The sequence below is a fragment of the Oryzias latipes genome, chromosome 9, assembly GCF_053564925.1.
Source record: "Oryzias latipes strain Hd-rR chromosome 9, Olatipes_Hd-rR_3.1".
Classification (NCBI taxonomy): domain Eukaryota; kingdom Metazoa; phylum Chordata; class Actinopteri; order Beloniformes; family Adrianichthyidae; genus Oryzias; species Oryzias latipes.
In genome coordinates, this window is record NC_136245.1 from 29,923,795 (window position 1) to 30,202,383 (window position 278,589).

At 39.5% G+C, this 278,589-nt stretch overlaps 17 protein-coding genes and 3 long non-coding RNA genes across 35 annotated transcripts; 9 read left to right on the forward strand and 11 right to left on the reverse strand.

Moving 5' to 3' along the window:
- Positions 1-9,528: 9,528 nt before the first annotated feature.
- On the reverse strand, positions 9,529-13,591 carry lipg (lipase, endothelial). The gene is made up of 10 exons (XM_011478863.4): positions 13,257-13,591; positions 12,423-12,607; positions 12,092-12,271; positions 11,796-11,907; positions 11,496-11,714; positions 11,170-11,412; positions 10,921-11,041; positions 10,420-10,644; positions 10,230-10,334; positions 9,529-10,151 (listed from the first exon to the last, which is right to left on the reverse strand). The coding sequence occupies exons 1-10, from the start codon at positions 13,375-13,377 to the stop codon at positions 10,139-10,141; spliced, it is 1,524 nt and encodes a 507-aa protein (XP_011477165.1). The 5' UTR covers positions 13,378-13,591; the 3' UTR covers positions 9,529-10,138.
- A 2,190-nt stretch (positions 13,592-15,781) lies between these two features.
- Positions 15,782-25,342, forward strand: LOC105354713 (E3 ubiquitin-protein ligase KCMF1). Of its 2 annotated transcripts, none has more exons than XM_023958937.2 (7): positions 15,782-15,940; positions 18,325-18,492; positions 18,894-19,033; positions 19,776-19,877; positions 21,828-22,008; positions 23,078-23,393; positions 23,884-25,342. In XM_023958937.2, the coding sequence occupies exons 1-7, from the start codon at positions 15,925-15,927 to the stop codon at positions 24,209-24,211; spliced, it is 1,251 nt and encodes a 416-aa protein (XP_023814705.1). In that variant the 5' UTR covers positions 15,782-15,924; the 3' UTR covers positions 24,212-25,342. The 2 variants fall into 2 exon arrangements, with proteins under 2 accessions (XP_023814705.1, XP_023814704.1); XM_023958936.2 differs by lacking the exon at positions 15,782-15,940 and adding an exon at positions 16,231-16,908.
- Positions 25,343-27,176: 1,834 nt separating this feature from the next.
- On the reverse strand, positions 27,177-67,196 carry slc20a2 (solute carrier family 20 member 2). Of its 6 annotated transcripts, XR_002873922.2 has the most exons (12): positions 66,971-67,196; positions 46,769-47,339; positions 44,469-44,609; positions 43,295-43,380; positions 42,584-42,680; positions 42,386-42,505; positions 40,760-40,999; positions 39,468-40,095; positions 39,200-39,385; positions 36,081-36,165; positions 34,303-34,387; positions 29,782-31,265 (listed from the first exon to the last, which is right to left on the reverse strand). XR_002873922.2 is itself a non-coding variant. In XM_011478862.4 (11 exons), the coding sequence occupies exons 2-11, from the start codon at positions 47,055-47,057 to the stop codon at positions 31,101-31,103; spliced, it is 2,037 nt and encodes a 678-aa protein (XP_011477164.1). In that variant the 5' UTR covers positions 47,058-47,339; positions 66,971-67,196; the 3' UTR covers positions 27,177-31,100. The 6 variants fall into 6 exon arrangements, 5 of the variants coding, with proteins under 5 accessions (XP_011477164.1, XP_023814697.1, XP_023814699.1 ...); XM_011478862.4 differs by lacking the exon at positions 36,081-36,165 and having other exon boundaries at positions 27,177-31,265; XM_023958929.2 differs by lacking the exon at positions 34,303-34,387 and having other exon boundaries at positions 27,177-31,265.
- Positions 67,197-68,778: 1,582 nt separating this feature from the next.
- Positions 68,779-73,388, forward strand: LOC144994621 (uncharacterized). Its single transcript, XR_013658210.1, has 3 exons — positions 68,779-68,826; positions 72,331-72,418; positions 73,262-73,388. It is a non-coding gene; the product is annotated as an uncharacterized LOC144994621 (long non-coding RNA).
- Positions 73,389-75,966: 2,578 nt separating this feature from the next.
- LOC101173066 (granzyme A) lies at positions 75,967-80,284 on the forward strand. The gene is made up of 5 exons (XM_011478861.4): positions 75,967-76,120; positions 76,209-76,362; positions 77,261-77,399; positions 79,495-79,770; positions 79,851-80,284. The coding sequence occupies exons 1-5, from the start codon at positions 76,057-76,059 to the stop codon at positions 80,007-80,009; spliced, it is 792 nt and encodes a 263-aa protein (XP_011477163.1). The 5' UTR covers positions 75,967-76,056; the 3' UTR covers positions 80,010-80,284.
- An 8,566-nt stretch (positions 80,285-88,850) lies between these two features.
- On the reverse strand, positions 88,851-93,531 carry areg (amphiregulin). Of its 2 annotated transcripts, none has more exons than XM_011478860.4 (6): positions 93,373-93,531; positions 92,631-92,798; positions 92,315-92,543; positions 92,072-92,239; positions 90,722-90,832; positions 88,851-89,186 (listed from the first exon to the last, which is right to left on the reverse strand). In XM_011478860.4, the coding sequence occupies exons 1-5, from the start codon at positions 93,407-93,409 to the stop codon at positions 90,742-90,744; spliced, it is 693 nt and encodes a 230-aa protein (XP_011477162.1). In that variant the 5' UTR covers positions 93,410-93,531; the 3' UTR covers positions 88,851-89,186; positions 90,722-90,741. The 2 variants fall into 2 exon arrangements, with proteins under 2 accessions (XP_011477162.1, XP_004072306.1); XM_004072258.5 differs by having other exon boundaries at positions 92,315-92,546.
- A 7,104-nt stretch (positions 93,532-100,635) lies between these two features.
- On the reverse strand, positions 100,636-110,359 carry LOC101166137 (proepiregulin). Its single transcript, XM_004072147.5, has 5 exons — positions 110,166-110,359; positions 107,556-107,642; positions 105,740-105,863; positions 105,504-105,650; positions 100,636-101,603 (listed from the first exon to the last, which is right to left on the reverse strand). The coding sequence occupies exons 1-5, from the start codon at positions 110,203-110,205 to the stop codon at positions 101,537-101,539; spliced, it is 465 nt and encodes a 154-aa protein (XP_004072195.1). The 5' UTR covers positions 110,206-110,359; the 3' UTR covers positions 100,636-101,536.
- A 3,502-nt stretch (positions 110,360-113,861) lies between these two features.
- On the reverse strand, positions 113,862-115,292 carry epgn (epithelial mitogen homolog (mouse)). The gene is made up of 5 exons (XM_004072146.5): positions 115,133-115,292; positions 114,845-114,976; positions 114,624-114,744; positions 114,379-114,528; positions 113,862-114,219 (listed from the first exon to the last, which is right to left on the reverse strand). The coding sequence occupies exons 1-5, from the start codon at positions 115,164-115,166 to the stop codon at positions 114,168-114,170; spliced, it is 489 nt and encodes a 162-aa protein (XP_004072194.1). The 5' UTR covers positions 115,167-115,292; the 3' UTR covers positions 113,862-114,167.
- Positions 115,293-122,165: 6,873 nt separating this feature from the next.
- Positions 122,166-132,898, reverse strand: mthfd2l (methylenetetrahydrofolate dehydrogenase (NADP+ dependent) 2 like). Of its 2 annotated transcripts, none has more exons than XM_004072145.5 (8): positions 132,690-132,898; positions 131,780-131,964; positions 131,547-131,669; positions 130,835-130,987; positions 129,676-129,783; positions 124,949-125,041; positions 122,702-122,827; positions 122,166-122,583 (listed from the first exon to the last, which is right to left on the reverse strand). In XM_004072145.5, exons 1-8 carry the CDS (start codon positions 132,830-132,832, stop codon positions 122,468-122,470), a joined length of 1,047 nt encoding a protein of 348 aa, XP_004072193.1. In that variant the 5' UTR covers positions 132,833-132,898; the 3' UTR covers positions 122,166-122,467. The 2 variants fall into 2 exon arrangements, with proteins under 2 accessions (XP_004072193.1, XP_020561383.1); XM_020705724.3 differs by having other exon boundaries at positions 132,607-132,745.
- Positions 132,899-133,360: 462 nt separating this feature from the next.
- LOC105354689 (cell division cycle protein 20 homolog B) lies at positions 133,361-146,380 on the reverse strand. 2 transcript variants are annotated; one of them, XM_011478859.4, is made up of 12 exons: positions 146,207-146,380; positions 145,940-145,985; positions 139,000-139,216; positions 138,481-138,581; positions 138,123-138,183; positions 137,644-137,760; positions 136,916-137,133; positions 136,176-136,270; positions 135,851-136,079; positions 134,832-134,957; positions 134,620-134,743; positions 133,361-134,046 (listed from the first exon to the last, which is right to left on the reverse strand). In XM_011478859.4, the coding sequence occupies exons 2-12, from the start codon at positions 145,979-145,981 to the stop codon at positions 133,949-133,951; spliced, it is 1,428 nt and encodes a 475-aa protein (XP_011477161.2). In that variant the 5' UTR covers positions 145,982-145,985; positions 146,207-146,380; the 3' UTR covers positions 133,361-133,948. The 2 variants fall into 2 exon arrangements, with proteins under 2 accessions (XP_011477161.2, XP_078808451.1); XM_078952325.1 differs by lacking the exon at positions 138,481-138,581 and having other exon boundaries at positions 146,207-146,379.
- Positions 141,147-143,669, forward strand: gpx8 (glutathione peroxidase 8 (putative)). The gene is made up of 3 exons (XM_004072144.5): positions 141,147-141,445; positions 141,564-141,825; positions 143,221-143,669. Exons 1-3 carry the CDS (start codon positions 141,242-141,244, stop codon positions 143,382-143,384), a joined length of 630 nt encoding a protein of 209 aa, XP_004072192.1. The 5' UTR covers positions 141,147-141,241; the 3' UTR covers positions 143,385-143,669.
- A 2,060-nt stretch (positions 146,381-148,440) lies between the features above and the next one.
- mcidas (multiciliate differentiation and DNA synthesis associated cell cycle protein) lies at positions 148,441-149,852 on the reverse strand. Its single transcript, XM_023958942.2, has 4 exons — positions 149,795-149,852; positions 149,472-149,677; positions 149,177-149,287; positions 148,441-149,098 (listed from the first exon to the last, which is right to left on the reverse strand). The coding sequence occupies exons 1-4, from the start codon at positions 149,799-149,801 to the stop codon at positions 148,661-148,663; spliced, it is 762 nt and encodes a 253-aa protein (XP_023814710.1). The 5' UTR covers positions 149,802-149,852; the 3' UTR covers positions 148,441-148,660.
- Positions 149,853-150,155: 303 nt separating this feature from the next.
- Positions 150,156-150,868, reverse strand: LOC144994452 (uncharacterized). Its single transcript, XR_013657995.1, has 3 exons — positions 150,458-150,868; positions 150,306-150,378; positions 150,156-150,234 (listed from the first exon to the last, which is right to left on the reverse strand). It is a non-coding gene; the product is annotated as an uncharacterized LOC144994452 (long non-coding RNA).
- Positions 150,869-151,552: 684 nt separating this feature from the next.
- Positions 151,553-153,366, reverse strand: ccno (cyclin O). The gene is made up of 3 exons (XM_004072257.5): positions 152,735-153,366; positions 152,335-152,520; positions 151,553-152,259 (listed from the first exon to the last, which is right to left on the reverse strand). Exons 1-3 carry the CDS (start codon positions 153,242-153,244, stop codon positions 151,678-151,680), a joined length of 1,278 nt encoding a protein of 425 aa, XP_004072305.4. The 5' UTR covers positions 153,245-153,366; the 3' UTR covers positions 151,553-151,677.
- A 947-nt stretch (positions 153,367-154,313) lies between these two features.
- tut7 (terminal uridylyl transferase 7) lies at positions 154,314-172,592 on the forward strand. Its single transcript, XM_011478857.4, has 29 exons — positions 154,314-154,436; positions 158,729-159,203; positions 159,383-159,546; positions 159,673-159,789; positions 159,877-160,054; positions 160,179-160,264; positions 160,447-160,498; positions 160,624-160,693; positions 161,888-162,014; positions 162,102-162,221; positions 162,311-162,445; positions 162,693-162,870; positions 163,480-164,159; positions 165,108-165,258; positions 167,464-167,550; positions 167,631-167,731; positions 167,870-167,927; positions 168,260-168,363; positions 169,002-169,091; positions 169,175-169,288; positions 169,365-169,442; positions 169,535-169,712; positions 169,793-169,840; positions 169,928-170,019; positions 170,109-170,224; positions 170,302-170,486; positions 170,788-170,861; positions 170,944-171,007; positions 171,647-172,592. The coding sequence occupies exons 2-29, from the start codon at positions 158,798-158,800 to the stop codon at positions 171,661-171,663; spliced, it is 3,870 nt and encodes a 1,289-aa protein (XP_011477159.1). The 5' UTR covers positions 154,314-154,436; positions 158,729-158,797; the 3' UTR covers positions 171,664-172,592.
- A 1,479-nt stretch (positions 172,593-174,071) lies between these two features.
- isca1 (iron-sulfur cluster assembly 1) lies at positions 174,072-179,322 on the forward strand. Its single transcript, XM_004072142.5, has 4 exons — positions 174,072-174,208; positions 176,495-176,548; positions 177,110-177,215; positions 178,416-179,322. Exons 1-4 carry the CDS (start codon positions 174,128-174,130, stop codon positions 178,562-178,564), a joined length of 390 nt encoding a protein of 129 aa, XP_004072190.1. The 5' UTR covers positions 174,072-174,127; the 3' UTR covers positions 178,565-179,322.
- LOC144994453 (uncharacterized) lies at positions 178,782-185,316 on the reverse strand. Its single transcript, XR_013657996.1, has 5 exons — positions 185,176-185,316; positions 182,655-182,750; positions 182,374-182,551; positions 180,427-180,524; positions 178,782-180,294 (listed from the first exon to the last, which is right to left on the reverse strand). It is a non-coding gene; the product is annotated as an uncharacterized LOC144994453 (long non-coding RNA).
- Positions 181,079-190,725, forward strand: kiss1rb (KISS1 receptor b). Its single transcript, XM_078952327.1, has 7 exons — positions 181,079-182,200; positions 182,319-182,533; positions 182,635-182,759; positions 185,150-185,285; positions 185,438-185,676; positions 185,753-185,905; positions 188,144-190,725. The coding sequence occupies exons 2-7, from the start codon at positions 182,320-182,322 to the stop codon at positions 188,372-188,374; spliced, it is 1,098 nt and encodes a 365-aa protein (XP_078808453.1). The 5' UTR covers positions 181,079-182,200; position 182,319; the 3' UTR covers positions 188,375-190,725.
- Positions 190,726-190,835: 110 nt separating this feature from the next.
- psat1 (phosphoserine aminotransferase 1) lies at positions 190,836-199,818 on the forward strand. The gene is made up of 10 exons (XM_078952326.1): positions 190,836-191,044; positions 192,893-192,953; positions 193,058-193,127; positions 194,167-194,372; positions 196,338-196,510; positions 196,582-196,751; positions 197,032-197,160; positions 198,182-198,319; positions 198,421-198,589; positions 199,670-199,818. Exons 1-9 carry the CDS (start codon positions 190,988-190,990, stop codon positions 198,521-198,523), a joined length of 1,107 nt encoding a protein of 368 aa, XP_078808452.1. The 5' UTR covers positions 190,836-190,987; the 3' UTR covers positions 198,524-198,589; positions 199,670-199,818.
- Positions 199,819-230,282: 30,464 nt separating this feature from the next.
- On the forward strand, positions 230,283-273,982 carry LOC100125464 (transducin-like enhancer protein 4). Of its 7 annotated transcripts, none has more exons than XM_078952328.1 (21): positions 230,283-230,675; positions 230,755-230,943; positions 231,285-231,382; positions 232,859-232,922; positions 233,018-233,062; positions 247,869-247,931; positions 253,332-253,406; positions 253,644-253,842; positions 256,402-256,418; positions 262,456-262,578; positions 262,834-262,887; positions 262,984-263,136; positions 263,385-263,514; positions 264,050-264,237; positions 264,421-264,497; positions 264,598-264,847; positions 264,929-265,176; positions 267,654-267,801; positions 268,583-268,733; positions 269,610-269,686; positions 270,126-273,982. In XM_078952328.1, the coding sequence occupies exons 2-21, from the start codon at positions 230,899-230,901 to the stop codon at positions 270,231-270,233; spliced, it is 2,313 nt and encodes a 770-aa protein (XP_078808454.1). In that variant the 5' UTR covers positions 230,283-230,675; positions 230,755-230,898; the 3' UTR covers positions 270,234-273,982. The 7 variants fall into 7 exon arrangements, with proteins under 7 accessions (XP_078808454.1, XP_011477157.1, XP_078808456.1 ...); XM_011478855.4 differs by having other exon boundaries at positions 230,322-230,675; positions 253,641-253,842; XM_078952329.1 differs by having other exon boundaries at positions 230,331-230,675; positions 231,297-231,382.
- The last annotated feature ends 4,607 nt before the right edge of the window (positions 273,983-278,589 follow it).

Here is a 278,589-nt window from a genome sequence, read left to right on the forward strand (position 1 = left end):
GCTGCAAGCACAGGGTGTTTAAGTGATAGGTAAGTGTCTGCAGAACGCCCGTAGGATGCAAACTAATTTCCACATTTCTAAAAGTCAGACTGTACACAAGGAAAAGCTCTTACGAGTCATTTGTGCAGCACACAGGATTTAGGGGAACGAAAAGAAGAAAAATCTACGCGACATGCTGTTACGGGGAACCAGGACGACCCAAATGCAGCAACGAAGAGACGAGGAGAATCATTTAATTCATCAAAAGGCACCACTCCTAACATAGCAATTCAGGCATTTAGCAGAAAACTGTTTGGTTGTTCCACACTGCAACACATAGCACAGAAACAGGGGAGCTTAAATAAAAACACAACAAATTAAGGAAAGTGCAGCCATGACAGAGTGGGGTGGAAAACGATGATTCGCTGTGGCGACCCCTGATGGGAAAAGCCGAAAGAGAAAGAAGAAGCAGGCAGCTGCACCACTTCAGGTATAGACCGGTGAAAGGGCGGAGCCCTCCAGGAGCCACAGCCAACCTGCACAAAAAAACAAAGAACAAAAAACAAAAAGAAATTGACAGACTGTGTCATGTGCTGCATCTCACCTACCTACCCCTTACTTACCCTTCTGTGTTTTTCAGGTGTTCTCTATCACCTGCGGGTGACAGGTCATAGGCCAAAGTTTTGGCTGTCCGGGTCCCCAAGCGTTCAACAACCTTGATATTTTGTGCAGGCCTCCTGTACAAGTTTGCCTATTTTTCACCTGCAGACGGCCCGCATCCACCTGTAAGGGTAGGTGTGTCTAAGTCTTTAGATACAGAAAAGAAAACCTGAACTGGGTGGAATTCTAAGAAAGAACAAGCAAATAGTGTCATACTACAACTGCCAATGGAAGTGCCCTTTTAAAACTTTAAATTGAATCTTTTTTTTTTTTATAAACTGTGATCATGCAGAAAGCTTCCAGTGGTTTGAAAAAAACTCAGAGACATTTATAAGCACAGAATGCAGGGTGATATTGAACCAACAGCATCAGAATACACAAAGCAGGAAGTGATACGTCTCAATTTGACACCATGAAGTTTTGTTGTCAGACTTGGCTTCCTGAGCTAAAGAACCTGAGAAGCAGATAACTGTTACACCCGAGGGCTGAAGCCCATTTAAGGGCGGGTTTATTAGGTGAGGCTGATGTGTTCTCAAAGGTCTTTCAACCTGAAAGATTGTAAATAAGCCTTCAACTTTTACAGCTCCTTTCGTTCTGACATTTATGAAAAAGAGCCGGTCCAAACATGTTAAGAAGTATGCTGAGGCACGAAGTGTCACAAATGAAAAAAGCATGACTTTTATGCATCTTGTTATAAAAAATTATTTTCCGCAATATTGTAAATAATTAAGACAATTCAAATTCAAATAAATTTTATTTCTAAAGCCCCTTTCATGAAAGAAAGAACAGCTCAAGGTGGTGTACATAAAAACAAACAAGAATGCAAAAACACCAATTCCCACACATGCAGTACAATTATGAAATAAGTCCCTCATAATAAAATACACAAATAAAAGAGAAATTATTATAAAAAGCTAAAGAAGAGAGAACCCAGAAGGCGCCGTCCGCCCTGTCCTCCTGTTGGCCGGGGTGTCAGCATCTAAGCAGCACAAGCACAACACATCCCCTCCCGCCCTACAGCCCCCCAACCCCTGGGTCCAATGCGCCCAACATGGGCACACCAGGCCGGGCAGGGACCCGGAACAAGAGATGCCAGAGGACAAGCAGGGCCAAAACTCTGTGAGAACATCCCAGCCAAGGGTGAGAAAACACAAATCACTTTCAGTGTGAATGTAGCATTAGTGTTGTTCTGGCAGATCAACTTTTCTCCTCCATCACCTCCACAATCCCGGCTCTGTGTCTCATGCTTGTTCGCCTGTGCTTCTTTTGTACAATTTTATTTCCAAACTAACTTTCTTCAAGTTGTCTTGAAGCCATTCAGAAATCTTAATTTGTTTTAACCAAGTTAGTTGTTGGCCTTTAGGATCGAGGACCTTTGTTCCAAGCAGAAGAATCTGTTCCTTCAGTGCGGAAAATACAAGCAGATCCTGGAGGAGACTTGAGGAAAAAGCAGAAAAAAGCTCAAGCAACTCGAAACCATGACAATCGTGGAGTTTTTTTAAGCCAGTGCAGAGCTTGTGATTCTATGATTCATTGAAAACTGATGTTTGGAGTCTTTTAAATTATAATTTGGAGAAGCTCAGCCGATAAATTTATGATTATTGTTTAGCCACAATCAAAAGACCTACATTATTTTCTAGGACATAGTTTCTGCAGAGCAACAGGAGTTCAATAGAAATTTCCCTCTGAGTTGTAGGTGGACCGTTTTTGGAGCAACCCAACCCCCATTTCCCGTCACCCACCTGTTTACACGCTCTCCCGCAAGCTTACAGCCCCCCAAACCCCAGTGCAATATTACCGGTGTAACAAAAATGGCGAGCAATGTTGGAGCTATCCAGCCGTACAGTTTTGCCAGCTCAGACGAGGAAAATGAAGATGTACGTGGATCTACCATTTCTACATTGTAGCTTCTGTGTCACAACTACGAGCTTTTTTCCAACGGCATTGTTTTATCTGCACCTGATTGAAAACAATTTGACTAAGGAAATACTCAGTTTCCTTAGCAGTTTTTCGGTTAATTCTCTTAATATATGTCCTCCATCATAGAAAAATGCTAACATGTTATACAAACACCTTCTTTTTTCTCTTCTTTTAGGGAATCATGGTCCCTCCTGGTTGAGGCTAATCATTTGTTCCAGTCAAGTTCTTTTTGACTTTCTGGTCTGTTCTCAAGGATATTATTGGTCTGACACTGCAGCTCCTCATCTGTGGAAAGAGTTGAGTTTAGAGGTCCATCTGTGTTTCAGAAAAAACAACGTTTTGTCTCATCTTTACTCAATTACAGGAGTTCCAAGGCCAATAAACCAGATTTTTGTTGAAGTGTGTTGACGTGAAATACAGACCTTAATATCTTGATTAAAACATGATCTAATTTCCTCTAGTTTATTTTCTGTCCTGAATTGATATCCAGCAACTCAAAATAAACAGTCAGTTTCCAGTAGAGATCAAACGTTTCCATGTCTCTAATCACACTTTTTTGTTATCGGTCACAGATTTGGAGCTTCAGTGCAAAAAGCGGCGTGTTCATTTCTTTTCTGATTAAATGCTCCAAAAATAAGAATAAAGAGGCTGGTCTGGAGTCAGTCACAACAGGCTCAACTATTATTACAGCCAGCCTGGAGGTTCAGAGGTCACCGAGTTCACAGGTGTAAGAGGAAACAGCCAGACCAAGTTAGACAGACTGGGCCACCTTCAACTCAGCAACAAACAAAGTTCCCTCTGATAAAGGAGCAGGAGGGCCGCCAACTTTATCCAAAACTCTGAGAAGCACCAGCCTCCTTGAACCCGAAGATTTAACCTCTGAAGTCTGTTATGAACAAGTGTGGGAGAAAGTTCCTTCAGCCTGAGCTGTGTGCTGCAAAACCTGAATCCTAAGAAAGTTTAAAAAAAACCTTAGTTCAAGAAAAGTTGTCTTTCTTTCTAAAAAGAAATATTATAAAGAAAGTTTATCCATAGCAAAATAATATTAGTTTAAGAAAAACATGTCTTAGTGACAAGTTTTTTTTCATATGATTTTTTTTTTTTTTACATTTAATTTTTGGCTTATTCTGTAGGAACTTGTTTTTGCAGTGACACTCAACTAAGCGGCAAACTACATGCAAAATATTTCACCTTGTTACACAGCATTTTTAGTTTATTTTTTAATATGCATCTATTTTTTTTGCTGCACCTTTTAGGAGTTAAAGTTTTGTTGGCTTAATGTCAAATAAGGCACATTAATAGCCTAATATTTTAACTCCCCCTCTATTAACAATGTCATAGGGTAGAAAGTACTTTTTGCTCTTTGTGGCATTTTTTCATGTGTTTTTCCATACAGAATGTGCCCAGCTGCTTCAAATAAACCTGATTTTATGAATCTATAAGTAAAAATGAGTCATATCTGTGTGGAAACAACTAATGTCGTCACTCTTGGAACAATTTTCTTTTAGTCACAGATGGTCCTATTTGCTAAAAAAGATCACCATTTTGTTCTTTTTTTTTATTTTTAGACACAAAATATCGTCAGTTACACAAAACTGAAGTAAAACCTACCGTCTGGTGAGACACTAAAACACTCCAATGAAGTGCAGTTTTCTATAATATATTTAGTTTTTCCAATCCTACTTATGTTTTCCATAAATTTAGTCATACTTAATTTAAAAAGTGCCAGCGCAAAGCAGAGTTATTTAAACTTATTCAAATGCTTTTTCTTTTTTGGTCTGTTTTTCTTTATTTTTAACCGACCACATTTTATTTCATTCCTCTTGTTATGACCGCATGATCTTGACTCAAACAACAGCTGTTAGTCTCACGCACCATTTAAGCAGTTACATTTGGGGTCAGCACAGCGCTGGCCGCACACGCAGCAGCAGCTAAGGTCAACACAAAGGGGAAAACATCGCACCACAACAGTGGTGTCAGGTGTTGCCAAAGGGATTTGTTGCGTCATGTGGAAAATCGCTCGCTACCACACACTCGTGAACTTCATGTACTGTACCTACAGAGGCCACGTGACGGTGTAAGACAACCGTCACCAACCAAACTATTTACATGTATGAACATCACGTTTTAAAATAGAGGTCAGCTTCTGCATGGAGGTGCATCCTTAAGGTTAGAATAACCATTGCAGGTTTGCTTCCTGACTACAACACTACTTTGATCAAGGAAAACTTCTGACTCAAAGACAAAATTTTACACCATTATGTATTTTTTTTCTCTAAAGCAACCTACACGATGTTATCCTGCTGTGGATTCACATCATCATCTCCCTATTTTTCAGGTGATTTTTAGGGTATATGCATAATTTTTTCTTAAACGTGTTACCTGTTTCATTGCTGAGCGGTAAATAAACGTTGTTGGTAAATAACGTTGTTTATCAGAAGACAAACTGATTTCTTGTGTTATGTGGAAGGTCTTCCAACAAACTGCTGTTTGTTATAGATGAATCCACAGAGAGTGAGAAGTCCAAATCCCCAAAATGAACTGGAAAAGTTTTAGACATAAAAAAACGTGGATTCAGCCAGCCCCACTATGAGGTGCAGGGAGAATATAAAGGAGGTCAAGTCTGGTTATGCTGAGAGTTTTGTCTATAAAGATTTAATAAGTTTTTAAATCTATATGTCAATATTTACGTTGAAAGCTCTTCCTGAAACTACCCTCTCCATTTACCGGCCTTTGGACAGTCACAAGCAGGACACTGGTTTGTTTAGGCGGAATTTATCTTTTTTATTTCTTCTGTCTGTCTGTCTGTATATTTTTTTACATCCGTCTGTTAGTTCATCTTTCCTTTTTTGTCTCTTTTTTTTCATTTTTTTAGTTTTGTAATTTTTTAATTCTTCATTTAACTGTGGGTTTTTGCGAGCCTGCACATATCAGGGGGTGGTTACAGCCTTCGGGGGAGCCTAGTCCCCCTTTGCCCATGCCCACATCCAGCCTTGGGTTAATATGAAAGTATAAAAAAAAAAAATCATTTAACCCTTGTGCTATCCTAGGCACTTTACCATTGGGAGTTGGGTCATCTAGACCCACTAGACAGTGCTCTGAACCTTTTTCTTCAATGATTTGTGATCTTCACTGGTGTCCATGGATTACATGAAATCTTTCCACCTTTATCCACCTTTGTCATGGTAGGGAGAACACGTCAATGCAAGGGTGGGGTCATCTAAGATAGCACAAGGGTTAAGGAAAAAATGGCAATCATAAATTGAGAAACAAGAAAAGAATTTGTTAAAAACAAAAAAAATTTAACAGAATTCAACTGCCACAGTTTTCGTTTTATTTCATTTGTCTATTTGTGGTGAGTTGAACTTTGGTTTTTGCTCCTGTGGAATCTTTTTTCAATAGATAGATGGTAATAATTATATATAGAAATTTTAAACTTATCTCATCTCCTTCCAAGAACAATTTTTCTCACTGATCCTCAAAGGTCAAATGAAAAATGGGGTTTTGTCTTTGCCAGGTGGAGGTTACACCGGCTGTTCATTAACTGGTTAACAAGAACTGAAAGTGCCCAACAGCCGGTGGCATCTCTTCCAGAGACAGACTGGGTGTTCTTTGAACCTCTCTTTGACGCAAACACTGTCACCAAAACGTCACCCATGAGGTTTTAGAGAAGTGAGACCAGAGTTTGAGATCAGATTAGTTGTTTTCTTCAATCTCGCTTTATTTTTTTTGTCTCGTCATTCTGTTTTGCCCTCATGCCTCAGAACTGCTTGTTCAGAGTTTCTTGTAGGTACGAATGCTTGTAATTCTCCACTACAGACATTTAAAGTGGAACTAAGTTGCAACTACTGTACTGTTTTAACATTAAAGTTATCTTTTTGCTTGGGTCAAGTGTCTGCTCTTCTGAAAACACCACATTGAAACAAGACAAACTCGTCTGCCAAAACCTCTCAGCTAAAGTCCCTCTGAAGTGCTTGTTAATCTTTTTTGATCGATGTTGTCTCTCTGCAGTTTCTGCAATGACTGCTCAGATGTTGAGGGGCGATAACCCGCTCCTATGTCCCCATTAGAGTCGGGCAGCTGATCTGCAGGTCTTGCATAGACATGTGGCAATGCTAACCCCAACCCTGTAATCTGCACTGGAACTAGTTCTGGGTTAACCTGTAATGCACGACTGCTGCTTGGTGGTTCAGAAGCTGCAGCCAACCTGAAAGCAGTTCAAAGACGGTACATATATGATTCAAAGACACATAAACTATTTGGACATTCATCAGTTATTCAGAGTAGAAGATGGAAAAAAAAAGCGAGTCTTAAACTTTGTTAAAACATATAATTTTGCTTCACATACCAGGTGATGTAATTACGGCCTCCACTGAACATACTTGGTTTGAACGTGCAAAACAAACTGTAAACAAAGACTATGAGGCATACATTCCTTTGTCAGATATACATCTTATCTGATACTCTCTGTGTAATGACTCTGCATACGTTTAACTTAACATCTTTAGTGTGTTAACTTCCCCGGAAAAGTATCTTCTACAAAACTGTTAAATTAAATGTATACACAAACTGACTTTGGTATCCTCACACGTGTTGCTTTATTTCAGTAATTTATTTGGAATGTATTGTAAATATGATTACTGTAAGTCGAACAAAGTAAATGGTAGTCATTTGTATTGCTACACTTTTGTCTGAAAAACAAATAACCATCCAGTCCAATTTAACTTTTAAAAGGGCAACTTTGTAAACTAAAGTGGTCCTAATTGAAACCCTGTGGAACACCAAAACAAAATGTGATGTTTTACTGTTTGTTTCAAAAGACAAAGTCTAAAAGCTTTACTGTTCATTTGTGTACAGGAAGTCGCTGGTTTTACTGACTCTCTGTGGTAGAACAGAAGTTCCTCTGAATCTTTAGGTTATTTTTTGAGAGGAACATGAAACACTCTCTGAAAAGAAACAGTGACAAACAGGGTTTCTCTTATAACCGTAAAATGCATAAAAGGTTTGAGTAATTTTAATCATTTCAGCATGAATATGTAAATAAGGGGACTTCTCAGTGACACAGTGGTTAGTGCCCTCGCCTCACAGCAACAAGCCTGTGGTTCAAATGTTTCCTTCGTGCACGTGTGGGTTTTCTCCAGGCACAATTGGTGTCTCTAAATTGCCCCTAGGTGTGCATGTGAGGTGCTCAGGGTGTACCCCACACTCACCCAACAGTGGGTTGGCTCCAGCAGCTCCAAAAAGGAGTAAGTGGGTTCTGAAGATGGATGGATGGATGGATGGATGGATGGATGGATGGATGGATGGATGGATGGATGGATGGATGGATGGATGGATGGATGGATATTTAAAGCACCCTTATAAATGTGCTGTTTTTGTGTGCAATTCTAACTGTCAGAGCCCAGTTACACACCCCCACACCAGCATCATAGAACTACCCCTCTCCACCCTGGTTCAAGCCACCTCTATCTTATACACCCGGCAGGTGCAAATCAAGGTAACTGGCCCACACTGCCAGGTGAGCAGAATGTCAGAGGTATGATGTAAGATCTGCAAAAGAATCCATTTGCAGTTACATTGGTTTATTTATCTGTTAGTGGAGGCAGGATGATTTCATTTGGCTTTACTGAATGCAGGCTCGTGTTAAGAAATCTGTCTGCAACATTTACCCAGAGTGGGCGGATTTAGAGATCATGTGATCAGTCTAAAGTACCTGCTACCCAAAGCAGGAGTTAGGCTTTACTGTGCTCTGATCTTGGATTTTGCTCTTAAAAGGGTCTTTCAGCAACAAGTCCCAGACCTTAGAAGCAACTTTTCTGGAATATAAGGAAAACTACCACCAGACACCCAATCCTGCCACCCCATTCACACATACAAACACACACACACACACACACTCTTACCATTGCTTTAAAGAAACTTTATTTTCCAGAAACTTTACTTTCCAGAAAGTTCAGCACTTTTACATTGAGTCCTCCTGATAACCCAATAACATACTTCACAAAACTAGAAATTAGATGGAATAACAAGTTAGATAAACTAAATGATCAAAACCAACTATTAGAGAATGTTCTATAATTTAGGATTGCACTAGAAGTGAAGTAGTGGAAGTTGTAGTCTCAGGAAAAACTGAATGTGGAAAAGTTTTAACATTTCTTTGAAGAACCAAACCTGGTGTTTGGGTTTAATGGAAAAAAAACAGCTTTACTATGTAAACAGAAACAAGTTTCGTAAAGGAATCAAACACTATCATGAGATGAAGACACTCACCTGCAAAAGGGGAGAGGGGGGTTGAACGATGTGGCACGCGCCAGCCACATTCTGTGAAGAGCAGCTCAACTTTGCAGAAGTTAGATCTTCTCAGGAAATTGGTTGGTGCAGAGAACAAAAATGAAGCAGAAAGAAATTTGTGAAAAATCCACTTCGGCTAAAATACCTGCTGAAAGTAGTGCAGTTGGCTTCAGAAGAACAGTTATTAGCATAAACTACAGTATTGAAATGGGCATTTTTGAGATCACAAGTAGTGATCACCAAGATACCCATTTAAACTACATGCAATCACATTTTCTTTGAAGCTGCAAGTGCTAAGAGATGCAAAAGCAGATATAAACAGCCATTCAGGTCAAAGATCCAGTGACAACAATGGGGTTACTGATGGACAATGACCCATAAAGCAGAAGAGATCCATGAGTCACGTCTGCTCCACTTTGTAATTGGATTGAACAGTAAAGAAATGCTTCATCTTTAGGGACAAAAGTGGAATGGAAGTTGGGTTCAGTTTGATTAAACTATTTGTACATGTATATCTATTGCTAAAACACCATGGGTGGATGTAAACTGCATTTTGTTGCTGTGTACTCAAGCCAAAGACCACAAGATATTTTCCATGCAATTTGAATGTCTACAGAAAACGTTACCAGCAACCCCACATTACCAAAACAGTTGGAAAGAAAAACCGGGGACAAAAACTTACAAAGTCATTTTATTTTCTCCAAAAAAAAAAGTTATTTACAGTATGTACAGACATCCCAAAATTAGCCATATGACACTCAAAATCTCATGCACAGAAGATCCGCCTTCAGTTAGAACGGCCATAATCTCAGTAGAAAGACATCACTTGAACACTAATACTGCATTTGAATGAAAAACCATTTGCTTCATACTGGGATGTACTTCTATAAATAACATTGGTCTTGCAGTGCTTTATTTTTTATATAAATAAAATACATTAAAAAATAAACATACAGTACAGAAACCAACTTCTGGCTTGTCCTCAGTGGCACAACTCTGTTCAACCTCAAAAGTGCACACAAAAGAAAATGTTTTGCAGCTTTTTGGACAACCTTAACTTATGCAGGAGAGCAGTCACAAGCAGCCTGAGCTCCATTTGCAGCAGTCCTTTTTTTCTTTCTTCCTCCAGACACCACAAGTCTTAGTTTCAACATTCCACAGTCCAAGACATGAAGCCCATTTCCCCTGTGAGCTGATCAATCCTCCCACAAAAAGTGCTCGAATGAAGAGAAGGCAGTGCCTCTCCCAAAAATCCATGTTGGGTCCCCCATTTTGATGATCCACGGTGTTACATCGGCAACCTGCATGTGAAGACAAAGAATTAGTACAATGTTGATAAAAGTTCGACTCAAAAACACTTTCAAAAGACACCTTCATACCGTTTTTTCGGTTTCACTTCCCAGCCGTCGCGACATTTCACATAAGTTATCGAATCGCCTGGAGAGATCTCCGTTTGTGAGGAGTCTTGTGCACAGAACGTATACCTGCAAAAATAAAAAAAAGATTGAAATGTTATGTTTGTTTCAAATGACCAGAAATCAGCCATCAAACAGCTTCTCGTCAACTCACTTCTTCTGCGTTTCTCCAGCTTTCACACGAATCCGCCGAACTTCCAAAACAGCTTTGGCGGGTTTGGTATTCCAGGTCATCAAGGACTTCCTGACGTTACTCCACAAGGAGGTCCAAGATTCAGACGCCCCCTCCCAAGTCAGCTTGATCTTGAGGAGGTCACCAATGTCTTCTTCAGTAAACACCAAGAATGTGTTTGTATGGTTCAGACCAATGGAGTCAGCGCTGTGAAAAGATGGATTTTCTTTAAGAGACAGTTGTATTTCCTGTTGTTCAAGCACCCTTTTTAGCAGTGATTAAGTAACCTGTTATGTCTCGCCATTCTTTTATTTAGCCAACTGAACCAGTTACCAAGCCACAGATTCACATAACTGACTTAGCAAGAGGCCAGTACACAATGACGCATGTTCAGATTCCAAAAATCTTCTCACAAAGAGCTGCACTTCAACATCACTGCAGCTGCCAAGTCATCCATTTACCGGCATGAGATGAGGAACTTACATTTCCACCGGCATGTTTCCCGTGTCGTTGTGGGAGCCGTACAACTTGACAAAGAAGGTGGGATCGGCATTCTCTGAGTGTTTTCTGTCAAACACGTGCATCTTCATCTGGTAGTGATACCCTACAAAAGATACCGGCCTGTTAATACCTAATCCAAGTGTGCATGGAGTAGAAACTGGAGTAAGCATTGCTGTAAATGATTTACTCCAAAAAAACAGTAGTAGTAAATGTCTGAACATTGCGTCTAACCTCCAAAAGGAGTCACAGCACGAGTCTTCAGGTACATCTTGCTGTTTCTCCTCTTGCGCATCTTTCTTGCGTTGTAGCCGATGCCGTTGCAGCGGTTCTTGCGGCAGCTGAGGCAGATTCCCTTCCTGAAGCGCTGGGGGTCTGTGCATTGGAAGGCGTAGCTCACGTGCTCCTTGTTCATTAGGGAGTCGACGAAGAGGTGCACAGCTCGCTCGTGTTCGCACTTCATCACCTCCATGAAATCTGGAGAAGTTGACAGGCTGTTAAATGAGCCTTTTACAAACTGGTTCAGACAGCTTTACCAAAATAAAAAAAAAAGCACCTACTTCCTGCCAAAGACAGCACATCTGCAAGTCCACAACCGGGCTGCACCTCGCCACCGTTGGGGTAGATGTCAATATCTCCGATTGCTTGTTGGATTCCGATGCTCACACCTAAAGCCTCTCGCGTGTACGTGTGCAGAACATCCACGAAGTCTGCGTCATCTGGGGAAAGGCGCTTTTGCTCCTCAACACCCTCAAACATGGGTCCTGCAGGATCTAGGCCTGCAAAAAAATAATAGAGGGTTGAGTCTCATGAAAATGCTTCCATATGATGCTTCTTACAGAAGTAAAACCTCAACTTACCAGTAATCCTTCCAATACTTCCTTTTACATATGTTCCTGCATAGCCAGCTACATGAGCGCCTAAACTGTAACCGATGAGGTGAACATTCTCCAAAGGAAGTGCCCTTTCATCCTGTTTGACAATAAAAGTACAGTTTAGGTTGATGCAAAAAATAACTAACGTTTTGTTTCTGAGTCTGATGAAAAGTCCCTGTGTATGGTTACAGACACCCTGTGGTGCATTAGCATCAAGGGGTTTAATTTCAGATACCACAAGTGATACTCATGAGGGGAAGTGATTGTGCGCGCCAACGCACCTGAAGCCAGTTGAGCATGGCAGCGATGTCTGAGCCGACAGTGTGTGTGTGGTTAACTGCATCAGGGTAGAGTTGCTGAGCCAAAGACAACCAATCCACCACCACAACATTGGCCTCATTTTCCCTCTGCATCACTGCAGAAACCAGCTTCCGCATCCAGGTTTCAAACATGCCACTCATCTGGGGAAAAGAAGAAAAAGCAGAAGAGTCAGTCTTTCATGCTAAACATCAACTTTCTGACTCACTAACCACCAATGAAACTCTGGTCAATCCTGGGGTTTCATCAAGATAAGCAAAACTTGGTAATAGTTGAGATGATGCAGATGCGTACCGTCCAGCCATGGATGATGAAGATCGTTTTAGCTGTAGCATTAAAGCCACACTCTTCTAAAGAAGCATTTTTTCCTCTCTGCAGGTAGCAGCCATCCTGGTCCAGATTCAAGCTCTTCCTCATGTTGTACTTGATCCGACCAGTTGGGGCCTTGCGGTTGGACCAGTCTTCCAACTCCTCTTCATCTGAGGATCAAGGAAAGACATGAAGTTTCAGCCACAGCTTAGTGAAGCTCTTTACTAGCAGCATGGCAACTCATCCACTCTGCTGCAGCTTGTAATTAGTCAGATTAGTACATTTCTTGTCCGACTAGAAGTCATATTACATCATTCAAAGATTAGGAAATGTAGCTTTAAAGTCTGAAATGATTTTAAGGAGTTTATTAAAGGTGTGCGTTTTAAGCCCTTAAACTGATTAAATAACCTTTAAGATGCTGGGAAAGTGCGTCATTAGATTAGGATTTTTAGGAGAATCTGTTCAGAACTTAAAGGAAGGTGGCCGAATTGGTTAAATTGGCTTCAGCTGAGCTCCTGTGCGCTCCGAAGCTTCTCCCCGGAGAATGCCGACGGACGTGGCGGCATGCGTCCTCCGCAGGTCGCTTTAAGACTGCAGCTGAAGGACACGTCGCAGTCTTGGCTCGTAAATTGAAACCCGGCTTTTTGCTTTTCCTCCTTTTTTGTTCCACTCAGTCAGATTTGGCAAGATCCAGATTTCAAAATACACACGAGAGGGAAGCATTAGAAATATTCCTTGTGGTCTTTTGTCCGCGCGCTGTGAGGATTCCAAATCGTTGCAAGCAGACAAAGAAAATGAATGAGAAACACACACACTTACCTTTCAGAACAGTGTTTGCGCCAGCAGCGGAGGAGATCATCACGCATAGACAAAGAAGGAAAGTCCAGGATAAAATGGCTTTACGATCCATTGTCCAACCACAAACAAAAGAACAAGACATTTGATATAAAAAGAATAACGGAACCGGTTTTTAAAAAGCTTTTTGGGGCGTTTCCTAACAAAAGTAAAGCGTTGAGGTGAATCCGGCGATGGCGGAGCCGGTGTGCGCACGCCTGAGGCAGCAACAGAAATGTGTAAACCTGCCTCTGAGAGCCTTTTTGCGTTTTTAAATAGTTCCCCCCCTTTAGTCATCTGATCATCGGCTGATCTTCTGTGGACCTCATTGGTCGAGCCCCCATTTGTTTACGTTGAAGGCGTGGCAAAACTAAACGACGCCGTAGTATTCTCTCACGTTGTGGGTGTGTGCGCATCGAATGACGCAAAGGCACTGCCAGTATTGCGTGAAGATGATCCATCAACATGCCTTTTGTCACCAAACATATTCAGAGTACGCAGAAACTGAGCGGAGGTTGCTCCAAACGCATGCGTAAAGTGGTGGGTTCCAAGCAAATGGTTATCTTTAAAGGTGATTATTTTCAATGAATATTCCCTACATATTTGACACCCCCCCCCCCCCCCCCCCCCCCCCCCCCCCCGTCTCTGGAGGCATCATCCACCCTTCCTGGCGAGCAGCCAAACCATCAGCTTTAGCTCTGGGGTCGGTTTGATGAACAGAAGAATAGGCGCACTCGCGCGAGGGGTCTCTCCAACAAAACCCCACTGTTGCGCGTACATACATCAGCGCCCAGCACAAGGAGGTGAAGCCTGCCAGCCCTGCAGCCCCCCCACGGGTGCATGGCATTTAACTGCAAACAGAGCCACGCACCTACAACTGGGTCACTGGGTTTAATGGATCTATGAGATCAAAACACAACAGATGATCCCAAATGAGGTCACACATTCTCTTGTTAGTGTTTGAAGAGGTGGAAAAGTTGCAAACTTCTTTCAAAAAGTTCAGTTTGGTCTATAGTGACATCAGTTAAATTGGGCCACGTTTTGGTTAATTACTTGGGAAAGAGAGAAAAACAATGTATGATATTTGATGGAGCTCCTGTGCATTTCATGAGATGTGTCACATTCAGGGAAAAATGGGCCAACTGATCCGCTGTAGTGGGCCACGCAAACTGCAAAGTGAAGCTTCATCCACATTTTTCATTCATTTGTTTTGTGAAATGGAACACTGAGAAAAAACAGGGAGAACACCTAGGACCAGAAGTCCTGACGTCTGTTCTAGCTGCCAATCTCAAAAGCACATGGGAGATGTGTCCAGTCCTCTTTTTTTATTTAAACTATTTTTTGTGCATGCATCACAGAACATTTGAATTATGTTTGATGCAGAGTGAGGATAAATATCAGACACTTATATTTTGGCTCCCATGAGGCAATGATGTTTCCCCATCACGTTGTTTTAACTTTTTTATGAACTGAATCTCTCAAAAAAGCACAATTCAGTTTATTTCATACAGGTTCAGAAAACAAAAGGACCTTGTTTAGTGTATTCTTAATTTGTGAACAATTAAAGAAAAACAAATAATCAAAACAAGAGCATAAATGCATTCAAGTTTTTGCAAAAATGACAACTTTACCATATTAAACTGAAATGGCTCCAAAAAGTCACAATAAACTGTTTTACTAAAAAAGAAATGAAGGCAAATCCATTGAATTTGTTGCACTTCTTGTTTAGTTCAGCAAATAAGTATGTCAAGTCTTCTTTTTCCCACAGAGCTTGTAATGGTCTGTAAAAACCCAAATCCTCCAAGTCTGAGAGTCAGTCTGGATTGCCTGCACTATGCTGACCTGCTCCACAGGGTCATTGAGGTGCATGCAGTGCTTAAACATTCAGCTCGATCTGTCTATCAGTGGGTAGAGAAAGGAGAATGGAGCTTAAACAGATTTATCAGGTGTTGGATTTACTTATTCCATAAATTTTTGTCAAAAACTCGAAATAGTGGCGTTTTCTCCAAACCACATCGTTGCACAAACCCAGGCAAGACTGGTTCTTCGGGTAACTTAAGGACCATAGCTATACACACGTTAAATCCAAAATGGACTTCAGTTTTTTAAATTTTAAGATAATTTTAAAGAAACTTTTGAATATTATTTCAGTGTTTAACTATAAGTACATGATAAATTCAAAATAAATGTGGTCGATAGATGCTTCATGCGTAGATGCAGGGTGGCAATGACAATGTTTTCCACAGATCTCACTGAATTTTGAAAAAATCTATTTTGTGTATCACTTTTCATTCGTTTTTTTGAGTCATAAATGTGCCTTAGCTTACTTGTATGTATGATTTGCATTGTTTAGTTCATTTTAAGTGGAAATAAGTAATAAAAGATGTTTTAAACTACACAAATTAAGAAACTGGACACTTGGATAAAAGGTGACTGACCACTGCCAAACCAAAGGTAAAGCAACAGCGCCCTCGTGTGGACAAACACGGACGTTCCGGACAGTGACACAGCAGGAGGTGGAGGGGGGGCAAACCGGATCTTTCATGAGGGAAGAGGCCAGGGACAGCCAGCCAGCCCCGGCTTCTCTTCTCTCTTATTATTCCCCATTTCAAGCCCGGAAGCCCGAGCAGGGGGCTGTGTTGGGATTCGTAGGATGTCCCGTCATGAAGGTAAAAAATAAACTTAAATATATAGTTTCCATACAAACACAATATCCCAATAATAAAAATAAAACGTTGACAGTGCATCGTAAGCTAACAGTGGCTAGCAGCTAATTTCTTATTTTGCTGCTCATCGTAGATGACTTTAGCTGCCGTTGACGGCAGTGGCGCTGCGACGTGTCCGCGGAATGTGTCCATCATGAAGTGGAGCTTCACTCGCTGTTACTGTTTCAATAAATAACCCAAAGCTCCATGTTTAGGCAGCGCTGTCACATAAGCGGAAGACGGCAGTTCAGGTTAGCTAAGTGTTAGCTAGCTAGCTAGTTCGCTCGTTCACTAGCTGTCTGGTAATGTAGGTTATCATTGACGAGGAAGGAGAGTGCCGAAGATAGGCGGCAGAAAGGGGACAAATCCCGATCAGCACCGCAGCTTCAGTTTCAGCTTCAGCTTGTCTTTGCTGTTTTTTGGGGGGTTTGAGCACATTTTAAGCCCCTTGAGCTTTATTGTACGGCAAACCAACATCCACGTCGTCCTTGTCGCCAACCTTGCTGTGTCCGTTCGTTCTCGGTGTCATGCAGCATAGTTTAATTCCAGTTTATACGCAACGAAACTGAATGAAAACACGAAAGTTTACGACCGACTAGCTTGTCAGCTAAAATTTCAGCTAACGCCAGCAGGTTTCAGTGTTAACCGGTTAGCTAGCTGCAGGGGTTAGTCGGGCCCCGACGGCCTTCTCATTGCACGCTTCTTCTGTTGTTATTGTTGTTGTCAACTGTCCTGACTGTCAGTGTTGTGGTCAAGGCGCCTGGTGGGGTAGTGGGTTGTGGCGGATTTAGTGGGTCCACGTTGGAGTAGGCGGGTCAGGGTTTATGGGGATGCGGGGATGAGACTGGAGGCACCGGGACCAACCACACCACTGTCCCGGCCGATGAAACACACGCTCGGTTCCACCGACAACCGATTCTGTTTGTGTAAATGTGAGTTTATTTAACGTGTAGCTGGATTTTAATGGCGCTAAAGAGTTGGGCCTAACAACAACAGTAGCCTTCAGTATAGCAAACTAGTTACTGATGAACTAAAAGTGCCAAACTGTCTGAAGGACAGGAAACTTTATTTGTTTTTTTAACTGGTTTTGAAGATATTAAGCAAAGATAACAGTTTTGTAAACCATTCTTTTGCCAAAAAAGATATGCAGGAGTGTTTTTGAATTTACAGATCCAGTTTCTTAGCCAAAAACAGAACCAAGTGTGAAAATGCAAAACTCTGCTTCAGTTTACAATATTTGTGTAGCAGCACAAGGAGACGTTAGTCTAGGAAACTCCATCTTCACATAGAAAACATGAATTAGTCGCCTTTAAAGTCATTTTGTGCATCTTTGTTACTTTTCAATATAAGACTACACAAATCACTAGATCTGTCCCAGTTTTTCATTACCGATGATCTGTTTTGGAATCTTACGTAGACTTAGAAATCTGAATGAATTCAGGATTTTGGCAGTGAGACTTTATTTTATTTAAAGAAAATCTATTTTATTTATACGTGTTGCTTCTTATTGAGCTCCTATGTGGATACTTGATGAACCCAGGTGATTCACCAGGTAATGGTTAACGGTCTAGTTTCAGGAAGTATTTTATTGTTATAATTTCTCCCAATGTTTGCAGGTTATCACAAAACAGTTCCCTGTTTTACATCAACACTTGTTGATTGACCTCTGCAGCGTTTCATTAGGTCTGTTATAAGGTGTTAAAGGACATGTATGCTTTGACGGGAATGAAGCAGGCGGATCAACCTGCAGTGTGACTGCTGCTCCAGCTAAACCCCCAAACCCAACCTAAAGGAATGCAAACGTGGAATGACCTGCTGATCGACACACCTGTACTGCTGAATAAAACGTCATCCAGATGTGCAGATAAAATCTGCTTCTTCAGTTAAACTCTGTGCTTCAGCAGGTGTCACTGTCTTTCATAGGAAATGCCATATCCTTAGAAATTATAATGTGGCTAAAACGACACAGAAAAGCCATCATAACACGGTGGTTGCCATGCCAACCACAAAGGCTTGAACAAACAGTGAGCCACAAAGTCAGCATGTAAAAGTTTTGCTTTGTTTAGAGCGCCGTGTGAGACACCGTGGTGAGAAATCTTAGCTGAAAATTGCCGCCATAATAAAATATTACAGGGGGGCAACGGCTGCAGGCCGCAGAGGTCAGGAAAACAACCCAGATTACCTGAAAACTGCTCTGCTGCTCGCTTACACAGTAGAAAATCGTTTGGATAATCAGACGTTTCTTTGTCTCCAGTAGGAATGTTTTAATAGTTTTAGAAATAGTTTTGTATTTGAGCTATGAAAACTACTAAACTGGTTCTTGTTGTCTTGTGTCTGCCTTCTCTCAGGTGTGAGTTGTGACGCGTGTTTGAAAGGAAACTTCAGAGGTCGACGGTACAAATGTTTAATTTGCTACGATTATGACTTGTGCGCATCGTGCTACGAAAGCGGTGCCACCACAACCCGACACACCACAGAGCATCCCATGCAGTGTATATTAACACGAGTCGACTTCGGTGAGTGACATTTGCATCAGAATAATTATGAATTATGCTTTACAGAAATGGGGAGTGGTGACATTTCACGTTAAGCTATGCTATCATTCAACACAATGAAGTAGTTCATTGTGAGTTTTCATATTTTAATGGAATCTCAGCGAGACAAGTTAAAGAGCCAGATGAACAGTAGCTTCAGATGTTCGTAATTGTGAAACTTTCACTTTGTTTCATTGCCACTTTCCTCTGAACATTCCAGCTCTGAGAAATATATATATATATTTTAATAAATAGCTGTTTGTTTATAATTTTGCTCCGATCAGCTTGAGTGCATCTCGTTTAAAGTCCTATTTCTTGTGCTCTGGAGTGTGGAAAGTGCTTCTGGATTCCAACTGAAGTGCAGCGCGCTGCTCTCCTTTCAGACCTGTACTATGGAGGTGAAGCCTTCTCCGTGGAACAGCCTCAAGCTTTCACGTGTCCTTACTGCGGCAGGATGGGCTACACGGAGATCTCCCTGCAGGAGCATGTGGCGGCGGAGCACACGGAGACCTCCACAGAAGTGGTACGCTGGCCGAAACCTTAAAAGCCCTCAGAGGTGTTGTCTGGATGTTTGTGCAGCTGGAAAACTTTTCCATTGGTGCTGATATTTTTCATGCATGCCTGAGAAGTTGACTCTCATTAAACTAATAAAATCAGGAAATGCACATTAGGGATGGAGGGTCACAAGTTAAGGACGAGGTTTTTGTTTTTCTCCTGATAAACCAGCAGTGCAGCTCTGGAAGCTGATCTTGAGATGATTGATAAAAACATAAAAACAAACTTATTTATCACAGAATAATTACAAAAAAACTTTTTTGTGCCACTAAAAGGGGAAAAGAAAGAAGAAAACTTAATTACTTAATTAATAAAGCCATAACAGCCTTATATAAGCATTTTTGCAAAATCAGTTGTTCTGACATCTCTTCTTTTCCAAGTAGTGAATTTGAATTAATGAAGCAGAATTTCCACAGTTCTTTGTCTTTTAGCAGGTTTTTACTTTGCAGTATTCTTCTGGAAGTTACCATGAAAGCTTGTTTAGCATAAGCAGAGTGGATTTCTTTCTGTTCTCAAACCTTTATTGCTAAAGTTCATGGAAAGCGGTCAGAATCTGTCACGCCTTTTATTTCCGTGTGTGAGTTCAGATTTCTTGGTGTTCAACGTCGTGGTCGTGTAGACGTTCTTCAGGTCTTTGGGTGTTTTGACGAGTCTGCGCTCTGATGGGCGTGCGGCGAACTTTGATTAATGTTGGCTTCCTGTCCCCCCAGATCTGCCCCATATGTGCAGCGCTGCCAGGCGGCGACCCCAATCACGTGACGGACGACTTTGCCGCCCATCTCACACTTGAACACAGAGCTCCAAGAGACCTGATATCCTTTTCAAGCCTCTCCACCTCCACACGGCGGAGCGTAAGCAGCTGTGTGAAACGCTAGTCCATGCTTCCGGTAGGAAGTCCCATTCTACAAGAATCTGGAGCCGCTTTCATGAAGCCAAAACAGATCAGGTTCATGTAACCCTTTCACACTGTAAATGCTGCCAGCCACATCTAAATACCACATGCTGTTTGACATTCATTCAGTCCATGTGAATTGTAACACACTGTAAAGTGTTGCACAGAGGCTTTTCTCTGCCTAAAGGCCCGTACACACCGGGACGAATATTCGCCAGCGTTTTTCGCCACGTTTTTTGTGTTCACACCCAGGCGATTTTCGCTGACGATGAGCCGAGCGAACGTGCATATTCATTCCCTGACATGTGATGTAAAACTTTACGCTTCTTAAAGTCGCTTTTCACTCAGAAGAAGAGAGCAAGTATTTACGCGCTTGTCAGAATCATACAAAGAAAACATGAATATTTCAAGCACCAGTAGCTCCAACTGGTGCTTGGTTCGGGGATATTTTAGAATGTCCGTCATTATTTCTTTGCGGCAGTGTAGACGCTACTTGGCGTCTATCTTCTTCGCTGTTATGTGTGCTCAGCAAGGCAGTTTTGTGTTTGAGCGCCCCCAAGTTGTGTTTTACTGTAACGTCAGAAGCTCCAGACACGTGTGCAAAAGCGCCATTCTCATTGGTCGAATAAATTTCGACGCAACGCGTCAAAAAAAAAAAACGAACCCGAGGCGTTTTTTTTTTTTGACGCTTTGACGCGTGGCGTTTTTTCGCGTCGGTGTGCACACTCTCATTGGTGCCCTTTGTTTAGTCACGAGGCGTTAAACGTCGGCGAAAATCGCGCGGGAAATTCGTCCCGGTGTGTACGGGCCTTAAGAGTTGCATTTAATTGCGTAAACGGTTGAAGAGTCGAGGTGGTCCAAAGAATGTCAACAATAGAGCTAAATTCAACTGCTTCAAAAGGAAACGTCTAGCATGTGGTCGCAGCATCAGCTTCACTCGGATGTTCCACCATTTTGCTTCTGAAGCTCTGCAGACATGGAGCATTTAACGCAGGTTTTAAGAAAGAGCTAAAACAGGGCCACATTTAGCACGGTATTCACACTGGACAGGCAGGGAGGGGCTTCTTTTTCCACTGTTTACTAGAGCATGTTTGCCACCTACAGTTGGACATATCATAGTTCTGGACAGGCATAAGCTGCAGTGGTTTGTTTATTTATGAATCCTCTATTATGAATTTTCATTTTGGCACTTCAGAGAATTAAAAGGACCACCGTCCAAACGTCACCACCACATCCGAGTCCCTGATGGGTCAAAGTTCAACAGGATTTGACTTTCAAAGGGCGTTCAGTGGCCGTGCAGTCGTAGCTCCATGTGAACGTACAGCCTGGAAGGCGCGTTCACATGGAGCGTTTCATTGGAAGTGGGGGCTTGAACGCGTGAGGGCGGTGTGATCGTGACTGGACTCCCTCTACGGGACGATTCTATGGAGCGCAGAGTCACATCGTTGTGAAATGAGACGTTTTTAAAACGCTTTAGAGACAAAACGAGTTTTACGCTTTCACCTGCTTTAATGATGAAGAGGACTCCAGCTCTCTCATCTTCTTCTTCATTCCTTTACCATCCCTTTACCTCTCATCAAAATCCTACACTGGTTCCAACCGAATAGTGATCTGTTCTGCAGCACAAAGACAGAACAGACAGCAGGCTGGACGTCTATTTATAGAACGCTTCGACAAACACTACTGAAAACCCTAAATCAGGGGAAAAAAAGCTTCCAAACAGCCTTGGTTTGCACACTCACCCAGTGGGCTGTTGGGGGAGACCTGGGAAGGGTCTTGCAGCTGTGGCGTTTGCCTCTGTGATGCTTGTGACCCGTCGTACGTCTGCGGGTTTGAATGTGTGTCTACGTTCCTTGACGGCGAGCGTCACGACGAGTCCAGCGGAGTGAGGCACGTCAGGAGGATGTTTCACCCCGGGCGTGGGCTGGGGGGCCCGCGTGCACGCAGGTCCAACATGCATTTTACCAGCAGCACTACGGGGGGGCTTTCTACCAGTCAGAGTTCCTCACAGAGCTCCAACTACAGCAGAGAGGCCATGGACCCCATAGCAGGTCAGTGACACGGTGCTTCCTCCCTACATCATGGCTCACCTGTCGTGCTCCCGCTGGTTTGCGGACTGTGTTCTGCATCCTGATTGGCTGTAGTCTATTGTCCATCAGTCTACCGTGTCTCCTGTACAGCAGTGGTCCCCAACCCCCAGGTCATGTCCAGTCCGTGGGGCACTTGGTATCGAGTCACAGGAAAAAAAGAAAAAAAAAACCGGACCCACATTTTTTTCCGTTTTACTTAATTATGTGATTATGAAGGAAGTTGTATTTTTAAAAGCTACTGGATTCTCTGCACCACATCCAAAAATGCATCCACCGCTTTCTTTGAGCCGCCGCGCTGACTGCTAAACCCCAAAGCCAGCAAAGTTAACGATAAACAAACGCATCTGAACGTTTCTTTTAAAAGAAAAGATCCAGTGAAGAAACAGGAGAGCATTTGGGACTTCAAAATAAAAGAAAGCGGCTTTTAACAGACAAAAACCAAAAGTCTTTACTTCAAATATGCATTTATTGTGACAACTGTTCCCATTAACACAAGTTGGCATCAGATTTATTTTTTTTTAAGCTTCCGCGACAGTTATGGTTAAAGAAAAATCTACGTCATGTTTAAATGGTTCCTACCTGAAATCTAGTGTACAAAATGTTGCTCAACAATTCATGGATTAAAATTTATTTTTAACTTTGAGTTTTGAAAATATTTCTATTTTAAAGCAAAAAAAAAAGAACTAGAAGATGAAATGTGTGAAAGATGTGCATGGAAATGTCTGGAGAACTGTGAGTGGCAGTGATTATTGCCATGGCGACACCGCGTTCTGGGTTTTTCATCTGGTTCAGTGCCTGGCCTTCACCGCCTCGGCTCCAGCTGTGCCCTAATGAGGGTCGGCGTTCGGTCTGCCTCCGCTCTAATGACCCGCTGCGGCGGCAGAGCCGAATGCCGACACATCAAAATAACCTGACTTGTTCAGGGCTGGTCGTTGAAGTGGAGTCGGCAGCACACGGCTGACCCGGCCCACTCTTTGCTCCAAAACAGAATCCCAGGTTCCTGACAGAAGGCGTCTTTGTTTTCCTCCAGAGCTGCTGTCCCAGTTGTCGGGGGTGCGGCGTTCGGCGGGGGGCCAGCTGAGCTCGGGTCCCTCGGCCTCCCAGCTGCAGCAGCTTCAGATGCAGCTCCAGTTGGAGCGCCAGCAGGCGCAGGCGGCGCGCCAGCAGCTGGAGAGCGCCCGAAACGCCACCCGGGGAGGTAGAGCCAACGCCATCCTCACCGCCAATTCGGCCCCTGCAAACCCCGCCCCCAGCACCAACCACACCAACAACCCCAGCCCGAACCCGGGACTGCCCGAGGCCAACACACAGCATTCTGCACACAACTCCCAGTTTTTACTCAGCAGGTGAGGCTCCGGTCTGGTGTTTGTCTCCAAAGCTGCGTTCACACAGACGTCTGCGCATTTCAGGCTTCTGTGTTCCAAACTCTCACGTTCACACATCATTTAGGGCCCGATGTACAAAACATTCGACCATGAACGGGCTTTGAGAAATAAACCAGTTGAACTTTGACCAATGGGGAACTTTGATGTGGGAGTGGCGTATGGATGGCGTCCTTTTCAAACCGCTCCAACAGTGATCATGGAGCAGAAATTAATAATTGTGGCTGAAATTAAATCTTTTTTATATCAGACTAGAGCTGTGAAAGAAAACGCTTGGAGCAAGATTCACCAGATTTGCACCGCTTTGACATTTTACACCAAAACTTCTTTGACTGCGAGGGTCATGCGCTCGTATCGGGGCGCGTCACCCGCCCGTCACGTGCCCGGTGTGTACGTATCTCGACAGTGGGATGGGATAGTGGGCGGGGCTTTCACCTCCCTGTCTGTCCCGCAGGCTGAGCGAACCCCGGCTGTCGGAAGCGGAGCGGCAGGCGTGCGAGGCGCAGTGGGCCGACAGGAGCCTCTTCGTCACGGAGCTGCTGCTGTCCACGCTGCTGCCCGACCACGACGCCTCGGCCTCCTCCTCCGAGGACGAGGATGATTGTCACGGCCCGTTGCGGAATTTCGCCGACTTCCAGGCCATGGGCTGCGTCGAGGTCATGACGTTAGACGTGGCGCTGGAAAACCTTAACCTCAAGGAGAGCGCGCCTCCAACCAAGACGACAAAAAGCACGAGTAAAACGGCACCTACCAAGAAAGAGCCCCCCGCCCCGCCCCTTTGATGACTCGGCACCTCCCTCCCCTGAAACCACCATTGTAACCGGCTGACCGCCGCGTCAGTCCAACTGCCAATGGATGAGAAAAGACTGCAGCTCCGTCTGGCTTTTTGTCCCCGCCCTCTTTTACTTATTTTTGTTTTTTTTTGTTTGTTCCCCCCAGTGATTGTCATTTCAGCTGTCGCTCCCCGTCTCCACCACACGTTTTCTGTTGTGTATATTGAATAAAAGTAGTGAGACGAGAGAATGTGAAAGCGAGACAGTGTGGCAGCTGCCAGAGAGAAAAGGATTATATAAAGAAATTATAGAAGAATCTATATGAGAGGCGATAATCAGCGACACGTAGGCCGTGTTCCCTTTAGCAGACCAGCTAAGCGTAGTTAGCCGCTGGAACCAGGGGGGAAAAAAGCGCTGCTGTGTATTTATAGATTTTAAGTAAAGAAGTGCTTGGACGGTTGACCACAACGCGAGCATGAGCTTAAATCACCATGTGCCCATTTTTAACTGCACAGTCACCAGAGAGAGAGAGAGGGGGGGGGGGGGGGGGGTCTCTTGTTCCGACACCTGAGCGTGTCACTTTTTGGTGCTGAGTGCACACACATACGCTGATGTGTTTGGCTCCCCCTCATGTCCGGTCCCCTCCCACCTTTCGTGTGACATCACCTGTTTTTGGGTCATGTGACCTGGCTTTATATCGACTGTGGGCACTTTGCATATCCGGTGTCCACGCGTGCACACACTACAGATGCTCCACACACCTCTGCAAACAGGGGACGCCGCGATGGAAGAGCCACGCCCCCCCCCCCCCTCCCTGGCAGTCAAACGGTTGACCCCCCCCCATCACGGTCTTTCTTTCATCCGGTCTTTCTACTCAAGGCCGTCCGCTTCTTTCTCAAGCTCCACCTGATCCAGAATTAATCTCTCCATTACTCATGAATGCAAAGATTACTCATGTGACTTGAAGGAGAGAATTGTGTATTGCTCTTTCCATAAATTCCTCGGTCAGAAAAGGTCTTTGTATGCCTCCACTGCTACCTGAAGACATGCATTGTATGTTTTTTGGCTTCTGAAACGAGCCAAACGACAGGGTAAACCTTTGGAGGACAATAAAAATGTTTTTGGATGGAAACAAACTAACCTCATTCTGCTCCGTGTTTTGGTTTCCTTGGTGTCTGAGCGCGTGCAGAAAGACAAAGCGCTTCACAAAAGCGTTCAGGTTTGGTCTGAAGTTCTCAGTGGTGGACATGAGTGCAGCTGTGTTTTTCCTCACAGCTGCACGCCGTGAGGAGAACTTTCCGCTCACATGACGGCACAAACGCAGACACTGAATGAGGACAAAGGCTGAGGTTTGAGGAAATCCCAGATTCAGGGGGCACAGGATTTAAAATGATTCTTTGTTGGTGCTTTAAGGTTCATGCACACAGGCTGGTTGTGTCGCCGTAAACCAGGGGTGTCCAAACCTTTTGCCGGATCTGGTGGGGTGGAAATGTGAGGGCTAACCATATTTTAAATGCATCCAATTTATCCCTATCTTAGATGACCCCACCCTTCCATTGACGTGTTCTCCCTACCATGACAAAGGTGGATAAAGGTGGAACGATTTCATGTAATCCATGGATACCAGTGAAGATCACAAATCATTGAAGAAAAAAGGTTCAGAGCACTGTCTAGTGGGTCTAGATGACCCAACTCCCAATGTTAAAGTGCCTAGGATAGCACAAGGGTTACACGAACTAATGAACATTTTAATGCAAGGGCATATTTTTCATGTACTTAGCTTGTGGTAGATCTCACGTCTCGTCTGGTAGAGGCTCTTCATGGGGAATATGAAAACATACTTTAGCCGATCAATCAAGAGTTTTTTGAAAGTGCTGGAGTCCGCATATTATTGATTTTATAAAAAGGAGCCTGGACATTTGAACAAGGGTGGTGGACATGCCTGACTTAGTCAGGAATAATTTGAAACTTCAGATTTTAAGGAAAATACGTGCATGTATAAAGTTATAGATCAAGAATGAGCTGAACCTGTGAATACAGCTTTTATATTAATGAGCTGAAACTAAACTTTACTAAGTTTAGTCGACATTTCAATATTTCCCAGTTTAAAAAATGTGGGATTAAATGAGCTCACACTCCTGTTTTCATTATTTATGTTTGTTTTTTTAAACCAGCTGCATGACAAATTTACAAAGAGACATTTCTTTAACTGCCAGGTTTAACTTAAGCAAAAAAGAAAACTTGGAAAATTATGAAACTTCCTGGAAGATCTAATTCTTCTGATCACTGATTAAAACCTCCGTTATTCCTTTTTTAAAGTGTCAGCTGTCGTCATTGTTCTGAGTTGCTGCAGAAACCAGCTAAAGTCAGAGCGCTGAGAACTGAACCGCCTCTGCCAGCTCGCCGAGTTCTGATCCGGAGAAAAGCTGGACAGATGCTGCCCGTCTCCTGAAGGTCAGCTGGAGAAACGATGGCAGGAAGTCAGAAACATGAAATAAATCCCAACAAGTCCGATAAGAACATGCATCTGAACTTTTGATCCACTTTGGATTTCACGTGAAAACTAAGATTTGCAGATTATTTTGCATTTTCAGACCCTTCTGTGAACTCACTCGGATATTTCTGAGAATTTCCAGGGTTTAGGAGCATTTCTCACAGGCAAAGAACCCCAGCAGTTTCATGATTTAAACTGAAATTGGAGATGTGAAAGAAAATTAGAAATGATCACACCCTATAAACCAGTTATTTTTCCCCCCAAATATTGCAAAGAAATGTCAAAATTGATACAATTCAGATTGTAAGAACAAAGAATTATAACCAACTTCTTAATGAATAGTTTTTGGGGGGAAAATCCTGACCAAAATGATACTAAAATTTGAGTTTTACACATGTTATCCCCATAAGATAATGCAGATCACTCTTTTTATTTCAAAAAGGCACAAAAAACATAAAAAATTGGACAACTCACATGATGTTTGATATCCTTTGTAATTTTAATTCCCATAATTTAGTTAAATGCAGACATTTTTCCACTAAAATCTTAAATAAAAACATTACAGTACAATTTATGCAAATTAGAAAGAGCTTTAAGATTTCATAGAAGCAGGCTACAGTTTGTTTTTAAATCCATTTGTTACGACCGTTCTCAAAAAAGGACCAGACGATGAAGGAGCTGCAAAGATTAAAGAGACAAGGCCTGCAGGCCAGCCAAGGAGCACGCTCTATTACAGAACACACTAGACACCACATCCACGTGAACTGAAGCCCCAACCCCGCCGCCACCTCGGGCGCTGTTACGCGTGGGGCAGCAGAACCAGGGGGAGAAATTGCACATTCTGTTTAGACTTTCTCCATAATAGGTGTGGGAAGTACAGCAACTTCCTCAAATGGCAACAGATTTACAATGAAAAGATGAAATTCTGCCCTATTTGGATGGGAAAGTGTCAAACTGTGCCATCTAGTGGCGGCACGCACACATAACTGACATTTCTGCAGCAGTTTGTGCTTTTTTTTTGTTCCTTTTCTCCTGTTTTTCGAGACTTTAAAATGCCCCCCGTTTTCACTTTCCCCTCCTCCCTTTAAACTGTGCACCTCTTTTGGCCTATCAGGACTAAGAATTCATGCGCGCGCACACACAAAAAGATGGCGGTGCGAGTCGTGAGGGGGGCCTGCAGAGTGTGCGGGGACGCCCAAAGCAGATCAGAGACGCAGAAAGTGTTGCTGGTTTGATTCCTGGTTCCTAACACATCTGACACAGAGGTCAAGAGAAAACGCAGAGCTGTGCGTCTCTTACGGCTGGATGACTCTTTCCATTGAGTCAGCAGCAGTTTGTTGCTCCGACATGCACTTCAGAGACCGATTACACCTTGATGCAAATCTACATTTTCAGAGCGGAAACTGAAAACTAAATCCTCTTTCTGCATCTTTATGACCTTCTGCTTCTGCACATTTATCATCTTGTACAAGTTGAGCCTCAGAGGATTACCAACTGTAGCGCTGGAAAACCGTCTCTCTCTGCAAATTGGAAAGTTTTCCAGGCACTCTGAATAAAAATAGGTGAGCATACCAGCTGTCTGCAGCCCCCCCCTCTCAGCCTGTGGGCCGAGTAAAAAGGTCATGAGCTCCCAGAGGTCACAAATCAGTAAAGTCCGTTTTAGTTTTTCCTCGCAGTCTAATACAAATCTAATTTGAGGACTTTCTCTGCAGCTCTGGCAGCTCATGAGCAAAGCAGTAGGGAAACAAAATTACAAAGTGTTTCATCTGAAGTTCAAAAATAAAAAAAATGATAGCTTCTAATCTGCTCTACTGGCAACCGACACGTCAATCTACGCTTTCGAGAGACACGCTGGGCTGGGAGGAAGCGTGGCACATGGCACCGGCGAGGCGTCGCACCGAAAACCGACCAACAGGCAGCTGGCTTCCCATCAGGCCCAGCGTCTCCCAAAAAAAAAGGTCTGGAATCTCACCCAGGTTAAAACTCAGATATGATAGAAAAATATAGTTTCGATGAAGTTTTCTCGTTAGTACTTCCGTTACTGAATTGCACCCACACAGGTAGTGTTAACACGTCGTAGTAGCAGTGTAAAGTGACAATGATCATGATCAGCACTACCACCATGAAAGAGAAAATCACACATTTCCGCTCACTCTCTAGACACTTCTGGTTCATTTTTTTTTCTCATTTGCACTTAAAAAAAAATAGTTTTCAATTGTCTTTCATTGGCATCATTAGGCAACCGTTTTTTTTGTTTTGTTATTACAGATACTCTACAATATGGTTACAATGTAAACTCCACAGTACTTAATTACTTTAGTGTATCTGCACAGAGTAAAACACAATGTTACAAGGCATGTGGCTACTTAAGCATAGATTTGTTCATTAAAAAGAAAACACAGCACAAGAACACCTGCCACGAAGTTTGTTCAAATGGAGAAAAAAAGCTTTTTGTTCATCTGCAGGTCAGGTGACCCGGTCAGAAAGCTGGTGATGATCAGTTCCATCCATCCAAACCCTCTTAGATGTCATGATGTTAAGGTTTTGACCCCTGAACGCCCCGTCAGCACTCGTCTGGATGCGCTGTTGGCAGAATTTTTTTTTGACACTCGTTCGCCGCGGTTTGTTTTGCTCGGCAGGCTGAGGCAGACGCCGCACGTCGGTAAGGAGTTGCTAACCCAAACCAGGTGAGCGCAGAGGTCTGTGATTATCGGCGGGGGGACTTTGATATGACCGCATGTTTCATAAGGGGACTAGTGCAGATCGTTGCATATAAACACCAGTACGGTTTCGGTCGATATGAACTTTCCTGTTGCAGAGTCTTGCTGATATAATTCCGCCTTAAAGACCCACTCCGATCATCTTTGGATCCAATTTCACACCCCCAAAAATGTTGGAGCTTTCCAGCCGTACAGTTTTGAGCCAGAGATCAGCTCGGACGAGGAAAAAGGCGTTCATGGATTGGATGTGGAGCGGTGGGTCTTGCATCCCGCTCATTGTTTTTTTAGTGACAAACATGACCTTTTTCAAACGGCATTTTATCGTCTGCTCCCAATTCACAACAATATGAACAAAAACATGCAAATTTAAGCTTAATTTTTTTAATGTATCCCCTCCATCGTCACAAAAATGCCATAAGGAGTTAAAAACACCAAAAACCAGCGTTTTTTTTCCATCGGAGTGGGTTTTTAACGCTTCACCAACAAATGGGAGTTTGGAGATATACGACTGTAAAGTGTGTCCGGACTCAAACACGTCACGACAAACCTCTACGATAGGCTTTCAGTTACGTCTTCGTTTAAGGAAAATAACGGATCAAATGTGGATTATCTGTGTATCGGCCAACGTGTTTGGAAGAGATCAGACAAAGCCGATACGCTGCGGACGTACGGAGAACGAAAGGCGAAGACAAAAGAACGTACGGGACCTGGTCTACGTGTGCGTCTGCACGGTTTGGCATCTCCTGTAAACGGACTCATAGAAACAGCACATTTACTTTGGCATGGGTCTGTTCTGCTTCCTCTCTCTCCAACTTGGAGCCTTCGGTCAAAACTGCGACACGTAATCAACCGTTGAGAAGTGGACGGTTCCACAAAAGAAAAGAAAAAAGGTTACAATGATCCTAGCAACAGCAGAAAACCACGGCGTGAAACTCCCCCCTCTGCCCACAAAACAACACATAAAGCAACCTCCCCCCTCCCCCCTTACAGACTATGTACAATACAAATTACAATATAATACATCATTAAAAATATAAGATTCGTCTCTTGAAACAGAGGAGCGCCTGACAGAAAATCAACTCTTTAGTATGTTAGGTTTCTATGGTGTGAAAAAACGAAACAAACAAAGCGCCGTCCTTGACGCTCGCCTGCTGCTGTACGCTCAGCACGCCAACGTGACATGGATGGGGTCGCTACACGTCATGCGCATCCTTTTTTCTTTAGCGCTAAAGCAACGAATCCCACCCCGACTATGACAACCGTATGTACAAGTTTACGTCTGTTTGGAATCCCGACAACGCTACTAAACACCGCAGAAGAGTTTTAGACGAACGCTTCCTTCAGGCAGAATTCTTTTGTGCTGCGAGCTTTCAGATTTTTCTTTTCTTTTGAGTTGAGGCAGCTGTAGAAAGTTGCCGTTTGTTTTGTTTTTCACAGCAGATTGAACAGTGCCTTTTTATGAAACTCTTCTCAAAACGAGAATAAATTAATCAAACCCAAATTTAAAAAAAAAGGAGAAAAATCTGAACTCGAGTCAGGAGAACCTCTAGATGATGTCGGGATGTAAACCCACGCACATTCAGAGCAGAACCACTTGTAAACATCTCGCTCCTCTTCTCCATCTCTTCACTCTTTCCCAAATCTTCCTTTCCCCGTCTCCGACTCCCCCCGCCCCCCCAGCCCTTCAGACGTAAGGCAGGATGCCGTAGACGAACAGGGCCATGACGGCGGCGCTGAACAGGCCGGCCACGGGGACCGTGACGAACCACGCCAGGAAGATGTTCCTGAAGAGGTGCCAGTCCACCGCCTTCTTGGAGCGGATCCAGCCCACGGCCACCACCGAGCCCACCTGCAGGCGGGGGCCGGAGAGAAGGGACAATCAGCAGCAGCACAGAACGTAAAAGCAGAGGAGAGCTGCAGGCTGCCCACGCTTTTCATCCAACATCTTCCTCCCAGATTTTGATGCAAGCAGAGATTCATCTTGATGGGAGAAAGTTCAGATGGAAAAGTTTGAGCAGCCGTCAACTCTCCAACCATCACACTCACACGTTGCTTACAGTGGGGGAGCTCTGGAAATTAATGCTAATTTCATAAAGATTTATTGCCCTAGTCACATGTACCCTTATGGGGGGGGTGTTTGGGCCCATGGAGGGTTATAGAGAGGAGCGACCGAATCCTATAAAAGGAGAATTGTGTCCGAATTCCTTCACTACTCACTACTTGGTGCAGTATGTAGTGCGTTTGCCATTTTGGAGTGCTGTCTGAATCGACAATTCCAGAATCCAGAGCCCTAGAAATTTCCCAGAAGTCTCTGCGAAAAAATAGTGTGCGTCGATGCCCACTAGATTGGCGAATATGGACCACAATGCATTGCATCTGAACAGCTTTTGCCCAAAAAAAAAAAAAAAGAAAAGATTTTAACTGTAGTTTTAAAAAACCATCAATGGATTCATAAATAATCGTCGCTCATATCAGTGAGATTTTAACTCCGTCAAATTGATGAAGCCACATTCGCTGTTAAGAAAAAAAGCATGGTGTCCGAATTGCTTTTGCAATCCAGGGCACTAGATAGTCCCGCACGATTATCGTTTTTTAGCAGTTAAGAATTAGGGGGGGAATTCTGACATAGGCCAGGTGTGTCTTGAGGCTCGTTTGGCCACCTAAGAGACGCCATGAAAGCGGAACGTGCCGTCATCCTGCATGTGGCAAGTGTATCGTGAAGGCTAATGGCGCACATTAATGACGTACGGGTGATGCTGGCCTTCAGATAGAGCGAGTACTGGCCCCGTACTGACCAACACCCACAGGGTGTGCACGTATCCTGACTACACAAACCACATCCCGATTGTCTCATTTCCTCATCTCTCAAACTGGCTGTGCGCAGGGAGAGCGCCATGATCATGTGATTAGCGCTAACAGGCTCCTGGTTCAGTGCGGCGGTACTGGGAGGGTTGAAAAATGAAAAATCTGTACAAGGCGCCAGCGTCCCACCTACTTTACCCCCATGTGTTGTATAAGCGCCGGCTTCAACCAGTCACTTTCTGCAAGCCCTTGGGAAAAAGAAAAACGTACACAAACATTTTGGCTCGACAGACGCAGGACAGCCCACACACAATTTTCGGTTCGTGGACCGAACGGTAATTCTAAGGTTTGCTGATTTTTATTTGCCCGCGGACCACCTGTATCCACCCCTAAGGGCAGTTGTGACTAAGGCATTCAGTCTGACCAGAGGAAAAAAAAAGACAAACTTCCCTCCAAAACAGAACAAATGGGTAATTTTTCTATTTCTGACCCTGCTACTGTCAGACTGTCACTTCTGCCCCCATAACCGACTAGGATTCAACCAGCAGAGCTGACGATCACTTGCAGGGAAGCTGACTTTAGGTGCGCTGCAGGTGCAGAAACTCGAGGAGCCGGGCATGTTCTTTCACATTTCGGCAGCCGTGGTTGTGGTGGGAAAGCCTGATTAACAGTAGAAGCTGGCGACATAAAAGCCACCAAAGGGGCGACTGTTGTGGAGCTTAGCTGAACGCTTTAAAGAAAAGCCTCCAGACATTCCTCCATAATGAGCATTATGAACCAGGTTGTTTGGGTTCGGTTGCTGGAAAGTTGTTTACAGGAATTTGTAGAATCCGAATCATGCCGTGACCTCAGTTTGTGTGCTGCCTGCAGGGCGGACCAAACCTCAACGCTGTTCACCGTCAAATCACAGTCACTCGCACACAAAGGCCGGGCCTCAACTTGAACCATCAGGTGCTGATTGGACAGAATTCTGAGAACCAAATTGACGCCCATCCACATTTTTCAAACACTCAGAAATGTCGACAGATGTTTTTGGTCACTTAAAAAAAAAAAAAAAAACTGACTTGTTTTCAATCTGACCAGAACTTTTAATATTTAGGCTCTAAACATGTCTGCCCAAAAACATCTGAACATCTCATTGCACTTTTTTTTTTTTTTCTTTTTTTTTTTTTTTTTTTTTTTATCACCACCACACTTTATACCTCTAACCATCAGTAGGATTTAGCATTTGGACAAAGCGGATGATTATCTGAGGATTTAGGGAGGAGTAGAGTGTTTTTGGAGTTGGATGTTAATGATGGATGAGGATGATGCTGATGTTTAGATAAACCTGATCAAGAATTATCACCAGTTTTGATTCTTGTGCAGTTTTCCTTCTAAAAATCCACAGTACTTAGAATTTTTTTTTTTAATATTTAACATCCAAAACATCAATAGATTTCAACAGATGATCAATTTTATTATTTATATTCATTTTATTGGAAAACAGTTAATTAAAAATAAAATAGTAGTTTGCTATTTCCTCCACAATGTTTAAGTTTTTCCAGCAGATGCATTTTTCCCCCTAAAAATAGGATCGTTATCAAAACACAAGTTACTTTTCAAAATAAAAGTTGCATAGATTAATTTCAGTAAGTACAGTACAGTAGGTACAGTACAGTTTGGACTTAAATACTTAAAATATAAAATGAAATTGGAAGGCTTCAAATATTTTACTCAAACTTTCCTGCTTGTGACAAATCAAAACTAGTTGGCTTTTACTTTGGCAGAAACACCTGAGATACTAAAATGCTCTTTGTTTACAAAGATATTTTTATTTAACATGTAAAAATGAACAAAATAGTCAATAAAAAGAGATAAGCTTAAATAATAATAAATAATCTACCACACTTAAAAAAACAATATTTTTTTCCATTCTTGGAGTGCACCTTTAAGTTCTGCTGGAGGAAAACTGCAGAAGAAGTCAAAACTTCAACTTCAGGAGTTGTGATCGATTTCTATGATTGACAGCTAGAGGTGAAGCGATGAAGAAGAGCATCAGAGAAAGCTCTCTGGCACATCTTCACTACCAATGACTGGAATACCTTGCAGTGGGTGGAGCTTACTGGGATGCCCACATTTGATGCAACAAGGACTGTTAGCGCACTCATAACTTCAATGCAAAATCCACTGTGAGGACAGATGAGTGGAGACAGAAAGATGGAGAGGGTAAAAAAAGGGGAAAAACAAGTGCGACAGGTTGAACTGGGGGAGGAGGCTGCTGGTGGTGGGGTGGGGGGGATCAGCTTACAGCTAAATATGGGTGGAGGGCCCACACACCAAACCATGCCAGTGCTGTGAGGGCAAAAAGGAAGAGAGTTTGTGGAAATGAAACACAGAAGGAGACATCCAGGTGGTTAGGGGGGGGGGACAGGCGGGGAGGGGGAGGCTTGGACCGGACGGATCCGCTTCGTCTTCCAGATGTGAACCTCCTGAAAAGAACAGGGGAGAGGGGCTGCACACTGCTGCCCGGGGAGGGGGGCTGTTCATGTTTGAAACTGGCCTTTCTGTTCACACAGAATCACTGGAGTCTCAACAGCTTTTTAAAAATTGTTTTGACAATTGATGACGTGCAAACTTTCATTTTTTTTTTAAACACAGCATTAATTTTCACTGTTATGATACACAGTTGTATTTAAACCTGACCAGAACAACCATACAGAGAAACTGAAGGCCTGCATCACAGACTTGACCTGGACAACAATTTAATTACCTCCTCCCAAACCCAGAATAAAAAACTGAGGTCATTACAGTAAAAACCTGAGAGATGCTCGGTCTGTTCAGATAGTCTACCTGGATGGCGTCATCATAGCCTCCAGTTCCAGAGGTGAGACACGTTAGTGAAAAAACTGGCTGGTTATGACAGACTGCCTTCAAACAAATGATGAACGCACAGAGATGTGGTGCAGAAAAATCCCACTCTGGATTCTTCTGTTTCAGTTGAAATTAAAGCTGAATTACCTATGCATTACTCTTTTTTGTTCCTGTTGTGGTGTAGAAAATAAATCGAGTTTTACAAAAATCAAAGATCTGCTAATGAGTAAAGATTTCTGTAGATTTAGCAAGACTGAATGCATAAATCTATTCTGTACAAGAGACAGCACAGAGGAAATCAATTGACAATAGTCTACAGCCAATCAGGATGCAGGAAAAAATTGGAAGGAACAAAAAGGATGCAAACTAGCGCCAAAATAAAGAAAAATCTATCAAAACTGCAAGACTGTAAAAGGTGTGTAGGCACCATTATCATTTTTAAAGTTAAGCAACATTCTCAGGAGTAACAGAAACGCTGTTGATAATGACACAAAAGCAATTTTTAAAACGTTTGCTCAGCCATGGAAATGAGATCTGAAGTCGTTTTTGAATTGTAGTTTTGTCTTTTTGAATACTTAGAACTGATCGGTTCTGCTGTCTGGACCAAGACTCTATTGAAAAGGAGATTGGTCATCTCAATGAGATTTCTTCTGGTTAAATAAAGCCCCCAAATCAATAAGTCTGTTGAGAATTTTGCTGGAATTTTTATTGACTTTAGTTTGTTGGCATCCTATAGAACTAAAATAACTGAAAACATTGTTTTTTAATTCATTTGTACATTTTGGTTGGTGAAACTAGAATTAATCTAAGGTTGCATCAGCAGGATAAAACATTGTCAGAAGCTAAATCAGGGGCGGTTTGCAGCCTAATTTAGGCCGAATGAAGGCCGGTCTGTTCACAAACGGAGCGCTGGAACCCCGGGGGAGCAGTGCGAGCTCCCTCCCCCCTGACGGGGGGGGGGGCCCTGCAGGTGAGTTGAAACGGCAGCTGGAGGAGCACTCAATCATACCTTGCAGTGTGTGGTGCTGACAGGGATTCCGATATTGGAAGCAAGCACCACTGTGAGGGCAGAAGCCAGCTCAATAGTGAATCCACTGTGGAAAGGAGGGGGGGGGGGGACAGGAGGGGGGGTGGGGGGTGGGGTGGGGGCAAAGAGACAAATCTTCATTTTCACGTCACCAACTCTGACGGCACGGCCCCACCAGCATCAGCAACCGATTACATCATGGCCTGGCCACAGGAAAATGCCAAACAGTTCTCTAAGCGTTTCCACCTGAAATCCTCACAGGTGACTCTGCGGTGCCACTCGTTTACTAGAAACCGCGTTCTGTTTCCACAACAGACTTCCCAACACTGCAAGAGAAAATTCATGAACACTCAGAGCAGCACACAGGAGAGCCATTTGACATTTGTTAGTGATGTAAAACAGAATGACCCAGTTGGAACCGCTTTCCGAAACAGAAGCTTTTGGCAAAACCGTCTGAAAATTAGTCTGAAAAAAACAAACAAACAAAAAGTGCATCGCAAAGGGTTAGAGGCAAGTGTTATGTAAATCATTCTGTAAAAATACAGCTTAAAGACCCACTCTGATGAAAACGGTGCTTTTCTCAGCCCGTTCTTGTAGCATTTTACTGATTATGGAGGACATATGAAAGGAAAATTAAGTAGTATTTCTCTATTCAAATTGTTGAGTCAGATGGAAAAAAAAAGATAGAAAACATGCCGAATGGACCATGAGCTCCCAGTTCTGCATTCACTTGTAGACGACTAGATCCATGCGAGTCTGTCTGAGCTGGCATCTGGCTCAAAACTGTGCGTCTGGTTAGCACCAATGTTTTGATTTGCTATTTTTGTTGCATCGATGATGTTGGGTTGGGTTGTGAGGGGCTGTAAGCAGAGAGCTCTCAGTAACAGGGAGGGGAAGGGGAGGTGGGGTTGCTTGGCACCAATAGTCCTTATCACAACTCAGGTGAATTGCTGATGAACTCCCGCCGCTCTGCAGAAACTATGTCCTAGAAAACTAAAGGTTTCTTGATTTTGACATCATTAAAAGAACACTGGGAAAGCTTTGAAAATAGATTTTTTTAAATGATCAGAGTGGGACTTTAAAGGTTAATACAATCTTCTCCCTTTCAAATTAAGAGTCACAAAAACTTAGTTAAGTTCTGGAGAAAACAAACTTGCATCCTTCTGCCTTGAGCTACAACCAATAGCATCAATCTTGTTCTTGTATTTGCCCAGCTTAAAGGTGAAAACCCTTTTTTTTTAAGCCCATATGGTCTCAGGGGCAGTTTGAATGCATGCCTGGACCCATAGGGCACACATGTACACTGTGTTCTGTTCGGGCCACAAACATAGCTGTCTGTCAGATTGATGCAGGAGAAAGAGACAGTGGAGGATGGAGAGCCTTTGGAACAGAGAGGCAGAGCAAATTTGTCTTAGACTCTGGCAACGGAAAAGAGTTCAGGGTGGAAGGAAGGAGATTAAGAAGAAAGGGGGCACACAAAGAGGGTGAGGATTCAAAAAAATAAATAAAGAAGGGGAAAATAATGAGTTGGAGAAAGCGTGAGAACAGAAAGACTCTGAGGAAGGAAAAGCATTGGATTTAAAAAAAAAGGGGGGGGGTGAAGAGTGAAAGTGAGAACGAAGATTTTAAACTAAGAAAATAAAGATTTAAAAGCCAAAAAAGGGGGAAAAGTAAAAGTAAAAGTAAAAAAAAAAAAAAAAAAAAAAAGAAGTAGACAGGCTGGCGTCCCTCCCTGTGGTTAGAAAAGACAAGTCAGAGTTCCCACTGCGGCTGCCCCTCCTTCACCACTGCTGCTCCAGGTCTGTTCATCCAGAATGCCAAACAACTTCCTGTAACCCTGTGTGATGTTCCTGCCAGGCAACCACACACAAAAACACACACGGCCTTGAGAGAAAAAAAAAAAAAGAAGCTGGCTGCCACAATTAGTCCATAATATGACTCCATGTTTGCAAGAAGAGAAATCAGCAGAGTGACCTGCGGGCGCAGAGCTCCGCTTCCCTCACATGCACACGGCTGCTGAGGTTTGCAGACAAACATTCCTGAGCAAATCGTGGGAAGATGAGACTGAGGGAGAGGAGGAGACTGGAAGGAAAGGATGACGGAGCAGCAGTGAGAGGTGAGGGATGTGTGCAACACGAGATGCACGACTCCAGTTTTCCGCTGTGATCCACAGAATCACTCAGATCTGGTGCGACATAAACCAAAGCTAGACAAAATGTTATCAACACTCCATATTTTAACTGCTTTAAATACAGAGGGAGAAAATGTTTTTCGATTAAATTTGCTGCATTTTCATCGAATTGTACCGAAAACTTGAACACTTAATGTCACAACTTTAGTTTCTGGACATAAACACAACAAAGTTCCAGACATTTGTTGCCATTTTGCTCATATTTGTCTACAAATCGCAATAACGATAAATTTGCGATTTATTATGCAGGCCTAGTATGTGACTGTTTAGGAATTTCTTCTCTGCTTTTTAAGTGTGTATTTAGACTGGAAAAATTCTTTGTTCCAGATCGAGTCCAGAACCTCCAGTTTGGTCTGTATTAAAAATTCTGGCTTCAAGCGGACCATTCTGTTCCAGGCCAAAGCTTGTAAGCAAAATCATGTGACTAGAGATCTCTTTAGTCATTGGCCAAGAACTACGAGGCCGGGTCAACACAACAAGAAGGACGAACGTGCTACACATTACAATTCTTATCGTGACAGTTAACTTATTAAAACTTTATATGTCGATTACCAGCTTCGGGAACAACAATTTACTAGTTCCGTTGGTACAGTGGAGGCCTGCTGCAAGGCAGTTACTGGTCAGGAGACGTGCTGTGTGAGCTTTAACTCAGAGGACGAGAGAAACTGCAGCGATGAGGAGACGTCAAGTATATTCTACATTCCTACGATGTTTATGTCAGCTACGGTGGCCATTTAGGTCCAGTTGTTCCGTTCAAGAACGGATCGTATTCAGACTGAGGAATCTCAGTCCGATTGGCACAGAGTTTTGGTACACATCCCTAGCCCATGGTGATTTTTTTCTAGTAAAACATTTCCTTGAGGAGATGTAGAGGTTCTCCTCCGTCACTCCTCTGTGGGGGCTTTCTCACCTTGAGGGAGTGATGGGTGTCAAATCTTTTCCCATGGTCTGGATGACGCGCCGCCCCCAAACCCACAGACCAGCACAGATGCCCACACCGCCATAGAACAGGAGCCAGATGGGAGTGGCTGCATCCTGCATCACACCTCCTTGTTCATAAATCATCCATAGAGCAACCAGCGGGCCAATGGCGTTACTGCAAAGACGAGGACATTTAGATATTCCACACTTGACGTTCTGCTAAAATTAGAAGAAAAAAAAAGGCGCCATCTTATCACCTGACGTCATTGCCTCCGTGTGCAAAAGAGCCAAAGCAGGCCGTGAGGATCTGCAGGAAGTGAAACAGCAGAAACACCTCTGACTTGTCCTTGTCCTCCTCGTGGTCCTCCAAGTCATCCAGAGGCTCTGGAGCTGGAGCTCCGTCTTCTGTGACCCCCTCCAGCTCTGTGGCCAGCTTCATCTCCACCCCACCCTCTTCTGCTTCAATCTCAGCCTCGGCAACAGCGTTGCAGTACGACGAGTAGCTATCGTAGCGTATCCTCTTCTTTGAGTAAGACACGCTGTTGCTTCTGCCGCCTGCCTCCCCCACCAGCTTTTCGCTGTCGTCCCGGGACTCTGAGCGCTTGATGGGCTGGACGGGCATGCCGCATATGGCCGCGGTGTAGCAGGTGTAGCTGTTGTTGCGGCGCAGCAGCCGGTAGTTGTTGTCGGGCGCACCAGAGACGGTGCGCTCGTTGTCCTCAGTGCGGCCCAGGTGGATTTTGTGAAGCAGGTCTTTGTACAGACCCGAGTCCTTGTGCACGGTGTGGTAGACCTGCCCGTCGCTACGCATGTGACCGTCAAAGCTGAAGCTGCCGTTGGCGATGGGGGATTTAAGAGAGCCGTTGGTCATCGAGTGAGTCCGACCTGGAAAGAAGACGATGATCAATTCCGTTCTGACCATCCAATACCAACAATGAAAGCAAGATTTAGGCATTTGCCCAAAAGATGGGTGGAACCTGGAACCAAGTTAATTCTGGCTACGCCATATACGGTACAAAAAACATGGGTTTTAGGTACTTCAATAAGAACACGTCGATCCCTTGTATTCTATTCAGTTTTGACGTTCAGTCATTTTACCTTTCCAGCGACTGTAGGCGGGATCATAAGAATAGGTGAGGCCATTAGGGTGGGCGGAGCTAAGCTAAATGGTGAAGGCAAAGCAAGTGAAAGTCCGGCTGTACTTCACAGCAAAAAGATTCCAATTCAACGATCTGATTGAAAGGAGTGATGAGAACAATGCCGCAAAAAAAAAAAAAAAAAGTCATGGCAATAAGCAGTGAAATGTGCAATTACTTCAGCGTGTGTGAAAACAGATTGAGTGTAAAGGCATAAAATAAAGCATCTTAGACATATTTAAGTGCTCTCCTTCCCCCTTTGACACTTTAAACGTTGCTTCTTTCCCCATTTTTAAAGCACAGGTTTGATTACCGTTTAGACACTGGCACCAGATAAAATACAATCTGAACCCATCCCTATTCACCGATGCTCAACAATATTGTCAAAAAAATTTATTGTAGTCCAAAGTTACCATAAACTCTGCCGTTTGGCAAGACGTGGCCTCCGTTCCCCAAGTTGGTGAGCTCCCCGCCGGAGTCGCGGGGGCCTCGGTCGCTGGTGCTTCCTGTGAGGGGCAAAACCGCCTCGTCTGTGCCCTTCGCTCCAGGTAGCTCTTTGAAGACCGGGCTCTCCTCCTCCTCTTCCTCCTCGGGAATCTTATCCAGGCTCTCGACAGAAATCCTGGACAGAGCCTGCTCCTTCTTTAACCGACCTGAAGGAGATCCAACAGTAGCTCAACGGTTCAAAAAGATTCTAAAAAAAAATTTACCAGTCAATTTTTTAAAGATGATAGAAATTTTACATCCACCCCCATTAAGGATAGCTAAACAAAAAGCAACCTGGTGTTACTGTCCCTCCAAGGCCTGGTCCTCAAGATTTACCACCCTGCTCGTTTTCTAGATACCCCTGCCCCAATCACTGTTGATCTGGATCAAGGGGGGCAAAGCTTTAAATTACTGAACACATGTGATCCAGGTAATTAGCAACAGGTAGGACATGGATGTTTTGGAAAACGAGCAGGATCATGGATGGCAGACCTGGGTTTAAAACATTGTAAAACTGAGTTATGCTGCGTTCACACTGAAGGCGATTTGCACGTCAATTTTGGGGTCAAAGTTCAGATATTGAAACTGGAAAAAAATTGTGCTGCAATGCCCAAAATGCACTGCTGTTAGACAGCTGTGTCTGACACTGAAAACACACTGCAGGACCTCTGATCGCATCTGTATATGACTCAACTTTGAAACTGGACGGCGTCTCTGATGCGTGAATCATGTCCGGTGTGAACGTAGCTGCAGAGTGAAAGAAATTCCACTCAGAGCAGAAATTATGCTATCAAAAGGGAGAAAAAAAAGCTTATTTTTAATCCCACCTGCAGTGGCAGTTCTACACAGACAGGGGCAGCAATTCGCCGGTTCCAGGCGGATCCAAACACCGTGAAATAACAAATAATATAAAACTATAGCGCTGAGCAGGCGCCCCATTTGAATTGCCCCCTGGGCAGCCGCCCGTACCTTAAACCGCTGCTGCCCACCTGGATGAACCCCGAGATCCTCAAGCCTGCAGAACACTTTTTTGATTCATTAATATGAATTTCTTTATTAAATAAGAATGAAAAAAATCTGTTAATATCAAGTCCTCTGCTTTTCGTTTACGTTTTTTACCATTAAGGCATTTTCAGAAACAACCTGTAATGATGGGCATACATCACTGAGTCAGTAGAAACAGTAGTTTGTGAGGAAATTTGATTGAGTTGCAGTCAGCAGACCCTTTATTACACAACAACCCGTCTGTCAGCAGTTGGAGGATTTAGTGTTACTTCAATATGTAGATGTTCAGAATCCATCATCAATAAAACATGAAGCTAAAACTTTTCCCTCTCTCGAAAATTTTTAGAGAACAGCGTGAGACCTGGGTAGACCACATCATTAGTCTGTCAGCGCTGTAACTGCTTTCTCAGCAAAAAGTTCAAACTAAATCCTTTTGTTGCTTTTAAAACCCAGGCAGAAGCTAAAAAAAGAAGACAGATTGTTTCAGCTGTTCGCTGCTGGAGGAGAGACAGTCTGACAGGTCCAGGCACAGACAAACGCAGACCCACTTGCTATTTTCTTCCGCATCCAGGGGCAGACGAATTTCCAAACCAGGCCGGCGCAGACCAGCGACCCCGCTAACGTGATGAGGAAGATGGCCCACACCGGTAGCATCTCCAAGCCAAGCACTACGGTTCATGAACACACATAAACTCGTAAGTACATTATGTTTGACTAATATCAGGATTGCAGCAGCCAGTCCTTACATGGGGCTCCGGTGTACATGATGGAAAATGTGTTGATCCCAATGGTGGAGGCGTAGAAGACAGGCAGCGCGCGCAGGCCATTAGGGACAGAATCCTCCTGAGCAACACATACAAAGAAATGATCAAAATGAGCTCATGATGTTCATTTAGATCAAATTACCTAAAACATTTAGGGATAAGGCAGTGGCCAGTTTACAAAATTTAATACAAAACACCCAGCTTTAAAACACTGCAACCCTATTTGTTGTGGTGGATTTTATACTTAAAAAAAATGTTCACACCAAACTACAGCAAACAGGAGAAGCAACAAGTTCTTCCTGCATTTGATGCAGCAACTCCACTGCAGCAGTGACCTCTGAATGGACTGCAACACCTCTCTGCTGCTCCGCACCAGTCTGCCTCTTACATAACAGATTCGCTGCTGTTGCCAAATCAAAAAGGTCTTTATCAGATGCCAGGTAAAATGCACTTGAAAGCCCATGTTTGCTTTTTAGCGTTTAAGCTCACGTGGACATCTCACTGTACATGACGAGAGTTCTAAAGTTTATTTGCTACATTATGCACAAACGTCACACGATTTTTTATTGTTTAGATTTATTGGATGAGAGTTCTTTAGTTGGCAACATTTGATCAAACCAGAAAGTATAAAGTTACATTAGAAAATATAAGATTTAGAGAAACGTGTGCAGAGGCAAGAAAAGCTTTGCCCACCTTGCTAAGGATGAAATATCTGATGAGCAGGAAGAGAAGGCCAGACATGAGTCCAGAGAGCAACGGGGAAATGAACCATGAAGCCACTGGAACATCAAGGAAACACATTTTAGTTAACAATAGAATAAAAAAATGACTTAAAACTGCAGCATCGGTCACTGAAGTCTGTCCCTGGTTTTCTTGTTCGCCTCACATTCATTGCTACAGTAACGTAGGGATTAGGTCTGAGCTTTGTGTTTGAATGAGCACAAAAGTCTAATCTGACATTGAACTTCAAATATTGTGATTTGGATTTAATGGAGCAAGAGAGCACTCAAGTTGAATAAAGCCTTAGTCACATGCACCAGTCCGCGGGGTTGACCCGCACAGCTGATGCCGGTTTTTGGGTTGTCTGGGCCCGTGGGGGGCCACATAGAGAGGAGCAGCTGAATCCTAAAGGGAGCACAGGTGTGTCTTGCCGTTTCTTTAAGGCCACCTCAAGGGACGCCAAAAAAAAGGAAAGTACGATTAGGTGCATGTGACAAGTATCAAAGTATATGTAGGGCTAGTGTAAGATGGCGTATGGGTGATGCTGTCATTCCATTCCCTAACACCACTCTCTAGTCGTTCGTTAGGAGCACGTACTGTTTCCTAGCTGACTGCACAAATGTAGCACACAAGTGCCTGTAGGATGCACACAAACTACGATCCAATTTCCAAAATAGAACATTCACTAATCATTCAGACCGTTTATACCGCCTCCATCATGCCTGTGTCTTACGTCCGTCCCTCTGCAACAGAATGCAAGCTTTACGCAGGAGTTCTACTTTCAGCCAGTAGATGCATTGATTTTACAGCAAAAAGCTGGAGAACAGGTAAACAGGTCCAGGTTTCTGTTGTGCATTCATACAATTTATTAAATTGATATATTTTAAATTTAAGGTGACGTGCCGACGCAATAACGTACATCTACACTGCGGATAACACAGTTGTCCACCACGGGTGACGAAAGTTTGATTTTGGAAGGGCAAAAACAAGAAATTATGGCAAAATATTAAAAAAAAAATAATAATAACACCCCATATTCAACCCCTTAGGGCAGTTGTGACTTAGGCCCTAAAGTGGAAACCACCTGAATTGGATTGGTGTGTATGATCATACACAAACGCCTTTACAAATAATCTTAAATCATTACCAATTTTAACGAGCTGCATCCACTGCACGCCCTTTGTGCCGATGGCCACCATGGAGAAACCGATGGTCGCTCCAACAATGCAGTGAGTCCCGGAGATGGGGAGTTTGAGGAAGGAGGCAATTAACTGCCAGACAGCCGATCCTGTGGTCAAAGCAAAAAAAAATGTCAGAAGGTAAGATAGTAAAACTTAAAACATACAAAATCCGCTAAAATTGTTCATGTTTGGCTATAAGAATCACTTTTTCCACTCTTCTCATATTGGAGCTTCTCAATGACAATGACTGAGTAAAGGCCAAATTTAGACCACATCAAAACTTGCTCAAGTCCCCAAGTCATAGCAAGTGAAATGGGTCTGCATAGCTCTAACAATTTGTTTGTGTGGGAACAGAAACACACATTGCCACTTCAATGCCATAGATTCATCTCAAGACAAACAGAAACAGCAACAGAGTGCCAGATTTTGAATGGAAAGTCCTTCAAATGTTTTTTTCCCTGTCCTCATGTCTCTGCATGTCAGACCAGAGTGACTCAAACAACTTGGTTTCTAAAGTTCGCCTCCTGAAGGTGGGCAGACAGGTTTAGACCAAGATAAGAGCAAATGCTGGTTAATGAAAGTCCTGTAAAAGCAGGTTAACTCGTATTTTTAAAAAGAGTAGAGTCTTTAAAAAAAACAGGTTTAATGATTTTCTCTGAAGAGGTTTTTTGTGCCCTGCAGCTTCTGCACAACAGTAAAACATAAATAAAATAAAAAGTCTCTTTCCTGTGTTTCAAAGAGACCCAAGCTTGTTCAAGTTCTGTCTGACCAATATGTCAAACCAAGAAAAAGGCTGGGGGAAGTCCAAAAGAATTAAAAAATGTTCAAGGTTTTAAAAACATGCTCTGTTAAAACTGATTATGTTCGCTATACCAAACCTTTTTCAGACCACGGTCTGGTTTAATAGACAATATTTGTCCGGACCAGCCTGTAAGAGGTTGAAACAGCGATTTTCTTTTTTAGCCTCCCTTAACTTTTGCTGGTGAAGTTTGTCTTCATCCTCTGTAAAATACAGCAGCAGCTTTAAACATTATTTGTACACTAGAGTTTGTGTAGGAACTATTAAAATGTTATATAGATTTTTCCTTAATCCATAACTGTCGACGTGACAAAAAAAAAAAAAAAAAAAAGAAAAATTTAAATAAAATACTTTTTTTTTTTTTTAAAGCATGAGACAGACTTTAGCCTCATCCGATGAATTAATACAAAAAAAGTTAATGAAAGTGGGGGTTTTCAATTATAGTAATAAACCTGAATCCAACATTTTAACAACTTTATATGTGACAGACAGTCGGTTGCTGAATATTATGCATTAATTCTGTGTTGTGTGGGAACAACTGTGGCTATAAATCCATTTTTGGAGTAAAGACTCCTGGGTTTTGTTTGTTAAATGCAGCTTCATTTTTTTTTTTATCTTTGAAGTCGAAGGCTCTTCAGTTTCCCCGTTGACTTTTTTTTTCTATGGGAAACTTTATCAAATACGTTTTTTGTTTTTAACTTTGCTATTTTGGGGGTTTCAATTTAGTGGCCGGCGCAGCCGCTTTAAGCAGATGTAAGAGAGAGAGCGACTTAACATGTGTCAAACAAATGAGAATCCAGTAATTTCCAAAAAAATAAATATACTTGAGAATCAGAATCAACTCAGGAGTTGATCTAAGGGCTTCCTCCAAGTAATGCCCCTTCCTTTTTTTACCCTATAATAATTTAAGGCAAATCTTAAGGGAAGTCCTCGTGGAGCTTTTAGGTCACATGGTTTGGTAACAATAATTAACTTTACTGGAGTATTTCAGTAGGTTGGCGGTAGTGTGAACAGGCTGGATCATTATTCAGATGCTCCAGAAACCCTCAAAAATGTTAAACCCACATCCAAACAGGAGTTTAGAAACACCTGTATGTGCAAAAGGAGAAGGGAAGACAAACCGAACCAGGACCAGATGCTACACAATGAGCCCAGATTCAGGCCACATGACTTCATGCTGACAGTCCAGACAAAAAGACGCAACTTTTCAGCCCATTTAGGTCATGATTTCTAGTCAGTTTCACTTAAGAATCAATTTACTTTAATGACTGATTTTGCTGCTCAAATTATCAGGTTTGATAAAAGAAATAATTGAATCGTGCATCTTAAAGCTCCAAAAATACATCTGATCTTTTCAAACAATAAAAGCATGATTAGGTCTACACCTTTACCAGAAGAGATGAATGAAGCCCAAACCCTCAGAAAACAGGTCATACGAGGCAAAAAGGACAGGGACGCTCAACTTACCGACCATGGCGCTGACCTCGCCTGCCATGAGAATGGGCACCGTGTCGTTGTAGAAGCTGACATCGATGATGCCCTTCCTGATCGTCTCTCCCACTTTAGCTCCAAGTAGTATTGAGCCCAGCGTTTCAAAGATGGAGGCCAGGATGCAGGCCTGCTTCAGCGTGACCACACCGGACCCCACTGCCGTGCCGAAAGAGTTGGCCACATCGTTGGCGCCAACCGAAAACGCCAGGATAAAGGCAATGACAAAGCCCAGAATAACCAGCCACAGATACGACTCCAAGTCCATGTTTGAAATGATTCTTTTTACACCAAAAAATTAAAAATCCAAGCTGGAGAAAAAAAATGATTTTAATATAGTAAAAAGGGAAAAGTGCTCTGTGCCTTTTTATTAGGAGGGCTCCAAGTCCACTCTTCTTCTTCGTCCCCTGTTTAGAAAGAGTTCGAGGGGAGAAGCACAGCTGCTAACTAAGAGTCTGGAGCCTAGTCCAAAGACTGGAGAGTAGTGATGGTTTCAGCACAGAACATTCCATAGTTTACAGTGAGGCAGCCGGTCTGCAGAATCTTCCACCTACAGGAGACAAAAGACAGAAACATATTAGAGGGTAAGCCATGATTACCACTATCTGACAACACCTCCATCTGATGGGACGCATCTGAGAAAACCCAAGAAAGCAAAGCATTATGTGAACAAGAGAGAAAAGTTAAACTAAAAAAGAACATGTTCTCCCCGTGCATGTGTGGGTTTTCTCCAGGGACTCCGGCTTCTTCCCACCGTCCAAAAACACGCTTGATAGGTTCATTGGTGACTCTAAATTGTCCCTAGGTGTAAATGCGAGTGTGTATGGGTGTGTGATATGTGGCCCTGCCTTTGATCACAAGTGGTCGTCATAGGCTCCGGCAGCCCCGTGACCCCAAAAGGGATAAAACTGATTAGATGATGGATGGATGTCTAGACAGACACTACAGTCTCAATTTTTAAGACACGAAAGTCCTGTTTTGGTTACCGGTTTATCAAACCAAATACGATCTTTGTCTTTTGATCAGTTAACTAGCACATCTAACTCTACGTGAACATTTTTTTTCTTTGATTCTAACAGGTTTAAGCAGTTAAAAACTGCTGCACTGCTCATTTTCTAACTGTTTTACAGCTTTAAATACCCACTACAGTCAGCAACAGTTCATCTCTGAGTAATTGGCAGGGCGGGTGGAATGGAGAGCAACCCCGCACCCTCTTCCCCTCACCCCCTCACCCCCTCACCATTGCTGAGAACTCTCCATTTACAAACCATCCTGCCACTTACAAGCTCACACGTCCCCAACCCAACATTGCCAGTGCAAGAAAAAAGACGAAAGCAATAATGGCGCTATCCAGCTGTACAGTTTTGAGCCAGATGCCAGCTTGGATCAGGACGTATCAGAATGGAGCGGAGCAGGGAGCTTATGGCGCACCCAGTGAATTTTTTCTGTCACCAATACTAGTTTTTCTAACTGCCTTTTTTCATCATATCCTGCTTCACAACGAATAAAGAAATACTCAGAAATGCAATGCTGAGCTTAATTTTCCTTAAATATATCAGACATAAAAAAATGCCACAAGAACATGTTAAAAACACCATAAATACAATTTTCATTGGAGTGGGTCTTTAAGGCACCAGACACTTTCAACAGATATTTCAATCCAAAAAAAAAATAAAAAAATGCCCACATTTCCAACAATCTGGTTAAACTGAACGAGAGATAATTTCATTACTTCCTGCCAATTCCTAGAATGCAACCCTAATAGGTCAAACTGAACAATGCATTTCTGTTCAAACCCTAGAAGAAGGGGGGAAAAAAATGCACATAAAGACTTTTGGGCAGTGACAATTGCAAATAATACAACCAAAGCTACACGATTTCTGAGTTTGAGTGTTTCAAAAAGAAAAACAAACTTTATTTGGATTCACAAAGCTCAGATTAATTTAGAATGGATTGTGTAGAATTTCCATTTATAACTAATTTTATTTTGTTATTGAAAAAAATATTTTTTTATCCAACTATCGAACAACAAAACCAAACATATGTAGTCAAAATGCAAATTCTTACATAAAAAAGCTAAAAGTACAAGAACTAGATTACTTGTTAAAATATCAGTGAATTTATTGAATGAATTTTGATTTTTGCATAAAAATCGGTTTGTTTTTACAAACAACCCAGCCCTAAAATATCTGGTAAAATATTCCATTTCATGATTGCAAACTGCTTTTAGTAACAGTTTACAAACAATCCAATGCAGCTGGAATGACCTTTTTGTACAAGGCCCGCATTTCCATGAAACAGATTTCTGTTAGACACGCCAAGTATGACAGATCGTCTTCTCATTTTGCCACCAGGCTGCTCAGTTACAGTCACCAGCAGAACACTGGCCAGATCAATGATGGACTTTAACAGGGGACGTAGCCTCCAGCTACGTCCGTTCAGCCTCTGCTGATTGCCCAATCGCCTAAAGTTTGTCCTTTTAGAGCGTCACACACTCCAGGGGAAACGGCCAAATTAGTTGATCACAGCCTGGACGGTGTGTAATAAATTAAAACCGGGTCATTCCGGAGGCTTGCTGACAGGGTTTTGACTGCAACCGTTTGGAGACGGATGCAGAACCGCTTCCAACATTGCAACAACCCTCTAGTACAAAGCACCCTCTTTGGATTTACTGTAAAGGGGAGGGTCTCAGAAATTTAAGACGCCCAAAAGCAGCAAAACAGATAAAATCCCTTCGGCAGGACATCTTGTGACGTCAAAATGTAGCCTGAAACAGATGATTCCACTTGAACTGGAGCCACTCACCGACAGTCTTTCTGTGCGTTTGTGTGTCAAACCGAATCTTTGCTCTTTCAGCCCCACCGTGGCTGCAGCAGAGCTCCAACTCTGGATGTTACACAACACGTCTGTAACAAGCTTCGGAGAACACGTTCAAAAGAAAATTGAATTGGGTGGGAAAAGAAATCATGCCGCATTGGTTGAAGTTTGCAATGCAGTAAGAATATCAGCAGAGGAGGAGCTGCTTCTGGCCCAGAAATGAGGGACACAAAAAAAACAACAACAACACAGCTTTCTTAAGATAATTGGATGTTGCAGTGGAAGAAAGAAAAGGCCATTTTCATTTTACAAAAAAAATAAAAAAGCACAAGGACACCAACAGTGAAGGAGGTTGCAAGTGGTATGAAACGTGCAACGCCACAAAACGACTCATTGTAGGTTTTATCACTTCCTTCCCCTTTACTCTGTGCATGGATGAGTAATGCCAGTCATTTCAAAGGGGGCGCTGCTAGCACGTTTATTTCCACGCTTAATCCAGTTGTTGTTAAAGGTGAGCGTTTGGTGGAAAACAGCTTGAAAGGCTGGACTAGAACATTCTCTCAGCGTGAACAGACTGCGTGCTCTGCACAGTGCGGGGGCATGCACATCTTTTCAAAATAACCCTCAGCCTGTGGTGACGCACGCCTCCAAAGCCAGAGGTCCGCATGGAACAGTTGAGGTCATTCGCCGCTATCCATTGTCCTTTGCTAAACGGCAAAAAGCCGACCATTTGTCTCCATGTAACCTCTGCATGCGCTCAACTCGCACGGTGACTAAATTAATCAAAGTCTTTTCCAATTTCCATGTGAGAATCTCATTAGTAAACAAAATGAATTAGAGAGATTAACCGATTAACTGCATCTCTACGATTAATCATTCGTGAAATGATTAATAAATCAGCAGAAACCTGAGATTTTTGAAAATCCACCATATAAATTGACACGTTTAATGAAAACCGAGTAACACACTTCATGTACCACACTTCAGGCACAGTGTTAATAAACATGGTGCTTAGAAAAAAAAAAAAGGTCACAAATACTAGTTTGCTTACCTCGCAAGTATTATTTCAGAGTATGTAGATTGAATTGGGGCATATGTAGGTTATTTTTAATGGTGTATTTTGGTGTAAGGGAAGAAAAGACTAACAAATACAAGTGGTTCACTGATCAGTAACCTGACTAAAGAAAAAATTAAAAGAGACCAGTATCTTAGGCTTTGGTCACTTACACCCGCACAGGTTTTTGGGTTGTCCAAATCTTAAAAGAAGAAGTACGGGTGTGTCTTGTTCACTTGGGGCTCATACGGTCACCTCAAGGGATGCCATTGAAAATGGAACGTACCATTGTCTTGTGTGTGGCAAGTGTGTCGTGAAGTTTTTGTAAGATAAGGTAAGTCACACACACCAATGACGTACAGGTGATGCCGTTCTATGGTGCCCTTATGCTGCACTTTGGTCGTTAGTATGGTGCGAGTTCTGGCTCTGACTGACCCCACGCGAATGATGTTTGCATGTGATCAGTACGTGCCCATAGGATGCCCACAGAAACTATGCTCCGATTGTCTAATTTCCTCATTTCTAGTAGTCAGTTCAGAAAGTCCTGGGTTTTATTTTGCCAATTGGCATCCACAATTAGTCTAATCCATGTATTTATGTCCAAAAGTATTTGTTTACACAAGAAGTGTTGGGCTTTGGACAGCAGTTACAGAAAGCTACTACCACACCATTTCAGCAATCAGGTTCAATGTCCTATTAATTCAAAGCTGCTTCGTCATATACAAGGTTCTAGACTCACTTTGTACTGTGGTTGCATCAGTGTGTTGAAGGTTTTTTTTTTTTTTACACCAGCACAAAAAGGTAGGTGCCCCTACATTTTCAGCCGCATAGCATTTACCAGCAGTTTTACAGGGTCACTTTTTGTTCTTCAATTGCTGTCCATTTGCTGCTGCTGACAGGGAGAGGGGACGCTCGGGCAGCACTTTTATTACACCAATAAATGGGTTTCCTGGATGTATTAGAACTTTTAGTTATAAAGAAAGGAACTTTTGCCAGCTGCGGTCTTCCCACACCTTTAACATATATGCAGTGCATTATATTATGGGCTTTACTGCACCCGAGTGGTCAAACCACCCTCTTGGACATGAATACACCAGACTATTTTAGGACGGCAACCCCCCGCACCACATTGTTTCCATACAGTTTACTAAATAATCAGTTAACACTTTGGCTTAACCCTTTAAACACTGGAGCTAAAGCTTCTTTCCACCACTGTTGGCGCCTAAAACGGATTTTGAGATGGAGAAAACAGCCTTAAGCTTCACTTTCTGGATTGACAATAAGAAGAATGTTCCAAAATATAATGAGAGCACCATTCACGGGTTCCTGTAAAAAGCTAACAAAAAATGATCTTTAGGTTAAAAAAAATATTTTCCAAAAATATTTTAATCCACCGGAGTTCTGCAATGCAGAATAAATAATCCCTCTATTTAATAAATGCATTACATTTTTCCTGCCATGTGCAGTACCACCGACAGCCTTATGGGGTCGCTGTTCTGTGCCATTTGACCCACAGCTGCAATAACCTCTAATTTTTCTGACTAGTCTGCTGACAGATGCGGAACAGGCCTGAACAATCCTGACAAAAAAAAAAACAAAAAAAAAAGTTGCTAATCTGTCGTTTAATCTGCCATCATCCTCTATGACTCGCCACTATGACCAGTAATTGGAAATAGAGATGAAAACATGCAGGAATAACTACACCCCGGCCAATCAGAGGTTAGCTCGTACCAATCACTCTCTATGATTGATTTAGACCAGTGTTTTTCAACCAGTGTGCAGCGGCACACTAGTGTTGTGAGATGGTCAGGTGTGCCGTGAGAAATTACCCATTCACTGATCTAAAAACATTTACCATCTCCAGGATATCAGCTCTGTGTTCATCCATACAGGCCCTGATAAAACTCTTAGGAATATGAAAGATCATAAAATACTTTTTTCTTTGTGTTTTTTATTCTAATAAAGACACTTTGATAAGAATGACGGTACCGCAATTTAGCCGCAGCTTCAGCTCCGTTTTCTGAAAAGTCTTATCAAAGTTTTATCAAACATATTGTGATCATATAATTGTTCTAGAATTACTACTGCCTTTGCACCAACATTGAAATAAATATAAAAAATAAATAAATCACAATTTAGAAAGAATACATTTGGCTTTTTGTGAGGTTACATAAAATTGCATGTTATAAATAAACTGGAGGAAAAAACAACTACTAGGGTAAAATTTCAAATAATTTAGTTGAAAATTATTACGGATAACTAACCACTTTTATGACATCTTTTTGAGAAAAAAAACAGCTGCAACTTCAGCTTTTTCTGCCACAATTACGGTATCAAAAAAATGCACGCGAGATTGTGGAGGGACTGTAGATCAATACAGACTATAGAGTTTCTCCTTTTTTCAATTTTTGAAAAAAAACAGCTACGATTTGAATACTGTTTGTATATTTAAGAGTTTGCAGTTTAAACTACATTTATAAAATTATTTTTAACACCCATGTTGCAACAAAATCCTTCATACAGCAGGAAAAGTCTCTTTGCTCACCTCATCCCCAATTTTTCAGGCTCTCTGTTAATTGTTGTTTTCCAAAATGAACAAACAAAAACCAAATTGTTAAAAGCCATTAGGAAAAATGTTGAGTTCTCCAGGTTTTAAAACCAGAAAGAAAACTGCACCTGACAGACAGGTTAGAGGGATTTTCAACAGCCCTGATCATTCTTGTGCAAGTTAAAATTAGGCATTTTGTTTTGGACACAGAATTCCACAGATAGTCCAGCAACATCCCCTACTCCCCCCCAGTGTTTATACTGTGACAGCACCAGCCTCTGGTGGCATGTTGAACTGTAAAAATGTGAGCAAACTGCTTACTGCAGTTTCTTTCCTAACCGTTTGCCGCCGCTGCTGAAAAGCTCTCATTAATCTGCCTGTGTTGCCACTGCACCACAGCTGGTGCAAACGCTGTCACGAGCTACAGCCTGCATTGAGAGGCAGTTACGCTCTCCAAGCACAGCTTTAACCCCCCCATGCCAGCTGGTTGCTGTACCTGAAGCTTCAAAAATTCTGCCGTCTGTGCCACCAAGGACGCGCCGTTCAACAGATGCCAAGTTCAAATGAACGACTTGGGATCAAGGACGATATTTGTGACACACAATCAGGTACAGTACAGGAGCAGCAGAGCATGAAAAGCTACTCACCTTCATCTCTCCTCACCTCTGAGGAGCCAGAAATGACAGCGATGAATGTCAAGGGAAACGACAACAAGACGATGGAGTCAGCATGCACTAGCCTTAAAATAAAATTAGGGGGAGAGCTGAAAAGAGATGAGTGGAGGGGGAAGAGGAAGCTTGGAGGGGAATCAGCAGGTTGGAGGTGTTGCAGGACAGAAAGGGAGGAGTGCAGGCTAACAAGCTAGAGGGAGACGGCGAGCCACTCAGCCGGTTGAGTCTAGACGGTCTTTGAAAGAAACATATCTGCATTCAATGCACAAACGAGCCAATGAGAAATAAATGTCGCAGGAGCTGTGCTGCACAGCTGACTGGCTGTCAGTGTGCAGAAAGGAGGGACGGGCTGAGAGCGGCCAATGCGTGTAGAGGGAATAACTGACAAGTTTGGGGGGTGGGGGTGTGTGGGGAAAACCATGCAGATCAATCCAGAGGTCACAAACTTTTCCTTCTTCACTTGTGACCCAACCCACAAAGATTTGATGCCTTAAAGGACAAACGTGCGTCAAACAGCAGCATAAAGCAGGCAAAGGCCGTCAGCTTTAATCGACTAGTTGTAAGAAGAAGAAAAAAAAAATCTGTTTAAATCAAGGGGACTGGCTTTGGCCGCCCAACACAGAAACTCAAACCATGGACACAATTACATGCTGGAATCCACCCATCATTTCTCACTGCAGCAATTGTTCCTTTTAAGACGAGCTCAACAATATAGCTCTACGCTGCTCAGCTTCAGAATGCAGCAAAAAGAATACACACAGACAGGATAAAGAAACCACCCGTCTAAGCTCCCTATGCTGCATTTTCTTCACACCAACGAAAGAATAAAAATAAAAAGACGAAACCCCTAAAACTGGACTGATCTCGGGGTCATTTTCAGCAATCCTCCATTACATGCCAAGATAATTTGTGGAAGTCGCATTGCCATCTTAAGAGTGTTACACGGAGTACTAAACAAATAGAAATTTAAATTATTCCAATATTCTGCTGCAAACACGTCAAGCTAGCACAGCCGGCATTTTCTTCTCCGAGTTAAAGTGTTCCCATAATTTCATAAACCCAGAAGACTAATGTTGTGTTCGTCAGAGTTCCTGCCGGTTTCCCCTCTATCATCTACCCTTCTGTCCTCCAGCAAAGTCTGCCTGCAAAAAGCCAATGTGCGTCAGCTGCACCTGCTGCCTGCGACTCTGCTTCACAGCAGGGAGGCGCTGTGTCGCACAACGCAAACACACACAAACCCCACGTACACACACTGCAAAGTCAGGCTCAGTCAGCCTGCCATGGAAGTAGGGGGGGTCTCTTAAGAATGACAACAACGAGGCATGTTTCTCTACAAACCATCTTCAAAGGTTCCTCGTGCATCAAATTTCCATAAACACTTATTCTGCAACAAAAGAGGCCAACTGTCAAAAAACAGATGCCACAGAACAATAGATTCAAAGAGATCTGCAGGGGGAAAAAAAAGCTCTTGAATCCAGTTTAATCTGAATTTAAAGCTCATATTCTGGATGCAGATTACAGCAAATCACAATGAAGAACTGTTTCCAAAACACAATCCTGTCAAAGGTTTACATCTATACTGCAAGGTGACACGTAGAACAGGAACGGCTCTAATGAGGAGTGTAGTAGAATGCTAATGATAAGATGTTTTCAGGGTCACCGCTACTGTTTATGAACAGACAGTCATAAACTACAGCAAGTTAACCATCAACACCAGAGAATGTTTAGGTAGATTTCCAAAGGTTCATTAGCAGCAACAAGTTCAGAGCTTCAACAAGACAAGTCTTCAACAAAAAGCTCCAAAACACAACATTGTTTAGGGTAACAAAATCCATCTTTAGCTGGTCTCTTATACCCAAAGTTGGTGTATTTTTAAGGCTAAAGTATTTGGTAGTTGGTGACTTTAAGGTACATTTTGTTTTTAGGAAATTGAAGACCATAAAAAGATGTAAATTTTTAATGAGATTAAAATTACCTGAAACAAAAATTACCAAACAATCGGCTAGTATTACATTTATCAACAATAAATCAAATGTTGGTATAACAGCAGACAACCCCCACCCCCACTACACCCCCCACATACAGCTACTTGTGTTAGCCTTATGTTTGAATTCTCCTAAGGTCATCTCTCTCTGGTTTCAGTGGACAGAGGTTTGCCCCCCCCCCCACTTTGAAATGGCGAAGTGACTAAGGAAGCTCCTCCCCGACAGTTTCAAGTAACGGGGGCCGACCCGCTTAACTGTCTTTGCACTGTTTTTACTCCAACATTATGTCTGCAAAGATGGTTCACCAATCATTTGGTATCATTTTAATACAATAAAGACCACAAAAATGTTTAATTTTGGGGGGGCAGAAATGCATCTTCATGTATTTTTAGAAGAATCTGAGGACAAATCTAAAGCATAAAAAAATCCCTAATGCCTAAGCAGCACCAAACAAAGACAGCAGGCTGAAAATAAATCTGTGAGCTGCAGAACTTATTACTCACCGCTTAGAATAACCCAAAAGCCTCATAACAATCCTAATAGAACAATCAACATGCATCAGACCCAACAGCCTCATAACCTGAAGTAAAGTCCAGCATGTTGGGCTTTCATGTGACCAACACAATTGGCCTCATTACCGACCAACAGCTGAGGCTTTTTGATGCTGTTGACTTCTTTCCTCTCGGTCATCCATGATCCTGAAGGTTGTGGTCACCTTAACCTCGACCGCTCTTCCCAAAAGACAGTTTTTCCATAAATCTGGACTGGTGTGCAGTATTATATCAAGCCATCTTCATCCCTGTCCATTGACTTCTGCTCTTCCATCGATCCATCCCTCTACCTTTCATATAAACAAAAACGATCTGTTCTGTACTCGCTAAAGACCAGCAGGACTTCAGAGCTAACCCTTTTGTCTCAGCGGTTAGGATTGGTAATCCACCGCTGGCATGCTGGCAGACTTTAAACTGTGTTACTGGGGCAAAGTGGGTCTTTGTATGTGGGACTGTTAAGACCAAAAGCCTGAAAGGGATGACGTCCACAACTTCAATCTCAACACATCAGTTTTTTTGTTTTAATGACTTGGTAACATCTAACGATCTTTAAAAAAAAGGAAGGTGTCATGGACCAAACACATGGGAGTGTCACACTATTCATTAAAAAACATTTTGAAGAAACAAAGGTTGTGTCTTACTACCTGGTGCAATATAAGGCGTACACCATTTTTCGGGGTGTCAACAATTCCAATATCCAGTACCATGGAAATTTCCCAGAAGTCTCTGCGAGAAACTAGTGTGTTTTGATGCAGACTATATTGGGGAACATTGACCACAATGTACTGCGATTGAACAATTATTTGAAGATGAAGAAAAAGCCCCCTGGCTAGGGGAGTGACGATAACCGCATCACCGCACGTTTTTTGAAAGTTCTTCATATGGTGCGTGATTGGAACTATGATTAAACACATTCATCTTTGCTGATAATTTACTTTTTCTGCTAGGCCTGTGTTCAGACTTCAAGGGCTTCTGGGGGAAACCTTTTATTACTGTTCTCCTTCACTCCCTCTACTCACACACGCGCACGGTTTTAGAAGCACACACACACCGTCATCCTACAACAGAAGTTTCCGTCTTGCGTGGAAATACGACAAACTTACTGCGTTCTAATTATTCATTTCCATTGTATTCATTTCCATCTAGTAGTCTACATACAAGCAAATGCATCCGAATGGAGAGGAGCAGGGAGCTTGTGGCCCACCCAGCGTAATTTCTATGTCACAAATACAATTAATTTTAAACAGCATTTCTTTTGTCTGATCCTGATTCACAATAACTTGAATAAAGAAATACTCAGAAAAACATTTTTAAGCCTAAAATTTATTAATTTTTCTATTAATATATTAGAAAAATGCTGCAAGGACATGAAAAACAATTTTCATTGGAGTGGGTTTTTTAATTAAAAAAAATATATATATATAAACAATTTCTTTTTATGGTTTTTTGTGAGACCAAAATGAATTGCAATTGGTTTCTTGGGTTTTAGCAGGCAGACACTTGGATCTAAAAAAGTGAGAAGGGTGATCTATTGTTTCACCTCTCACATGTATGTTTCTTTAGGTTTTGCTTTCTGGGAAAGTTCTGCAGGACACCAGCACCCTGCCAAAGAACCAGCGAGCAGCAGGTTAAACAAGGACGAGGATGCTGTTACACTGGACCATACCACAGAGGAACAAAGGCAACAAGTCATTACAACCTCTATTTTTGGATGCAGGCAATGAACATTTTTACTATTAATAAGCATTTTCTGGGTGTTTTACACATGTAGTAACATCACATCATAGCAGTTTTAAATACACATTTTCTAGCTTGTAAAATTCTTACATAAGTCTGTCTAAATGAATTACAGAGACTGAAGGGGAAAAAAAAGAATAACAGAAAAGTACAGAGGAAAAGAAAATGAGAGTGAATGGTCCCACCTAAGCTGGATCTGGTGGCCTGTGCCCTCCTGCTCTTAATCCTGGCTTCCAGCACATGACCCAGCTAACAGTATTATGAAGTGCTTTGACTAGACCTGCTTCTGGGCACACGTAGTGAAAGACGACACACGAGTTCCAAGAACACATGTGCATGCACACACTCTTAACTAAGGTTGGTGTTCACGATCTGAGCTCAATAAAAAATAAAAATAATAAAAAAGGATAAAGGTGTGGAAGTCAGTGAGTCAGTGGATTAGCCTGGCACCGATTTTCTGCACAAAAACTAGGAATAAAGCCTAAATATGCCGCCCTCATTAATAACCGAAAGGCAGTTTATTTAGCTATAATTCTACTTCATTTTGTAGTTTGCTGCATTACTTATGATTGAATGAACGCTTTTACAAATGGGGTCTAGGAATACCATCTAATAATGTGGTTGGCTTAGTCCCACAGCAGTTTACTGGAGCTGATCGGAGATCTGTCAGCATTTAGATAAGATGTCCCCATCGTCTCGTTAAACACAAATACTGCTCAGCTTCTTCTCACAACAAACCGGATCATTTTCTCCTCTAAAAGACAATAAATTTCACATGACAGAGAACATATGAAGGACCAGATGAAATTCAATCATACAATGGAGCAGAAAAATATACAGAAAAATACACATGTTGTGTGTTAAGGAAGTTTTAATCAGTCCTGTTCATTTTCCATTTGCTTGGTAATACATTAACTATGGAAGTAAAAAAATATACATGAATCCACCATCTGCTGATGAACTTGTGTGTTTTACAGTTTTATTTCGTGTTCTTGTGGCATTTTTCTGAGGGAGGACATGCATTAAGGAATTTAAGCTCAAAAATTGCGTTTTGAGTATTTCTGTATTGAAAATCTTACTCATTGATGTGATCCAGGTGTCACTCTGACTCCAGGTACAAACATTTCCAGTGACGGCATCCTTTGAGGCAGTGCTTTTGACGTGTCCTACTTCCTTTGTGTCCTGAGAGCAGCCACAGCAGGATCAGGGGTGAGGACAACACACTCTGACAAATATTCTGCTCTTCTTCTGGGGAACGGAGGTTTGCCTGTCTGAACTAACTTTAATCCGGTTGGGCTGAATTATTTTTGAGACTGCCCCACCGTCCACATCAAATTAGTGCCTTGTGTCTGGCCCACAGGGAACACAAAGCTCAGACCCATTATTTTCATTGGGTATCCCAGACTTTTAAAACAAAGCCTCTTAGAACATATGTGATTTCATTTATTTATTTATTTTTAAAGAACAAGCTGCATTAGGATGAAGAGCCTGCAGGTGAAGTCTGTCCAAACAGAATTTTGTGTTGCTCCTGCTTTATAATAAAGGGTACATTCAAAATCAAGAGAACTTGTTCAAATGCAGGTTTATAAAAACCTTCCTTGCATGTTATTCAGTCACACTTCAGCAGAATTGAGGGAATGTTCTGTGTTTCAAAACATGTTTTTGGGGAAATAAGCCCCGTTGAATCCATCTAATAAATCAAATTGGACTCCTCTGATGCTCAAGGCAGGACAGACCACCAGGCAGGACTCAGGTGGTGAGATGTTCTCCAATTCAGTTTATTTACGAATCACCAGCTTACAGCCAAACAGCCTCAGAGCTCTATACAAAAGCGCCAGGTGCCGCTTTATTAATTATGAATATTATATTCTAATTCCAATAAAGTCAGATTATCTTCATTGAACACTAATAGTCATAAAGGGCTAACAAAATTACATCAAAAAGGTTTTCGACGTAGTCGCTGTACTGGTGACAGTTCTATTGTCTGAAGATAAGTACATTTTGTGCCCTTTGTGCTGCATAATTTTAAAAAGTTTAACCGAACCCCCTTTTCAACTACTGATGCAAGTAGTTCATCTGTAAACTAGCAGGAGAGTGTGTAAACAGAGAGCTTTCCCACCGACAGCTGAGAGGTTTAGCCATCGCTGTATTTTATCCGGGCTGGGGACTGGCACAGGGAGATCCAGACTTGGGCCCCCTTATGGCTACATAGTTAGGCTGCAGTGCGAAGGGCCCAAGGACCCACAATGGAAGAAGCTCATTGCACACCCTGGGAATCGAACCCAGATATCCCACATGTCAGCTTGACTTGACCAGCTACTTTTTTTTTTTTTAATGGCTGTAAAAAATGAATTCAGTTATCAAGGAATTAAAAAAAAAAAAAAAAAAAAAAAAGTGTCTCTGCCTTTCACATTGAAAGTAATACCCCAAATTCCTTGCCCTCAACATATAATTTAGAACAGAAACATTTAATGTTATTTGATATTTATTTTTTTGGGATGGTATGCAGAAGTTTGCACTGCTTAATAAACCCTTAAAAAATAAGAAAAGCATCAAAGGAGGAAGATTCAATTTAAAATATGAAATGGAAAGTTTAAATAGGAGCAGATTCAGTACACGCCACAGTGTGCGCTGTTGAAACACGGACAAGTAATGGAAGAAAAAAAGAAAAAGGGACATTTAGAAAAGCCTGCAGGTGAAGTCTGTCCAAACAGAATTTTGTGTTTCTCCTGCTTTATAATAAAAGGGACAAGTAATGGGGAAAAAAGAAAGGACATTTAAGAGTATGCTAAGCAATCAAAAACATGCAATGAAGCACTCAAGGCATTTTTTTTGAAGCTGTGGCGTAATGCATGCACATCACAAAGGGAGCACAGGTACTTCTGAACAATGTGAATGTGAAATACTCTATTTTACAAAATGACAAACTTATGGACAACTGTCTTTCACTTCAATCCACCACTATTGTCTGATTTGATTTACTGCCAACCAACAAGCTGGCATTTAGATGGAAAGCCCTGGTTTTGGGACGCCGCCCCCTCCTCCCAACATCACGGCTCTTTGGTGTCACATATCCACCACTAACTCTTGTTGCTAAAGGCTGTGGGAGCGGCGGAATGATTTGGCTAGAAATAGCTTTGTCACATGAGTGTGCAGTGACCAGTCAACCAGCTGCTCGTCCTTAGATGGAGAACTGCCCCGTTTGAACAGTTGAGTGCAACAGGACGGCAACATTATCATCAACACATCACAAAAGAAAGGCGCATGGACGGGCGAGTCCGTCAGATCCTTAAGTTCATACATGCTTCTGAGGACAGTGATGCACAAACGTGTTTTAAACACTTTGACAATGTTTTAAAATGTCCAAAAATCTTCAACACTTATTTACAAAAAGATCTGAAACGACATTCCCAACGTCAACATTTTCCCATTCATGCTTTTCTTTTCAGCTTTGTCTTCAAGTATCTTTCAACCCCCCACCAGGACTATGGGACACATGCATGACACAGCTATGATATCACCTTTCTGACACACCTAAGACAAGCGTACAGTCCTAACAAAAAAACAAAAATAAAAAAAAGAATGACATTACAGTAGAGGTTAGAACAGAGAGCCGATCTATTCTTCCCATCAAATAGAAACCACAACGCCTCACAGTTTAGCAGTAAACCCACCATTAGCATACTTAACACCAGGCCAGAACACAAACAAGAGACGCTCTGTGTGACAGCGCTTTGAAACAGACCCTGCTGCTCACAGAAGGCCACCAGAGACACTACAAAACAGCTCTCATGGTCCAGGCAGGGTGCAGAACCAGGCCAACAACTGGACAAAGGGTCAGGGAAAGAAATCCTTTTCAAAAAAGTAATACTTCTTATGTTGTGGCAACCCTTTTTTTTCCTTTTTACAAAAATTGAAGTCATTTCATTTCCTTAACAACAGTGATGTGTGGGAACCTCTCAACTATTTAAATGAGTTCTCTTATCCTAAGCAATCAGAGCAAGAAAAGCTTAGAGGAAAGTCTAGAGTCAACATCATGAATAAATTATTTAGTTGTTGCAACACCAGAAAAGATGAACACTACACCAAAAATCAGCCGTTCTGTGAAGGCACGTGACTTAAAGAATTACAGTAAGTGTCATCCAGTCAGGCAGGCGTGATGACTGTCAGTAAGAAAACATGGATTACAGAAAGCTTAGAACAAAAACATATGTATGATGCATGCCTAATGCAAATACAAGAGCAGATATTTGGCAGCTAATTTGCCCTAAAATTTGATCTGTGCATGATGTTTTTACCTCCAATATTCATTCTATCCTTCCTCTTCTTATCCCACTCTAGTGGTTGCCTCTTCAGTATTCTCCCCCCCCCAAAAAAAAAAAAAAAACTAATGCCATCCACTCCACATAACCAGTGGAATGACCATCCAGACTTTCTGTAATGACATGCATCTCTGGTACATGCACGGGCATGCACGCACGCTAGGCTATCATGTGATGTTGCTATGGAGAAGCAGCACTCAGACATAAGAGGGGGGATTGTGCTCTCGGGGCAAGGTGGGTTTATCAGACTGCTCTCCGACTTCGCCACCAACCGAGCGCAGAGTTGACTCCACTTCTGGCAGAAGGGTCAGAACGCAGGGGATCCTGAGAAACCCTGACAGCTCGCCATTTTCACACTCCCCGCTTTAGAGGAGGCTTTAAAAACATGAGGTCATTGAAAATTTTTGCACTGTAAATCAAGCCAGAGATAATAAAAATCTTTTTAAAAAAGGAGAAGTGTAAACATGAGTAATACATATTTACTTTACACCGCTTTGCAAATTAAGACCTGCCCATAATGACTCAAAAGAAATGCCAGACTAAGGTTAAGTTATATTAAACAGATGTCCTCCCCATTTGTGTAACATGAGATGCTAAACACAAAAGAGGAACATGCCAAATTGCAAAAACTGCTGTCAGTCTATGTCCCACCATGAAAAGGCTGAAGCACTAAAGACTAAAGAAGAATTCTCCTTTCTGCATCCAGTAGCAGCTCAACTGCATCAGTCTAAACCATTGACTCTATATGAGAACTGGACTGAGCGGGTGTAACGCAATCCATAGAAAATGACTGACTTCCGGATTTAACGAAAAAAATTCAGTCAATTCAGTCCCAGTTTTTCTGCGATACAGATACCGCCACCTTAGTCTAGTTCTCACATACACTTAACGACCTGTACAGATCATTGACCAACTTAGTCTGCCAACTCGGAGGACTAAGTTGGTCTCAATAATATATATAATATGGGCGACAGTGGCCCAGGTGGTTGAGCGGGTCGTCCAATGATCGAAGGGTTGGCGGTTCGATCCCCGCTCCCTCAAGCCAAATATGTCGTGTCCTTGGGCAAGACACCTCACCCTCCTTGCCTCCAGTGTGGCTCCACTGGTGTGTGCATGTGCATGTATGATCCCGGTGATGGTCAGAGGGGCCGTAGGCGCAAACTGGCAGCCACGCCTCTGTCAGTCTGCCCCAGGGCAGCTGTGGCTACAACCGTAGCTACCATCACCAAGTATGAATGAGGAGTGAATGAATAATGGACACAATGCAAGCGCTTTGAGTGTCTTGAATTATTATTATTATTATTAATAAAAGTACTTGTTCTCATCTCGAACGTTTGACAAATTTTGTGTAGCCCACCTTCAACTGGCAGGGGTGTGTACTTCCAATAAGATCACCCCTAATTTGTGGGAGTGGTTGCCATAGAAACAATGACTCAGACCGATTTGGACCAATACTACTTCCTGGCATCGTCTATATAGAATTAGACTTCTGACACACAGGTCAGTGTGCATGCCGTTAGTAAAACAGCTTTCTATACAACCAGATTAAAGAATATTATGAGGTAATGCAGCATTGGCGGCCCACACACACACAAGGGATATTCGCGGTACAAAGCAACAAAGGCTTAAGGTAAATTACACACCAACTGAATGGGGTTCTTAGAATGAAATGCAAGTTGTAAACAGCATGTGTACCAACAGAGAACACCCCCATGAAGCCAGTATACTCTCCAGGCAACTTGTTGAACGTGAAAACACTCATACAACTTTCTTACAAATAAACTGTCTTCTCACGTCAGGGTTCAGGCCAAATCTTCAATAAAAACACATTCTTGAGCTGCTCAACTTAACTCCACAACAAATATGGAGCACTTACCATGTGGATTTACAGTTGACTGCATTGAAAGTGTGGTCTAAGCTGTGGCTGCACCCCGTCTCTACAGTACACGCAATTTACTGTGAATCACTGCAGTATTGTTTTTTGTCCCCCAACTGTTTAGCAAAAGGGATTACACTCACAAAAGGCAGGTCATAGTACAGTCAAATGTGAACAGAATCTACTAACCCACCTGGTTTCCACAATACAGGCATAGAAATTCTGAACTAAGGCTGAGTCAAACAGACTGGATGATCTCCAGCAAATCTGTCTGACAAAGCCTGACGCAACTAAGCACAGAAGTGGAATTGACAAGTTTTGAGTAAGCAGGTGGTCCTTAACTTAGACAGCTTTGAATGCAAAGCAGTGGATTATTTACCTGTAGGGACACAAGAATCCCCCTTTTTTAAATACACACCTTAGCGTGGGAAAATCTTCTACAACCACCAACGAGTCCTCCGAGTCAGAACGCCACAATTCCCGGATAATTACATCCTGTTTTATTTCCTAGGACAATTATTTTATTACTTTAAAAATGGCGGAACCCATAATGGGATAGAAACCACAAGAACTTTAAGTACTTGCCATAATCCTAAGAGACAATTATGTTTTTAGAAAAAGAAAAAAAAATGTAGAGTATTATGCTAGAGCCTTTGAAAATTTGGTAGGTGTGTTTTTAAACTCTACAGGGATGGGACAGGGAGAGGCTGACAGATTGTTTCTTATTCCACAAATCTGGTCAACAACAACTTCAGATTGCAAACTTCCAGGTTATTGCAAAGTTTATGGGAGTAGGAAGTCAAAGCACATATCGTATCAGTCAAATTATGCATCTGTCTTATGGCCTTGATGACAAGACAAGACAAACGATAATTGGCGACTTGTGTTGTGAGCATCGATGCGACCTTTTCAAAGCAGGGCAATGATGAGAAAAAAAAAACAAAACAAAGTCAAACATGAAGGATAGAAGCAGACCCTCGCAATAATGTTCCTTCTCACCACTCCTTATCATAGAACATTAATCATTAACTAGTGAAGCCCATTGAGGCTGCTTCAGTTATCCATTTCCACAACCCATGTAATGTAATAAATTTGATTTAGTGTGGTTACATGAAATACATAATGACATGCAATTTACGACAGGTTTATTAACTTTAATACATGTATTTTTTCTATTGATCGATGTAAGCTTTGCACATGTGTCAAATAAACAAAAAAATTAACTCATTTTAAATTAAAACAAAATAATTATTTGGTAAAATATTTTTATTACACAACTTGTGTTAGGAACACTATGAATGATTGACATGGGTTTGGTTACATCTATAAACACAATGGTTTGTTTGGACCACGTCAATGAGGCTTGTCCCTACAGGCAGGGACAAACTGTTTCACAATAAATGGTTTATCGCACAGAAACAAATTACATCAACGTGTACCATCAAATTCTTCAGTTAATTTTTTGTCATCACTATTTCAAAGACCCACTCCAATCCTCTTTTGGTCCATTTTAAAAGCAGTGGTCTTTTAATTACGATTATGCAATTTCTAGCCAAAATTTAAAAAACTGTATTTTAGAAAATAGTTTCTGCAAAGCAGTAGTGGTTCATTAGAAATTCACCTCCAAGTGCAACCAGTCCTGTTGCAAGGAGTGAGCCCACCCCTTCCACATCATCCATCAGAATGGAGAAGGGAGCTTGTGGCTTGCAGTAGTAGTCTCTACGTCGCACCTGCTAGCTTTTTTTAACTGCATTTTTTCTCCTGATTCACAAAGATTTGAATAAAGAAATACTAAGAAGTGCAATTTTAAGCTTCATTTTCTTTACGCATGTCCTCCTTTAGAAAAATACACAGTGACGTGTTAAAAACATCAAAAACAAATTAAAAAATAAATAAATCAGAGCAGGTCTTTAGATGGGTTTTTAATCATCAGTTATGTATTTTTTGTGTTTTCGTATCCTTCCGACTGAACAGTTTAAATTTGTTTTTAATGTTGATTTTTCCCCATTTGTAACCTGCCACTTTTCAAATAAAGTTAGAGATGAAAAAAAGTTGCATTTTGTGTATATATTCCCAATGTAATGAAAGTGTACAGTGCGCATGCGCGTTAAGAGCCAACGGTAATTTGTGAAACCGAACGGGGAGAAATGTCGCCTGGTAAACGCGCAAGTGAGAAAACCAGTGCCACAACACAAGTGATAATCAAAGCAGAGTTGAGACAACTGTGCGATAAATCCCAGTTACTCGCCTAAACCAGCAGATGGGTTGATATGCAGCCGACGCCATTTGTCTCTATTGTCGAAATGTGAAACACACACACACGTGTTCACTCAACAATTATGGCTAAACACACAAATATGGCCACATTTACGGAAAGTCCAACAACAAAAAATACACCATCTAAGATTATGGTGTTTTCGTGAACTGCAGCTATTAGTACACAGTCGGACTTACTCTGTTAAACACGAAATTCACTCACCAGGCCTGTTTTGTTCCTTAAAGAAGCAAGAATTAAAGCTCAATACAAAGAAATACGCGTGGAATTGCCTGGAGAAGGAGACTTCCACCAGCCAGGGCACGCGCGTATGGGCAGCACGTTCTGTGCTCTGAACAGTCTTACCTCCGAAACCCGCCGGGGAAGTAACGAAGCTGCTCCGCTCGGCTCTCGTGCGCTTTCCCAGAAAACGCCACTCGCGGCGCGTGGGCAGCGTGGAACGATTTCAGATTCCAACAGAGGCCGTTGAAGCTCCGGAATGGGTGCCCTCCTCCCGGCTCGATCCGGCGCCCGCACTAGTAGCCCAGAATGTGGAGTCGGCTGCTAGTCTCATCCGGGCATTTAAATAGTGGCTGCGAGGAAGGAAGGGGGGGAGGAGGGGGGGGGGGGGCGGTCATTCAGCCGCGTGCAAGGTGACACCAAACTGGGAGCAGAAGAGTATATGGTCACTGTAATATGCAACATGAAAAATGGGTTCCAGCACATCAAGATAATAATCCAACGGACTCAGTCTTTTGGAAAACGTTCAGATCTAACCACTTATAAATTTTACATAACAATAAGTCTATTTTATTTATCGGATAACCGATTTATGATTGTAAATTGACATACAGTTGGTTATGTTCATTCAGTTTTCCTTATTGCCATCTATTAAAATTGAGGTCATGTGACCCTCGCATTGACTGTTATGTAACCTCAGAGCCAGTCAACTGTGTAGAATCTGGCCCAACCCGCAGGCAGACATAACTGTTAGAAAAATATTGTTTTAAAATAAAAAGATAAATAGTTTAGACCAAAATATGCCATGAAATCTAATCAAAAAAATGTATTGCATTAACTTGTGAACATTCAAGAATCTGTGTATAGATGGACACATTGAAGGAATAAAATCTGCTTCATCAACCATAGTGATAGTATATCCTTGAAACCCACTAATGAGAATCGTAATATTGGTATTTTAACATGTTCTTGTGGCATTTGTTCATGATGAAGGACATATATAAGGAAAATTGAAATTAGAACTGTGTTTCTGAGTATTTCTTTATTCAAATTGTTGGGAATCAGGAGAACACAAAAAAAGTGTAAGAGCTTGTTGTTATGTAGAAACTACAATCTGTGTCCCACAAGCTCCCTGCTCTGCTCCATTCTGATAAAGGGATGATGGGAATTGAGGACAGGCTCACTCCATGCAAACAGTCCTATCACAACTCAGTGGCAAATTTCTGATAATAATAATAAACTTTATTTGTATAGCACCTTTCCAGATAAAAATCACAAAGTGCTTCACAGTACAACACGATAAAACAACAGTAAAACACAGTAAAAACACATGATGACCTCCTACTGTTAATAAAATACAACACTTTATACCAATTGTATTCAGTAAAATAAAAGAATTTAAGAATAAAAACAGTAAAACAAAACCTTAAAAAAAAAATAAAAAAAAATAAACCCAGTTATTCTTTCCTTTACACGAATCAGTCGTCCTGGTCCCTTTGCTGAATAACAGCCCCAAAGCATGATGTTTCCACCCCCATGCTTGTTCTTTGAGTGCAACTCGCCATTCTTTCTCCTCTAACCACAACAAGTAGCGTTCTTACCAAAAAGTTCTATTTTGATTTCATCTGACCATAAGACATTCTCCTAATCCTCTTCTGGATCATCAAATGCTCTCTAGCAAACTTTAGATGGGCCCGCACCTGAACTGGCCTTAGGCACTCAAATCTGCAGGATTTTCTCTCAGTAGGTTCCCTCATGTGGTTCTGGGATTTTTGCTCACCGTTCTTGTGATCATTTTGATTCAACAATCTTGTTTCTGGTGTCCTTAGACATCTCTTTGGTCTTGGCCGTAGTGGAGTTCAGAGTGTGACTGTTTGAGGTTTTGGACAGGTATCTTTTCTATGGATAACCAGTTCAAACAGGTGCCATCAATACAGGTAATGAGTGGAGGACAGAGGACCCACTTACAGAAAAAGTTACAGGTCTGTGAGAACCAGGAACCTTTCTTGTTTGTTTGTAGGTGACCAAAATTCCTATTTTCTGCCATAATTTACAAAAAATTATTTAAAAATCAGACAGTGTGAGTTTATGGAATTTTTTTCTCTCACTTTTTCTCTTATAGTTGATGTATACCTATGATGAAAATTACTGGCCTCTCTCATGTTTTTCAGTGGGAGAACTTGCACAATTCCATTTTTTATCTTAACGGTAGATGTAAATGTTTGTCAAAGGCAGAGGTTTAATAAATCTTTTATTGGGAACTTTGTTTATCTAATTTGATCAAGATGACAAACTCTGAATTTAAAGGATGCATGTAATGCTTGCAGAAACATGTGTATCCAAAACAAATAGCAGGTGTGTTCAATGACGTTCTATGAAGAGACAAATGTGTAAAAGCAAAACTGTTAAAGAAAACACAGAGGGCTGGGTTTTTGTCTTTTGGTTTAAACGTGGTCTGTGCCCCCTGACATTCACACAACAAATATCACATCCACATAACACTTACAGGAAATCAATCATATTGGTCCTTGTTTTCTCAAAGTCAACTCCTCGCTGTTGACTTTTGGGGCAATTTCCTGTCCGTTGATGCAAAAATTCCTCTTCCTGGAGAATGTTTTGGGGGTATGAACCAAAATATTTGCCATTTAAATATGATAAATGTCTTTTCATGTCTAATAAAAAAACAACTTATTATCTGTGACTAGATCATACACAGTCAGGCCCAGGCCTGCCTGGCCGAGTAACTTTAAGTTCTTCCAAGTACACTCCCATTTCTTAAACAACCGTTGCTCGTATTGTGTGGCATATCAGAATCAGAATCAGCTTTAGTGGCCAAGTACAGTGCATGTACAGAGAATTTGGCTTCAGTGTCTTGTGCTCTCGTGCAAACTAGAAAGATATGAAAAGAGTTTAAAGGAGTAAGACAGGAGAGGATAAAAATAAAAAGAAAGTAGTAAGAGGTAGATATAGGAATATTTCAACATAACTAAATAAAAAATGCAGCAGTAAAAATGCAGCTGTAGTTCTGGTGTGACAGTTTCAGTTCAGTGTTCTTGAGTGGTCCGGAGTGAGGAGTTCATTAGAGTGACAGCTCATGGGAAGAAGCTGTCTCCTTGTGGCGAGTGGTTTTGGTGGGCATAGTCCTACAGCACCGCCCTGACGGGAAAAGGCTGAAAAGGCAATGTCCGAGATGAGAGGTGTCCTTTGCTATTCTGCCAGCCCGCTTCCTGACCCTGGACCGGTACAGGTCCTGAATGGAGGGAAGAGTGGAACCAATAATCCTCTCAGCAGATCTGACGATTCTCTGTAGTCTGTTCTTGGCGTGTTGCTGATCCAAACCAGACCGTGATGGATGTGGTCAGGACAGCTTAGATTATATTGCCGTGTAGAAGATGGTCAGATGACATCAGTTTGTCATCTTGATCTGTCATGTGAGTGCCCTTTTTCCATTAATAACAGCTTGGTTTTTCATATAAGACATAAATGTTTATATTGTTTCTAATTCCATTTTTCTCTCCACCTTCTTTAAATAGTGTAAAATAAAAATCTTTAAAGTACCTTTCACAGTGCTGTCTTTTGCAAAGAAGGACTAAATGTTAGTATTTTTACTTGTTTGGCACATTTTTTTTGGTTTTAGCAAATATTTTTCATGTACATTATTACAATATCTAGTGTTTAGGTGAGAGTAAACTAGTATTTAGTAAATATGTTATGTGTAATCTGTTTTTAACTCTCAAAATATGAATTAGTTTTCCCTTTTATTGTGCACATATATATTGCTTTATTGACTTTATATGTTGTACACATTTGTGTAAGTTTCACATGTTTCCTCATCTAAAGAAAAAAGGAATCTAGTGTTTACAGCAAAAACAAAATTGACATATCAAACAATTTTTTGGGTGTAAAAATTGTAAATTTGTGCTGAAATTTAACCCTCTTTTGTCCATTAGACAGACACCAGTCATGTTACAACTCTGGAGCTTTGTTTCAGTCTGCAAATGATCAGAGAAAAACTGTGGCAGCAAAGATCATAAATAATAAAATGAGAAGAAGGGACCATGACAGGGGAGGGGTAACACAACAGTTTTCTCTTTTTGCGTTTCAAGAAACTTGTGCAATTGAAACGTGGCGTTGCAGCCCAAGGCAAACACAGCCATTAAACCCTCAACTATTGTTTTCATCACAACTTTCCAAATGCATCCAAAATCTTTTTTTAGTTGTATTTGTCATGTATTTTCGTTGTAGAGTAGGACGAGAAACATGTAATGAAAACTTAATTTATCAAATAAAATGAAAACTGAGAGAAAAACCAAAATGACCATGGAGATGAGATGATGAGCAGAATTGAAAAATAACGTAAACATGAGGAAAACAGTTGTAAAACATCAATCATCACCCTTTGTCGTCATGGTCAGCAACTAACATAAAGAAATGTTAGCAATGCACTCATGAAGAATGAAGGCCATAGCAGAGCTTTCACCTATTTAGACACCCAATGAGTTTATTTTATTCCAGCTATACACCAGATATATTTGCAGTAAAATTATACTTTTGGTTTACTGTCAACCATCTTTTTAAAAACATAGATTTGTGTTACATCTTTTGTTTAAACACATTTTTCAGTTAGAGAAATTGAAAAAAAAGAAAAAAAAGGAGTTTCTAAATAAACCTGTCTAAGACCAAGTGCACATTTTAATGTATTTTAATTTTTGGTAATTAAATTTTATTTGAATTTATCAGTATAATAAGAACTTTAAAATTCATTCATTTAGTATTATTTAGTCACGAAATAAACTTATTTTATCAGAATTACTATATTTAAATAGTTTTATAATATTTTAATTTATGAATTAACTAAGTGAATTTTAAACAGCAGGACATCATTTTTAAGGGAAGACAAGAATATTAGGCAAATGCATAAAGGTTTTAACAAAGACAGGAAGTTTGAGGCCACATTCCTTCACCTGCCTCAAATCTGCCCCTGCAGGATGGCATCCTTTGTCAACCCAACTTACCTCCAATAGCCTAGTAGTTTTTGGTCTTCATTCCATCAACATATTATCTTCTTGTCTGTAAAACCTGATTCAGATAAAGAGCTAACTGCTAATTCTGTTTTACTTTGAGATCTGACATAACTGCCCGTGATGTCAATGGTTTTAGCTGCAACTGCGTCAGTGGCATTGAGAAATGTATTTGCTGCAACCTTGTGGCAAAGTAGGGCATTGCAACAACTTTGCGTTCTTCCTCTTGAGGTCTTTATTAAGGCTTTTCTTGCAAAATAAAGATTAAAACATAAAATTGTTCGAAACACAAGGCACAAAAAGACCATGTTCGGTTTTTATGTTAATAGTATGTAGAATAAAAGCACAGTGGCTTAACTTCGTGGAATACAGTCCAATGTAGTCACTGTTCTCTTTAATTTAAAGACTTTAAGATATGAATATTGCTGGACCTGGAAGATTATGCTGCACTTTGCTCTTTTAAAGGTTTCCTGATGCCTTTAGTCGTGTCATCTGACTTGCAGCTTCATCGTCTGGACACCTGAGTGATGAGAGCAGTACCCTGCAAAAAGAGGTAACCTAAAAACAGGGAAAGAACACCAAAAATACTACAAAATAGTAAAATTATCTATTTATGCAGGAAGTCAATTTTTACTTAAAAGATATCAAAATCTAGAAACAAGAAGTTCCGCAGAAGGATTCAAAGAGGGAAAAATAGCTAAAAAAATTGTTAGATAGAATTACTTCAAATTGAATGTCATACAGCCCAAAAATAAGTTTTTTGTTTGCTAGTTCTAAGCAAAGGCTTTTTTTTTGAGTATTCATGTACCGAATTGTTCTTCATTTTGATTAAAACGACAAAAAACTGGAAAGTGGAAAAGAGAATACCATCTTAGTTAGCTCATCTCAATAAGTTAATATAAGTTAGCTCATCTCAATAAATTCTCATAGAATCCACAACTAGCACTTCAGCTTCAGTAATACCAAGAAGTTCCATAGTGCTACTTCATCAATTGCGATGAGTGTTCTTTTAACCAAATCACTTGAATTTGACCTCTAAGATGGCTTTTGGTTAGATTTGATATTTGATCGAATTCTGATCAAGCATTCAATGTTAAAACCTGAAGGATTTAATGTGGTTTTCTCTTTGTTATGAGGTAAATCTGTTTAATAAAGTGCCTATGGATTTTATGAACCTTTGATTTCTTTAAGTCTTAAATCAAATCTGTCTATTGTCAAGATCATGGAGCTAAATAACTTTGACTCATTTTAATAATAATATTTTACTTTTATTTCAAGATATAGCTCTTAGTGAGACAAATATAAAAATCTTGGCCTGGTAAACTATCTTAAATGTCTTAAAACAAGGAGGCAGACGTGGACCTCGATCCATGACTCCTTGAATGCAGCCAGACAGTGAAAAGCCATCAGGTTGAAGTAGGAGGTCTGCAGGACCTGGTTGCCCTCAAGGACTTTTATATTAGGTACGACAGGCCAAGCAGACTGCAGTCCAGGTTTTTGCTACACCTGAAACCACAGGGAAGCCAGAGAATTTGACTTGAACCTTCAGGTCAGATCAGTTTCTTTATCCTTCACAAAATCCATGAGAGGATCCTGGGAGTTTTAACACCAAATCAGCTCACGTTTCTGCTTTTTGCAGATGACATGGTCCTTTCAGCTTCTTCTGCAGTTTGCAGCTGAGTCTAAAGCAGTCGAAGCTCATCAATCTGGGAGAGGTCAGAGTACAGCTGCCACACTTCCACGAAAGAGAAGCCATTTGAAGAGGTTTGGCAATCTGGCAAGAATGTCCCAGTGAGGCATTATGGGCAACCAGGAGCCGAACTCTGGAGAGATCATTTTTCTTGGCTGGCCTGGGAATGCTTCCATGTCCCTGAGAGCTGAAGGAGGTCTGTGCCATCCTTCAGAGATTGTTGTCCCTGATGAATCCTGGACAGCAGTGGGTTTCATTTCAGAGTTTGATATGACCCTCGTGTGGAACGAACCAGAAGCACAGACACTTTTTCCACTTAAATAAACAAGTGACAGACGCATAAGAATCAGTCTACCACACAGTGGGCATGCAGTGGAAAGAGAAGAAACAGTTATGTCTGAGCTGACGCATTTCAAAGAATTTGGAATTTACTGTTTGATAAAGAAAGAAAAATGCAATTCAATTGAATTTTATTTATATAGCCCAAATTCACAACAGCAGTCGTCTCAATGGGCTTCGTATCGGTAATTGTAAGATGAACATACAATCAAAAAGATCATAAATCCATATAATTCAATAGGATAATACTACACTTTAACTAAACTAAACTGGACATCCCTGCCCTTAGACCCTCCGTTGCGGTAAGGAAAAACTCCTAAAAAAAACGGAATCCGGAAAAAACAAAGAAACCCCAGGGATGCCCACATGAAGGAGGGATCCTCCCCCAGGACGGACAGGCCATGTACCAGAACTTATAGAGAAGAATTCACTTATCTAACTCTACAACTACATATTTAAACACATATCCATCAAATGATCTTCATCCAGTTGAAGTTGGGGGACCGCTGGGGACGCGAGACGAGCCAAAAGGAGGATCCACAGCCAGGTGTTGAAGCAGTAGTAGAGGCGAGCCAGAGACGAGGCACATGGTCAGGTACAGGAGCACGAATGAGCCAACTGGAATCTGGAAGCACTCCCACTCCCCAGGAATGGAGAGGGAGAGAGGGACAGTACATGAATCGCACTGCATCAAACAGAGGCATGGACAACTAAATGATAAATAATAATCAAGAATAGAGGAAAGGAGACTAGAAGTAGATGAGAAAAGAGGACAGAACCCCAGTGCACCATAGTTTCCCCAGCTTCAAACTTCTAGCAGTCTAGTAACAACTTTATTGTTATTGTTAAGTTTAATTTAAACAAATTAACAGCAAGGTAAATATTCTCTGAATACTAGCTAGTCTGACAATAAGCCTGTCAATAGAGGAATGTTTTAAGTCTAACTTTGAATGTAGAAACTGTGTCAGCCTCTCTTACATGAGCTGGGAGCTTATTCCATAAAACAGGGGCTTGGTGGCTAAACACTCTACCTCCAACCGTACTTTTACAAACTCTAGGAACCACAAGCAGTCCTGGTGAATGCAGTAACGTTGCGGGTTGAGCGATTTTTCCTGCAGGTTTCTGAGGAATAAAACCTGCAGCAGGAAATGAACCTCTCCACCTGAGGGTTCATGCTCTAACACAACTGTAGTTATTTTGTCCTGCAGCAGTCCTGCAAGAACTAGATTATTTCTGCAATGCCTCTTGAGCAAAATAATTTCACCACCACATACTCATTTTTGCCTCATAGCTCCTTGAGCATAATTGGGGGGAAAACCTCAAGTTTTAAAGTTTGTAGATTTTTAACGGCGTTAGAGTGGCGAGCTCGCAAATGTGTTGTTCACACAATATGATCTACGATATGAACATGATAGGAATATATTGACTTAACAAAAAAAATCTCTGTTGCCATGGCAACCCAGAAGTTTACTTTTGCAGATTCTTCTAAAAATCACACACACCTGTTCGTCACCCCCAGGCGACCAAATAATGCACTGGTTGCCATGGAGATAAAACCTACAGAAAAAAAGTTTCTCTGTGAATTTATTAGAGGCCGCTCTGACCAGGCTGGCAGGGCCACAAGGGTAGCAGCTGCTCAGAGGCCGTGTCAAAAGCACTTTATGCACAAATACCAAAGAATAATGAGACTAAAAGTGTACATTAAAATAAAGAATTATTGCTGTAAATAAAAACATTTGTCCTATTTTCTCTATGCAGCATATTGAACATTTTGCCGAGGGTAAAGGTAACAGACAGGTGGACATTTATCGGACATTTACACACATTTCATCAAACTATTCCTTCTGAAACTTCACTTTACCAGAAATACTACCCAGTTCATCTGAAAACTCTAGAACTGCACGTTTTTTCCCGTAAGTGCTGCCACTACCTCCGCGGTTAGACGTGCTGTGTCACTGCAGCTCATTTGCCTGGTTGTGAACAGTCATGGTAAATGTTCGCACTTTGAAACGAAAGAGTGTGTCTCTTTCACATCTGGGTCAAACGCTGCTGACTCATGTGTTTCCATGGTCAGACCACATCCTCAGAGTTGAGCTTAAAACCCAGGTTGTGCACTAAGGTGGGAGCATTCACCCTCAGATCAAAGACAGAAAGACGAGTAAATGTGTTCCAAGAAAGGCTTTGCTGCTTTCATCTTGGGGGGGCTTCTCTTTTTTGTCAACTCAGGTGACTGATACATTTACTTATTTTTGCAAAATTAGTTACTATTCAATGTCTAAATTATTGATTGTTTTGTGTTTGTGTGGTGTTTTAGGTCATGGCTCTGAGATCATTAATGGGAAAGAAGTGGTGCCCCACTCTCTGCCTTACATGGCTGTGCTGGCTGTGCTGCCGACAGCCAAAAATGCCTCCTGCGGAGGGGTTTTAATTGATCCAAAATGGGTCCTGACAGCTGCCCACTGCATTGGGTAGGAACCTGGAGCTTTTTCATCTGTCTGATGCTGGTTCTGGTTTGCTGTTTTCCTTTGTTGGTCTGTCCACAAAAGGTTTAAGTAAGATAGGAACAAGCTCCTTAGCTGAAATCATCCAGTAAATAAATATTTTTCAGTCTTTAAATACTTTGATGCTTTTTTTAAAATCTTTTTGTTTATTGGGAAACAGCTCCCTTAATTTAAGAGCTTATTTGTTTTGAAGATGAACAAGGCATGACACAAATAGAAATATGATGGTGTCAAACTTTAATAAAAGTCGAATAAGAGATTGTTTTAATGTGCTTTATCATCTCATTAGCAGATATGCTTGATAATTTGATATTTTTAGCGTTTCTTTGAATAGAAAAACATTTCATGCATTATTAAAAATAATGCATTTGCATAATTATAACAAGTTCTTATATACATTTAGCTTAGATGACCTTTATAGAGTTAATGAACACTTTCGTTGTTCTAACATATTTGTGTGAAAGTTAACTAAAGAATGAAGAACTTCTCAAGAACAAACAGCAAATCCTTTCAGGAAACCACAAACGCCTCAGAACAAACAAAACCCTCAGAGCTCGAGCTTTGATGCATAAATATGACTTCAGGTTTTCGTTTTCAATCAGCCACTTCAGAAACGTGCATGGGCATTGAATAAAGAGCAAGCTTTAACTTGACTTTTATCGTTGTACAATTCATCTGCAAATGTGATAAAAAAACGACAGAAAATCCTGCTTCAAGAATACATATTAGCTACTATAAATATCACTGTAAAGGCAAAGCTTTTTTCTAAAGCCAACTAAAAATACTACTTATCATAAGATAGATATGTAGACACAGAACTCTTTCAGAACAATCCAAAAGTTGTGTGTTTTTTTTGCCCCTGCAGCATCAAAAATGTAATTTTGGGGGTGCACTCCCTCAAAGAAAAAGAGGCAAACTCCAAGCAGATCCAGAAAGTGAAGACGCATTATCCTCATCCGTGCTATGATAAGAACGATACGGTCAATGACCTCATGTTACTCAAGGTAAGACAACCCACCCCAATCAATGCCAGTGTGTTTTCAAACACTATCCTATTGTTACCAAGGTGATATGTCTTACTCAAGGATAAATCCACTGTCTTGGACCCTTAACCAACTCTTGAGAGAGTAAAACCACCTTAAAATGTTGCCATCTGGGGACTTGAAAGAAACACCCACGAAGAACAAACCTGTTGCACTGACAACATTTTTCGTTTCAAAACAAGTTTTAAAGTATAGAAAAAAACTGTTTTTCTCTTGCTATAAGTGAAAATAAAATGTTCTGCCAACGAAACTAGAAGAATTTGTCTTTACAAGTTTTCTTAAAGTATATTGTGATGGCATGTAAGACAAAATGTACTCTTGAAATTAGCTGTAAGCACTCACATTTGGGTATTAATTGGAAAATTGGAAATGTTATGTCTTAAATTTTGGATGCATTGCTTAAAAAAAGAGTTTTATATCTATTAAAGCAAATGTATTTTCACACTTCCCCACCCAAATATTCCCTATTATAAAAACTTCCATTTTCAAGACCATAATCATCCTAAAGTAAGACCAGAATGACACATTTTAGGACAAATTTGTCTTTGAAATTAGATGTTAAAATATATTTATTACAAACGTTTCTCCTGCTGTTGTTAGAAAGTTTTTGTACTGAGTTCAGACCGATCAACAATACCCTACACCACTCACAAAGAAAATCTCAGCTCAAATGTGTACCTATATAAAGAGAATAAAAGATATGTGTCCCACTCAGATCATCTTGTATCTATTTTAAGTATGATTATGCCGGTTTTAGCAAATATAAAAAAACCTGCGTCGTTTTTCAAGGTCATGTTGTTTTTTGCAGAGCAGCATTAGTTAATTAGAAATTCACTTTCTCTTAATTGTGGGCAGGACCATTAGCGCGGAGCAACCCAGCCCCCCAGCCCCTACCTGTTGCTGAGAGCTCTCTGTGCACACGTTGTTCCACTAGCTTACAGCCCCTCACACCCTAAACCTTACATTACTAATTGCAATACATTACAAAAATGGGGGGCAACATTGGAGCTATCCAGCAGTAAAGTTTCAAGCCAGATGCCAGCTCAGACGAGGGAAACAAGGACGTACAGCAGAATGCAGCGGAGCAGGGAGCTTTTGGCCTGCAAGTTGTAGCTTCCACATCACAACTACAAGCTTTTTCAAACTGCAGTTTTTCGTCTGCTCCTGATTCACGATTTGAAAAAGAAATAATTTTAAATGCAATTTAATATTTTTTCTATATATACGTCCCTTATTATCAGAAAATGCAGAAGATCATGTTAAAAATACCAAAAGCAAGATTTTCATCTGTGTGGGTCTTTTTGATGAGATGTTTTCAAGATTTATTGTCTTATCTTGCTGAAAAATTACGTTAAAGTTGGTTTAGTCTCATATCAACTGAAATAAAGTGCCTAAACTAGAAATTAGGCAAAGAAATGTTGTGACATTTTGTGTTTTTGTGGTGCGACTAGCCTGCTAGCAATCCCACTGTGGCTGAACCCCACAGGATTCACTCGCAAGTAATGTGAGATCCATTTTTTTGGTAGGCTAACCAGACTTCAGATCAACTTTCACAGCTGTCAAAAAAGCTAACTATCCAATACACTCTGGTGTGGACCAAACCGCCTTAACCCTTGTGCTATCTTAGATGACCCCAGCCTTACATTGACGTGTTCTCCCTACCATGACAAAGGTGGATAAAGGTGGAAAGATTTCATGTAATCCATGGACACCAGTGAAGATCACAAGTCATTGAAGAAAAAAAGTTCAGCGCACTGTCTAGTGGGTCTAGATGACCCAACTCTCAACATTAAAATACCTAAGATAGCACAAGGGTTACATGAAGCTTCTGGTTCCATTTGAGGATTCCTCCTCATCTTATTTCTGCCAAATGTCATTCTTGTTACAATTTTTAATAATCTCAGGGACTGATTTTTTTTTTTTTACATATATACATTTCGGATGCCTTTCCTAATATGCTGATCATATTATCCTTCTATAAGTATTCCAACTGTTCAGATTGCGGTATTTAGATCTATGTTTTGCAAATAAATAGTTTTTTTTCTCTCTTTTCCAGCTTGAAAAGCCAGTAAAAGAGACCAAAACAGTGAAACCCCTGAAGCTGGCCCAGGCTGTTCAGGATCCTGCTGGTGGTTCTCGTTGCATGGTGGCGGGATGGGGGAAAACGAACAACATGGCCAATCAAATGTCTGACGTGTTGATGAACACCAACGTGACTGTCATCGACAGACAGAAGTGCAACTCGCCAGCCTTCTACAACCTGAAGCCTGTCATCACCAGCAGCATGATTTGTGCCGGCTCTGAAGGTTCAAAAGTTGCAGACACATGTGGGGTGAGAGCATCAACATTTTTCATCTTCATTTAAATCAAAGTAAAAGTCGCTGTCTCACAATTGTTCTCTGAACATCTCAGGGGGATTCTGGTGGACCACTGGTGTGCAACAATGTTCTGGTTGGAATCACATCTTTTGGAAGGTTGTGCGGAGTGAAAAAACACCCTGGGGTGTACAGTTTTCTGTCTGCAAAACAACTCCTGTGGATCAAGAAGACAATGAAGACCCCCCAAATATAAATGAATCATCTCTTTCAAATTGCTTTATCTGTTTCTTTAGCTTTAATTTCATGTTTCACTTGATCACAAACGTTTTTTGCATTTGCAATGAAGCAAATAATGTAAAAGAAAAGGCTGAACATTTACTCTACTGTGGCTCACTTAGTTACATTCTACTGGCTTTTCTACTGGACCTTTCCATTAAACTCTTCCCTTGCAAAAACTTTGTAAAAACTTATTATTGCATTAAAACATTTTGACTTCTCTTAAAGGTATTAAAAAAATACATGAAGGCATGTTTGTGACCAGCACCTGCTGGCCTCCTCAGTGTCTGCATCATTCAGAAGAAGAAAGAGAAACCTTCCCTGAACATCTGATGTGTCAGAAGTGGAAACTGATCCGTTTTCACACTGTGGTTCATGCAGAGGTTGTTTTTTTTTCAGTTTAGCACATAAAGATAAAAGAGGAGTGTTTCTGTTTGTTCAAGAGATCAAACGTGAATTATTGTGGTTTCATGACTTGTTTTCTATCATTTATGGATCAGAAACGTGTCAGTTCCTGTTAGGACATAAACGAAACCAATCAGGTCTTATCTGATGCTGTTCTAAAGTCTGAAACAACAATATTTGGGATATGTTTATTTCAGGAGCTTCATCTGTTAAAGAAGAAAGTCAACCACTGTTGACTTTTAAAGAGTAATTGATTACTTCAATTTAGTTACTGGATGAAATTGTTATCATTACCTCGTTCATTCCCCAATTTAAGAAGTAATTCACTGCTAGTTACTTTACTTTACTTTTTTCTACTCTCGTAAAAATTGTCAAAGGACTGAAGCTACCACAAACAAGATACACTTGTAAAATCCACAAAACAAAAGCACACAGGCTACTCAAGGGCATTCAGGTTTTTTTAGCACCCCCTCATTGATTTCACCACATGAACATGAGAAAATGTACATTGTATAGGTCAGGACATAGCGTACAAACAAATTGCTCATTGACACAAGGGCAGTGGAAAGCAGTTCATCTCCAGGACAAAACTTGCCCTTGTGCTATCTTAGATGACCCCACCCTTACTTTGACATGTTATTCCTACCATGACAAAGGTGGATAAACGTGGAAAGATTTCATGTAATCCATGGACACCAGTGAAGATCACAAATCATTGAAGAAAAAAGGTTCAGCGCACTGTCTAGTGGGTCTAGATGACCCAACTCCCAATCTTAAAGTGCCTAGGATAGCACAAGGGTTACGTGAAATATTTTGATGCCTTTGCTTTCAACAAATTGGAAATCATTTGAATATATCCAGTTGCTGAATGCCCCTAAGAATTCGTTCCACTTTCATATTTTTGCTCTCTTTATCTTCACTAGTCTCCACCTCCGCATTAGCACGCGTGCACGAAGTAACTCTCTTTTTAGTTTTTTTTAATTAGTATTTGTTTCGTTTCATTTAACCAAAAGACAAAGTCAGAGCCAATTGCACCAACATGTGAGTAATAAAGTAATGAGGGTTTCTGTAGTCTAGTAATTGCAATTTAATTACTAAAATTTGAACTGTAATTCATAAAGTTATTCTGTTACTGAAAGGAGTAATTAAAGTACAGTGAATTATGACTTTGTTATTCTCTACCCCCAAAACTGATGTCAACATAGGCTGTCTGAATTCCTAAAGCCCTCAAATGTGTTTCTCTTTTTGTTCAGTTTGTTATATTTTTACTCTTAGAGGGCCAGCCTGCTCTGTAAATCTCAATAAATGCGATTCTGTCGGGAAAAAGATGGTGAAGGATCCAATGATTGCAAGAGGCTGAATATTTCACACAATATTTCAGGTTAAACAAAAGACAAATGCTCTTATGTGAAGAAATTAAATTAAAAAATGAGAGACATCTCAAGTTTCCTCCTTTAGAATAAATATACAAAATAGAATAGTCTTATAAAATAAGAATAAATCTTTCATTAGATAAATAGCTGGTGTTATTCGCATACAAAATGTGATGGAAATTCATGTTGACCACACGTATTTGCACCATATCTTCACGTATTTTAACCATAACCCTAACCCCGCCCTAATTACGTGCGGATAATCACTTCTTGAATAGATTTAAGAGACTTTAACAATGAAGCTCAACATCTGTGTGCCTTGAAGCATCATAATGAACACAAGTAAGAAACTAAAATATTTATTAAAGAAACCTAAAAGTGAAAAAGCTGTGAACTAGGGGGCCAACAAATTGTGGCCAAGGCGGGTGATTTGACAATGAAGAACTGAAAAACCAGACGGGATGATTAACTAAATAAAGACAGATGTGGATGATTGTCAACCTGAACCTGGTACTACTGACAGAGGGAAGCCACAAACCCTGAAAAGGGCAAGAACTATGAGAATATATCAGACAAACCACAGGCTCAATCCCCACAGAGTCACAACAGCTTGTGACATTTCCTTTAGATGAAGTTGTGGTTTGACTTCAGCTTTGCTTGACAAACTAAGTATTTATTCTGTTATCAGTGAGAGCTGTTGACGGTGGTGCCAATTGAATAAGATGTTGATTGTTTTTTGGCAAAACAGTGAGAAAAAGCTTGATGTAAAATTTGATTATATATTTACATCTAATTTCTAAGACAAAGTATGATTGTTATTGTCAAACCAGACAATATCAGCAATTGAACATTTTGTTTTTGGTTTTTTTTTCATAGAAGATTAGAAATAAAAGGTTTTATTGGGAGTTTTCTTTCCAGAAAATCTTTGGGTTAAATGTTTTTTTAATTAAAAAAAAATCCATCACAGGTTATAATCTCAAGACAAAAGACTATGTATATGTTGAAACCATCATCCAGTCTGAAACATCAAACAACCTGTACATGGCCGATCTTAGATTATGAAATAAAATTATGTAACATAACGCACACCAAGTGTTCAACGATCACCAAACCACAAAGTTTGTGTTTTTTTTCCAAACCCACAGGAAATGTGCAGATCATGCAGATCAGTATCAGCGATTTTCAAAAGACAGCATGTGTCAGCAATACAAATTCATTTCCTCAAAATTTTTCTTTTGATTTTATTTTTAGTTTTAGTTTTTTTCTGAAAGAAAAACTAAATATTCACTTCAGTGAACTGAGCCCCCATAGTGACAGTTGTCATACAGCATCACTAGGTGGTGCTCTCTACCCCTTTCAGAGCACAACCAGAAGAATGCATTTGGCATTTTGTAGTAATAAAAAAGAGACAAACCACAAGCTGTTCCCTTCCCCAAAGCTGAAGAAAAACAACGGCACCAAAACACTTTGTTATTTATAATTAAACTGTATGAAAGTGTTTAATTTCCCTCAGATATTTCCAACAACCAAACACATTATTTTTAATTTAACTCAATTTCTCCAAACAGGAGAAGTGAGGTAGAATCTAGTTTTGAGTGTACTTGGTGTAACATTCCTCTTTTTCAGGACATGCACAGCCTGTTCTGAAAACAGTCCTGAATTGTTGTTTTTTATGTCATCCATCCATCCATCCATCCATCCATCCATCCATCCATCCATCCATCCATCCATCCATCCATCCATCCGTCCGTCCGTCCGTCCGTCTGTCCATCCGTCCATCCGTCCATCCATCCATCCATCCATCCATCCATCCATCCATCCATCCATCCATCCATCCATCCATCCATCCATCTTCTTGCTCTCATCCAGGACTGCAGCAGTCTAAGCAAAGATGCCCAGACTTCCCTCGTCCTGACCACTTCCTCCAGCTCCCTCCTCTGGGGGGATCCCGAGGCGTTCCCAGGCCAGCTGAGAGACATAGTCTCTCCAGGGTGTCCTGGGTCTTTCATGGGGCCCCCGTGTCAGACCCCCCCCCCCCCCCCCCCCCCACACACACACACAATTTTTGAACCTATTCAGAAAACAAACACCACTGTGATACTGCCTTCTTTTCAGGTAACTCTTTTATACTTTTAATTTAAACAAACAAAGAAAGACACCTAGGTTTGGTGATTCTGTAAGTTACGTAATGGAGCTTCTTTTCTTTGCCATTTAAGGCCATTCTTCAAGATTACACAATAAACACAATAAGGTTGCAGAGAAAATGTCTGTTCAGCAAACTCTGCAAAAGAATCTGCAACTGGCAGAAAAAAACAAGACAGTTTTCTTCACTCCCAATGACCTTGATTCATCTGAGAAACTTAATGTCTTAAAAACATTCCTCCGCCTTCCACTGTGCTTGGCACTTTAAAATACTCCAAAGCTCCCCACTGTAAACTGGATATACCACTGAACCAAGGGCATTTGGCTGAAAATAAAATAAAATAACTTCTAGATCTCGATTTTCCATTTTTGCTAATTGAATTTTTATCTATTATATGGTCAAAAAGCCAGAAAATCAAGCTTTTTGAAAGGATGCATCAATAAAATTTGTTGTTTCCTCCAAGCTTCTGTGGTCAAGAAAATTGTAACTTCAACATTTAAGAAGTACACAGGTCTAATTAAAACAGAAACAATGTGGGAAAAAACATTGATTATGTGGAAAGTGAAACGATGTAATGGGTTTCAGGAGAAGATAAAGCTCGGAATTTTCTGTACCAATTAAGATGTGAGAAATGAGTTTTCCTATCATCTCTGGAAAAATGCCACCTTCACACACGTGTGTGTGTTGGTGTGTAATTCTGCAAGTGTACCAATCCCCAGCTAAGTGAGTCTGGAAGGACTGATTGTGGAAATGAAATGTTTTGCACTGTTTGTGTGTTTTCTTTTTCTGAATATTTCAACAGTTTGATCTTGAGATGAATTAAATACAGTCTAGAAACACAGTTCTCCTTCTGTTTGACACCTTTACAGATTTAGCCTTTTTCTTTTAATATTTGCATCTCATTCAAATTTTTGTAAAAATGTGTAAAACTTAGCAATTCTGATAAAATGTTTTGCTTCATTTTTTCACTGCTAAATGATTTCTTAATACATGAGTAAAACTCATCTCACGGTATTTGTTTATAGACAAACAGTGATTAACACCAGTACCAATAATTTAGTTTTCAGAGCCAGAGTGATGAATCATCGTTCTTCAAGCTAACCTAGCAACCGGGGTCATTTTGTTAAACAAGTATGTCTGTGTAGGAAATTTAGGATGAACAACAACAGAACATTTTTCTTGGCAATTGGCCTGTTGTCTTACGACCGTGAAGAGGAGGAAAAAAAAGAAACTAATGAAAAACATCACCACACCCATGGAACTCCGGCATGTTCTTTATTTGAGTGAATTATCAGTGGCCAGCCTATGCGGGAGTGTTTACTCCGTTTCCATGGTCACCCACAAAAGCTCAAAGGCCCACCTTAGGGCCACCGAAACTTCCATGGATCACCACACCCAAGCCATATGCACTTTTCAGATGAATGAGTATATGAGGGTTCAAGAATTTCTGAGGAATCCCTGCAGGTCACACACACACAGAAAGAGTAAATATGTGTCTTTGCATCACCTGTGTGTTAGATGGGCTTCCCACCTCGCCTTTCAGTAACCATAGTGACGCAACAGCCTCTGAACAGAGCGGTGTGGTGTTACAAAGAGAGGTGGGAGATGGTTTATTTGCAGGAAGTGAGTCACTCTGATTGTGAATTCCCATTTCATATCACAAAGCATGAAATGATTAAACAACTGTCAGTTTGTCAGGGTTTGACACACAGGGTGGGGCCTCAATTGATGCCGCAATACAGTCCCTGAAAAAGGTCTTGTCGTTTATCCATTTTGTAGAAACAAAAGCGTCTAACCTCACTTTTAATGAATCCATTGGTTTTAGAAATGTTTCTCAAATTATGTTCAATATACTAAAATAAAATTGCTTCACTGAAGAAAGATTGATCATTTAATGAACACAGAAAGGTCACATTTTGGCAAGACAAAAGTTTTGTCGCCTACAGAGAGTAATGTGAAAATTTAACAAATAATTTACTTCAAAAACAAAAATATGTTGCATAACATCAGTGAATTAAGTAGTGCTACTGTGAGATCCATATTTAATATCTTGTATGACCTCCATGAGCTTGAAGGACAGCATCCATGCGGTTTGACAATGATTCATACAATTTATCGATGAAGTCATCAGGAATAGCAAAGAAAGCAGTCTTCCATGGCTCCCAGAGTTCATTAAGATTCTTTGGTTTCGTCTTCCATGCTTCCTCTTTCATTCTACCCCAGACATGCTCAATGATGTTCATGTCGTGTGACTGGGCTGGCCAGTCCTGGAGCACTTTGATCTACTTCGCCTTGAGGAACTTTGATGAGGAGATGGAAGTATGCGATGGAGCACCATCCTGCTGCAGAATTTGACCCCTTTTATGGTTGGGAATGTAAGAGGTAGCTAATACTTCTTGATATTTTAGGCTATTGATATTGCCTTCCACCCTGCAAATGTTTCGCACACCCCCATACTGGATGTAACCCCAGACCATGATTTTTCCGCCACCAAACTTAACTGTTTTCTGGGTGAATCTTGGGTCCATGCGGGCTCCAGTTGGTCTCCTGCAATATTTGCGGAGGCTGTGATGTAATTCAACTGAAGACTCATCTGAGAAATCCACCTTCTGCCACTTTTCCAGCGTCCATCCTTTAAGCAGGCTGTGGGCCTTGGCAAATGCCACACGTTTTTTTCAATTGCCTTTTGTTTAGTGCTGGTTTCTGGGCACTGATTCGATTTTGAGACAGAATTCTACAAACTGTTTTGGTTGACACAGGGACTTGAGGTGACCAGGCCTGGTGGAGCTCTGCTGCAGTGGAAAAGGGGCTGGCCTTGGATTTTCGAACCAACAAACGGTCCTCCCGAGCAGTTGTCTTGCGGGGTCTGCCGGACCTGGGCTTGTCAAAAACATCTCCAGTCTCTTCAAATCTTTTTCTTATTCTTTGTACTTGACGCTGAGACACATTGAAGGTGTCAGCCACCTCAGCAGTGGATCTGGTCTTCAGCCCCTTGATAATCAATGCTTTGGTCTCAGGGTGAATCTTAGGCATGTTGTCAGAGGTCAAGTTGCAGTTGATGTGAAGGCCTGGTGTGCTGGGGTTCTTTTTATACACACCCACTAATTGATTGATCAGTAATTGATCACAGGTGAGTCTGTAATCCAGGATTGGGTGCATCATATGACAAGGAGACAAAACTTTTGTCTTGCCAAAATGTGACCTTTCTGTGTTCATTAAATGATCAATCTTTCTTCAGTGAAGCAATCTTATTTTAGTATATTGAACATAATTTGGGAGGGTTTTAGCTTTCATTTGAGACATTTCTAAAACCAATGGATTCATTAACAGTGAGGTTATATGCTTTTGTTTATACAAAATGGATAAGCAACAAGACTTTTGTCAGGGACTGTATTTTAAAACCCACGAATCAAAATATTTTGCACAAATTTCCCCCATGAGAGAAATTAGTTCGAGATAATCTGAGAAAACCGATAAAATTCTAATGCAATTATAGATATTATTTCTTATACGAAAAGTAAACCAACAGCGGGGCTAACGTACGTGAACCTGCAGCTGTTTATTTGTCCCTTTACACTGGGAAATGATGATTAAAAACTACATTTTAGCTAATTTTTTCCCATGATGTTGATACAAGGAAAATGTATTGACATTTTCCAGCGTATGTTAGAATCCAAGGATGCAAGTGATTTAGTAACGCAAACTGAAATTTTATTCAGAATCCTTAGGAAATTTAAAACATACATTATTTTAACTGATTTTCACACTTTAATAGGCAAAACCTTTTTCTTTTTTTTTAGGAGTTCATCAGAAATCAAGCTGCTGGGTAGATCGGTTGTTAGAGTGAGAGGCTACCATGCAGGAATCCAGGGTTCGATTAACGGAGGGGAATGAGAAATGGTACTGGGGGCAATTGCAATATCAATGGCATGGCAAGCAACTAACATCACTTAGTGAGGGTCCTTAGTAAAGACCCTTAACGCTACCGCCTCCCGAGCGCAGCTCGTCTGCAGCTCACTGCTCCCCCAGGGAATGGGTAGAATGCGAAGAACAAATTTCGCACACCTAGGTGTGTGACAGAAAGTCACTTAAAAAAAAGAAAAAAAAAAAAGAACTTGACTTACTGAGATGCCTGAAAACCACAAATGGCCACCATTTTGGATTTTTCTCGTGGCCAACATGCTTTTCTGAAAGAGGGCAGCATAAGATACATCCATGTCAAATTTGATGCTTGTACTACAAAATGCACGCGTTGTCTGAAATATCAACCTAAGCATCCTCTATCATCCGCATTGACCGGGCTTGGGACAGGCACTAGCAGGACACTGGTTTGTGCCCTGTTGAGGCTGCATTTATCTTATTTCTATCTTTTTATGTCGATCCGTCTATTTGTCTGTCCATCCTTACGTTTTTTGTCTTTTATTTTAATCTTTTGAATTTTTTGTTATTTTTTTTGTCGGATTTTGTATTTTTGCCATTTATATTTCTTTAGTTTGAAGACATACGTTTGTGATTTTTTGGTGTGTTAACATGTTATAATTATTGGTTGGTGTTTCAATACTCTTCTGTGTTGGTGGGATTGCTTATTAAAGCCTTATAGGTGAGTTTTTACCCGTTCTTTTAGCGTGCTGGATGGCAGAACCTGAGTTTAAAGTTTAGAGTTTGATTATTGATACAAAAAAGCAGCAGAAAAAGAGAAATAAAATCAATATCCAAACTACTTTTTTAGTTCAGTAAGTATGTGCAAATGTCAATTCCATCTGCCTCATTCTGTTATTTTTTTATCTTCATCATTTTAAATGTTCAGTGGGTTTGAAGTTTTTTTAATTCATTCATTTTCTTTATGAAAGGTCCTGCTGTGCATCAGCAGCCTAAAATAAAAACACAGTTAGCAAGGTTCATGTAACACTGAGGCACTTTATTGGTGATCAAATGGCATCACTTTTCTAGAATAAATGAGGATTTTCTCTGACCTATAACAAATACAGCGCAATAAATAAAAAACAAACAAACAAAACAATAAACGACTGAATGCTCAGCATTCACACAAACAGGATACAATAACAATAGTTTAACAAAAACACACTTAAAGTGGTTAGCAATAAATAATTACACTAAATAAATTACACTCTAACTTAGTTGGGGAAAAAACGTTTTCATGCAGCCTCTATTCGGTCTTCTGCTTCTGCAGGTTGTTGGTCTCCTTTGTTTCATCCGTTAATTATCCAGCAAGCTGAGGAAAGACAGATCAATAAACAGATGTTAGTCAATTATTTACTGCAAAAGAACAGGTCAGGTTTACTTAAATATGAAAGTCTGTCTAAAAACAATGTTTTCTTCACAACATTTGGCTGATTTTTTGTACATTTTTTCAGCTGATTTTAAACCTTTAAAGGCAAGTATTTGCTAAAAAAAAATGCATCAGTCACATTTAAACCAGAACTTTATTGTAATCGCTACGGTTAAGTGTTTCGCTTCAAACTACCTTTGTGTGTTTTATTCACAACTGTAACATTATGCGTTTTAGTAATATGAATGCAGAAGTTGTGAAATTCCTCACAGCAAGCTTGGTAATGTAGTTAGAGCGGCCACTTCCAATCAAAACTCCATGAAAGCATGCATAAATGTGCGTTTCGGGCTTCAGCGTTCAAAAATCTGGCATTCTCATGTTGCTATGCACGTTTTTAAGACCATTTTGGGGCTTTGCGTACAAAACGTATACGGCCACTGAGGCCGTTGAAAAACTATTTGAACTTTGACCAATCGGGACTTGGATTCTGTAGTGATGGATGGGTAGCACCTTTTTTCAATTCACACAAGTGTAAACCGTTAGAAAATTCATCATGGAGGAGAAAAATAATAATTGCAGTATGTGCCTGGCCAGAATCCTATGACACCAAGGCTTTTATTTATCGTAATAGAGCTGTTAAGGAAAAAACATGGAGCGAGATTCACTAGATTTGCAACGCTTTGACATTTTGCTCCAAGTCTCTTCCAACTGTGAGTGGATGCGCTAGTATGGCGAGTGACAGTCCAGTGTGAACTCCGTATGCTAAAAGCGTGTTCAAGAATGCGGTTTCTTGAACATGCATTATGTGCCCGATAGAATAAATATGACACGGAGCTTTTTCTTCAGTTCTTCCTTCAGTCTCTGCATGTTGGATTGCAGGAAACATGTTGGCCACGAGAGGAACACCACAAGGCCACACTGCTAATCCTGGTCTTATATTTGCACGTGTGCGATTTCACACAACTGAACTGAATGAGGTCATCACGTGCACAGTCAGTGTGTCAGCCTTGTAGCTGCTGGGAGTTACAGGTGAATGAGCACACTTTAGTGTGTGGTTTTCCTTTACATTAGAACGAAGTGCTGAGACATCTCCCAGCTAATCCAGGCTAAAACCAGGAGCAGGGATTCCTTTCTGCATGATGCAACTTGCTGCAGCGAACAACAACAACAAGTGTGCGGGTTTCTCACTGCAGTCCACTCCTTTTGTTTGGCTCCATAGTCTCGTGAGCTGAGGCAGAACGGATTTTAGCAAGATAATTGGAAGAGCTCCTAAACCTGAATATACACCAGCAGAAAAACAAGAGGCCACGATGATGGCGTTTGGGCAGAGATGCTTAAGCCACTGGTCGACATCAGTTTGGTTGGATTTTTTTTTTAAGATTAAGTTCCAAAACTCCAGTTATTTGGATGCAATTGTCTAATTTTAACACTTATAACTTTTTTTTCTGCTCACACACAATTTGAACGTTGCCTCCTACCTCTTCTCATCTTGACGTCTTCACACCACGTCACTCGTGGGTTTCTGCAGCTTATCGGTCTCTGATACTGTCCCAAGGTAAGATGCCAAGAAGTTTTTATGTGACCTGTAACTGCAAAAGAGACCGAATGTGAGAAGAAAATCCAGGAATGACGACCTCGTGACAGTCAGGGAGCAGGAGTCCACACTGCAGCTCATAAAGTGTATGATTCATCAGATTGGACTGCAATTGAAACCAGGTTATTGAAGTGCTATCATAAGGGAAAATACCTTAGTCTCTGTTATGAGCCCTACTTTCCCTTCACTTCTATACTTCAACGGTTATCTGAAGCTGTAAAACTGGAATTCATTGCTGCCTTGAACTATTGACTCTCTGTCCACCATAATAAGAAAAGAAAAAAAAGAAGCACAAAGATTTGGAAATTCTGCCAGGGAACTTAAGCTTTGACCTGGCATGAAGATACAATCAGTGAGGGGGTTGAGAGATGAGCAATAGTCTGATGCCATAAAATCAATGATGAAATTGTGGATTCACTACCATTCCCAAAAGGTTGCTGAGCAATATCTGCTTAGTTTAGGTGTGTTCGGGCTTGCTCAGCCTCTTCTATCAGAGAGTTTGAGGTGTGTTCGTAGGCAGGATGTGCCGATCTGTGTAGCTCTGGGAATTATGGGGGGGTTTCATCTTCCCTATTATAATTTCAAAGAGTAAAGACTTTATTTTTTGGCATCAGGTCACTTTTGAACGATGTCTCCTGTTTTTATGAAAAGTGACACCAACGAAAAGAGAAAAGCAGGTCAGAGAGACATCCTGCTTGTCCTGAACAAAGGTCACATGACCAACTCATTAAGTAACACTTGCAGTAATTTTAAGGACAAAAAAACAAAAATCTTCACAAATTTGTTCACTTTCAGTTGAGACCATTGACTGTATTCGCGAACTGGACCAAGTGAGTCTGACGTCACCCGTGGAAAATGGTTCATTTCCTGCTCCAACAAAGTAATGTCAATTAAGTTGTAATATAGGCGCTGCCATGTTGGAGCCAGAGGACCTAATCAAGCAATCCGAATTGGTCTTAGTCATTCACTGTATATGAGAACTGGACTGAGTTCTCACTATGTCCAGTTCTCATATAGAGTCAGCAGTTGAGACAGGTTATTTTTTCCTATAAATAAATATTTGGCACCACAAAGCCGCATTTTTCTGTTTCCTGTAATCACGCAGACATTATTTGCACACCTTTAATGAGCCCACTTTAAGATTCCTCTCCAACGTCTCACCCATACACCTTGTGACGTTTCAAACAAAACATTAACCCAGCCACGGTGGCTTCAGCGTGAAAATGTGACTCACTGAGCACAGGTCATGAGCAGGATGGCGCAGCAGCTGATGACGGACAGGACCACAGCAATGACCACCAAGACGGTCTGGACCAGCTCCGAGTTGTAGGTCTGATAATCCGGAGTGCCGACCCCAAGATATTGGATCTCACAGCGCAGTCCTTCATAACCCTTCAAGCATCTGCAGGGATTTGACCTCAGTTTAGGACAGCGGTTTAAAGACAGTCCAGTGAAAGTAAGCCGGGTTGGTACTCACACACACACCGGCTCCTTCAGCCCCTCGATGTGCTGGCAGAACCCGTGAATGCAGTAACCCAGGTGGGTGGAGGCACAGGCATCCTCAGTGGTGCTGTGAGCGGAGGTGTGCACTCTTGTGGTGTTGTAGTGTCTGGGATTCAGAGGAGTTGTGTTTTTGTTCCTCTGCTTGTTCTTCCTCTTGCCTTTGCCTTTTCTTTTCCTCTTGTCATCTTTACCACTGTGCACACCTGCTACAGAAACATAGGAAGTTTGCATCAGAGGAGAAAAATCAAATACTAGGAAAAATAACATTTGGAAACCTCTGTTTTTCATACCGAGTATGATCACATTTTCATGGTGTCCTCCTGAAAGTTCTTCATCTAATTCGTGCTCGTCATCTTCGACCAGGAGGCCCTCCTCGGAGGCTGGACCCCCAGTCACGGCGGCTAACCCACTTGCCTGTGTGACCTCAGATTCTGGAGCACCTTGCGTACTGCAGACAACTGCAAAATCAACCAGAGAATTAGATACAAAAAATTACTTCTGACCGAAAAAACATGTTTCACACAAACTTCTTCTGCATCTTTAGTGAACTTCGTCCTGCCAGATCAGCAGAAAACTCTTTAGTGGAGGTGGGAGTGGTGTTGGCAGACTAGGCCATAAAATCAACTTGTCCTTCACACAATTAATTTAATTTTTTTTTTCCAAGGGCAAAAACAATTATGATTGAGAAAAGGTCACAGCTTATTTACGAGGAGCATTAAAGCAACATTACAGCTACTGTATTTAAAAAGACAGTAATGTTTTCAATTTTGTGTTGTTTTTTTACTTACATAAATCAAAAAGTAATGTAAAAGTTTTACAGAAGTTAAAATTGATTATTTTTAATAGTGTTTACAGCATCAATTGCTGACTTGCAGGAATTTAATTTGCTCTGAAGCAAATTTTTTCCCTGAAATTCTCTCATTCCCTAACAAGTCCTTTCTTGCAGCGGCTCATTTAATCTCCCTGTCTTCACACCTCCCTTTGCCATTTCAGAGATTCAACAGGAAAAAAAAAAAAGAAGTCCAGACTCACCGATGCACAGGAGACAGATGAAGATGAGAGGGTTCATATCCCAGGAAGAGAGGATTTTAGTGGATGATTGTCCAGCGATGACCTGTGTCTAAATGTGTGTGTTTGTCGCCCTGTGGATGGAGTTTGTGCTTTGCTCTCTTTGCCTCCTCTGGGTGTAGCTTTTATAGACCAACGCCTGCCTCTGAACTCAAGGAAAAGCAGGGTTGTGCGGGGGAGAGTGCGTGGGAGTGCGTGTGCACATGCCTGTGTGTGTTCAATGATTAACTCGAACCATTGCATTTGGCACCTGATGTCCTTAAAGGAGGCCTGGGCATAATCAGCATGACTGCAGGTAAACCACAGAGCAGTTTGATGTATTCTGGCTCAATTCTCGTCACCATTAAATTGCAGAAACAGCGGCTCCTGTTTCCTTAATTGCACCATCGCTTCGGAAGGGATACAGACAACCGGAAAGTCACACCTGCTCACCACTTTGGCCAAATTTGGTTTTGTGTTTTTTCCATGCTGGTAAGAACAGATTACAAAGCAGAATAAGAGATTAATTTAAGCAACAAAGACGGAGATCCACTTTAATCGTAAATACATCATCATAACAACATGTGTTTTCATGTGTGTATCTGTTTGATTTGGCTACTAGTGGGACAAAACATTGAAACTAATTAATTTGGACATAAAAACTTTTTAGATAAAAAACCTTTTTATTAGTCTTGTTAGCTTTGATTTTTTTTCTGTGCCTTTACTTCACTTGAACACCTCCTACCACAAAATCCTACCTTTCGCCTCTAAACAGCCTGAACCTAAAACCCCAAATAAAATTAGACAAAACAGACAAGGGGAATTCAAAAAACCACATATCTGCAGTGATTTATTGTGGGCTGTTTGAGCAATGACACAACAAGGCCCTCAGTCTCTCATTTACAGAACTGATGGACAAATAAAAAGAATAAAAATAAATAACAATAAGAATAATTTGAAGATTTAATGAATGAAAAAATAATAATATTCTCAACTTTAAAAGTCTCGCCTGAGCCCTGAGTGGGTTTCTAAATCTAATTTTTATCCCTGAAACCATTCTTCTACATTTTAGACTTTCAAAATACAATAGTAAGGAAGGAAACTTCAGAACTACAGTGTTAGATCAGAATAAAGAAAATAAATGTCTGCTGTATTTTTGGGTGTTTGTCACATCATTCTTTAAAGCTCTGCATCAGAAAATGCACTTCATGACACTGATATCTTGTTTCACGTAGATAAACCATAAAGATTTGTATGCAAACTTTAATTAAGTGCTTAGACATTTGAACATTTTGAAAATATACCTCAATTATTTTACAATCCAGCCAGGCTGTTTCTGGTATTTCCTGAGTGTTTGTACAATCAGGTGTCCTCCTGTGTTTTTGTGAGTGAATTATTGTGTGTGTGTTGGATAAAATGATGCCTAGTGTTTCTATTTTTGTGCTCTGTAACTAAGAAAAGACCTTAAGGCTTGGGTGGGGAGGCTGCACCGAAGGGTGTGTTGCTCATGTTGTTGTGTCTGCAGAGGGAGGCCGTTCCATCACAAGAACTCCCATGGAATCCGACAGAAACCTTTACGGAATCCCCGGACATTCTCCAGCGCACGCAGCGCAGGAATTCCTCGCACGTTTTCTTTTAACGACCAAGGACTTAGATTGTTTGGATTGTGTGTAATAACGCAGTGACATGAGTGTGTGGTTAGGCCTGAAGGGCAGCACCTCCTGACAGCCACTCACTGTCAACACACCGCAGTCAAGCTGACAGCAGAAAAAAAAAGAAACCTTTTTGGACAAACCTGTCCTTAATAAAAAACATTTTTACTAACTGTTTAAATATCCATCAGAAAAGCTACAAGCCAAAGAAATCATCAGGTTGTTGATTTAAGGAAAACGAAGTTGTTGGTTTCAATAAAACTCTTTTGCAGTAATATTAACATTTTTGTTTTATAATATTTAACGAAACAGAACCACATTGTTTTATGAGAAATGGACGGAAAAAGAAAACATGCTCAATGTCAGCTAGCTCTAAAAACTATAAAGATTAGTGAATTCATTGCAGTAATTATTAAGGCCATACTAATAATTTAAAAAGGGAGATAATAAAAGTGATAGAAACCACCTTTTACAGTGTGCTGTTATCAAGTATGATAATATTATTATGAGCAAACACATAAATATTACAGCCGTTCCATTATAATTAGACGAAATTAAAATGCAGAAGCAATGATGCACCACAGATGCTGCTGGGGCAGCATCTAAACCCCAAATGAACACCCTTCCACCACTGTGCTTTCAGGCATTCTGTGTTCTTTGACACGTTGAATTGGCAGAGACTTTACTCCGAATCTCGATTGGGATACAGTCATGAATTAGACTAAATTTGGTCTTAAATCAGATACTTTTGGGTCACAACTGCACCCCCAGTCTGTATTCAGCTGCACGAGGGCCTCTTAAGTTGCAGGGCGTTGTGCACATAAAAACAATTGAATGGAAACTTATCCAGTACAGCTATTGTTCATTGTGTCAGGAATGGAACAAAAATAATGACTAGTCTTTCGCTTTGCATTTTCTCTGTACACTGCAAAAACAGAAACTCAGGAAAAAATTAAAAACTGTAGTTTGAGGAGTCTTATTTTCTATCTTGCGAGAAAAATAATATTACTAAGAAACTTTTTCAATAGTAAAATAATCTTATTTCAAGAAAATATGTCTTTGTGACCAGATTTTTTTCTTAAAATAAGAATCCTTGGCTCTTTCCCCATTGGCCAATTTTTTTGCTTATTTATAGAAACGCTTTTGAAATGTAAAGAAAGTTTTTGACTTATTTCTTGTTGTTGTTTTTGCATTGTAGATTTTGAGTGAAGTGAAGCGTTTCGGCAGCAGATTCCTGAAACAATAGAACCAAAATCAAATCAAATTTCTTCTGGTATAAGAATGTGTTGGAACACAAACATCGGCTGTATTCCGAATAAAAGTAATGTTTTCATGCAGCAAAGCTTTAAATCTGCTCTGCTTGAGTCTTCAGTAAAACCAAATCTGTGCTTTTGTGTCCTTTTCTGAATGTACGTGCAACATTTTGTGCATTGTACACTCATGAATATTAGCTTTTAACAGCAAATGGCGGCTTTTGGTTTTGGGAATACAAAATTTAGGTTGAAATGACTTCTCTAAACAAAGGCAACAATTGAAAATGTTGTTACTGAGCATTCTTGACTAAAGGATTCCTGCTTCTCAGTTCATCGCTAAAAAAGTTTTGTTTTAAACTTTTATTTAAGTTGAAGTTAAAACTTTGTCCTTTTTTGTGGTTTAACACCAGGTTGGGCAGAATTTGCCAAATGCAAGTGCTTTTGAATGCAGTTCCTGCTGCACTTGAAGAAAATGTTTAATGATTTTATCCCTCAAATTCAATTGTTATGTCAAACATGGAGGTTTTAAGCCTATCTTATAATCTTTGATATCATAATTATAATGTCACTTTAATGTTCATAAATGAAGAGAAAAACCCCAAACCTCACTACGACTCTTGCTTTAATTCTTCCAGAAGTTATAAGGATGCACTTAGCTTTTTTTCCACACAGTTTTACTGCTGAGTTCGCTTTGGCTACACTGCAAAAACTATCTTATCAAGAAGGTTTTTAGATTGCAAAATAATAAGAAAATATGTTCTAGTCACTAGAAGACGGACATTTTTATTACCCCACTGACAGATTTCTTTTTGCTTATTTAAAGCAAATGAATGAAATGTTAAGAACGTCTGACTTATTTCTATAGGGGCTGTTTTTACAAGTTATATCTCTTGAATTTTAACTGTAAAGATATAAAATAATGGAAATAAAAGTGAAAATGTCACAGATATGTCAGCTCTGAGCAGCAAAACATTTCTAAGCATGCTGCACGTGGAAGATTTTGTTTTGTCAATGGAAACGCAAGGATGCAACCAAATGGGGCTTCCCTTCCCACAACAACATTACTCACGGCATGAGCAACCTACTATTTATTACCTATGCAATGATTAGGTAAGAACAGTTAGATAGCAGAAGGCCAGTGCAGAGATTAGAGCAGCAGTTTGTGAATTTTGGATTTGTTTGTCCACAGGTTTTATATTTAGAACCAAGCGGAAGCCACTGAGTGGGCGTATTTTTGGGCTTCGGTGTGTAAGTGCATGTTAATGTGTTTTTAAGTATGTCTTAACAGTGCAGGTGAGTTAATGTGTAGGAGTCACAGATGTCGGTCATTTGCATAGAAAACACATGCAGAGGCTGCTGTTAATCACGGATCGCTGAAGCACTAATCTGAGCGTAAAACGTTGCAGATTAACCGAACACCGGACCCTCCATCCTTTTGGATGGGATGTCAAACAATGGAAGCTGAAACTTATAGAGAAACTCATCAACTATTTTTACGTCTGCTGTTCTCATGATATCTTTTTTAAAGATAGACTAATGGAAAAGTTATTCATATTTTTTTACGTTTCAGGGTAAGAGCTGACAAAATTGCAGTAAAGCAGGTTTTATGAAGGGTTAGCTAAAAGGTTTTCATCTTGTGATTAAACCACTTAATAATTGTAACTTTTCATAAACTAATCAAACCCTATTGATGGTAGACAAGTGATGGTGAGTTGTTTCCTCCAGATTTAACATTTTACATCGGGGTTGGGAAAACAACGGGCCTGGGGCCACAAGCACCCCGTAAAACTATTTAATCAGGCCTGCCGAGCTGGAATAAATCATACTGATAATCCTTATTAATGTTTTATTTTTCCCTGTAATTCTGGTGTCCACAAATAAATTGAGCTTTGCTGAGGTGCAGAAAGTTATTTTACATTCCTGTGTTAATGGAAGATTTGTTTTTCTGACGTTCATCTGTGTTTTTCAAGTCGGAAAGTCGTTTTTCTGATCATTCCAACACCACACGAGCGGAGCATTTCTCTAAGTTTGCATTTTTCCTTAAGGGGCATCAACCCATTTGTGCAATTGGTACTAAAATAAGAATAAAAGCCACAGGTTTGAAATAAAACCCCCATATTGTTCTGTTTAAAAGTATATATATCAACTTTTCATCACATCACAAAGTGTGCTTTTGTTATTTCTTTCTCTTATGAGGTGGAGTTCCAAAACTCTCTATGCATCTGTTCCTGGTTCAGGTTTTGTGTCAAATTTTAAAACCCTATGTGGCCCAAAAGTCAAAAGGTTTGCCTAACCCTGCTTTGCATGCTTCAGTACAGCCCTCATTTTCTAGTTTATGCGTTGGCTGCAAATGAGAACAGGACCGAGTGAATCTGACAACAGCCATAGAAAATGGTTTACCGTATTTTCCGGACTATAAGTCGCCCTTTTTTTCATAGTTTGGCAAGGGGTGCGACTTATACTCCGCAGCGACTTATATTAGAAATAAATTAAAATAAATACGTTGTTAACCCTCCTGTTATGTTCATTTGTGAGGAACAGAGATGATGTTCCTGGGACAATTTGATGTATGAGGTATGTTAAGTGTTAAGAGTATGTTAAGTGACTCAGAGAATCAGCAAACCTTTTTTTTACAGTAAGATCTTGAAGGCTAAAAACATAATATTCTATTTTCCAATGATTTCATAGATTCAGAAATGCAATAAAAATGACAACTGTTTCTACAAATACAGGATGAAAACAGAGTATTAGTTGGCCAATGATGCTTCATGAAAAGAATAAATAAATAAGTTTGAGAAAAAATTACTGTGAAATTATTAGATAAACAGTCTGCTATGATTGTGTCATATAAGGTTATGAAAGTTAAAATGCGACTTATAGTCCAGTGCGACTTATCTGTGTTTTTTTCTACTTTATAATGCATTTTTGGGCAGGTGCGACTTATACTCCGGTGCGACTTATAGTCTGGAAAATACGGTACTTCTGGCTCCAACCAAATGAAGTCTACTTAGTCTCCATTTTATTGTAATGCAGACGCCACCATGTTGAAATCAGACGTCAGTAAGCAGTGATTGGTCTGACTCAACATTTCCATGGTAACCACTCTCACCAATAAGGGGTGAGCTTGTTGGAAGGCCACACCCCTACGACAAAAAAAGCGGGCTTGGGAGAATCTGTCAATCAAATGTTTTAAATGTTCTACGTGAGATCTTCTTATTGAGGCATCTGATTGGCCAGTTTATAACTTCAATAGCTCGCACCACAGAAAAAAAAAGGCATGAAAAAAAAATTGGATTGGCAAGAACACGTCAAAAAAGGTAGCAGAGTGGTAATTATGATTATGTCGTGTTTGGCCAAAATAAAAAAAAACTTTTCCAGGACAAAGTTTCTGCAGAGCGGTAGAAGTTCATCAGAAATTTGCCTTTGAGATGTGGGCGGAACCCTTGGCATGGAGCAACCCCATCCACCCTTGCCATCACCCATAACTGAGAGCTCTCTGTTTACACACTCTCCAATAACCCCAACCAAACATTACCAGTGCAAACAAAAATGGCAAGCAACTTTGGAGCTAACCATCAGTAAAGTTTTGAACCAGATGCCAGCTGGGATGAGGAAGATGAAGATGCACACAGAGTCGTTTTCAAGTAGATGTGTCAGTGAAACAGAACAGGAAGCTTGTGGCCCGCCCAGCATGTTTTATTCGTCACAAAGCTCTTCCTCAAATGGCGATTCTTATATCTCCTCCTGATTCAAAACAATGCAAAGAAATAAATACTCAGAAATGCAACTCTGAGCTTAATTTTCTCTCTCTCTCTCTCTATATATATATATATATGTGTAACAAACCTCAACTGTCATCAGAGGATCTTTAAACCTCACATTCTCTAAGCCCCAGTCCTCAGCAGTAGCTGTGAGGACTTTAAAAATAATGTAATTATGTAACATCACTTTTAGCCCAACATTTTGGGAGTTTAAAATGTTTGTGCTGCAGCTTTCTGTACTTTACCTCATGTTGTGGCATGTTGCTGCCAGCTGAGGGCTTACTGAGAAACACTGGAGGCTTCGTGGAACAACCAGAGAAGTTTTCCTGATTGTGTTGCTTTAAATGTATTTTTCTATGAAAATAGACAGAAAAGCTCCTGGACCAAGTTCTGAGTGTGATGAAATAAACAAAGAAACGTATAAAAAATAATTTGTTTTGACTTCTGTTTTTGTTCATAATCTATTTTTTTGGTTTTTTGACAGCCTGATACGTTCAAATGGAAAAAGTTGGGGGCATATTGTGACTGTGTCAAAACTGAGGAATGCCCGTGAGAAAAAATGAAGAACACACAAACTACAAATGTGTAAGACTTTGTTTAATCCACATTTTCTGTTAAACAGCTTTTCTGCTACGAGGATCATCTGACAGGACTTTCAAATGCAGGAGCTGCACCACAGGAATGTGAATCACACACATCGTGAAATTGAAGGGAGCTGCACATAAAATAAATCCACATGACGTGAAGTTATAAAGCTTTAGAGCAACAGTAAATCAACACTTGAAAATAAGTTACTGAAATGACATTTTTCGACATCACAACAAAGTTAAATAGTAACAATACTTGTGTGTTTTTTTTAATGCTTTAAATCCCAAATGTCAAAAAACCACAATAAATACAACAGGTGAAGCAGAATAAATGTGAAATAAAAAAAAAAGCTTTCAAGTGGAGAATAATTTCTGTTTTCGAATGACTTCGTCTTATCCATGATCTCTAAAAAGACACAAAAGTGAACCAAAAACCATGAGGTGAGAATGAAATTCCAAGTAAATAACTCCCCATTAGCTTTACTTCACACAATCCTCTGCTTCCCACCTGTAACAACGAAACCGTTTATTGTACACAAAGCAGGAATCAGTGCGAGTCACTACAGGGATGGGGGCTCTGTTCTGTGAATTCTCCACCATCACGTGGGCGGTTTCGCTCACACAAAAAGATTTTTGTGCGTCTCACTATTCCTCTTTTCAAACCAGGTGAAAGTTGGCGAAACGTAAGAACAATTACGGCTGGAAAACGATCACCTCCGCCTCTGAAAGCATCTTATTAATCTCTTTGTAACGATCTGCCTGCCCCACAAAGATGAGGAGCACCAGCCCCTCAGTGTAAGCGTGTTGGGAAACATCAAAGAATGCTGAGCTTTTTTTCATTTTGTTCATAAAAACAGTCCTGCTTGGTGCTTTCAGGGGATTGGATGTTTGACACCTTAAACCAGCTGGACTCCTCTGTATCCCTGCCGTTTCTGCTGCCGTGGGAATTTGTTTTTCTTGTACCTGCAAATACGACACAAAAAACCTTTTGTTTTGTGGGCGGAAGGAATAAAAAACACACAAAACGATGTAGTGAAAAACACAACTGCATTAAAATGGAAGCTCCAGGCTGAAGCAATCGCAGTGCGATCGTGTTCCAGCGTGAAGACTGTTTCTGCCGTGCACGTTTTGCAAAAGTTTTGTGGAAATTATCGACGGCGTGATGAAAGCCGTGTTCCAGATTGTTATCAAGTTTTTATTCATTGGCTCGGTCTAAAGCCTGGATATCGGAACAAAGCCTCCTAGAGTCAGTATTTTAGATTTGCCTCATCATTTTCTTTTTTGTTTGTTTTTGCAACTCATGTAGAGATAAACTAAGAAATCAACTACAGTTATCTATGTCACCTTTCATTTTTTCTGATGTATTAATGTTTTAAGAAAGCTTAAGTTTTACTCCCAATAATAAAATTACACATTTGAGTTTACTGCAGTTTTTCAAATTCTTGAAAGGGATTTACTTTATTTTTTTTGCAGTTATTTAACTCACAAATTTAATTAGTTTGCATGTAACATACTAAAAACTAGAATTTTGGAAGGATAGCAACCATAAAATAATATCCTTTGGCAAGTTTGTTGCTACAGTTGATTAAAAACGCAATCAGAATTTGTCAAGAATCTTTCCCAGATAAAAATAATGCATACTTAAATTTAAAAGACTTGAATAAAATGTAGAACTTGGCAGCATAAAGCTGTCACAAGCCTCCACAGTCTGATGACTGAGGGATGTGAAGAAGTTTTTCGACCTGGTGACCTCAATGATCTGATAAACTGCATGTGCTCAACAGACCAAAGCTCAGTTCTGGACGGGAGGATCCAAAAGTTGTTCCTAAAAACAAAAGACCCTTAACTGCTTTAGTGCCCTAAAGTCTCTGGTTGTGTCCAAATTCCTTCCCTACTCACTACTTGGTGCGCTTTATGGGGCCTTTAACATTTTGTCGGGGTGTCTGAATCTTCAATTTGAATATCCAGCGCCCTGCATATTTCCCAAAAGTCTCTAGGAAAAACTAGTGTGCATCGATGCCCACTAGTTTGGCAAATATGGACTACAATGCATTGCGTTTAAATGATTTGATGAAAAAAAAGTATTTACATTTGGGGTTTTTTAAATCACACCACATTTTCCGTGGATTCATAAACAATCTCAGTAAAAGTTCTTTTTTTTTTTTAGTTTTTGACTTGAGGGACATCATATTTTGGTATTTAATTAAAAAAAAAAGAACAGTTTTTTTCTTGTTGGTGCTGAAATAGATCTTTGTACCGTGAATCTAAAGATGCACCTTTTAAAATCTTTACAGATCTAGACTGCACACTGTCAGATGGATTTACTCAGATTTACCATTTGAAAGATTAAGGATCACCCAAATTTATGGGAGTGTGAGTCTAAACGCATTAAACTCTAGTGTCAGTTTAAAGGGTTAACCATCTCTACTCCATTTCTGCGCTTCATTTTGAGGCTTCTCCACATCTGTTGTTCACACAGCTGTTTTCTGACAGCATTTCCTGTCTACCACTTTGTTTCTGGGAGATGCTGCAAACACACATCTACAGGTGGAATACCAATCTGCTTTCATCCCAATTTGGATCAAAAATGAGGACGATATCGGATTTTAATTTGCCAAATAGCCTTTGACCTCCACAGGGGGTTAAATCTGTCAATAACACCCCCCTGCACCTTTCTTTAAATACGTCCTACAGTTTCATAATAGCAGGAAAAAAGGAGGAAAACTTCTGCCATTAAGTGACTTTCTATTATACGTTGTAGTAGTGTTGAATTTTTGTACATCAAATCAAACTTTATTTATAAATCGCTTTTCATGCAACAGTAACGCAAACTGCTTTGTATACCTAAATCGATTCTTAAATGAAATGATAAAATACACAGAATGTCTGACAACCCCCATCCACCCATTCAGCAAATTCATTTGGGATTAAATCTAAAATGAATAAAAAAAATTATATTTTTGGGATCTGTCCATGCCAGCGACCTACCTAGTTATGTCCACAGAGGACGTCACCGTGGGAAAGCCCCCGATCAAAGCAAGCAGCCAGAACCGGGAGGTCCCACTGCAATGACCGTGTTTTAGGAGTAGGGTTGGTCACTGTGTGGGGGATTAGCAGGATCTTTCACAGGAGCATCCTGGTCACCAGGGGGAGCAGTGGACCTGAGGTTGATGCTCACTGAACCCAACACATTCACATCCAACTCAAGCTAATTAAGTTCTAATACAATCTAAAGAATTCTTGTAGAATAGACGGACAGAATGTTTTTTTTGGTAATAATTTTGTAACTTTTAGTGAACAAATATTGACCTTTTGACCACTCCCTGATGCTTTTCTGCATCCAGCTGCAGACACACCACTGCAGCTCACATTACACTCCTGATAAACCAATGAGAATCCGACGTTGCATTTGCAACAGGGTTCGAGCTATTGTCAACTGATCCCCAGGGGGGGGATGTCCTGAAGGGCGCAGTTAGCAACTTGAGAGAAAAAAAAAGAGACATTTGTATCATTTGAGGCAACTCCATGTCTGTTCCTAAAGGCCGTGTCACACAGTCTCTTCATACTTTTGAAACGGATGAAAATTGGTTATACGTGAATTTTTGTGGAAAAATTGAGAAAAGTTGTGGTCTTTACATGACATTTTTACATATCTATCATGAATGAACCACGTTAAAACCACAGAAGAACTAAGAATAAACCACATAAAGAACACGTAAATCAAAGTAAAAGCCAAATGTGGCACAAAATTAGTGCCAATAATGTCATTTGAACGTGATATGTGTGCTGTAAACAGGATCTTAAAGTTAGACATCGTTGGTACATGTGTACAAAAGTCTATTAGGCATACTTGGAATGGTTGTAGAAAGCCCAAAATTTGCGTATGCGTCTAGCAAAATTCACAAACAATTGGGTAAGATTTACATAATAATTGCATATAAACTACGTAAAATACAAGTAAACTGCACTATTCTACACCGGCCAAAAAATGTTACCGAATTCACGTAAAGACCCGTCGGCCGAAACCCTCAAAAGGATATCTGCGCACGAATGACCAACGCAAGAAACACTTCTGAATGACGTATACCACGGATCATAAAAGACGGAAATTTTATACATGGAAACCTCGAAATGTATGTAGTGGCTGTGTGACACGACCTTGAAGAGAGACATCGTTTTTTTCCAGCGTGGCAATGGGAAAGTTACTCTCTGTATAACCTAAACTTTAGTGTTCAATTGGAAAATTGATTAAAGGCTGTTAATGTTTTAACTTATTTCTTTATTAGAGCTCAATCTTCTTGCAAATAAAAGAGCAAGGCGCGACAGAATGAAAGCTAAATCTAGAAAAATATCTAAATCTGAACTTTCCACTTGGGAAAAAAACATTAGACCAACTCCCTAACCATGCGTAGAAGTTGTATCTGATCAGCCAAAGCCCAATAATTCCAAACAAAATGACATTTGCTGTTTACATTTTAGAAATAAATAAACTTCTGATAAGTATTTGAACAATTTAGCATGAATGTGAACCTCCAAATGAGCCTGTGCTATTCACACAGCAGTAAAGTGTGCAATATCTTGCATTACTTTGGGAAAAAATGAATGCATCTTTTTTTTCCAAGTGGTTTAGGTCTTACTTTGTGTTTTTTCTCAGTCTGTTGTCAGAACTTGTTTTTCAATTAAAACTGACTTCCATAATATTTAATTAGCATTTTTTAAATGAAGAAATTGGAAAGAAATTACAGATGTGTTTGTGCTGATGTAAATAAATGAAAACATTTATCATTGGAGTTGTCAATCTCTCATTCTTGTAGCATGATATGCATTTTATTTTACACGGGTCTTTGCAGATGAACGTCTTACCACTTAAAGAAGAAGTATGCTGCTCCAGCCAGACCTATGACCAGCAGACCCACGCAGAAAACAATCAAAATGATTTCCCCCTCTGCCATTTTTCCTTGGACCATCTCCGGCATGTCACACCTGGGGCCATTGAAGCCAATGTCACACCTGCAGCATGAATAGAAGAGCTGTGTTTGGTTACACATGACAAAAGAGCGACGCACACACAGACGTCCGCGCACGGGACTTGCACTTACTGGCAGTGGTGCTCGTTCAAGTCCACCAGCAGCATGCACTTGCCGTTGTTCAGGCAGAACTGGTCAAAGGTGCTGTCGCAGTTGACGGTCGACCTCGTCACACGGGGGCGCCCTCCGACTTTCCCTGAAACAGCAGCCAGTCAAACTCACTGTTCTGAAGGCTTCCTGTAGGTCTGATGGTGAAACCCCAGATCTCTGCCACAGCAGCTGTGTTTGCACTGCAGCGTGTTGTTTTTGCAGACATGAAAGCGTCTCTGTTTGTCTGGTTTGTTACCAAGAACCACAGAGAAGTTCAATCTGTTACCAGTGCCAGGTGTCATGGACGTACCGTGATTGTTTAAATAAGAGAAATAAAAATAAAAAAAGCTGAATTGGACAAAACTAAAAACACAAAACTTCTACATTTTTTTTTTAAATTCTGTAAGCAAAAATGGGAAGAATATCTATAATGACCAAGTAAGAAGTTTAGTCGTGTTTATGAATATATAAGTATTTGGTTGCAGTGGGTTTGCAGGAACCTCCAATAGATTTTAGGACATTAATGAGTATAAAATAAGTATTAAAATGCAAAACCATTAATTAATGAAGCTAATGAACATTTAAGGTTCTCATTTTAGGCTTCCTTAATACAGAATAAATTCTATATTCATCACATTTCTTATGATTTAAATAGGAAAAAACACAATTTTCATCAGAGTGGGTTTTTAAAGGACCTATAGCATCATTTTGAGCCTTTAAGTGTATTTAAATATTAATTCCTCACAAAAAAACGCCCCAATGCAGTATTTTGATCCAGGCACACTTTTCTGAGCATTCCTCTAAAACCCTGCTCTCTGAGCACCAGCCCCTCCCAAATCACGACGTAGATAAGTGAGGATCCGCCCCTTCCAGGAAGAGTCTGCGCTGCCAGCACCGCCTCCCAGACTAACACACACACCCATTTTCTCCATGGAGCTAGCGGTGATCGGCTAAACGCTTTCTTTGTATATGCACAATATGCGCATCCATCTTTGCAAAAGTTCAGATGTTGTTTGTTTTTGTGGGTGAAACACAGGCACGCTGCCGAGACCGACTCTAGGATGACGTGATGAAATGGGCGACACCCACAAGGAGCGAACAAGGGTGCCTCAGAGATCGAGTCGTCTTACGTCTGGGTAGGAAAATAACTCAAAACAACTCATTTTTCAAAAAAAAGTCGTTTTTTAGTGTCCCAAATGTAATATATGATCATATGGATATAGTTTACTCTGAAGGGCTTAAGAATAACATAAATCACAAAACTCCTTAACTTTGTTACAACCAGATGTTATGTTTTCAAAAGTCAAAGTTTTCCTTTTCTAAAATTCTTCTTTCCATCCTTTTCTCCATCACCGCCATTACAAGGGGATTTCAGGTAAAAGTGAGAGATGAGAAACGACAATACCTACTCGCTACAATATATATTAGCAGTAAAATTGGACATAAAGTTAAGATATGTTCTAATCAGATTTTTTTTTTTGGTGTGTAGAAGTTTGTCTGAAAGTTACAGCCACTCCTTTCTGGTTTTCTTTTGAAATGTTGGTGAAACGTGTGACACCAGTGCCTTCTCTAGTTTTTTTTTTTTACAAATCTATTTGTAAAAGACAGAAGAGAAACTTCATCCAAGTTTTGCTGAAAACTGATTAATGTGGTTTCCTAGAAAAAGAGTCTTATCGACCACTCAGATGACATAACTCTACCCCAGCAGGAAGTGACGAAAGAGCACAGAGGATTCTTTTAAAGCTCCTCTCAGTGTAGATCTGCCATCAGAAATAACATGCATGGTTCGGGTTCCTACCTTCAGATAAGGAGGAGTTGTCCCCAGTTTGCACGCTGATGGAGACATTTTTGCTGTGGCCATGGGGTAAAATCAACATCATGCCTCCTGAAAGACAACGGTTTTAGAGTTAGAACAGGAAACGTCAATTTTTCTGAGAATTTCGAGTCAATATAAGGCAGAAAACCACAGCAAATGTTGTTGTTTATTTTAATTAAAATATGAAGGCGATGTAAAGTAAACAAATCTGTGAAGACTCATTTTTACAGGATGGTTCCATGGCCTTCTAACTACCAGCAATGCAAATATATTCTCCATAGAGGTCATTTCTATACCTGAATATCTGCAAACCACTGCATGCTAGTAAACTCCTTTTTGTTTCTATAGAGGACACGTGGGGCTTTTCGATGATACCAAAAGTGAAGGGGGGAAGTGAAGGGGGGAGGCCCTGGGAATTGTAGTCTTTCGTAGCAATTGACTAGACATTTTTATTTCTTTTGGTAGTCAAGAAGTTCTCAGAAAAATGTTTTAAAAGGACTTAATTCTTTAAAAACAAGTCCAGAAGATGTTTGGTTTTTTTGGTACTTTTTTCTGCTATTCATTTAAGTTAAGTCTCTTTATTTAGAAAATATCATCAACTTTATTGAAAGTAAACTGATCCATGAATATTTTAAAAATTCACGCGTTTTAAAACAATTTTTGCAATAACGGTGACTGTTAAGCCAAATAGTCTGAATTATGTTTCTAGATGAGGTAGATAAGACCACACAGGAAAATCATGTAAAAAAATCCAGCATGAAAGAATAATAACTGGGGGGCAGAGCGACGTAGGAGCTGTACAGATCAGCTCTGCCAGCGCCAGGATGTGACGTGGATTGACTGGCCTGTAGCGGCCTGCAGCGTTTGGGGACGCCCACATTCCTGGAGACAGAGCAGCAAATCACAGAAACTTTAAACCACGATGAGTTATGAATCTGTTAATGCTCACTGAGATGAAGAGGCTTTTCCGTATTACTGATCATTCATTCAGACGCATTAAAGTCCCACTTCCATCATCTTTTGATCTATTTGGAAAGTGTTCCAAGTCGTCTTTAATTACAATTACGCTGTTTTTAGCCAAAATAAAAAAATTAAAAACGTGTCATTTTCGGTGACATAGTTTCTGCAGAGCAGCAAGAGTTCATGAAAATGGCGACCAATTTGAGAGCTATCTCGCTGTACGGTTTTGAGCCAGACTCGGACGAGGAAAACCTAGATATACACGGATCTAGTTGTCTACAAATGGATGCAACAGAATGAAGCAGAGCAAGTAGCCTGAGGCCAGCCAGCGTATTTTCTACGTAACAAATACAATCTTTTTGAAACAGCATTTTTTCATCTGCTCCTGATTCACAACAACTTGAAGAAATACTCAGAAATGCTGTTTTTAAACTTAATCTTCTTTCTATATGTCCTCCATCATCAGAGAAATGCCACAAGAACGTGTAAAAAAACCCACCAAAAACACAATTATCATCGAAAGAATCGTTAACTAGAACAAAGAAAGTCACCAATTGTTTTTAGCGGTTGTGCTTTTAAAAGTCAACACTTTCTTTTTTTATTTTTTTATGTTTGCATCCTCTTTCCATTGATTGTGACCTCAGCATCCTTTTCTTGTTACCAAACTCCATGACTTCTGTTACAAAAGCTTTCAGGTAAAGGTACGGCATGGAAGCGACAAGAAATACTCACTAAAATGTGTTTTAGCAGTAAAAGAAGGACATAAAGTTAAGATATTTTCTAACCAATGTTAAAATCAAGTGGCAGAATCTGTAAGCAGCAACAGCTAAAACATCAGAAATCGCTGAAAACATTATAACTTGTTTGTTGAATTGATTTTTATAAAGATGGAATTTTCGTTATACCTCATACCTCCCTATTGTTTGATTCTTTAAAAATGTTGGATAGACAAAAATAGTTCATGCTAAAAGGTAAAAAAAAGTATCTTGCAGCAGAATTTAATTTATTGAAACACAATCCTTGGGAGAAAAAGCAAATAAGGAAGAATAAAACACATTTTAAACTGGAAATTTGAGATGCTTCACTTCTAGAATAACCCTTTTATATTTATAAAGTGAATGTCATATTTACACATTCAAGTTTGACTTTTCTTTGAATAGTTAGGCAATAAGAACTTTTATAATCCCAACACTGTTTACAAAATCAAAGAAAACCATTTTGCTTCCAAATATTTCATCACATTTTGTTTAGATAGCAGCTTTTGCTGACTTTGGTATCAAGTTGTTGCCTCCAAAATTTTCCATTTTACATCAACAAAGGTGAGAGAAACCTGAAAGAAAATGTGATTTTCTATTCAGTGGCGGCATGAAAGAGGCCCCAGCCTTCAGAGATGGAGCCAGTCTGTGAATCAGAGAGAAGGGAAAGAAAGGATCCTCTGCAGCTCTTGTATAAACGCAGAGAAAAGACGTTTGTAAATGGGATTGTTCTCATTGTATCAGCCTGATCCGGAGCTTTGGTGGACACACCTCTCTGCTCACCGCCGACAAACCCAGCCTCAACGCAACTGTTCCCAAAAACGAAATACATTCATCAAATCAATCAAATACGACTTTAGAAAAGAGTCAACTTTACCGATCAGAGAGAGCAGCACTGAGAGTTTGTAGTTCCCCATGTCCGCTCGCGGGCGCGCGCGCTGAGTCCTCGTGGGATGAAATGCGCCTCCGACCTGTCCAAACGACGTGGAGCAGAATGAGGAGGCGACGCGTCTGCAGCGAGACGCCACCTGGAAACCAGTGGGATCGGTGCGCGCTGGGTGTGGTGGCGCTCCGAAGGCTTACAGCAGACTTCTTTCTGCGTGGACTCTGCAATGGCTGGAGGACTTCAAGTCTGAATGTGCTTTTGATTTAAACTCTAAATAACTTCTAAACATCACAAAGTGCTTTTTCTTTCTTATATGATGCATAATTATTCTGCGCTTTTCCATCCTCAATTTGTTGAAAATACATTATTTGCACAGAAAAAGCTTTTATTTTGAAAGTGCACAGGGAAATTATATCGAGAGGAAATTGTTCCATAATCCAAAATCAATTTATTGTCAGAAAAGAAAGACATTGAATGCAGTAGCAAACATCTGCCTTGGGGGAATGTTTATTTTTTGCTTCACACATTTACAAACTGTGGAGCTCTGGACACAACATAAAAAAGTTCCTTCAAAATACTAATTTGTGGCCACAAAATTAGAAAATGGGCATTTTATTAGCAAGTTGTGGGCCAAAATTAGTATTTTGTGGGCACAAATGACTATTTTGCGGCCACAGATTAGTAGCAGGAAGTGAAGCTAGCCTATTAAAACACTAATTTGTGGCTAAAGCTAAAAATTAAAGGTGCCATATAAGGAGTGAAAATTAGTAGAAGAAATTGAAGACACTAAAATGATCATGCATGTGCATAACAATGCAAAATATACATGCACAAACTAGCATTTTGTGAGCTCAAATGAGTATTTTGTGTGCACAAGTTAGCATTTTGTCTGCACAAATTAGGACCAGTAATTGAAGATACTAAAATACTAATTTGTGTGAACAAAATACTCTTTTGTGGCCTCAAAATATGAATTTAAGGTAGCAATGTGTTCAGTTTATTTCAATCTAAATGTCATTTGCAGGGCTGCGTGGCAAAGAGAAACCAGCTGCTTATCCCAAACTTTTCTGATTTCTGGCAGTTTTGATGATCACCAACAAAGCAAATAATCCTGCAAAATATGTAGTTACTGGGGGGAAACTGATCTGAATAGACACTGCATCCCACTACACAGCAGATGTTTTGTATCTGTGCATACCCATCAAAAGCCTGCATGTGCTCTCATGTCTGGGATTCATCCTTCCGGCTCTCATTTCCAATCTGATTTTGTGTTCTCACAGTGGTCCCATTAGTTTTTGTGGACTTCAAGGGACCATAAGAGCCTGATTTTATGAGTTTGTCCTTAAACGTTGCTCTTAAGCTGTAAAATTGGATATTTTTTCACAGAAAAAAAGCTAATTTATGGTGATACATCAACAGTTAATGTTTGAATTTGTGCCCAGTGTTACATATTTTCTTTTAATGGTGATCAAAGATAACATTTCTTTCATTTTTGCTGAGACAAACCCAAGGCTGAACAGGATTTAGCAAGTCCGAGGTTAAGATAGTTTCAACAGTTTTCAGAGGCTCAAACTGAGGGGAAAAATAGGATTTGGATCAGTAAAGTTTCCCAACACCATAAAATAAAAAGTGTTAATTCTTTTCTTAGAGGAGGTTTTTTCAGCAGTATCTTTTACAATATCTAAATCAACTCTGCAATGGAGAAAGAACATCCAAATTGACAGAGCTCATCTTTTGATGGTGCTCCCCAAGGCGGTCATGTTTGTTTGTGTTGCTCTCGAATGCCGTATTTTTGTTCATTTTTGCTTGCATTGTGTACTTATTGCAATGCACAGATGCCATGTAGGGTTTGCATACACCAGTTGCTCCTTTCTTTATAAATATCCTGTAAATATTTTTCTCTATTTTCTCTTTTTTTTTAAGTAAACCTTAAACGTTTTTTGACATTCAGAATCAACTGCAAAGTAAGAATTTCCTTTTATAGGGAAACCTGTTTCCTCACTGTGCATATGGCAATAATCCATTTAAATGTAGAACCTTATATTTTCAAATTAATAACCTGTTTTCTGTCCTTTATTTGCTCCCTTTTACGAATTTGTCTTGATAAAGTCTCACAAAATTTTGGTTTATTCCCTTCCAGAACAAACCTGGTCTTAATCAATTACCAAGTCTCCCAGTTTGGGGATGACACGGAAAATCCTCCTCTGTAATTTGACATTAAAGACTCAATCTGATCAAATTTGGTGTTTTTAAGATGATTTTGTAGCATTTTTTTCATGTAGAGGATATATTATGAAGATGAAGCTCAGAATATCTCTTCTGAGTATTTCTTTATTGAAATCATTGAGAATCAGGAGCAGACAAAGAAAATTGCTGTTTGAAAAAGCTCTTATGACATAGAAAATACATAAGCTCCCTGCCCTCAGCAACGGGAGGGGAAGGGGGGCGGGTAGTTTCACACCAACAGAGGTGACATTTTAATGAACTCCTGCTGCTCTTCAGAGACTATGTCCTAGAAAAACGACAGAGGTTTTTGATTTTGGCCAAAAGCAGCGTAATCATAGCTAAAAAACCTCTGGGAATGCTGAAATTAGATCAAAAGTTGTTAAGAGTGGGACTTTAATACATCGCTAAAGCTCCATCAAAACTATTTGGTTGTACCAGGATGAACAGGAATAAACCGGATGATACTAAACCCAAACAACTTTTTGATTGGTTAAACATCTTAACTTTAACTCCTTATATGCACCTTTAGCTTTTCCACAGTCACAATTCCAGAGCAATGATCACACAGGAAATAACAATAAAAAGCTTTCAGCGTTTCCCATCGTTCAAATGATTAACTTTACAGTATTCACACAATAGGTTTAAAACAATCTATTGATATTGAGTTTCGTGTAATCTTTATTTACAAAGTCAATATCAAATAAATCCCCCCAAAATATTTTACTTTAGAATCTTTTGTCAACATTTTAAACCAAAGAAATAATTTTTGATGCAAGTTTATGGTTAAATTTTTTATTTTTGCATCCCTTTCAAAATAAAATTGGTTTCAAATGAACAAAACAAAAAAAAATCAATATTTAATCCAGTCAAATTATGAATTAAAATCAAATATGTTCAGTAATCTGGCAGTAATATTCTATAGATTATGGTGAGAAAATAAATGCAGCACTTTTCAAAGTTTGTTTTTTCTTAGTTTGCCTTGTAGTTTACAGAGTATTTGATTTAAGTAATAATTATAGAAACATTTAAATGTTATGGAACAGTCTTTTTTTTGTCAAAAAATATTTAAAATTCAAATATTTTCCCACTTCTCTATTCCTAAGGCTTACCAAGAGTTGAACAGTGGCTCTATATGTTTCAACACGTTTAAGGCTTTTTACATACCTTACATAGCTGTGCAACAAAAGACTCCCTGCACCGTGTTTACGCGCTTTCACAAAGAAACACTCCTAAATCCTGATGCACATGCTCAGTTTCAGTGAGACCATCAACTGGTCCCCTTCAGATCTGCAGCTTTGAACAGTTTCTCGTCTCAACAGGTGAGAAGGTGTTGTTTAGTCAGAGAATGATGGGCTTAATAGAATTTGTCTGTGGATTAATAGACCCTGTCTAATAAGTAAAAATTAAACATGTTTCCAGAAGTTCTTAAAGATTGTCTAAGAACACACTGAACACAGAAAGTCACACAAAATGTTTAATAAAATCGTACAAAATATTTAAATACATATAAAAACACAATAAATAAATATATTATTAATAGTTGGGTTTTTTTTTACCTAAAAAAGTTAATTTAATTCCCAGCATTTTTTTTCCGAAAATAAAAAGACAACAGGTGGAACAGAACATAGTCTGCCATTTCTCAGATTTTTTTACTTTGACTTTTTAAAACATAAAGTCAATATAAATACTATTTTCTCAAAGGGAGTCCTTTTGAGTTTTCCGGGAGGATTGTGCGCTGATGACGATGCTGAAGTGGAGCGTTGGGGGTCAAATCAAAGACTCTGGTGCAGATTTTAGAAGTAATCCTGATTTTGCACAACTGCAAACATAAAAAAAAACACAATTAAATGGAGTTATTAGCTTACAGCTGGTTCATCATTTGGACTAAAACCCTTGTTATGCATTGAAATGACACAATATAATACAAATCCAATGCAGAACATTTAACAATCAGCACCAAAAGTCCGTTCTTGCTCACCTCTTACGGACACAGCAGTAGATGATAATCATCAGGATGAAGATGATCATGGTGACCCCACAAACGATGGCAATCACTTTTTCAACCTCGTGCCCAGAGTGACTCTCCATGGGGTACAGGCAGCGGGGTCCTGTGAATGACGGTTTGCAGCTGCAGACAAGACAAATCTGTGAGTGCATTCCAAAGGCAGACAAGAACCGACACGTGCAGCAGAGGGACAACTTCTCAATCCACGCTTGTCTTACATGCATGCCGGCTTGTGGTTGTCCTGGGGGTAGATGCACTGACCCCCGTTTCCACAGAACCCCTCATCCTTACTGTCGCACAGTCTGTGTGAGCTGTGGACCTCAAGTGCCACGGTGCTGCCTGCACAGACGCACAACTCGATCAGCAAAAAGGCTTCATGCAAATAACTACAATTATCTAGAGAAGGTTAAATCAAAGCTGTCCAAAGTGAGTGACTTACTGTTATCTAGATGTGTATTCAGGGTTGAGTTCACAACAGGCGGGGTTGTATTGATCTGAGGGTCTTCGCTCAGCATCGCACATTGTCCCGATGTGATGACGAGAAGCAAACTCATCCCTGCTGAGATGAGAACTGGAAAACAGAAAAAGATACAAAAATGTGTTAATTTCGTTGCAAAAAAACTAGACGATCTACAGGTGATCCTTTCAAAAACTTTAAATTGCAGTGATACTTCATGACTTCCACCAGAAGGAACCATCGATGCCACAGGACAAAGCAGAAACTCACCTAATTCCACGGTTTTCCTTCTTTGCGTCAACATTTTGTTTTCTGATGCTTCCGTTCAGGACGTTTTCCTGCTCACGCTTCCGAGGAGCTTTATATTGTCGTCCAAACAATGCAGCCGTTCCAGCCAATCATCGACCCGAACGTCTTCCTGAACAAAAAACAACCCCATCATCTTCTCTTTTCATAAGCAGAAGAGCTCTACTGGCTGGAGCCAGTAGAGAGGTGGAGGTGTGTTCACATCTGAAAGGCGGCTTCTTCAGAATAGCCCACGCAGGCTGAAGGTTGAGTTCCAAGTATGCATTCTTGGCATGCACAGGTTGCTTAACCCATAGGTGTTGTGAAAGTATAACTTCCTCTGAGTTGATACAATTTTTTTCTCTCTCCTAGACTTTCTTTGGCTGTTTAACAAACACATAAAAACATAAACTTATATAAAGTGAAGCCACTTGAAATGGGTTAATAAACAATATGTTGGCAGCCTTACATGAAAAAACACTACGTCTTATTTAGGGATAAGCTAAAAAAAACAGTCTATTGTCGTGAACATTTGCTGTCTTTTTTTTTCTTTTCAGGGTCCAAATGCCATAAAAACTTGAGAAACCTTTGAGAAATCTTCCAATCGGATAGATTAGAATAAAGAACCACATTCACTAAGTTCACAGAAAATGCTGTCTTTGTCACTTGAGACGGAGGAAAAATCCCTCCTCAATTGTAGCACCAGTAGAAGCTTTATCATTCCACTTCATTTCACGTCTAGTGTTTTCATTCCTCTTTGTTGTGGAAAACAGAAAAACGTCTCTTTCCATAACAGAGGGAATCAATGAGCGGCGTTAAAGGAGGAGCAACGGAAGTTTGTAAAACTGGATTCAGGGACAGTTGAGTGTTTCCTCAGGCTGTCTGTGACTTTGACCTAAATGTTTCCGGGTGTTGTTCTGTCAATGGATGTTCATAATTAGACAAGTTTCTGCATTTTTGTGCACGGCAGTAGTTTGATCTTATTCCAAATAAGCTCACAAATTTACTGAAACAATGCCATGGAAATACAATTTTTTGTCAGGGTTGGTGCTTTTTAAAAAAAAAAAGTTTTCTTCCTAAAATACTAGCTCACCCGTCCAAATGATCAGAATCAGGTTTCCTGGCCACAGGTGCATAAAATGAAGCACTCAGGCATGCAGACTGTTACAACCATTTGAGAAAGAATCGGCCGCTCTCAGGATCTCAGTGAATTCCAGTGTGGAACTGTCACAGGATGCCACCTGTGTAACAAGCTCCTAAATATCCCACAGTCAACTGTCAGCTCCATCAGAACAAAATGGAAGAGTTCAGGAACAACAGGAACTGAGCCACATGTGGTAGACCACATGAACTAATGGAGAAGGGTCAGTGGAGGCTGAAGTGTAAAGAGGTCACCGACTTTTTGCAGTCAGTTGCTACAGAACTCCAAACTTCATGTGACCTTCAGATTAGCCCAAGTCCAGGACGCAGAGAGCTTCATGGAATGGGTTTCCATGGCTGAGCAGCTGCATCCAAGCCACACATCAAAGGCAATCAAAAGGTGTCGGATGCAGTGGTGTAAAGCACCCCAACAATGGGCTCTAGAGCATTGGAGATACGCTGTCTGGAGTGATGAATCTCACTTTTCCATCTGGCAATCTAATGGATGAGTCTGGAATTGGAGGTTTCCAGGAGAACGGTACATTTCAGGCTGCATTGTGCAGAGTGTGAAATTTGGTGGAGGAAGAATCATGGTGTGGGCTTGTTTTTCAGGACTTGGAACTTGGCCTCTTAGTTCCAGTGAAAGGAACTCTGAACGCTTCAGGATACCAAAGCATTTTGGACAGTTCCATGCTCCCAGCCTTGTGGGAACAGTTTGGAGCCTCTTCCTCCTCCAACATGACTGTGCACCAGTGCACAAAGCAAGGTCCATGAAGACATGGATAACAGTCTGGTATGGAGGAACTTGACTGGCCTGCACAGAGTCCAGACCTGAACCCGGTAGAACACCTTTAAGATGAATTAGAGTGGAGACTGAGAGCCAGGCTTTCAGTCTGTGACCTCACCAATGCGCTTTTGGAAGAATGGTCAAAAATTCCTTAAACACACTCCTCAACATTGTGGACAGCCTTACCAGAAGAGTTGAAGCTGCAAGAGCTGCAAAAGGTGGACCAACATCATATTGAACTCTATGGGTTAGGAATGGGATGACACTTCAAGTCATATGTGAGACAAGGCAGGTGAGCCAATACTTTTGGTAATATGGCGTTTTAAGGAAATTAGGCTTAAAATGAACCACAACTCAGAGTTGAATTTCTAATAAACCACTGCCCCTCTGCAAAAACCATGTCCTAGAAAACAACAGTTTTAAAAAAAAAATCAGCTATAAAGAGCATAATCATATTTAAAGACCACTGGGAACACTTTTATGACAGATCAAAAAAATTGGAGAAGGAGCTTTAAAACACAATTTTAAATATCATGTACATAAGAGGCAAGGTGTGGATAAAAACAATTCAAACTATTATTCCCCCCCACCACAGTTAACGACTAAACCCTTTGTGTTCTGCTTATTTATTGACACTTGCAGAAGATTTCTCTCTAGGTTTGTTAAAAAAAAAAAGAAAAAATTCCAGCACTCTTGGGGTTCATTTAGACACAACCTAGAAAAACGAAAACATTCTGCATAGTTTCTTTGAAAATGAATTTGTCATTTTTTTCCCCCCATTCAAGCCCTCCAAACATGCAGTTTTTCTTCTGCATATCATACATCTCATCATGCTAGCCAAGGCCTGTGCAGTCTGGCATCTGACACCCCAGTATTCCTGGGAATTGTTTTGCCAGTTTCCTGCAGTCAACCTGGAGACAGACATCAGTTTGCAACTAAAGTTCCTTCCCCTGACATCACAGCTGCCACCTTTTACTCTGATGTGAGTTAAGACAAACTTTTAGATGATCACTTTTCACATATCAGGTCCTGGTGCTATAGAATGGTTATGCTAATGCATTTTATTTAAAACGCCTTTCATGAAACCCAAGGACACTTTACAAATGAAAGGTTAAAATAAACATTAAAAGCACGATAAATATAAAAAGACAAAAAATCAAAAGTGAATCAGGATGGGAAGGCAGAAATAAACAAATGAGTTGTCAGTTTAGATTTGAAAGTTGGTAGAGAGTCTATGTTACGGAGATCAGGAGAGAGAGAATTCCAGAGTTTGGGTGGAGGAACAGAGAGCTGAACAGAGGAGGAGGACCGAAGTGAACAAGAGGGGGTTTTGATTTGGATGAGGTCGGAGAGATAAGGAGGGGCCAGGTTATGGAGGGCCTTAAAGGTGAACAGGAGGAGTTTGAATTGGATTATGGAGGTTATGGGAAGCCAGTGCAGCTGGTGGAGAACTGGGGTGATATAACTGAAGGAGGGGTTCTGGAGATGATGCGGGCAGCTGAGTTCTGGACCACTTGGAGCTTATTGAGGGTTTTTTGAGGGAGACCAAAGTGGAGGGAATTGCAGTAATCTAAAACGGGAAGTGACCAGACTGTGAACCAGGATAGATGGAGAGGGGACAGTGAGGGAGGGGCGTAGACGATTAATGTTACATAGATGGAAATGGGCAGACAGAGCAATATTATTGATGTGGGACTGAAAAGATAAGAAGCTATCTAGGATGACACCCAGGCTCTTCACCTAAAGGGAGACAGAAGACGAGTCGATGGAAAGAGTAACACTTGTGGCTTTGAACAGACGAGAAGTAGCTCGATATTATCACTATTGAGTTTGAGAAGGTTTAAGGTGAACCAGTTTTATTTACTTCCTAGAAAAAACATTTTTTTCATCTGTTATTGCCAAATCGGTCTAGCGGTGTTGTTGGAAAACGTGTTTACTGCTGTTGACCTCTAAGACACGATTATTCTAACAACATTTTAAATGCAATAGTCCTGTCTGTCACTGCACACAAACGCACAAAAACATCATTTATAAATGTTTAAATTAAACTAAAGGATTAGATAAAGCAAAACGAGGAAATCCTGACAAGACTTGTGTACCAAAAAGAGGACATGCAAAAAAAAATGAAAATGAAGATGTGAAAAGGCTGAGGAATTCTTTAGAATGTGTTTTACTTAGCAGAAACCAGGCGTGAAACTGCAAGAATGTTACAAAAATGCAGATGAGAGACTGAAATGCCACTGAACCAAAGCAACTCACAAAAGTCCTTCAAGTTGTTTCAGATTCCGACCTTAAGCTTCCAGAGATTTTAAGCATTTGAAGAATTTAACTTGACTGTTGATGGGAGGACGTGGACTCATTCTTTACAAAATATTTTGATTGATCAGAAATAAGCACCTTTAACGCACAGGAAGAAGAGAATGTTCCAGAAATGTTTATTTAGCAGTGATTTTCTGATGTTACAGTAGGTGTGAACTGGGTGTGAATAGTCTGGAAACCAAAATGACCTTTTCATATCTGTCTATTTTTTCACCAGATGACTGAGCTTCAACTGTGTGCGTATTTAGTAGGAGGGGATTAAAGATGTTTGACTTTATTCATAAAAACCTTCATTTTAAGTCAGCCTGTGAAATAAAATAGCTAAAAATAATAATTCACAGGAATAACTCAGTGAAATGTATAAGTTAAATATAAGGAACTAGTACAAAGCTGTGTTATTTAAGAATTGAATTTCAATTGTTTGTTGGAGGAATTGTGTTTTGTTGTGTGTGCACGTGCTGTGGTTTATTTTAAGCCTGGACTTTTTAAAGAGCCACTCAGATGAAAGTGGTTGGTGACTTTGGTGTTTTCAACATGTTTTTGTGGAATTTTTCTGCTGGTGGAGAACATACTTTAGGAAAATTGAGCCTAGAATTGCATTTCTGAGTGTTTCTTTATTAAAATTGTGGTGAATCAGAAGTAGATGAAAAAAGGCCGTTAGAAAATGCTTCTAGGTGTGACGGGGAGTCGACAACGACAAGCCATTAGCTCCCTGCTCCAATCTATTCTGATACATCCACTTGTGGACAAATAGATCCATGGAGGTCTCCGAGGGGACATTTGGCTCCAAACTGTATGGCTGGATGAATCCAATGCTATAGGAGATATGCAGATTGGTTAGACTGCCACCATAAGGGATGACGTGATGGTTTTCTCTGTGAATTGTGAAAACAAATACAGTACAGACCAAATGTTTGGACACACCTACTCATTCAAAGAGTTTTCTTTATTTTCATGACTATGAAAATTGTACATTCACACTGAAGGCATCAAGACTGAATTAACACATGTGACATTAAATACATGAAAAAAAAGTGTGAAACAACTGGAAATATTTCATATTGTAGGTTCTTCATAGTAGCCACCTTTTGCTTTGATTACTGCTTTGCAGACTCTTGGGATTCTCTTGATGAGCTTCAAGAAGTAGTCACCTGAAATGTTTTTTCACTTCACAGGTGTGTCCTGTCAGGTTTAATAAGTGTGATTTCTTGCCTTATAAATGGGGTTGGGACCATCAGTTGTGTTGTGCAGAAGTCAGGTGGACACACAGCTGATAGTCCTACTGAATAGACTGTTAGGATTTGTATTATGGCAAGAAGAAAGCAGCTAAGTACAGAAAAACGAGTGGCCATCATTACTTTAAAAAATGAAGGTCAGTGAGTCTGAAAAATTGGGAAAACTTTGAAAGTGTCCCCAAGTGAAGTCACAAAAACCATCAAGTGCTACAAAGAAACTGGCTCACATGCAGACCGCCCCAGGAAAGGAAGACCAAGAGTCACCTGCTGTGGAGGATAAGTTCCTCCGAGTCACCAGCCTCAGAAATGGCAGGTTAACAGCAGCTCAGAGTAGAGAGCAGGTCAATGGCACACAGAGTTCTAGCAGCAGACACATCTCTACAACTGTCAAAAGAAGACTGTGTGAATCAGGCCTTCATGGTAGGAAATCTACTAGGAAACCACTGCTAAAGAAAGGCAAAAATCAGAAGAGACTTGTTTGGGCTAAAGAACACAAGGAATGGACATCAGACCAGTGGAAGTCTGTGCTTTGGTCTGATAAGTCCAAATTTGAGATTTTTGGCTCCAACCACCGTGTCTTTGTGCCACGCAGAAAGGTGAACAGATGGACTCTACATGCCTGGTTCCCACCGTGAAGCATGGAGGAGGAGGTGTGATGGTGTGGGGGTGCTTTGCTGGTGACACTGCTGGGGATTTATTCAAAATTGAAGGCATACTGAACCAGCATGGCTACCACAGCATCTAGCAGCGATATGCTATTCCATCCGGTTTGCGTTTAGCTGGACCATCATTTATTTTTCAACAGGACAATGACCCCAAACACACCTCCAGACTGTGTAAGGGCTATTTGACCAAGAAGGAGAGTGATGGGGGGGCTGAGCCAGATGACCTGGCCTCCACAGTCACCGGACCTGAACCCAATGGAGATGGTTTGGGGTGAGCTGGACCGCAGAGTGAATGCAAAAGGGCCAACAAGTGCTAAGCTTCTCTGGAAACTCCTTCAAGACTGTTGGAAGACCATTTCAGGTGACTACCTCTAGAAGCTCATCAATAGAATGAATGCCAAGAGTGTGCAAAACAGAAACCACAGCAAAAGGTGGCTACTATGAAGAACCTACAATATGACATTTTCATTTGTTTCACATTTTGTTATGTATATAATTCCACACGTGTTAATTCACAGCCTTGATGCCTTCAGTGTGAATCTACAATTTTCATAGTCATGAATATAAAGAAAACTCTTTGAATGAGGTGTCCAAACTTTTGGTCTGTACTGTAGTTATTTGAGAAAATGCATTTACACGCCCAATTGCAAATGCATTTCAAATCACATTTAATAACCAACTATTAAACATTCAAATAAAAAACACTTTGCAGTGTCATAGAATTGTAAATTCCCTGCTAAATGAGGAATCTTATTTATTAATAAATTTTTTTTTTTACTATTTCTTTTTAATTGTCGAAAATTCAGTAACTGATCTGGAGATTTTTGCTGTTGAATGAATTGTTTAGTAAAAAATAACGTAAGCACAAAGCATTTCATTGCACAAGTATTTAATTTAGTATTTAGTATTTTTTATCTCAGAAGAACACTTCAAATAAACCAAACTGGCTTCAGTAGAAAAAAATTCAAATATTAAAATCTGAAATAACTATAATAATTAACTTAAATAAATAATCTTATAAACATAATATTTATATCAGGGTAATTCCCCAGAGAATATGAAGTTGGAGTTGAAAAAGGAGCATGTACAAACATATACAGATGTCTGAATATATGAGTGTTTTAAGTAAACATTTGCATTAATGTTCATTTAAATAAATAGCAGTGTGATAACTTTAATGCATTAGTGCATTTCTGGCTGCGATCACAGTATTCTTCATCAGCATGGCCACAGTCATTGGCCCCACGCCTCCAGGAACCGGTGTGATGAAACCTGCCTTCTCCTTTACTCCTGAAGGAAGTCATTGGAGATTAGTCACAGTTTTGGTTTACAGAAGAATTAAACATTTAATCAGAGCTTCATCTCATGAAGAAATGGGAATTTTTTATTGTTTTTTTCCCCCCTTCACCTTCAAAGTCAACGTCGCCGATGAGCCGGACTTTCCCCGTTTTTGGATCCTGGATGCGGTTTATGCCTACGTCAATAACAGCTGCCCCCTCTTTCACCATATCAGCGGTGATCAGTCCAGGAACCCCTGAAACCACAGAAATGACAGCAGAAAAGACTAATATCAATATATAAGGTTTTATTCTATGTTCGTGTGTTTCACCAAAGAAAATCAGACAAATCCAGAGCTCAGTAAAAGGGTTTTATTTATTAAAATGTGTGAAATTATTAAAACTTAAATATGATAATCTTTCTTTGGACTGAAACAAACATTCTCTTATTCAGATTCAGGGTACTTGTAAAGTGCCAATTTCAATGTAAGGTTAAAAGGTGTTCACTTTGTCCATATCTTATGTCACCACATCTTTCTACTCTTCCAGTGTGCAAAATCTAGTCCACGATAAATCCCTATGTCAATATAATGATATGCACAGAGCAATAATTCTAACGGATCACCTGTGAATTGTAAGCAAACGGAAACATAACATATGCAGACTTTTTTTTTTTTTTTTTTACTTGTCCTGTCCAACAGCTGAGCACATAGATAGGAGCTGAAGGTCTCTTGTGTTGGACATTTTTTTCTGTTATAACATTTCAGGATCTTCTGACACACAAGGTGGAGCAGAACCGGCTTTAGTAAAGGATACCGCCAGCCATGACCTGTTGGGGGTAAAAGTAGCAGGAAAGATGCATCAACAAAAATAATACAAATTTGGATTGGATGGATCTCAGAGGCTGCTGTAACTACAGATTTAAGTGAGATGTCATTAAACATGCAATTTAACTGAATTGGACTTCAGTAGAATTGCAGATTTCTTAATACCAGACCCTGATTCCAATAACAGCATAAATACCGGAGGGCTTCAGTAGGACTTGTGCTAACAGCCCACTCACTTGTCAGTTTCACATCAGTCTAACCCTCAGCCTGCACAGGTTCAACAGCAGCAAGAGCCGAGTTTAAACTGACAAGAGTGTCAGAACCTCCATAAAAAACAAAAGAAAAAAATCAAATCATTTACCTTTCACAACACAAAATGTCAGTTAAATTCAAACCTGACACTCCTGATGGTTTTATGTTACAAAAGAGTCTTTCACGTTGACGGATGGTCTCACATTCCAGTTCCCTCAGCTCACTTTTGTTTCATAAAACGGATGAAAATTAAATCTGCGGCGGAGGAACAGGTAAAAACACGGAAACGTCTGCTTTGATTCCTTTAAGATCTCTTCAAGTAAAGACTAGTAAACCCTTTTCACAATCGCTTTCTGCCTTGTAAAAGCACACCACATCATTTTCTCTGCACCTAAGCCAGCATTAAAAAACGCTTTCAGACACTCAAAGGCTGAGAGGGGCTGTTCAGGCCCCCAGTTCAAGTCCTGGCTGGGGGACCTGACACAGAACACCAATGGGGGAAATTTCTGTGTGGAGTTTGCATGTTCTCCCTGTCCATGTGTGGGTTTTCTCTGGCTTCCTTCCACCATTAAAAAACATGCTTCATGGGTTAAATGGTTACTCTAAAGTGTGCATGGGTGTGTGATTTGTGGCCCTGCGACAAAAAGCTTGAGGGTTTTTGGGGTCCGTGAAGGGTTATAGAAAGTATCAGCTGTGTCTTATGGGAAGTGCAGTGTGTTTTGCAGTCTGCTTAAGGCTCATATGGCCACATTAAGGAACGTCATGAAAACGGAACGTGCCATTGTCGTGTGTGAGGTAAGTGTATCGAAAAATAATATAGAAAATAAAACAGAGACAGTTTTTAAAATGAACATTTCTCCAGTTACTAGAACAGGACAGATCTGATCAAATTCATTCGAGCACATTTAAAAAAAAAAAAGTCTCTTTTCAAACAAAACAATGGTGTCCTTGTTTTTAGGGATGCAAAAGTGATACCAGCCGTAACATTCTGTTGAACTGGAATGCATAGCAATAGGGGTGCATGAGGTGTCGCCACGCGGGACGATACTGTAGCACCGTAAACTCTCAGTGGTTCATCTCTGCGTTAAGAAAATCCAAAACGTAGCAACTGCTAACTTGCTTTAATATTTCAAATCTCAATCGTTATTTCTGGTCCGTTTTCCAAACTGAGAATGCGTCAGCAACGCCGAATGTCTTACAGCTGATACTACTGGGAAACCTTTGGCACAGTTTTGTTCGTTGAGTCCTGTGCAGGACTTAGTGAGTACTTGTCTTACTGGTTGTCCTGGCTTTGATTACCTGCGGCTGCAACAATGATATCAGCCAGATTCGTTAGCTCCTTGAGACGTTCCCTCGGCGTTCTCCTGTGGGCGATGGTGACTGTCGCGTCACCTAAAATGTAAAAGGACTGTTAATCATCAACTCAAATACACACACATTCATTCTCTCACTACTGTTGTAAAGAACTTTAGTCCTATTGGATAATACATGTTCCTTATTTAGGATATCACTCTTCCAAAGTACCTAAAGTAAGCTTAAAATAAAACACAATAAACCTGAATTCATCGTTAATCAACATTCTAAACAAATGGAGTGTCAAAAATAGACCTTTATCATTATCTAGGATTTGAGCAGGCGTTTTGTTCTTTAACAGGTAATTCCTGTGTGGAGTGAGACCAAAATGATCACGGTTTACTGGGATGACAAGACCAAGAACAAGAAAAGACATGCACATATGCTTGAAACCTGCAAGGTCGCATACCTGAGGGATAGGCAACCTTTCTTTTTTTTTTAATAGGCCGGGTTTTCGGGGACATAAATCTGTTTGCACTATCGTAATGTGGGATGTGACTTCCTTTCAGGATACCAGACACACTCAGAAAAGAAAAGGCAAAACTGGTTTTATCTTGTATGACATTTGTAATACCAGCATTGAAACAAACCTGTACCGTACAGTCTTCAGGGGAAAGGCTGAGCTCAAGTTTTCTCGTGTGATGAAATTCATGTCATATAATCACACAGCGTAGTGATCTCGGAAAATAAAGACTAATTAAGTGAGCTTCTAAAAATGTTGATTCAAAAATGTGTCTTCAGGCTATTTTAAACGTTTTATTTCAACGATTTTGTTTCCTCACAAACAGCTATAGAGTGTTGCAAGGATTCAATGATTTTTCTTGCCAGTTCACCACAAGGCGAAATGAAATTAGCATCTCTGGACCGCGCCAGCCAATTAAAGAGCAATAAAATGTGATAACAATGAAGCTATTTAAGCCAAGGTCTTGCAGGACTTGTTTAAGCCTTATGCTTTCTACACACTGAGCATGTAATGCGTTCAAGCTTAACGCGGGTTCTTGAATGCGCTTTTAGCATTTGGTGTTTACACTGGACTGTGGCTACATGATATTAGCACATGTACCTGCAAATGGAAGAGGTTTGGTGCTAAATGTGGAAGAGATGCAACTCTCATGAATCTTTTTCCAGTATTTTCTGTCACAGCTCTATTATAATACATGAAAGACTTGGTGTCATATAATTCCGTCCAGGCACAGACCGCAATTTTTATTTCTCCTTCATGATAAATTTTTAAAATGCTTCCGTGAATTAAAAAGGACGCTATCCATTGGAAACCCGAAACGCGGGTTCCCGTAGATTTTTTTTGTTGGAAGTGCGGGCTTGAACGTACTCGCCGAGGGTAGTGTGAACGTGGCATTAGTCTGGACCCACTGACTCTCACAGGTGCTGAGGGTTTTCGGGTCATCCAGGCCTGCGGAGGGTTGTAGAGAGGGGCAGCTGCATCTTACAGGTGTGTCTTGCAATTCCCTCAAGGCTCTTACGGCCACTTTAAGGAATGTCATAAAAATGGATTCACAAATTCACAAATTGTACCATTGTTGTGCGTTTGATAAGTGTATCATGAAGTATTTGTAAGTTGTGACGTTGTTAAGTTGCACGCAATTATGAAGTACGTGTGTGGCTGTCATATGGTGCCGTTTCTCCACACTGTAGTCATTTGTGATGTCTGCGTACTGGCTACTCTATGACCAAGGTGTGCAGGTGACATACAAGCCCCACTAGGACCCTAGTATGATGACACACAAACTACGCTCTGATTGTCTAATTTCCTAAATTCTCACCGCCAGTGTCCACCTAAGGAGCATTCTATCACTTTAAAAGCACTCAAAGGCTCCTTGCAAATAGTGCAGAGCTTAAGGGGGTGAAAAAATAGAAAATATCTGTACCACACTCCTGTGTCTCACCTACTTCACCCTTAATTCCGCTGCGACTTGTTGCCTACAGCATGCCCGTAGAATAAAGTGTCCATGAACATTTTCACCCTACGGGTTTATCAAGCGGTCCAAGACTGAGCTGCTCGGCTCCCAAACTCTGGAATTCCCTCCCTCCTGACCGCCGGAACATAGACTCATTACCAACATTCAAATCTAAACTCAATACTCATCTATTTAATGAACTTACTGACCTTTGTTTTGTACAGTGTCCTTGAGTTCCTCGAAAGGCTCTTTTAAAATGGATTATTATTATATTTCTTGTTGGCCACCTGTGTGCCCGTACAGGTTTGCCCCTTTTTCATCCGCAGCCGCCTGCATCCGCCCCATCAGGGCAGTTGTGATAAAGGCATTGTTTAATACAGTTATGAGTTTGTCCGCTTCTGTGCTTAAGGTTTTTTTGTAGTCTTAACCTCCGAGTCTAGAACTCCTGGTATACGTTTTGGGTTTCCGTTCTGTCGTGTTTTGCTTTTTCATGAGGTTCGGTTGAACTTTCTGCTCTGCTGTTGGCTTTGGATTCTGCCTTTTTTAACTGCACCACCTGCCCTTTGTTGACTCTTTAACTCAGTCTGGCATCGTTCCTGCATTCGTAGATAACACACATTTTCATGTAAGAATAGAATCTCAACAGGAAGAGCAGAAACAAGATGTCCCCATGAGAGCACCTGCTAAAGTGATTCACTATTCTAATAAACTGGTTTTATTTGAATAAGTTTTATTTGAACTACTTTTTCATCGTTTACAGGACCTATAGTTACTTCTCCACAACATGATGAACAGACAGAAACAAAAATAGATCTAAATAGTTTCTCCGGTTCACACGAGCTGTGAAATTTCGAAACAACACACCGTCTGTTTATGGATAAAGCCAACACCCTTGTCAACGGCCGGGTTATGAGTTAACATATAACAGAGTCACTGAAAGAGGAGAAGACGAGAAGCTTCCCTGGAAGATTCCAACTGGAATTTCACTGGTCGGTTATTCTGGAAAGCTTTGCGGAGTGCAAACAAGTTCCTACAGAAATGGGGTGTTACCGGGCACCGTGGGTCCGACGCAGCCAGAGAAACAAAAAAAAAGAAACCTGGCAGGAAAACTGATGATTCAGCTGAAACAACCAAAGCTTTCTACACTCCAATTTCCCTTGATTATCGCCTAAATGGGATTTCCTTAGTTTCACAAGGGTCAAGATTGTTGACAATTAAAACATCTTTATTTCCTTCCAGCTCGCTGCCCCAACGGTTGGAGCCTCATTCTGAGTCACAAGATCCTTTACCTATCAGTTAAACGAAAAATGATCAGTCAGCATCTTCACATGCAACGCAGACGATCAGATAACAGACGTGGGAATTCAACTACTCCAAGAATCGGTCAGTCTAACCCATAACTGGTTACACCCAAGTTATGCAGCTCAGTTAAATCGTTCCAATGAGGGGAAAGGTGCTCCAAAAGCCAAGTGCTACTAGGAATTTCTGACACCAAATCCACAGAAAGGAAACATTTCAAACATGAGACCATGCTAACACTGCTTGACGTTTGTGAAGCAGGGAGCTGTCTTCCACCTGTAGATAATGATAGCTGTGAAGAAAGTGAGCAAACCTAATCTGAATTCATAAAACAAAAACGTATTTTTTAATAAAAGCAGCATAAATGTAATGAAAAAAGATCACTGCAACTGCACAGTGATTTTAATATTGTTTTCAGACATATTTAACAGTGAAGCACAGCGGGGGACAGATGAACAGACTCAAAGACGAGAAGAAACGACTACATGAAAGGAGAGAAAGTGAGTTCTCAGTCTGAGTGGAGCTTTTCTTTATATTAAAATAAACTGCTTTTGCTAGAAGACTTGAGAAGTTCTGCAGGATCTCCTTAGATAAAAAGTCCAAATCAAAATAGTTTCATCATTTTCACACTTGCCGGTGGAAGATTTGAGTGTTTTGTTCCCATTTTCAGCTGATTAACCGTACAGAATATAAAATCCTGTGCACGGCAAACATCCTCCTCTCCTCAGCCTACATTTTCCTGCTATTTCATTGTTTCTATTAATCCTGCTCAAAAGTTAAAGCAATTTTTTTTGTTTTTTACAAAACTGTTGTTTTTGATTTACTGCTGTTTGGTTTGGTATTTTTTCCAAACCACATATAGGCTGTCAAAGACAGAAATCCTGTTCACCACCTGATCAAAGGAGCCTGCTGGAATCTAATATGGTTAAACCTGAGATGATGTTGCTTCTTTACATAATATTGTACAAACATTAAGTTTGATCCCACCTTTATTCTTAGAATCACTTTCAAATACTGAGCATATATAGCGCTATAAGGCACTGGATGGCTCTCATAAGAAAAAGTTTACCATTCTTTTAACCGTTATGTTTTCAGCGTTTCCTCCTCATGAAACACATTTTTATGTATTTTTATTTTAACAAGGAGTTTAACAGACAAACAGTCGACAAGTGTCACAGCCTATTTTGTTTGGCGTTTCCTTCCTTTTCAATCCAAACTGGCAAATCTTTCTAAAAAAAAAAAAATTCCTTCTTCTTATGTCTTGGTAAAAAAAAAAAAGGTGTGGATTCATTCAAACTGTTTTTCACACCCTGAAAATCTACAAAAGAATCAGAGGAAAGCAAATTTTCTTACAACAAAGGCGGTCTGATGACATGCCAGTGCTGACTCACCCTTACAAGCGGCTCTCCTATTACTCTAGGAGAAAGCGTAAACAGTTTGCAACAGACTCTTCCTTACCTCCGGGTCTTTCGTGGTTGCCATCGCTATGCAGCAACATTGCGATGGGCATACCGACGTTTTTGGAGCGACCGGCGACAAGGACGTTTTTTCCCGCCGTTTCGATGCCTGCAGATGCATTCAAAGAAGAGAGTTTATCCTGATAAACTAATACAAGGAAACATTTCCCAGAAAATTAATAAATTAAATGTATTATATAAACCCAAACACACTTTTTTTTTTTTTTTACTTTTAATGTCAGCAAAGTGTCAGAAAAGGACTAATAAATCATTATGATCGCCATATTGACAGCTAAGACACAATAATGTGACAAAGCTTCAGAAAGGTTCATGTTTTAAACATTTAAAACTTCAGAAAAATGTCATTGTCAGAAGAAAATCTACAATCGCAGAAAGTATTGATTAACACAATGCAACTCAGACTTCTGGAGGAGGATTTTAGGGGTTTATGAAATGAAAACCGGACTTGCACTGGGGAATACGGGTCTCATTTCTAAAGAAAAAGGTGAGGATGTGATCCAGCTGCAGGGCAATCATTCAACTGAGGAAACAAATTGTGACTCAGAACATGAACTCACCACTCAGTTCCGCTCAACCTTTATGCAAATGTGAATACACTGCAATATTCAAAGATTAACTGAACTTAAACTGAAAGGAAAACTTCTCTTTAAACTGGATGATGTGGGAGTTGTGTAAACAGCACATTAAGTTGAAGTAATTTAACAATAAATTTTTTTATTATTTGTCATCTTTAAGGCATAGTTCAGCAAAAACGTTTGAGTTTTTGATGCATCAAAGTAAAGTTATTGTAATGTGACAAAGTCAAGATAGACAAAAGAGCAGACAAACACAAATATTTAAAACATCCCAAAGTCTCTAAAAAAAAACAACTCTTTTTTTACCCCAAAAAAATATCCAAGGAAACCTAAAATAAATTCCTGGAAAAAGGCATAAAGGTTTTCAGTTATGTCTTCTACTATCATCAAGGTCTTCAACTGGTTTCTCTCTCTTTGACGTCTGAAAGTATCAGAACCATCAAATCTCTCAAGCTCACCCACATTTCCCACAGAAACATTTTTTGTTTGGCATCAACTGGTTGCCACAAACTCCTGAGGACAAATAACGGTTGGACTAATCATCGGCGCCCTCTGCTGGTCTACCTGCTCTTTTTATGATCTCCCAGACAGCTGCAGGTGTGGCCGGAATCATGGATCTCTGATCCAAGCACAGCTTTCCAATGTTGACGATATGGAAGCCGTCCACATCCTTCTCTGGAGCGATGGCGTTACAGACTGCTCGCTCGTTGATGTGTTCTGAAAATTTGTTCAAGGCAAATTCTCAGCTAAACAAGGTAGGATTAAAAAAAATAAGAATAAAAAAATGATTAACAAGCAACTTAGATAATACAATATTCCACAAACACAGTAAGAAAAAAAAAATTAAGATTCAACTGGTCAACAAACCGAAATGTAAAAGACACCAAACAGGCTGGTGGAGTTTAAAATATCTATTTGGATCAAACTATAGGAGAAAGTGCAAATAAAAATAAGCTTATTTTTAAGAAAATCAAAAAAGATTTCTGATTTGTCTTTATTGTTATTTGTATATGAGATTACATGCCTGCAGTGATTTGTGGAACAACAATTGACCAGTTTAAATTATGCTCAAAAAGAGCTAACATTGATGCTAATGAACGTTGCGTCTTAAAACACTACTTTAGACCCAATTTTACTAGATTATCGTCACATTTATCATGGATGATGTGTTTTTTACTCCTCATTATCTTCCTTTTTTTCCATTAGGACTTTTTACCAGTGCATCACCGTTTACTAACTCAACATTGACGGATGCGGCTGCGACTTCTTTGCTCACCTGGAAGCGGTAGCTGGACCAACAGGCCGCTGACCTTCCAGTCGCGGTTCATCTTGTCGATCAGCTCAAGCAGCTTCTCCTGCGACACTGAGCTTGGCAGCACCACCGTGTCGCTGGAAATGCCTGGATGTGTAAAAGTTACGTATGTTCAGATGTGTTCGTGTGCTAAAAAAAAAAAAAAGATAGAAATGTTAGAATAGGATTCTCTGAGGCACACATGCCTCATATCTGACCCAGGATGCTGGCTGCCCGAGTCTTATTCCTAACATAGGTGCGACTGGCGGGGTCGTCTCCAACTGAAACCACTCCTAGATGGGGTCTCACATTACCCTGAGACACCAGCTCCTCCACATCCCGCTGGATCTCCCTGTGGAGCTTACGAGCCAACTCTGTTCCAGAAATCACCACCGCTGCATGCCTGAGGACAACAACACAACTGAGAGGGAGGGAGCACCAACGAAACAAAACTACAGAAACTTTACAGGAAGTTTGACCAAAATATTGAGTATCCTGAAAATTTCACAGCTGGACTTTCCCACATGTGGGATCCTAACATAGGATTGGTTTATTTCAAGCAATCAAAACAATCACAACAGCAAAAATACAAATATTTCTATTTATAGATTTGTCAAATTGTGATAAGCAAACGGTAAGCAGTGTGTCACGTTAAAACCAGGGACTTTTTTTTAATTATTGTTATTTACTCTTCTATTTACAGTTCTATCATTATTGTTTCTTCATAGTGTTTACAGAATGTATAGTTTTTATTTATTTTTTTCGACTTTTGTACTGATTTGTTGGATATAATCTATGTAAGATTTTAAATGACACCTCTCTGACAGGAAGACATTCACAGAAATAAAGCAGCCTGATCGTCATCATTGGTCGACAGCTGGGAACTAACCGTCGCACTGAATCTAACTCATTCCATATCAGTGTTCTCCAAAGGATTTTCAATATTTTCTTTTTAAATTTGCATCAACCAAATCCGCGCTCTCTTTTTTTTTTTACTGTCCACACTAAGCTGTCAATTATCACCCCCCGTGGTGCATTTACGTACCGCCTTCTCCGGTGCATCCTTCATACCTTCGTGTCGTAATTAAAGCAAAAATCCTCGCCGTTTTCCCCGTCACCGACATTTACCTGATCGCAGACTGTTGGAAATGTCTCCTCGGACTGTCGTGCTTCCTGTGGAGCCGTAGTGCGGCCCGGCAGCAGTGATAGCTTACGCTAAACGGACTGCAAATCCTGAAGGAGGAGCGTAACGGTGAAGCGTTGGCCGCCATGTTTGTGTGCGTATAGTAACGCGAGCGCGCCTACCAGACGGGCGAGAGGCAGCCGCGTGCGAAGAGGCACGCGGCTGCTTGCCACAGGTGGTACTCCAGTCGAGCAGCTCTCAAATGGGGAGATAACCTGGATGTATCTGATTACATACCAGAGGCTATTTCAGATTACGTTGTAATTAAAAAAATCTTTAAAATAATATCCTAAAAATACGTTTAGAATATTTTATTATATATTATATTATACTTTTATTTAATAATAAAGACGACTTGGTTGGAATTTGTCTTGTTTAAATAGAAAAGGAATAGTAAAATGTTGGTCATGGCACACTAGCTCTCAAATAAATATTAAATGGCAGTTTAAAACTCACCCTTATATTTGTTCTTAAATTGACTTGTTTTTGATAAACCAGCATCTCACAACCTGCTTTTAACTTTGTAAAAGTTTTCAGCTAAATATCCAGTAGCCTAAACAAAACATAGCAGCTTTCATACTGAAAAACTTTCCAATTTTAGCTTAAAAAAAGGTGACAAAATCTGAAACATTTATTAGTTGGGAAGAGTACACCTCAACTACAGCAATCGTCCGAGTACAATAAAAGAAATAAACAAGTACAAATAATAATGCACAACCCCAAATGTGCAAGTGCAACAATAAAAAGAAAATTCCACAAAAGCTTCACCACAAAGATGAACAAGATAATGAGACGTGAAACTGAGACAGAAAGCACAAAACTGTCTAAACGAGGTTAAAAAAAAACCACATGCACAAAAACGACATAAGGTCATGTTTGAAATGTAGAATAAAAAAGATATCAAACATATTTTAATCATGTTTCATGAGGATTTAAAAATCATTATCAAAGAACAAGTTTTTGAAACCAATAAATGCAGTTGAAAATTGATCATCAGAAATATTCTGGTAGGTTCTGCAGAAACACTTACATTAACACTAAAAACAAAAAAAATAAAAACAAAACAGCTCAAATTTGCAGTTTGCTCGTACTGACTTGCATCAGAAAAAAAATTCTCTTTGTTAAAGATGAGGTTTGGTCTGACCTCATGACTAAAGTCTGATAAACAAACACATTTACCATCCGCCTTGAAAGATGCTGAGAACTAAAGATCCCAGATGTGGAGGCGCTGGTCTGCTCCAGCAGAGAAGATGCAAGTGCCATCAGAGTTTACGGCCAAGTGCAGAACTCGACCAGAATGACCTGAAAAGAAACTAAGCTGAATCCGAGTGACAAGGCCTTTACTGCTTTCTCAACACAATAGTGTTGTTATTTATTTATAATAAGTTCATTTATTCAGATGCAGCTCAAATAACATGTTTGCCAGTTCTTTTTGATTGATGGGGTAATGTGTGTTACCACTTTGACAAAGTAGATTTAACCATCCCTGACTAAGAGTTGAATTAGATTTCAAAAAACAAATATAGAACAGCTTCTTGGTAAATTAAATATTGTGACCCATATGAACTACTAAGTTTTTAAAGTTGGTGTGAATAAAAAAAAAAGCAATTGGAACAAAAGCTGGTTCAAAATAAAGTTAAGAGCACTTGGAAGCAAGGTTCTTATATTTAGGGAAAATGCATGGTGGTGCAGCGGTTTGCAGTGTTGCCTCACAGTGAGAAGGCCCTGGTTTAAGTTCCAATTCCAAACTAACTTCAATCTTGTTTCCCAGCAACACATACCAGAGACGATTTGGAATTATTAATCGGTCTACATAATGAGCTCTTTTCTACTGCTGCAGTTTTAGTAAATTGTTCATATTTTGCACTTTCTAACCTGCAAGCTGATAGAGTTGGGTGAGGTAGGGAAACTTCCAAGTCCAAGAGGAGACCGAGTTATGTGGAAGTCCATGACTCGTTATGAGAGATCTCTTCTTTCCCGCCCATCGAAGACAACAGATCTGCAAATGAAGCCATCAAGGAGTGTATTGTTCATTAATTTAAATAAAATAAAAAATGATCCTGGATTCACATGGGAGCTGTAAGCACCTGTGAGTTTGTGCTGACAGAATTCAAACAGGTTCCTAATTGTGCGTCCCACATTCTGAGTTCTCCATCCTTCCAACCTCCTCCTGTGGCTATCACCCCTCTCTGCCATGGGCACCACCCCATCGCCTGAAGAACCAAAAAACACGACCAAAACAGAAAAAAAAAAATTTAAAATGCTTTTTATGTTTCTCTAACAGCGTAGTAAACTACAGAGAATGCGAACTGACATAAATCTTCGCAAAGTGATCGTGAAAAATCACCAAATTTGCCATTTTGAACAAACAACAAGTAGTAATTGCTGCTTACATTAACATGTACTTTTATTCAGTTTAATTGCAGGATGTTTCACATCTAATTGATCTTTTTTCAAACTTTATTAGATAACTACTAACCATAAAGTAAATAAATAAAATACTATCAGGCATGCATTCCAACCTAAAAAAGTTATTTTGAAATATCTATATTTAATACAGACATTTGTTGACATTTACCAAATGACACATTTGAATTTTATATAGAATAGGTTAACCCTAGAGCACTATTCCTGGGTGATTTTAACCCAAGCAAAACTATTTACATGAATTTCAATATGTCGAGTGTCAAGGAGTCTGTGCCTTCTTCCAGGAAGAAGTTTCTACTATCATTTTATTATTTTTTAAGAGTTTTTTGTGCTCAAATTCCTAATTTTTCAGTTTTCTTTTTAAGTTTGTTACACATACCACAGTTGAAAATCAAAGAAACCCACTGTAATTTATTTATTATTTTAATCTATTTTTGTGACAGGTACTTTTTGTCGGGTATATTATATCGGGTAAAATTTACCCGGCAAAAGTGATGGTGTAACTTTTTATAGCAAAAGTTTTCTAGGGTTACACCTCCAAACAAATCAAATCAATATCCAGTACAGCTATTTTTAAACTAAATGAAATAAATATTGATTTTTTTTTAATGCTTGATCGAACCTTATTGTTGACCTAAATTTATGACAGGTATAAAATATTTCAAATCAAATTCTGTACCTTTACGGCACTGGGCTGCTTCATTGTCACAACAGTCTGGCAGGACTTTTTGATCCCTCCGATGTCATTGGCCCAAATATGAAGGAGTCCGTTTGTGGAGCCACTGGCCATCCATTCTTGTCCTGGAGACCACTGTAGGCTGCAGATCTCCTCTTTCAGATCAGCAGCACCGACCAGCTGAGCGGGAGCTCGAGCATCTGTGTGGTGGACGCGTCCCAGGACAGAGCCACTGTGAGATTGTAAAAACACAACGCTTCATTTTCTGCTTTTATGTTTTATTCACTGTTCAAAATGTCAGTTATTGTTTTAGTGACTCTGACAGCACCTGCTGAGTACGTCCTGTTTCCAGGAGAGGGCTGCTACTGCCGACAAGTGTGACTGTTGAGATCTCACGGTCTGCATGCGGTCAGCATCCCACAACTGAGTGCCAAAGGAAAACACTGAGACACAAATTATCATTTGAATGACCCACTCCAATATAAAATGTGTTTTTAGAGTTTTTAATGGGTTGATTAAATTTTATGATGATCAAGAAAGCTTAAAATTGCATTTCTGAGTGTTTTTTTGTTTTCCAAATTGCTATGAATCAAGAGCAGAAGATAAAATGAGATTTGGAAAAGATTGTATTTATGACATGCAGGCCACAAGCTCCCTGCTCCGCCCCAATCTGATGCATCTTCTTATAGACAATTAGATCAATGTACGTTCTGGTTTTCTACACCTGAGCTGACATTGGTTCAAAACTGGATAGCCCCTATATTGCTTGACATTTTTATTGCACCAATAATGTTCGGTTGGGGGGTGAGAGGCTGTAAGCGAGCGGGACCACAAGTATTCGAAAAGCTCTCAGATATGGCTGATGGCAAGGGGGGCACGGGGTTGACGGACGCCAACGGTCCTGCCCACAAATGAGAGGTGAATTTCATAATCATAATTAAAATACCACTGGGAAGGCTTTCAAAATAAATCAAAAGATGATCAGAATGGGTCTTAAATGATTTAGTCTGACGCTGAAGTTTGTGTGAAAACGGTGCCCCCCTCCTTTGCACTGGATGTGGACTGTACCTGTATCTCACCCCTCCTGTTGCCAATGCTGAGAATTCTGCCGTCTCTGCTCCAGCACAGGCACGAGATGGACAGAGTTTCCGAGCTTGGACCATCTGGAGCTAGACATGGCTCCAAAAGTCCCACCAGGGCCCGAGTCTCTGAATTCCAAAGGTACACAGAGGAGCCCAGCGCCAAGGCAATTATTCCTCTCCTGTTACAGTCGAGAAGATCAGAGTCTGACAGACAAGAACCAGACAAAGACAGAAGAAACCAGACTGTGTTTGATCATTCAAGAGGAAGATGGATGGAAGACAAAGGATGTATGGCAGACAGATGAATCACACTTTGTCAGAAGTCAGGACAAAAACATTTTTCTATGCTCTGCTAAAGTTTTTTGTTTTAATTAGAGGGAGTTTTCTTCTAGAAAATGGCCCAAATTCCTCATGAGTCCCTCATGAGTACACTGAATAGATTTTGATGCAATCTGTTTGGATCTTTGCAACAATTTGGCCTAAATTAGAATAAATCAAATTTCTAGCATTTAAATGACTATGTTGTGAACTTTTAAAACTAAATACAAATGGAACAACTTGTCTAAAGTAAAGAAAGTACATTATAATTTATTTAGATTTTATGGCAATTGTTGAGCGAGCGAAACATGCAGCACCAACCTCTACTTTAACAAAGACACATTAGAAGAAGCAATGTATTTTAGTCAAAACTAAAGAAATCCTATATTCTCTTACAGTAGTCATTCCGCAGCGATGGTGCTCCCAACATCATTACGACTTGCCCATGTTGACTCAGATGGTCTTTATTTAGAAGAGCAAAAGGCTGCAAGCTCTGCTTTTTAACCTCTGACCCTGCAATAAAAGACACACACAATAATTCTAAACTAAAAGAACTCAGAGTAATTTAAAAAAGCAGATGTGGTCTTGCTTTTAAACGTGAATAAAGTGGTCAGGATAAGTAAATGGTGCAGAGTCATGCATTGTCATCTGTTTCACAACAATGGCTAAACAAATACACTATAAAGGGCGTGATTCACCAAAATTTTGCAAATTAAACTTTCGTCAGAATAAAATGCCCTTTTTTAAAGTAAAACAAACTACAACAACAAGCCTAAAATAAGAGTTAAATTTGCCTGAAAAAATGTGACAGTTTAAGCAGCAATTCATCACATGCAGAGGTTTTAATTTACCCATCAGTCATAAACTGCAATCACCTGCTGTGCCTTTCCTGCTGTACCTGAGAGTTTCAGCTGCCCTCCACACCAACTTACCCCCCTGTTAAAAAAATAATCATTTGTTATCTGGGTTTTATATTGTATTAACCTCTGTGCATTTTTGTGATCCAGAGCAGATTTTTTTGTGTCACCTTGGAATGGTAAAATGATGAATGAATTGTCTGACTACTAAAGAGTTTCTTCATTAAAACTGTTCTGGATCTTACACTCCTGAAATTGGATGTGTAGAAAATACTGAAGGCCTTAAGCGTATTGGTCAAAGACTTTCCAGAGCACCAAAAAGCAAACAGGAGAGTGAACTAATGGTGTCCACTGAATTGCCAAAATTCTCCCAAACCTGCTCCGTGGAATTCCCTTTGTTATCCGTCTCTTTGCTTTTGGAAAAAGGCGTCCTTGGTGGGTTTACGGCCTCCCTGCAGTCTCTCATATGTGGAATTGCTGTTTCAACAGAATATTTTTGTTAAAGGTCCAATGAACAATGAATTTGAATTATTGATTTCCTATATAGTGAGCATTTGGATTTGATATAACAGATTGAAAAGATTGGTTAAGTAAAGTGATTTTAAAATACACATTTATATTGGAAAAACAAAATATTTTTTACAAACGAATAAAAAAAATGCCATTTAAGCAAAGCTGGGGCTCAAAAGCTTAGCTGTAAATATATAATAGACCCCAAAATGATCTGACAAGTAATTTATGTAAAATTGAATTTTGACATACATAAATAAACAGCATTTTTATCTTAATACAGATTTCATATAATCAACCACGCCTGCTGTGCCTGACCATGATGCAGGTTATTTTTGCGTCATTGAAAGAAACAACACAAACAAATACGTGAAATACGCAATACCATCACTATTTCCTTGCTGGACTTCATGTTCTGGTTCCTGGTGGCTCTGTTGAGTTTCCAGGTCCAGCCTCTGACAGACTTCAGCAAGGTCGAACCTGGGGTCATACTGACCCCTAGTGGCCATAGGTGTACTTGCAGCAGGACCCTTTCTGGTCAGCTTCTGGATGATCCCCTTTTTGAAACGCTTGTAAGTGACCTCGCTGACATGATTTTGTCCCTGAAAGAGAGGTTTATTTGAATTTGAGTGTAAAAAATCCACAAATTGATAAATTCATAACTTCAAAAATACGATTTTATTAAGAAAGCCAATAAAACGCCCACTTCAATGACCAGGACCTTTAAAATAAAAGAGTTGACTTTTGCAGAGTCGCACAGGATGGTTGCACTGAAAAACAGAATTTTAATTTCAAAATAAATATTTTTTCAATATCCTTATTTTATGTTTAATTTTTGTGTTATCTGAAAATGGGAGTAGCAACCAAAATGTAAGAAAAATGTTCTTTTCTTCCCAGAAATGGTTCAGTTGTAATGTTCAGTTGATTTCAATTCAATTTTTTTTTTTATATAGCCCAGTATCACAACACAGGTGCCTTAATGGGCTTCACAACATTAATTGTACAAAAACATAGGATCAGACATAAAAATGAATAATAGCTAATTGCTAAACTAAACTAGACAGACCCCAGACATCCCTGGCCTTAAACCCTCCTTCTCTGTGAGGAAAAACTCAAAAAAACTTTAAAAATCCTGATTACAGGGGGAAATAAAGAAGAAACCTCAGGGATGTCCACACAAAGGAGAACTCCTCTGCCAGGACCGACAGACAATGTGACTGTCAAAGAAGAATTAGCTCATCTAACTCTATTGCATGTTTGAATAGTGGAGCAGATAGGCTTCATCCGGAGAAGGTGGACAGCTGGGGGCGCAGGACATGCCAGAGGGGAGGTCCATGGCCAAGGACGGAAGCACAGACGATCCATCTGGAATCTGGGATTTCGCCCGGTCCCCCAGAGGGACAACACATACTTTGCAGTGCACCAAACAGAGGCATGGAAAATTAAATGACAATAAATTGTACAGAATGGTGGAGAGGAAGAGAGGGGAAGAGATGAATATAGAGGACAGAACCCTAAACTGAACGCTCTACCTCCAACTGTACTTTCCCAGAAAGTACAGTTGAAAGTACTGTAAATTCTTGGAAAGAACTGTAAATTCTGGGAACCACAAGCAGTCCTGTATTTTGTCAGCGGAGTGTTCTGTTTGGGTGGTAAGGCACTATGAGGTCTTTGATATGAGATGGGGTCATACCATTTAAGGCCTTATAGGTTAGCAGGAGGATTTTGAACTTGATTCTAGATTCAACTGGGTGCTGGTGAAGTGAAGCAAACACAGGACTGTTGTGTTCTCCTCTGCTAGTTCCTGCTAAACATCTTGCTGCTGCATTCTGAACAAGCTAACAAATCGATGGATGAGTTTTTCAGCATCACTTTTACATAAGATATTTCTGATCCTAGATATTTTGCCAAGTGAATAATTGATTCATTAAAATATATTTTACAAGCCTTGATTAAGCTTTATTTATAACTGTGAGTTGCAAAATACCATGCCTGCAAGATATTTTAATATAAATGTGTATGCAAAAGGATGTTGTTTTTTTAAAAAGTTGAAATTTAATTAAACGTCTAAAAAATTGTTACATTAAAACATTGAAATTTGTCTTGATTCTCTATTTATGATTATAAGTGATTTCACAGTTAATTTCTTTATACACTTTAGGTTTCCTTTTTTGTCAACACATTTTAATATTTGTGTAATGTGTTAGATATATTAGTGTGATTTTTGTTGTCTTTTTTGTCAAGTCACTGAACGAACTTTACATGGCAAGAAATTATCAAAAAGAACAAATGAGCAAATTTAAATTGAGTGTTTTGAGAAAGAACAACTGTAAATGGAAATATTCACAACATAAGGTGTGAAATAAATGGGTAAGAACATACACGATATTTTTTTTCCAACTACTTCTTTTCGAGCACATTGTTTCTGTATTATGTGCCTTTTTTTAAATCTCGTGTTTGTTTTTATTTTGTTTGAAAAAAAAATATGATTTTTTTAAGTCTTTATTTTGAAGGAGTTCCATTTCCGGTGTCGTTGTAGTTTTTGCTAGCTAACCGGATGCGCTCCTCTTCTTTGGTCCTCCTCAGAACTTGCAGAAACCTACTAGAAACCCACTTCCACCTCCAAAATGGAGGAGCTAGGAGGTTACCCCACCAAGTCCTCCCTCCGCAAAGCCAAAATGTTGCGGGTTTTGTTGAGTATGACAGTCGGGGTGGGGTGTTTATTCCTTCTGCAGATCCGGCTAAGAATAAAAAACTCCAGCGATTTTTACTCTTTCGAGGTCAAAGACGCCAAAGGGAGGACGGTTTCCCTGGAGAAGTACCGAGGAAAAGTATGTCATCATCAACAACGTCTGGGGTGAAACCCTGCAAGTTGTAGAAGTTGTGTCGTTCGGTGACGCGGCCGTGATTTAACGGTGCTGCTGCTGCTGCGTTTCTCTGTCTGTCCAGGCGTCTCTGGTTGTAAACGTGGCGAGTCACTGCGAGCACACGGAGGCGAACTTCAGGTTCCTGCAGGATCTGCACCGGGAGCTGGGCACCGCTCACTTCAACGTCCTGGCCTTCCCGTGCGGACAGTTCGGGACCACAGAACTGGGCCTGAGTCGGGACATCGAGGCGTTCGCCAAGAACACCTACGGCCTCACCTTCCCGTTCTTCGGCAAGATCCGAACCTTTGGCTCTAAGGCGGAACCCGCCTTCAAGTTCCTCACAGGTCGGTGTCCAAACTTTCACGAAAAATGCAAATAATTTGGGTTAAAACTCAAGTTATTTATCAATAATAATCAGACTCTTGCATTATATTTTATTTTAACTTTTTTTAAGTGAAGGTAGACACTCCAAATGTTTATTTTAAGTTTTTCATAATCATTACCTGTAATAACACATTAGTAATCTAACTTGAACGAAAATAAAAAAATAAACCACGAATTCTTTATATTTTGGTTTGTTATTTATTTTGAAATGTTGTAACGTCACACTACAAATAAAGGTTTATTTTGAATGTGTGAACCTGCACTGAGTGTAACACATCACAGAAATTAAAACCTTCCAAAAAAATAACACAACAAACTTTAATCAGTTTTTCTTTGCAGGTTTGACTAGTGACAACCATCACAAGAAAACAAAAATTTCCTATTTATGTTATTTCATTTCAGAAAATTGACATTTATAGGACTTTTAAAAAGGGTTGTTTTACTTAAACGCTTATTGTTGCCCTTTTCATAAAAACCCCAATCCCCTCTAATGAATTGCGAGATAAAATGAGATTATGAAACACTTTATAATGCTTAAAAAATTAATTTTGCATGGTATAGGCCTTTTAAAGTCCCACTTCAATCAACCTTTGATTCATTTTAAACGTGCTTCTTTTAATTATGATAATGTTTTTTTTTTTTTTTGCCAAAATTAAAGACAAAACCTTTGTGGTTTTTTAGGACATAGTTTCTGCGGAGCTTCAGGAGTTCATTAGAAATTTGTTTTTGAGTTGTGGGCGAGACTGTTGGCGCGTAGTGAGCTTGCCTTCATTTCCCATCATGCCTTTGTTTATAGTCTTTCCCACTAGCTTACAACCCCGTACGACCTCAACAAACCATTACCAGAGTAACAGAAATGGCGTACAGCTCTCAGCCAGATGACAACTCAGACGAGGAAAACAAAGACGTACGTGGATCTAGACATCTACAAGTGGATGCATCGGAATGGAGCAGAGCAGGGAGCTTATGGCCCGCTGAATGTAGCACCAACGTCACCGCTAGAGGATTTTCCAATCGACATTTTTTTGTCTGCGCCTGATTCACAACAATTTAAATATAGAAATACTCAGAAATGCAATTATGAGCTTAAATTTATTTATACACGAGAAAAATGTCACAAGAACATGTTAAAAACACGATTTTCATGAGAGTGGGTCTTTAAAAATACATGGTAGACCCTTCAGAATAAACCCAAAATCTCATGTAATGAATTGTTAAAGATATGCATAGATTCATTCACCAGCGAGACTCAAAAAAAATTTGAAGAAATCAAGCTACAAGCTCTGTTCACAGTAACATTTACAGTAAAAAGATATTCTATCATCCTTTCTTGTTTGTTTGTTTGTTTGTTTTAGATTCCGTGCAGAAAGTCCCCAAATGGAATTTCTGGAAGTTTCTGGTTGATCCAGAGGGCAAAGTAGTCCGGTTCTGGAAAACAGAGGAGCCCATGGAGAGCATTCGACAAGAAGCCATATCGCTGGTCCGACAGATCATCCTAAAGAAACGAGCGGAGCTATGATGCATCTCATGAATGCAAACTGGACTGCTGTCCACTGACTGTTTTCCCTGAGCTTTGACTGTCAGGAATGGCTGCCCTGTAGTCGTTATCCAGTAACGTTCAGGATTACCCACTAATGTCAGCTGCAGGCGTGAGGCTGGACAGAGTGAATCTGTTGTTGATGTCTCTATGAAACCAGATGTGACGGTCATCACTGAAGCGAAAGGAATCATTCCTGGAGTTTGCATGTGACTTTTTCTGATACTTTTCCCAAAGTTTACATTAAAAATCTTTTCCTCATGATGACACTTTCTGGCATAGTGATTCCTTTCATGTGTGTAGGTTCATATTTTTCTGTCATAGTGTAAAAAAACAAATGATTCTGTCATTAGTTGTTCTGTTTTTGTTAGACAGGTAAGCCCCAAAAACACATTTCTTTCTTTGTTTTTGTCACACGTGCAGCATGAAGCTGCTGCTGTGGGTTGAATGGACAGCTGGAGGGCAGCGGCACGTAAGCTGGCACCTGGAAAAAAACATCCAGCTAACGAGACACTGCCTCCCAGTGTTCACAGCTTAGACAATCCCCAAATACACCTCAATTACTCCCCTTCTGTAGGGTGAAATGTGACTGTTGAAGCAGCAGGGCAGTGTGAGCTGACAAAACAAGGACACTTCAGCTAACATTACACTGCCTCCCCACCAGTCACCCCCCATTCAGATGGGGTCATCTGAGATTGCACAAGGGTTAAGACGATGGCTGATATTGTTGAAGAAAAACGACATTAACATAGTTTAATGTTGACGTGGAGGCAGGGAGAGATGCAACCCAACTGTTAAAAGTATTTTAGATGCAAAGTAATGATCTATAAAGTTCTTTTGTATATCAGAGTCTATGCTGAGACCATGAAAAGGTCAGTCAGTTTAGTCCAGGGGTCTGTAACCAGATCCATTTGGGTTTCTTATGGACCAAAACCCAGAGATAGCTGCCAATTCCCACTTTGCCATTTAGATAAGTACACATCATTTATGGTTTTGTGGCAATTAATTAATTCATTTATAAAAATGTAGCTTTTGAAGTATTTTGAATAATTTAATTATATTGAAGTTGTATTTCTAGTCTGCTGCAGCACATACAAGTTCCCTTCAAAATAAAATACACCCCATGTTTAATCAGATCTTCCTGCAAGAAAGTCAAACATGACATATTTCTATAAATATGCTTTGTTGCATCTTCCTCTTTTGTCTCTTTTGTACTATCAATCATAAACATCACAACATTGGTGTTAATTAGGGCTGCACGATATGAGGAAAACCCGCGATTTGCGATATTAGTGATCAATATTGCGATGATGATATAACTTGCGATACGTGAACAAATAAAACAACCAAAAACATAATTTCTATTTTGCTGCAACACTTTCATTTAAATAAGAGTCAACATAACTTAACTTATACTCCAAATGACCCTGATCTACATAGGGGGCGAACATCTAACACAAAGGGATGTCATCCAATTGGTCAATGATGTAAAGGGGTCCATCTGATTGGTCAAGTGCAATAAGGGATTTAGTTGATTTGTTAAATACTTCAAGCTGCCATAAGATTGTTTTAACACATATAAAGTGACCATTTATTGCAATTTTCGCCGTCTTTTGCAGTATTTGTATTGCACAGCTTGATAATGCAATAACGATATATTGTGCAGGCCTGTTAATGATTTTATTTCTTTAAATATATAAAAATAATACAAAAATTGTCTTAGTAAATGATAGTAAAGTGTTCCCAAAGTAAATTAAAGTGTTTACCATCATTTTGCTCTGTCATCTGACATGTTAAAAATCTAAACATGAATGACGAAGCTTAATATAATCCACAAACCTATGATTTGTACAAAGTATTAGCATTTCTCTTCAAAGCCAGAGAGCCACAAAGAAAGGATAAAAGAAATGCTTGAAGCTCCGGAGCCTCAGGTTGCAGACCCCTGGTTTAGTTCATTAAATTACTGTAATATGGCATAAATATTAAACAGGAGAAACCAAATTCAGAACTTGAGGTCTTTGTGCCAGAAAAAATCAATTTAGCCTAAAACAAGACAGATTTAAAGACATAAAACTAGAACTACACTGCAAAATCCTTAGAAATGAGACTAACTATTTGCTGGGTTTATCAAACAGATTGCTAATAACTTTCTTGTTCAGATTGTTTTTCTAATAAAATGAGGGCTTTTTTTTTACTTTCTTAAGATTCGGTTGCGAGAATACAAGCATGGAGTTTACGTACAGATAGAGAAAACAAAACTAATGTCAAAGTATAAGTTTATAAAAAAGTCTTACAGTACATGAGCAGAAAATGAGCAGAAAATAGATTCTCTTTTATTAAAACCTTGTGGTTTTGCTGCTTTGAACTGTTACTTTTCTGACATTGTAATTCAGAAGTTGTACACGTTTTGAGTAATAATAAAAATGACAGAGTACTATGTCTCTGTAATGTAATTACTTTTGTGAAGTGTTACCTCAAACCCTGCCGCCACTGCAACAGTGAGTTAACTTTAGTCTCGATGTGATTTATGCTCTTACCTCAAAGGGACCAGATTTCCTTTTTCCTGGAGTTCTCTGCATTCTTCTGATGACGAGACAAAACGGATCAAAACTCATGAGTGACGAAAATCATTTTCAATATCATTTTTCAGACTTTGAGATCTGCATGGTGTTGAAAGATGTTGTGATCAGTGTTGTGTTCAGTCACATGGTTGGTTACTTGGCAGCAGCAGATTAAAAGTGTAACCAGTGACTCTTTGCACTAAATATACCCAACTCTTGTCAGCTTTAAGGCGATTTACTCACCAGTCTTTCTGCTGCATCTTCAGAGCCTCTTCAGTTTGGAGACACCTCTTCTCGTGTTGACCCTGCAGCCTGGAGTGATGCACCTGCTGCCCCCCTCCCGCATAAATACCTCTGCGGGGCGGACAGTGGAGCGGGAAGCCCCGCACTCTGCTCTGCTATTGGCGGCCGAACCTCAAGTTTTCTTTTTTGGTGTTTTTTTCTTGTCTCGCTTCGGTTCAGTGACGTTGTCCGCGTCTGTTTCCATTGGAGACAATTTCTAAAACAAAGCAAAGAACGCAGTGATGAAGGAAACATTTATAGACATTTAGAGAAAGCTGCTGAAAAAAAGGAAGCCGTTTGATATAAAATGGTGTTTGTGAGACAGAATTTCTAATTTAAATACCGAATGAAAATTTAGGAAACTTGGCGTGAAAGTTCAGTTTAATATTTGTAAATGTTTTAGTAAGATGATTTTGTTTCACATTTTTATATAAAATTAACACAAAATTGACAGTCGACACAAAACATGTTGTGCCTTGAATAAGAGCGCAAGCATTAAAAACAAAATTCTATTTGAAAATACATTTTCCTTTGAACATCAAATGATCACTTATTTACTATATTTTGTTTTATTGTATTATTGATTTTCCTCCATCTCCATAAAGTTGACAGACATTTAGCAATAAAAGCAGAAGGTCTAATGTAAAAGTCGTCTTATTGGAGCTGCGCGCACGCACTCACAAAACAGTTGAGTAGTTCTCACCTTCTGATATGAGAATACAGTGGCGCGAAGCGGCGCGTGAGCAGGCGCGCGTGCCACCTGCTCCCCTTATTTATAATAATAAAAACAAGAAGAAAAATACTGATGTTTTACGGTCAAATCTCTTTTTTTTCCCAAAGGAAAATTATATTTAGAACCTATTAAGTGTCTTTTTATTCTAAAAGAAACGTTTTTTTAAAACAAAAATAAAGAATATTTTTAAATTTAATTAAGAATTTTACAATGATGTAAAATAAATTTAAACAGAATTTACTTGACTTCTTTCAAGAAATGACATATTACCAAGAAAATAGAGAAAATTTATGGGCTATGTTAATCCCAGTTTTAACACTTGGACCCCCCCCCCCCTTAAGCTTCTGTCATATTAGTAAGCCTTTGTGTTTGGACTTTTCTCTCTTCACTCCTGCGTGGTTTCCCGCAGTTTGGCGGTAGATTAGGCGGTTGAATTTGTCTTAATCCACTCTCTCATAAACTGCTGTGCAAAATAGGCCTCTGTTAGACTAAAAGTGCGTGTTTGTCTTAAATATTTAGCCCAAGAAAGTAAAAATTACGATAAAAACAGAAAGTTAAGTTGTTTTTAACCCAACTCCATGGTTAAAAGGGGACTAAATATTTGCTGGGTTTATTAAACTCAGGAACAAAACAAAACAAAAAAACTTAGGAAAGATCATAAATTGGGTTAAAATGAAAACCAAAGTAACGCCACAAAAAAAGTTTTGCTCCAGTAGGTAAATATAGCATAACACAAATAGCCCAAGAAGGTTTTCAAGAGTGAACATGTGTGTTAATGAATAGGATTTTGTTGTGGTTGTGGTGATGCAACTTGGACGCACATAGATTGGGCAATTATCCCATAACATTTTTTATATGAACAAACTGCTATAAACTCTGGATTTTTGCTTTCAGGATGAAGTTTTCTAACTTGATGAAGGTTCACTGTTTTATAGTCAGGTCATAGAGTCTCCTGTTCAATAGAAATAACACCAGAAAATTTTCAAATGTCTGCATATATTCACCTCAGGAAACTCACATATCGAAACTGTCTGTATTTCACAGTTTTAGTGTCAAATGGTGATAACAGGTGCTTAAATCCACCCCACTGGGATTGAAAAGGTTTTGAGGGGGAAAGACACTTTTCTCTTTTTACCCACACTTCTTTGTATAAAGCTGAAGTGTTTGCTCTCTGCTGGACGTCAACAACTCATGCAACCCGAGTAAACAAAATGTTTAAATGACTAAAACAAGGATAAATAAGTGTGTTGGCTCCAATGCAGGCCTCACTCAGAGCACACAGCCTCTCTGGCAGAGACAAAAGCAAAGGAAGTGTCTGATTCTCAATGCAGGTCAGGGGTTACATTTGTTTCACTGAGTAAACAACAAACGTTCACACAAATGGAAATATTTCATTCCATTTCCTCAAATACTGACAATACTTTTGAATCAAGTATCTGAGTGCGTGCAACTTGTCAAATCAACTTTTATTACTAAACTTGAAAAATATATTTATTTTCAGGGCAAACATAAAAGTATATAAAAAAAAGAATCAACAATTCAAGTGTGAAGAAAATAAACAAAAGTGAAGGCAGTATTTATTCATCGCTTAAGCTCCACCTCTGACTGATTCTGAAGCTACCTGAAGGCATCATTTAATCATTTACTGATTTGACTATAGATAGTTAAGCATTAACAGATGCTCAGCTGTGGTTTGGTACCCAGCGAAACCGGTATCCTCCCTCTTGAGTCTTCGAGGTAAACACGTGTCCATGTGGAAAAACCTTCGTCTGTATGGTGCCGTGTTCTTTGACAGAAGTTTTGAAAGAGGAGACGCACTCTTCAGCCTGTGCTCCATCTTCAGTTGAGCTCCATTCGTTGAGGGTCGACATCTGGACACCTGAGAAGGAACCAAACACTCGTATCGCCTCTGATTGCTGTTGCGGTCCTGGTCCTGTGGAGCTGTTGCGAAGGACAGCGTTGCAGCGGTAGCTGATGTCCTTCAGCATGTCCTCCACTGAATCTGATGAATCTGTTTCACATTGTTCATTCAGTCGTTGCCGCTTACTGGAACCCGGAGGCGCATCGATGCAAGGCATCACTGCTTCTTCCACATGGAGTTCTCTGACCGTCATCAGTTTCTACAAAATTGTACACAAGTTCCTGTCAAATGTATTGATTTGTAATAAAAATTTCAAGTATTTGGCTGATGTTCTCACTTCCAGCACTAAAGCCAGGTGCTTTGCTCGGCTGGCGAGCTCCTTAAGGTGAAGGTTTCTCTCCTCCAAACAGTCCAGCTCCTCTTGCTGCTTATGGAAAACCTGGTGAAGCTGCAGAAACATAAAGAAAAATCAGGGATAAAGTAAGGTTTGGCAGTTTTTCCTTCATCAGATGTGCAGCAAATTCAACGTGTCAGAGATGCGCAGTAATAAGTTTGTCACTAAGGAAATGTATAATTTCTTGGAGCCACCTGCAAATAATTGCTTTTTTAATCAGTTTCACATAAAGTTATACCTCTTTGTTGAAAACCAAAGACTTTCCCAGTGCCAGCTCATGACAATCAGCCATGTTCTCCCAGTAAAAAGTTCTGGTGGGACTCAGACCTGTGGAGGTCTGAGTCCCACTGTTCTCCTGCCGCTGAGGGGTGGGGGGAGGAATGACGCATCCCTCAAACTGAACCAGATCTGCTGGAGACAGACTGCTCTCCAAAACAGCAGCATCTACAGTAGATAAATCAAAAATAAATAAATACACGAGACTGAAAGACCTCTACATTTGGAGATAACAGCAGAGCTGCAGGAAAACAGAATGCCCACAAGTTTATCATACAAACAGACCTGCCATCAAATCCAGTGCACATTCTCCAAGGAACTGGTCATCTGGATCAGACTCATTTATCTGTGGTCAAACAGAACTATGTGTAAACATACATGCACATCTTCAGTTCAACCTTAAACCTAAACATTTCCCTAAGTGAGCAGTGAGACTTCTAAACGACTTCTAAACTTCTAGACATCTCACTGTAGTTTGTGTGGAGCTGTGCGTAATGTGGGCGCTTATAACTGTGCCAAAGTCGAAAAAACCTTTAAGGATAAACCAATTAAAATAAAATCCGTTGTGTTAAGAGGGATTCCACCACTAATATCAACTGAAGGAATGGGAGTTGCGTGCAAAGCGTTTCCGCATGCTGGTTTCATCTTTACCTGGGAGATGAGCGAATCTTGTCTTGACTGAGGGGAGCAACCTCCCAAATCATCCCACGCAATTGTTGAGAAAGCTGTAACACACAAATGTATAGATGTTTGATCAAGAAAATGCACAAAAGTTCGGCCCGTGTGTGAAGTTTACCTTGATCAAGGAAGCTTGGGAGCTCGACGTACATGCTGACCGGACTGCTGCTTCTTGGCACTGGCATTTTATTCTGGGAGAAGACTGCGCTTGAAACGTTTCTAGTATTTCGAATGTCAGAGTGTAACAGTAGAAAGAAAGACTTTGCTTACGGCTACTCTCTTCCCAAGTTGTCCCATTAGGTTTGGGTGAACAGGAGGAGTAGTAAGTCTGTCTCCCAGCATTTCCACAGCAGACCCGAAGCGGCATAACGGATTTCTAGCTCATATAATCCTCATCCTCCCGGTTTGTGTGTCTCTGTGCCGCCATTTCATACGTACGACCCAATCAAATTCACTCACTGGTCTCCAGGGAGTCACGGCGTCCTCGGAGATTCAAGTGGCACAGACGGGTTTTCTTGGAGTGCGAAGGAGATCCCGCGCGTAACCGGCGCGGGAGCAGCAGGTGCTTCTTTACCCTCATGCGCTGTGACTCCGAATGCAGCAAACATCGATGCGCAGAACCGTGAGATCCAATAGCTGTCACCTGAAGAGTGGAAAAACACCACATTTTTCCCATCAACATCGAGCACAAGCATTCTTCCCGTTTCTGAAGTTATTATGTTTTCTTCTGTGGACAGAACAATTTGTGCGTAATTCCTGTAAGACAGTGCGTCAAACACGGAAGAATATGGAACGTGGTAAAAACACCAAACTCTAAAGTCAATTCTGAAAAAATACTAAATAAAGAAACCAAAAAGTTAATCTTGGATGTAGAATTGATTGTTTTTGAACACGGGTCGATGACGACAGACTGTTTGCTATTTGCATTACAAGCATATGTTCAACGAAAAAAGTCCATTATTTAGCACCAAAGGATTTGGCACCAAAATGATTAATTTGATTAACATATCAAATAAATGTTGAACTTTTATTTTGTATTTGAAAAATTAGTTGCCTTAACCAACCAAATGGTGTAAACAATCGATTCAAACTTTTTAAATTAAGCTCCTTTTGTCAAACTTATTATTTCTTTTGTCATGTTCTGTACGCACGAGTTAAGGCGTCTACTTATGATTATTCACAAGTGTATGTGGATGTATGTATCTGCATTATTTAATCAATACCATGACTAATTCAGTTTGACATATCTGTGTATAGATTTATAGTTCTGCAGTTTGCTTAGCTTAGAAAGAAACCAGTTCAAATTCGTTTGTGATAATTTATTTCATCATACAAACATGTTAAAGGTGCAAAAAGTGAAGGAATACACAAACAATTGCACAATTTTTTAGATGGAAAACATATTAATAGACAGTAACAACTTTTAGAAAAAATGTAGTAATCACTACTGTAAAAATGACCACGGTATTCATAGGACGTTTTGAATCTGATTAATAAGAGCAGTCAATGGCGCATTGGTCGATCCCATTTAATGACACTAACAGCTTCATGTTCTCCTGACATTCTTCCATTAGGTTATGGTTGAAGTTCATCATTGACAGGAAGCAGTCCTTAAGGTCCATCTCTGAAGCTCCATCACTCTCTAGTAGCTGAAGGGAAACTGTAGAACCCTCGTCTGTGAAACCATCCACCAGGTTATCCTGTGACTGCATGGATGATGTCCCAGCAAAATACGTCTGCAAAAACTCACTGGCGAGTCTCATGGCACAGCTAGCCGTCAGAGACGGTGGGTATTTATTGAAAGCATAGTCAGCCAGAGTCAACTCACACACCTTTTGAGCAAAGCTGCTGACATAGGTGGTCTTTGATGTGCCAGAACAATTATTTTTAAACCGGGCATCAGCCTCAATGCAGTTTGTGAAATAGTCCAGGAAAAAGGCCAGGGTGGGAGCAGTGAAATGGAAGTTAAGTCGCAGGAGGATGAGGCGCTCCAGGTTGTAGAGCTGCTCCTTAGTGAAAGCATCACAGCACAAGGACAGAAGGTGGCTGACTGATGGGGAACCAATCTCCACCTGAAGAGAGAACAGAGGACGTTGAGTCAGCTGAAATCCAAACGATCAGGAGAATGACTGATGCCAAAGACAGACCAGTTTAGTGGCCAGGAGGAGCGCGGTGACTCCCAGGAGCTGGAAGCAGTCTACAGCAATGGGAGTGGATGCCAGGAACCTGTCCATGATGTTCACTGATAGACAGCAGCACTCGAAGGACAGACGAAAATGTTTGTGAACAGGAATGAGCCAGCTGACCAGCTTACACCTGGCCTCTGCAGTCAGCTGCAAAAGAGTCATCAACAAAAATGTGAAGAAATATGTTCTGACCTGACAAAGCCTTCTGCAATGTTGACACTAAATGCATTGGGCTAAAATGAATCTAAGTTATTATTACTCTTATCATCTGACAGGTGCAATGTCAAATTCCATGTGTGACAGTAAAAATACATATTTATAATATTTACTGCTTTCAAGTTACTCAATAAACGTTGCCTACTTGCGGCTGACGGGCCAAACTGTTGCAAGGAAAAAACTGCGTTTCTTTCTCCCTCTGGATCTTGAAGCCGACGTCTCCATACTGGAGGAACCAGCTTGACAACTCTCCTGTGACAGATCTTTGGTTTTCAAGCGCAAAAAAGGCCAAATTCGTCCTGAAGGAGTTTGGAGATGGAAGGGAATCATCCTCGAAGTCACTAAAAAGAGTTCTGAGCTTTTGTTTCCTGAGACGACCCCTCTGCCTCTGAGCCGCAGTCAGAGCGTCTTCTGCGTGAGCGGCGCCGAACATTTGCCCTCCTGTGGAACTCGCTTCTCTTCTAAACGACACCATTTCTGGAGGATGTTTGGGGAGCCTGCGGCGTCTGTGTCTCCAGACAAACAGCCTCGTGCTGAATGGACGGTGGATGGAGAGGGGGGTCCCGCGTGCTGACGTCATTTTCCCGGGGTCTTCCCCGCTCCCGCAGCTCACCTTTCTCCTGTCGCCAAGGCAACGGAGGGTAAACAGGCACATGTCCCATTAAGGAATTAATTATCAAACCTTCAGCCATATGGCTTTTGTTCACCTCCTGGAGTTTGTGTTCCCACGTGACCAACTTACACAGGCTTGTTTAACCTACAAAAACATGCACAATTACAAAATGATGCTGCTAGATTAATGATAGGAGTTATAATTCTTTTCATAATAAAGCTTTACTTAAATTTTAACTTAAAAAACTTAAAGTCAGATGCATTTAGCAAAAGTCCCTCTAAATGAATTTTGCCCAAACTATAAAAGCCAATATAATGTCCATGTTTTGTAAAATAAATGCATAAGTTTAAACTAAATATAACACAGTTCATGAAGTAAACAAAATATATAAAATATTCTAAATAATTCGTCATTGTGTTGCAAAAATATGATGCGGTTTCTTTAGTTATCAGTTGTGTCAATAGATTGTAAAACAAACAAATCTAATGATATTTTCCTCTCAGAAATATGTTCGGCACACTTCAATTTGCCCACAGTATTCACATTTGTTCCTGCACATCCATTAGTTTAATTGATATAGGGATCTTAAGATCATCATTTTTTGGGGAGGTTTTTCAAAACAGAAAAATAAATCTAAAAGCATGCATGCCCTAAATCTAATTTTCTACACACAACAGTTTAAAATATTTGTGTTTAAAATATTTTGACATCCTTTGAACTGGCTTTTCATTTTCACAATAAAACAAAACAAATCCCTTTAAAATAATTTTAAAAGGGAATGGTTAATTGTTAATTTAATTTAATTTAATTTAATTTAATTTAATTTAATTTAATTTAATTTAATTTAATTTAATTTAATTTAATTTAATTTAATTTAATTTAACTTAACTCAACTCAACTCAACTTAACTTAACTTAAATTAACCTAACCTAACCTAACTTAACTTAACTTAACTTAACTTAACTTAACTTAACTTAACTTAACTTAACTTAACTTAACTTAATTTGATTTAATATAATTTAATTTGATTTTGTTTGTATTTACTTTATCTTTTTTAATTTTGTTTTAATTTATTTTATTTTACTTTATTTTATTTTATTTTTTTATGGGCGGGACTTTGACGTCGACAAACCATCCCTCATACGTCATCATTCAAACTCCTGTGCGAGACGAAGCATATTCAAAGTCAGAGTCCAACAAGCCTTTAAATATGTCTTGTGTGCACTTTCAAAAGGTATTTAACCTTCTCTTAGTGTAATTGTTTTGTGCGGTTAAGTGTTAAACTCGTGGTTTACTCGAAAACGACTGTCGGTTCAAAAGTTCATCACAAATGAGCAAGAAGAAGCCATGGTGGTTAGCTAACAGCTAGCTTATGTCCTAGCTTGACGGCTAAATGTTAATGGCTAACATGGCCAAAGCTTTTGTCTGTTTAGCTTCTGCTGCGTCTGCTGGCAAACTGTGGTGTTAGAAACATGACAGGCAACGAGGAAGTCTGATTAATAAGGGAAGCGGAGGAGGTTGGAACGAAACCATGCAACAGACACAGACGCCTGGACTTAATGTCTGAGCCTCTGACTGCTAACGATCTAGTTAGCACATTGAAACGCGATTGGTTATTTCTTTCTTGAGTATTTGGATCATCATTCTTTCTGCTGTTGTGTGAGAAAGAATGGAAACAGAGAAGCAGAACGTGTATATATTTGTTCGTAAATCGATTGCGGGACTTAACACTAAACTGTCAGCAGTCATAGTACACACATTTAAGCTTAAGCAATGAAAAGCAGTAATGTTGTATTTTGGTTGGTGTTATGCAATGTATGATTAAAAACTCAACATAAAGGTAATGATTTCACAACGAAGTTTAGGGCCTTATGTTTTGATCGTTGAAGTAAATGACACCAGTGTTAAAAGATCAGCATTGACTAGGTTTAACACCAATTAGGCTGATCTTCACTTAACACAATTGATATCAAAGCAATGAACCCATTTTCCTAAGGTATTCACTTGGATGTTGGCTTTTCGGAATGTTTTTGGCAGGTGTTCCTGTTAGAAGTGTTTCATTTTTCCCTTTTATTCTTTCTTTTTTTTCCAATGTCTATATAAATAAATGTATAAATAAATACAAATGGGTATGTTTAATAAATAACACCAGATCTGCAGAACTTTGACCATAAATAAGGTTGAAACTGGTGTTTAAAGTTCTTAAAAATGTGTTAATTAGACTTTTAATGCTGCTTTTCTAAAGTTTTCATGTAGGAATCCCTTTTTTATGAATACACACTCTAGTAATGTGAAGTGTTTCATAACTAAGCAAAGTTAGTTGGGGTTTTAAATCATATATCTAATAGAACCTGACACTAATGAATCTTAATCAATTTAGTATTTTGCCAGTTATACCTACGCCCAATTAATACATGGAAAAAAACAAATGGCTAATTAAATAACTCTCTTCAGGGAGTTCTGCTGCATATTAAATGTCTTTTGCCCTCAGCTTTGGTGATAGTATGGATTCATTATAAATTATTTATTATTTGTTGATATTGGGATGGCACAACCAGTCACACCATTTTTAAAGCTTTTGTCATCCAATTATGACTCAAAATGTTATACAAGAATAAATACGGGAGGAGTCCATAACTTATTTTTTTGTCACACGTGAACAAAAACAAACCAATTTATTTAAAATTAATAAAACTTAAATAGACTAAAAAACAGGAATATTCAGATGAAAAAATCTTAGTAGTTAGTGATTTCCAAACTCAACAGTGAAATTGTTTAAACAAATCTGAACTTTAACAGGTTTTTGGATCAAACCAGAAAAATCTTTTTCTCTCAAAAAAGCACATTTTGCATGTTTTTCTTTCTTTTTAAAAGGCATCTTTTAAAAAAAAATGATGGCCCTTTAAAAAAAAAACTGGAAGTGCAAAGGCTGCGTCTTAAAGAGCTGATGTCCACCCTAAATGGCATGATAAAGCAAGCTAGGTCAACATTTTTTCATAAACTTATTTCAATGAACAAAAGAAACCCCAAAACTCTTTTTAACATCATAAACACTCTTACATCACCCTCCTCCTCTCAACTCCCCAATCTTTCTCAATCGGATTGTAGCACTTTTCTTCAGACCTTCTCGGCTAGGATTTCAGATGTTGGACATAACATCCCTCATTTAGTCGGTGCTCAGCCACCTCCATCCCCTCAATTCTCTCAGACTTGGTCTAATTTTTCTCCAGTCACAGTGGAGGACATCCATTCTTTGCTCGATAAGATCTAGCCCTCATCTTGTCCCCTTGATATAATTCCAACTCCTATTTTTCTCCAAGTGTTTGAGTGTATTGGTGCTGCCGTGGTTGACCTTATACATTTCTCCTTAACGTCTGGATCCGTTCCTTCCTTTCTGAAGCACACTATAATAAATCCTGTGCTTAAAAAACCTAACTTGGACCACTCTGATCCAAATAATTTCCGTCCCATTTCAAAACTTCCTTTTATTGCTAAGATCTTGGAGAAGGTTGTAGCAGAGCAACTAAGGTCATTCTTAGAACAAAACAATATTTGTGACGTTTTCCAATCTGGCTTTAAAAAGAACCACTCAAATGAAACAGCTCTTTTAAAAGTTTCTAACGATGTGCTCATGGCGGCAGATTCTGGTCAATTCACCGTTCTCGTTCTTTTAGACCTAAAATCTGCATTTGATACTGTAAACCATGTCATCATGCTCGAACGTCTTCACGACTACGGTTTATCTGGTTCTGTCCTAAGATGGTTTGTCTCCTATTTCAGTGGTAGATCTTATAAGGTCTGTGTTGACTCTCTTTCTTCAGAAGCAAAAATCCTGTCTTGTGGCGTTCCCCAAGGTTCTGTATTGGGACCCATTCTATTCACTCTACATGATTCCCCTTGGGAGACTCATCAGCAAATTTTCAAATATTTCTTATCATCTTTAGGCTGATGACATTCAACTTTATTGCTCCTTTGGTAAAAATAATTACACAAATCTATCAAATCTCCTAGACTGCTTGGCCAGCATTAGAGTTTGGTTAAATGACAACCATTTACTCCTGAACCCAAACAAGACAGAGACAATAATCTTTGCTCCTGATGACAAAATTTCCTCCATCAAAAGACACCTTGGTTCACTGAGCTCTTCTGTCCAGCCCAGTCTCAGGAATCTTGGTGTCTGGTTTGACAAAGCTATGTCTCTAGACTCTCATTCGAAGCGCTTGGTCAAAAACTGTTTTTACCACCTGAGGAATGTGGCTAAACTGAAGCCAATGTTGACCAGGTCTGACCTTGAGCGGATCATCCATGCTTTTATCTCCTCTCGTTTAGACTATTGTAATTCTCTTTTTATTTGTTTTAACAAAAAGTCTCTTAAACGTCTCCAACTGGTCCAGAACTCTGCTGCAAGGCTTTTAACTGGAACAAACAAGCGCACTCATGCCACCCCTCTGCTTTTATCTCTACATTGGCTTCCTGTTAAATTTAGAATAGATTTTAAGATTCTGATTTTAGTTTTTAGAGCCCTGCACGGACAAACCCCGATCTATATTTCTGACCTTTTAACTCCCTACACTCCTGCACGTTCTTTGAGGTCCACTGAAAAAAATCTTTTATGTGTTCCAGAAACTCATTTTAAAACAAGAGGAGACCTCGCCTTTCAGGCAGTTGCTCCCCGACTTTGGAACAACCTCCCCCTGTCTCTGCGCCAGATTGACTCAGTCGAGTGTTTTAAAGCTCAAGTTAAGACTTTTTTATTTAGGAAAGCTTTTAGCTGACTTTTACTTGTGTTCACTTTTGCCTGTTTGTTTATTTCTATGCCTGTGTGCGTTTTATTGGGTATCGCTACTGATTTTATATTGTTTTTACTTTGTGAAGCACTTTGTGAGTCGCTCTCTGTGAGAAGTGCTATATAAATAAAGATTACTTACTTACTTACTTTCTTTAAATTGTTATGTCGGTGAGAGTTCTCATTTATCAAGGTTGTGTTGTCTTGAAGTTTAGTCATATCTCGACTTTAAGTCCTTGGATGAATGTTGAAATGTTTAAAGGAAGATTTTATTCCAGATGCTTTGATTTTTAGAAAATAGGCTGTACGGTGGCGCAGTGGTTAGCGCTCTTGCAAGAAGGACCCCGGTTCAAGTCCTGGCTGGGGGACCTGAACCAGAACACCATTGGGGGACCTTTCTGTGTGGAGTTTGTGTTCTCCCCGTGCAGGCGTGGGTTTTCTCTGACTCTGGCTTCCTCCCACCTTCCAAAAACATGGTTCATAGGTTAATTGGTGATTTTAAATTTTTCCGAGGTGTGAATGTTGGTGTGCATGGGTGTGTGATTGTGGCCATGCGACAGACAGGCGACCTGTCCAGGGTGTCCCCTGCTTTCGCCCGCAAGTTGCCAGGATAGGCTCCGGCAGCCCCTTGACCCCCAAAAGGGACAAAACGGGTTCAGAAGATGAATGAATGAGATTTTAATATGTTTTTAATCACTTGTTATGTGTTGTTCATCTCTTGCTCTGGCTTTTCTCTGCAGGTCTCCTCGCATAAGGACTAATTTCAAATGACCTGGACATTTCATTCTACAGTTTTATCAAAGTGAACCATGGAAAACCCTGGCAAACCGCACAGGTTCAAGCATGGGGGCTCAGAGAGGGGAGCAGCAGCATCAGACAAGGCAGAAAGTCGAAGGGTGCACGACCAGTCTCAGGGACAAGGCATGAGAGCAGCAGGGGGTCAGCACGGCAAGAAGAACCAGGGTGGCCCCTACAGGGCAAGCCCCAAAAAGGGAGGGTTCGAACCTCTGAGCTACTCCCCTGGTGGACTCAGAAGTGGATTGAGCCCTTCTCAAAGGGATGATGTCCGATGGTTTTCTGATCCTGACTACAGCAGTGGAGGTCAAGAAGATCATTGGAGAACAGGCCCTCAACAGCCATGGAGGAGAATGCAAGGAGGAGGCTTAAAGGGGGACAGGGAGCAAGGCCGAAGGGACGGCACTGATGGAAATGCTGGTAGGAATTTTAAAGACAGGCTGCTTGCTTCAAGCCAAATCCCCTCAAAAATGTCAATTTTTAGAACACACTACATTAGTGTTTACTGGTCACAATAGCTTGCAGTGCTATAAGAAACTCAATTTTCAAAAACTGACCTAACTAAACATTTAACACGTTTTTATTTATGCTAATTGAAGGAAAAAGGTGGAGAAACAAGTGGAGATTTAAAGAGAACGGAGCCGTTGCTGAAGAGGACGCAAACCTTGTGATTGAAGAGAGTACACTCTCAGTCAAAGAGCTGGAAAGCCTGCAGCAAGCAGAAAAACGGCTCAAAAAGGACGAGGTGTACCGTCTCGTGAAGGTATTTAACCCTGTCGTCTTAACTGTTTTTACTATTTCAGCGATAACTTTTGAGTTACGTTGAATAATAGGTTTTTTCCTCCTTTAACATCTGTGCTGATTGTTTTTTTTCTTTTGTCCCAATCAGAAGTCCCGCAGTAACCCTGGTGCACTTTATGCCTGTGCACTGTGTGACTTTCTCCTGGACTCTTTGTCTGATGCTTACAGGCATATCAGAGACAGGCGGCACAAAAAAAGACTTAGAGTGAGTGTTGAACTATGGAGAATCTCCCCTCCCCCTCCCCAACATCATGATTTTAAAGTTGTATTAAACGATTTTTGTTGCCAACAGGAGAGACAAGAGGAGGTGATGCTGACGGAGATTCGGCCTCCTGGTCCGGAGCAGGTCGGCGCGGTGACGTCAGCACTGGAGGCTGTCGTTCAGGAACATGGGATCAGCGATCAGGACGTTGAGAAGAGACGGTGCGTCGTCTCTGTCATGCAAGAGCTTCTTCAGTCCGTCCTGCCTGGTGAGCCACCTAAGAATAATCTGCTTAGTGAGGAAGTCAGTGTATTCCCCCAATATTATCTGTTTATTGCATAAATGGCTTTTATCAGTGCACCGTTTTTATTGATGTTTTCATTTATTTGTAGATATCAAGCTCAGGCTTTACGGGTCCTCCTGCACTAAGTTTGGATTTAAAGACTCTGATGTCAACATTGACATTGAGTGTCCTCATGTGAGTTTCCACAAGTCCAGATAAGTTCGTAAAAGTCAGATGTTTGAATCAGAATCAGAGGAATTCTTTGCAAAATGGTTGCATCGTGGACATTGTGGTTGTAGAACGACCTACCGTTTTCATGTGAGTTTTAATATTGATTTGACGTTGAATGAAGGTTTTGAAATGGACTGTATTCACAGATGCATCAGCCAGATGTTTTGTTGGTGGTTAAAGAGAGCCTCTCCACATGTCGTACGTCACAATCGTATTTAATAAACTTAAAAGTTTTTTTCCTTCTGTTTGTGTAAGAAGACCCTCCATAGAACATGCAATCTGTCACAGACGGTTCAAACTGTCCTGTTGTTTATTGTTTTCAGCTCTCTTCATTAACCTGGAAGCCGATTTCCACGCCAGAGTGCCAGCGGTCATCTGCAAAGAGAAGAAGAGGTTTGTAAGGTTTTTACTTTAGAGATTTGTTTATGCCTGTGATTTAGAGTTGAGTAGAATTTGTCATACCTTAAACTGTATAGTTTTATTTCATCTTTTTTGTTTAGTAATCTAGATATATTGTGAAAAGTTTTTAAAACGTTTCTAAGTTGATTAAAGGGAGAAGATTTGACACCTACTGATGCAAATATGCATCAGAGTACTTTGGCTCTAAAATGACTTTAATTTAGGATCTACTTGAGAACAAAAACATGAACAAATTTTTATTTCTCGTAGCTGGAAATAAATTCAGTTGTCAAAGGGTTAAGTCCAGATGTCAAGAACCTTCACTGACACGTTGATTGAACAAAACTTCTTTAAAATGGAAAAGAAAAGATCTAAACTTATAATCACTGTGACGATAACCGCGACACCGCGCCTCTTGCTGGTTCATCACCCCAGTGATAAAAAAATCCCACTCCGTCACAGCTCTAACGATTAGTCTTGTTTTTTAATCAACTAACAGTGTGAATCTCCATGTTTTGTTAACCCTTGTGCTATCTTAGGCACTGTGACCTTAGGAGTGAGGTCATTTAAACCCACTAGACAGTGCACTGAACTTTTTTCTTCAATGATTTGTGAACCTCACTGATGTCCATGGATTACATGAAATCCTCTCCACCTTTATCCACCTTTGTCATGGTAGGGAGAACACGTCAATGGTCATCTTGACCCCATAGGATAGCACAAGGGTTAAATGGGTCTATAAAGATGGATTTTCGTCCCCAATGTGCTTTTTAGTTACCACTTTGTGGGGATCTATCCAATGATGTTCAACCAAATGTACTCTTTTATTTCATATCTCTTTCATTTATTATATTGTAAAACCTCTTTGTTTTGTTTGTGCATTGTACTTTTTTTGGTGTTGTTACAAACTTTTGATTTAATGAGTAGTTTTATTAATTATTGTATTCATTTTTCATTCATTTCAAGGGTTCAGATGATTCTGTTCAGGTTCATCAGCAAAAAAAATGTCAAAAACACATTTAATATTAAGGTTTTAATGCAGCAAAACACATCCATCCATCCATCCATCCATCCATCCATCCATCCATCCATCCATCCATCCATCCATCCATCCATCCATCCATTTTCTTGCATTAGCAAAATGCCAAAAATAATAACTTCTTTAACAGATGTTGTTTGATTCAACAGTGGCCTCGTCTGCAAAGTCAGTGCGGGGAATGAAAACGCCCACCAGACCACCTGTTACCTGTCGGCTCTTAGCAGCAGGGAACCTGTCCTCCTGCCGCTGGTTATGGGTCTGAGGCGATGGGCTCGGGTATGTTTCCTGTTAACGCCCCACCGTAGCTTGGAAGCTCTTGCACGCTTCCCTTGTTTTCATTACATTTATTCTTGAATTTTTTAGATCTGTGAGGTCGATAACGCCGAGGTAGGGGGGCTGCCACCATACGCCTTTGCCCTTATGGTCATTTACTTCTTACAGAAGCGTAAAGAGCCTCTCCTACCCACTTACCTAAACTCTGAGGTGTGTTTCTGGTGACCTCTTTCTTAAACGAAGAGCACAACACGTTTTACTTCAACTGATGATTAACTCAAGCGTCTGACTCTCATCAGATTAAAGGGTTTTCAATCGGCAGACTGTCAGGCTATAATCTCACGCATACAAAGGATGGATGTGTGCACTGGACCTTCACCGGCTCCTCCAAGGAACCATCACAGCCAGCAGAGCGCTCCTCTACAAAGGGAAAGGTCATTTTACAGACTCCAGTCCTTTGTGATAAAAGGCACTTTGTTCTTAACTTATGGATTTATGATTTCATTCCTTTGGTTTGTAAAAAATGTGATCTTTTTCTGTTCTTTTTTTTTAAATTAAAAACAAAACACAATGAATAACTTTTTGACATTCAGTCAGAAACAAATATGGATGTTAATTTTCAAACTGGTGAATATTTCAGACAAAATCTACTAGACTGAAGGGTGCTGTGTTGTCCTGCAGGTCCCACTGGTGTTTACCGCCCCCCGTCCAACCGTGGAAGCAGGGCGCCTCTGGATTGAACTGCTCCGCTTCTACTCACTGGAATTTAACATGGCTGACAACGTGATCAGTGTGCGGACCGGCACCGTCCTGTCCCGGGAGATGAAAGACTGGCCAAAAAAACGCATCGCTGTCGAAGGTCAAAAACTTTCACAAATTGTTGTTTTTAATGGACAAAATCTGTAAATCCATTGTGGGGGTTATGGAAAATAATGTTGATGTTATGCAACTAAAAAGTGCAGTGGCCCTGAAGTGCAAATCACTGGAGCATAAAAGGTCCCGACAATTAAAAATGCAAAACAAATAATAATAAAAAAAAAATCAACATTACATTTAAGAAAAATTAAAACAAAATCCCATAAACAAAAACATTTCAGAAAACTAAAATAATTTCCAAAAATCAAAGATAAATGTAAAAAAAATGAAATAAAATAAGAAACTGGAAAAGCTAGGTACTATGGGACATCAGTGATTGGAATATTTATGTTTCAGTTTTGAAGAAAAGGTAGAGCAGAAGGATTTCTGAAATTTTGTTTTGATTTTTTAAAAATGTAAAGTTGTTTTAAATATTTTTTTTGCCTTTTTAAATTCTTGTTGTGTTCTTTAATATGTTTATGTTATGAACTTCAGGGCCACCGTACAAAAGCTCTAAAAGTTGCCCTTCTTTTCTGACGAGTTGAATGCAAAAAAGGAAGAAAAAAAGGCTCCTCCTTTATGACTGATTAAAGCAACCAATTTTTGTTTTTAGACCCATTTGCAGTGAAGAGAAACATGGCCCGCTCTGTAAACAGCCAGCAAACGTGTGACTACATCTTACACTGCCTCAAGACCACCTATAAGTACTTTGCTTCTCCGCTCAGTCTGCCGTCTGCCAATCACAAGAAAGAGGCCAAGCAGGAAACCGCTCCAGGGTCAGACGTGAGGAATCTGGATGAGGAGTTCCTGGACTTGTCATCTTTCAGTCTGCTCACCCTTCAGTCACTGCACACAAGTCAGCAATGTGAAGTCCAGAACGGCCCGGAGGACTCGGACTGCATCATTGAGGAGGAGGAAGACGTTGAAGAGTGCAGTGACTCGGATGAGGAAGGGGAGAAAGAAAAGGTGGACATGGGTAAAAGCAGTCTGTCGGAGGACGAGGAGGATGAAGATGTGGGGCATCGTCGGCACCACTTGGACAGCGTTACCACGGAAGATGAGGAGATTTTTGCGGTGGATGAGCCGTCAGGAGAGGAGCTCTTGTCTGATGAGGAGGGTTCAGAATATGGAACTCCCGCTTCAATGGAGGAAGATGAAGAGGATGTGGAGTTGGCACCTGGCAGGCCTTCTACTGCTCCTGTCCAAGTTAAAAATGAAAGGCCAGAAAACACTCACCAAAAACAAGTCACTTTTGTTTATAAGTTCACCCGCCAAGCTTTCACCAGAGGAAAGGTGCGTTCACCGACAGCAATCTTCCCAACCTAACCCCTAACTACTAAAAAACAATTTAGTGTGGCACTACGTAGTGCCCTAAATTTTAAAAGCAATGCAGACACCATGCTCACTGCCTTTTATTTTATTTTTTTAAGTAGCAGATATGACGTCAGTGTTTTTACAAAGTTAAAATGAGTCCACTGAGTTCTGAAGATAAAAACGTTGATGGTTTATTAAAAAAGTAAATTTAAATACCTTTTTTTAGTAAAAATTGTTCCGGCGCAATGCATTGTGGTCTCTATTTGCCAATCTAGTGAGCATTGGTGAACACTGGTTTTTCGCAGAGACTTCTGGGAAATTTCTAGGGCACTCGATGTTGAAATTGTAGATTCAGACAGCACTACGAAATGGCAAATGCACTATATAGTGCACTAGGCCTGCACAATATACCGCAAATTTATCGTTATCGCGAAATCAAGCTGTGCAATATGCATACCGCAGAAGACGGCAAAAATCGCAATAAATGATTACCTTAAATTGCTAAAACAAACTCATGGCAGCTTGAAATATTGAACAAATGAAATAAATCCCTTTATGCATTTAACCAATCAGAAGGACCCGTTTACGTCTTTGATCAATCAGATGAGCCCTTTTATGTTTGATGTTTGCCTCCTACGTCGACAAGGGTCATTTGGAGTATAATTTTTAAACTGTTGCAGTGAAATGGAAATGATGTTTTTGTTTTTTTTGCTATTTGTTTATATACCGCATTTTATATCGTTATCGCAATATTAATTACCAATATCGTATAACGCAAGTTTTCCTCATATCGTGCAGCCCTATAGTGCACTATGTAATCAGTAGGGAAGGAACTCGGACTCACAACCAGAGAAACATGTTCTAGTCTGTTGGATTTTAGGAGAGAAGTTAAACTTGTAACAAATTTTGTCCTTTCCTATTTTTTAGTCGCACGTAGTCGTGTGCAGCTTGTGCAAGCGGGATGGCCATCTGAAGAAAGACTGTCCAGAGGATTTCAAGAAGGTGGAGCTGCATCCTTTGCCTCCACTGACATCAGAGTTTGTCCGTGTCCTCGACCGAGTCTGTGAGCAGTGCTACAGTGAGTACTGTGTTATGGTTGGAACCAAAACAAAGTCTTCAAATTCAACATCTCTGAACTGAAAAATAAAGTTAAAAAAACAATTAGCTTTTATATATATACTTCATTAAATTTAAGGTTTACCTTCCTAAATATAGCCAGATACTCCAGAGATGTTTATCTGTGGGAAGGGGTGGGCGTGACTGTTTTTTTTTTTTGTCTTGTTTTTTTTTGGGGGGGGGCAGTTATCACGTTTTCTTTTGAGATTTTTTATGCATTTTCTTTTAACTCTCACAACGGACACTCAAACCTTTACTCTAATGCTAAATGTAAATAGAGACATAAAAAAAAAGAATTCACAAAACATCCCTGAGATCAAATCAAACTGTGACAAACTGTCTGCATGAGAAACGGTATGCAGCATCACTTTTTATGGAATATTCTAACCAGGGTCTGCTTGGGTTCTATAAACTTGAGAAACTGTGCTTCTTTCTAGAGAAATATTGCGCTGGATAATATTTGAGCCGCACTTACTGGGGTTTATTAATTTAAACATCATCTGGACCTGATGAGTGAATCCAAGTGCTGCTGCCGCCGCCGCCGCCGTGCTGCAGTGAGCACTAAAAATCAGAAGAGTGAGGAGCCAGAGCTGACATGCTTGTCACCGCTGCACTTGCCTCCCTGATGCTGAAGTAGTTTTAGTAGTTTCGTTACTGCTTCTGCATTTGGTGCTCACTTTGGTGCTATTTTGTGACTAGTTCTAATGTCCATTTTTAGCCATTTTAGGGTACAACAACCAAGTGCAAAATTGAAACGATGCAGTAGAAAGCTGTCTTGGGGGGTTGCTGATCCATGAATGGGTGGATCAGACGAGCGACGAACTTGGGTACAGCAGAGTTTAAACTCGTGCCTGTTCAAAATGTTGTTATCTAGTTTGCCATTTCCTGCATCTGACTTTCACCTCTCAGTGTTCGGTTCTGCTCTGCTGTGGATGACTGACACCGGTCCACAATAAAGCATGGGACTTCTTTCTAAATGGGTTGTTGTGCTCTTTAAGTCCAGCTCTTTTTACCATCAAACAGCTGACATTTACTCAAAACTAAGAAATGATTGAAAAAATTAAAGCCACAAGTAGCATTTAGCGGGCCCGAGCACGGGCGACCGCCCCGCGAGCAATGCCTCGCTCAAGCCGTTTCGCATCGCCAAAACCACCCGCTTCGTACAAAGGAAGCGTCAAGACGTCGCATTTGGTAACCCAGTATCCAAGTCACGGCCCCACGACCGCAACGTAATCTTCTGAAACTGCACAAACATCTGCAAAATGCTTCAAACAGTGTTTACTGGAGTTCCAGTCATTTTTCTACACAATTTCCAAATATTAGGCTGAATTCCTATTTTCACCGAAAGGTGGCGCTGTAGGCTTGATCAATGATAAGCAAATACAGTCAGGACCATAAATATTTGGACAGAGACACATTCTTTTTAATTTAGTTTCTGTACATTACCACGGTGAATTTTAAATAAAACAACTCAGATGCCATTGAAGTGCAGACTTTCAGCTTTTATTCCATGGGTTGAACAAAAAGATGTATCAAATACTTCCCTTAGACAAGTTGAATGCTTGTTTCTGTTAGACAAGATTTCACAGTATGATGAACTAGAACTTCCAGCTTCTCAGAACAATGATGAAGATTTGAAAGATGTTGATTTTGGTCCTGAAATTTTTTTTTCTATAGTGATGATCATAACTGCCAGTACTATACAGAGGATCAATTTAATATCGCAAACAAGAATGATACCAAGTTCTCCGAAATCCACTTTAATAGTACAAGTTTGTAGGCCAACATCCATAAAATTAAGGGCTTCTTGGAACAGTTTCACAAAGCTTCAGTATAATTGCAGTCTCAAAAACGAGGTTTAACAATGACAGGGGAGTGGACTTTGACATAGAAGGTTATGAGGTCATTTATAAAAGTAGGAATGTAAATACAGGAAATATTTTGTTTATATATATTTTTAAATCAAAGTTCTGATTAGAAAAGGTTGCAGTAATTTAAAAAAATCGATGATAAAAAAGGACTATTTGGAGAAGTGCAGAAAAAGACTTCTACAATCCATTTTTTTAGTCCCCCTATTATTAAATCATTATTTCAAACCCAGACTTTACTGAAAATCACCTCATACCAAATTATTAGGCTTTTTTCCTCATAATTCTTCTCTCCTCAGAGGACTTTGCCCCAGATGAACTGGAACTGAGCATTAGAGAGCTCATCCTTCAACAGCTGGAGGCCTTTGTGAGGTGCCAGTTTGCCGGTAAAGTAAACTCTGACTTTCAGTGATTTGGATGGATTCTCCAGACTGAATTGACCTCTGTGCATAAATCCCTTTCACAGGGGCTCGGCTGCAGTTGTTCGGCTCGTCCAAAAATGGGTTTGGCTTCAGACAGAGTGATCTAGACATCTGTATGGTTTTGGAGGGGAAAGAAAACATAGATGTAGGTCGTTTCTTTATTGCTGTGCCTTTTTATGCATTTTTGTTTTTGTGTATCTGCTTTAAATATGGTTCTGCTTTTATATTTTTTTTATTTTTACAGCAACTATAATTTTATATTTCTGCTTTTTCCACTTAACAGGATGTTGACTGCATCAGAATTATTGAAAGTTTGGCAAGATGTCTAAAGAAAAACCCAGGTACAGCATCTGATTGACAACGCCAGCAGTGGTTTACTCCCGATGCATACTTTTAAACCGAGAGTGGCTGTTACTATTAATAAAATGACTGTGGCTTCTGTTTTATTTACATTTTTGTTGTCTGACGTAATCCTGCTGAAACTCAAAATTCCTAGTGAAATTCATCTGGTTCATGTTAGAGCTTTTTAAACTCAAAAACCTGCAGGAATGTCTTCAGGTTTGGCTCTTGTGATCGATGTCTTGTAGGTATCTAAACAGTGGATGCTGAAAGTGTGAGGACAAACACAATAGCCGTGTTCATCCATCAGTAAACTTGTTTGGTTCTCTGCCAGATCTGAAGAACATCCTGCCCATCACTACAGCCAAAGTCCCCATCGTAAAGTTTTACCACATCAACACCAGCTTGGAAGGAGACATCAGCCTTTACAACACACTGGTACAGAACGCTTCTCCTTTCACCCTCATTCATGTCTGCCCCTCAAAGACCGTGGATGTTGTGTTTGAGGACTGGGGATGGATACAGACACTACGTTGGTATCAGTTTGGACGTATGCGTTACTACCATTACTGTATGAAAACGCTGATTTGAGGGCTTCGATTAGGATGTTAATGTCTTGCATTCAAGCCAAACATTTTATCTTTACAGCAATTTGGGGTGTGCCCATGTAAGAATGGGTGTGGCCAGGAGAGTAGGTGGAGCATCAAACGAGTGAAAGATTACAGCAAAAGATTCCAATTCAGCGATCAGAGTGACGTGTATAATGCTCAGAAAAAAACCATCGCTGTGGCGATGAGCTGTGAAATTTATGTTTACGTCTGCGTGTGTGAAAACGGAGATGCAGCGCAGACTGTCAGAAAGAATGAAATAAAGCATCGTAGGCACATTTAAGCACTCTCCATTCACCCTGCGATGTTGCTTCGTCACACTTGAATGTTTTAGGAAATAAATTGTCTGATTTTTTATAATTGATAAAGTACCTTGAGGCACTGAATCCATTTCTAAAGTACTGGTTTGGCACTATAGAAAATCCAAATGGTGCCCTTCCTTACTGAAGACAAACATTCTCTCTGCAGGCCCTTCATAACACACACCTGCTGGCTTCCTACGCCGCCATTGACAGAAGAGTGAAGATCCTCTGTTACGTCATGAAGGTTTTTGCTAAGGTCAGCGTGATTTTATGAATGAGTCCTCTTCTGCATGTACATCCTTCATCTGGTTTTTACACTGTACGTGCGTTTCTCCACAGATGTGTGACATTGGGGATGCTTCCCGAGGCAGCCTTTCCTCTTATGCCTACACTCTCATGGTGCTGTTTTTCCTTCAGCAGAGGAACCCTCCAGTCATCCCGGTGCTGCAAGAGGTATGAATGAGTACACTGAAAGTAGTCTGGATCTGTAAAGTTTCCTTTTTTCACCTCATTGAATGATTTCTTGCAGATCTATTTTGGAAAACATAAACCAGAAGTCCTTGTTGATGGCTGGAATGTGTACTTTTTTGATGACCTGAAAACCCTGGTGAGTATTTTGAATGTGCGCGCTCTGTTAGGGAACTGTTTTGAAAATGTTTGCGCGCCTCAGTAGTCCGAGTCGTCCTCCTCCTCTTGCAGCCCAGTCACTGGCCACAGCATGGGAAGAACACGGAGAGCATTGGGGAGCTTTGGCTCGGCCTGCTCCGCTTTTACACCGAGGACTTTGACTTCAAGGAGCACGTCGTCAGCATTCGACAGCGAGCCCGCCTCACCACCTTCAGCAAACAATGGACGTCCAAATATATCGTCATTGAAGGTGATCTTCTGCAACGTAATCAAATTTTCCTATCAGTAGCAACGCTATAAATACTATTTTAAGTTTTTTTTATATTTCAGATCCGTTTGACTTGAATCATAATCTGGGTGCTGGATTGTCCAGGAAAAGTATGATTTCTATCCATCCCTCATATTTTAAGCATGGCTGCTTTATTCAGGAAAGTCACCATACGTGTTTTTTTTTTCCATCAACAGTGACCAACTTCATCATGAAAGCCTTCATCAATGGCAGAACACTGTTTGGTACTCCGTTTCAAGTGCTGCCTTCAATCTATCCCTCCCACATGGTCAGTAGCTGCACTCTAAACATCACTCACTGATTTTAGTGTTTCTAACAAAAGCCATGATGGTGGATATGTCTTTCATTGTTCAACAGGAGTACTTCTTTGACCCCGAAGTGCTCACTGAGGGTCAAGTGGCTCCCAACGATCGCTGCTGCCGAATCTGCGGGAAGGTGGGCCACTTCATGAAAGACTGCTCGATGCGTCAGAAGTGAGTCTCGTCCCAAAACATAGACGGATTCATCCATATATCAGTGACAATGAACTTTTTTTTTTCTATTATTCCAGGTCCAGGCAGAAAAGGGATTCGGAAGAAAGGCCTGAAAACCTGGATGGAGATGAACCCAGAGTTCAGTTCAGAAAGAGGAATGACCGCCACAAGAAGAGGGACCCACTGGAACAGCGCTGCTGCTTCTTATGCGGCTCAGCGGCCCACATTAAGAAAGACTGTCAACTTTACAAAAACACTGCAGGTTCCAGAGGAATTGATCCTTTTTTTTAAGAAATAATAAGACAACTTTTAAACTTCATCCAAAGACAAATATTTTGCTTTTAGCGTTTTAGCGCTCTGCCTTTATCAGGCAGAAACATCACAAGCAATGGAGTTTGGATATTGTTCTGGAACATTTTTATTTTTGGTGTTTGTGCCCCTTTTTAAATTTGAAACGTTTTAAATCAAGTTTTTATCTTCTTTTTTAGTCTTTCCTTTGAGTGATATAATCCAAAAGTGCATTAAAGTATTGCTTTTTCTAACTCTTTAACTTTCATTGGTAGGTAAACTAAAGAAAGAGAGCGGCTCTCCTGCCTCTTCAGCCCACTTCAAGACTCTAAGAGCAAAAGAAAAGCAGGTATGTTTTTAGTTCTATTAAAAGCATAAAGAATCTTATCTTTTAGCTTCGGTCCTGTTTACATTAGTTCTCATCTTTGTAGGGTTTAGTCATACAAGAAGAGAAGAAGAGAAAGCCAAAACATGTGGTATTGAGTCCTCAAACGGGTATTCATACTTTTCATACTCTTATATTCTTATTTGACTTTATGCTGTTTATTTGTGGTCTTCGCTATATTGCAGTTCTTTTTTCATAGTCTGTGTTTTTTTTGTTTTCTTTGTGTGATTTTGCATGCTTTTCCTTTCCTTTTTTAACAGCGCACTTGAGTTCATTTTGCCAAATCTCCATTCATCTTTAGTCGTTCACAGATACATAATACTAAACTTTCTATTCAGCAAATGTTTGAACTTCGAGAGTTTAGATGAGAGAGAAAAGTGTGGAAATGTTAAAGTCTCTCTGAGAAAAGTGTTTAAGTGAGTAGTGAGGGGTTCTACAGCCTTACAATGTCTAGAATGATTGTAATAATTTGCTGGTTTTACCTATTTTAGGTTGTCTTTAGAACACAACTCTCACGATAAACGAGGGACAAACTGTATAAATGTTCGTATTTTGAAAGGTCCTTTTAGAGGGTTTTATTTTTTTCTTCACTTCAACTATTTCAGTTTCACAACACAATCACAAAATGCTAATGAGTTGTTTTTGTTCCTTTGCCTGTGTGTTTATCTGTTATTAAAGTTATCAAAAATAAAGCCTCTTTTCATTCATTTTGTGGACAGTAAAGTTAGAGCCTCTCTGGTGTTTTTCAGGCAGTTTAACCAATTGAGGCGTGGCTCGGCCCGGCCACAGGAGGAGCCCAGTGGAATAAACAACAGAAGGTTTACCGTCCACAACTTCTGTTCTCCTTCGGCGGTGGAACTCCTGGAAGTCCAGAACACCTCCAGTTTGGTACCCCCGGGCCGGTGGGGACCCGTTCAAAGCCAAAGCCGGAACAACCTGACTTGAAGCCAATGAGGGCCTTTTTATGTTTGTGCCGTGCCCCCCCCCCCTTCAGGGGAGTTTTTAAAGGTTTTCTTTTTAACAAATAATGTGCATGATTCTGCGTCTTTGTTCAGTATTCTGTCACATCTAATGGAAGTTCATTACATCGAAGTCCAGATCTTGGCAACAATTGATGAAAAAAGAAGTGTTGTGGGGTGAAGAAGACATGTAAACTTTATCCCACGGTGAGGGGATCAGTTTCTTTTCAAAAGCTCTTTGATTTTTTAAAATTTTATCTGGACACAACCGTTCCTGTCGCGATGCACTGTTTCTCAGCTGCCAGCACATGTTAAAGACTATGCATCTCCAAATGCTGCAGAGTTCAGAGGGATTTTAGAGTTTACACCGGGGTTTTTAACGGCTCTAGATGATCATCTTGCACTGGTCCAGCTGGTGGCTTGCACTGCTATAAACACTGCAATCACTCATAAACCTTGAAATCTTGTTTGTACTCGTGACAGTTTGGTTGTGTCTCAAAGACTCCCTTCTTTCTTTGGAACTGACTGCTGTTCTTTGTGGTGATCACATTTTCTTTTCATGCCAGCGTAGTTTTTTTTTTTTTTTTGAGTAATGGAAATGAAAATTTTAGTTTGGAATTATGGAGCTTTCAGAAGGGGCCTGCTTGCCATCTGTTTTGTGTGTCAAAACAGGAAAGTGATATTTAATCTGAGTGTGGATTAAACTAAAGTTTAATAAACTGGTGCTTAATCCAGATTTTGAGTGTTTTATTTATTTTTTAAAAAGGCTACAAATATGAATCCTATGCAAACAAAAAGAAAGGGAGCCGGTTTAGCTCGTGCTGGTTTGCGGCGCCTTCCGTCCGTGAATCCTGGGTTCAACTCCGGGCTGCTCCCTGTTCCCTTCTCTACCTCTGTGCCGGTCCCAAGCCCGGTTGCTTTGAGAAGGTTGCGTCAGGAAGGGCATCCGGCGTAAAAAAAACATTGCCAAGTTTACCACGCGACTCGTTCGCTGTGGCGACCCCTGATGGGAAAAGCCAAAAGAGAAACATGCAAACAAAAAGAAAAAAAGGATTAAAGTATTAGTGACTATATGAGTAAGTCAAAAGGGATCAAACCTTATATGTGCTTTATTTTAATTTTTATTTTATTACTGCAAAACACAGACTGTTTTATTTTTTTAAAATCCTTTTAGAGTTAGGGCATTCATAGCTAATTAAGGAGTTTTCCAGGTTGTTTCCGATTGCACCGCCTGTGTTCAAAGCAAAAGGGTCAGAGAGGTTATGTTTTTTAAAAGAAAGGTCTAAAGGTATTAACCTGTTTTGCTGTTAATTTTGTACACATCAGATAAGTAATTTATATTCGTCAAATATATCCCATTTTAAAAAAACGATAAACAGCAACTTGATTACAGTCTTTGATTAATTTAAATACAATTCTCTTTTAATGTTTCTTTACATTATTAAAAGAAATTAACGCTATAAAATTTATTTCTTAGCCAATGTTTAGATCTCTTATTTTGAAACTGAGCTCAGAGGCAGCTACAAACAGTCTTCAATTTGAATATATATCAAACAGTCTGCGGGTGAATTTGGAATCGTGAATTAACAGCAAATCTGACAATAGCCATTTTTCTCCTGTTGGTATTAAAAAGCGAATAATTTCACGGATAATTGGTTTTTCAAAATAAGACAAAAGGAAGCGCTTTAAAGCAGCAAATCGGCAAAGACAAAGCAAGAAACATAGTGATATATTTCAATAGTAGTCGCCAATTTTGCTCATATTTTCTGCTTCTACTGTTCTGGTACCCTTTACTTTTGTCCAAAACCGAGAATCCTCTTAGATCAAATCTAAACTATTTGTCTATATGCATCAAAAGAGGTTCTTCAGCTTTTCCTTTTTTTCCAGGTTGCAAGAGGGGTGTGGCTGTGATGTCACGAGTAGGTGGAACATGATGTTCTACTACTACAAAGCGAGCCTGTATTTAGGCTAATCGTCTCACAAACATATTTTCTATGATACCTGCCCCTCAACTGTTTCTAACAGAGCTAGCTGACCCTTTAAATAGTTAGAATTTGCTGTGAATAAGCAGAAGGCCCGAGACAATGATGTTACGTAACCCAGCATGAGTTGCGTCTCTCATCCTCCATCGAAAGGAAAACAGTATCTCATTGGACAGTGCACATGCCACTCTTAAGTAATAGCCAATCATTGTAAGGCTCATCTCTAGGGGGTGTTGCCTTATTTTTACGCGCTTGCGCAAGTCTGTGTTGTGATTTTGACAGTTTCAACATGTCTGCCTCCTTAGTGCGAGCGACCGTCCGAGCGGTCAATAAAAGAAAGATTTTACCCACACGAGCCGCGTTAACATTGGTAAGATGGATGTTTTTGGGTATATAATAAATATAAGACTTTATCTGTTATATTTTTGGTTTATTATTTTGAACGGCAGGTTCATAAAGAGTGTTGTTGTGTGGTTGTTGTGTAAGGTGGCTAAGTTAGCTAACTAACTGTCGGTTGGGTTGACTTTCAGCCCTTTAACTGGGATTTTCATAATAAACAGCCTTTTTTTCTCCCTGTAATGTTTATTCACGTTAAGATTGACTTTTTTTTTCTTCTTTTTGATTTATTTAAACCCAAAGGAATTGTATTAAAAGGTACACGATGATATTGGTCGTAACAAAGGTTGTTCTTCTGCTAAAGCGTCTGTTTGGTAATTCGTCCTTTCTGTCAAAGTTTGCGTTGGAAGAAAAATAATGTACAGTAGAGTAGCCTTACAAATAACAGATTTAAAACTTTTTGTACAATTCTGACTCACTTTTGCACGTTTGAGATTCAGAAACGGCTGCAGTTACTATACCTAGGGAGCACATTTTCTGCCAAATGCAGCATATTTTCTTATAAATAACCATGTTTATATAAACACAAATAATGATTCAAATTTAATATATCCTACATTTTGCTTCCCCAACAAGTTATTAGAAGTTTGGGAATTTTATTTACTGAAACGGACAGAAGCAGCTGTAAACAAAACTCCCTCTAGGGATTTTTCTTTCTTTTCTTTTTTTATTCTTAAATTTCTTTAATCTATTTCATTACTTCAAAATAAAAAAGCATTTTGTTTAATTAATGAATAATTTTTCTTCCTGAGATTTTCTAGGATACTTTTATGGGGAAAATCATAGAAAAACAACAACGATTAAATTAACAGAATCTGCACGATATTTAATGTTATCAGTTTCTGCAAATTAATGCAGAAATGTTTCTTCTGGCGTTCAACAGCATGCACAGGAATTATATATTCCAGTAACTTTTCAGTAATAGGTATTTTTTTAAGGCAAAGTCATGTTTTCTACATTGTTCTTTACACACCTATTTTGTGCTGAGTTAGCTGCATAGCAGCTATTATCCACCTTTAGGCTCCGGATGATGATAATCTTCTGATTTGTGTCAGTTAAGTTTAAGAAACAAATCAAAGGTTCAAATTATTGACGCCACTTTTCTTGGTTTAAAGCTGAACCAAATGTGTTACACCATCGAATCGTTGGATCGCTGCTGCTTACGTTTGCAAAGGTTTACATTGAAAGTGTTTCGCTAAATTTTAATATTGTTTAATGACATTACACCAGGCTTAGTATAAGCCAAATATTCCCCCCCCCCAATTTGTTACTTGCTTATTAGTTAATTAAAAAAATGTTTTTTTAATTTGTTGTTGTTATTTAACATAAACCATATCGAACCGTAACAAAACCTAAAAATTGAGATTTGCATCAAATTGTGGGGAAAGTGAATTGTTGCTTCCCTGTTTAAATATCCCATTCTTAAACTCCTCGTAGTGTCAAAAATTTGGGTTTGGTTTGGGGTAGATTTTTGATAACTTGGTGTTGGATTGTCAAATATATTTCATAGTTCAAGTGAATTTTGCTGGTCCAAATGAAAAGAAAGTAAAATGCATAAAGTGTGTGGTAGTGGTCATGTCTGGCTTTGATAAAGATGTTCTGTTGGTGGATATCAGCTGCTCTGTCGCTGTTGCTGTGAGATAACGTGTATTTGGTCGCCTGTGTTGATAAAATTAGTTTTCTTGTTTGTGGGTCGTGACATAAACAATATTGAGGCAGCTGTGTACTGTGCATGTTTCGAGGGTCATTTTCTGAGGGTCATCTTTTTCTATCACCGTTGATTACCTATTGAAAATTCTGTATTTGATGCTGTTTGTTCATATTACACATTTCAAATTGGATTCAACCTAAAAACAACATCCGGCTGGAACTCGGGACGTCCTGTGAATTTGGATTCAGCACACAGTTGATCACTCTGTACGAACTTTAGCGGATTTGCACCTTGTTGCTAATCCTGTTCTCCTTCTGCCAGCAATTTGCTGGTCCAAACTTTGGGATTGTAGTTTTCTCTAGCAGGATACTTTCAAAGAAATGGTCGGATAGTCATTCGCATGTTGTCAGTCTTCCAATGTAAAAGGTATCATAGCAGCTAAAGAGGTGCACCCTGAAATGAAGCACATTCTCTTGTTTCTCCGAGTTCATTCTTTCTAACATCCACTGAGCTGTCACAGTTGGAAAAATACATTAAAAAAACACCCTGAACTCTGTGTTTTCTGTTCCTGTAAGGAGTAACTTCTACTTTCTGTTGTTTCTTCTTTAGACTCCAGCAGCTGTGAACAAGATTCGATCTCTGCTGCAGGACAAACCAGAATATGTGAGGATCTGATATGACTGTTCTGCACAAAGTTACTGTTAAGCTGCTAAAATATGACAGTCAATATTTAAATATTTGCTATTATGCTTTGACTTGTGTAAGGGAAATATGCTTCTGGTTTTATTTAGATTCTTCAAGAAAAATATTCTTTTAGTCAAAGTTTTGTGTGACTTTTGAAAGATAAGAGCATAGCAACAGCAGCACATCTGTTACTGGGTTGCAGCTTTAAATGTCAATGTGCTTAAAGACCGAAGGAAATGAGAGGCTTCACACAGAGGGGAGGAAGCCTGAAATGTCAGCAGAGAAAAGGATGGATTCTGACCCACTCATAGAACTTTTACATGTCGGAGTGTAACTAGATTAGTCTCTTTTGGCAAGAAAAAAAACTGGAGAATATTTGTTGGGATGTTTAAATGTAATTTTGTTCAAATTTGTTCCAATAAATCCTTAATTGGCTTAAATGGACCCTCATTAATACATTATTTTAGTTGTTTTATTGTCCCGTCATTTGTAAAGAAAAGTAAAAAGACAAAAATGGACATGTGCTTGGTCTTTCCTTAGCTCGGTTTGAAAGTTGGGGTGAGAACACGTGGCTGCAATGGACTAACGTACACACTGGACTACACAAAACAGAAGGACAAATCTGATGAGGAGGTGCTGCAGGACGGTAAGGACCTTTCTGGATCCTCTAATGTCATACATTAGTGCTTTAAAAGTCTAACGACAATTTAAAAACAACCTTACATTTTAAAAATCAAAACCAAAATGTACTCATAAAAAATGAAACGACTATTATTATGGGACATCACTGATGGAATGATGACATTTGTTCAGCTTTTCAACAGAAAGCTATTTGGCAGGGTGGTCTTTTCGTGCAGAGGATATTTCTTTAAGCTTCTGGACACAGAAGATCAACTCTTCACCAGAGTTTGGGGGAAGAAGCATCCTTCTGCTTTCCCTCTTCTTCAAAGCTCAAACGTAATCATTCAGTCACGGATGTCTCATCCCAAATACCTTTTCTGGTGTCCTGATTTCATTTGTTACATTTCATTTCGATTTCTGGAAATCACTTTTCTTTTTTGAAATGCCTTTTTTTTCAGCGTTGGTTTCTGACATTTTGGTTTGGTTTTTAAAATGTAACTTATGTTTGCTATTTGTTTTTCTTTTTTTTAATTGTCGTAATGATCTTAATATGTTTTTGCGTTGAGGGATTTGTTGGTGTGATTTGCACTTCAGGGCCACCGTACAATATGACTTATAATACATGAACAAACAGTTCATGCATAATTTCCAGTTTTTCCTGCAACTGTTTAATCAAACAAAAGTCAAGCTAATTTAAATGACCTGAACAGGAGACGGGTAAGAACTTGTCTGTTAAATATCTCTCTGTTTACACGCTCTCCGGCTAGCTTACAGCCCCTCACATTCTCAACCTAATATTACCGGTGCAAAAGCAAACGGCGAGAAATATTGGAGCTATCCAGCGGTACAGTTTTGAGCCAGATGGCAGCTAAAACGAGGAAAACAAAGGATCTATTTGTCTGGAAGTAGATGCATCGGAATGGAGCAGAGCAGAGAGCTTGTTGTCTGTTCCTAAATCACAATGATTTTAATAAAGAAATACTCAGAAATGCAATTTTTAGCTGAATATTAATCAGAGAAATGCCTCAAGAAAATGTTAAAAACACCAAAAGCATGATATTCATCAAAGTGACATTTCTGGATTTTATTTGTCTGTTAAAAGTGTTTTTTTCAAACCTCAGTGGGGTTTCTAAATCCTACATGATGGCATCTGACATGGATATAAAAACGCATCAGCTGTAATGGTGCTGTCCTGTTTTTGTTTTTCTTCCTCTTATGTTTTCAGGTGTGACGGTGTTTATTGAGAAAAAGGCTCAACTGACCCTTCTGGGAACTGAGATGGACTTTGTGGAGTCAAAGCTGTCCAGTGAGTTTGTCTTCAACAACCCCAACATCAAGGGCACGTGCGGCTGTGGAGAAAGCTTCAACATATGAAAAGCTCCTCCCCTCCATCATGCCACGCCCTCCCTGCACCCGAGACACTGCCGACGAGGAAATGTGCTGACCCGCGGACACGGACAAGCCCCAGCTCATGCAGAACGCTCACACATGCGTACAGTAAAATCCAAGTTTGCCTATTCTTAGCCTTAAAGGAGAAATGGAAACACCCTTATCAAATCCGTTTAGTCAGAAATAAGTTAATTCTTTCTCCTGTGATACTGACAGATGCTATTTTTGTTCTAAACTCTGCATCATAAAGAAAAAACACAGAAGAAAAATGTTTTTAATGAAGAGGGAGTTCTATTTTTACACATTTGTGTAATTATTTTCTTAGCCCTTCAGCCAATTCTTTACAAAAAGAAGAAAGAAACATGTTGATGGTTGTAGGTCCACATCCTGAGGCGGAGCCACATCAGCTGTGAAGGAAACGCTCTGTTCAACAGGTGTAGTCAGGCAGTATTAGGCAGAAAACCAAGGGGGGGTCTCAAAGCTGTTTTACCTCTTAGTAGTGGGAAAACTATATTTATCTGTGTGTAAATACGATTTGTAAATTCCTTGACCACCACATACGCACAAAGAAAACGCAACAACGCACAAAAGAACGCTACCCTTCATAAAGTACACAGGTTAATAATTCTTACTTTGCTTCTTTAAAGTGAGAGTTTTGTGTTTTTAAGGACTTCTGTGCTTTAAGGATTTGTAACCTGTGCAATATTCCTCTGTATATATGAAATAAAAGCTAACGGAAGAAATGTGTCTCTTGATTCTGGTTCTTCTGTTTGCTTCGGAATCTTGACGTCATGGGAGGCAGCGGTAGGTATGGAGTAGTAAGGAGTTTTTGTTTAAAAAAGAATAATTCCAAAAAAGACGAGGCTCATAAACAGGAATTCAGTGGGATTAAGGAAATAAAAGAGAAACGTTGGCCAACAATTATAGAAAATTGTTTAAAACAGAAAAAACACCTAAATAAATGAAGCAATTGCATTCTTTTTTAAATAACACGTTTTTTTTAATGCTAAATTTAATTGAAAATGTTTGTGGTGGGACCAGTGATGGGAAAAGCAGTGATGTCAAAAAATAAAATTAACCTACCAGTTGTGAGGCTTTGAAACCAATAACATTTTTTTTATAACTCAGTCATAGACACGTTTAAACCTATCTGTTTAAATGTGCTTTTCCAAATCTCAACTTTTCATCTTCTGTTATCTAATTTAAATTTTAATTATCTCAATTTATGTATTGTGCTTAAAAGATATTGTGATTTTATTGTGTTGTAATTTTGAATCTGTAAAGTGTCCTTGAGTGTTTTGAAAGGCACTTTTAAATCAAATGCAATATTATTATATAAAGTGCTGCACAACAAAATCTGTCAAATTATGTAAAAACACGAGAAAAACAATACTGATTGAAAGGAAAAAAATGAAAAAGCAAATAGCAAATCCAGCTGTTAGCCTGTGAAAAAAGTTCCACATTTTGGTGCAGCAAAAGCTCTCCCTTATTTAAGTGTAGTATTCAGTTAGCATACTTGGAGCCGGTTTAGCTCGTGCTGGTTTGCGGCGCCTTCTGTCCGTGTAACCAGGGTTCGACTCCGGGCTGCTCCCTGTTCCCTTCTCTACTTCTGTGCCAGTCCCAAGCCCAGTTGCTTTGAGAGGATTGTGTCAGGAAGGGCATCCAGCATAAAACATTGCCAAGTTTACCATGCGATTCGTTTGCTGTGGCGACCTCTGATGGGAAAAGCCGAAAGAGAAACAACATTCAGTTAGTATACCTCCTACACTACACACACACATGGTCTTGCTGTGTGTGTAGTGTCCTGCCATACTTAAATATAATGAAGTAAACTTAAAGTGTACTACCTTTTGCGAAGGACTTTCTTTCACCTTCAGGTTCAGTCTGAAGTGAGGAATCTGCAATAGTTTCTGCAAAGCAGCCCTCGGTTCCTCCACAGGAGCATCTGTTTGATTAACAACAGGGCATCAAACCATGTAAGGATTTTACCCTTGTGCCATCTTGTGGGGTCAAAATGACCCCACCCTTACATTGATGTGTTATTGTTACCATGACAAAGGTGGATAAAGGTGGAGAGGATTACATGTAATCCATGGACACCAGTGAAGATCACAAATCATTGAAGAAAAAAGGTTCAGCGGATTGTCTAGTGGGTCTAGATGACCCCACTTCCAACGTTGATGTGCCTTGAATAGCATAAGGGTTAAAAACAATGAATAGTAGCCTCAAAAGTTTAAACTTCATTCTAAAAACACCAGGAAGTCAGAATTCCTCAGAAAGGTTGTTGGTTTTTGTTGGACTGCAATGTTCCATCTAGTGGGGACTTGGTGAGCCGAAAAACAGCCTCAATGAAGCAGATAAAGCAGCAAGTTGTTAAGTTTTAAGTCTTTTTCCTTAGATATCGGATTGACATCGGACAATAACGTTACAAAGCATAAATACATATATACAATACAACACATAAACACATACTAAACAATTGAATAAAGTACAACATCACAGCTTATACCGGTAATTAAAACAACATTAAATCAACACATTGAATCAAAATGGGCTTATCTTTGATTGTGGGCAGCTATAGGAGCGGACAAGCCACTATTTCAAATAAACGTCGTTTGCAATCTATTCTCCTCTGGAACTGAGTTCCACGCACTGAATAGGCCGACTTACCAAAAGTGCTGTTGCACAGAGGAATGCAGCGGCCGCCTCAGCTGTGATAATTTTATAAAACTGTATTTATTCAGATTTTTTTAAATTCTCTCTTAAAATTTTCTCTCTATGTATTGAGTTTCATTCTTGTGCCTTTTTATGTTTCATTGTGTTGGGTCCGGGGGGTCGGGAGGGTTCAAGGCATATTTGATCATTTCTGATTTCATGTTTTTAAGCCTGAAAAGCACTTTGTGCTACTGTTGTATTAAAAGTGCCTCATAAATAAAGTTTGATTGGATTTGAACAGACATCTGGCACACCCAAAAAAACATTGATTGAACTAGTTCTCCCAAATCTTCTTTAACCCTTGGGTTGTTTTTGTGGGGTCCAGATGACCCCACTCCCTACGTTAACGTGCCTCAGAGGCACAAAGACAGTGCGCTGAACCTTTTTTCTTCAATGATTTGTGATCTTCACTGGTGTCCATGGATTACATAAAATCCTCTCCACCTTTATCCACCTTCGTCATGGTAGGGAGAACACTTCAATGTAAGGGCGGGGTCATCTGGACCCCACAATATAGCACAAGGGTTAACATTTTTTTGTCAAAAAAATGAAGAATTTTGTAAAACATATTCAGGACCTGCACTTGAACGTTGTATTTTTAAAATCATTTTGTTGTGTTTTGTGTTAAGTTCAGCTCCAGACTTGACCTGGCTCCATTTAACCTGCAGCTGGGGTTTGTTAATTGTAACCTAAATCAAATCTAACTGCAGTCATTTCAAAGGAGCACTCCGTCCTGGGTGATTGCAGGGGATGATGGAGCTTTTGTTTAAAGCAGCACCTCGCCGGCCCCCACCACCCTGCCGGTTGTGGTTATGTGAGGCAAAGCTTTCATCTCAGACCAGGAGAAAGCTGAACAGCAGCTCAGCAAACCAAAAACCTCAGAGAGGCGCAAGGAAACAAAACCAGGTAAGCTTATTTTGACCTAAAAAACTCTTAATCTAAACTCAAATATATTAAATAAAAAGCAGTTTTTAAATCTATATTTTAAGGATTTTTGTGAGATACAAGTGTCTGTTTTTAATAGGATGTCTGCAGAACCGGCGACCATTGGGAGTCCGAACTGTGGCTCTGCGTGCAACCTTTCCCTGGAGATCCCAACGCCACCGCAGCTGGTCGACGCCTGGTTGGTGCCCACTTTCTTCTGCCTCATCATGCTGGTCGGTCTGGTCGGGAACTCGCTGGTCATACATGTGATCACGAAGCATCAGCAGATGAAGACTGTCACCAATTTCTACATAGGTGACACTTGCCTGAAAACTGAATACACCTTTAATTTATTTTAAATGTATAATTGAACAGGGATGATGTTTGCTCTCCAAAAACATTGTGCTCTCCTGCAGTCAATCTGGCTACTACTGACATCTTGTTCCTGGTGTGCTGCGTTCCCTTCACCGCCACTCTGTACCCTCTGCCCAGCTGGATCTTTGGGGAGTTCATGTGCCGTCTGGTCAATTATCTACAACAGGTGAGAAAAATATCTATATATAAAATCATCCAAGCAAATTAATACAATCACAGTAGTATTTTAAAAAAGGGTTCGTCAAACTCTTTGAAAAAGTGTCATGTGTTATTCCTTTTAAAGTCATCATCACAGCTTTACGTTGACAAGTGCTGACTTTTTTTAGAATGGTATTTTTTTAATGAAAACATTTTTTTTAATCCAGATTGACACACTTTAAATAAAGGAGTGTGTGATTAACAAAGCACGTTTGTGTGTGTCTGTATGTGGAGGTAAACTGTGGATTAGTTTGCATATGGGGCTGAAGAGGTCTCCTCACATGAGGCAACTTAAAAAATAAATTGTTAGGAAAAAAAACTTGTACATGTTGTTCTTGGAATGTATGAACACCTGTTTTTTTGGTACGCATGACAATTTTCTGCAATTAAAATCCTAATTTATCCATCCCTGATAGCCGGAAGCACTATAAAGTGGTATAACGTAATATTTTGATATATTCCTAAAGTTATGAGTCATTTCCAATAAAACAATACAGGCACTTGTGTTGGCTGTAATATATTTATACATTTTACTTAAATATGTGTTTCTATAAATTAAAATAAATACATTTGTTGTGCCATGTATATAATCAAACTCAAACTCAAACTTTATTTATTTATATAGCGCCTTTCATTTTGGTTAAAAACACAAAGCGCTTAACATAAAAACAGATAAAACAGTCATAAAAAGTGAAAGTTATTAAAAACAGAAAACAAAGGACAATGACACAAAGAAGGTACCCCTCCCTCACCACCCCCCGCCCCCATCCCCACCCACCCAGTTACCCCAGTAGAACCGTGAACAGAAAAAGAACTGCAGTTGAAGAAGGTCTGGCTTGGTACTGCTGCGAGGAAACGATATCATGGGGATCCATTCATTCCAAGGCCCAGCCGGACCACAAGGGCCATTACCGCAGCGCCCGCCCAACACAGGGCAGCCCAGGGCCCCATCCATGGCTATTAGACCACAGAGTGGGACCCCAGCCCGCCCAACCAGAACGGGCACCACAGCAACGGCACGCCCTACAGGTCAAGCTGGTGGTGCCCAAGAACGATGGATCCCCCAGAGGAAACACTGGAGTAAAAAAACATCAGAATAAAAAATAAAAATGATCATAGAATAACAACAATAAAAATAGAAAAAGATAAAAAATAAAATAAGATATAAGAATGTTAGTAATTAAAAAATAAAAAAAATAAAAATGTCAGTGATTAAAACATAACCTAAGAATCATTGGTAAAATAACAATAAAAAGAATTGCATATTAGAAACAAAGATAATAATAGTCCTTACAAGAAAATAAATAATTAAATATGTAAATAAATACCTCAATTAATAAATAGATGAATAATAAAAGACATAAGGAATGATCAAAGTCATATAAAAGCCAGACTAAAAAGGTGGGTCTTGAGCCTCTTCTTAAAAACCTCTACAGTCTCTGCGGCCCTGAGGCTCTCCGGCAGGCTGTTCCACAGGCGAGGACCATAATGGCAGAATGAAGCCTCACCATGTGTCTTGGTCCTTACCTTAGGGACAACTAAGAGGCCAGTGCCAGAGGACCTCAGGGTCCGCGAGGGTTCGTATTTTAAAATAATATCATTTAAATAAGAGGGCCCAAGACCATAAAAACATTTATAAACCATTAAAAGAACTTTAAAATCAATCCTGAAACGCACAGGGAGCCAATGCAGCGACTTTAAAACCGGTGTAATGTGTTCCCGCCCTCTGTTCCTTGTCAGAACTCGTGCCGCTGAGTTCTGTAGAAGTTGTAGATTTGAGATCGACTTTTGGGGTAAACCAGAGAGCAGGGCATTACAGTAATCTAAACGACTAAAAATAAAAGCATGCAGTCACTTAATTTAGAGAACCTTTCTGTAATGTGAAAATATATCACTAATCATAAAAGCCATGAAATTATTAAAAGTTAAATAAATTAATGGATTAAATGAAAAATTAAAGTTAATGCCAAGTTGAAAAGATGAGTCTTTAATTTACAAATGAAAATATCCACAGATGCAGAAAGTTCTAAGATCCTCAGTTGAGTTATTTCACTTACAAAAATAAGTAAATAACAGAAAAACAAGAACCGTTTTTTTAAAAGAATGGTTTTCGGATCCAGTAAACCACAACATATAGTTAAGTGATGCAACTTAACTGAAGGCTTTTTATACTGTGATTAAGTGAATTAAATGAAACCAATCTTTTTTTAACTGACTTTTGGAACTATTTGTTGCAAACAAAATGCGTATTATAGCTGTTTTGGTTCTTTTCTTCTTCTGTTTTTAAGGTTTGTTTTTCCAAAATACAAAAACAAAGACAAGAATTCTGTGTAAACTGTTTTTTTTTGTTTTTGTCAGGTGACTGCGCAGGCGACTTGCATCACCCTGTCTGCCATGAGCGTGGACCGCTGCTATGTGACGGTCTATCCTCTGCAGTCGCTGCGACACCGCACCCCCTGCTTGGCTCTGGCCGTCTCTGTGTCCATCTGGATAAGTAAAGCACAAACAAGCCCCATCTTTTCTGACATAACTCTCCTATTTTAAAAACTTTTTTAAGAAAACATGAGAGCATTCCTGCATTAAAAGCAGAGCTTTAATGGTTCGTCTTCAGCGTTCAGAGCAGATGTTGTCCTCTGTTGTCTGCAGGCTCCTTGCTTCTGTCCATCCCTGTGGTCGTGTACACCCGTCTAGAGGAAGGATACTGGTTTGGCCCACAGATTTACTGCAGCGAGGTCTTCCCCTCTGCTTTTGTCCAGAGAGCCTTCATCATTTACAACTTTTTGGCCATCTACCTCCTCCCCCTTCTGACCATCGTTGCCTGTTACACCTTCATGCTCAAGCGCATTGGCCGACCCAGTGTGAATCCCATCGACGGCAGCTACCAAGTTAGAGCTTTTGACTATTTTTGGTCAAAGTGCAATAGATTGTTACAAATACTTGAGCAACACTTATTCTTTGCAGCTCCAGGCTCAGGCGGAGCGAGCAGCAGCCGTCCGAGCTCGAGTCTCCCACATGGTGAAGGTTATAGTGGTCCTCTTCCTCATCTGCTGGGGCCCCATCCAGTTCTGTGGGCTGCTGCAAGCTTTTGGCCTCCACAGCTACTTTCTATACAAAGTGAGCTCTCATTTATGTCATTATCTAAATTCACCCATAGATCATGATGTCAGTGTTTGGTTTTGGTCCAATTTGCAGGTTTTAAGAAGTAGTTGTCACATGGTCCATAATCCAAATACAAAGACCACACCCCCATTTACACAAATTTTTTCAATCTCAAATTTAAAATGAAATGATGAAATTCATAAAATTAAATCACAAGGTACACCTAGATGTACAGTAACAGGAAAGTGCTAAAACTCTTAGGAAGTTGCCTGTTTTACACACCCCTTTCTGGTAACTTGAACTCACCTGGATCCATTTGATTTTGTTTTTAAACTTGATTCAAACAGGAAGTCATAGGAATGTGCATTATGTAAGGGTTAATGGCCGACGAAGTGTGCGGTTACTACTTTTTAACGCACGCCGTGGAAGCCTGAACCGGTTGCTTCCGCGAAGTGCGTTAAAAAGTAGTAACCGCACACTTCGAAGGCCATTAACCCGCTTATACCATGGTCACTTACAAAAGCAATACATATTAACCAGGTTTTAGTCCTTAATTCTTGTTTTTTTTTTTCGATTTGTATCACTTTTCTCATAAACAGCGTACTATATGTTACGTGATGCGGCGTAACATATAGTCCGCGTCGCGCAGCACCACCGCTGCAGTTAAGATTCGGCGATATATATATGCTGATCGTCCCGATGGGTTGAATAAAGCATCAATTCAGAGGGAAAGTTAATCGCTTACCGCTTGTTTTTGCCCCGATGATGAAGCAAAAGGTTGTTTTACAGAAGCCGGCGCAGTGATACAAATCATTTAAGCTAGCCGACTGGAACTTCTTTTTTCACCGTGCGGTTATCAGGTTTTAACGCATACCCAGCAGCCAATCAGAATCGAGTATTCAACCGGACCATGGTATCATTTAATCTCACTAACAGACTACAAAATAAAACAAAAACATTTAACCAAAGATTTAGGATTCAAAAATAGTAACCTTTTTTTTCTCTTCAGAGAATTTGAAAGGAAATTGTTTATTTTCATTTATTTATTTTTCCTTTTTCTTTTAACTCATCCTGTCCAGCAGCTAAGCAACCAGATGAGAGCTGAAGGCCTCTTGTGTTGGACAGAGTTTACTGTTACAATAGGGGTTTATGAATCTTCTGACACACGAGGTGTATATTTGTACAAACCCCTTTTGTACTTGAGGCTAAACTTTATTTATAGTAATTATATTGCATACATTTCTTGCTTGACTGGCTGGAAATAGGAAAACAGTTAGTTACAGTTAATTACAATATGAAAATAGGCAAAATGGTATTGTTTGATGGAAAAACTGAAAGAATGACATGTATGATTAAAAAGATGCTCAGTTTCAGATTCCAGCAGACTCACTTGTTTACATCCACAGTCCTTATGGGAGGAAAGACAAATATCTAAGAAACAAAAAATATAAACAACTAAAAATATTTGCACTGAAACAGATAAAAACAATAAATGAAGCAGTGCAAAATTTATATTCATTGTGGGAAAGTTAACTTCATAAACTCAGTGTTCACGCAATGTTGCCCCTCAGAGGTTGTGTCATCAGAAATTCTACTTAAAGAAACTTCATTAAGTGTCTTGAACAGACTTGAAAACCAGTGTTTAGAATAGGATATTTGCTGCCCCCCCCACCCTAATTTTTTTTGCATTCACACATTCACATGAGTTCACGGTTAAACAGTTGATCTTGTCATCCTATAGGAGTTTAGAAACTAAAAAATGTTTTTAAATTAACTGAAATGTATTTTCATTTGTGACTTCATGAAACACGGTTTGTAAAGAGCAGGATTTGTGGATGGAAGGCAATTTTATTACTCTTGGAGCATTTAGATGTGATTTTTTTTGTAGTTAAACATATAACTGAACTGTACATGTGCTCTTTCAGGATGGAGGGCCTCCAGACCTACTTTGTTTCTTTAATTTACCAATTTTTAAAGACTAAAACAACAACTAATCTCACACTTTTCTGTTTTTTAACAATTTTCTAAAATCCTTTCCAATGTAGAGTATGTATTTTTTATTAAAATGTTCATATATTGTCTCTGTAACATAAAATGTATGCAACTTTTTGCAGTTTTCTAAAACCTGAGATTGTTTTGGAGTCAGCCAGGTTTTATTTACATTCCCTAACTGAAGGGTAAAGCAATTCTGCTGTAGAGAAATGATTTTATGCAGAAAAATGCATGCAAAAATCTCTTTTCTTTTACTTCCAGCTAAAGATTTGGGGCCACTGCTTGTCCTACTGCAACTCCTCCATCAACCCACTGGTTTATGCCTTCATGGGCAACAACTTCAAGAAGGCTTTCAAACATGCTTTCCCAGCCTTTCTTCTGTGGCGCGCCAGGAGAAGAGTCCGGGTGGGACATTTAGACACGGAGGACGGCAGAGATCAGCAACCACCCAAAGGAGAAGCTGAGCTGCATTTCCTTTCATCTGAGTCCTAAAGGCCACGCAGGCCGTTCATGCGGTGCGCTCATTTTTTATTAATAAACCTGCTCTGGAGTGGTGTGAACATAAACACATGATCAGAAAAGAGGAATATTTGTTCAAAGTTTCTAAAAGTCTGACAGACTTTAAGTCCTTGAAGCAGAAGCACACAGCCTCACATGATTCTTCACGAGCAGCTTAAATTACATTATTATTTCATTACGTTTGTCTAATTTAGGAAGACTGATGCTGCTGGTTTGGATACTTGTGGAATTTACTGGAGTAGTTATGTCTTAAATATCCTTAAAAGAAAAAGCAAAAAAAACCCCACACATTTCCGACGTTTTTGTCTATTTCTGTTCTGTTTTCTCCTGTTATGGTTTAGATTTTTGTGAGGTGACAATATTTTTTAACATTTTGGTTTTGTCTTTAAAATGTGTTTTTAAATATGTACCTCTGAATGTTTCTTAATTTATTTATCATTTGGATGTTTGCAAATCAGTTTTTTTTCTCAGTTTTCTGGTTTGGAAAAACAGTTTCATGAAGCCTCACTTTGCACTTTTTTTTAATTATGTGTGCAAAAACGGTTTTATTTACAGAGTATGTATTTGAATTGGGAGCAGAAAGATGTGTTCTCAAAGAGTTGAAAAAAGCTATAAAAAAAAGCAACTCTAATTTCATTTTTGTTCACCTATACATGTCAATGTATAGCTGTGGTCTGCTGGTGTGGAGGAATCAATGAAAGGGACAAAAAGAAGCTGGACGTTATTTATGACCTGTACTTTTACTTCCACCTTGCATTATTTTTATTCTTACCCATTGCTACTTTATTTTTCGTACTTTTCCAACTGCTATTTTTTTCTTGTTTTTGGCTGCTGTGACAACCCAATTTTCCCCGCGGGGATCAATAAAGTCCTATCTTATCTTATCTTATCTTATCTTATCTTATCTTATCTTATCTTATCTTATCTTATCTTATCTTATCTTATCTTATCTTATCTTATCTTATCTTAACTTAACTTAACTTAACTTAACTTAACTTAACTTAACTTAACTTAACTTAACTTAACTTATCCTATCTTATCCTATCTTATCTTATCTTATCTTATCTTATCTTATCTTATCTTATCTTATCTTATCTTATCTTATCTTATCTTATCTTATCTTGTCTTATCTTATCTTGTCTTATCAATTCAATGAGTGACTGGTGCGGCTCTATGGTCACATTCTTACATGAGACGGCCAATTTAAATGACTTTACATGAGACCAGTAATAGATTTTGTGTTACATAGAGTTTAACTTTAAAATTGTGTAAAATTTAGCAGCACTGCAAAAATGATGTGCTATTAACATCAATTTATATCACTATAGGTGGGGTAGAAAATATAAAAAAAAGGGCAAAAGAGTCAACTTAAAAAATGGTATATGTTCAAATCTGTTTATTGTAATCTATTAACAGAAAAACACATGTTGACAGTGAAATGCCATGTTAGGCCGTGGTTTTTCGGTAAGACTATTTTTGATACAGACAAAAACTCATTTAAGTGTTTACTGCAAGGCCAGGCTGAGCAAACCTTAATATTCAGGGTCCAAATCAAGGTTTTGTTATGACTTTTACCCGGCTTCTCACCCAAACCTCACTGAAAAATTTCCAAGAACTTAAAGCCTCCTGAAGGACAAAAAATCAGAACAGATTTAAAACAACCGTTTGGTCCTTGAAGAACAGTGTCTTAAGTTTGCAGGACTGTGGTGCATTTTCGCGCTTTTACTTAAAATCCTAGTTTAAATTATTATTATTTTTAAATTGCAATTTTCCTCTTTAAAAAAATACATATTTTACATGACTACTTTTAGAAGACATTTTCATGAGCAAAACAGTAGCCAATTTCAATGTATAAAACTCAATTCAAGACTCATTTTTACACATTAGATTTTACTCTGTTATTTAGGTGTTTCATGTTTTTTACCTTCAATTTTTTTTCAATGTTTTTTTTGTATTTATTCTTTTTGTTTTATTGTGTTTAGCTCTAATTAAATGTGTTCAATTTTTAATTGTGTTAAAGCGCCTATATAAATAAAGATTATTAAGATTAAGTATATTTAGTCTGTTAAGAGAAGCAGTAGTTGAAGTGTACTATTGTAAACTTTAAATGTTCCAATTTAGTTTGAAGTATTCAGTAAGTATTCTTCCTACATGGTCTATATTAGACTTGAGATACTTATACTCAAGTATACATATTACAATAATCTTCAAGTGAACAACTTTTTGCTAAGGATTTGCTTTGTCTACTTTCTATTTGCCAAACTTTTATGTTTTTTAAGTAGAAAACCTTAAAAAGGTGTGAATCATTTATCAACATATTTTTTTAAACGACACTTTTGTGGTGAACAAAAATAAATAATCTGTAAACGTTTAAAAACAGCCTGCTTCAAACCGAAGTGTAAAGAAAGCTGGTTCGGTTACCCAAATTACGAGGAGGCCGTGAACGCAGCACGTTATGCAAGCTTTTCACCGGCAGTGAGTCGAGGCTGAGGGAGACCCTCTCACGCTGCTGCGCAGACGGACACAGACAGCATCCCCTTCATCATCTTCATCACTCATTAAACACACCGCAGCCTTCGAAAAGTCATGGAGAAGAAACGAACCATCAACTTTGGCGCCGGACCCGCAAAACTGCCTCAGTCTGTGAGTTTGCGCGTTCACGTCGTGCGAATAAAGCAAGCTAATTCTGAACTAGCTCAATGCGGGATGTGACTTTACCAGCCTTAGTTGTGCAGTTTGTTCTTGCAGATCTGTGCTCAAATGCACTTTGCAGCTTTTCTTATTAATGCATCTGCTTCTTAAGTTCCGCCTGTGTCACTGCGTTTTGCGGGTTTTAGGAGTTTCGTGCGTGATTACCGCTGTTTAATTTTATTTTTTAAGTTTCGTTAAAGGTTGGACTTTTGCCAGCAGCTGCAGCAGACAGAAAACTGTAAGCTGGGTTGCATCAGCCTCACTCATTCATGTGGAAACCTGCCGCTTTGTGCCCAATCACAGCTGCAGTACCACTGGCAGCCTCTAGATGGCAGAAAAACCCCTAAGAACTGTAAAAGAAAACTGATTTATTATTCAACTTTACAGATAAAATAAACATTTTGTTTGCTGAGCTTTTGTCCTCAACCTTTATTAAAATGTAAAACATCACATTGTTTAGCTGGTTAATTTTTCTGGTTCTTTTATGTTGACTTCACGTGATTCAGCTAAAAGGACAGTTGACGTCACTGTGAGGTCACTGACCCTCACACAATAAGCACACTGAAGACAACTTGTGCTTGCTTTAAGTAAAGTGCATCTGCTGGTGCAAAAGGCTGCCATCTTTGTAGTTAACGTCCCAAATGATAACCATAGCAACAGATGAAAATCCTATTTTAAATCTAATGATTCTAAGAAACTCATTGAACGTTAAAAAAAAACAAAAACAAACGAATTTTTCAATTTTAATTCTATTTAACTGTTAAAAAAACTGAATTCCTACTTAGATCAATCTGACCAGGCATTCTCAGGATTTACAAAAACTATAAATGATTGAATACTTTTTTTCTTTTGCCTAACAATTTGATAAATAAGGAAAATGAGGTGTTCTTAATGTTTTTCTGGAATTTAGTTTTCTTTAATCGTGACTTTTCGCTGCAATGCAAACACAAAAAACAGCTCAAATAAACTTTATCAAGACTAGACGACACTGTGATGGTCGATGTTTTAGCCACTAGGAGGCTAAAACATCTGATGTTTTAGGTAAATTATATTACACATGAATAAAATTGAGCTATAAACAATAGGAAAAAAAGGTGTTATAAAAGCAAAAATGACTCGATACAGAAAAGAAATCAAACTGCATTCAAGGTTTGGTTTAAGGATGGAAATTTGTTTGCGGAAATTATTTTAGGCCGTGCGATCGTGCACAAAAATCCATGTTTATCTTAACTTTTGGTTGGCAATAATTTGCATTTTAGCCCTAAACCTAACAGTGTTTTTACTTAATAATAATTTGTTTTAGAATAAATACATTCTTCATGAGAACAAAGCACAATTTTATCCTCAAAACAGCAGTTGCAGTTTAAAAAAAGTTTTCCATATGCATTTTAATGATTATTCTTATATTTTAAAATATTTAGTCTCCTCTGTTTCGACTCATAGGTGAGCTTAATATTTGCTTTTCAAATCTCCTTCATAATCCATCAAAGTGATTGATTCATTTAGTTTATTTCAAGCAATTTAAGCAAAAGGCAATAAATTCACATACGTATTCATTGAATCTATTTCAGATATTTATTCATAAATATATTATGAAATGGGGAAAAAAATCAAAGAAAATGATACTATCACCTTGATATTATAATAGACACATACAGTGCCACATAAATCCATTCAATGCAATTGTCTGATTAGCTGCCTGAAAGGGAAAGAGCGGAAGTGAATTGATGTAAACCCCCCCCCCCCCCCCCCCCATTTCAAACCATCTTCTACTTGTTCTGAGGATGTGATGGGTTGCAGGTTCTCCTCCAAGCGCAGAAGGAGCTGCTGGACTACAACGGCATTGGTGTTAGTGTTCTTGGTGAGTACCACCACTGCCTCCTCTCAAGCTTGAATCTGTCAAAAATCTGGAGTTTGGGAGGGAAAATGCCTGGATCTAAAGACGAGGGTTTCTCTTCAATTTAGAAATGAGTCACCGATCGTCAGACTTCAACAAAATCATCAACAAGACAGAGAGTCTTCTGCGAGAGTTGTTGTAAGTGACTATTGTTGCTTTAGTTTTATTTATTTTCTTAAATGAAAGCTGTTTTTGTCACCATTGTGACACTTAAAAAAAGAAAAAACTCAATGGAAATATAAATGATATTGTCTATATCAGTGTTTTTCAACCTTTTTTGAGCCACGGCACACTTTAACCTTGACAGAAATCCCGCGGCCCACCAGCATCCGAAAAAAAATAAAATAAAAAAAAGGAGAAACTCATAGTCTGTATTGATTTACAGCCCCTCCACAATCTCACATGCGTTTTTGTGATAATTGTGGCAGAAAAAGCTGGACGTTGCAGCTGTTTTTTCTAAAAGATGTAATAAAAGTTAAGTTAGAAGATTTGAGAACTGTTTGATGTGTGTTTGTTGTGGTTTCAAGACGTCAAAGGAAGACTCATTGTGCGCTGAGACATGGCACTTTAACCAAATGCATCATGGGAGATGTAGTGCAAACAGCTGCTGAACGCAAACAGACTTGCGTCTCTGAGCTTCATTGTGTTGTTCACTTGTTCCACGGTCTGACACCGGACTCTGTGGAAAGCTACACCACTAAAGACGAGTTTTAGCTGTTATTGTTGTTGGAACTGAGCAACTTTATCAGCAGAATCCGAACAAGGACGTGAAGACTTTAACCACTTCTGATTGGTCAGACTGATGACGTGTGATTAAGCCTCCAAGAATGATTGGAGGACACGGTCAAAGGAGCGGGACATTTCCTAATACAGCTGCCGCTACGGCTAAATCACGGTACCGTCATTCTTATCAAAATGTCTTTAATAGTTTTTTATGATCATTCATATTCCTAACTACTCAGTGTTTTATCAGGGCCTGTTTGGATGAACACAGAGCTGATATCCTGGAGATGGAAAATGTTTTTAGATCAGTGAATGAGGGCAATTTCCCACGACACACCTGACCATCTCCCACGGCACACTGGTTGAAAAACACTGGTCTATGTCATGTTTTAACAGCTCTTTTACTCAGAAAATCCTGCCATAAGTGTCCAAAAGTGCGAATGTTCCTTCCCAGAAACATCCCAGACAACTACAAGGTGCTGTTCCTGCAGGGTGGGGGGTCTGGACAGTTCAGCGCCGTTCCTCTCAACCTGATTGGTCTCAAAGAGGACAGATGCGCCGATTACATCGTGACCGGCACGTGGTCGGCTAAAGCGGCAAAAGAAGCAGAGAAGTACGGCAAAGTCCGCGTTGTCCACCCAAAGATGGACAGCTACACCAGTGAGTTCACCCAAAGCTCTTTGAGGAGGATCTTTTCATTCAGGTCACACCGAGACGGTCCGACAAAAGTCTGGCAGCTTTTCCTGCTCGTTGCATAATGCCACAGTGAAAGGCTGAGGGATTTTCCACATGCTTGTGTCTGATGGAGGTTTTCAGAGCAGCTGCGTCCACAAAGAGTTTATGTCAAAGCAAATTCTATGTGTTTATGTCTTAATTATCAACCAACTTTTCACCTGAACAGAAAAAGAAAGGAGGCCTGGGACACGAAATATGCAGATTGTGAATGCAGCAGTCCCTCTTTATGTTGATGTTCACCTTTGTCTGTTTTGTCTTTTTTCTTTTCTGCGATTTTGTTGGATTATTTTTATTTTTTACAGCGCTTCCTGATTTATAGAATGTTTCAGTTTGATGAATCTTCATAAATCTCAGATCATGAGCAGATCTTTGTTTTCATTTTATAGAACTGGACTTATTTTTCAATGAAGGTTTTGAACTCTGAGAGGTTAAGAGAGGAAAGTGTAAAAATGTTCACGTCTGTCTGAGAAAAGTGTATGAAGTGGGCAGTGAGGAGTTTTACAGCCTTGACCCTGGAACACTTTCATCATAAAAAACACTTTTGTCGAGGAAGTTTTAAAGTACCTGTCATAAAACATAGATCAAAACATGACAACATGTGATAAATTAGAGTGGTTTTCTTTGATTTCCAACTGTGGTACGAGTAACAAAATGAAAAGCAGCCACTTCCTCTTAAAGCCTATGTAAACACACATAGACGTGTGTTTTGGGCTGTCATGTTCAAAACACGTTGCTATCAATGCAAGTTTTTAGGCTCAACGGAAAAAAAAAATGCGGCCATTGTACGCGTTTTGGCAGTTACACCAGATCAAACTTTGACCAATCTGGGACTCAGATTTGGTAGCGACGTATGGATTTGGATTATCGGATGAACGCGGACTCAGCGGAGGAGCCTGACGAAGTTTCCGTTTTTTTTTTTAAGTAAAGATACTCCTGACATGACGGCAATCCGGATGAGCAGTTTCTTGGACTCTAGCAATGAACCGAACCCCTTTCCGTTTTGTGCCCAAATCCAGAGATTTGCCCCGCTCCGATATCTCACACCAAGCCTCTTTCAACTGTAGGCGGTGGAGAAGCGTCAGTAAAACATTAGAAAAAGCAAAAGAAGCCCCTCCCTGCTTGTCCAGTGTGAGTTCCATGGGCAAATGTCTGGTTTATACATAGCAGGAAAAGAAAATGAAGATGACTACTTTGCAGATTTTGTGTATCGCGGCTTATTCTTGAATGTAACTCCCATGTTAAATCAGGGAACACTAGATTTCCTTGAATTATACAGAAAAACCAAATATTTGCCAAAAATTTATTTTCTTTGTATCTGTAAAGAAAACTAAATTTAAACCCAATGTTATTTGTGAAGCGTGACAGTGGAAGTGTCATGATTTGGGCCGGTTTTCATCTTTTTTGTAAAATCATCACTTGAAAAATCACAAAATCTCATTTCCACCATTTTAGTCAACTCTAAGTCATTTGGAAAGCCATTATTTCTTTAAAGACCCCCTCTGAGAAAAATGGTGCTTTGAACGTGTTCTTGTGACATTTTTCTGATGATGGAAGACATAATTGAAGAAAATTTCAGAGTTTTTCTTTAGTCAAATTGCTGTGAGTCAAGAGCAGATGGAAAAAGGCTGTTTGAAAAAGATCGTGTTTGGCAAATTTGGCTGAAACAGGAATATAATCCTTAAAAAAAAACGTCTGAAAATAGACTAAAAGATGATCAGAATGGGACTTTAAAGTTCCTTTGTTAAAGCTCACATAAGAACTAAAGTGAAAGTATCAGAGACTGGTCTATAGAAAGAACAGAACATGGTTTCGTTACATCCAGCAGCTTTATTTTCGTCCCATTTGATATTCAGTGGTTATGTTTTCCCCCTTCCACTGTTTGATCTTCAGAAATTCCCGAGCCCAGCAGCTGGACCCTAAACCCCTCGGCCTCGTACGTGTACTACTGCTGCAACGAGACCGTGCATGGCGTGGAGTACCACTTCACTCCTGAAACAAACGGGGTGGTGCTCGTCAGCGACATGTCGTCCAACTTCCTTTCGCGGCCCGTAGACGTGTCGAAGGTGAGACCGAGGCTCCTCTGCAGCCTCCAGGTCGGCGCCCGCACTCAATCTTTGTGCTCGCTTTTGTGCAGTTTGGGCTCATTTTCGCCGGGGCTCAGAAAAACGTGGGCTGTGCCGGCGTGACCGTGGTCATTGTGAGAGAAGACTTGTTAGGCCACGCCCTGAAAGAATGCCCCATTGTCCTGGACTACAAGGTGCAGGTGGAAATGAACTCGCTGTACAACACGCCTCCGTGCTTCAGGTAACCTCACGAGGACACCTGCACGCCCACTTAGAACATAAACCGTTCTTTTAGCTCTGAAATACTCACACGACACACACTTACCTCTTTTTCCAGTCCTAAAATGGACAAAATTCAATTCTTACGGCATATAAAGAAAGTCTGTTTCCTATTAAATGTACGTCTTACCCTTAAGATGCCCCCCCACATGAGAGCAAACTGCAGATTTATGAGGATTTTATTTTGTAAAAAAAAAAGGAAAAAGAACAAACAGAAAAATGTCCTGTTGTTCACATTTCAGCATCTACATCATGAATCTGGTTCTGGAGTGGATCAAGAACAATGGAGGCAGCGTCGCCATGGAGACACTGAACAAGCAGAAGTCCTCCATCATTTATGACATCATCAATGCTTCAAATGGTTTCTATGTGTAAGTACTGTAACCCTGGAGCACCCACAGGGCCCAATTTGACCGTTGTTTAAAAAAAAAAAAAAAGAGTAATTTACATTTTTCTTTTATTGTTTTGACTGCTGTTAATTGCTGCTACCTAAACCGGAGCCAGATTCCCCAGTGTACTTGAATGCATCACATTTACTGTTTAACCCTAAACACAGCCAAACCCCCAAAACAGTTAACTTTTACTTTTTTTGTTTCTTTCTCTCATTTGTTCAAGATTAGGGAAAAAAATACCCCTTAGTGGTGTAAAAGTGAAGGTTGGAAGTCTGTTATAATGAGAAAACTACATAAAGTCACTATTTTAGTGCATTTTGATCTTTTATTGCAGCACAATGTTACAAATATAAATGAAACATGAAGTTTTTTACAGCATTTAATAGGTTTAATGATTAAAAATAGAGGAACAAAATCAAGTGATCACGGGTCATAAATAATCGCACAAAAGTCAATATATAACTCTTAAACATGGATTTAAGGTCTAAAAAATTGGTCAAACTATAAAAAATTACAGCTTTTTTTTTAAACGACTAAAAAAATGTGACACCGTTTTTGTTATAGCATATAGTAAGTATTCTTCTTTTTAGAGAGCAGTGTTTTATACTTATGTGTTGAGTATTCCTCTTTTTAAACAATAAAGTCAATGACCGCACAGGAAGCTCATGGATGTAATGAAGAAGGAAATTACGGTAGAAAGAAAAAGTCTCTTCCCCTCCAATTTCTGCCTCAGCTAAGTTTTTTTTTTAGTCCCGAGAAATTCTGCAGTTTTCATCAAAATATTTGCCCTTTTCATCATTTTAAGATTGTTCTTAATATACTGAAGTGCCTCTGGTGGTTGGCCCTTCAAAATAAGAGCACGCTTTTGTGATGAAAACAGCCATAAATGAACTTCTCCTGTTCATAGAGCTCAGGAAGGGTGAATTTGCGCTGCAATAAGGGGAACTGACTGAAGTGAAGCACAAACTGAAGAAGCTCATTGGTGCGTTGACGTGTTCAGGTGTCCTGTAGACACGACCTGTCGAAGCCGCATGAACGTGCCTTTCCGAGTGGGGAAGAAAGATGGAGATGACGCCTTGGAAAAGAAGTTTCTGGATGGAGCGTCGAAACTTGGAATGATCTCACTGAAAGGACACAGGTCAGTATGACTAAAGTATAAGTAATATATTAATGACGTGAAGTTTTGTTTATGAACTTGAGCTGTGAGCACTGGAGGTCAGCGTTTGTCTCCCCCTGCAGGTCAGTGGGAGGAATGCGTGCGTCTCTGTATAATGCTGTAACGCTGGAGGACACTGAAGCCTTGGCGGACTACATGAGGGAATTCCTCAAAGAGCATCAATGAATGCAGATGAACGTTGCTCTGTAGAATTAATTTACGTCTCACTCCAGTTTTAATAAAAAATTCAATTAAGGCCCGTACACACCGGGACGAATATTCGCCAGCCGTTATTCGCCAGCGTTTTTCGCCACGTTTTTTGTGTTCACACCCAGGCGATTTTCGCTGACGATGAGTGGAGTGAACATGCAATTTCATTCCCTGACATTAGATGGCGCTTAATGTAAAACAGAAATACTCCTGTACACAAGGTGGCGCTGCGCAACTTTACGCTTCTTAAAGTCGCTTTTCACTCAGAAGAAGAGAGCAAGTGTTTACACGCTTGTCAGAATATTACAAAGAAAACATGAATATTTCAAGCACCAGTAGCTCCAACTGGTACTTGGTAAGGGGATATTTAAGAATGTCCGTCATTATTGCTTCGCGGCTGTGTAGACGCTACTTGGCGTCTATCTTCTTCGCTGGTATGTGTGCTCAGCAAGGCAGTTTTGTGTTTGAGCCCCCCCAAGTTGTGTTTTACTGTAACTTCAGAAGCTCCAGACACGTGAGCAAAAGCGCCATTCTCGTTGGTCGAGTAGATTTCGACGCGATGCGTCGAAAAAAAAAAACGAACCCGAGGCGTTTTTTTTTTTTTGACGCTTTAACGCGTGGCGTTTTTTCGCGTCGGTGTGCACACTCTCATTGGGGCCCTTTGTTTAGTCACGAGGCGTTAAACGTCGGCGAAAATCGCCGGCGAAATTCGTCCCGGTGTGAACAGGCCTTTAAGGCGAATTTCACACCGGTGTGAACAGGCCTTAAAGGCCTGTTCACACCGGTGTGAACAGGCCTTAAATATCCCCTTACCAAGTACCAGTTGGAGCTACTGATGTTTGAAATATTCATGTTTTCTTTGTTTGATTCTGACAAGCGTGTAAATACTTGCTATCTTCTTCTGAGTGAAAAGCGACTTTAAGAAGCGTAAAGTTGCGCAGCGCCACCTTGTGTACAGGAGTATTTCTGTTTTACATTAAGCGCCATCTAATGTCAGGGAATGAAATTGCATGTTCACTCCACTCATCGTCAGCGAAAATCGCCTGGGTGTGAACACAAAAAACGTGGCGAAAAACGCTGGCGAATAACGCCTGGCGAATATTCGTCCTGGTGTGTACGGGCCTTTAGACTTAAGTTAAATTTCTTTTGGGTTTTCTAACATAAATGTTTAGATACATTTTTTAAAGTGTTTGGACAAACAACATTGTAGTGTAAAAAAGTCATTAAATATTATAAAAATTTGCAAACTAATAAATGTCATTTGAAAATGATTGCGTGTATCCCAGTTAAGGTCTTCTGACGTTTTGTTAATAAACACATTTTTTGTTCAAGATGTGACTACAACTCAGAGATATTTGCTAACATATTTCTGTCAAAATAACATTTTTATTAGAATTTATTGCTTTACTGTAAACCTATTCTCCAGTCCCAAAGTTCAGGGGTCTGCAACCTTCAACATTTTTCGGATTCATTTCTCACCGACCAGTAGGAGTCTCGGAAAAATAAGACGCTGGTTTGTTTATAAGTTAGTTACTTTTATGATAAATATAAATGAACTGATTTTTTTATTCATTTGGCATAAATAAAAAAAGACAAAGAAAAAAATAATTATTTTTTGAATCATGAGATATATAACTTATCACATGACTTCCTTTCAAAATAAAAGGCACCCTGTTTTACATAGAATGATCTCGGTGCAGGATAAGTGGTAGAATAATGCAATGTCAGCGGTGATGAAAATAAATAAATAAATAACACTGTTTAGTGCACCTCAGTCAGAAATTCATAAATCTGACTAACCAGAAATAAATTGGAGCTATTTAAGTGAACTTTACTGTGTTTTTTTGAATCACAGAAAATCTTTTTTGATCAAAAACATAACCTGGTGTGCCTTAACTCTGGTTGTGGTTTCTAACCTCCAGTTGATTTTCTGTGGGAAGGGGCGCACAAAAATGTGTTAAAATGTTTCAATCTGACTTGTACTTTCCTTGAACTTTTTGTGAATAAATTGAATAATGTTTGAGTTACTTTACTACTTAATTACTTTTTACTTTACAGTTACTTGTAAAAACGAAAACCTCTTTTTTAACCAGAGCCACAATGGAGGGGTAAAAGAGTCACACATGGCTCTGGAGCTGCAAGCTGTTTAGATTATTTTCTTTAGATTGTAGTGTTGGACACTAAATGCTTTGTTATGGATTAGTATCAAACGTATACAGAACTATTGAGAAAAATATAAAGTAAAAGTTTTGCTTTTGAGTAAAAGATAAATGTTTAGACCATATTTATTTAACAGGAGAAAGTGCTTAAAAATAACACCAAGAAACTATGCTGTCTTTACACCAACTGACCACTAGGTGGGAGTGTTAAACCAGAACGCTATATATTTTTTTCCTTTACACATCTAAGCTGTAAAAGATCTCTGATGTTGTCCACAACTCTGTGAAACCACACATAACAAACAAACCGGACTATTCAAAAAGGGTTTCAGATTATATAGATCGGGAACAAGATGTAGTCACTGAAAAAAGCTGCTGATGTGGACATTTTTAATAGAGATAAATTAGAGTCGTCTTTAAAGAAAAAAAGTTTTTTAGCCTTTTTTTGTCAATCACATTATCAGCCTGATTATTTTTGTACATACCGTAAGCTAAAATCTAGCAAAATTAGCAAAAACAAATTTTTTATTTGAAATTCCGAAGCACATTGGAATAATAAAATAAAAAGCCCTAGAATAACCCGGTGACTCAGATAATTCACAGGAAAAATACGCTTCTGTCAAAAAGAATACACAATATTCTAAATGAGTTTAGTATAAAACTATTTAAAGATGCATTAATCTGTGACCTGTAATCTTTAAGTTTCTCAATGAGTTTTCATGCATTAAAATGAAATGATCAAAAAAACACTTTTAAGCTGAAAGGAAAATGTTGATATTGTCGGCCTACAGTTTAAAAATGTAGTGATAAATTAAAAGAATGATCTGCAACTTTTTGGATTTGAATATAGTTTTCTTTAATTTACAGATCTAAGTCTTTAAAGAAATGATTTTCAATGAAACTCTTCACATTTAGTCTATCCTCGTCTATCTTCTGACCACAGGGGGGAAAAGTGCCATTCTTTTACTTTCATTTTGAAATGTAATGAAACACCAGGTAAAGGTGATCCACTCGTTATTATTTTATATGACACCCTGTATGATTCTTTTCGAAAAGTAATTTTGGCTGTTGGCAAATATCAATACCAAAAAATGGGCGGAAAACTAAATCCTGGTGTTGACCTTGGACACCACGGGAGGGAGCTTTGTGTGCAGAAACGTTCCAGAGTCAGATATTGCCTAATGCCAGATGTGTCAAAATGATAACAAAAGTGCTTCGTAATTTTACATTTTCCTCTGAATGTCATTTCAGGTAGATCTTTTCGTAGTTTATGGATTTTTTTTTTTTTCAAATGCAGCTTGTGTGCCCTGATCATCAGCAGACTCCATGTGTTTTTCTTTGAATACTTTTGTCATCAGACAAAGCTTTCCTGCTCGCTTTTCCTTTCCTTAATTTGTTGGCCGTTATTTAGTGCATCCTCCGCAGCTGATTTTGCTCTGTTGCTGCAGTGATTTACGGACATTTTCAGTTCCACTTCACAGTCATCGTGTTGCAAAATAAAGGCAGTCATACAATGACAAAAATGGCAACTCAATAAATATACAGCTGTGGATCTAAAAAAAATGGGGGATGAGACTCATTTGACTGTAGTGGAATACTGTCAGGCAACGTGCTAATGCTACTGCCATCTATAAAACAGGGTTTGGATAAATAAATGCAATTTAGACAAATATTTTCTTCGCAACTTCGTAAATACACTGCTGATTTTTAGTAATAAACAGCAATGATTTATATCACTTAGCTTTGAGATTTGCATACTCATGGAAATTCTTTAATAGATCATCTTGTCATCTATTTTCAAAGCGTTCCCAGTGGTCTTTTAATTATGATTATCCCATTTTTAGCCAAAATAAAAAAAAAAAACAATACAGAAGTTCATTAAAAATTCGCCTCTGAGTTGTATGGGACTGTTGACACGGAGCAATCCCGCCCCCCTTCCCTTGCCAGTTCTCTGTTTAACCCTTAAGGTCCGTACACACCGGGACGAATATTCGCCAGGCGTTATTCGCCAGCGTTTTTCGCCACGTCTTTTGTGTTCACACCCAGGCAATTTTCGCTGACGATAAGCCGAGCGAACATGCATATTCATTCCCTGACATTAGATGGCGCTTAATGTAAAACAGAAATACTCCTGTACACAAGGTTGCGCTGCGCAACTTTACGCTTCTTAAAGTCGCTTTTCACTCAGAAGAAGAGAGTAAGTCTTTACGCGCTTGTCAGAATCATACAAAGAAAACATGAAAACATTGGTTCGGGGATATTTTAGAATGTCCGTCATTATTTCTTCGCGGCAGTGTAGACGCAACTCGGCGTCTATCTTTTTCGCTGGTATGTGTGCTCAGCAAGGCAGTTTTGTGTTTGAGCGCCCCCAAGTTGTGTTTTACTGTAACTTCAGAAGCTCCAGACACGTGAGCAAAAGCGCCATTCTCATTGGTCGAGTAGATTTCGACGCGACGCGTCGAAAAAAAAAAACGAACCCGAGGCGTTTTTTTTTTTGACGCTTTAACGCCTGGCGTTTTTTCGCGTCGGTGTGCAGACTCTCGTTGGTGCCCTTTGTTTAGTCACGAGGCGTTAAACGTCGGCGAAAATCGCCGGCGAAATTCGTCCCGGTGTGAACAGGCCTTTAGACGTAGGAAATTTTGCCGCTATCTAAAAAACACACGCTCCTTGGCATAACCTAACTAACAAATCAGCTGGTTTTGATGCAAGAAAAGCGGCTACACTTTACGTTGGTGAAGTGTTGCATATTGGCACAAAGCAGCTTTTCTCCACCCCAGAATCAGTTGATTTTAAATTATGAGGTTAGGTTAATCCCATAGACTTTAAATAAACAGCTGTTACCCAGTCACTATATTGGTCAGAATAACCATTCTTGCTCTGCTACCTACATGTTCTTACTAATCCTTAATTTTCTTTTCCATTATATTTAATATTCTTTATTGCAAGTTAAAAACTGACCAATCAGATGCCTCAGTAGAAGCATGTGGTGCCACTGGCCCCCCACCCCGAATATTTGATTGACATATTCTCCAAAAGGGGTGTGGACTTTAAACAAGCTCATTCCTGATTGGCGACAGTAGTCGCCATAGAAACTTTGACTCAGACCCCTCTGACCAAACACTGTCATCTGGCTCCAACATGGCCGCGTCCTTATCGTGGAAAAATGGCGACTGAATTGGCTTCATTTTGCTGAAGCCAGAAGTAATTGGTCAATGAAGTATAAAGTTTATCCAAACAAGGATTGTAAAATGTAGGACTTCCATCTTTTTTGTCATGCTGCTTTACCCCGCTCTCGTAAATCCTGGCCAGTGACTGAAGAGTCACATGGTTTTGTTTACAAGCTTTGATTTGGATCAGAAATGGCAGAATACAGGCCAAACACAAGTTTCTGGATCAACGAACATTTCCGGTCTGAATACACCCTAAGAATGTGATGTTCCGAAAGTTAAAATTAAAGTTAATCAAATCTTATAATCAATCTTTAAATACCAGAAAGAACTTAATTAAAACAATGTATGGTTGATTCAATTCCCCCCCACCCACATTTTTAAAAATGTTTTCTTTCATTTGTCATTTTGAATGACTTTTTGAAACAAACAAATCTATAAAAGGAGAACGAGGTATATTGTATAAATGTTTATGTCAAACAAAAACGTTTACACTTTGTAGCAAAATGCTTGTTATGCCTAAAATTTTACCTTAAAACTAAGGCCAACATGGTCCATATTGATTTAGGTTTGACATATTTATCTTTTTTTTATTCAGACATATTTCTGATGGATGTCTCAAAACTTAATTTCATGAGTGCAGTTCCATGTAAATTATTTTAAGTTTTTGAGTCTGAATTACATGCACCTCTACATAATGAAAAAAAATCTATTTTTCTTCCTACTAAAAAATTTGATATGAAGTTTCCATTAACTGCACTATGATTTTCTTAGCCCAGATTTGCGTGGATTCTGACAAAATACCTAATTTCTAAGTCATTTTTCCCAAAAATTATCCCCGTGACCCTGCTGCTTTTCTTCCTGGAAGGAGAAAAATGAGAGTGAAAAGATAAAAAGGAGGGAGGCAGGCTTTGAAACGAGAGAAGAGTTAAAGCAGAGATGGGAGGTTGTGACAGGATTGTGTGGTGATTCTCGTTCTGTCAAGCCTGTTAATTTCAAGGTAATGCCACCGGCAGGCCTCAGTAAGACGGTGATAATGAAAAACACCGGGGAAGACAATATCAAATGGCTCCTCTACATCCTACAGTGGAGATTAGTCGACTCAAAGTAGGGTGTCAGAGGTAGAGGAGTTTGAGGCAGGCTTTAGCGCTGCTGATTGAGTCTCATGTCAAGAGCTTCATGCATGCAGCATGAAAAGTTACTGTGACTGACATTCTTTACTCAGACACACACTCACTCGTTCACACACACACATAGAGCATTACAGAGGCTGTTTTCCATAGATATATGCTGCCTGATTTAAAACAGTCTTCACTGCATGCAAAATGTTTTCTTGAACTACTTATTTCATTTGTTTGGCTGTAAAAAAAGAAAATGGTTAACTTGCAACATATAGAATGCTTTAAAACAAAAAGCAAAGCAGGAAAAAGCTAAATCTGCACAGTTTTAAATGTGGGATACTTCCTCAACAACAAAGAAAAAAGGTGTTTGGTTGCCAACAACTACTGTCAGAAGATTTTACAAGGAAGAAGTTGGAAAAACCTGAAAACCTGCATAAAAAACTGAACAATAAAAAAACACAAAAAATGAAAACAAAATACAGAAACGGCATATAAATGCACAAAATGTTGTTTCCAAACAGGAGGTACCCACTGGCTCCAAGAGCTAAAAACCCATAGACCAATCAGATGCCTCAATGTGGTGCCTGCTGCCCCATACGTCCAACAATCGAAACATCTAATTGACAGATTTACTACTGATTGGCCAGTGGGGTTGCCATAGAAACGTTGACTCAGACCGACTCGGACCAATCACTGCTTACTGACGACGTCTGGCTCTAACTTGGCTACGTCGCAAAAAATGGCGACTGAATTATCTTCATTTGGTTGTAGCCAGAAGTAAAAAGCCATTTTCTATAGGTGACATCACATTCACTCGTTCCAGTTCTTATATACAGTCAATGGCTGCTCTCCTGATTTTGGTCTTAAAATAAAACAATGATAGTTGCTCAGAATTTATCATTAATATTTCAATAGGTTTTGGAACCCGACTGTAAGTTTCTGTTTTATTGTAAAGTTTGTTTTGCGTTTATTGTTGAATGGCAAGTTTTGTGTGACAAGTTCATCTAGTGGTTACCCGGTTAACTGAACCGGCTCCAGATCATTTCTTTTTCAAAGTGGCCTCAAACAGGAAGTTCAAGAGTTTCCCAAGAGGACTGGTGGTCATCAGCAGTTTTCAGCTGGGTACAGATGCAAACAACTATACAATTCCTCTGTTACAGTACAGGAGGCCTGTACTATTCATAAAATCTCTGTCATTTGTTGCTTTGCTAAAGCATATTTGATGTATTTATCTTCATTTGTTCAATTGCAATGTAAAAATACCATGAAAACCTAGGAAAAAAAAATGTACTCGACATCACTATTAAAAATTTGCTCATTTATTATTTAAGCACTAACTTTAAATGTGCCATTTTTAGATTTTTGGAGACACATTAACTCATAATCACAACTTTTAGATACAAATTCATTTAGTTTTGACATCATCATTTAGCAATTACTGTTTTTGTAGATTTTCTTCCCCCTAGCTCTTAGAAATTTGATTTAATACTGTTACACAAAACTCAGTATCACAGGAAATCCTGCAACTGAAAGGAACTACTGACTTTATCATACTTTATTTTGAAACATTAAGGTATTTATTCTCAAATAAGGGCTCATGTACTGTTGGTAATTAAATGCATAACAATTAAAGCTTCAACCGTTTTTTTATACTGCATTTTTTTGAAGCTCAATTTACATTTTTGGTCAAACAGAGAAATGTACAAGAAAATGAAAATTAAGCTCCCCAAAGAACAGTTTTAAATGTAATCACTCTTCTTCCTCCTTGCACCTTCTATATTCTTCTGGTTCTTAATAAAAATCATTTGCTTTTCTCATTTCTCTGCCTCTGTTCCTCTTCTTGGTTCATATTTTTTCACTCTCTTTTCAGTTTCTCATGTCAACACCATCTCTCTTTGTCCTGCTAACACCTTCTAATAAATTTCCATCTCAGGATCTCGTTTCTTTAAATCTATTTCCCAGCTTTTCCCCCCCATGTGCGTGTCAGTCTCCTTTGTAAGCCCATTGGTACATTGGGCTAATCTTGTTAGCACCACATTCACTGTGTTCCGCTAGCTCCACTTAATTGCTGTTGTGTTATTAATGAGTGGGGAGCTGGGAAATCGCTCTTAATTAGCTTGTCTCGTTGAAGCAGGCATTTCCAGTAAAGCGGCGGCGATGGCGCTCCGGCACAAACACACTGGGGATAATTAAAGCACTTCAATTGCAGGAGTATTTATCTAAACCACATAGCAACAAGCCGTTCCTGCGATTAGCCTTGTCATTCATTAGCAGCAAAGGGCCATTAATTCGAGAGCCATAATACATTGTCATTTGGCCAGTCATTCATTACAAGCTGCTGGGGTCCAAACGTGCTAACCTGATGGTTTCCCAGTCATGACAAGGCCTATACCTGTGCACTTTTACTGCTTTAATGAGTCCCGATTTTGTTTAATGAAAAAGCTTTTGTTTCTTTAGCATCCATTGAAAGTCAAATAAAATAAAACAAATAAATAAATGAAGTGAAATGCTTGTCATTCTCACTGATTGTTAATAAAGTTGGACGATGATGTGGTCACATGATCCACTTCTGTCAAAAGAGCATCACTGCCTTAACAGGATGTGACATCGACAAACCTCTGTCACAAAAGTTGTTAAAACACACTCAGTAAGTCATTTGAAGAACAAAAGATTGCAAAGTCAGAAGTTGATAAAATATATTTATATATCTATTTGAAATAAGGTCAAGTGGACAAATGTTATTTTATATCTTTTAATGATGGACAATTACACATTGGAGTAAATAGGATCTGATTAGCTTGAGTAAAGAGAAACTCTAGTTGGTAGGCGATAAACCAACACGGTTACATTTACTTTTATCTCAGAGGGAGATTCAATATGGAAGTCTAAACCAAAGATGTGGTTTGCCATATTTTGCTTCAAAGATTCATTTTAATGTGAAATAAGAAGTAGTAATATTTGGTTTGTACAAATGTGCCACCATGAAGATTTCTCATGAATAATACATCCTTTCATTAAAAAAAACATTTGGGACCATCGTAACAAAAGTATATAGAGGTAAAAAAACAAAAAACATACATAAATATAATTATTATTATTTTAGGGGACAATGGATGATTTGGTTTTTGTAAGTTCCCCAGTGGTTACTTGTTGAACTGCACCAGTTAGTTTTTTTTAATGAAAGAGCTTCACTCTGGAAGTCAACCGCTTGGTTCTTGGCCATGATCAAGGAGGGGGAGGGGGAAAATAAATAAATAAATAAACAATATTTGTTGGAAATGTTAGTAAATAGGTATTTGACTCCATTTATTTTCATTTCAAAGTGAGATTCATTCTGGAAGTCAGAATTTTGCTCCTTTGACGGACAAACAACAACGGCGGTTGTTGAGAATGGTCGACATTTTGCTCAAACAGTTAGAATATAAAGTAAAATGTATTGGTTTATAGAAATTTGCCACCGTTTAAGTTTCTCGCAAACAATACATCCCCCATACGATTAAACACTGATTTAGGACCATCCTCGTAAAAAGTAGGCGTGAAAAAATGTAAATAGCAGCAAACCAGGGCTGATTTGTTTTATTTATACTCCCCGAGTGGTTAATCAACAGCACACTAAAAAGAATCTACAATCTTTTTCTCATTTTGATCAATGCTGTGAAGAAATGCCATATGATTTTTTTTTGGCAAAGCAAAGGAGACAATATCAAATGAATATGCAACCATGGTGATACATCAGCCCATTTCTTCAAAGGGTTCAATGAAATGACCTGCTGGACGGAAACCTCCATGAGCTTGGCAGACAAATCGTATGTATTTAATTTGATTGCAGTTTAATTAGACTTTACACACGAGATCTTTAGTGCTGTTGCTAATTTATTTCTGTAGCCCTCAGCCCTAATTAAGCTTTAATAAACAGTGTAGTGAAGCTCAATCTGTCTTCACATCTGTCTTGTAGACTTGTTTGCACCCCAAAGCAAACAGCACGACAAAGTTGATACTTTGTCACTAAACAGAGAAAAATAATGGCACCAGATCAACCTGGAATTCCCTCTGCGTCTGTAATGCAGCTGGATCTTTCCAAGATAATCTATTTGTCATTTCAATAATACACAGGAGCCCTTCACAGATAGAAGTGTTGACATGCGTTAAAGATTATATGGCAAATTATATCATCTTCTGATAGAATTTCAGTATTTATGCAGAAACCTACTTTGCATTAGACTAATTCAATGGATCGCAGTTTCTTGGAGTGTTCTTTATGGCAACAACACTCATGGGGAGTTCATGACAGTTTAGAAACAAGAACTTTCTGCTAAAGTCTACTTCAGAGACTGTTAGCTAGTAAAAAAAAAGGAGAAAAAAAAACTTTAATACATTTTGTTTTTATTGGAGTTAATGTGTTTATTTGCAATCATTTAATCAGCAAGAGCAGCATCTCTTTTCTTAACCTGGCTAATCAAATCCGAATGTGTTTACGTGGATTTGACACATGAGTTTGTGATTACAGGATTAGAATTGAACTGAACTGAACTTTATTTTTTCTCGCAGGGAGAAATTCACTTGTCATGGCAGCTCAAAGGAAACAACAAGTGATAGTACAATTACAGCTTCCCAAATATCAGATCAAACAAACAGGTCATTTGTTAGTTTGCTGAGATATTTGGGAAAATAAATAAAAAAGTAGAATGAAAAAAGTCACATTTAAGAGAAACATTTACACTTCCCATAGTTATTCAAATGGATGACGTTAGAGTAAAAACTTTATTGCTTTAAAAATGTTTTTCATGTTCAGCAGAAGCAAAAACCTGAATAAAGACCGTGTCTTGTCCAGATTCAAATCTTTAAAAAATTGAATGGTTTTGTTCACGTTAAAGCACCTTTTTTTTTTGGTGTGACCCTGACTTGTTCATGTATGATTGAGCAGCGACAGCACACCAAGACAAATTTAATTTGCGCCTACAGCAGGGCGAGATGAAGGAGGGAACTCTTGTGGGGCCTGACTAATTGCTGCTTGGGGATCCGTGTTCATGTGTGCGTCCGCTTGTGTGTGGTGTGCTTCCCTGGCTGTCTCTCTGCCAATACAAACACTTTTGTGAATATTTAATGCTTGTGTTTGTCTGTCTGTGTCTGTCAGTGTGTGATAACAAAATGTCAGCAAAGACAGAGGAGATAATGAGGCTTTTTTTTTCTTTTTTTTTTGCCACGATGAGTGGATTGAATAAGGTGCACAGAGCTATGCAGGCTTTATTTCTGTGTTTAATCATGACTGTCAAGTGTAATCTGTGCAGCCATGGTACACAGTGTAAGAACAGATACTCACATTTATTCTTGGATCTGCAGATATATATAAAAAAAAAAAGCTCCTTCACTACTTTGATGTGAGTCTATTTTGTTTAAATTACAGGTATAAGAATCCTTTAAATTTTGACACAAGAGTTGAGTGAGTCTTCCATCTGCTTTAATGTGATAAAATAAATAAATAAATAAATAAATAAATTGTGTTTTGCTTCTTTAATGAACAGCCTACTGAATATTCAGCTCTAAAAGTGTTTGGGGTTATTTTTCATTTTTCTTATCATTTTTATCAAGGATTTGGTCATGGAAACACACCAATCAACAGCAGCAGAATAGTATTTTAGTATTTTAGTATTTCTCTTACTAAAAGGAAAAATGGCTGCACTGCGTGACATTTTGTTTAGCACAATCACACATTTAAAAAAAGATCTACAAGAAAAAAATCTATATTTAACAATGAACGTGGCTTTTTCATCAAAAGGCTTGATAACATTACAGCAATCTTTGAAAACCCACTTTGAAGAAAATGGTAATTGTGTTTTTAACGTGTTCTGGTGGCTTTTTCTGATAAGCTTAATTGTCAAATTGTTGTGAATCAGGAGCAGACAAAAAAAAATGTTTGAAGAAGAGCTTATTTGTGGTGTAAAATAGGTTTGGCAGGCTACACGCTTCCTGCTCTGCTCCATTCTGGTGCTTCAACTTCTACTGAACTACTGCAGCTCTGCAGAAACTATGTACTGGAAAATGACAGCTTTCTGATTTGGGCAAAAAAAGGCATTAATTATGACAAAAAGACCACTTTTAAAATGGATCAAAAGATGATTGGAGTGGGTCTTGAATCAAACCCATGTAGACTGGAGTCATGAAAGTGCAAAAATCAGAAATCTGTTCAATTGTTTATTAGCTCTGGGTTCCTAAAAAGGTCCCCAAATATCCTCAGATAGATATTGTCAAGCTTCATGGATATAGCTTTCCAAAGGAAGGCATCACATTTGTTTCACCCACTATGTCTCGTTAGGTCTGGCTTTTTCCAAGCTTGCGCAATACATCGTTTAGCAGCTAAAAAGCAGAGGTCAATAAATGTACATTCAGCTTTCCCAAAATTAGGTTTCACAGAATATAAAGCCAATAAAAATAAATGAGGATTCAGTTTTAGCTGTCATTTTTCCAAAAAGATTTTTTTGACAACACTCCAGCAACTTTGTATTAATGTACCTTTGGATCCACGTTTTACACAGACATCTGATATGTTCTTATGGCATTTGTGTGGTTTCTCTGGTGTGGTATATAAATGCATTATCCATTTAAGTTATATTATTCTTATAGACCCACTCCAATCATCTTTTGATCTATTTTCACAGTGTTTCCAGTGGTCTTTACTTTATTACTATGCTGTTTTAGCCACAATAAAAATAAAAACTGTCATTTATAGGACATAGTTTCTGCAGAGTGGCAGTAGCTCATCAGAAATTTGCCCCTGAGTTGTGTGCCGGACAGATGGTGTGGAACCCGCCCCACCTTCCCCTCCTCATTGCAGAGTGGGAAGCTTTTAGACCGCCCACTATTTGTTGTAGTTTTCAAACTGCATTTTTTTACCTTCTGCTCCTGATTTTCAATGAATTCAATTAATAAATACTAAGAAATGCAATGTGGAGCTTAATTACCTTTATATATGTCCTCTATCATGAGAAAAATGTAACAAAAAGATTTTAAAAACACTCAAAACAAAGATTTTCATTGGAGTGGTTCTTTAAACAACTATTAATAAATGTGGAATGAACTTTAGCTTAGGCCCTGTCTTAATTAAGTTTGGGCTGATTTTAGTTCAAATGTGAATATGTTTAAAAAATTGCATTTTTATAAGATTCGAGACAAGAAAATGTAAAGTATATTGAATATTTATTCTGAGGAATAAATTCAACTTTCTAGAAAACAGACTCAGAATTCTGCCTTTGTGAAAATAAGCTTTTTTTCTTACCCCTTCAGGTCAGACTTTATTTGCAACAGTATAAAAACATTCGTCAAGGTTTTTTTCCAATCAAAGTGGAGTCCTGAATTTAAAGGTACGTTGTAAATTAGTGAGTTCTGAGAAAAGCAACTTTCCTTTTAGAATTTTCCATGTAGTGTATCAGTAGTTTTATTAGTCAAATGTGGAAAAAACAAATGTAAAATCTAATGAGTGCTGTGACAGAAATCTGGAGGATCCTGTTCATGGTAAACATATTCTCTCTGCAGCTACATTTTTTACTAAACAACCTAACTGAGCAACTTTGTTTTGTTTGCCTATCTGAATCAAGTGAGGGAAAAGTACTGTCAGGGGTAAAACTTTTTGTTCAGTAATCTCATCTGTGTTGAGCTGCAGTGTTTCTCCTGTCTTTGCACGGTCGTGTCCACAGCAGGCATGCTCATAAATTGGGCAGCTAAGCCTTTCATAAAGTTTAATAAAGCGCTGCTGCATGGCTCAGGGGAGCTGGTATTAGTGACGAGAGCCACTGCTGCCATTCCCGCAAATCACATCATCATAATGAGGCTGTACTCTGGGAGTAAAACACCTCCTTTACCACCCACACATCTATCCCCATTCCCTCCACCCTCTTTGTTTTCTTTATCATTCCTCTGACACAATGCAATGTCTTCACTGCCACGGCATTTTCCGGTGGGAATATGGGGATGGGTTGTTTAAACGATGCGGCCAGCTTGGACAGGCTAGGGTTATTTCTCATTTAGTAAAGATCACAGGCGCTGTAAATGCTCCCGCGGCATGCCTTGAATGCCAAGAGAGGCGTGATTGGCAGCCTGACGGCAGCGGCAGCATTTGCATGGCATTTAGCTGGGCGGGCGATGGCCACCCCTTAAACCAAGGTGGGTAAATAAGATGACTTGTCTGTTCACACAACCCACACACGCACATACACACACACATATGCTTATGCAGGCACACATGCAATCTCTCTCCTCAACAGCCCCCAACTATCTTGGCCTGCCAAACCTGGAGCCACTCATAATTGTGTGGCATTTAGAGGAGGAAAGGGACATCTAGGCATGTGGGCTGGGAGACCATGGAAAGGTCTGCGCTGACCACTTTGCCTTTGAGGTTGTTGTTTGATTATTTTCAAGCGCGCTTGCAATTTTCCTTTGTGCAAAAAATTGTGCATATTAGAATAAATAGGAATGTAAATATTTTTATGCCAATTAAGTTATTGAATCAATTGCTGATCGTAGTAATTGAAAAATGTTTCCTAAATCCCCCTAAAAGTTTGATAATAAATTGACAATAAATTGACAATTATTATTCTTTTGCCAAACTAAAAAAAAAACCTGCCGTTTTCTAATTCTAGGACATAGTTTCTGCAGAGCAGCAGCACTTCATTAGTAATTTCACCTCTAAGTTGTGGGCGGGATCTTTGGCATGGAGCGACCCCGCCCCCTATCTATAGCACTCCCTGTTGCTGAGGCCCCGCCCAGTGTATTTTCTATGTAACAAATACAATCTTTTTTCAAACAGCATTTTTCTCGTCTGCCCCTTATTTACAACGATTTGAATAAAGAAATAATCATAAAAGCAATTTTAAGCTTAATTTTCATTTTATTTGTCCTCCACCATTAGAAAAATGCTGCAAGAACATATAAAAAGACAACACAATTTTAATCAGAGTGTTTCTTTAATCTTCTGGTGTATATTTTAATTATTAAAAGTGATTCATTTATATTTTGTGATTTTTCCTAAAGCCCCCGGAAGTTTTGTGATGAAATTCTCTAATTAAAAATAGTATTTAAGTGGTCTTAACCTCCATGTATCAATTAAAGAAAAGTCATCTAGGAGCCAAATCAGGGTCCAGGAGAACAAAACCGCCTCTGGGGACTAACTCCTTAAATTATCTGTGGCCTATTTACCTGATCTACTGTTTTTGAATCAATTCCAGAAATTTATTTTGGTTTTTAAAAAAACGTCATCATGAATCTCTTTTATTCAACAACTAATAAACGCTGTTGATTTTTTTATTTCAATAAACATCCCATTAAAACTGACTGTGTCCCTGGTGGAGTCAGTTTAATCCAAGTGAGCCTTTAACCCTCTTTGTATTATCAGGCTATGAAAACAAGCCACCCCTTCCAGTGATGCTAGCGCTGTTTAGACAGTTGCTTCCATTGGGCCGGATGAAGCCTTAAACCAGATGGTTTGAGCACAGATCCGGCTGAGAGCAGATGTCAGTCTGCTTTATTCAGAGAGAGAGAGAGCAACAATTTCCTTGATCAAGAACTGCAGTTGTGGATTCCTGTTTGTGTTGCTGAAAGCTTTATTTTCTACATCTGTCAGCGAGAGTCAAGGTACATGTGCAAAACATGCCATTAGTGGCAGGGTTTTTATATCATGAAGGCAAACCAGAATGAAGTCAGACATTCTGGAAGGTTTGAAGCCATTTTTGGTTCATTTTTCTTGTTTTTTTTTTCTTTTACCTGTGCCGAGCACACCTGGTTTTCCTCCATACTTTGGTCTATAGCCTCCTGATTACCAGAAATACACATTTGTCCTCTGTAGAGGACATTTCCATACCAAAATATCTCCCAACCACTGCATACGAATGATTTTACTCATTTTGGTTTCTTCGGAGGACATTTGGGGCTTTTAAATGATACCAAATGTGAATGAGTGGGGCTCTGGGAATTGTTGTTTTTTAAGTGGATATAAAAAAGATTTCTCTCTGGTCGTCAGGAGGATAGGTTTCTTATCGTCAGTGTCAGGTCCTTTGCTTTGTCACCTCTTTAGTCTCTCTCAGCACTGGTTCATCACAGTTTGGTTTTGTTATGTTTTAGTCTATTAAATTTGGTTTCATCAACATTTATTGGCTTTTAAATAGAATGCATTTGCTGTCAATATCCATCTTTATCTTGCTCTTAAACCCAGCTGACTCTCAGAAGTTAGATCTTGGTTTTCCTTAAACTTCCAAAAACTTGCAGAATTTTTATGTATGTTACATTTATGCATTCGCATTTTATTGTTTTATGCTAATTGATATGTCCTGCGGACAACAGATGGAGCTTAGCTCTGAGAGCTATAGTCTGGTACAAATCATCTTTTCTTTTATTAATGCTCATGTACATGTGAAAAAAACAAAAGAAAGAAAATGACTTCATTTGGCTGGAGCCAAATGAAGTCAATCCAGTAGCCATTTATTTCGCAATACAGAAATCAGAAATTGTCAGTAAGCTGTGACTGAGCCAAGTCAGTCTTAGTCATCACTTCAATGGTAACCACTCTAGCCAATCAGGAGTGAGTTTGTTGGAATTGCACAACCTTATCACTTGAAAGTGGGCTACATGAACTCTGTCAACTAAACATTTAGTGAAACCTTGGACATGTCACTGGATACTTTTATTGAAACATCTGATTCAGTTTAAGCCTTGAACAACTCGCACTACAGAAAAAAAAATGTATGAAAAAAAAATTCAGACTAGCAAGAACTTGTTAAAAAATGTAGCAGAGCAAGAATGGTTATCCTGACCATTAGAATGACTTAGTAGTAACTATTTATCTCTCAATAAAAGTCTATGGGATTTTGGCTTTTTGGAGCCACCGGGTACTTCCTGTTTAGAACGCCAGGGGGACGGGGTCACTCAGTCAATATACAATCAATGATCTCACCGCAAGTTAAGGAGTCCGTGTGACATTTTTCACTTTCTTGGTCTTTATCTCATTACATGAAGAATGTCTCCCGACCTGCATATTTCCATCATTCGCCTCCATCCCTCCTCACCCTTCGTCCCCATTCTGGTCTGCTGTCTTGTCACCATCGACTACAGCATCATCACTACACGTGCCACGTTCGGCACATCTAATCTATGCTACAGCAGCTCCAATAGCTCCATCTCAAATCCAGAATTGACTTCAAACTTCTGCTGTACACCTTCCACAGCCTTGCTCCTCCATACCCGTCAAGTGTCCTCCACATGTTGTATTCTCCTGCTCTCACAGATCTCCATCTTCCTTTTTCGCGACTGTTCTCTTTACTGGCAAAACTGACTTCAAAAAGTACTTTTTCGCTGTTTCCAAATCTAAACTCAAACCCATCTGTTTGAATTGGCCTACTCCACGCGATGGTTGTCACTCACTGTTTCACTGAAACTACATGACATTTGACCAAATTCCAATTTTGATTTTGTTCACAAGAGACACCTAAAATTAAACATATTTTTTTATGACTTCATCTTAAAACAGTTTAAACAAAATGGATGATTTGTTGTTTGTTGCATTTTTCACACCCGCAGCCAAAGATTTTAATTTTCCAATTCAGCTTTGGTTATACTTTAGGACAGGGCATGTTTTTAACTGTGCTTCTTGAAAAATCCCAATCCAAACTATGGCTTTGAGCATGAGTTACTACATTCCATCTATGGATGATGATCTTCAGCTCTCATATGAAAAGAATCAAATCATATTGATTTAAAGTGCAATTTACTAACTGGTCGCAGTAATGACAAAGACAAAGGGAAATAAAACTGATATTTCTACGTTCCATTTATATACTTTCCCTCTGTTTCCAGTCTATAAATTAAAGCATTTGTTCACATACCTCGCTCTATTCCCAGACTCACAGGTATGTTTACGAGTCAGAATTCATATTAACTTCTCCATGCCATCTTATTTTCCAATATTTTCCTTCCTCGGTGCAAGAGCCCACATTTACACACCGTCCCTCCGCTTTCATTCACCTGAAATGATTCCGAAATGACATTATCAGTGGCAGCAAGGCAATAACAGAAGTACAAAAACTTCTTTGAAAAACAATAAATCAATAAGCCTTGCCAACACATCCCGTTACGTTCCCGACTCCTTGACACCTGAAGCTCATTAAACACAGGCTAATGTCAACTTAGAGGAAGGAGAGTACACAGAGGCTCGCCTTCTTGCAGCCTATCACAATAAGAGCGACTGAGCAACCTTGATATATTGTATATACTGGAAATAAATATGATCGTCCTTTAATCTGATTTTATTATACTGGGGACTCCCGTTGGCAAATCTACTGAGGTCTAATCTTATTGCAGGGTAGCGCCATGCTTTTCATATCCCTTTTTGGATGGTGTTTTCTCACGTCAGAACTATTATTGTTTCTATTGGCATATGTGTTTCTTTATTCATATGCACTGGTGTATATACCACAATAAATCAAGTTATTGCGCGTTTCGGAGCCTCTGTTTGCATATGTATGTGTGCATGTTTGCACACACCCACAAATCCCTCCAGCCCGCACATCGGTGCTAATTTTGCCTCCTTCGAAGGCTCAGCTCTGTTTATGAACCGAGCATATTGACCCAATTTGTGGCCTTGCTGCTTTGTCTCTCTTCCCCCTTCTCTTTTTTCTGCTCGCCTGGGCATATTGCAAGCTTGGAAAGAGGGAGCGCGTTCGGTCTGAACTAAACGGCTCACGCATCATTAAGCAGCATTAACAACCTTTCCCATCTCATCATTCTGGCTGAGGGCTTCAGGTGTGAGTGTGGACGCAGATGTGTGTACAATCTGTGTCAGTGTAGAAGGCCTGTTAACTAGAAGGTCTAATAAATCAAGCTGTCTGTCCACAGCCGCCACCGCCTCCCCTCATGCCTCCTCCCTCTTTTCCACTCATCCCTTTGCTCCCACATTCTCCTTGTTTCTCTTTTGCCCTCTTCATTTGTCTTTTTCTCCTTGTAATTCTTCTTTTAAAGCTTGGGGGGTAGTGAGGGAGGCATTGCTTGTTTCCTGATACATCACTGTCTCCAAGCAGAGCAGCGTGCAAATAATTATTCTGTTGATGTATGACATTATCCGAAAGACTGTGCCCTTTTTTTCCAAAGCTATACACATGTGTGTCTCAGGTATTCATGACTGTTTCATATGTGCAGCCCGTGCACTTGTGCATGCATTACAAGTGAATGCAGCATGTGGCCGATACTGATCTCCCTGTCATGCTGAATGGTGGCTGATTGAGACACATGGGCTGCTTTTGTGCCCTGATCTAGTTGCCATTGATTACCTATCAGGGTTTTTGATTGCATCCTGGAAGTAATTCTTTTAAATAGGCCCTAATGGCCTCCAATCTGGGCTGATGACGACCTCAGAGAGTCCAATCTCGAGTCCATTTAGGCCCTTTCAGACCCTTCTATGTACACTCTCAAACTCCCAGATCAGCCTCCACCGCCGACTCTACGCTTGCTGGCAGGTTTCTGCGCCCCCCAAATTTCACACACATACACACACACACACACACACAAACACACACACACACAAAAACACACACATTCACAAAAAGAAAAATGAAAACCTGCCTCAGGTGTGGAGGTCTTACTTGCAAAGAAGAGGCTCCGTCTTTGCAAAGACCATAAAAGATGAGGGGTGGTGGGAAGTGAGCAAAGTAATTGAGAAGGACATCGGGGATAATGGAGACACAAATGGACTGTAATTCTGCCTTTGAATAAAAAAATGAGTAAGAGGAAGAAAGTCCGGGCTTCATCGTCATGACAGATCTGCGAAGGATGAAGAGAGGGGAGGGGGAGGTGGCCGTCAGCATGTCAGGCGGTGTTGTTAGAGTCTGAGGGGCGAATGGAGGCACACGAAGGAGGCGGAGGTGAAGGTAGTGGGGGCAGGTTGATGCAGACAGGAAGAGGGCTCGCCGTCTAATCCTTCAATTTTCTTACATTACTGCTCCACCTCCCACTCTCCACCTCCTCGCCAGAACTCCCCCACCCCCGTCCCTCCCTCCCTCGCTGCTAGCAGGCATCCCGACAAACCAGAGACAGAGGCAGAGGTCGACCTGAAGGAGTGAAACAACACAGAGAAGATAAGGCGAGACAATAACCTCCTGCACGTCTGACATCATAAATACAAGACGAGAAAGATCCTCTAAAGGCACTTAAGGATGTGCTAAAAAAATTCTGCTGTGGTTTTGTGAAAGCAGCCAGACTTTGATCAATAACTTCCTGCTGATGAGGGGGAAAACCTGATGAGGGGATATTAGATTAAAGAGATTGTTTTACGTTTGGAGTGTATGAACAGCTCACTTAGCAGAATGATGAAGCAATGATGACAAACACGATTCCCTCTGCCAGTATGCTCCTTTGCTAATCCGTTGAGCCTTGTTTATTTTATTGATTTTTTTGTCCCCCAGGTTTTTATTATTATTATTATTTTTTTTTTTTTATACAGAGATACACTGCCTGCTTGGCCTTGGTTTGATGAATGGCTGCTGTTGATTATATCTGGGTTTTGGACGGGGAAGAAACTTTTAGGGGAATGAATCTCACAAATTAAGAGTAATGATTCAACCATTTGCGCTTGATGTCCTTGCGCTAAAAATGGTCACAGAGCGCAGCTCAGAAGGAGAGAACGGCTTCTAAAACTGATTGAGGGGACTTATTCGTTTGCCTCTAATCTTCTGTAAACAAACAGACATTAGTTTTTTTTTTAATTTAAACAGTTTTTTTTCTCTATTTGTTCCTTGCAATTTCTGTCTCCGCCTCCCGCTTGATTTACATTCCACTCGGTTCTCATTGGGCGAGGCAGAACCCTGACTGAGTGGGACTAATTTGCCATGTTAATGAGATGGCTCTGACAAACAGAGCCAGCTGGAGACCAGAGTAAATGATCCTGTCATCAGTCAAGAACACAAACACAGCTAACAGCTAATTAGCTGGTGGTAGTTTGTAGAGGTGACATTCTATCTGATCTGTGCTGAGCTGGAAGAGAGGCAGCGGAAAAGAAGGAGGCGGTGGCGGAGAGGGACTTTGCGAGAATATTGTTTTTCCCACTCACCCTTGTGGTGTGCGATCTATGAGCACGTGCTCACCGCCATCTATAACTTCCTCGCTTCCTTTGCGTGGCGATGCTTAATGAGGATAAGAGCGGGTGTGTGCCATCAGTGTGAAAGGAGAAAATATGCTAAGCAGACAATCAGAGGTGTACCCCCTGGTGCTTAACAGCCAATCATAGCTGTCCCAGTGTGTGTCACCAGCCAGCAGGAGGCAGAATTAGTCCTGGTTAGCTGCCAGAGCCCTGCAGAGTGGCTGATTATTCTTTTAAACTGAAGAGGAGACAAAATGGTAAAAGTCCAACTGACTGTCAGAGACCCCTCTGTACGGCAGATAAAGAAAAGGACTTCTGGTTTGGGTAGCAGCTGCCCTGGTGCTTCAGAAATGTCCTAAACGCAAAAATAATTACCTGTGTCAAGCCAAAGGCTTGGATGCCACATGTAAGATTAAAATGACATCTTTAGTTGTCCTCCTATGATCAACCTTTCAACTTAACCTCACAGTATTTCTTTGGCTGCACATCTTCTGTGGTGTCTGCCAATTTCAGATCTCCGTCAAAATCGGCAGTTAATTATTCTCCATGCAGATCTGTCTCTTTTCATTCCCACCGTCAGCATCTTGGTGTGTTTGTCGTTTGGTGGCTTCATGCTGCTTCAGTTTTCCCTCTGTTCAACTCTTGCAGCTCTCCATTGTAATCTAATAAAAGAAATGGCAGCAATCTGTATTTCAGGGGTGGGGTTGGTGGATGACTTTGAGCACCAGATGCTGATATTACCCCGGAGTCGTTACCAAGATGGAGACAATCCTTAACTGTCTCCAGTGAAGAAACACACACGCACACACACACCCACACACACACACACACATATACACCAGCTCCCTTGGTGTGGAGGCAGGATTAACCTGCTGGTAGCGAAGTAAATCCAGCGCTCCGCTGCCTCCGCCTTTCTGTCTCTGTGTCTGAGGAGGCCTGGTTATCCATTCACACAAGCTGCCTGTTCAAAGAGGGGGCCGCCGGGGATTAATGACGTGTTAAAGGGGCAACCATGGGGGATTTGGTTGCAGCTTGCTATAAGGACAGGAGATTTAAGAGCATGAACCAGTGGTTAGGACTCAGATTAGCTAAGATTAGTGGAACACTGCAGCCACGGCAGACAAATTACAGACAGGGGCTCTATTTTTATTACATTTCATATACCAAGGTGATGTGCCGGTGAAAGGACAATATGCTTTACTGCCAGTAAATATGTCTCTGCACACCCCAATGACCTTTGGGCCAACAGCTGCAGGATCAATGTGGAAATACCATGTTTTTAATCAAAAATAACAATTTTTACACTTTTTACAACATATATTTATGCCACGTATGTAAGCAGAGACTCAAACTGCAAGATGTGTTTCTGTAAGAGCGTAAATTTAGTAGTTTAAAAGCCATAAAGGGGGGAAAAACATGCAATTGATCTATTAAAAGAAAAATAACATTTTGGAGCCAATATAAGGTATGTTTTAAAATTTGAGTGTGTGTGGACAGGCCCCGCCTCTTTTAAATTTACTATTCATCAACACCTGACTGATGATTATAAACTTCCAGCAACTTGTTGCTTTATGATTTATAATGCTTTATGATTTTACCCCCCCCCTTCTATAACCCCCCTCTAAAATCCCTCTCTCTTCTTCCCTCCTCCCATTCTCCGTCCAGTCCAACAAAAAACGGTTCCAAATCAAATTTATATAAATAAAAATGTATATTCATTACAAAAGGAGTTTATTCAAATATATGTCTCTTGTGTCAGATTCGTGAAAATTCATGACCTCATGTTTGTTGGACATGACAAGTTAAACAAAAGAAAAAGGAAAAAATAACATAATGAAAGACATTTAACAGGTTTTCTATGATCCAAACAGATAGATCTGTCTGAGGCAAGGTATTAATTTATTTGACCTATACTATTTGTATTTGTATTTGAATTTGCACTTGTGATTGTGTTTGTATTTGTTTATTTACACACTGTAAGAAATGCAGTACAGCGAACTTAATGAAAAGAGAAAACAAAAGAATGTGAAGATGTGTGACAGAAACCCAAGCTGCTCGCAGCCCAAATAATAAGAAAAAAAGAAATATGTTTCATTTTAAAATCGTTTTCAAAATGAAATAAATTGCTGATAATCGATATAATCGAGGGAAAAGACTTTATCACTTTACCTTACCTTTTATTACTTAAAACACTTCATTTTACTATAACGTGAAATTGACCAAGTGCCGTCGCAGCGGACAACACACACCTGATGACAGCAAAAAATGATCAAAGCATCATTCCAGTCCAACGTGTGAAAACATGTTGAATTTAGCAAAGTCATGTGGTCATAAAGTGTGGTAGAATGTTCTAATAATGTTCCATTTGGCGCATTTGGATGTGGAAAAACCACAGTGGGCTGAACTTTAGGAAACTAAAATGTGAATGGATTTGACATTAGTTCTTGTTTACTTGCCTGTTTGTTTGTACACATATTTAATTTACACTTGGTTATCTTGCAGGAAATCCAAGGAATCTGGATAACATCATCAGTACTGTTCAGTACTCTGAGTTACACTGGTTGAAGTTTTGGCCAAAGATGTCCTGGATTGATTATAGGTCAGTGAATCGGATCATCAACCACAAATCATGATATGAATCGAATTGTTGTTACAGCGAATCATTAAACCCCAATTTATAACTAAATGCCCTGACTTGATGAATAATTTTTTTTCTTTTCTTATTTTGTTGTTGTTTTGATTGCTTGAAATAAACCAATTCCAATCCAATTATTTAAACAAAGAGACATTCAAGAAAAATATAAAACTGTCTTAAGGCATGGAGACAAGAACAATCCACTTAATCGCTTTTTTTGTAACTGTGTGCAAACAGACATCTAAAAAAACCTTTTTTTTCCATTTTATGTTGCATTTCAGCTTCAATCAGGTTTCCCTTTGGTAGTTACACATAATTTATTATTTCTTAAAGCCACACATGCCTGGATGGTGCAACTAAAATAGAAAGTGACCACCACAAAAATTAGGTTACATATCACAAAAAATAGAATCAACTAAAGAATGTGAAACAGGGCATGTTTGAGATAAAGGCTGTCAAAAGGTTGAAGTGAAGAAATATGTAGTTAGGAAAACCAAGCACCGTAAGGGAGGAGTGTGTATTTGTGAGAGCGAAAGACCAAAAAGAGGAGAGAAAGATTAAGAGATAAATGTAAAGCTACTGATATCTGGTCGGGATCAGTGCACTGTGAGAGATGTAAGGTCGAGAGTCCTCGCCACCTTTTCTCTACCCTGTTAGACCTCCCTCTCTCCTCCTAATTCCCCCCATCCATCCCTCAATAAGCCTCCCTTGCATACATACCCCATCCATGCATTTTTCTAGCTTGATACACATCAACCAGCTTCTTGACAATGTTCTGCACATCAGCTGCCAAATGAAGTTCCTCTTTAGAAAAGAGAAGAAAAAAAACTTGGCCATCGTGGTGTCTGCGTGCCTGGCGGCGGAGGCAGCCCTTGTGTTGAAGCCAATAATCCGGGATCGGCGCTTCAGGTGCACAGGGAACTGTGATTGACAGGACTTGATATGAGGCCCTCGCCTCACTTGACATTTGGGTTTCATAAGGTCTGGAACAAAAGGCAGGGGCAAAATAATCAGAGAGGGGCACAGGCAAATAAATCTGTTTATTCCTCCTCACCTGCCCCCTCCCTCCCTTGCCTCTGCACCTCTTCTGCTAGTCCACATCATGCAGCAACCCTTGGAGGGGGAAGAAGGAGGGCGCAATATTACCTTTTTACAGCCTTAGTGGATCCACGCACCCCGACAGCAGGTCACTTCAGGCCCCCGTGCTTACCTGAGATATTAGTTTGTATGTGCGGAAGACGGGGGATGTGTATTTGAATGGAGGAGCTGGTGCGTACGTGACCACAATGCTGTGTATGTATGAAGCAGAGGCAGAGAAAACATTCAAGAGAGGGGTGGAGGCAGAGTGGCACAGAGGACTGAGGTAGTGTCGTATTATGGATAACATTTGTCAGGATATGTGGGCATTAAAACACAAAGGAAACACAGTGTGATGTGCAGCATCCTCTGCAGGTTGCTTAGTTAGAGTGACAACAAACTAGTTTACAGTTTGGTCAATGTGTCACTAAGCAGACAATCCGTTTGGCAGACTGGTTGATCGCCAAAATCTTGCTCATATGGTCAGTGTGAATGCTCGGCTATGTGCTCAGGTATGTTTAAGGCAACCACACAACAAGCCATTAACCCTTGTGCTATCTTAGATGACCCCACCCTTACTTTGACGTGTTCTTCCTAACATGACAAAGGTGGATAAAGGTGGAAAGATTTCATGTAATCCATGGACACCAGTGAAGATCACAAATCATTGAAGAAAAAAGGTTCAGAGCACTGTCTAGTGGGTCTAGATGACCCAACTCCCAACATTAAAGTGCCTAGGATAGCACAAGGGTTAAAGCCTTAGACACAACTGCCCTTATGGGTGGGTAGGGGCAGCATGCTTTGGATGACAGGTCTTAACACTTAAACAACACATAAGGATTGAAATAGGTGAGACGCAGACGGGTTGTAAAGATTTTTCCTCCCCTTCCCAAACCCCCCAAGGAGCCTGTTGGTGCTGTCTAAGTGATAAGTGAATGCCTGTTGCATTCCTGTTATACACTGCTTACGCACAACTTGTCTCTAGGACCCTCCATGGGACAAGGCTCAGCACCCATGTGGCTCAACCCCATGTATGCGTGCAGGTGACCCCTGCTTCCAACAAGCTCACTCCTGTTGCCATAAAAAATGATTACTCAGACAGACTGGGACCAATCACTACTTGCTAATGATGTCTGGCTCCAACATGGCGGCACCCACATCGCGAAAGAAATGGCTTCCGAATTGACCTAATTTCATCCGAGCTGAAAGTTAGCCATTATCTACAGGTGATGTCACACTGACTCGGTCCAGTTTTCATGTAGGCTATAGTCAATGGTGTAAATGCTGGGAATGGTTCAAAACAGAAAAAAGGTGAATTCTCCCTTTTATTTAGGAAAGTGTCACTTCTCGCGGTGAAGTTGAGGTATCTGGATGTGTTCACCAGTAACAGAAGGTGTGAGACTGATGGTTCAGATAATAGCTGCAGTGATGGGGATTTTGGTCCAGTCAGTTAAGAAGAGAGCTGTTTTAGAAGCTCTCAATTTAGCAGCCAATTTATGTTTCTTCCTTACCCATGGTCCTGACATGTTTTCTGTAAATGTGAGTGGTGACCAGACACAACAAATAGAAACAGGCTTTTTTGAAAGATGGCTGGCATCTCTGACGTTACATTCACACCGGGCATGTGTTGTGCGTTCATGAGCGCGCTGGAGATGGGGTTTCATGAATGCGCATTTAGTCCGCGGTGATCACCTCAAACCAGCACTGGACAAGCAGGAAGCGTCAAGAAGGGACATATTTTTCTTTTGTTTTTCTACTGATTACTAGTGCAACTACGATTGGAAGAGGCTTGGTGTGATATGCTGAAGCGGTGCAAATCTCTGGAATCTTGCTCCAGGCTTTTTCTTTTACAGGTCTATTATGATAAGTCTCATATAATTCTGGCTGGGCACAAACCGCAATTATTTATTTCTCTTTCATGTTTACAACGGTTGACACTTCAATATTTTGAAAAGGACGCTGCCCCCATGTCGCTACCAAATCCGAGTCCCTGATTGGTCAAAGTTTAGTTGTTTGGCGTTCAAGCAGTTGAAAGTTCAGCTGGTTGAACTTTCAGCATGCATTCAGTGAATGCTCAGTTTGTAAGTAGAGTCAGAGAATGGACTTTAAACTTGCGTAGCGACACGTGAATGTAAGGGTTTTAAACTCAGGAGCCCTAAACGTGGCGTTATGGCCGTTGCAGACTTTTCATTGAAAGTGCATTACAGCTTGAATGCGAGTTGGCTGGAGTGAAAGTAGCTTAAGAGATCCTGCAACACCAAAACGACATACATTTTTTTGACATACCATAACTCTTTGACCTTTTACGTGATCACTGTGAGTCAGCTGATTCTTCCGCAGATTTGGCTTTTCCCCGATAGGTAACACACTAGTAACGTAAAGTGTTGCATGATGATGCAAAATCGTTTTTCTCTGTAACACATCAGCCAATTTACACTAAGCTCCTCCCTACTGTGTAGTGTTGCATATCGGTAAGGCTGCTTTTCTTCGCTTCAGAATCCGCTGGAATTAAATTAATTGCGAAAAACAGTTGAAGGATTCTAGCAGTCGAAAGAATGTAAACACTGGAGCTAAAGTTGTTGGGTTAAAGGGTTAAAAATTAGCTCAATGGAAAAGCTAAGAATGGTTCATCAGCACAGAGAAAAGTCAACTGAGATGGTTCGGACATCAGAACATCCAACCAGGATGCGACCCTGCTGGCACACGTTGGAAAATCACATCTCTTGGTCGTCGTGAAGCAACTTGGTATCCGGGAAGAGTTTACGTCATAGTGGCATCAGGCTTAAAGCCACTCTTTTTATAACCCCATTGAAAGTATGGAGAGGGGATTTGAAAAACCCTTCAAGTGTTTGAGTACATCCTTAGTTCTGCTAAACGACTGACAACAGCATTTAAGAGAGCTGCTGACCCAGCAACGGTTTACTTCATCAAGACAAAGTCAACATACACTAAAAGCCACAGGCGGACATGCGATTTCCTCAAAGTGAATGGTGGTGAAATATTTCCTTGCTCAGCAATCCTAAATGTGCCACCAAGATGACACTGATTTGTGGCCCTTTCACTTACTATACAAACACTGATGCACATGTAAATATGGAATGCATGCGTCTAGCTTTTTAAACTTTAAATGAAAGAAAAATATCACATCCTGGTATGAATAAGTCATGATCGCAGAAGCATCTGCCTTCGACTCTGTCGGCTTTTTGTTAAGGCACCACAGGATTTCTGGGCAACAAGTAGTCAAAACCCCAGGGAATGTGGTGTCCCTGAACTGGGCTTTTCTCAGATTCTATCTGACTTGTGCTTTGGGAATTTGGGCATGAAGGTCCAGAGTTTTTCTACCACACAGACCTGCTGTCGTTTGCTGATTTTCTGTATTGAGGGACTTAAGGCGTGTAATTGCTCAGATATGTTTCAAGCACAAATGTAACATGTCTGCAAATCTTAAGCTTGTTTTCAAAGCTAAATCATTGAACTATACTGCTAAAACAGAATCTTCAAGCTTTGTGCTTCCACTCAAAAATATTTCAGGCTATTTTTGAGAATGTTGGTGATCTTTCTTTGCTCTGTTATGAAAAATAAAGAAGTCATAAAGGCAAAGATTTGTTCTGTGGTGGAATCAAGCGACAGTAGAGATGGTTTGGTACTTGCGCTACCTATGATTTTCACCAGCACTTCTGTGTTTATTTTTTACTTTCACACTGCGCTGTTTGATCCACACACGACTTTTTTTCCCCCCGAGGTGAGATGGTGCGTTTCAGTTGATCAACTGCAGTGTGTATCAAACAAGCGATATTGAGCTGCCTGAAAATGAGGGTCTTACTTCACTTTCAATTCCCATTTTGTTCAATTCAGCAACAGTTTGAATGCAGATGGAACCACAATGATTAAAAGAGGTTTGGAAATGCATCATTAGTAAAAGTGGTGTTTTCATCTGGTGAATGTATTTATTTTGGATGATAGCACTTTTACGAATGTTTCCTTTAAGGTTAGGGCTCATTTGTGGGTGAGCAATTGTTGCGATTGTTTGACATTTCAGGTGGTTTGGTCCACTTCCGTCCTACGCATTATAAAAATAGATTGTACCAACTGAAGCTGTGAAAGTTTGGGGGTATTTTCCACCAAATGAACCAAGTCTGGCTAAATGTACTGGTGTGAAACAGCCCTCAGGCTAAATCCACACCAGCCAAGTGTAACATACTTTAATCAAATTCTCAGAAAATTCTGCTTGGGAAGATGTGAGCGCTCAAATTAATTCTGGTGCAGATCAAAAAAGCAAACTCAGATTCAACCAAAACATCGGGCTGGCTTTCTGGAGAACCAAGAGCAAGACACATACTAAAACAGAGCCTTGTGGGTAAACACAGCTAGATATGTGGGTGAAATAGTAGCTAAGATGACTGAGCCCAAGTTTAGGAATCAATTCAGAGCTGAAAAAAAAAATTACAAGCATTTTTCATTTCTTTCTAAATTTTATTATAGGTTTATTATTTTTAAATGTCTATACCATTTACTGTGATTTTTGTTGTTTTGCAGCTTTGAAAAAAAAAAGATAAATACTTATTTGTACTTCAAACCATTGATTTTAGTTTTTTAGTCTTTTTAAATGAAACAAATCTTCTGAAACTCTGATTCTTTATTAAATATTGGCTTCAACAATATTAAAATATTTTCATTTAGTGGGTCAGCACTCCCTTAGAGAAAGGGTGAGAGGTTTGGTAGGAGCTTGGAGTAGAGGCGCTGCTCCTCCACATTGAGAGGAGTCAGTTGAGGTGGTTCGAGCATCTGGTCTGGATGCCTCCTGGATGCCTCCCTGGGGAAGTGTTCCAGTGCCCCACTGGGCAGAAGGCCTGGGGGAGACCCAGGACACATTGGAGAGACAACGTCTCTTTGCTGGCATGAAGATGCCTCGGGATAGAGGAGCTAGAGGAAGTCGCACGGGAGAGGGAAGTCTGTAGGCATCTATGCTTAGATTGCTGCCACCGTGACCTGGTCCTGGATGAGCGGAAGAAGATGGATGGATGGACGGATGGATGCTTTGTCGTTTAGGTCAAAATAGCAAAAATCTAATGATGGAGTGTGCAATGGTGTTCCCAGTGGTCTTTTTTATCATGATTATGCCACTTTTAGCCAAAAAAACTACTTTGTTTTCTAGGACATAGATTTTACAGTAGTCCAACAGAAATTAGCGTCTGACTGTTTCTCTTATTTCCCATGATCGCTTTGTTTACACTTTCTTTGCTAGCTTACAGCCCCTCACAACCAAAACTTAACATAACCGGTTAAACAGAAATGGAGAGCAATATTGGAGCCATCCAGCCGTACAGTTTTGAGCCAGATAACAGCACAGATGAGGAAAACAAAGACGTACATAGTATATAGTATATAGTTGTCAAAATGGAGCGGCGCAGAGAGCTTGTGTCTCGCCGACTGTAGCATCTGCCTCACATCTACTATGTTTCGTTATTCATCATGATTTTAATAAAGAAATAATCAGAACCATACTTTTTTATTTTATTTAGGTCCTACATCACGAGAAAAAAATTACAAAAACCAGTTAAAAACACTAAAAGCGTGATTTACATTGGATTTGGTCTTTAATTAGACTTCTTCCATAACTGAATTCTAATCATTCAATCAGTAACATATTTGAAAGGACCAACATTTTTTTCTTCTTTACACCTGTTGGGGCAGTTTTAGAACCTTTTTTTAGACAACACTGCGACAGACTGGCGACCTGTTCATGATGTCCCCTGCCTTCGCCCACAAGTGGCTGGGGTAGGTTCCTGCAGCCCTGTGACCCCAAAAGGGACAAAATGGTTAAGAAGATGAATGAATGTAAGACAACAAAGCAAGTTGTATCTCATCATGAGTACCAAATATAGCTCAAATGGGCTGCTGTTCGGCTATTTGTTTTTTTTTGCTGTGTTTTTTTTGCTATGTTTCTGGCCTGCCTGATGTTAGATATCTGGATCAAGGGTTTTTGTGAGTTAGAAAACAAGACACCGACTCTTGAGAACTGCAGTTTTACACCTGTAATTGTATCAAATGAAAATAAATTGTTTTAGCATTAGTATCATTTCATCTTTAAATCCATTCTTTTCTATGATCTCTCTGATGATCACATCAATATGAGATGAATCTATTGGGTTTGAATGTGATTTTATTTGGCGCTTCAATCTGAGAACCACGTTTTATCCATTAAGACAATAGAATAAAGCTTAAACTATGCTTCTGCCAGCAAGTCTCTATGTAAAAAGCGCACACAGATAAGTCAACAGATAGTTTCCAGATCAATCTCTGCGACATCCTTCTCCTCCAGACAAGCCCCCCACGTGGGGGTCTGCATTATCCCCAATCCTTCTGGATGTGATTGGGCGCCTCGCGGATGAGTGGCAGGTGGATGCAGCTCAGCGTGCTCACTTTTCCTCGCTATTGGCTGTGTTAAAATGACTGCTCCTCCCGCAGACCACACACCATTAGCTTTTGGGGGGGAGGGCTTCGCGAAGGAGTCGGGAAGTTGTAGTTCTTCGCGGCGAACGCGCATCTGTGCGGCTTATTATCGACTATTATGAATTAGACTACACGTCCCGACGTCACGGTCCGGGCATCTGTAATTGCCGTGAATATGTAATTAAACTCGTACGACTGGCTGCTTCTAAATTTGGCGTCGTCGGGGCAGGCTGGTACAGTCGATGCTGCGCGAGGATGTGAGCTGGAACGGCGGAGCGACACGCGCGCAACAAACGGGACCGAGTGGAGAAGCTTACTCGAGTTGGAAGCAGATATGCCCAAAAGTTGAAGTGTTTTTTGGATCGCTTTGCGACTTTTGCGCACATAATGAGACACCGGAAATTGTGAGGACGATTACTTTGGTCTTTTTAAAATCATCATTGGTTGGGCTTTTTTTCTTCTATTTTTTTAAATATTTTGCAGAGTCAACAATCCTCCTAGGATGTTCTCAGTCTTCACCGAACCAGCTCAAAGTCATTAACCGTCAACAAACTAGCATTTTACGCACGGAGGAGGGAGATCGGAGCTGGCACATTCCCTTTGGATGAACTTTACAAAACATCTTCAATGATTCGAGATCTGAGCAAGATGTACCCCCCGGCCCGGCATCCGGTAAGTAGATGTCATCGAGGGTCAACTTGTCAAAACGGCGCAGATTTAACAGCCGCGAGCCTGATGCGTAATCAGTTTAAATCAAGTTTCCGTGCCACTGCGCCCTTGCACAGACAATTGCGCTCATTGTCAAGTGTCCGCAGCTGTGTGCGTGTGACTGTGACTGTGCGGGGGTTGACGTGTGACAAGACTGGGTAAAACCAAAAAAAAAAGAAAAAAGCTAATGACAGAGACCTTTTGTAAGCCACATTGCCATCCGTGTGAGAGTGCCGTGACCCTGAACTCTGGTGGCTCAGTTCTTCCTGCTCTTTTTCTTCACACGCTGTTGCATCTGGGTTGAGGTCCCCCACCAGCCGGGCCAGCCATTCAAGTTTACTGTAACTGAGTCCTGCGACCGGATCAAGGAGGAGTTCCAGTTCCTGCAAGCCCAGTATCACAGGTGAGAGTCTGGATGGAGAGTGGCATTCATCCTGCAAGACCGTTGAAACACTGGAAATGCTTGTAATTGCTTGTGCCATTTAAAGAAACAACACTAAATTAATTACCATCAACAAAACAAAATATAGATTTTTAAAAATAAACTGCAGCTAATGAGCAAAATTAGGTTATGTTAAGAGATCTTTTTTTGGATCAAAAAACGATTTGTAGTAAAAGTAAAAATAGACTTATTTTTTTGTTTGGAGAAACAAGAAATTAAAAAGAATAATACTTAAAAATGAATTAAAAAAAAGGTTGTGGTTTCAAATTACTTGAAAATAAATGGACTTCTTTGATGCTGCCCTGCTGTGAAGGATGACCAACACATCTAGTATGCATGATGCAATGACTAGAAATGCCACACAGAAGCAGGTTTTCCTATGACTACTTAATGAAATATTTTTTTTACTCAACTTCACAAGATGAAGATTTTATAAAAACACCCACCTCAGTCTCTCTATGTGCAGTTCACACAGTGGCCCCCCTCTTGTTTTAGGTCCATCTGTCATCAGTGACTAACCGCAGGTACACCTCATCGACCCGGGGTGCACGTCTTTCCAAGTGCAAGTGGTGTGAAATACCATTTTACCTGAAATGATGAAGTGTGAAATACGTCGCTATAGGGGTTAACCGTAAGCGCGACACCAATGCATAATAATCGCCCACTTCTAGGCACCTTGTAATTATTACCCAATCACCTACTGAGATGAACCAGTGGTCCAGGTTTCTGGTCAATCCCCAGGCAGAGCAGTTTCAGCTGAGGATAATGAGCAGCATGCTTAATGGTGCAGCCACCCACATCAAACGGCTTCATAGCAGCAAAGTCCTGACAGGACGGAGGCAGGGGTTTGGTGAAAAAAGATGGATCAGACAAACCTTAAGGTTACACCTCTGGACTAAAGCTTTGATGGAAATGCTTAGTGTTTGTTCATTTATAATTTTCATGGTCAAAAATAAAACTATAGAGGAAGTAAGAAAAACAATTTCCTGCATGTTAAATGTTTCTGGTAACTCGCCACCTTTAAGAGAGATAAGCTTTTGTGTCAAATGGATTCGCATTACGGCTGCTTTTTTGTTGATGCTGCAGTTTAAGCTTTCGCTCACAGTGAAAGAATATAGGATGAGGTTTGTGTGTTTGTTCATTGATCCATTAATTACTGCTCAGCACCTGCTGAGTAAGAGCCTGTGTCTCCAGGAAGAAGCTGCTGCCGTCTAAACAACTTTTCTCCTCTTTTGTTGTTGCACTTAAAATAAGAGGATGTGAAATCAATAAAACACAGATTTGAACTTTTAAGTAAAATATATATATATATATATATATATATATATATATATATATATATATATATATATATATATATATATATTTCCCTAATTTAGGTTGGTTGTGGAATAATGTGGTCATTAACTAATCTAAGATGTTGTTTGTGCCTTTTAGCCTGAAAATGGAATGTGAGAAGCTGGCCAGTGAGAAAACTGAGATGCAGAGACACTATGTTATGGTAAGTCTCCCTTGGATGTGTCCTTGGTGTTTTGGGCTTAAAGAAGATCAAACAGAACACGTTTGGATAACCTCACTTTGATCTGTCTCTTTCAGTACTATGAAATGTCATATGGGCTGAACATTGAGATGCACAAGCAGGTAAGAAGGCTCCTTATTAAAGTTGTTACACAAAGATTTCTGTGTCTGAGGGATGCAGGCAGAGAATAGAGGATTTTTAGGTTTTTTTTTTTTTTTAATTTGCAGATGTTGTTGGATTCGTAAATATTAACTATTGATTGTCACAGTCACAATGCTCGTGCAAGGCTTTTTACCTGAAAAGACAATTTGCAGTTACTGAAATGAGGTTGCCAATTTTGCTTTTCTTTACAAAGCGTTTTAATAGTTTTGCTCTTTACTTTAGTACAACTCTGAGTAAGTGGAACCTCCTAAATGGTTTTTGCCTGAAGAAAGCTCATTGTTTCAACCTTAACCCCTTTGAAACATAGTGGGAATTATCAAGTCTGCCACTGTTCAAGATCAAAATTGGTAAAAATTAAAAGATTATTGAAAATATTTCTAAATCTACTACATTTTTAGCTGTCTCATTAAAAACCCACTCTTTTGAGCTCGTCTGAATTTTCAAAGGTTTTAAGTATGATTTTTGAGAATTTAAGTAGGATTATGCTGTTTTTAGCCAAAATAAAATAAAGCTGTCTTGGGTTTTGTCTATGAGTGGATGCATCATGATGAGGCAAAGCAGGGAGATCTTCTATGTCACAAATAGAATCTAACGCAATTTTTTTTTGGTCTGCTCCTGATTCACAACGATTTGACTAAAGAAATATTCAGAAATGCAAGTTTAAACTTAATTTACTTAAATTTAAAAAACGCCACAGGAAAATGTTAAAAACACCACAATTTTTATCTGAGTGGTTCTTTAAATAAATTACTTTGTTGTGCCTCTAAACAGAACTTTATTTGTAGCCTACTTTATGAAAAAGAGCATATCTGGTTTTTGTGTATCTGTTTTTTGTTGCAAAAGTTTCTTATTTATCACTATTTTCCAGAGTTATTAAAAGAAGCATCATTTCTAAAAACAAACAAAATCAGAGAACCAAAATCAAGCCTTTGAAATCATAAAAGACAAAGAAAGAACAAAATAGACGGAACAGGAATTTGATTTCACTCCTCATTTGTCGTCTTTCAGCATGGTTACCTTGCTTGCCGGGGGTGAACAGTCATTTCCCATGCAAATAATAATTTCATCGGTTTTAATTGAAGCAGAAAATGGTCTGAAAATTGACAGGAGCCAGAGCGAGTTTGGCCTCTAACGAGCCTTTACGTTATTGCTGCCATTCCTCGGAGCACAGAGGGTCATTAGCATAAATGTCGGTGTTAACACACAATCAATGGACTACGACTAAGCAACTACACATTCACTTCCACAAAGATGTAGTGTGGATTTCTGTGAGAGGCAGTAATAAATACTCAGCCTTTGTGCAGTTCTGTGGAAGTGTTGCTTTTGTAGGTTTACTTATTGTGAGTGTGGGCTTACCGGGCTGTACACATTGCATGTGTTGACTTGGTGTGTATTTGTCTGTAAGCACACTGTAGCTGTTGATTTTGTTTTGTATGCACTGTTGTGAATCTATAAACATAATGCATGTGTGCGTGTGGGTGTGTGGGTGTGTGCTGCTTCTGCAAACACTTGTTTCCATGTGTAAATGTGGCACACATGCAGCTTTTTACTGGCACACTAATCAGGGTTGTCTGATGAAATATGGGGTGTCTACTATAAATCTCGGCTGCCTGCTGTTGTTTGTACGTATGTGTGCGTGTTTGTGTGTGTGTGATTTGTGTTTGTATGGACCAGACAGACAAAATGAGACTTGGTAAAAGTAGCCTGTAGCTCTGTGTGGTGCCGAATGATTTCTGTCAGGAGAGCGAATTCCTAATTTCTGCCAGCAGTCCGTGCGTGCTTTAAATGTGCAGAGCCTCATGTGGCGCCCGCTTTTGTACACGTGTGTTTTTTGTGTGAGTGAGCAGCACGCCTGGGCGCTAATGCGTGCTTTCTCTCCTGGCATTCAAAATTGCAATAAAGAGTTTGTGGCTGGCCGGGTGGATGAGTGGATTGAACAGACGGGTGATAGTGGTGATGTCTCTTGTGGGGGTGGGGGGTGGGGGGAGGTTGAGGCAGTTAGCCTCTACTGCTAATTGAGCCGCTAATATTGCTTGTTTAGCATTTTCTAAGGGTAATAGGCCCATTGATTTCTGGCTCTGCTCTCTGTTTTATTTACACAGAAGAGCTCTGGTGCCCAGGGAGAGAAATGTACCGACGCTCGTTAAAGAGAAATTGACTCGTAGATGGAGGAGAGGACAGGCTGGGGGGTGGGATGGAGGGGAGGAGTGGATGGGTAGGGGGTGGTGGAGTGTAGGGACTGAGAGAGGACAGCTAATCAATTGCAAATTAGCGAGGCTGAAAGAGAAATAAAGGAAGAGCGGGATGTGCAGAGAAGAGGAAAAGAGGCACGATGACAAAGTGCTGAAAGAAGGAAGTAATAAGATGTTTAGATACTGAGGATGGATGGAGATTTCAATGAGCTCTGGCAGGTTATTTTACTGCAGCGGGAAAGAGAGCCATTTGTTTCCAATGGGAGGACTTTGATCACATAGACTTTTATTTTTGCCATTTTGATACTTGAATTTTTAAAAACGTTCAAAAAAATAAAGAAGTCAAATACACCTTTGAGGAAAAACAAGGTTTAACAATTTTAAATAGAATTTAGTTTTTATTTTGGCCTGCAACAGTGCTGGGGGGTATTCCGGAAAGCAAGTTATGCTAGTTACCACGGTAAATTTGAGGCTACGGAAGCGGATAACCTCAGCTTTCAGTTCCAAAAATTGAGGTATGATTCAGGGTATGTCAAGTTGCCATAGCAACTCATGCTCTGAACATAACCTGGTCTGGAGCAGGTTTAGTTGAAGGTTAGTTTGTTTTCAGAGAGGTGGAGGAGCATGGCGTGTCCATTTGAAGATGATTTAGTGGATGAAGAAGCTCAGATAATACTTTTTCCACCATGAGAGGATGATAAGATCACATATGGATGTTTAAAGATAAAATTATTTACATTAATCTAACTTAATTATTTGCTTCAGTTAAGATAAAATTATTAATTCAAGAAGTACAATAACAACAACAAAATATTGAGTTGGATAGATGTAAGAAATTAGGTTGAATACATTTAACTCAATTACTTGGTACCAATTAAATTCATTCATTTAAGTTAGATAAGTTGTGTGTGTATATATATATATATATATATATATATATATATATATATATATATATATATATATATATATATATATATATATATATATATATATATATATATATATATATATATATATATATATATATATATATATATATATACATCACAATGTAATTGGAAATATGATCAGAAACTCCTGCGTTTACTTTGTCTGTTCTTTTTCTCCAAGCAGAAACTCTTTCTTTTGCTGATGCAGCAGTATTACTTTTTTGATGGTTTTATAATGTTCATACGCTGTTAATAAAATCTCAGACTCCGTCTCAGTGACGTGTCGCGCTCTCTTTTGTTCTCTACGCGTTTCCATGGTGACTCCGTAAATCGGCGATCTATTGAGAATGTCTTTATGTTCATGCCGTGCACGTGCATTAACCCCGGGTTACCATGTCCAGTGTAATTACGCCAACTCATATCCGATCTTTTGGAACCGACATACCCCGAGTAAGCAAGTTCAGGCGGACTTCAGCCAGAGTTCAGGGTTAAAGTCAGGGGAGTTTAAACATGCTTTCTGGAATACCCCCCTGGACTGCAAGGACCAGATTGTTTTCGAAATTTTGATCAAAAATGTTGCCCCACCACATACTCAAACTCATAAAAAATATTTCCAAATTCATTAAGAAAACCAAAATACGTGTGTTGGGGATATCAAAAGAACATTTTAAAGTTTGACAAATATTATGGGATGGCTTTAGGACCTATGGCTTGAAAGCCATTTTGTGGTCAAATGTGAAATTTGACGTTTTTTGCACAAAATGGGAAAAGAGAAATTTAGTTCTAGCGATCTTCACCATAATTCACATACATGCCACCAGGTTAAGTCTATAACCGCAACCAAAGTTTCGTGGACCTTTCGTGGACCTTAAATTTTCGCTTTTACTACAAGCCACAAATTAAAACTCGTCCTAGGGATTTTTATCTATAGCCTCCAAACTCCTCAAGCATCATTAGGAAGGCACTTGGGAAAAAAATGTTGGAATTAGTAGTTGCAGATTTTGAAAGGCATTCATGTGGCGAGCTCAAAAAGTGGCACTTCCCTGCTGCTCTCATATCTTTAACCAGAATATTGTGAAAATGTATTACTTAAATCTTTGGCTCAGGCTGAACGAAACAATATGACATGTGATATGAACTTATTAGGAATGTGGGCGTTGGTAACAAAAAAACATTACTTCCAAGGAATCCAAAAGTTTACTTGTACCCCAGGCCACAAAAAATAAAATGGTTGCTATGGAGATAAAACGGACAGAAAAGCTGGCATTTTGGAAAAAAATGTTGTTTTTTCCGTGAATTGGTCACATGCAGCTCTGATCTATGGAAGCATATGTGTCTCATATTTCAAAATATATGGTCTATACCGCACATGCTTTTTAATTTTTACGATAAAGCTGCGTTCGTTGACTAAAAAAAGTCGATTAAAAAAGGTGAAAGAAAAAGAAACTTCCCGGTTGAATGAAAGTCTAAATGAAAAAAACAAAAACAAAAAAAAGCTGCTACCCTTTTCTTTTAAGAAGACACAAATATTAAATAAGTTAGAGACAAAGAGGGACAAAGCAAAAATAGAACAGTGTGGACAAGGAGGTTGGGAAATTTTGTCAGAAGCTGGAAAGTTCAGCATGGTGGGAAAATCTGATTTTTTATTTTATTTTTGAGTCAATGAACACATGTTTATTGGGAAAATGAAAAAGCAGGCGTGTAGCTACCGCTCAGTCGGTGAGGGCAGGTTAAAGGGGGTGGCGAGTGCAGGGGTGGGTCATACAATGCCACTCATGACTGTAATTATTAGCTTTCCAGGTGTGAATAAAAAAAGAAATCAAACAAAACCTCTAAATTTAAAATGAAACATGGTCTTAGAGTGCTTTTATAGTAGGATAGTCCTGAAGTCTGCCTTAAATGTGCCAAGTTAATGCAAATAATTTTCACATTTGATTTGATTTGCTTTCACACATGGCGCTCTGAACGAACGAACCAAAGACTGAAGCGGATCAAACTGAATGAAAATATTCCATTCCACCTGCTGCTCACATATGAGGCGGTTGTTTGTTAAGCTCCTAATCAAACCAAGGTTTACTTGTTTGATTCACATCAGAGTTCAGGTTTTAAAAAAGCTTTTTGAATAAAAAGATTCAAAACAATCTAAAGTTTTATTTAGTTTTGTAAAAGAGTTATCAGGTTGGTAATAAACACATTAAATAAATATAAATACATTCAAAGGAATTATTTTTTGTTTTTTTAGCTTTGTTTTTAGGTTCAAGGCGCAAACCAGTTCAGATAGAAAAAAAACCTTCTTAACGTTTCAAGAGAAAGAAAACAAATTACAAATACTTCAGTGTTAAAAATGTGTTTAAACGTAATTTTTAAATGTATTTTTATTGCCTAAGTGCTCAAATGCTTATCTAGGCTACTTCTTAGCTGAGAGTTACCAAGATACTAACATACTATTTTACTTTTTTTATGTTTTATTTAAAAACATAGAAGAAAAGTCCAATTTGTCCAATGAACCAAAATCAACTCTGCAATCACTTTAAAAAAATTGTCTTTTGTTTCTGCACATTTCTCTTGTAATCATTTAAAGGAAATGCAGTTGAATGTCATGTGATCGCACTTTATTTTCTCCTGCTGGAATGAAGAAGATCCCGACCCATCTGGCATGTCATGGGCTCCAACAAGAGCCGCATTGTGTCAACGACATATTGAATTTTCTCGTTGAGCATTTCTTGCGTTCCTTTCTTGTTTGCAGCCTGAACTGTTTGTAACCTGTCTTTACAGCACTCTTTCTTTTCCCTCTTCGTCCAATCAAACTGTTTCTCTCCCACACACACTCAAACACACTCTGGTCATAGGGGAATATAGGCTTTATATGGTCAGGTCCATTAGGTGTGTTAGCTGGTGGTGAAAAGTGCTGCTGATGTGGTGCTTATAGAGTCCCACAGGGGAGATGGACATTTGATCACCGTCAGACCCAATCTGACTCTGGTTGTCCTGTCTGACCTGATTTTATTACTTTTGACTCTTAACAGGACTATTTTATTGTAGGCGTTACTTTTTAAGCGATTATTATTTCTTCTTTGCAAAACATCTTAAAGGGTTTATTGCATGCAAAGTAAAATGTTTAGGCTTTAAAGTGTATTACAATGTTAATTCCTCAAAAAAAAAAAACACTCCAAAGCGGTATTTTGATCCATTCATCTATTTCTGAGTATTCCTCTGAAAACCTGCTCTCCGAGCAGCTACCCCTCCCAATCCACCAAAGCGAGCGGGTTATTATTATTAGGGTTAGTCACAGCAGCCAAAAAAGGCATAATAAAAAAGAAAAAAAAGTCACACTTTTGAAAGAAAGGCGTTATTTGCACGTAAAATACGACACTCGGCTCTTGTGCAAAAATATGTTACCTAGTTGCTGCTGCCGCTATAGCTACCATAACCGTTCGGCCTGGAACTTCCGTTTGGGGTCCTGGGACTAACGCTGACGTCACATTATGTGATTGGCTGTACGTTGGTCCGATGAAGTGTCAGATAGCGATTGGTCTGGACAAATTACGATACTACCATAGAAGAAGATATTATGAAGTCCGTTGTAAACAAACACAGCTCCGACATAAAGCCAGATTGTCTTCCAAACGTTCCTTTATTTTGTTATGATTATTATTGAATGCATGTTCGCTTATAGTTGTTTTAATCTGTGCGCCCAGTGCTTTATTATTGGCAGAACGGTCCCGGAAGAACAACATTTAGCCGTGTTAACAACATTTTCAGCCATGGCTGAACTTAAACAGGGATAATAATAAACATGTCTTTTAAAAAAATTACAAAGAATATTGTCAGACACAATTAATGAGGGAAAAAAACTTTAGGTTACAAAAGAAACGTGAAATGAAAATTTGTAGAGCCCGAGCAGATCTCCACGCTACGTAGTTTGTCCAAGTGGGGTTACCATAGTGTGAGGTAACCTTCAGTCGAAAGGACCCCGAACGGAAGTTCCAGGCCGAACGGTTATGGTACCTACACCACGTGTTCGAGGAGCTAACGTCAACCGTTTTTAGATTCATTGCTACATGGAAGCATTGACTGTGTATATCATTTACAATGCATGGAAAACTTGGATGATATTGCCATTTGAATGCTCCAAATATGAAATCACCGATTTCACGAAGTGAAAAACTAATCAATACGAGCATTTTGCGAAGACTATTTGTGAATCCACTGTGTTCTGAAGATGAAAATGTTGGTTTATTAAAATATACATTTAAATGTATTTATTTATCAAAAATTGTTTATACGCAATGCATTGTGGTTTATATTCCCCAACTGACTGACTACTGGTTGTTCGCAGAGACTTGGGAGAAATTTCTAGGGCACTCAATTTTAAAATTGTAGATTTGGACAGCACTATAAAATGGTGCACGCACTATGTAGTGAAGGAATTTGGACAAAGCCTGTGCCTCAGTGGCACTTCTTCTTCTTCACTGCTGTCAGTAGAAAATACTAATACAGACACCAACAGTGCCCTCTAGCAATTGGTAGAGGGCACTGCAGTTTTGTTTGGCTCAAACAAAACTGCATATTAATCGTGCCTTAGTGTTAATCGCATCACCAGCCAAACTATGCAAGAAAAAATGTGATGTATACTCTGAAAAATATTACTGTATATTTTTGACAAGCTCCAAGCCGAACATCCTGCTCACAACTCAGAGGTAAAATTCGAACTAACTCCTGCCGCTATGCAGAAACTATTAACTAGAAAATGACAGTTTTATTTTTATTTTTTTTGGCTAAAAACAGCATAATTACAATTAAAATACCACTGGGAATGCATTGAAATAGTCAAAAAGATGATTGACTTTAAGAGATAAATGCCTTTTCTTGCTGGCTGCAGTGTACTAAAAGCCTTAAATAACTCAACAGATTAACACATGACAAGAAACTCATATTTGACTAATACATATAAGATCTTTTTCAGCTACAGCTGTTGGAAAATCCCACCTTTTTTTCTTATAAGTTTAATTTATCGGGAAGATCACATTTTCTCCCTATTGATACTAGAGTTAGACAGCGTCCGCCCACTGATTTGTTCCTTTTCATCTGAAGGAAGATTCTCCAGCAGCTCACAAACAAGGTCACAGATAGATTCAATACCCATGATCTCACCTTCGAGTTTGTGGGACCTTTATGTGACCCCAGAGTCCTCTAAACTAACAATATGCTCCATGGATGGACCTGAGGTCCAGGCTTGGGGACTCATTGTTTGCTTGTTTCTTGTCATTTATTCACTGTCAATGGACGGGTCGAGGTCGAAGCTGAGTCCTAATTGTGGCAGAAACAAACTCCTGAGGTTTGAACAAACAGCAGGACGCTTGCAGAAGAAAAATGGAAAAAAAGAGCGTAGCCTTTTGGATCCGGTCTCTGCAGCGGAGACGCGTTGAACAAAAAGGCTCACTTCTCTGCTCTCTGGCCTACAGTCGCTACGGTTTGCCACCGATGTAAAATGTCAGCTGAAATTGGTTGTGTTGCGTGGTGGAAAATCACCTCCATTTTTATTTCTGCTCCAGCGTCTTTGTTTCCATTTTGAGCCCATATCTTGGTGTCAGTTCTTTAAGGGGGATTGGCACAGGTATAGAACAAACGTTTTCATGTATTTGTAAATAATTGAAAGCATAATTTATAGTTTTTCATTTAATTCCATTTCGAGTTTTATTGATTTTTTTTGTTTTATGAAAGAACATTCGCATTTTTGGTACATAAATCAGATCTATTGTGGATAAATAAAAACGTGGTAGACAATCAAAGCATGAGAGCCACAAGTTTCCAAACATAGTTTTGAGGAAAAAAACGACAATAATGGTTTCATTTGAATTAGAAATTTAACAGAAAGGGATTGATTTTATTAATATTAGACTGACTGGTGACTGTAAAAGTTTTTTTTTAGTTGTAACTGTGAGGGTGTGTGTTGTATTTGTGGCCTGCAATGGACTGGTTAGCTGTCCTGAGTGAACTCCGCCTCCCCCCAACAGTAGCTGGGTAGATTCCAGCAACCTTGTGACAGGGATAAGCAGGTATGGATGGATGTATGTATAATCCATCCCCCCGGGAGCAAAGTTTGACTTAAAGTAAATTTTATTGAGCCAGAAATTGGAGATGATTGAAGTTTTTCGGTCGACAAACTTTTTCTCATCTTTGTGGAATATTTTTGGAGGTCACTCTTCTCAGTAAGTCGCTGTCACTTTATCTTTTAAATAACTTGTTTTCTCTGTCTGGTTCTTTAATTATCTATGTGTTAAATGTGTTGGCCTTTGAGTAACCCCTGTTTCCCTATAAACATAATAATTATCAATAAAAAAGACCTACTCTGTTGAAGATAATGTTTTTGGTATTTCTAACATGTTCTTGTGGCATTTTTCTGATGATGGAGGACATATTTTAAACAGCTCAAGCCTTTCTGAGTGTTTCTTTATTCAAATTATTGTTAATCAGGAGCAGACAGAAAAATTCAGTTTGAAAAAGAGCTTAATTGTGATGTAAAAATACACTGGATGGGCCACATCCTCACTGCTTTTAGTCTCAGCAACAGGTGAAGGAAAAAAGGGGGCGGGGTTGCTCTGAACCAATGGTCCCACATTAACAAGTCGAAATTTCTAATTTATTTTCATTTTATTCGTTTATTTGACAGGGGGATTGTACAGTTAGCCAAAGGGCTAGTTTTCATGTGTTGTCACTGGATTGCTGCTGAAGTCCTATTATATCAGATATCACATCAGAAATGTCAATTATGCTATTATTATTGTGTGTGTGGGTGTGTGTGTGTGTGTGTTGGAGCTGCTGGGATTACTTTGAATTTCTGAGTATATGACCTCAGGAAGTGTTTCAGTTTAAAGTTCACACGAGGAAGTTTGGAAATGTGATTTCTGAGAACAAACAGAATGAACGGATATTATCCAGTCCTCCCAAATGTAGAAGCAGAGGAAGCGGGTCTTGCATGTCTTGACTTTTTAAACTGCAGCACAGATTGGTGTTTGCCTTAAGCAGTACCATCAGTTCATTTTCCAGCTGTATAAATATTGAGCATGGTCAACACCTAACCCTAAGATTCCCTTGAGCATGGCACTTAAACTCCAATCTGCTGCCTCAGTGGAGAATCCCAAAGACTAATATGTAAGGGACAGCTCCCCAGTGTAGATGAATAGGAAAGGCAGAAAAAAAGTCATGTGTGCTCAGCTAGTATAAAGATCAAATATAAAATGTTAGCGTTTGATGTGGCCTGTGTTGTTGATAAGTCAATTAAGATTAAAGTTCCACTCTGGTCATTTTCTGATCTATTTTTAAACCGTTCCCAGGAGCTTGTTAATTACAATTATGCAGTTTTTAGCGAAAAATAGAAAAACCTGTGTCATTTTATAGGACACAACCGTGGAAGTTTCTTCAGAAATTCACCTCTGAGTTGCGGGTGGGACTGTTGGGGTGGTGAAAGCCTGCCCCTACTTCCTGTCATCCATCTAGCTTACATCCCCTCACAGCCTCAAACTAACGTTACTGGTGCAACAACGATGGCGAGCTTTGTTGCTATCAAGCCGTACAAGTTGAGTCAGATGCCAGCTCAGTCAAGGAAAACAGACGTACGTGGATTTTGACGTCTACAAGTGTATTTTCAACATCACAAATACGATCATTTTTAAACTACTGATCCTGATTCAAAACGATTTGAATAAAGAAATACTTAGAAGTGCAAATTCAATCTTACTTTTCTTTATATACATGTCCTCCATCAGACAAATGCTAGAACATATTAAAAACACCATTTTCATCACAAAGGGTCTTTAAAGAAGAGAAGTAGATTAGAATTGGATTCTATTCTTGGTGATAATGGTATAAATGTTATTGTAACAATTTTTAAATATTACACCATTTTCAAATCTTTTGTGTATCTCTGTTAGCTTCAAATCTTCTTTTTTTGAATGATTTTATGCAAGATTCAGGAGCAGAGGTTCAATAGGGATCGATGTGTACAGTTGGAGGTGTTAATTATTTGCTTTGATCGAGACTTTGTCTTTTTGGAGACCAGTTCCTCAATTGATTCCAGTATTTAGGGCTCTGTGGATATCAAGGATAATGCTTTTGTTTGTACAAGTTCACCTTTTGAAAACAGCTAACTAGAGATGATGCTCCTGTCTGCAGTTCCCTCAGAAATGCCTCCTCCACTGGTATTCACACTGAAGTGCTTTTCTTGTTTGACTGCGAGAGGAAATGCTTTTCAGGCGGAGCGGTACCAACTGAACATTAAAACTAAAAGAAATGATGCTCCTCGTGTCCCAGGAGCCCATTAGTATGCATTTCTGTGAGAAACCGTCTTTTGTCTGTGTTTATGTTTGGACTGGAGTTGCACTGCGAGCACTCCCATTGGGACGGTGGATCAAGCAATTTCCTGCCAAAGGAAAATCTCACCTCACTCTCTTGAGAGAGTAAGTGCTTATAATCTTTAAAAGCCAAGCCTTGGGTTTGGTAAAAACATCTGATAAATACAGAGAAGTCTGTGAAGGTGAGCAAAGCCTGTGCTAGTGGATTAGTGCATCTGTGTGCAGGCACGTTTGTGTTTATGTGGGCTGTGGTGCTGCAGTGTTGCTGGCGCTGATGGATTTATTTTAGTGGGTGCTGTGGGTTTGCTGTCGTTGCCTCTGGGGGCGTCTGTTAGCACTGATACCAAACTTCAACTCTTGCAGGGTTGTGCACATGAAACAAGTAGAAATGTTTTATTCACGAAGGCTTTTAATGTCCCTTAATTTAACTTAAGTGAAAAATAAATCTCCCATTTCCTTTCAGCCCTTTACTCAAGTGATGTTTCGTTTCCTTTCATTGTCAGAAAGTCAAAAACTTTTATTTTTACTCTAAAGTCCATCAGCAAGATTAATATTGATTCTTGTGAGTAAAGTTTAGTAAATAAGATAAGATGCCAGTCAATCTGCAGAGACAAAAAAATGCAGCTAAAAGGACAATTTTAAGCTATCTACCACATTTTTTTTTCCGATTTGTTTTTCTTCACATTTTTGCATAATTTATGTAATTTCCTAATTTTAAATAAAATAAAATCACTTAAAAACCACAGAAGTACAAATAATCCACGCAAAAAACACATAAATCAATGTAGAACATGAACTGTGTGATTATTGCGCTGTTTATGCAATTCATTAGAGATCCGTGCGTCAATTATGTAGTTTTTTGGTGAAATGTGCGCCGTATAGACGATATAAAGGTTATACATCGGCGGTACATGCATGAAAAGTCTGTCAGACATATGTGGAACAGTTGTGGAAAGCCACAAATGTATTTGATTTGTTTTCTAATGGAATATTGATTAAAAAAATAATTTTATTAGAAAAAAATAGGCAAAATGCGATTTATTTTTAAGAAAATATTGTGAAGTTTTACATTCTCCTTTTGCTGTTACTGCCCCCAATTTTATCAAACATTTATGAAATTGATTATAAGGCTCTATATTTCAAACTTCAGCTAAGTATTGTAACACTTAGATCCCTCTAATGATAGGCTATCATCTTTATGACTAATGTTTACCCCTGAACCTTTGGTCTTTTATTTATAGTGCCATAGAAAAAGGCATATTTTATCAATGACTCAATGAGTGAGTCCTCTTTCACACATTATTATTAAAATATTTCTAGTTTGAACAGGTGTTCTTGGATGGATCTATAGGTTATATAGTGGCTTCATTTGCTCTGGAATAATGGTTTGATTTGAATTTTAAAGACACAAACAGAAACAAAAATCAAGCGATGTTGGGCGGAAATCCTCCCGATGCTCTTAAGTCTCCTCATCTTTCCTGCTTCGGTTTGCTGACACACTGAAATTTCTATTTTTACAGCATTCAGAGGTCAGGATAAACTACAGCCTTGGAAGAAATACACACATGACAGGAGCAAACCCACATTTAGTTCTTTTTTTACATTTTTTATTTCAAGCTGCAGCTGTTCCTGCCATGCCAACCTGGGGAAGTCTTTATCTGCAAAATGAGTTCAGTCAGACTTTGGCTGAAATTTGTATCTGCTTCAGCATCTGCCTGACACGTGTCTGTCCTTCTGTCAGAAAAGGTGTAGCCAGCAGGGTGCACGTTGAGCATCCTGGAAAGGAAAAGCAGCTGCTGCTAAGTTAACACAGAACACCTTGATTGCAAAAAAGAAAAACCTACAGCTGGATCTCAAGGCCAAAGTGTTCCAGCTCAGTAGATACTAAGAAGGTGAAAAATGAGGAGTGGTAAATATTATTTTTTCTAAACATTGGCAAATGAAAGCTTGATTCCTCCGTATTCTCCAGGTTTGCGTTTGCTTGAGTGTGTACAGATGCTCCTCATGAATCGTTCAAATAAGCATGATGACTTGGATTTGTGGTAGTGATGCGGCTGAAATGTTGGCTGAATTGGTTTTCAATCATGTTTGCAAAGTTAGGTTAACGTCTGCTTGTTCCCATTCTTTTCTATTATTATTTAAAACATTACACATAGGCAATGATGGAATACTTCTTGAAGAAAACATATCTGGTTTTACCCCCTAAAAAACAGGGGGCAGCAGATCTTTAAAAAGTCTTTCTTTAAACATTTCTAGAATCCATTCTTACAAGGTCGAGAAATGGTCGTAAATTAACCTCAGCTAGCTAATTAGCTTGTTGGTGGGGGAAAATGAAAACGTGTAAATTCATGAAGAAATGGCTTAAAAATAGGGGTTAAATGTGGTTGTTAAAACTGTTTAGTGGAAATCCTTTTAAAGAAAACTGCCTGGTTTAAGATAAAGAAACTTGGCTCAACAGGGATCATGGCGATTGAATCGCATGTGTTGATCAAGAAACGGCAGAGTTTCTGTTTCTTTCTGTTTTACGATAGGTTAAATTAAGCATCAGTTCATAGAGAAAGTTCACCTCTTCCTGCTTGTTTTTGTCCATATTATGAAGCAAAAGTTTGTTTTAAAGAAGCCACTGCAGCGATATAGAGCATTTAAGCTATGTGACCGTAACTTCTTTCTTAGGCGTCTTTTTCATCACTGTGCATTATCACTTTTTAATGCACACCTAGCAGCCAATCAGAATTGAGAATTCACCCAGACCATGGTATAAATTATGTTAAACCACTTGAAACACAAATTATTTTGCCTTTACCAAATCCTAATGGAACGTGTGTGTAATTTCTAGCCTTCGTCCCAAATCAAAAGTATTTTTAAAGTAATTAATATTTATTAATTGTCCTCTTCACATGGTAGCAAGTAAGTAGTAAGCAACATCAGAGGATTCTAACAGACTTTGAAATGCCAACAAGCCCCCAGATCACCTCCGACTTGACTGTCAGCGCAGAGCCACAAAATGTTTGGATTTCAGAGGCACATTGTTTCTGACGTGATACCAGTGGTCGCATCAATAGAGTTAAAAAAAAAAGAAAAGAGAGAAAATATGTGATATTTAAATGAAAGACTGTGACACACTGACTCTAGAATAAGAGTCTTTGGTGGCCTAACAGAAGTGGAACGAAGGATGTTAGCTGAGCTGATCTCAGCAGATGTGGGTAGTGTGAGGAGGAAGACGCTCTGGTGTATGCCGGTGAGCTTGATTGTGTGTGTTTTTTCCTTTCCCTCCCTTCTGTCCTGCAGGCGGAGATCGTCAAGCGGCTGAACGCAATCTGCGCCCAAGTCATTCCCTTCCTCTCCCAAGAGGTAAGACCTAACAAAGCCTGTCACTGCGACTTAAGAAGGAGGTGGGTGATAGAGAGGGGAAAGGAGGGAGGAAAGAGGACAGAATGCATGAAAGAAGAGAAGTGTGGGGTGGTTTCTCAGGCAAAAGAGCAAATACGAGCGCACACACTCTAATGCACAGGGCCGTGCGCACTCACACAGATTATCCTGAGCTAATCCTCCCTGCTCAGGATAGGCAGATATGCGCTGAATTTATCAAATGTCTCCCACCAACATATGCCGGGGCCAGCGGCACAGTGTGTCAGACAAAATACCTTTGTGTTCAGATGGAGTTTATTTGTGTGCACACACAGCGGTGGGTGTGAGGTTTGCATTTACACAGTGTGTTTAATGTGCGCTCTGAGGTGTGTGCGTTTATGGTATAAATCCTCCCTCTAAGGAGTTAAAAGTGTGTCTGTGTGTGTGTTAAGAGGTGGGAATAGCAGTGAGGACTCCAAAAGCTCTCCTCCAGATTAGCCATGGATTAGGAGGTTTTAGGATGGATTAGGAATAATGGCATTAGACTGTGATGCAGCTACACAGCCCTGAGGCCCACAGAGAGGAGAGGAAGCTGCTTTGTGTTGATTGCACAGCCTTGTTTACTGTGTTTGCAGATGAAATGCTACACAACTTTGGTCATGCAGCCTCAGCTTTTTTTTCCCTTTACTGAAATGTTCTGATTTTGTTTCTCTGTGTTTTTTGTTCGCATTGTTATCAACTACAGCTGAGGTGTCAAAAATGCCTCAACAGGAATAGATCACTTTTTACCATCTCAGATAATTCACCTTAAAATCAATTTTTGGGCGTTTTTTATTTTTTATTTAATTAGATTACATATTGGTAATACTATGAAAAACATCAAGTATGTTTCATATCCTGTAGTACTTTCTTGGAAGTCAAAATGGTTTATGTATTATTAGGTTTCCTAAACATCTTCCACAACTTTTATATAACTGCTTTTCTGAGCATAACTGAAAGCATTATAAAGCAAATGGAGTTGTCAGTTTCTTAAAGCTGGTATTAAATTTGAACACATACAATGTAAGAGGGGACATTTTTTGCCTTCTTAGAGTATTGAAATGTACAAAACTATGGAATAATGTAAGTGATCATTAAGAAAAAAACTGGTTAAGATAATAAAGGATAATTAACTTTATAGAAACAGCTGAGCTGTTTTTCCAACCAATTCCACTGCAGGAAAGTTGGTGCGGAGTTTGTATTTTTCTTTGTTTAAATGACTGCAGTAATAAAATAAAAAGCATTTTTCAATTTTGGTTTAAGAGCCTTTTTCCTCAAAACCTCAGTTCTAATAGAGGATAAGTTCAGCCTCATTGGCACGAGTCGATTGAGAAGGGAATGCCCCATTAATGGTTTGGTTAATAATAATAACTGATTCTTTATTTATCCCACAATGGAGAAATTCTTCTCCGCATTTTGACCCATCCCCTGGGGGGATGCGGTGAGCTGCAGACTAGCTGCGCTCGGGTTGCAACAGCTGGCTGGGGAGGGCGGGGATCAATCCGCTAACCCTTTGGTTGTTGGACAACCTGCTCTACTGCCTGAGCTAAACTGCCGCCCTAAAACTTAAACTAAAACTTCTGAGAGCTGACTGCTCCTCCACAAGTCCCTTTTTTTAAAAGCCCAAGTTCAATCTAAGATCCTGGTACATGAGCCCAGGTGAAGTCTGTAAGTCTCTGAGGTCTGCTCTAACAAACTCCAAACTCTATAGTTAAAATTAAACCAAATCGGGTTGTTTTTAACCCAACTCCGGTGTTAAAAAGGGACTGTTTTCTGGGTTATTATAACTCAGGAAAAGTAACATAGATTGGGTTAAAATGAAACTATAACCTAAGAAATTACTGCCATTTCTCCAAAAAGTAACCCAAAAATATATCCCAGCATGAAAGCTATGGACACAATGGGGATGTATAGCATGTTCAAGAACGTGTTAAACATACATTCTTGAATGCCCATTTACACCATGTTGTTCACACTGGACTGTCGCTACCCGATACTAGCGCACATACCTATACAGTTGGAAGGGGCTTGTTGCGAAATGTCAAAGTGGTACAAAAGTGGTACAAATCTTGTGAATCTTGCTCCAGGCTTTTTCTTTCACAACTCTATTCCAATAAATGAAAGACTTGGTGTCATAAAACTCTGGCTAGACACAAACGACAATTATTACTTTCTCCCGCATGATCTATTTGCAAACAGTTGGGACTTCTGTGTTTTGAAAAGGGAATTGCCCATACATCACTAAATCTGAGTCCCTGATGGGTCAAAGTTCAACTAGTTTAACTTTTAAGGCATATTCATTGGCAGTGTATTTTGTACATAGAGCAAGAAAACAGACTTGAAAACTTGTGCAGCAATGCATGAACCCAAGATTTTGGAATGTGGAAGCCTGAAACGCACATTCACGCACATTTACGCAGACTTCATTAAAAGTGGCCGCTTTTCCAAGCTCGGTGTGAGATATAAGTGCCACTAAAGTTCACATCTCATTGCTCCATCTCTTGAAAGTTTTGCTCTAAAAGAGATTTAAAGGAGGAAAAAGTGTCTGGGATCAGGTCCTCACTGTGTATTGATAATCACCTACAATGTAAGTATCTTTATACATCTAACTTTTTGTTGATCCCAGCTGTTTTGGAAATATATTGCACGGCTTTTTAATTCAAATTTTACAGGTTAACTTCAGCGTGCAAACCTTGATTTGGTCAGCAAGGTCGCTCACACCTTTGCCAACAAAAAAAAAACAAAAACATCAGCAGAAACACATTCTGGTCCACATTTAACTATTCTGTTATCAAGCATACATTGATTTTTTGTTTCTTTTTACAACTGCTGCTTAGATATCATTGTAGCAGCTGGTATTTAATTCAACACTTTACTTGTGTCATACACCTAACTAAAATTGGACAACACCAACTGTAACAGTTGAAGACCTTTCCAACCTGTCTTATAGTGACTTTTTTTTAACCACATTGTGTATATATACATATACATTCCTCAAAAGTGGAGGTTTTAGGACGACTGATATCAGCTCCTCCTGTGTTTCCATTTGGTGATAAAGAAAGTCATTTCCTTCTGTTGAACAGCAGAAAACCTGTTTACCTACCAGAGTTTTGCAGCGGACTCACACGTGGAAAACAGCCATTAACATCAGTCTGTCTCATCCTAAATTGCAGTTTGCACCAAGTATCTTTAAAATATTTTGTACTGATGCTGAAGCATCCCTGAAAATAGATAAAAACAGTTGTCTAAATAGCTCAAGATTACCTTTTTTTTTTGGCTTGGATATGTCTGACCAGTTATCATAAAATCTTATTATAATGCTGTTTATGTTCAGAGTAGTGGAGCTTTTGATGTGTTGCGGTGTTGGTGCAGACTCACCTAAGTAAGCAGGTGTGTAGCTGAACTCCATGGTCAGGTTTTCATCTATGGCTGACTTTGATGTTTTTGCTCTTCTGGATGAACCTTGCTGCTCTTTTCTCTGTCTCTAACCTTTCTATGACTTTTCCATTGAATTTCTCTACATAATAATTTTCCTGTCCTAAAATATGCCTGCTTTTACTTGATGACCCTTGCGCTCTTCTGTCATTTTTGACAGCTGGAGGGGAAAAAAATAGGAAAAAAAAAATCACACAAAAGGGGAAGACGAGCATTAGAAAGACTTGATTTAGACAAAAGAAGGATTTCATTGACCCTGTAGGAAATGCAGTTTTAAATTCTACTTTAGACATTTGTTAAGTTCAGACTGTATTGTTGACTTAGTGTCGTTTTTTTATTCATAGGATGCAACATTTTTGAATGACTCCTGTTTTCCTGAACCCAATAATTTTACATAAATATAGATGATCCATGTTTCCTCTATATCAGTTTTTCCCCAACTTTTTCAGGCCACAGACCGATTTAATATCAGACAATATTTTCACAGACTGGCATGTTTAAGGCTTAAGTGGGCGTACAATTAAAAAACATTTTTTTTGCCTCCAGCTTCCCTTCACTTTTGAAGGTAAAGTCCATCATCATCCCCTGTAAAATATCTGCAGCTGCTTTAAACTTGATTTGTTCACTAGATTTTGTGTAGGAATTAAAATTTGATATAGATTGTTCTGTAATCAATAACTGTCAAAGTGAAAGCTAAAAACTTAAACTTCATCCAACTTTTAAGGTGCAAAAAAATAATTTAAAAAAAACGCTAAAAGTGATGTTTTCTAAATATGACCAATGATGTGAATTCAACGTTTGAGCAACTTTATTAGCAGCAGCATTAGACAACCGGTTGCTCAATATTCTGCATTATTATTATGGCGTGTAAAAACAACTGGTGCCATACATCAATATTTGGAATAAAGACTCTTGGTTTTTGTCTGTTAAATGCAGCTTTCTATTATTTTGAAGTCGAAGGCTCTTCTGCTGTTTTCTCACTGACTGTTCTCTGTCCAAAAAAAAACTTTCCAAAGACGTTTTTTTTTGGTCAACTTTGCTAGCTTGGTGGTTTCGATTTTGCTGTCGGCGCAGCTGCTTTAAGAAACTGGCGGATGTAGTTTTGACATGTGACCATGCAATTTATTTTAAAGAATCCAGTAGTTTTCCAGATTAAAGCTTCTTTCAGAATCAGATCATAAATGAGAGGAAAAAATATAGGACAGTTTTTTGCTTTTTTTCTAGGGCCACGGACCCCAAAGGGTCCCCAACCCCTGGGTCGGTGGCACAGGGGTTGGGGACCACTGCTCTAAATGACTTTCTAAACTCCATTTATTATTAGAAGAAACAGTTATAATCCAAGCTTGCCACAGAGGGCAGCACATTATTCCGCTGCAAAGAAGAAAAAAAAAACAATTAATTTTTGAACTTATAAAGATGCTCAGGAAATATAAATTTGCAGTGGATGCAGTTTATTTTTTTACTTGACTAAAACACTGTTACAGAGTTTTTGCTATCTTGTCTTTCTATTTTGGAAAGCTTTAGCTTTGTAAACCAAATTCATTTTTATAAAGCTTGCATGAGTGTTTTAACAGGCCAAGAATCTGCAAAAATAAGAAAGGAATAAAATCCATCAGATGCTTCTAGAGTGTAATGAGCAGTTCTAACTATTTGGGTAATAGAGGTTTTATTTGAACTCAATTTTCTTTTCCCTTAGTTTTTTCTTCTTCTCTGAGTTTAAATAACCCAGTTAGTCTCTTTTTATCCTCGGAGTTGGACTAACTATTTTGTTTTCATCTAAAGATTTGCTGTTCTTCAAAGTGAAGCCTACAAATTTAATATGTGAAAATGCCAAAAATGTTTTCTCTTCATCTCCACTGCTGTTTGGTAACCTCACATTTCTTTGGATTTTCTTTATAATTATCTTTCTTTTTTTAATCTGTGTTTTAGCATCAGCAGCAGGTGGTGCAGGCAGTGGAGAGAGCCAAGCAGGTCACCATGGCTGAACTGAACGCCATCATAGGAGTGGGTGCATTGCACACACACGTACACAAATTCACACAAAAATTTCCATCATTTCTTTTACATTTTTAAAAAACAGGTAGAAGACAAAACAATAAAGTGAGAAAGTCTTCAAAAAATGCATTAAAGATGAAGGAATTAACGATGGAGTCAAATGTAAAAAGATAAACTAAAACAAATATGTATATAAAATAATGTAAATATCAAATAAATAGCTCCTGTCTCTGTGTGTTTCAGCAGCAGCAGCTCCAGGCTCAGCACCTCTCTCATGGTCATGCCATCCCGGTTCCACTTACTCCGCATCCTGCAGGTCTCCAGCCCCCGTTGCCTCCAGGGGCCAGCACTGCCAGCCTACTGGCTCTGTCCTCTGCTCTGAGTCACCAGCTGCCTCTCAAAGACGAGAGGAAACACCACGAAAACAACAGCGAGCACACGAGAGGTAAAACCTGTTGGCCCTCTGGTGTTTTGGATTCAGAGTTTGCGTTTTCGCCTGCAGTTAATAAAGTGGTCTCAAACAATTTTCCAGCCAAGACTCATATTGATCTCTGCGCGTTCTGTCGGCTGTCTGATTGTTTGTACTGTGAATGAACAGCAGCTCCAACAATTAAAACTGATTTGTCATGATGCTGCTTTAATTGTTCTAATAGGGAGCCGTACACAATCGCCACGCCGCCTCTCTTCTCTGCGCAACTGTGCACAAAGAGCAGCTTTAATTATTCCCAGAGACGACTTTCAACTCAAGTATTTAATTACTGCTTGTAGAGACTGTGAGTGTGTGGATGGTAGAAAAGTGTGTGTGTGCCAGGGCTTAATTGCTTTGTTGCAGCAAGGCGGAGGGCTTCTGCTGAGCAGTTAACCTTGCCCTGCAGCTGCAGTGAAGTTAACAGCTCCTAATGCAGGTGGTGCTCATCCCAGTTAGAGGCACAATCAATGAAAATGTAATTTCATCTGCAGAGTTCCTGAGGAGTAATGTGTGCGCGAACGGAAGAGCCGGTTTCTTTATGTCCTTTAAGAATTTTTAAAAGCGTGTTTACTGGAATTCAAGCTGCCGCAAATTTGGTAACTTGGTAACAAAATTTAATAAAAGTTGACCACATCCTCCCCTCATTTAAAATCAATAGAACGCTTTTGGACATTTTCAATGTGGTTTGAATCACATGTTCTCATAATTCTAGAACTAAAAAAGGAGGACTTTTATTTTACAATCTGCTATTTTTCTGCAGCTTTTCTCCAAAAGTTCCAAAGTTCACATGATTATGATCAAATTTTGTTATTGCTACAAGTCTGGATAGGCGATCAAGCAGATGTTTTTTGAAGGAAAACACTGCTCTGGCAGATCTATGTGTTTTATTTACTTAATTATATACTAAACTTAAATTGTCATTCTCATTTTTAAGAAATGTTGATTTTAAAATGTTCTCGGGACAGCTTGGTTAGCTAGGAATTCACTGCGATAACCAAGAAACGATATATTTTTACGTTTCCATTGTGATGCATCCGCTTGCAGACAAATAGATCCGTGTGCGTCTTGTTTTTTCCTCATCCAAGCTGACATCTGACTTAAAACTGTACAGCTGGATAGCTCTGATAATGTTTACCAGTTGTGTTGCACTGCAAATGTGAGGTTGTTGTTGTGAGGTGCTGTATGAAAACTGAGACCTCTCAGCAATGGGGGGTGGGGGGGGGGGGGGGGAAGTTGCTCAAAAGGCAAATTTTCTAAAGAACTACTGTCGTTCTGCAGAAACTTTGTCCTGGAACACGACATAGCTGATTTTGGCTCAAAGCGGCATAATCTTAATTGAAAGACCACTGGGAACGCTTCTACGATTGATAAAAAAAGTGATTAGAGTGGATCTTTAACATCCTCATGCTAACGTTTTTAAATGTCTTTACTTTTTAAATTTCTTCAATTTTAAGGAACCAGAATGTTTTTTCTAACAAGAAAAAGAATCCCCTTTTTAATGTGTGGTTTCCTGTCCCTTATAGTCACCAGAAAAAGCTCCTGAATCAACTGCACTTCCTTTGCATTTCTTTCCCCCGAACAGCTCACTCGTGGAAACATTCATTTATGGCATCAGGTTTATGCAATGATTTAGAAAATCAGTAAAGGAGAAATTCACCCACAGCTTTCCTTGTTGTTTTTAGATGAGAACTGATTGAGATACAGATTTTTTTTTAATGAGTCAGACTTTTAAAACAGCAGAGGTCATGGAAAGTCATTTTTACCAAAACTGCCTGACTTTTCATTTTGATTATTGAGCTTTGTCATTTGCTGCTTAAGACCTGTTTCTTCTGGGGTTTTCCATTTCCCCTTTTCTGTTTTTTTTCTAGTTAATCAAAGATTGAATGATATTTTTTATGATGAATTTTTACTGATATTCATACATATGAAGAAAAAATGCTGTTTTACACGAACTTCTGGTTGTTCAAGGTATTTAGTGAGTCATGCTTAAATAATACAACTCAGTCTCACTTATTTATGTTTATATGTATGAATAGAGCACGTAGCTCACAAATACCACATTTTTCTGAACCTCTGGAGCAAATGAGGAAATTCTTTGTAGTTTGTCTTGCAGTGAGCTTTTGACGTCATCTGCTCTGATTGCTTATTAGATTTACAGCTTAATCAATCAGCAAAGCTCATGGTAACCAGCAACAACCAGCTCACCATCTTTACATGACGTATCTTACAGTCATGAGCTTACAGGCTGGAGGTTTTCTGGCAGCACATTTTCTAATAACCAAAATAACTTTTTACTAAGTCCAGTAGCCTCTGCTTCAGTCCGATTTGAGTGTTTTATGTAAATATTCTGAAACTGTCGTCACTCACCTGTTTGGAGAGTGATTTCCAACTCAACAGTTTAGATTAAGTCTTTTTTACATGTCCTGTACAAAATCCTCCACATTTCACTGTTGGTCTATTATATATGACATTTATGCATCGTAAAACACTCTGAGGTTGCTGAATTTAATTTTCTTTTGTTCTTTCCTTCCTCAGACAGAGATTCAGTTAAGGTAAGTCCTCATTATTTTCTGATTACGTTCATAATAATGTATTTTCAGCTTCATATGCTGTTTTGTGTAATGCAATAGGGTTGTAATATTTGCAATACATATAAAAAACAAAAGAGCCTACCAAAAAACAGATCAAACAATCAAATAAGCCTGATACATATAATACAATACTGTTTTATACAGAATAAGGTTTAGATCATACACTGTAATTTGGTGCTGTTCATTTATTGTCTCTATTAAAAACTGAAAACATTATTTTTTTGAAAATATTGTAGGAAAAATATGAGTTGAAAAAGAAATTCAAAGACCTGAAAAGAACCAAAAAGGGAGCGAAGAGAGGCTACACAGCAAATCACGGTTACATCCAACGCTTGTAGCAATTAGTCTCTTCAGCTGAGTTTTTTCCCAAGGCAAACATTTGGTTTGTTGAATACCCAATGAGCACATTAGCATTTCTTTCTACCAGCAGCCTGAGCTCACATGTTCCAACATGGACACGTGTTCAGAAGCATTCATGTATGTGTGTGTGTGTGTGTGTGTGTGTGTGAACCCTAGAGCAGGTGGAAGCTGCAGGAAGGTTTTCGTATGTTATCTCCTAACCCCCCCCCCCCCCCCTATGTCACATATCCTCAACCACATGTGCAAACAGAGGTGTGATGCTCGCACTGTGACAGGAGCGATTACCACGGTGTAAAGGTGTGTGTGTGTTTGGTCATCAGAATCAGAATCAGCGATACAGATAAGGGCTGGAATGATGAATGCCTTTCATTAGCGCCCTATGAGAAAAGAACACACACACACACACACACACACACACACTTAGAGATGCTCTTTGACACAGCGGCCAGCAGTCACTCCATGAAACCAATAACCCCCTTGTCAGTGATCTACAGTTGCCGTGGCAACAGCCCACATAGTACATTGTGTTTGAATTGCATGAACATCTGTGCCTTAATGTCCTTGGCTTTGGCACGTCACACACTGATAAAGGTATGTGGGTACAAGCCGCACACTCATGTGCTGCTGCTCGCTCATTGTGCTGTACAGAGAGTTAATTAAAAGGTGTGTTCGAAGACAGATCCTTTGCAGACCTTTTGTTGGTGGATTTGGCCCACCGTGAGATACGTTCATCTGTAAAAGGTTTGACTAAAATTCTTCGAATTGCCTTGAATGTAATTACTCATTGGAAGTCACATGTTTACGTTTGCGCCACCAGTGTGGGAAAAGTAGAGGGACTAATTCCTAACAAGGTCTCTCAAAGTTTAGACTGACCTTTTCAATTAATCCTCTCTTTGGACCAAGCATGCCCCAGCGCAGGGTTTGTGTGATAGCTGCAGTGACTCTAAGATTTTTGTACTTTCTGCCTTGGTTTTGTCCCTGGTAAACAAGCTTCCCAGCTGCAGTCCGTTTCTCTTTGTTAACACTGAAATGCTCTTTTAAAAGCTCGGACTGCAGTGTGCAGTCAGGCTGCTCGTGCTGTGCGGGCTGTAGCCAGAGACACAAATGAAAAGGGTGAGGAATGGATGAAATCAAATTACTTCAACCCAGAGTTTAAGGGACTCTGGGTTTTTGCTTTAAAAAATCTCTGTGTTTGTGAGAGTTCAAAGTATAAAACACAAAGTATAGAAGGCATTTTTTTTCTACATAGAAAAATCTCTTTCTTCTCACTTGTAGTTTAATTGCTTGATCACATGGTGTTGGAGTTTTTTTAGAGAACAATGTAACTATTATTTATGACTTTAAACTAAAGTTAAAATCTTGGGCGGCTAAAATCTTTTATTGCTCTCCAGCAAATGAAGCAAATTGTGCCTCAGTGCAATCATAAAGGACCGTTTTAGCAGAGAGATTGTAGATTTGTTTGTGAGCTTCATTGTTAGATCTTAGTTGTTTGTTACTTTGGCCCTCTTTGGTTAGGCTTACTCACAAGGAAATATTTTAAAAACTATCATGATTTTACCAAAATTTTATGTACAAATTGAATTTATTAGGTTCTAAATTTAATCTGGTTTGATAAAAGAGCATTTCTTTGACTTCCAGATTGAAGCACTTTTTAACATGAAACAATGTGGACCAGCCGTAGTTCAGAAAGTTGCCATTAGGGGGCCTGCTGTACAAGAAAGCTTGTCCTTATTTACCACAACGTTTTCAGAATTTTTTTTTTTTTTTTTTTTACATCTGTGGCTATAATCAGGAAAACTGCACCGGGGAAAATTTTTTGTATATTTATGCAATGTGGGTGCAGCGGTGCACCCACATTGCATAAATATACAATGTGTTTATGTGAAGCATGTAAATGAGTAAGTTGAGTGTATTGTACTGTCATTTTTTTATTATTTATTTTATCATTTTATAGTATTCTTAGTGTTCTTTTACAATTTCTCTAACGGGTGTTGTCGAAGTAACCATGGCTATAAACACTGTGTTGCAGACATCAGATTGTTTCAATGTAATGATGTGTTTTTCGTGTGTCTAAATAAAACAATGTATAATTTAACACATTAACAAGTCATTTTTATGACTGGTGATCTTCACCTTAGTTATAGAACATCTATCAGGCTTTTCGGTTGTTATGAACAAACAGAGGTTTGCCGGTTATATCAGAGCACCGGCTTTAAAACTGATCTTTAATTGGCCCAATGGAAGCTAATTGGTCCGATGACCACATGTTTTGTTAGCTTTTGTTACAGTTTTCAAAAACAGCTAGATTTTAATCAAATTTTCTATTCCTGTATCTGACATAAACAAAGGAAGTACCAATGTTGCAATTCCACCAATGGCCACTGGAGGCAGGTTGCAGAAGAAAGCAATTTCTTATTGACTCTTATGTTAAAATATCTGGATGTACAGGCTGTTTTTAATATTATGTATGTCATATTCCTGAAATTGTGTCTACTAGGGGACATTTAAGTATTTTTAGTTTTTTTTTCATGGACCTAGCAGAGCATCAAACTTTAATTTCTTCCACCCAAATATCGTTTTCTTGAGTTTCTGGAGCAATGTGCCCGTCTTACTTGAGACTTAGTTTTTGCTGTATTGTGTTCCCTTGCTAAATCGTGGTTCTTCTATTACTGTCTCACTATTTTTGTCTTTTGCATGCTTCTTTTTAACAGTACACTGTGTTCTGTGTCCTGATTGGGTGTTGACCTTGTCAATCAATGCTGTTTTTCCTGTGGAGAATACATTCAGCTTTCCAAATCTACATACATCTTCAATCTTTGGTTTAATTGTATTATATTGAACTATTGTTATATTGTTTATTCACGTCTGTCTGAAAAAAGTGTATAAAGTGCGACGTTTCACTTCTGTAATCCTACTATGCGGATTTCACCTATCGTGATTTTTTTAAAACTTAACGCCTGCAATAAACGACAGAAACCAATAAACAGATGACGTCAGAGATTATCCATTCAGTTTTAAGTGTCGTTGAACACATTTTTGTTCTAAATGCAGATGCAAAATGTTTGCAACTTCTTCTGAAAAATGATTCTTAAGTAAAATGATAATGCATCTAGATAAGGATGCAGGCATGCAACGGGATTCAATCCGACTCATAAAATGTTGATCAGCCCTTTTATTAAAAATCGAAACCTGTTTATCGTGGCGATCTTGATCATCAGATAGACGTAGATGTGTTTGCAAAACTGCAAATACAAACAAACGCTCAACCTCACAAAAAAAAAAAAACATTCAGGACCTGGAGAGTCGATTCTATGCAGGGAGCAAATCTAAATATGTCGATGAACATTAATGCTTTCAGTCAGCCAAACCACTGAATTTGTCACAGTCACCGTGCTTGCTCTGCTGCCTTCATTTGTCTCTGCTGCTAAATTAATTTACTTTGATGTTTTGAAAGAGCTCATTTGCAGGCTAATTAATCTAATCAGGCTGGGAAGACAGCGCCAGACAGTGAGGGGATCACCTCTTTTCAAAGGTGCACACACCTGTACTCACACTGACACCTCCAGATTATTTGCACATACAACATACGAAAATGTAAACTGGCTCGAGTGTGTGGCGCACACACTCGCACATTGCATCACTTCTTTCCCACACCGAATCGTTGTCATCAACACTTGCAGCACGGCAAAGGGCAGCGGAAAGGTTACAAGCGTGAGTTAGTGGAAAGGTCAAGCTAAAGGTCTTACTTTATTTTTTTTTCTCTCCGTCCAGTGTCTGCTGGGGGAAGCAGCGCCTCCCAAAGAGAGGGAAAGATCAGCATAGACCGGCAGAGCAAGAGGGGAAATGTTTAGCTGACCTTAATTTGATCTTTGCTTCTCAAAGAAGATTAATCCTTCAGTAATGATATTTAAAGGAAGCCTTATTTGATTAAGAATGGGAGACACCAACGGACCAGCTGCCCCTAATGCCATGATGGTATAATCAAACTGTCAGGGAGGCTGTACAGCTTTATTATGATGTAGTCCTGGGGAAAAAATAACGGCTTTGGTTGACAATGGAGTTTTAGAAATGATAAAATATAGATGTAAAGCTGAGTTTTTACTCAAAATATGCAGGAACTTTTTTTAATTCTATTCTGTATATTAAATAAAGTTATGCCTGAGCTCATTGCAAAAGAGCTCTCAAAGGTTATACATGTATGGATATATTTCAATTTTATTATGACTTCATAACCACTTTGGACTCTCTAATGTGATATAAATAATTCCTAATACACAATAGCTATTATTGTTATTCTTTTATTTCAATTTTTAATTTTAAAGTGTTTTAATTATTAATAGGCTTTTTTTAAAACATGGACTGTGAATGTAAACCACCAGTTTTCTGCTAACAAGTTTTAATGTTGTATGATGCTGTGATACTGAAAAGTGACAGTAATTAGTAGTATCCAAAGTAATTTGAAGTGATGAATTTATCATGAGGATTTGGAAAACTGAAATTAAATGAAAGAGCCAAAAATAGTTGGCAGGGCTGGGGGACAAAAGCAATATTTAATTAAAAACTTAAAATTGTGGAGGAAAAAAACAAACAAATTTAACTGTGCGAAAACAGAAACTGAGACATCATGTAACAAGTAAGAATCTGGTTATGATGAACTGAAAAATACTTAAACATGTTAACCGGTGATCAGCTGAAACTGCTGTGGATAATCCAAATAAAATCTGGTGTAGTCTGCTACTGCAGAGCAAACAGAACCTAACACAAAGCCTTTTTGAAAATTGAAACCACAATCATTCACACAAAATAAGCTAGTCTTAAACAATAGTTTTTTTTTCATAAAAAGACTTGGTTTGACGTAAAATGTCATGTTAGAAAAAATATTTGCTATTGATAGCTCAGGAACTCTTTAGCATTTTTGTTTTTGATTTAAGAATAATGAATAGACCACCACTTTAGGAGATCTGAAATTTGTCCTCATTTAAATGAGTTAAAATATTTTAAAATATGCAAGCACTAAATGACCATACACACCAACCCTTGTTTCTTAGTTTTGTGTTTATTTTTTTTGCCTACAGTTTATGTAATTCGTAGATATTATGTATGTGTTATGGCAGGTGGGTGGAAGGTGGAATCCAAATGTGAACATGGCTTTCCGGGTAACACATTTTATTTTAATCTGGTGTAGAGAGTGCGGATGGCAGGCTGGCAGTTTTGCAGTCAGAGAAGCAAATAGGCGGTTGGCCGCTATGGAGCCGGGCAGGATCTTAGAAGGGAGAACGGGAGGGTTAGAGCGCATAAAAATAACTTTTGGCTCTGGTAAAACTTCCGCTATTGTTACCAGAGGTGAATAAAAGTCTGGCGTCGGCTGGAGGTCCATCTGAAGAATATATAGAGTGGCTGATGAGGAGCAGGTGTGGCTCAGGCACTGGAGGAGGGCACGCCCACAGGATCACTACAGTGTGGTTCCAAAACAATGAAAAAATATGACAATATTTAAAAATTGTTTCAATAAAAAACAGCACCAATAATGTATTTAATTGGTTGGTTGGTTGTTTGTTTTTTGGTTTGTAGCTGATGTGTTTTATTATAGAAACATTTGCTAGTTTAACTTTTAAAAATGCGTTTTTTTCTGTTTTAGAGCTCATCAGTGTCTCCATCAGCCAGTTTTCGGGCTGGAGAGAAGCACCGAAGTTCGAGCGATTATTCGTCTGACAGCAAGAAACAGAAGACTGAAGACAAGGAACTGACGTCCACACGCTATGTGAGATTTCTTGATCTATATTGTAAAAGAAAAAGAGGGAAAATATTGCTTTATATGTAAATGTGTAAGTAACATGTAATCGCTTCTATTTATCTAATAATAATGAAAAAAGGGATTTTTTTCACCATAAATTTGGTTTCATTATAGTTGTTTAAAATTAGCAGTTAGTTAAACCTGGTCATTTATTTTTTCCATGAAGTTTTTTATTATTATAGATCCAAATCTCCCAAACTGAAATATTTCTATAAATCCCAGGAAAGTGATGGTGAGAAGAGCGATGACAACTTGGTTGTGGATGTCTCCAATGAGGTACTGAACACTTCAGAGTGCTGCATGATCTGCGTTTCCCCCTGAGAGAAAGGAAAACATCTCCCCTTCATCCTCATCTGTGCTCATCTGCCACAGGATGCCGTCTCTCCTCGAGGAAGTCCCGCCCACTCTCCTCGGGAGAACGGATTGGACAAAACTCGCTTGTCAAAAAAAGATGTCCCCCTGAGTCCTTCTTCCATCGCGTCCTCCAGCAGCACACCTTCATCAAAGTCCAAAGAGATTAATTTGGTGAGTCATTTAGGTAACTGTGTCTTTCTGATCTTGAGTTTAATTTCTCCAGGTAGGTTTCTATTTTTACATACCTGTTACAGTCACTGAAGACAAGGAAAAGGTTCATTTATTAATTTCATTTATAAATTAATTTTAAATAAATTGTATTAATTAATTTATTTATTAATTTAAAGTAAAAGGTTCATTTATTAATTTCAGCATTTCTTGAAAAGATAAAACGGTTTCCTTTGTACTCTATTTTGCAGAACGAAAAATCAACAACTCCTGTCTCCAAGTCCAGCACTCCCACATCTCGCTCTGAAGGCCCCCCCAGCAGCAGCACCGCCACAGGCCTGAGGTCTGCACCCAGCAAACCCGTGGGAGTGGAGGCACTAGGCAAGTTCTGAAATCAGATTAATTATCTCTGTTTATTTACTAGAGGAGCCAAATCACGACCAAAGTTGTCTTAAGGTGCTACAAACAGCAAGAAACCATTTTGAAGCATTTAGGATTCTCATAATCCACTTTTGTAGTTAGTGAGGAATATAAATTTCACCCAATCATTCTGATAAGTCCAGATTGTCTTTTTTAATGAAAGTCAACATAAAATGTTCTCCTATAACATCAGTTATTGAATTGAATTGAATTGAATTGTTCCAATTCCATAGTATTTCTTTCTCTGGGGAGGTGGATTGCCAAATCCCGCCACGCATCCACTACTGGTCTGGCCCTTCTATCAAATTTTAAAAACCCTTTGTGGCCCTCGAGTCAAAAAGTTTGCCCACCCCTGCTGTAGTAGTTTCGTTAAGGTTTCAATTAGAATTTAGTTTAAGACTAAGACCCTCTTTGAGATGGAATTTAAGATGCAACAAATATGTGATCAAACTACCGGTAGTCTCACGTGGCTCATTGGGATTTTCTTAACTTGCAGGTCCTGCACTTCGCACACCGCTAACAGTGCCCTGTGCTTACCCAAGTCCGTTTGGCATGGTGCCTCATCCGGGTATGAACGGAGAGCTGACTGGAGCAGGAGCAGCCTACAGTGGCCTCCATAACATCTCCCCGCAAATGAGCGCAGTGGCCGCTGCTGCTGTGGCAGCCTACGGACGCACACAAGTGGTACTCGGACATGCATAGACTTCAGAATCTGCACAAATATGCAAACATCGCAGTGTGTCGTAGAGTCAAAAATGTCGTAGAACAGCGCTTGACATCGTAGTTGAGAGCAATGATGTAAAATTAAATGTATAGTTTGCGCCGGACCTTGATGTATCATGTTGAAACATCTTTCAAACTCTTTAGGTGGGATTTGATCCTCACCATCAAATCCGTGTCCCTGGCCTTCCTCCTAACCTGTCGGGGATTCCTGGCGGGAAGCCGTAAGTACCTTTCTCTGTTTTTGAGTGGCTCAATAAAAAAGCAAGCTTTCAGTCTCCCCGATTGTTCTTAATTTCTGTCTCATCTTAACTGTTCTTCTAGAGCATACTCCTTTCACGTGAGCGCCGATGGACAAATGCAGCCTGTTCCTTTTCCTCCAGATGCACTGATCGGCCCAAACATCCCTCGCCACGCTCGACAGATCAATACTTTGAGCCACGGGGAGGTGGTGTGTGCGGTTACCATCAGTAACCCAACACGCCATGTCTACACTGGTGGCAAGGGTTGCGTGAAGGTGTGGGACATCAGTCACCCAGGAAACAAGACCCCCGTTTCCCAGCTGGACTGCCTTGTGAGTGCAACCCAAAACCATGACGTTAACTCCTGTAAGTTCAAGAGCTGTCTCAGACGGTTCTTTTCTCTGTAACATCAGAACAGAGATAACTACATACGGTCCTGCCGCCTTCTTCCGGATGGACGGACTCTCATCGTTGGGGGAGAGGCGAGCACCTTGTCAATCTGGGATTTGGCTACCCCGACTCCTCGGATCAAAGCAGAACTGACATCGTCAGCACCGGCATGTTATGCTTTGGCCATCAGCCCTGACTCCAAAGTCTGCTTTTCCTGCTGTTCTGATGGAAACATTGCCGTTTGGGATCTCCACAACCAGACTCTGGTTAGGTAGGTCAATGGGGGAAAAGAGTTTGTTCTCATCATCCATATTGATCAGACTGACACAGAAACAAACATTAAAGTTCCACTCCAATCCAGATCTTTTGATGCATTGTAAAAGCATTCACAGTGGTCTTTTAATTGTGATTGTGCCATTTTTAGTCAAAATAAAAAACCTGGAACATAGTTTGTGCAAAACAGCAGGATTCATTAGCAATTCACCTCTGAGTTATGAGCTAGGGCTGTTGGTGCAGAGTTAACCTGCCTTAGTTTACACGCAGTCCAGCTATCTTATAGCCCCTTACAACCCAAATCTAACATTAGCAGTGCAGCAAAAATGGCGAGCAATATTGGAGCTATCCAGCCGTACAGTTTTGATCCAGATGCCAGCTCAGACGAGGAAAACAAAGACGTACATAGATCTATTTTTCTGCAAGTGGATGCATCAGAATGGAGCAGAGCAGGGAGCTTGTGGTCCGCCAACTGTAGCAGGTGCGTCACTGCTACAGGCTTTTTCAAACTGCATTGTTTCGTTTAATTCCCAACAATTTGGAAAAGAAATACTCAGAAACCCTGTTTTAATCTTGATTTTCTTTATATTTGTCCTCCATCATGAGGAAAAATGCTGCAAAAACATGTTAAAAACACATTTTTTTATGGGAGTGGATGATCTCAGTGTTCCGGGATCTCAGCCTGCAGAAGGATCCCCAGATATTGTAGAGGATATATTGTTTAGGAAACATACTGGTAAATACAATCTGCCCAAAGATTGCTGGAGGTAAGCTTGTTACTGACCAATCAGCGCCATTAGCTGGGTTAGTGTCAATTTTAATTGAGTTGAACCGTGGCTCTTTTTTGGCTTTAGACATAAAAAAAACAAATAATATAATAACTGGGATGTCTGTATGCGCCAGATCAGTCTATTCTTTTTCATATTGACTGTCATTTGATATAGCACCAAGTCCGGTGGATTTTCAGAGGTGCTTCTCTTCTCTTTGATTTTTGTGGGCAAAATTGAATACTGTCCCCTATGGAAATCAATAATAGTGGGGGGAAAGAAGTACATTAGATGTGATGGGGTGCTGCTTTTATGTATTATGTTCCTGAAGCACTGCATGCTGGCTGGAAATGACTGGAAAACAACACCTGGTCATGTGACACTAAAAGCTTGAGGGAGCTGTCAGACTGGGTTTGGAAGGGAACCACCTTTGTTGTGACACCATCTCTTCTCTCGTTTTTTAGGTCTCAGTGACCTCCATGTTATGTGATACAGTGCATGTCTGTCCATTACAGTTACATCTCCAAAATATGCTTTAACTGACCAAATTTCCATGCCTTTCGCCTAAATGCTGCTGTTGCGACAATTTCCTTGGAAAGTTCAAGATTGTTTCCCATTGTTGTTTATCGGAAATATATGATGAACCTCTGAGATCTTCATGTGCATGTCCGCTCATCCTTCTGGCAGTAAAGGACCAAAACCCCAGAACCAAACCTCTTTTGTATTATGCATCTTGTTTGTGGAATTTTTTAAATATATCTAAAAAAAAAAGACATGTTTTGATTCAGCTTACAATGAAATATGTTTTTAGGTTTTGCAAATCTAACTGTTTTCATAGGTATATTTGTATTTTAATGAATATTTTATTTTTCAAATGGAACAGATAAAACTGCTGATCGGTTTTACAATTGAATTTAGTCAATATTAATGTTTTTTAATGATGTATTTAAAAAAAACATGACATCAAATTAAAAATGAAAAAGAAATCAAAGCATTTTTAGCATAATTTCTTATCATATCAGTTGGGTATTATTTTTTTGCATATTTCAGTAACAAACTGTCTTATGTTGGTTTTCTGCAGATCTTCTTGCTTTTATTCTAACAAATAATACTTATATTTAATAGGTATCAAATTTTAAAGGATTTTTAACTAAAGACAGCAGTTAATCCATGATTCTATTTTATTTGTCTAAAAATTAAATATGCGATGTTTACCCCTTAAAGAAAAGAATTGGATGATAAAACCTTAAAGACCCACCTAGAGAATGGTGTTTCTGGTGTTATTGCAGTGTTTTTATGATGATGGAAGAAATATATTAAGAAAATTAAGCTTTCTTTATGTAAACTGTTGTGAATCAGGAGCAGAAGAAAAAGATGCAGTTGGAAAAAGAGCTTATTTGAGGTGTGGAAAACACACTGGGTGGGCCACAAGCTTCCTGCTCAGCTCCATTCTGATGCATCCACTTGTAGACAAATGCATCCACATATGTTTCCCCCCGTCTGAGCTAGCATCTGGATCTAAACTGGATGACTGGACAGCTCCAATATTGCTCTCCATTTTTTTGCACTGGTTAGGATGGGGGTTTACGGCGCTGTAAGCAAGTGGGAGCGTGTAAACAGAGAGCTCTCAGTAACAATATTTAATATTAATAATTTCCTTTTTTTAAATATTTGGAATCAAATGGGGCTTTGTTTTGTATTTTCTCAGGCAGTTCCAGGGCCACACTGATGGAGCCAGCTGTATAGACATCTCCAACGACGGCACCAAGCTCTGGACCGGAGGTCTAGACAACACGGTCCGGTCCTGGGATCTGAGGGAGGGTCGGCAGCTTCAGCAACATGACTTCACCTCCCAGGTGGATAAAAGCAAATCATTTTTATAAACCTAATCATGTTATTACTTGATGTGTCTCCCAGTGAATTTCCAAATGTTCAAATCAATGGTTTGTAGTAGTGAGATATTTCCTTACTTTCCTACTGTTTGCTTATATTTTATGATCAAAAAGCTGCCTGACATCCAGATTTCTCTGACTCTGATTTAGTGGTTAAGTTAAAGTGTCTGGCTGATCAAAAAATGCGCATCGCAGGACAACTCACTGCCATTTGCAGCTTGTGTGATTACTGTCTCGGCTTTTGATTTATTGCAGTAATTTGCAACTTCAGTTCAGAGCATTTAGCCCACACTAAAGGCCACCCCAAGCTTTTAGATTTTTAAAAAAAAATCTTTTTGCAATCTTTCCTCACATACTTTTAACACTAATAATACTTGCAGCTAGAATTCATCCTTTTCCGGTGAGACGAAAAGTAGCAATAATAGACCATTACTGCAATTTTCCTGAACAGGCCCATTTCACAGCCTCCGTGTGCACACGAGGACAGGAGTGTGCATTAAAGACAGTTCATGGGGCGCAGAGTTGACAGGGAGATGTGACTGATAAACCCCCTTTTTCTTCAGCTTTAGCAAATTTATACCCACAAATTTCAAAGGGGAAATAAATACCACTGACTTTAGTAGGTTTGTCAAGCCATGAAGGGTTCACAGGAGAGCTTTTTTTAAGGTTAAGCATGTGGGAAAAAAATGTTTTTAGGTAGGAGGTTTGAGTAAATGACAGTGTAAATCACACTGGTGTTCGGCAGATCTTCTCGCTGGGATATTGTCCGACGGGTGAGTGGTTGGCAGTGGGGATGGAGAACAGTAACGTGGAGGTTCTGCACGTCACCAAACCTGACAAGTATCAGCTCCACCTGCATGAAAGCTGCGTGCTGTCACTCAGATTTGCTCACTGTGGTAAGAATCCAGCATTTTATAAAGTGGCGTTGTGTGATAATGTGATCTTTGCGCTTCAGTGCTGAACACACATTTAGAGTAAAAAGAAGCAGCGTTGTTCAGACCCGTGAGAGTGTTTGATATTTCTTCTACAAGTCCTTTTGTATCAATAACTCTTTTCTAACAGCAAGTATGACATTCAGGAAAACTTAACTTAATCTGTTAGTCAATATTGTAAGCCATTTTTAAGAAAGCCAACTGTAGTCCTTGTTAGGGTTTTATGTACATATCAGTGAATGACATTTTAAATATAAATAGTCAAAAACTAACACTGGAAGTTGAGTTATTCCAGCTTTAACTCAAAATTTAGTGATCAATGGGTACAATCTTCTTTTCATTCTGACCAGCCTTTAACTTTTGTTGTAAAAGTTTTCTGATCTCTAATCATTTTTATATCATTTGGTATTTTATTCTGAAAAGGACTTCCTTCTATGCTAAAAAAGACTGTCCAAAATTAGTGTTTCTGTTTGGTATTTTCGCATTTTTATTGACAAAACTTCTTCAGTCTGTGGTTAAAAAACAGAGTTTCTACATTTATACTGTAAATACTTTTATTTTAGGTCCATTTTTGGATTTGCAGAAGAATTGTTTTTTAAGGTCTAAGCTGTACTGAAACATTTTTGGGTACTGGTGCCTGGAACATCACCAGACCTCAAGACACCTGCACCATGTGTGCTCATGTTGTTGTAATCTTTGATTTGTGTAGCTTTGTGACACCAATCTTGCGTTGACATCTAGTCTCAAGATGTCTGGAGAAAAAACAAAACAAAATGATAAAACTGATTTATCAACAGAAATCAAAATTTCAGATTCTTAAACTGCTTTTTTTGTCTCCAGGCAAGTGGTTTGTGAGCACAGGGAAGGACAATCTGCTCAACGCTTGGAGAACCCCATATGGAGCCAGCATATTCCAGGTTAGTGTGAAAGAGCATTCAAAAGGCATAAAATGACCTATCAGCAGCTGACAGCTCAGGACTGCACTGTACATTTACCTGGAGCTTCACTGAGAATCTGTAAGAAAGATGTCTAACACTTTTTTTCTTCTTCTCTCAAATAAAGTGGTTGTGTGAGCAAGGTCAGCAAAAAGGTTAAATTGTACATTATTGAAAAATATGTAAGGGTAGAAGTGCTGAAATCTAAAAGCTTTCATTCCCAGAGTGACTTTACTGTTCATCACTGGCTGAATTTTCAGCAATCAGTCTCAGAACTGAAGTGCAGGGAGAGTGGGTTCGGATTAGAGGAGATAATTAATTATTCCAATTTTCCGGTGAACACTTTTCTGTCAGAATAAAGGCTCTTAGCTGTGTGGTTTTTTTTTCCTGCGCTGAGACGTGTCTTTTATTCCCCTCACAGTCAAAGGAGTCATCCTCAGTGCTGAGCTGCGACATCTCTATTGATGATAAGTACATTGTGACGGGCTCAGGAGACAAAAAAGCAACAGTCTACGAGGTCATCTATTAAAGAGAGCTGAGGGGAACTACGAGGTCATCCTTGCCTCGGTGCCAGACATCGCCGTCATCCGTGCACACTTTTTCTTTAGTGTATATAACATTGGAGAGGAACAAACCAAACCACCTTCTTGGACTGTCATCTTTTGACTTCTTGTCCGGCTGTTAAAGAACAAATGGAACTAAGCACAGAGATTTTTTTATTTTTTCTGAAGTGGCTTTTACTAGTCGTGAGGATGTGTGAGTGTCCATCTGCACTGAGTCTGGAGAGCTCGAAAAACATTCCCAACATAACATTTTACCACAAACGTGTGGTTCTTTTTTTTGTTCTTCCTTTTTGTACATGTAAACTTTCAGCTGTGATACAAGTAATGACGCATTTGCCTATATACTCTGTATATATATATCTGGAGGTTTGGACATGTAGGTAAACCAGGGGGCTAAACCTGTACAACTTCAAAACATCATACTTAAAAAAACTTGGCAAAAAAAAAAGAAACTAACAAGAATTCAAATGTTGATTCCCTCTGTTTTATACCATCTTAAGCTCTAACAGTTACAGTTTTACAAGTTGTCCATTAAGTTTCCTCTGAACTGTTTACATTTTAGCATATAGTTTATTTGTGTAATTGGATTTTAAAAGATGTTTTGAGCAATTTAAAGACCCACTCTGATAAAACATTGTGTTTTTAACATATTGTTGTGGCATTTTCTGCTGATGGAGGACATATATTTAGAAAATTAAGCTCAAAATTGCATTTCTGAGTTTTTTGTTGTTGTTCATATCTGGATGTTTTTTTTTCTTTTTTAATTTTGGTCAAAAAAAGCATCATCATAATTAAAAGACCACTTGAAACACTTTTACAATAGATCATATGACTATCAGAGTGGGTCTTAAAGGTGTGGCTCATGTTAATTCGCATTAAAAAATTAAAAATCTTAGAGAGGAATCAGTTAGAAACCTTTTTGAGGTTAAAATCTAACACAAAAATATTTTTTTTTGTCCTTTTTTTTTGCATATTTTCCTTTTATTTTATGCTGTTCTGGAAATAATCCCAAAATGTTTTTCTTTTTGTTTTTACATATGAATTTCAAAGTGTTTGCAAGTAAAATGCTGCTTGTAAATCTCTGAAAAGTTTCTCTAATCCCCTAAAAATGTGGCGAAATAATGAAATCTAAAAGGCAGTTCAAACACGTCAAAAACACAATGATTGCCAATAGAAATGACATCAGTTACATCTCTAAATATTGTATTATGACATGCCTCACATCTGTTCAAATAGGCCTGTCTATTGTAGCTCATTTCTGTCTAATATGTTCCTGTTTTTTATTTGATCCGATCACAATTTCATGTTTGGTGATGGTTGATGGTTCCTCCTGCCTCATACGTTGGCATGATCTAGAATATATTCAGACCGCACACATTTGGTTTGCTTAAAGTCAACCAGAGTTCGTTTTCCCCAATAATCCGGAACAAATTTTCAGTCTGAATAGACCCAAGCGGACCCTGGTCCAGGACCAGGAACCGCTCTCTGACCTATTTTTGTAGGTGGTCCTGGTTCGTTTCCAATCGGCCTGAGCTTCGGTTTGCTCTGAGATTCCTCAGTCTGAATACAATCCATCCTCAGAGCGCAACAACTGAACCTAAATGGCCACCGTAGCCGACGTTAACGGTGTGGCAACAAATGAGCTGCGGACAAATGTAAACACAAATGTCTTGTTATCGAACAGAAAAAAGTTTCCAACTGTTTATTTGTTAGACAATTTATTTTAACAGAGATGAAAACGTCTCTAACATCCTTTTCTGTGTCTCATAACACGCCATGGGCCCGACGGGCACTACTGTGATGTCATCCTGAAAGCTACCTTGTAGTTTCTTTTACAGAATTCTCTTAAAAAAACAACATAACACCACAACAATGAGACACAGCAACTCATTGAAATGTGGTCAGATGAATTCAGGCTCATAAAAACAATTTTTAACATGACACACATTGCTTCTCACCGTCTTCCCGACAATCTATATGGCATAGACACTTATTATTGTACCGCCCTAGCCGTCTTCCTGCCTGTAACTGTCCTGCAGCATGTCTCACCCCCTCACAGACCAAAAAAGCGAATAAAAAGTTTTGAGCCTGACGTTGATACAGATGTTCAAAACTTGTGAGCAAAATATTAAGTTAGAATGGCTTAAAAGTGCAGGACTTCCATAATTTCTGCCTCTAGTTGCTTTGCCCTGTCCTCGCAATTCCTGACCAACGAGTGAAGAGATCTTTAGTCACATGGTTTTGCTTACAAGCTTCGGTTAAAATCCGGAAAGTCCCCTTGACAGTAGTCTAAACACAGACTAGATGCAAGGTTCAGGACCAAGTTACCGGTTTCCCCAGGTTTTCCCAGTCTGTGTCTCCATGTTCAACAACAAATGGAAATTAAATGGAGACAAAATAAAATAGTGCAATTATCTGCAGTTTTTGTTTGTTATGTTGAACTTTTGAAGCACAAATGTCCCAAACTTATCACCTGTGTGAAAGTTATGCACTCGGATTACTGTCAGTCACAGTTCAGCTTCTTCAAGAAGTCATGTTCATGATTTTTTTTGCTCAATCTCAATCCTTGAAGCTGAATTAAGCTCATTTTAAGACTGTCAACCTAAAGAAAAAAAAATATTGTGGCAAAAGATGTTTTGTGCAGCCTTTATGTAATGGTCTGTGCTAGACCTGAGGAAAGTGAAAACACTGCCACCAAGCCGTGAAATGAAACCGGAGTAAAACAAACCGTGTCCACATATTAAAAGTAAATATTACAAGTGGTTTTATTGGTAACAAGTGAAGACAAACAGCTGTGAACTATTTAAATGGCATAACCTGCACCTAACTTGTTAGATTTGGTGGTTGCTCTGTTTTCATTGTTTGAAATCTAAATATCAAGATCATTCCAATTCAAACTTCCAAACTGAATTCTTAACATTTAAACCCCCTGAGATTAATTAGAACAAATAAGGAATGAGTTGCATTTTTTATTTAAATTTTTGTTTTGTTTCCTTAATCCATTCTTCCTCACCATCATTTCCTCCTACATAATTTAACACCGTTGCTTTTATCCCTCTTTGTTAAGTGTTTCAGGTGTGACCCCAGAGTGTGTGAAAATGTGTGTGTTTGTATTGTGTATGATGCTGTTGCACCCGATCAAACACAATACCCTCAATGTCGTCACTACTGATAGCCTTTGACCTCAGATCAGCCTCTCAGATTGGACTCCTCTGAATGGTCACCGGCCTTGCCCCGACAGATTTCAGTAAAACTAATTTGTTAGTGTTTGGAGGTCAGTGTCCTCAATTTTCTGTTGGAACTTCTGGGTTTTCATCTGAAAACAAGGGACCAGAGATAGAGCTTTGGTTTACCATGGATTTACTTCTGTTGGCTTGTCGGAACGCTCTGGCACTTTTTCTCTCTGTCAGTCGGGCTGTGCCAGAGTCTGTCTGGCCCATAAACGTCACCTTTTTTAGTTGTTGTGCCATCCTCACAGGTGATACATTGGTCCTTATATCACTTCCAGGTGACATAAGATAAAGAGTAAACTCCGCCCCCTGTTGTAAACATATACACTGTAAAAAGAATGTATCTGTGGAGCCAGGGACGGCGCACAGTCCGCCCCTGTGTCGCTACAGAGATGGCCCAGAGTAAAGCCTTGACAACAAATAGTGATAAATTGCTACAATGGGTGCAACCATTTAAATAAAAATAAAAACTACCAAGTTTAAAAGGACAACCTTTGACATTTATTTTAAAGACCAAGAATATCATCCATTTCATTTGTTTTAGTTTGTGCCAATGATGTTTTATTTGAGTCAACAACAAGGACTAAATGGTTCTTTCCGTTTCCATGCTAGTAAAATGCACTAATAATGGCTACAGATGAATAGGCTTAATTTAGTTGCAACTCATTCTTGCATGTAAACATCTCACTTTCCCACTTCTCACAAATACAAATATTTAAGTCTGTATTTTGACAAATTTCAAAGTGAAGAAAAAAAAATTGTATTTCAGGTCAAGAATTAAATTTTCAATCAAACCTTTGTTTTCAGATCACGGTCACAGAAACTAACAACAGTTGTTTCTTTGAAATCCCCAGTCATCTATCTTTTTTTAAGTGTACCTATTATTTCAAAGTCTTAATTTTCAAATTAAGTTTTTCAGGGATAAAAGGAGAGAATTCCCTGCAAGTATACGTTCTGTTTATGACTGCTCCTAATCTGCAGAAAGTCCATTTCTATGATATGAGTTTAAGAGGTTTCAATGTTGGACAGCAGTATTTTCCATTCTGGTTATTGTAACAGTTTGAAGAAACAGTTTCAAGCAGAAGAAACTAGTTCAGAATGAAAAGATTTTTTAGTTATTTTTTTGCCATCCACACAGTGTACTTTTGATATGTCTTAAAGGTGCTTTTTTCACATTGTTTGCCTTATGTTGTCTGTTCGTTTTTGTTTTTAAGGGGGGAATTCTTGCAGTCATTTTTCAGTTTAAATAGTCATTTATTCATGTTTACTGCCACTATTCTCTCTGCTGCTGCCTGACTCATAAATACCAATGATACCCTTTCAATATGTATTCAATACGCTTCAATGTCCAGTCAGAAGACATGGAATTCACTTTTGTTTGCACTCAAGCTCCTGTAAAGAGTAAAAGCCTGAATGTTTATTGTCTACTTTGATTGTTACGAATGACATTACCTCACACAACAATGATGTTACTAATGATGTATAAAGCAGGTAGTTTGACTGAGCTCATGAAGGTATTATAACTTGTAAACATGTAATTATTTGAGCCTTCAGCAGAAAGAAACTCCTTGTTGCCAGTTCAGCTTTTTCATTCAGTACAAAATGCCTTTGCTCATTTTTCTAGTCTGTGATTGATTTTATTAAATTACTGTGTGGAGTATTTTGTCTGAGTCCTGTTTACTGTACAGTCCAATTACTGTAATTTTTAAGTATCGGGTCATTGTGTTTGAATTATTTATACTTTTATGGTTTTAATGAGTAAAAAAACAACGACAGGCTGACCCAGTTAAAAGAGCGAGATTAAAAAGATATAGAAGAGAAAGGCAGATTGGTGGTTTATAACAGAAAAAAGAATACTTTGCAGCTGGAAAAAGTCAGTTTTAATGACAACTTTCCATTCTGGGGCTTCTCTGTGCATCAAAGAATTACCCTTGAACTCCAGTCTCCTGCAAATAGGTTCCCTGCAGGCCATCGCGCAGCAAGCATGGAGACCATCAAGGCCACGTGTCAAACATCCACCTGTCCAGTTAACAGATAATTGCAGTACCGAGCAACTGCAGCCCCATGAGCCCCTGCTGCAATATAACACAGCATTATGGCTTCTCCTTAATCTTGTCAAGCCGGCAGAAAAATGAAGAATCAAACGGTACTGAGGACTGTGGGAATTTAGACCAAGCTCTGTAAACCTTAGGGCGCTAATAATAAACCAAGAGCACAACTTTGATGAGATGCGTTTATTTCTCTACTGACACAACAGGAACCCTTTAGAAAATAAAGGCAGTCTGACTCAAAAACAAGAACTTTTTCCCCAGCACTGATTGACCCATATGACTGCTTTAGGGTTTTGGGTCGTTGGGGTCAGTAGAGGGTCATAGAGAGAAGGGCGCGCATTTTAACCCTTGTGCTATCCTAGGCACTCATTGGGAGTTGGTTCATCTAGACCCACTAGACAGTGCACTGAACCTTTTTTCTTCAATGATTTGTGATCTTCACTGGTGTCTATGGATTACATGAAATCTTTCCACCTTCATCCACCTTTGTCATGGTAGGGAGAACACGTCAATGCAAGGGTGGGGTCATCTAAGATAGCACAAGGGTTAAAGCTGCGTTCACAAAAAACGTCAAGTTTCAATGTTAAGTCAATGTACATACGTAATCGGAGGTCCTGTGGTGCAATTTGAGTATTAGCATGGTGCGTAATGGTCATTGTGGTTCGTCGAGAGAATTCATAAATTTGAACTTTGGCAAAAAAGATGGTTTACATCAACCTGGCACGTGATGTTTTGGTGACACCATCAGCGGGTGGAGTCCTGAACCTCCTGAACTTAGTGAGAGTTTTTTTTTTTCATCGAGACAACAATAAAAAGATCATCTAAGTTTATTATTGTATTTTCTTTTTTTCTCTCCTCGGAAATAATGCAATGACAGCAAGTCGTCAAACTGAGTCACAGAGAGACAGAAGTACTGCTGAAAGAGGCCGTCATTCAGAAGAAGCTCTTTCAGCTGGGGATGAACACAGACATGCAGACGTGTTTAGGAATAATTTGGTGAAACTCTTCTGAATAAATAAACCTGATTTTAACATGCATTTTAAAAGATACAGATGTACAATCAATATTTCTATGTAGCCATGAGGCTATAAACTTTAGGCCAGGGGTACCCAAATCCAGCCAGAAAAGATCCATACGACACGCCTCCATCACACCTAGCTTACCCTTGTTGTTGTTTAAGTGTTGGCTACACCTTGTCAACGCCGCATGCCATTTTGGGTCTACAAGCGGTCTACGAACTTCCTGCAAACCACCTGCATGTCCCGTAAGCTTTGCCCATTTTCCCCCCCATAGACAGCCTGTATTTACCCGTACGTGCAGTTGTGACTGAGACTTTGACAGAGTAGAGCCGCAGAAGTCGAATTACCCAAACGATCAGCAGGATCAAACTGTAGCTGGTCCTTTTGATGCCTATGAACACAACAAGGTTGATTTATTGTGGTTTTTTTACTTTAGGTTCAGCTTTACACCCTCATTTTCATTTATAGAGTGTACCATGCATATTTTATCTCCATGTTCAAGTGGGCTGCTGGAAAAAAAATTGTTGCAGTGTTTTAGTGTGACTTTCTAGTACAAGGCGATTGGTCAACATGGGTCCCAGAGCAAACTAGCATCGTGAACGTGCTGTGTTCATGCAGAGCTCGGCGCTGCACTGCTGAAGTGGATTAAGTGATCATAGTGAGAGCTGTGGAGGAGGACGCTCTGCCATTACAGTGAATGATACTCCTGTTGCAGTTCTCCAGTGATCACTTCTCTCAGCCCAAAGTGGAAAAGAAGGAGAAAAGGTGGGGATGCAACGTGGGAATGAGCCACCCTACTTCAGCATTTGATATTAAGAGCACTCATGTTATGCAAAATACCCACTTCATGGACTTGCATATTTGTTGAATTAAACAAATGCAATAAATGACATAATTGGCCAGTTTTTTTTCCATAAATGCTACTTAAATATAAAAGTTTTGTATAGTTCAAGACAATGAACCCCAGATACCTCCTGGGGTTTTAGGTTGGCGCCAGTGTTCAGCAGCAAAGCCTCTATCAGTGTATAAATGTGTGTGTGAATGTGCAACTGTAAAGCGCTCGAAAAGAGGTCGAAAAGTACTGTATGAGTATACGCCACTTACCTTTTCTGGTACTTTCTTTGTTGGAGTTGCAATTTAGTTTAAAGGAACAAAATTGGACTTTTGAAGGTTGATTGTAACTGTTGGGTTTAATAGCTTTTATTTTTGTTTTTATTGCTTGAAATAAACTATTTCCAAATCCAAAAGATAACAGACCCCCCCCCCCCCCCATCTATTGAAGGGGGACACCTTACAGAATTGGTGACTTCAGGACCCTTTTTGCCCCACTCCATCACCACACATCATTACTAATAAAGCCCAGTGGAACATTTAGCTCTATTCTCGGCTTCATCAGTACTGTAAAATAATGACTGTTATTCTGTGGCAACTGGGAGCTATTCCTCGTTAGTAAAAAAGAAGTGATAAATGTCCTTAAAATCATTTCACAATTAGGTATAAGGAGCTGTAGCTCTATCAAAACATTCAAATCCTAACTAGATTTTTCTGAGGAATTGTTATATTTGCAACCAGTCACTCAGTGATTTATTGGTTCTTGCCCAGAAGGCTGCAAATGGGATCTGGGAACACTTATGTTTGAAATTGTGCATGGTTTCTAAGAAAGTACATTAAAAAAAATCTTGTCATTTGCCTTTTAGACAAAAAATGAGTCATATCTAGAGATGGAAGAGCTGGCATATCTTGCTTTGAATGAGAGTTATTGCAGTGTAGAAAGCCTTAGTCATTACTGCCCTTATGGGTGGATAGAGGATATCTGCTGCAAAAAATGTGACAACCTGTAGGAGGAATCCAGGTGGGCACTTACATATCATCTGCACACCCCATGCATGCGTCATTCTCGCAGTTAGTAAGGGGGCAGTGAGCGCACTGTAAGGCCGCCGTTCCTAAGAATCACCTGTACGTCATTAGTGTGTGCAAATTCCATTTGCCTTACAGATGCTTCTCGACACGTACCTTTCAGAA

What these genes read in the sequence shown, in the direction of transcription:
- slc20a2 (XM_011478862.4), bottom strand. Translation starts at nt 47,057, where the DNA reads ATGGACTTGGAGTCGTATCTGTGGCTGGTTATTCTGGGCTTTGTCATT. An exon ending in CGAGGTCAGCGCCATGGTCG is followed by an intron (nt 44,610 to 46,768) that starts GTAAGTTGAGCG and finishes CTTTGACCACAG; the next exon opens with GATCGGCTGTCTGGCAGTTA. An exon ending in GCCAAACGGCAGAGTTTATG is followed by an intron (nt 40,096 to 40,759) that starts GTAACTTTGGAC and finishes TCTTCTTTCCAG; the next exon opens with GTCGGACTCACTCGATGACC.
- epgn (XM_004072146.5), bottom strand. Translation starts at nt 115,166, where the DNA reads ATGTTGACGCAAAGAAGGAAAACCGTGGAATTAG. An exon ending in AAGGAAAACCGTGGAATTAG is followed by an intron (nt 114,977 to 115,132) that starts GTGAGTTTCTGC and finishes TCTGTTTTCCAG; the next exon opens with TTCTCATCTCAGCAGGGATG. An exon ending in AACCACAAGCCGGCATGCAT is followed by an intron (nt 114,529 to 114,623) that starts GTAAGACAAGCG and finishes TCTTGTCTGCAG; the next exon opens with CTGCAAACCGTCATTCACAG.
- mcidas (XM_023958942.2), bottom strand. An exon ending in CTTTGGTTTTCAACAAAGAG is followed by an intron (nt 149,288 to 149,471) that starts GTATAACTTTAT and finishes ATGTTTCTGCAG; the next exon opens with CTTCACCAGGTTTTCCATAA. An exon ending in ACCTGGCTTTAGTGCTGGAA is followed by an intron (nt 149,099 to 149,176) that starts GTGAGAACATCA and finishes ACAATTTTGTAG; the next exon opens with AAACTGATGACGGTCAGAGA.
- LOC101173066 (XM_011478861.4), top strand. Translation starts at nt 76,057, where the DNA reads ATGTGTTCCAAGAAAGGCTTTGCTGCTTTCATCTTGGGGGGGCTTCTC. An exon ending in ACAGCTGCCCACTGCATTGG is followed by an intron (nt 76,363 to 77,260) that starts GTAGGAACCTGG and finishes TTGCCCCTGCAG; the next exon opens with CATCAAAAATGTAATTTTGG. An exon ending in AAGTTGCAGACACATGTGGG is followed by an intron (nt 79,771 to 79,850) that starts GTGAGAGCATCA and finishes TGAACATCTCAG; the next exon opens with GGGGATTCTGGTGGACCACT.
- mthfd2l (XM_004072145.5), bottom strand. Translation starts at nt 132,832, where the DNA reads ATGGCGGCCAACGCTTCACCGTTACGCTCCTCCTTCAGGATTTGCAGT. An exon ending in GGAGATCATAAAAAGAGCAG is followed by an intron (nt 129,784 to 130,834) that starts GTAGACCAGCAG and finishes ATGCATCTGCAG; the next exon opens with GCATCGAAACGGCGGGAAAA. An exon ending in TATCATTGTTGCAGCCGCAG is followed by an intron (nt 122,828 to 124,948) that starts GTAATCAAAGCC and finishes CTGTGGTTTCAG; the next exon opens with GGGTTCCTGGACTGATCACC.
- psat1 (XM_078952326.1), top strand. Translation starts at nt 190,988, where the DNA reads ATGGAGAAGAAACGAACCATCAACTTTGGCGCCGGACCCGCAAAACTG. An exon ending in AGTCTTCTGCGAGAGTTGTT is followed by an intron (nt 193,128 to 194,166) that starts GTAAGTGACTAT and finishes GTTCCTTCCCAG; the next exon opens with AAACATCCCAGACAACTACA. An exon ending in ATCTCACTGAAAGGACACAG is followed by an intron (nt 198,320 to 198,420) that starts GTCAGTATGACT and finishes CTCCCCCTGCAG; the next exon opens with GTCAGTGGGAGGAATGCGTG.
- kiss1rb (XM_078952327.1), top strand. Translation starts at nt 182,320, where the DNA reads ATGTCTGCAGAACCGGCGACCATTGGGAGTCCGAACTGTGGCTCTGCG. An exon ending in TGTCACCAATTTCTACATAG is followed by an intron (nt 182,534 to 182,634) that starts GTGACACTTGCC and finishes GCTCTCCTGCAG; the next exon opens with TCAATCTGGCTACTACTGAC. An exon ending in TGGTCAATTATCTACAACAG is followed by an intron (nt 182,760 to 185,149) that starts GTGAGAAAAATA and finishes TGTTTTTGTCAG; the next exon opens with GTGACTGCGCAGGCGACTTG.
- LOC101166137 (XM_004072147.5), bottom strand. Translation starts at nt 110,205, where the DNA reads ATGGGGAACTACAAACTCTCAGTGCTGCTCTCTCTGATCG. An exon ending in TTGAACGAGCACCACTGCCA is followed by an intron (nt 105,651 to 105,739) that starts GTAAGTGCAAGT and finishes TTCATGCTGCAG; the next exon opens with GTGTGACATTGGCTTCAATG. An exon ending in GCATACTTCTTCTTTAAGTG is followed by an intron (nt 101,604 to 105,503) that starts GTAAGACGTTCA and finishes TCGTATTTGCAG; the next exon opens with GTACAAGAAAAACAAATTCC.
- areg (XM_004072258.5), bottom strand. Translation starts at nt 93,409, where the DNA reads ATGAACCCTCTCATCTTCATCTGTCTCCTGTGCATCG. An exon ending in CTGAAGGAGCCGGTGTGTGT is followed by an intron (nt 92,240 to 92,314) that starts GTGAGTACCAAC and finishes AAATCCCTGCAG; the next exon opens with ATGCTTGAAGGGTTATGAAG. An exon ending in CTGCTCATGACCTGTGCTCA is followed by an intron (nt 90,833 to 92,071) that starts GTGAGTCACATT and finishes TCTCTTTTGCAG; the next exon opens with TTACAGGTCACATAAAAACT.
- gpx8 (XM_004072144.5), top strand. Translation starts at nt 141,242, where the DNA reads ATGGAGGAGCTAGGAGGTTACCCCACCAAGTCCTCCCTCCGCAAAGCC. An exon ending in TGGAGAAGTACCGAGGAAAA is followed by an intron (nt 141,446 to 141,563) that starts GTATGTCATCAT and finishes CTGTCTGTCCAG; the next exon opens with GCGTCTCTGGTTGTAAACGT. An exon ending in CGCCTTCAAGTTCCTCACAG is followed by an intron (nt 141,826 to 143,220) that starts GTCGGTGTCCAA and finishes TGTTTGTTTTAG; the next exon opens with ATTCCGTGCAGAAAGTCCCC.
- lipg (XM_011478863.4), bottom strand. Translation starts at nt 13,377, where the DNA reads ATGTCTTGTTCTTTTGTTTGTGGTTGGACAATGGATCGTAAAGCCATT. An exon ending in TCATCATCCATGGCTGGACG is followed by an intron (nt 12,272 to 12,422) that starts GTACGCATCTGC and finishes TCTTTTCCCCAG; the next exon opens with ATGAGTGGCATGTTTGAAAC. An exon ending in TGCTGTGACTCCTTTTGGAG is followed by an intron (nt 11,042 to 11,169) that starts GTTAGACGCAAT and finishes TATCTTTTGTAG; the next exon opens with GGTATCACTACCAGATGAAG.
- LOC105354713 (XM_023958936.2), top strand. Translation starts at nt 16,815, where the DNA reads ATGAGACTGGAGGCACCGGGACCAACCACACCACTGTCCCGGCCGATG. An exon ending in CCGATTCTGTTTGTGTAAAT is followed by an intron (nt 16,909 to 18,324) that starts GTGAGTTTATTT and finishes GCCTTCTCTCAG; the next exon opens with GTGTGAGTTGTGACGCGTGT. An exon ending in CGGAGACCTCCACAGAAGTG is followed by an intron (nt 19,034 to 19,775) that starts GTACGCTGGCCG and finishes CTGTCCCCCCAG; the next exon opens with ATCTGCCCCATATGTGCAGC.
- ccno (XM_004072257.5), bottom strand. Translation starts at nt 153,244, where the DNA reads ATGTGCCTGTTTACCCTCCGTTGCCTTGGCGACAGGAGAAAGGTGAGC. An exon ending in GTTTGGCCCGTCAGCCGCAA is followed by an intron (nt 152,521 to 152,734) that starts GTAGGCAACGTT and finishes ACTCTTTTGCAG; the next exon opens with CTGACTGCAGAGGCCAGGTG. An exon ending in TCCTCCTGGCCACTAAACTG is followed by an intron (nt 152,260 to 152,334) that starts GTCTGTCTTTGG and finishes TTCTCTCTTCAG; the next exon opens with GTGGAGATTGGTTCCCCATC.
- isca1 (XM_004072142.5), top strand. Translation starts at nt 174,128, where the DNA reads ATGTCTGCCTCCTTAGTGCGAGCGACCGTCCGAGCGGTCAATAAAAGA. An exon ending in CACGAGCCGCGTTAACATTG is followed by an intron (nt 174,209 to 176,494) that starts GTAAGATGGATG and finishes TTTCTTCTTTAG; the next exon opens with ACTCCAGCAGCTGTGAACAA. An exon ending in TGCAGGACAAACCAGAATAT is followed by an intron (nt 176,549 to 177,109) that starts GTGAGGATCTGA and finishes GTCTTTCCTTAG; the next exon opens with CTCGGTTTGAAAGTTGGGGT.
- LOC105354689 (XM_011478859.4), bottom strand. Translation starts at nt 145,981, where the DNA reads ATGCAGAGAACTCCAGGAAAAAGGAAATCTGGTCCCTTTGAG. An exon ending in CCAGCAAGGAAATAGTGATG is followed by an intron (nt 138,582 to 138,999) that starts GTATTGCGTATT and finishes CTGTTGAAACAG; the next exon opens with CAATTCCACATATGAGAGAC. An exon ending in AAGGGAATTCCACGGAGCAG is followed by an intron (nt 138,184 to 138,480) that starts GTTTGGGAGAAT and finishes TTTTTTTAACAG; the next exon opens with GGGGGTAAGTTGGTGTGGAG.
- LOC100125464 (XM_011478855.4), top strand. Translation starts at nt 230,899, where the DNA reads ATGATTCGAGATCTGAGCAAGATGTACCCCCCGGCCCGGCATCCG. An exon ending in CACAACCAGACTCTGGTTAG is followed by an intron (nt 265,177 to 267,653) that starts GTAGGTCAATGG and finishes GTATTTTCTCAG; the next exon opens with GCAGTTCCAGGGCCACACTG. An exon ending in ACTCAGATTTGCTCACTGTG is followed by an intron (nt 268,734 to 269,609) that starts GTAAGAATCCAG and finishes TTTTGTCTCCAG; the next exon opens with GCAAGTGGTTTGTGAGCACA.
- tut7 (XM_011478857.4), top strand. Translation starts at nt 158,798, where the DNA reads ATGGAAAACCCTGGCAAACCGCACAGGTTCAAGCATGGGGGCTCAGAG. An exon ending in GCTCCTCTACAAAGGGAAAG is followed by an intron (nt 162,446 to 162,692) that starts GTCATTTTACAG and finishes GTTGTCCTGCAG; the next exon opens with GTCCCACTGGTGTTTACCGC. An exon ending in CAAATATATCGTCATTGAAG is followed by an intron (nt 169,713 to 169,792) that starts GTGATCTTCTGC and finishes TTTATATTTCAG; the next exon opens with ATCCGTTTGACTTGAATCAT.